The sequence below is a fragment of the Eptesicus fuscus genome, chromosome 4 (assembly GCF_027574615.1).
Source record: "Eptesicus fuscus isolate TK198812 chromosome 4, DD_ASM_mEF_20220401, whole genome shotgun sequence".
NCBI classification, from domain to species: domain Eukaryota; kingdom Metazoa; phylum Chordata; class Mammalia; order Chiroptera; family Vespertilionidae; genus Eptesicus; species Eptesicus fuscus.
The window spans coordinates 32530932-32770246 of NC_072476.1; the positions used below are offsets into that span (position 1 = coordinate 32530932).

Here is a 239315-nt window from a genome sequence, read left to right on the forward strand (position 1 = left end):
GAGGTGAGTGTCTGATTAACTTCCAGCCACATCTCAATTCCTTCCTGGTCCCCAGAAACAAGTCACACCGTGTTTTCTTGAGTTCCAGTCCCAGAAATGTGGGGTCCTATTGGAATGCCCAAGAGGAACCCCACCTGGACTGTCGGGGCTCCCAGCCCACTTGTGAGTTTTTGAGGGAGGCCCTCTAGCCCCTCCACTGGGAGGTCCTCCGCCCCAAGGCAGCGCATTCGGTGTCCTGGGCAAGCAGAGCAGTCTCCCTTAGGGCCCCATTCTGCCAAGGGGTCTGGGGTTGAAGATCCTCCTGACCTGCTTCACGAAGGGCTGGAGGACTTAGCTTGTTAGATGGCATTAGGCCTTGCGGGAGCCCTGGGGGTGCTTGGGGCAGGACGGGGGGCTCCAGTGAGCTGAGAGGGTGGCCTGGAGAAAGGGGCCCAGCCACGGGGGAGAAGCACTGCCCAGCCCATCCTTTCCCTCCTGCACCCCTGCATGCATGCTCGGTGTACACCGTGCCCAAGGGGTCACCAATGAGCCACGCTTCTCCCTCCTCCAACCCTTTCCCCAGGCTGTCTGCCCTGCTGCAGAGCTCTCTCCTGCTTAGCTGACCCCTGCTGATCCCTGAAGACCCCCTTTTCCTCCAGGGTCCCTCCTCATGCTCCCTGAAGATTAGCTGCCTCCTCTGCTGTACGGATGTGACCCCACGGTCACTGCCTGCCATGTGTCACACTGGCCAGGACTCCCTGTCCTCACACCTACTCACACCGCCTTCTAGGATGGCTTTCTGCAGCACCTGGGGGTCACTGTGGCCCGGCGAGCCAGGCCCCCTGTAGCCGCAGCCACACAACATGAGACCCCAGTGGGAAGAGCACCTTTATTGTCAGAGCGTCACAGACTTCCCGCCCACCTCTGACCCCGCCCCCGCCCCCCCAAGACAGGCCTGCGTGGGGCTGCAAGTTGGCTCCAGGAACAGCTCTGCCTCAGGGGGGCGGCAGTCAGAGCCCGGAGGAGGAAGAGGTTACCGGGTGAGGAGCGGGCCGCAGCCTCCCAGGGGACCTGGAGCGCTGGGCAGGGATCGCCCCTGCCACCAGGGGAGACGTGCTCGGGGAGGCGCCAGCACCAGTGGGTCTGAGTCTGCGGCCCTGGCGTGAGTGTGGGTCCCGGCCCAGCGAGAGAGGAGCACCGAGAGGAGCGCCGGGGAGGCCCGCTCACAGGGGACCCGGGGCCTGAGGCCTCGAATGGCTTTGGGGGCTGTGGTCTGAGCTGCCGTCTGGAGCAGCAGGGACCCAGGGCGGATGTGGAGCTGCCGGGCACCACCCTGAGGGCAGGCACATCGCCCCTGCAGGCCTGGGACTCGGACAGCCCTCCTTTCTCGACTTCGTCAAGGGGACGTTAGACTGGTCGTGTGATGCCGAAGTGGCCAACCCTGTAGGTCCCCTGAGAGACTGGGAGAGGGCAGGGTTGCAAGTGATGCCCCTGGAGGGTGCGTGTTCCCATTAAATCCTCCCTCCTCCGCTCAGGGGTGCGAGGCCCTGGTGGGTGGGGGTGGGTGGGCTCAGAGAGATTGGGAGGCAGCAGTGGGTGATGCCAATTAGGTTTGAGGACCCTTGCACCCCAATGCTCCTTTCTCAATCCCCATGTCCCTGTGACACTCGTGGGTTTGTTCGGGGTCTCCCTGGCCCCAAGCCAGGGGATTGGAGTTGAGGAATGAGACCCAGGGCCCTGTCCTTCTTCCCACTGTCCATCCAGCCTCCCCACAGACCTGTGCTCACCCTGTCTGAGTTTTCTGTGAAGAGGGGAAGAGGAACTGAACGACCTGGGTTCAAATCCCGCCCCAGCCCTCCATGGCTGGTGGCTTTGCAGGTTATTTATCCCCTCCAAGCCTCTTTCCCCAATAAAGTGGGGATAACAAGCCTACCTCCTAAGGGTTAAATGAGACAATGTAGGGAGAGCTCCTTGGACGGCCCAAACGTCGTAGGAACTCAGTAAATGCTAAGGATTATGATTATTCTCAAACCCAGACTCTGTCTCCTGCAGAGGGTGGGAGGTGGGGAGGGCCGGAACCAGAGCAGGGCTCTGCCAAGGGTGCTGGGCCCCTCAGGATCCTGTCCCTGGAGGTCCCAGCTGTCCCCAAGGCCCGCAAGCCCTGGGGGCCAATGTCCCTCCTGATTGTCCATGCCTGAGGCCCAGCCCCACTCGGGGTGCCTTCAGGATCCAGTGGCGGCACAGGCTTGAGGGCTGGGTCTCTGGCGGGGCCGGGCTCGTCCTGGAGAGTTGGGCCCTACTTCCCGCTGCTGGCCCGGCTTGTGCTCTTCTGCACAGGGCTGGGGCCAAGCAGGGCAGCGAGGGAGCCATCGGGTGGGGCGCCACCACGCTTCATTTTGAGGTTGGCTCTCAGGGCGGCATCCTGGCCGGAGCCCCCCTCCGGGGAGGCCAGGGGATCTGGAAGGAGAGCAGGAGGGTGGGCCTTGGGGGCACTCAAAGGCGCCTTCGCGTCACACTGCCCAGCGAGGATAGGGCTTTCTACCCACGCATTCACTCACTCACTCACTCATTCATTCATTCGTTCTTCAACAAATGCTGATCAGGGCTGGGCTCGACCCTGAAGAGGTGCCCGTCACCACCCTGCCACCAGGGCGGACATGGAAACCCCACCCCAAGAGGGAAGCAAGGCCCTGCAGAGCCCTGTGAGGAGAGATGAGGTCGGCCTCACAGACGTGAACTTGGAGCAGGTCCTGCAGTGGGAGTTGGTGTTGAGTAGGTAGAGGGAGCAGCTTGAGCAAAGGCTCAAGGAGGGGCCTGGGATGACGGATGGTGGCTCTGTGTCATGGGCACCAGGCTGTGCTGGGGAGGGACTTAGGACTTGATGAATCTATACGTCAGGCATGGGCAGCAGGGAGTCACCGAGGGTCCTTGAGCAGGAGGGACAGCAGGGTCAGGCTGGGGTTGGGGGGAAATTACCTGGCAGCTGAGGGAAGGGAACATGGAGGCAGGGAGACCAGAGACAGTGGCAGCTGTCATGAGGGCAGCAGGAGGGGGAGGCAGGAGCAGAGGGAGATGCCCAGCCGGGGGCCCACCCGTTCCTGCGTCCTGGTCCCCACTCACCATGGATCCCGATCATGTGCTCCAGGATGAGGACCCTCTCTGCCAGGATCTTCAAGGCCTCCCGCAGCTGCTGCACCCCCTCACCCTGCGGGAGGAAGCAGCCAGGGTCAGGGCCATTCTGCTTCAGGGTACATGTCCCAGGCCTTCCCATTCCTGCCTGTCACCATCAGTACAGCAGCCACCATCCACTCTGTGCCGGGAAGAGTGTTAGAATGCTTGTTCACAGACAAGAAACCGACGCACAGAGAGGGTAACCAGAGTCCCCTGGACACACAGCCTGGAAGTGGCCTACCGGCTTTCATGCCCAGGTGTGTTCCCTCACGTCTGGGCTCTTCCTGCTCCCAGCTGCCTGCCGGCTTCCCCTGTGTGCCCTTCTTTCCAGAACACGCCCTCAGAGCACCTAGAACAGGCCCACAGGTGGGGAGCTTGGCTGGTTTCTGCCCTGGCACTGCCCACCTGAGAGCCCACCCCCGAAAGCAAAGGGGAAGGAAAGCCACTGCTTCTGGGGTCCCGGCAGGAGGGCAGGATGACGGCGAGCCTGCATCTCTGAGACCTGGCCTACACGTGGGCCAAGGACCTCGTGTGCCGAGACGTGTGAATGAGCCGCTTTACTGATGTCAAGGCCACTTTGAAAAGAAAAGTGATGATGAAGAGACAAGTGCCCGCCTGGAGTCAGCAGCAAAACGGACACCTTTGCTGGGAGAGCGTGACAGCTGTCATGACATTCAGATGAATTTAGCTTAAAACACAACCAAAGGAAACCAAAGAGCATCTTATTGGGTTCCAGGAAAGTCTTCCCACGAGCGACCCAAAGTCCACCAGAAGCTGTATCTGGACCGTATCTGTGATGGGGGTGTCCCTGGTGAGGAGCAGGGGTCCAGGCCCCTCTGTCAGGGACCTAGCTAAGCCCCATGTCCCTGGGCCACAGGTTGTACTTTTATGAAATGGGGAGGGCGGTCATAGGTGCCCTCTTGTGGAGAGCGGCTACAGCGTTTGGACAGGTTCAAGCCTGGGACTAATGAGAGGGCACGATCCTCTCGTGGCAAAGCCACGTGCACGTCCCAGCACAATTATAGCCAAAGGCTATAGTTGTAAGCTTGACCTTATGGTCCGAACCTGTGGTCCCACGTGGCTAAGTGATACAGGCTGCGGGAGGTGCAGCAAGTAAACAAAGCTTGATCAGGTGCATGTAATTGAGTAGATTCGAAACCCGTGAGAACATTGTAAACATCTTGACCATGCCCTTACTTTGCCTCCTGGAATCTGGCTATAAAATAAAGACTTGGCTTGCAGGCTGTGGTGCTGTCTCTTGATCAGAGAGCGGCATCCCCACCTAGACCCAGCTTTATTCTCTTGTCTGTCTTCTCCATCCTTCACCGCCCCCCGTCAGGTTCACCCATGGCCGTGCTGGCGTGGCACACCCGCTCAGTCTGGCATCCCAAGTGACCTGTGAATCTGCTCACGCCCCAGCATGCACATCCTCCTCCCACTGCCTCCTGAGCCCACCACGGCTGCTCTGGTTCCAGCACCTTCCCCCTTTCCCAGTCCCACAAGGACCTCTGGAAGGTCCCACAGCCCAGGCCACCTCCCACAGCTGCCTGCCTCCAATGCCCACCTCGCCAGGGCCAACAGCACAGTTACCTCTGCGGCAGCTTTCTCCTCTTCTTCCCCCTTCCGGCCAGGCTCGCCCTAGGAAGAAAGCCATGCAGTCAACGGTGGTGCGGGTTGCGGGAGGGGGTCTGGGGCGAGCAGAGCAGCGGAGGGCCAAGGCCCTGGTCACCCTGCACAGCCTCACTTGGGAGGTGTCTGAACTTGGCTTTAGGGGCTTTAATTCTGCTTCTGGGGCCGGGGGGAGTCAGGTTTGGAACCTCATGAGCTCATGTCTTGGTTCTCCCGGGAATCAAGTCTCCTGCCTCTTAAGACTCTGTTTTCCTGTCTCTAAAATGGGGCCAGTCTCATAACAACACCTAGCTGGTACTTACTCCTTCTGTGTGACCTTGGGCAAGGTACTTGACCTCTCTGTGCCTCAGTATTCTCATCTATACAATGGGGTAATAATAGTATCTACCTCATAGGACTATTAAAAGGATTAGATGGATGACGAGCTTAGACTGGAGCCTAGCACACAGAGGTGCTGTGAAAGTGTTGTCATACATTACCAGACAGAAGCCTGGGAGGAGGCATGGCTTTGGAGGCTAACGCGCCTATGGTTGCCTTGCTGTGTGACCTTGGAAAAGTTACTTAACCTCTCTGAGCTGCCAGTTCTGGCAAATGGGGATAATAAAGCACAGTATTGCTGGGTTGCTGTGAAGCTTAACTACACTACGGATGAAGAGCGCCTCCAAGTGGCCAGCACGTAGTTGATGCTCATCAAAGATCCTTCCTTCCTCCCGGGCCCCATTGCCTCCCCTCCTCCCCTTTACCCCCGCTCCCCATAAGGCCTTGGGCACAAAGGAGGCTCTCCCTCTAGGGGCAAGAGTTGAAGCTTATAAATTCTTTTTTCCAAGAATGAACATTAGAAGCCAGCTTCCTAAGCCTCTTAAATTCTGGGATTCAGAGACCGAAAGGGGTGCTCTAGAGCAGTGGTCGGCAAACTCATTAGTCAACAGAGCCAAATATCAACAGTACAACGACTGAAATTTCCTTTGAGAGCCAGATTTTTTAAACTTATTCTAACGCCACTTCTTCAAAATAGACTCGCCCAGGTCGTGGTATTTTGTAGAAGAGCCACACTCAAGGGGCCAAAGAGTCGCATGTGGCTCGTGAGCCGCAGTTTGCCGACCACGGCTCTAGGTCTACAGCACATCAACTCAGGAGTCTGGGCTCCCTGAGGAGACCTCAGGACTCTCACCAACCCCTTTAACAGGCTAGTTCAGTCCTTGCTCACATTCCCAGTGAGCTGGCTCCCAGGGTCATCCCTTCTCAGTTTGGGCATCTGGGAATGCACTCAGGTTGCCCCTTTCTGTCCTCTGCCCTACCCTGGATAAGGTCATGTTTGGGGAGGCTGCGGGGCGGAGCGCAGGTAAGGCCACCTGGGAGAGTCTTCCCCCCACCACCCCGTACCCTGGGCCTGCACCAGAGCCCACCGCTCCAGGTGTGGCCTATCTAAACAGCCCACACTCACAGATGGCCCCGTCATGCCCCGCTCTCCAGCCAGGCCCTGCAGAAAATCAAATAAAGCAGATGAGTCCTCGCCTGCCTTCCCTGGCCAACCCTTCAGTCCTCCCGCCCCCTACACTGGGCTCTGGATCTGGAAAATAAGATGGGAGGACAACGAATGACATGGAGGAAATGGAAAGGCCACACCTGGGGGCCTCCCAGGTTCTGGAGCCATGCTTCTCTGGCTCCTAAATGAACCTCAGCAGAGCCCTCCGTCTTCTCATCTGCAGAATGGGCAAAGCACACACCCCCACCCCCTCTCACGTGGAGAAAGACCCTCAGAGACCCACCACCCACAGTGAAGCCACGGTCCGGCCCCTCGTGGTGCGCAGAGGAGGCTGTGGCCATTCCGACATTGTCGATATCCGGGCTAACCTTGGCCCTGCTGGGGCCTGGACGGGCCCTGGCAGTGAGTCCTGGGAGGGCTTGTCCACTGGGACCCTGGAGAGCCCTCTGGCATCCGGGCCCTGGCCATGGGCCCAGCCTTAGGGAAGGGCCACAGTAAGGAGGTAAGGGGTCAAGATGCCAGTGACATGAAGACCCCTTAGTGGTCGGCAAACTCATTAGTCAACAGAGCCAAATATCAACAGTACAACGATTGAAATTTCTTTTGAGAGCCACATTTTTAAAACTTAAACGTCTTCTAACGCCCCTTCTTCAAAATAGACTCGCCCAGGCCGTGGTAGTTTGTGGAAGAGCCACACTCAAGGGGCCAAAGAGCCGCATGTGGCTCGAGAGCCGCAGTTTGCCGAACACGGCCTTAGGCGGATGCCCGGCCACACCCTCTCAAGGGGAGTTGGACAAGCAGCTCAGACTCGGTCCCCTTGAACCTCCTCAGAATCTTGCAGACCTGGGTCCCCACAAGGACATGGTCTGCAGAGCCACCGGAGGCAGCCCTGTTCGCAAGGGCCTGGAAAACCGTGAAAACAGACCACCTGGCAGGATAAGGCTACCCCAAAACACCCACTGCATTCCTGGCAAGGGCTGGAGGCAGCTGGAGAGCCGGAAAGGAGCCCGGCCTAGCCGGGACCCAGCTCTGCCACCTGCTGTGCGACTCCAGCAAGTGACAGAGCCGCTCTGAGCCTCCACTTCCCCACTGCCGCTGGGATTAAATGATGGGGTCCCTGAAAGCAGCTGGCATGAGCAGACGGGGGGAGAGTTGGGAGCACTGTCATCCCTGACCGCGCCTGTGGCCGTGGGCTGGGGCAGCCGGAGGGGCACCACTGCGCAGGGCTCCGAGGCGCGGGGAGCTCAGCCAGACTTCTCTCCCCGGCCGCCTCCTGTGCTTCCCTGGACCTCTGTCCCTCACCAGTCTTCTCCGTCACTGTCATTCTCTCACCTGCTCCCAACCCCTCTCCAGGGCCTGTGGCTGGGGCCTGAGGGACCAGGAGGGAACCCACCCCCACCTCTCCTCCAGACGAACTTCTGGCCTCACTCTGGGGACCTAAACTCTCAGTTTACCTGGGCCACCCCTCCTGATGCAGGAGCAGATCAGGCCTGGGGGCCTCCCAGCCCCTCTGCAGCCCTCGTCCCACCCCAGGCCCTGCTGGCCGGCCTGGTCTGTCCCACATCTACGCTTGCTCTGCCCTATGCTGTACGTGGCATGTTTCAGGGTCTGTGCACCAGCCAGCCCTTCTCCTCCACGCTGAGTCCGCCTGGTGTGAAAACACACTGTGGGGACAACAGGGAGCAGATCAGAGCCTGGGACACTGGTTCTTTGACGTCTAGGACGTAAGCTTTAGGGGCCTGGACTGTGGCCCCGGGGCCTGGCTGTGTCATCAGATGGGGGAATATTTGTCATTTAATTAAAGGGATGAATGAACATGTGGGACTCCCCAGATCCCAGAGCCCACAGGGCCAAGGCCAGGATCCACATCCCTCGCAATGTGGGAGCCACCTCTCAGCACCTCCTCTCAGGACTACCCCCCCACCACCACCACCCCAGCCAGAGCTCCAGAACAGCAGAGCACAGCGCGGGAGGGGTCTGCACAAAGCGCTGCACAGTACGACATCCAACACCCGGCAGGCATCCTGGGCCCTTCCTCCTCCTCCTCCGAGTGATTTCCTCCTAGCCCAGTGGTCGGCAAACTCATTAGTCAACAGAGCCAAATATCAACAGTACAACGATTGAAATTTCTTTTGAGAGCCAAATTTTTTAAACTTAAACTTCTTCTAATGCCACTTCTCCAAAATAGACTCGCCCAGGCCGTAGTATTTTGTGGAAGAGCCACACTCAAGGGGCCAAAGAGCCGCATGTGGCTCGCGAGCCGCAGTTTGCCGACCACGGGCCTAGACCCTTGGGCTCCTGTAATACCAGGCGCTTCCACCTGGCACTTCAGTTCTTTTGCTCCTGTAACAACCTCCTCCCTGGCTTAGCAGCTGAGGAAGCCGGAGCCCAGGGAGGCTGCCTTTTAGCCCAAGATCACACATCTGAAAGGCAGAAAAAGCTGGGGTGGAGCACCCAGTCAGGCTTTGGGGTGCCCCCTCCCACATAAGTGATCCTTGGGAGCAGGATGACAGGCTGGGTGGACATTCTGTGCTGCTGGCCTCGCTGGGTCTCAGTCAGCTCATCAATAAAATGGGAATTTTGCTAACACTCTCTGGCATAGAAGAAATGAGCGGCAAAGACCACTGCTGCTAATAAAACCAGAACCTCATGCCTAGGTGGGCCCAGGTGGGGACTGGCCAGGTGGACTGCTTCCTTCCTGAGCAACTCCTGCAGCAAAACGCCTGGCTCCTCCCTTCCTAGGAAGCCCCGACCCCTCACACGCCAGAAATAGGCGCGGCCTTACCTGGGATCCAGGTGCACCTGGGGGTCCTGGGGGGCCATGTGGTCCTGGGGGACCTGTTGGCCGGGTTACAGACAAGTTACCTGGGGCCAGAGAGGCCTTTGCCCCATCAGCTCTAGAGAGGGACATTCCCACCCTCCCAACCCAGCCCCTGCCCTGGGCCTGCCTCATGGGCAGCAAACAAAGATTTGGTGACTGAATGGCAGGGGAACGGGGAACACACACTCCCCTGGCCTCTCCTGCCCACACTCAGAGCAGAGAGCCCACCTCCACCCACTCTCTCCATGCAGCCTACACCCCAACCCGCTTCTCCCAGGGCCTCACCCACGGGGCCACTCTGCAACCCGCCCCTGGCAAATCTCTCCCGCGTCAGCCCCTCCTTGGGACTTGGGGCCCGACCCCCCAAAGTCACTCTTCTTGCCTGGGTTACTACAACTGCTTCTTGATCATCCCCCCTCCATGGGGACAACCAGAAAGCAACTGTTCAGTGAGCTCCCTCCCAGCCCAGCCCCTCACATTCCCCAGATGCCCTCCCAGGAAGGTCTCTGCTCCCGTGCCTTTGCCAATGCCGCTCCTTCTCTGGAGCTTCTCCTCCCTCCACATCCCTGCAGCTCTTTCCTACTGGTCTTCCCTACTCTCTGGCCGAGCATCTCCTCCTCCAGGAGGCCTCCCGGCACCCACCCCACCTCTCTTCCAGACGAACTTCTGGCGTGCACCAGCCACCACCCTGCCTGCTGTCAGTCTCCATGTCTGACTGCCTCTGGGGCAGAGAAAGCCCAGAGGGTCAGGCTGGGCCACGCGCGCCCAGCACAGGAAGCGGCGCTCGTGATGAACGTCCAGCACGCTTGGACGAGGAGGCCTCTGACCCTGCCCGCACAGGCCTGTGCCTCCCGGGCTGCAGGGAGCCCCGACGGGCTGTTCCACTGTGCCCCCATGCTTGAGGAGGGCCTGCGGGACAGCGCACCCGGGGGGCCCACATCTGGACTCAGAAAACAAAGCCCTTCTCTGCAGTCAGAGCACATCCGCGGAGGCCCCAGGTGCTCTCAGGCTCAATCCCTCACCTGGTCTGAGCGTTTACTCAAACGCCGCCTGCCCGGCCGGGCCCTCCCCAGCCCTGCTTTCCCTCGCCACTCAGGTCTGTGGACTCACTCACAAGGTCTGCTTCTCCCACGTGTGAGTACCACCAGGACCGGAGCCTCTGTTTACAAACCTTTGTTTTACGACAGGGACCTGGAGCACTGCCCGGCAGGCAGGATTTGCTCAGTGAATATTTGTTCAACAGGGAAGAGAGTAAATGAATGACAGGGAGTGAGAGTTCTGGGCCTGGGGACATCCACACAGCTGGGCGGGCCGATCTTTGGTGGCCCTGGCCCCAAACGCCCCGTCCAGTGAGGGTCCATGGAGGGTGGGGGTCAAGCCAGATCCAGGCTCAGCCCATTGAGCCCAGGGCCATCTCCCCCCCGCAGGGCCACTGGTTTCTGCCTAAAGGCCCGGGACCTTGTGCCTCTCATAGTCCCGGTCCCACCTGAGCTGCCCTGTGCTGACCCCATGCTCCCTCTGGGCCTGGGCCTCTGTGCATCCAGTGCCTCCCATCCACCACCCAGGTCCACATGAGGGCAGCTCTGAACTGCTTCATGTGGGCATCAGGAACTTGGGGTTCCTTTGTCCAGTCCCACAAGTGAGCTGCCAAACAGTAGGTTGGGGCAGACCCAGTCTCCAGCACCCTGCCACGGCCACGGGCCCCCTAATGGCTCCTTCCAGTCCCCTTGGCCCAGGCCAAGCCCAGGATGGGGTACCCAGTCCAGGCCATCGGTGCTGCTGCCCTCTGCACTTACCTGGAGGGCCGGGGGGACCCCGGGGTCCTGGGACACCGGCCAGCACCGTGTCCACGGCGGCAGAAGCCAGCTGTGAGTCTCCATCTGCGGGAAGAGCAGATGGCCTGTGACCTGGCAGGGTGGAGTCGGCAGAGCGGGGAGGCTGGACCTGAGGTCCCCCAGAGCTGGGATGGACACTCCGGACCCCACTGGGGCCTCAAAGCAGCCCAGGCAAACAGATGCAATTGCTCCCACTGCTCAGAAGAGCACACGGAGGCCGGTTCAAAGGGCAGCGAAAGCCCAGTGAGCTTCTTAGGAAGACAAACTCTTTCCTGAACAATCCAGACCCTTCAACTCTGGCCAGCCCCACTCACCTCCCCAGGGCCCCAGGCTGGCACTGTCCTCCAGGCTCCATCCCTGTGCCTGCCTGGCGCGCCCAGCTGGCTCCCTCACTCAGGGCCTCCCCTGAGAAGGCCTCCCTGCTGAAGCCGGTTTGGCTCAGTGGATAGAGCGTCGGCCTGCGGACTCAAGGGTCCTAGGTTCGATTCCAGTCATGGGCATGTACCTTGGTTGCGGGCACATCCCCAGTAGGGGGTGTGCAGGAGGCAGCTGATCAATGTTTCTCTCTCCATGTTTCTTTTTTTTTTTTTTCCAGTTTTTTATTATTTATTTATTTATTTATTTATTTATTTATTTATTTATTTATTTTTCTCTCTCTCCATGTTTCTAACTCTCTATCCCTCTCTCTTCCTCTCTGTAAAAAAATCAATAAAATAAAATATATTAAAAAATAAAAATAAAAAAATAAAAAAAAGAAGGCCTCCCTGCTCACCCCTCTGAGCTGCCTCCAGCAGGGCCCTGGGGCAAGGTGGGGCCTGTCTGACGGCCTGTCTCCCAAGGCCTGGGCTCCTAGGGTGAGCCCCATGCAACTGCCCTGGGCATCCCCAGAGCAAAGACAGAGCAGCCAGGCCCAGGAAATGCCCCTCCCTCCATACATGGAAGCCTGGCCTGTCCTTCCAGAGGCCTCACGGCAAGTGGGCGCCCGTGGGTGCTCAGTCCCCACCAGCTGTCCCCCGGGAGCATCCTCACCTTTCCCAATGCTCACACCCCAAAGGCCGCCCTCCCTCGGGGACCCCAGGGCTGGGGAAGGAGGGTGCTGTCCACGGAGGGCTCTGGGCACTGGCGGTGGTAGGCGGGCAGCGTCAGGTCTGACACAGGGCGTCATGCCCAGGCCAGGGCAGCCTGCAGCCCTTGATGGCTCCTCATGGCCCAGGGGTGTGGGGCTGCTGAGCCCTGAGACCCCCAAGTGCATCACAAACCCTATGCATTCTCTCCCAGCCCAGGGGCATCTCTGAGCCACATGCGGGTGAGAAAGCCGAGCGCTCAGTGAGTTAACATTCGCTCCAGACGCCCCGTGAGAGAGCCGGCCCCTTCCAGACCCTGCCCTGCTGGCCAGGCCCCTCACCCACTGAGGACAGCCCAGGACCCCAATTCACGTGGTTCAGGCTAAGGCTGGGGGCTGTTTTACAAGCCCAGAGCAATGCCATCAAGAAATAGTATCACCCCCACTTTACAGATGGAAAAACTGAGACTCAGAGAGGGACCGGGTGTTAACACTCAGGTGAGGGCTGTGCTGCCTGAGGGCACAGAAGCACCAGCAGGACGGGGGGGTGGGGGGGTGCCTAGCAGCTGGCAAAAGGTCCCCCTCCACCAGGGTGCCTGGATGTACCCGCCCATCCCCTCTCCTCAACACTGTAAGCCAGTCCTGTCCCTTTGCTTCTTACAGAACCCTTCCCGGGCTCCCCACGGCCTCCGCTCCCTCAGCCGGGCCGGCGCTCAGCTGGCTTCCCCACGGCAGGCAGTGCTTCTGGGGGCGCAGGGGCCCCGCCGTGCACTAGCCTGTGGCCCTGAGGGAGGAGTGTTTTTCTCACGGCTGTTTCCCAGTGACGACACAACACTTGTCAGATGACCTGCAGTGAGGGGACTTGGGACGAGGAGCTGGGACAGCAGATGGGCTCAGCGGCGCGGCCATCCCGGCAGAGAAACTGAGGCCATGCCCAAGAGCGGAGTGATCTTTGCAGAGTCGGGACCCCAGCTGAGCACCAAGGCAGGGACAGGTCATGCCGGGCCCAAAGTGGGGTTAAGGGGTCAGTATTGGTCTCCCGGGGCCCCCACCTGTCCAAGCCCTCTCCCAAGCCAGTGCCCCCCTCACGGACAGGGCCCTCTGGGGTGGCCCGGCCCCCTCCCCTCAGGCCAGCACTCACTGTCCTTGTCCGTAGGTGGCTGCAGGGAGTAGAGGACGCCTTGGGGGCCATTTGGAGGGAGGCCCGGGCTGCCTGCTGGGCCGGGGGGGCCTGGGGGTCCAGGGCGCCCCATCTCTCCAGGCAGCCCACGGGGCCCTGGTGGCCCCAAGAGGCCTGTAATGGGGAGAAGAGGAGTCAGGTGAGGGCTGGGCCTGGCAGGAAACAGGCCCCAATGGGGACAGGGTCAGCAGGGGTCAGCGGTGGCCTCTAGACCCCAGTCTCCCTAGAGGGCTGTCTTGGAATGTAAGTGAGATGGCTTCCCCTTCCCTGCCCCGTGCACAGGGCGCCCTGGGGCAGCTGGTGGCAGCGAGGGAGGCAGGGACGGCTCTGGCCTGGTGCCCTCTGCCCCCTCCAGGGACCTAGCTCTGGGCAGGAGCACGCAGGGTGGCGACCAGCCTGGTGAGGGGTCACTCCCCGCAGGACCCAGGGGAGTTTATTAAATGACTGAGGACAACCCCCAGCCCCGGCAGCCCCACCCCCACGCTGGCACCCACAGCCCCCCGAGCCTCTCTTCTTCCTTCCTGCAGCCCAGGGTGAGACCAGGCCCTAAAGCGCGGGGGATGGGCAGCAATTAGGGTGCTGGTGGGTGTACGAGATGACTCTCCTGCTTAGATAGGGAGAAGCCCAGGCCCCGTTCCCCAGGAGACAAATGACCGAGCCAGTGTCCTTACCAGGAGGCCCTGCCGGGCCTGTCTCTCCTGCCTGGCCCCGGTCGCCTTTGGAGCCTGGGGGGCCTGCAGGCCCCGGTGGTCCCGTCTGCCCCGGGGGCCCTGGGGAGAGAATGAGATGAGGCCTGGGAACACTGGGCTGAGCGGGCGGCTCCAGGCCGACCACCTGTGCTGTGGGAACAGCCCTGCACCCGGAGCCCGTCCACCTGAGGCTCCCCGAATGGATGGGCAAAGGGGCCGTCAGCCCGCGTCGGGCAGTACAGTGGACACACCATTTCTGCACCGAATGACCTCTATGATCTCAAGAGCTGCTCTTGTTTCCATCTGACAGGTGGGGACTGAGGGTCCAGGTGTGGCCCCTCGCTCAAGATCCCAGAGCCAGGCTGTGGATGAGTCAGGTTCCCTCTCTCCACGTCCTTCTGGCTCCCTGCTCAGAGTTGGGAAACGGGCTTGTGGCAAAGAGGCCTCCTCGGAGACTCCAGGAAGCACCACAGGACATGCCTGCCCACCTCCGGGGTCTCAGGCCCCACGGGTGAGTGAGGAGATAGAGGTTAGAGGCCCACTGTGTGGCCTGGGGACAGCCCTTCTCCCTCCGGAATGCCTGCAGAGGGCGCTCAGAACGCCTGCTGGACTGATGGAGGGGCCTGCGCTGGATCTTAAGGCCCTTCCATCTCGGACTCCACGTGACTGTGGTCCCTCAAGCATGCTGCTTTGGGGAGACTCCACCTGCTCTCTGGGAATCCAGGTGTCACCATTTGTAGGGTTTGTTCGCCACCTGGTGGCCATTTCCTGGAACTGCACTTTCCCTGGGAAGGAGCAAGGTCTGGCCAGGAAAACCCAGAGTGGCTCCCAGCCTTCCCCTCCCCGCCCAGGGAGTTAAGGCCTGGGTCCTCCCCGGAAGGGAAGCCTCCTTTTTCAGTCACAGAAGAAGGATTTAAAGAACATGGGTGTGGCCCAGCCCTCTGGGGTGAGGCCTTGGGGACAGTGGTCAGAGAAGTGGGCCAGGGGACCCAGAGTGAGAGGCTCCCCCTCACCCACAGCCTGAGCGCACCCCTCCTCCCACAGCCTCAGCGCCTGGGAAGAGTCCAGAATATCTGCTCCTCCCCCAGCCCCAGGACTGGCTACTGGATGCCAACTCTCCCCACTCCGAGGGTCACCCTCCCTCCTCCTGCTCCTGCAGGACGGGCACACACATGAAGCAGGGCAGAGGAGGCAAGGGAGGGGCTCGGGCAGGTGCTCAGAGCTGAGTCTGGGAGGTGCTAAGAAGCTGGGGCTCAACTGGCAGAGAGGAGAGGGAAGGAGAGCATCACCTTCAAGGGGCTCCAGTGGGGACAAGAATCATGGAGACAGAACCCTCGGGTTGCTGGGTAACCCCAGGGGTCACTTCTCTGAGCCTCAATTTTCTCTGTGACCCCAAGCTTTATGAGCTTTATGAGCTTACCAGAAAGGGCATCTGTCCAGCCTAGTGTGATGTACAAATATTTAATAACTGGCACAGCATGGACACTGACCAGTCAGGGGGTGGGGGGCATCAGCCTTAAACCCCCGAGCTCAGCCATACTGAACACCCACTCAGGTGAAGGCCCAGCATAGTGCCTGGCCCAAGGCAGGTGTTCAACACTTCGGGCTACTATTACTACAATTGTTATTACTACTCGCAGGCTCAGAGGACAGAATCCTGACCAATGGATGGGAGCTACAGAAAGAAATTTTTATCCCTGACTTTAAAATGTGGAGGGAAGGGAGAAAATAACAGGGCAGCAGATGCCCTCCAACTCTAGTCAGAGCTTGTCGGGGAGTCCCCAGAAGCTGGCGGGAGGCAGTGAGCTCCCCGTCCTGGGGGGTATGCAGACAGGGGCTGCTATAAATTGCGCCAACCAAGGAGTAGGCTGGGCTGAGGGCCTAAATGAAGATGCTAAGGGAGCATCAGGGCAGCTGATGAGGACAGCAGCTGGATTGCATACAATAGGGAATGGTGGGGACTGGGGCAAACTGCGGAGCTGAGACAAGATCTGCAGCCAGTCGTCTCCATGATGGACTGCCAGTCCCAACGGCCAAAGTCTCCGTTTCTCTAAAAGAAGCCAGAAATCCTCATTTTTATGTGAAATCCCTCAGTGTTTAAATGGCAGCTCAAGTTTTTAAAATGCCATGTGGGCATGTTTGACCTCAGGCCAGTGTGGGACCTACTTGTGGACTCCCCGGGAGGCCATGCCCCGAGCTCTCCCCTGTGGGCCGCACTCACCAGCTGGGCCTGTGGGCCTTCTTCGGGGCCCTGGGTGGGCGAGAGGGATAGCGTCAGGGAGGAAGTCCTCATTCCAGGGCGGTGGGGTGCTCTGGGGGACCGGCAGGTCATTGTCTGGGCTTGAGGGACGCTCTGCTGCTTCCAGCAGGAGAACCTGGGCCAGAGAAGGGCAGAGGGTCAGGCCTGGGCTGGGCCAGGGACACACGTGGACAGGGAGAGGCCCCGTGAGACTGCAGCTGCCCCTGCTGGGTTGGGGTCACCCTCCTCAGTGGGACCCCCACTCCCCTGGCCGGCATGCTCTCCCACCCCTGCCCTCCTCTCCTTCCCGTTTCAGGAGAGCCCTCCTGGACCCTCAGGCTCAAGCAGGTCCCCACGGGACACCTTCAGAGCCTGGTACATTTGTTCTAGAGGGGCCGCCGCTGGGATTGGAGATCTGAGTCATGACCATGGCCACCTCCACCTCCCTGTCTCCTCACCAGGGGGCATTGGGTGTGCCTGTCCCCCACACTGCCTGGCTCAGGGCACAAATAACATGGTCAGGGAATGTTTGTGGATGGATGGATGGATGGATGGATGGACGAATGCATAGATGAAAGGTGGGAAGGAGGGAGGGAAATAAGGAGAGATGAGAGAGAGAGAGAGGAGAGAGAGAGAGAGAGAGAGAGAGAGAGAGAGAGAGAGAGAGAGAGAGAGAGAGACAGAGAGAGAAGAAATGGGCAGGAGCTCCAGGAAAACAAAAGGAGGCTGTGACCACTCAGGGCAGCCTGGAGAGCAGCCTGTCCTCTCCCCTAGAGGGCGCCAGGGGTCAAAGACTGCAAGACCCAGGGCCTGGGCAAGGACACGGCTCCCTAATTCTCTCCAACTGGGAGCCAGGCCGCAGTGGCTCCAGCAAAGTCCGGTGGCCTCTGAAGAGGCCAGCAGGGGGCACTGTGTGCCCAGGATCAGTGCAGGGCCGGATGGCCGGTGCAGAGAACCTGGGCAGGCCCTAGGCGGGAGTGGGAGGGGAGGGCACTGGGGCCCCTCAGCTGTATTAATGGAGCCTGGCCTCCTGCCCCCACCCCGTGGTGTGTCCCTGCCCTTGGTGCCCCATCTGACCGATGTGGGGAAGAGTCTGGTGTCTCAGGTTCAGTCCAGCTCTTGGAAGCCAGACCCCTGAATCCTGCTAGAGTACTAGCTGCCCCCCCCCCATTTCCCCGTGATTAAGGGGGTCTGAGGATGGGGCAGAGGGTGGTGAGGGGGCCTGTCTGGGGGGCCTGCTGTGATGATCACTGCCGCCCAAAGGCATCCACACCCCAGGCCTGAACCCCCACTCTGTCCCATCCTGAACCCTCTCCAACAGCAGAGTCCTGGGGCCTCCCTGGGACTTACCTCCTGGTTCAGGGAGGGTCAGGGCCTGTGCATTTGGCCTTTCCCTGGCCCCACCCCAGTGCCCCTCGGCCTGCAGTCAGCCGTCTCCCCTGGCCTGTGGCCCAGGCTCCACAGCAGCTTCTTGCCTTCCTACCTCCATCTGCCCCCTTCCCCTCCTGGAGCCCCCCACTCGCTTCCACACAGCAGTGGGAAGAAGACCTCATGCCAAACGAACCCTACCCAGTCCCCCTCCAAACCTCCACTGTCCCTGCACAGGTGCCCGTTTCACGCTGCCCTGCCCCTCCTGGGTCTCACCTGTGGCTCTGTTCCGGATACCCTGAATGACCCCCGGGGCCCCTCCTGACCTGACTCCCCTCCTGCAGCCCCTGGCTCCTGCAGGGCCCTCTGCCAGCCCTGCCCTGCCCTCCTGAGGAAGATCCTGAGACCCAGGGAGCTGCCCCCTCCTCCCTACAGTCGTCTCACCCTCTGGGCAGAAGGGGCCTCCATTCCATCCCTGTGCCAATGGCCAGCCGGAGCGGGAGACAGAACCACTTGGAGCAGGCGCCCTCCTGCTGTTGGCCCCCAGAGCCCGGCCCCGGTTAAGTCTGTCTAATGGGGGAGGCTCAGGTCCTGCGGCCATACAGGCTGGCTTGAATCCTGGCTTTCCCATGTGGCCGCTGTGTGACCTTGTGCAAGCATCATGACCTCTGTGAGCCTCAGTTTTCCCATCAGCAAAATGGGGATGACTACAAGCTACCTTCACAGAACTTAGGCCTGGGCTGGGCTGAGGTTTCCCAGGTATGAGGCAAAGACCCTTCTGAGCACACCACCCCCACCAACCAACCCCCCCCCCCCCTGCCCCCCAGTTCTGCAGTGTTTCTGGGCCTGGGTGACACAGTCTCCGAGGATCCTTGGGAACCAAGTGTCTCAGGTTCCATCTGTACTGGGCGGCTGGGCCCCTCCCTGTGAGGCTCCGGTGACTGCTTTGAGCCCCTCCCCTACCTGATCCTCCCATGAGCCCATGAGTCAGGAAGGGTCAGTGGCCACATCACAGGCAAGGAGGTAAGAGAGGCTCAGAGACCACAAGCGTCTTGCCCAGGGTCACTCAGCGAGCAGACAGCAGGGCAGGGCCCCCCGTGGTGCCCGTCCGCCTCTCCACAGCCTTGGCCTCAGTGGAGCCTCGCAAAGGCAAGGAAAAGGGGACCAGCTGGCTCGGGCCACACAGCAGCTTCGGAGAGGAACCCAGTCTCCTGACCCCTCTAACCCCAGGGCGGGGAGGGGGTTACGATTTCTGCCTCAACGGCTGAGTTTTCCCTGGGAAGCTGGCTGGACAATCACAGTCAGGGACCCCGGGGCAGTCGAGGGGCTGGGGAGCGGGGAGAGCTGGCTGCCGGTGGCAGGAGGCAGCGGACCCTGGACAGTGGGCGTGAGGATGGGGGCGAGGAGAACTGGCAGGACCTGGGTCTTGGGGGCAGGCGTGGATGAAGGTGGGAGTGGCTCTCCCATTACTGGTCTGGCTCTGGGGACAGTGGAATGGCCACCAGGCAAACAAGGGCATGGGAGAGGGGAGGCCTGGGTGAAGGTGACCAGTGTGGGTGGGTCCAGGGGCAGTGTCTGTCTCAGGACCTATGGGCCTATTTAACAGGGAGCAGGCAGGAGCAGTAGGGGCCGGGGCAGTCTGGCGGGATTAAAGGAGGGGTGCCTGACCTTGGCTCCCGGGGGCACACCCTGGTGTTCTCCTTTAATGGCCAGGCTCTGGGCTCCCCAGAGGGACCTGCCACATGCAGCCTTGTCCCCACACCAGAGGCCTGGCTCCCTCCCTCCTGGGGCCCCTCCCACACAGACACAGGCCCACAGAGCCCGCACCCGGCAGAGGAGCGCTGACACGGCCTGGCCCGAGCCTAAGCCCTCCCGGCCCGGCCGTGGCCAACCTTCTGGAGAAGCTGATCCCACCCTGCCGGGGGCATGAGCTCACCAAGGCAGGCGGCAGTGGGCGTGGGACTCGGCCCATGAAAACCAGACCACGGCCTTCCAGGGCAGTGGCCCTAATGACGTCATTGTGGTCTGGCCGCTTGGCACCAGACGCCAGCCGAACTCCGAGGCTTCTAGGACCCCCACGCAGGGAAGTCCCCTCGGGCTCCCTCCCACTCCTTGTGTCCATGAAGTCAGAGTGTACACGGAGGGGGAGGAGGGGGAAGAAGGCCGAAAGCTTTTTCCTGCTGGCCTTCTGGCTTCTGTCCCCCCACAGCCATCCAGCTGTCCCAGGAAAAGAGGATGGTAGGACTCCCAGACCAGCTGCCAGGACTGGGTCCTCGGGCAGCTCCAGCGCCTACAGGTAGTGAAGATGGAGCTGACCCTGATGGGTGTCTGGACCCCACTGCCCCTTCTTCCCTCGCTCCAGAACCCCCTGTTGGGCCCCAGAGGAAGAATCATGATTGGCCAGGTACTCATTTTTCCAGCTTCCTGGCAACTAGGAGGTGGGCATATAGCCCAGTGCTGGCCACTGAGACATAATGAGTTTGTTGGGGGTTACTACTTCCTGCTTTTGAACTCGGTGTTAGAATGTGATGCCTTGAGCTGCAGTAGCCACGTTGTCACCATGAGGCATGGACCGTGAGGACAAAAGATAATTCACTAAAGAGGTGAAGGGGGAGGCTGTGAAGGGTGGCGAGCCGGCACGGCCATGGCATACTCAGCCCCAGCGCGCCGTACGTGCCACGCCAGCTCAGCCAGGTTCAGTGGCCCTGAGAGGGGGCGGTGAAGGATTGAGAAAAGACAGACAAGAGAATGAAAGCTGGGTCTGGGTGGGACTCTGCTTCTCTGATGGAGAGACAGCGCCACGGACTACGAGCCGTGTCTTTATTTTATAGCCGATGCCACGAGGCAAAGGAAGGGCGTGGTCAAGATGTTGACAACATTCTCGTGGGTTTCGATCCTACTCAACTACATGCACCTGATCGAGCTTCGTTTACTTGCAGCCTCTATCACTTAGGCACGTGGGGCCACGTGTGCGGACCATAGGGTCAAGCTCACAACTACAGCTGTTGGCCATAATTGTGCTGGGAGGGCTCTGCCCTCCAAGCTGGGACTTGCACGCGGCCAAGAAAGGACTGTGCCCTCTCGTTAGTCTGAGGCTTGAACCTGTCCAACTCTGTAGCTGCTCTCCACAGTGAAGAGCCTGGGTTCCTGAGCCACTGAAACCATCTCAGGACCTTTTGTTAAACAACACACGTCCTCAAGGAACAGCTGCCGTGAGTTACTTGTACCTGAATGCATCTCTCCTGACACAGCCACACAGGCTTCTCCGAGGGAGCAGAGCCTCAGCCTTCAGGCCTTTGGGTTGCGGCTCTCTGTCAGCTGCTTGATCTGACTCCCATCTGGGGTCTGGCTGCCTGGCTCTGCCGTCGGTCGTTGGCCACCAGACCCCAGCCTCTGGCCTGGCTGGCCCAGCTCCATGTCCTCTGACCCCTGCAGGCTCCTCTGACCTTGGTGCATTCCCCGGGGGTGCTGGGCTGTCCTGACAACTTGCCTAAATTGTGACCCTCTCCTTCTCCAGGCCACTACCTCTCAAGGCCGCTGACCCAGGTCAACAAAACTCCTAGTGGCCCTTCCCCTGTAGGCCAGTGGTCGGCAAACGCATTAGTCAACAGAGCCACATATCAACAGTACAACGATTGAAATTTCTTTTGAGAGCCAAATTTTTTAAACTTAAACTTCTTCTAACGCCACTTCTTCAAAATAGACTCGCCCAGGCCGTGGTATTTTTGTGGAAGAGCCACACTCAAGGGGCCAAAGAGCCGCATGTGGCTCGCGCGCCGCAGTTTGCCGACCATGGCTCTAGGAGATGCTTGAGCCTGGAGCAGGCGGGCGGGCAGCTAGAAGGTGAGCTGGGACAGGAGTCTCCCAGCCCCCACCTGGGACTTCAGAAGGAGGGGGGCTGCTGAGCTGGGCTCCCCGTAAGGAAATAGGTGCAGCCACCTCTTTGCACATCCCAGACGCAAGCTACCTCCCCTCACTACCCGCCACCCAAGAACCACCTGAGCTCCCCACTAGATACCTGCCTCAGAATGTCCCACTGAGGAGCAGGGAAGTGACTCCTTCAACTTCTATTTCATGGGACAGCAGGATGAGGCCCGGAGTGAAGAAGGGATGTGCCAGGCAGGGCTATTGCTAGGACAGGAACCCTAGCCCTGGTTCCTCCAGCACATCCTGCTGTGTCCCCCCCACCCCACCCCCAAAGTCTGCTGCGGGGTCACGATGCTCAGGCCAGAGAGCAAGCCTGGCCACCAGCCCGCCGCCTGAGGCTTTGCTGCTGGGGCGGAGATGGAGGGAGGTGTCGGGACTGGGCGGACGTGGGAAGGAATTGCTCATGGCAGGAGGGCATGGGTGAGGGCCAGGTGGGTGGGGACAGCTGGCACGGTGCCAGTCCTCCCCCGGAGCTGTGACTTTTAACACCCCGAGGTGCTGGGCGGGGGCCAGGCAGGCTGCGGACGATGCTCTGCCAAACCACGCGGAGGCTTCAGGTGCCTGGAAAATGTCCGTCAGGCAGCTGGCCCAGGGACCCTGCCTTTCCTAAAACCTTGGGTGCCAGAAGGACACCCCATTATCTTCCCCAGCACTGTGACCCCTCCGGGGATTCCCCATCCCCGTGTAGCTTGGCCCACGTGGCTGCATCCTCTCTGTGAAGCCTCCATCCCCAGCGCCCAAAAGCCACTGACCCCCAGGAGGGCACCGGTCCCCACCCAGGCCTGGGACCGGGAGCCTGGCAGCCGGAGGAGCCTCCCTCCCACAGAAGGGGTGGGGGACAAAGAGGCCTTCAGCCCGGGGGCTTTCGTGTCCTGTGCTCTGCACGAATGTCTCCCGTGCACCCGTGTCTTCACCTGTACGGTGGGAACAGAGGCGTGGGGTCGATGATAACACGGACCCTCACACCTGTCTGGCATCCAACCATTTCCAAAGCCGGGTCCCACCACCTAATCGCCCGAGGCCCCGCAGCCCCGGGAAGCTGGGGCTTGAATCCATTCTGCAGACGAGGAGGCGGGAGCTTGCTGAAGTCACCTCGCTGATGGGTGGTCCCACGTATGTCTGACCCAAGTGACAGTCACCTGCAGCCCCCACCAGACTAGGCAGGTGCCCTCACAGTCAAGCTTTCCAGGCAGGGGCAGGGCCAAAGGCAATGTGGGGTTGGCAAGGGCTGTGTGTATGTGTATGTGTGTCTGTCTGTGTGCCTGTATGTGGTATCTGTATGTTGTGTCTGTGTATGTGTCCGTGTGTTCATGTGTACCTTTATGTGTCTGTGTATGTGTCCATGTGTATGTGTCTCTGCGTGAGGGCCAGGTGGGCGGGAACAGCTGGCACTGCTCGCAGGGCTCTTGCCCACCTCAGTGCTCTGGCCTCGCTCTGGCCTCCCTGGTAGCTGGCCATCACCACACACCTCCTACGTAAGGCCTCTCTCCGGCCGAACCACCGCCCCAGCTGGGGCTCTGCCTCAGGCTCAGGTAAAGCCAGCCTCCCAGTGCCGGCTCTGCCCTGGGGCCAGGCGATCCCTCCCCCTGCAGTTCTGCTGCCCCAAGGGGTCTGTCCTCCCCTAGGCCCAGCCCCTCTAGTCAGTCACCGGCGCCTGCCCGCAGACCTCTGGGGTACTACAGAGAACGGCCTCGCGGGGCATAGCCCGTGGCCTCCACTGCTTTGCCTTCTCCCTGCCTGTACCTGCCAAGGGCTTTCTCTGGCCATGAGTGAGCTGGGGGGCAGGCCAGAGTGACAGGGAACACCACCCCACAGACGCCTCGCCCAGGGAGGGACGGGAGCATCCTGGCCCCTAGAGGCCTGCTCTACAGCAAGCGCTGCACCGCCTCCCAGGGGCCCTCCCGGGTACCTGCCCGCCACACACCTGCACCGGCACATTCTTCCCTCCCCGGGCTGACTTCCTCTCTCCTCCAGTGCCACCTGGGCCCATTCTCAAATAAACACTTGTCCTCCATCAAGTCCTTCTGCCTCTGAGGCGACCTTCTCCTTCCCCTGATGTAGACGGGCCGAGGGCTGGCTAATGCTGGGAAGCTCTTCCTCCATCAGCTAGCTCCTCTGTGCCCAGCCTCATGCCAGACAGCAGGAGGAGGGGCCAGAGTTAGGGGTAGCAGCCCTTGGGGCGGGGTTGGCAGGACAACCACTCCTTCCTTTGAGGGGTCCACTTCTGGGCATCCAGTCCCTCAGCCCCCGAGGCCTGTACCCAGACCAGCCTGCCGCCTGGGACCTTCAGATTTCTTGCCCTTTCCACTCCCTTCCCCCCACCTCAGGAGGTGGCCCAGCCTACAGAAGGCCACCCACAGCTGCCTAGGCCCTGGTAGCGCCCAATCCCTGGGACCAGGCTGCTCAGGCCTGCTGGGCTCCCTGAGGCTGGGGTCCCCCAGCCACACTCTGCAGGTGCCTGATGCATCCTCCCCACAGCCAGCTCTCCAGGACCAGGCTCCCCAGTCTGTCTGACCTTGGCCTCCAGCGTGATCAGTCGCTCACTCATGTCGCTGAGCCGGGTACAGTTCATGCATTCTGCAAGAGAAGAGGAGCCCAGGTGAAGGTGGGGTGTAGGTGCTGGGAAGAGAGCAACCCAGCCTCCAGGACAGCCTCTGGATAAGGAAGCAGGCAACTCTCTGATTGTATGCCCGGAAAACTCCCACCCATCCCTCAGGGCATCATCCTGAGCCTCCCCTCCTCCGTGCAGCCTTCCTGACCTCGGAGCCTCCTTTCTGGGCGCCCACAGCACACAGTGCTCTCCGTTTCCTCAGCGAGTGTCTGAGCCAGCGCTGAGCCAGCCTGTGAGCTTCCTGAGGGCCGGGGTCTTTGTTTACTTTGTTTGCTCATGAATCTCAGCACCTGGCACCAAGCAGGGGCTCAAAAATATCTGAGAGCTGATGAACGGGCAGCAAATGACATGTGCTCCCTGACTTAGAACTGCCGTGTCAAAGGCACAACTGGTAAGGTCTATGCTAGAGCTGTCAAAACAGAACATGCAAGAGAGCATCCTGGGGTCGCCAAAGCCAGTCTGGGGTGGGGGTTGGGGGTCGGGGAGGGCATCCTGCAGTCAGTGGCATAAAAAGTGAGGCCCGAGGGATATACAGTGATTGGCCAGGTGAGGAAGAGGGAGAGGCCAGGTCCAGGAGGGGAAGAACAGGCGCTGAGGCCTGGAGGGGAACAGAATAGGGGTCTGCCAGCAGCCTGGCCGGAGCACAGCACCCCTCGGGGCCACCAATGCTGGAGCAGGGGCCTTACCACAGAGGTTCTGGCAGGAAGAACTCCCGAGGCCAATGGGCAGCCACTGGAGGAGGTGAAAATCAAGGTCAGTTTGCATGTCTACAAGTCCACTCTGGCAGCGAAGGGTACAGTGGGAGGATGGGAGGGCCTGGAGCCGGAAGGCCAATTAGGAGACCAGTGATGGTTAACCCTCAGGCACCGGCTCCCTGGGCTGAAATTACCTTCCTATGTCTGTCTGCCCAGAAAACCAGAGCTCTTTAACGAGGAAATAGATGGCCCAAAGCTGTTCCAAAGAGCTTTTATTGCTCCGAGTGTCAGGGGACACCTGAATTCTTCACTCAGTTCAAAGCCTGACCCGACAGGAACCCGTTCTGGTTAAACAGACACAGACGCACCAGCGGCGCTGGGTGACTCAACAGGCCCCGTGGGTGCGTGGAGGCCCCCTGGCTGCAGTGAGGCCTGCACGTGCACCCGCAGGGTCCACGGGTCCCACACCGGCCTGTCCTTGGAAAGGCCCCGTCACTGTCACTGAATGCAGGTCACCGTGCGAACGTCCCTGTTCTCAAGTGGTGATTGCTCTGTGAGGGGAGGGGGCGGTGATGGCCAGGGGAACCTTGGGCCATGGGAATAGGTGGTCCAGGCTGTGTCCTGGCCAGGAGTGCCCGGCCTCGGGGCCTGGGGGGCTGACACCCACTGCTTTCTGCTCACCAGCGCCGCCCGGGTTCAGAAGGCCTACTGCGTGGGCGGCAGAGGCCCGCGCACCCTCATCGCCCTCCCTGCTCCCCTGGGCTGGGCCCAGCCAGTGGTTTATAGGCTTGTTTTAGGAACAGAACTTTTCCCCCCAATAAACCTTGTCAGTAACCTCAATACATAAAACAGATTAAAGACTGAGGTATAAACACGGAAACTTTAAAACAACTAGGAGAATGGGTCGGGCAGGACTTCACAAAGACCAGCGAGAGAGGGGGTGGTTTGGGGTTGAATGGGGGAGGGTGGGGGAGGGGGAGGTTGTGCACATCGATTCCCTCTAGTTTCTCCGGGGAAGGGACGGTAAAGAAAGGGAAAGGAACAGGGGAGGGCAGTATTCCCTGGGCACGGGGACCCACCTGAGGAGAAAGGCCCACAGGCACTGACATCGGGGAGCCCCCCTATGAAAGAGCTGGGTCCCAAAGCGCCCGCCCCCGTCAATAAGGCCAAACCACAAGGAAGGAGCCTGCGGATCTTTAGTGCCTCCTTCTTAAACACAGACAGCCCAGCATGTCAGATCCTGGGCCTTTGAAAGGAGCCTTTAATGGGAAAAATGGAGATCAAAACAAACAGGGTCCCATGTATCCATCCACCCACCCTACTCCCCATCCATCCGCCCTCCACACACAACCATCCCCTCGTCCACCTGGAGGCACGGGGGGGGGGGGGGGGGGGGAGGGGGGGCGGTGCCCAGGAGCCCCTTGCTGACTGTGCTAAGACTGGCAGGGTGAGCGGCAGGGCAGTAGGGAGGAGGGGCCTGCCCTCACAGCCAAGGCCCAGGAGCTGTCCTGAGCAGCCATATCTCGTGGGGAACAGGCTGACTCCCGAGGGCAGGATGCGTGAGCCCCAGCTCCCCTCCCCTCCGCACGGGGAGGGCACCCCCACGCTGGGGCAGCAGGAAGAGCAGGAGGAGGATGGACACGGGTAAGTTGTAAATTAGAGCCCCAGCCCCACCCATGGAACATTCTACAGCGGTTCTGGACCTTGAACAAAGTGTTTCCAGGATCTGAGGCAACAAATAGGACTCCCTGCAGGGGGGAAGGTCAGCAGAGGGAGGGGAGCCGCGGGCTCTCGCAGGAACCTATTTCTGGAAAGTGTGCTGGGCTCGGGCCCAGTTTGCTCTGGCACCGGGCGCCCTGTTTGGCAAGTGAGGAGCTGCTTGGCTGTTGGTGGGCACAGGGGGTCCAGTTCTCCCGCCGCAGAGAGGCCCCGGAGACCCAGCCAACGGGCCGGGGCGAGTCCGTCAGCGCGGCCTCCCCGTGCCACCTGCCCTGGCAGGCGCTCTGAGACCGGGCGGGGTTTATGGTTCCCCTGGCATTCTGTCATCGACAGGCAATTAAATTATGTTTATTTAGCTTTCTCCAGTTATTCATGGAGAGGTGGAAACGGCGCTGATGGGATGACTGGCTCTGTGACTGGTTGAGGCCCTGCCTGCCCAGCTCTGGGCCTCGGTTTCCCCTCTTAACGTGAAGACTTTAACTTGCTGAGATTCTGTGATTCCCATGTTCCCACCCCCTGCAGGCCCACGAGCGCCCGGCCACCACACAGGTCCCTCGTGTCTAGGACACAGGTAGCGGGAAATCTTTGCCAATATGTGTATATTGGAAGTGTGGATGTGCCAGACAAACGGGTGTGTGTGTGTGTGTGTGTGTGTGAGAGAGAGAGAGAGAGAGAGAGAGAGAGAGAGAGAGAGAGAGAGAGAGAGGCTAACTCCTTGGTGTGGTCAGAGGAAAGGGAACTCTGTAGAGACCACTAACTCACTGTGTGGCTTGAGAGGCCTGCACTTCACCTCTCTGCGCCTCAGTGTTCCCATTTGTGAAGGAGTTGACATTGGATCAGCTCCAAGGGCCTCAGGGTCCTGGACTCGATTCTCCTGGCACCTGTACCCTCGCCCTTGGGCTCTCACTGCGGGGCTCTGTCCACCTACAGCAAGATGGCAGTTCCAATCCCCCTGCCATTTGCCCTTGGCCAGCACTTCAACTGGTGATAGCCCTGCACCCAACATTCTGGACCTTCCTCCTGAATGAGGCTGGATTCCCAAGACCTGACCCTTGAGAGAGGTTTCATCCATGGGGTAGGGGTTGGCTACCCCAGAGGAATCTAAAGAGGCCGAGTGAGTCCACTGTGAGGCTTGGGCCATGAGACTCCAACAGGAAGAAGAGGGGTCCTATCCCCAAAGACCCACCCCTCAGAGCCACTACCACACTGAGGGCAGCTCCCTGCTCCTGTGAGACTGCGGCCTCTGTTCCCCTCTGCATGAACTCACCTCTGGTTTCACGTGTTAGCGGGCACACAGTAGGGTCTTAATAAATATTCATGGATTGAATGAAACAAGCATCCCTTGAGGGTCATTTGTTCATAGTTCTTAGTCTTCTGAAGAGAGCAGGAAAAGACCTTGAAAATCATTTACAGGTAGGAAACCATGGCCCAGAGAGGAAAGGAAGTTGGCCAAGTTCGTGGCCTTATGGCAGGAGCCAGCCCCTCCCTCTCTCTAGGGCCCCACCATTGAGCACAGGCAGTGAGGCCCGTCGCAGGTCACTGGGGATGGCCTACATTGTAAGGAGACACTTGCATGCGTCCTGAAGGTGAAGAAGAATCTAAAGATCTGGTTCCACTGCCAAGCCAACTCCTTTGCAACGTCATTGACCGTCAAGTCTTGGTCTCCTCTCAGTAAAATGGGCCTGATACTCTCTCCCTGACCCGCCCCTGAGAAATGTGACAGGTGTCAGGAGAGATCAATGTGAAGACACACCACAAAGTGCGTGAGGGGAATGGCTCTGAAGCTCACATGTCTGGTCTGGGGTGAGAGGAACCGGCTTCCCCCCATATCTGTGGCCCCTTAGGATTAGCAGCCTTGACACTCCGTGGCTGAAGGGAGGCCGGAGGCCTGAGAAGGTTCATATTATGTGTCAACCTAGCTAGGCTCTGGTGCTGTTGTTGGTCAAACACCGGTCTAGGTGTTGCTGTGAAGTTATTTTGCAGATGTGGTTAACATCTACAACCAGGTGACTCTAAGTAAAGGAGGTTACCCCAAGTAATGTGGGTAGACCTCATCTAACCAGTTGAAGATTTCAAGAGCAAAAACTGAGGTTTCCCAGAGAAGTAGGAATTCTGCCTCAAGATTGCATCAGCAGGTCCTGCCTGAGTTTCCAGCTGCTGGTTGCCCTAAGGCTTTTAGATTTGCCAGCTCCTATAATTGCATAAGCCAATTCCTTAACATATATCTATAGAGATAGGTAAGTAGATATACTTATACACACACACACACACACACACACACACACACACACAACCCTTCTTGGTTCTATTTCTCTGGGGAAACTGACTGCTATAAGGCCCTACCCACAGATAGGTCCTCACTAGACTCATCAACCAGGGCAATGTCTCCCGAACTCAGGAGGGTTCTGTGATTCAGCTCCAGCTGCCTTAGAGATAGCACTACCAGATTGAGGAAATAAAAACACAAAATTTTGGCAACCCTACTTAGCACTTTGTCCCTTCTGTAGCCTTATCTGTGACAAGGACCCAGGGATAGGTGGCCTCACCTTCAAGGGCCTCTGGACATATAAGTGGCCATGCTGAGGGGCAGTGCCCTCTGTGTGCCTCTCCTATGCGGGACGGGGCCCACCACTCCTCGCCTTTGTGGGATTCTGTCTGACCTTGCGCTGGAAACTTGCCCAAACAGACCTCACTAAGTCCCCTACTTAAGCTTCTGTAACAGGTGGGAATCCAATTAGCCATAAGGCTTAGAGATGCTTGGGGGGAAGCTAGCCAGCTGCAGGCTAGATTTCCAGAGGCCTCAGGGCTCTCCAGGCGCCGGGGGCAACGAGGGCATGATAAATTCTAGATTTCTCCAGTCCCAGTATCTCCAGTTCAGCCTGCAGCTCTAAGGTAGTAGAGAGGTTGACAGTCAGAGAGGTTCAGCAACATACTCAAGGCCACACCGACTGTCAATTAAATGGCAGAATCAGAATCCAGTCTCTCTTCCCATGAGGCCATGGTGGACTGAGCTAGGTGCCCTGGTTGGGGCAGCCTGGGAAGCCACCTGTCCAGTTAACTTGCAGAGAACTGCTTATCCAGGTAATGGCAAACAGACTGGATTTCTCTAAGCCACACATCCCAAAAGGAAGGATAAAGAGAGCAAGGTCAGGCCGACGGTAGGGGCCCTGCCCTGTGCCTCCCCTATGCTCCTCAACACATACCAGAGCAATGAACCCCATCAGGGACCGGGGAGCCTGCTGGTCGGATAGAGATGTGGCTGCCCGCCAGGCCCAGCCTTAGGGCTGGTGGACAGGACAGAATAATTAAATTCCGTCCTTTTCTATATCAGGGATCACAGAGAAGGCAAGATTATTCAGGAACTTCTGCCAAGACTTTTATTGAAGAGTAACTTGAGTTCCTTCTGGGAGAGGGGCAGCCTTGCATGGTGTCTTCAGTATGTTGCTGAACACAAGTCCCAAAGGACTGACTGAGAAGCACTGAAGCTTCTCAGAATACAATGGGAGTTGGCTACCTCCACCCCATGTCTGGCACCCTCGTCAGCAGCCCCTGGACTGTGGAACTTTCTGGCAAAGTTCAGAAACACTCCATGGGGAAAAGGGATAACACTAGTGAGCGAAATCAATTCACCAAATGTTTATCAGGTACTTAGTGGATGAGAGACAGGATTACCCATCCTTCCTGGTGGGTGAGGAGGCTCAGCAATGTACTCAAACTCACACAGATGGCAGATTAAAGGGCGGAATCAGAACCCAGGTTTCCCTAACCACGAGGGCATGGTAGGCTGAGCTCCTGGCCAGGGCAGCAACTGTCCATGGGAGGTGAAGACAAGTGCCTGTACCATGGCTGGACACTGGCAAAGTCTGAGACTTCTGTACCCCAGCTTAGCCCTAGGGGCTCTGCTGGCCTGGCTAGCTGAATCTATCTTCCTCCCTCTCTACCTCCATATCCAGCCCACAGTCCAAAGTCAGTGGGTCTTGCACCCTGGCTGGCCACACCCCAAAGCAGCTTCCCCCCACCCCCAACAAAATCTAACGGGGAATTATTAAATTAATTTAGCACCATCACTGGAATATAGAAACAGCTCACAAAAAAACAACCACATTCCTATATACTAGTGACAAACAAATAGAAAATGAAATCTAAAATACCATTCACAAAGGCACCATTGTCTAAGAATAAATCTACTGAAAACCATAAATTATCACTGAAATTAAAGAAGATCTAAATAAATGGGAAGATATACTGTGTTCATGGTTTGGAAGACCCAATATTGTAAAGATGTTAATTTAGTTGATCGATAGAGTGAATACAATTCCATTCAAAATCTCAGAAGGCTGTGTGCATGTGTGTGTGTGTTTGTGTGTGTGTGCGTGCGTGTGCGAGCGTGTTGGCAAGTTGATTCTAAAATGTATATGAAAATGCAAAGGTCTAAGAATAGCCAAGGCCATCTGGAACAAGTAGAAAACAATATAGAAGACTTATATTATCAGAACTGAGGCGCATTATAAAAGTGTAGTAATTAAGACACTCTATTTTTGGTTCAAAGAAAGACCCGCACTTATACAGCCACACAATATAAAGTACACAAACACAGTACTGTAGGGAAATGGTGCTGGGTCAACTGAATATTGAAATGGAAAAGTAAAAAGAAAACATTGGACCCTAACCCACACCACCCATGAGAGTCAATCGAAATGGGTCATAGATCTCAATATGAAAGATAAAACAATACAGCTTTTAGAAGAAAACATAGGTGACTACCTTCATGACTTCAGAATAAAGATTCCTCAAGTAGGACACAAAAAGCACTAACATTAAAGAAAACTTTGGGAAAAAAGTGTCTGCATTAGAATTAAGATTTTCTTTTCATCAGAAGACACCATTCAGAGAGCGAATAGGCCTATCACCAAGTAGAAGAGGCTTCTTGGAATACTTAAATCACAAAATAAGATATCCAATGGCCGATAGTCCTGTGTACAGGGGCTCAACTGGGCCATATAAAGAAATGCTAATTAAATCACAATGAGATACTCCCACACACCCACCAGAATGGCTACAATTAAAAAGACGAACAACACCGAGTACTAAAGAGAACGGAAGCCGCTGGAACTCTTCTCAGACAGTGTTAATGGAGTGGCTGCGGTAACCACTTAGAAATCGTTTGGCAGGTTCTGATAAGGCTGCTTAGAAGGCCACTCTGTGACCCAGCAATTCTATCCCCGGAGGAGGGAATCGATGAGGTGGCATCTCTTTGGTCACTGGGGCTTTCCGAAGAAATGGGAGCAGAGTTTTAAGAACTAAAGACACAGTCACCGGCCCAAGCCCAGGAGGTAGGACTGGATGGAGAAGCAGAGGAGGGGTCCCAGGAAAAGAGGACGGAGGCCTGGGGAGCAGCTCTGCACCTTTCTCTGCATGTACCTGGGCAGGTCCCTTCTTTTCTTGGGGTCCCCACTCCTCCACAGGCAAGGGGAAGGTCCAAGAGAAGCTGCTCTGACTGCAGGGGGTGGGAACCCAGAGACCCCAATAAGCACCTCCTACTCCCTGGGCTCAAGGTGGGCAAGAGGTGGGCAGGTCTCAGTGCCCCCAACTCGGTTCTCAGACACCCAAGGGAGCAGCATGTGCAGAGGCCGGTCCCACATCTCTCGGGGAGTCATGCCCACACGGAAGCTACCTGCTTTGTGACAGTGGGCTCAGCTCCCCGAGGCAGCGTCTGGCGCTTACACACTTCTGGGTCTGGCCTGCCCCCTCCCTGCACACCCTCCTCTCAGCTGCCGCCTCATCCCTCCTCGCCGGAGTAGGTCTGGCTGGAGCCCAGCCTAGCTGGTCACCTGTTGAGATACCATGGGAGGAGGCCAGGGAGGAGAACTGGGCAGGTGAGGAGACCCCTGACGCAGGTTCAGATCTGGACCTCACCTTTCCCAGCAGGAGGAGGTTGCCATGCAAACCGAAGGGTGACTTCATGGGCCCGTCCTCTCTACAGGCGCAGACCCGCACCGAGGATGCTCTTTCTGCTAACTGCCTTATTCCCAGCCTGGAGGATCACCTGGACACAATCTGATTCTTTCTTAGAGACACTTCTCCCCACCCCAGCCCCACCCCTGGGATAGCTGAAGACACATTTGGACAATCCGTAGGCTAGGCGCTTGCACAGGATGTACAGTGGTTGTCTAATAGCTTATGGCTTAGTCACCTCTCTGTCCTCCTCCCTCTCCCCTCCCCCCCCCCCAACCTGTGTGACCTTGGGGAAGTTACTTAACTCTGAACTTCAGTTTCTTTCCCCGAAAGACAGGGATAATCAAGGACACCTCCTCGGGCCCTGACCTGGTTAGAGAGAGCAGGTTTAGCACGGAGTGCATGTCTGAGGAAGGCAGCTGTTCTTTGTACTCTACGTTAGCAAGCAAATCTCCCCACCACCGTGAAGACCAGAAGGCTCTAGGAGCTGTCTCATCCGGCCCTTTCTTTTCACAGATTAGGAAACAGTTCTGGGGTGGTAAGTGCCACAGCCACACATTCGAGGAGGGAGCTGAACCAGAGCTAAAACCCAGTTCTGCGTATGCATCCGCACCGTTTCACCCTCCTGGGGTAGGCACAGCCTTACTGCCACTCAGTCATTTACACCATAGTGAGAATGAGTCCATACAACACCGCTGGGGGCACAGCCTTTACAAAACAGTCTCCCACCCCCCTCAAGAACCTAAGAAGAGAACATTATCCCCACAATTAAGGAAGGGCGAGAGATAATCCAGCCCGGAAAGGTGAAAGGTGGCCCAGGATCCAGAAATGCCAGTCCTCCTCTTTGGTCAGCAGCTCCCTCCGTGTGCTGGTTTGAGCAGAGGGACAGGGCGCCCTTTGCTCAGGCACAGAGCGTGCTTGCTGGGTGAGGGCTCCTGGGGGCCACATTTTCCCGCGCCCAGACGCTGGTCTGGAGCAGCGGGAGCAGCTTCTGCTCCAGGAACTGGGCTGGCACCCCGTGTCCCTTCCCAGGCTTCTGAGAACCTAGAGAGACTCACCGAGTGGCAGGAGGGAGGAGGCTGAGGCCAGAAGCTGAGCCCTTGCAGGAGAGGTGAAAGGGCAGCCAAAGGCGGGCCTCAGCGTCTGACGCCTGCTCCCTGCTCCTAGCTGGGCTGAGCTTGTGAGAAGTGGACAGCCCCAATCTCCTCCCTTCAGCCTCTCTGAGTTTTAGGAATACGATGGGGTGGGCTTGGGGTGCAGATTCTCCCGGGAGAGAGATCTATCCAAGTGTAAGGAAGGGACAGTCTGATCCAGCTCCCCCCTCCCCGCCCCCATTGCCTTCTCCCTCTCTCCTGCCCCCCAGCTCTGCAGACCAGACCCAGGCACTGCAGCCAGAGGCTCCTGTGGCTGCCTGGGAGGAGGGCCCTGACAGGAGCACATTCCAAGGAAGCAGTCTCAGACCCAAGGGCCCGGAGTGGGCACTGGTAGGCTGGGAGGACTGGGGGGGACCAAACACTACCGCTTCGGGACTGCTCACCGTCCCCACAGAGCCAAGGGGGACACCAGGAGGCAGGAAGGAGCCTCCCTAATGGGAGGGGCATCCAGTTCCCAGCTTCTTCCAAAACACTTCCCCAACCCTGGCAAGGAGGAGCCCCAGAGCCCTGAAAGGCAGCCATTCAAAACTGCAAAGGTCTGTCAATCTGGAGGGTGTGAAATGCTTCTCTTTGTGGTTTGAATTAGCATTTTCCACATTGTAATGAGGCTGAACATCTTTTTATAGGTTTTTGAGCCATTTCTCACGGCCCTTCCATCTACCCTGTCGAATGCCCGTTAGTGTTCTTTTTTAAAATATTTTATTTTAGAAAGAGAGAGGAAGGTGTGTGTGTGTGTGTGTGTGTGTGTGTGTGTGTGTGTGGAGAGAGAGAGAGAGAGAGAGAGAGAGAGAGAGAGAGAGAGAGAGAGAGAGAGAGACATCTATTTGCATAAGTTGGTTGCTTCTTGTATGTGCCCTGCCTGGAGATGGAACTCACAGCCTTGGCGTATCAGGACGTCGCTCTAACCAACTGAGATTCCCAGCCCTCGCTCTGTTCGTGTTCTTGACCAATTTTCCTGTTACATTGTTCTTTTTCATATTGATTTACAGGAGTTCTTTCTGTACTTCTGGGACCAGCCCTTTGTCGATCTTAGGCATTATAAATACGTCCTCCCAGTCTGTGGCTTGTGTTTTTGTCTTGGTAACACTGCCTTTTGTCGTTACAGAAGCTTTCCAATCTGTTACCTTTTATTTCTTTAACTCAAGGTATTTTGTGAAGTGGTGATAGGTACCTCTGAAATCCACTAATGACTTAAAGGGACACAGGTCGGAGCAGTGTTGGCTGTGGGATTCGTAGCTGGTATCTACGTGGCCAGAGCTTCCTTTCTCTGCCGGGTTTGCAGTTTTCATCATGAATCTTATCTTTTAAACTGTAAATGAGCTGAATTACATGAATAGACTTTTCTAAACTCTGTATGTCTTCCTTGGAAAAGCGTCTCTTTATGTCCTCTGCCCATTTTTAATTGGATTATTTGTTTTGTTGTTGTTCTCTACATAGCATACATATAGACTTATACATATATGTATAAAGGTATACACATATTCACAAAATATGGTGTGTGTGTGTGTGTGTGTGTGTGTGTGTGTGTGTGTGAATGTCCCCAAGGACCTTTCCAGCTCTGACACCCAAGCTCTATATGCACATGAGGACTCTGATGCTGGGATCACACACACACACATGCATGCACTCACAGCATATGTGCATAACATACGCAACATGGAGGTCTCTTAAGCCTTCCCTATAGGTCATTCCAAGCTGAAACGACTCAAAAGCCAAGCGGTGAGACACCCCTCTCTCAGCGCCCGAGGCCTGTGGAAAGTGAGGGCCTGTGAGTGCCGGGCAGGAGCAGCGGCAGCCGCTGGAGGCAGGCGTGAGGCTGTGTGTGAAGGAAAGGACAGACTTTCAGCGTCAGCTCCTGGAGTATTTCCCCAGTTGGAAATAACCCTGGAAAGTTCTGGAACACAGAATTCTTTCTAAGGAAAGTAAGGCACTTCCCACTGCACAACATTTGCAGCAATGGATAGTAAATGACCTCACAGATATTCATTTGACAAACACTGTCCAACACCCTGGCCAGGAAGTCCTGGGCACTGGGGAGCAGGACATGAGAACAGACCCAGCCCTCAACAGCTCCCTGTCCACAGAGAGACAGCCCTCAAGACCCACTGTAACAGCATGCCAAGGGCTTCCTGGGCGGGGTGGGGCGGGGGGGGGGGGCACATCCTATATAATAAAAGCCTAATATGCAAATTGTCCCCTCGGGCAGTAGTTCAACCAGGAGTTCCACTGCTCGCTATGACGCGCACTGACCACCAGGGGGTGGCACAAAACATGGGGGTGTCAGCGACACAGCGCTGGCAGTGGGACAGTGGAGGTGCTGTGGGCCCCAGTGGGCCCCAATGAGAGTGGGACCACGGCGAGATGGTGGAGCAGGTGAGGGGGCAGCACCAGGCCAAGGTGGGGTGCCAGGCGGGGCTGCAGGACTGGGGGCACGAGCTGGGGCACGATCTCCGCAGGCCACCCCTAAGGGACCCCACCCGTGCACGAATTCGTGCACCGGGCCTCTAGTCAGAATATAAAAAATCAAGTCAGAAACCCTGGAAAGGGAACGTGGTAATTAGATAGCTTCCAAACCTAATTTAGTCGGTAATTCCCCAGACTGATGCTGTGAGTCAGAGGCTCCAGCTCGGGTCTGCCCAGGGCCCTGCCAGGTGTCTGATGGCCCAGAGCAGCAAGATCTGTCCCCAACCATAAGCCCCTTTCTCAACACCTGGAGCTCATCTGACAGGCCCAGCACTCCCTACGGCCACAGGTGACCACTTAGCGGACATGGCCAAACCAGAGAGGGTAAGGATCTGCCTGAGAACACCCACCAGCCATAGAGGCAAAGCTGAGCCAGAGCCCGGAGCCCACAGGCCTCTGCCAGTTCCCATCCTGCAGCCGTCTCAGCCCAGTCAGGGTTCCCCCGGCTGTTACCAGCTGTTAAAAGCCTCCAATGCTCCGGACAACAGGCTCCCGTCACCTGCAGGGTAAAGTGCAAACTCCTCAGTTTGCCGCTCACAGCCCTCATTGTGGCCTCTGTGCCTCCCAGCCCTCTCCACCCCTCCCCCTCCCCATATTCCCTGGCTCTGGCCTCGGCGAACCAACCCCTCCTTGAGCAGAAGCTGCCAGAAGCCTCAACAGGGAGGAGGCAGAAGCCTATGGTATGTGTGCCTATGTGTGAGCCTGTTGGCGTGTGTATGCTTGTGCATGTGTGTGTAAATGTGACGCATTCCTGTTGGCCTGCACATGCCCCTGTGCACGTATTCACAATGGCTGTGTTTGTGTGAGCCTGTACATGCGTTTTTTTAATCAAAGGGAACTTTCTTTGTTTAAAAAAAAAAGTTTCTATTGATTTTAGAGAGAGAGAGGAGGGAGGGGAAAAAGAGAGAGAAACATCAATGTGAGAGAGAAACATTCATCGGCTGCCTCTTGCACACCCCCTACTGGGGATCGAGCCTGCAACCTGGGCATGTGCCCTGACTGGGAATCAAACCAGCGACCTCTCCGTGCCTGGGACAATGATCAACCAACTGAGCCACATTAGCCAGGACAGCCTGAGTGTGTTTGGTCTGGATCTGTCTTGTATGCAGGCGTGTGGGTTGTCGTGTGAACCTGTGTGTGAGTGTGTGAGGGGAAAGGTCTGTGTGCCATCCTCCCACACACCTCATTCATGGCCGAGCAACAGACATGAAAGGACGGGGGTCCATGTCAGGAGGTCGGGGCCCCAGAGGGCTCCAAGAGCCACCGCCCTTGATACTCCAGGCAGGGCTGGCTTGGCCCATGTTTAGCATCCCTTGTTCCTGAGCACCCTGTAGCCCCACCCTTGGGACAAGACAAGGGGGCTGTGGGCTTGATCAAAGGCTGCAGAACTCCAGCCAGGTGCAAATTCGAGGAGGGACCTAGGCATTCTTCGTTTTCTATGTGAAAAAGAAGGGGGAGCTGTTTACCTCAATTGAAGATTTAAAAAAACAGCCACTCAGGAGATGAGAGTTAGCCAAGATTACCCAACATAGGCTCCCACTTGAACTTGGTCTGCCTGACTCCTAGTCCAGTGCTCCTTCCTCCACCCACACTGCCTCCCCAGGCCCGGGCTTGGGCTGGGGTTCTCAGGTGAAAAGTGCACACTGCCATCAGTGCAGGGTACAATCCTCACAAGCCTGCGGGGGGTGGCACCTCCAACCTTCGGACCTGATGATGGGAGAAGGTTTGGGAAACATCTCCAGGTGAGAGGCTTTCATCTCCAGCATCTGCCCTGGAAGGACTGCCCCCAGCTCCAGGAGTTGTTCTTTTTTAAAAAAATCCTCACCCGAGGGTATTTTTCCATTCATTTTTAGAGAGAGTTGAAGGGATGGGGAGAGACAGAGAGAGAGAAACATCGATGTGAGAGAGACACATAGATTGGTTGCTTCCCGCACATGCCCTGGAGCAGGGCAAGGGATGAATCCTGCACCCAGGGTATGTGCCCTTAACTGGAATCGATCCCGGGACCCTTCAGTCTGCAGGCTGATGCTCTATCCACTGAGCCAAACCAGCTAAGGCCAGTTCCATGAGTTCTTGAAGGCCCAGCAGCCTGAGCCCAGCCAGGACTCCAGGCAGCTCGAAGAGATTCACAAGCTCAGTGGCGGCAGCCCGTGGGGGCCTACACGGGGAGGGGGCGTCAGTCTGGTCCATCCTGGGAGGTACACAAGGCCAGGCAGCAGGCCAGCGTCATGGCCTCCATGATCATGAACCTGGAGCATCTGGGGCTACTGGGGAGGAGGGAATGGCTAGTCCACATCCCACACCTCTCCCGCTAGCTGGAGGCCCAGGGTGCTGGGGCACTAAAGCTGTTAAGGGCTGAGGAGGAAAGTGTCACACACTGAGGCCAGGAATGGAGGAGTGCTCAGGGGACAACTCCCCCCAAATGTGTCCCAACCACACCCACCAGGTGCAGAGATGCCAAGCCCAATAGGTCTGACTCAGGTGGGGCTTGGCAACTGTGTTAAGGCCAGTGGAGGGTTCGAGGCAGGACAGGGGCAGCTCAGATGCTTCTCCCACCTTTTCCATGGTCATCCTTCCATCAGCCATTCATTCGGCAGATGCTTACCGTGCCCTGCTGTGGGCCGGGGCTACGGCACATAGTGGCCGGTGGGTCCAACACGCTTCCTTACCCTCAGGGAGCTTCCCGTCCGCTCTAAGAGACATGGGGACACCAGACAGCTGCTGCAGTGTCCCATGTGCTGTGGTGGTGGTAGCGATGGGCTATTTGGGGAACAAGAAGAGGAGCCCCAAATCCAGACATGATTTGTCGGTGGAGGCCCCCAGAGTGGGAGCGAGCAGTGAAGTGGCAGGAAAGCGGGCCAAGGGGAGGCGCAGCACGTGTAAAGGCCCCGAGTGCAGAATGAGCTCGGCACGTTCCAGGCTGGGGTCACTAGAACATGAGCGCCGGCCTCCCCGTGCCCGGCCCCGCGAGCCAGCTAAGGGGCCTGGTGTTTATCCTCAGAGAGACAGAAGCTGCTGGACAACTTTATAGAGAATAAGGAGCAGAGGGGGCTGGACTATGAAGCTTGCCCTCCTGGAAACTTCACTTGCAAGGGCTCCTTCAAGGCCCCACGAGAAACTCGGGCAGTGTGTTCATGTGCTCACATGTTTTCGTAAAATTCGACAAACAGGAGTCTCCTGTGCAGCCTTTTTACTTAAATACCCCTCAGATCGTTCAAGTGTCAGGACCCACGAACGCGGATCTGCCTCCCGGTGATGAGCTCAGACCTGGTTGTCAGAGGTGCCCCAAGCACAGGAGGCACAACCCCACGAAGAAGCCCTGTGTAAGCCGTGGGGGATTCTGCTGTGTCAATGCAGGCTCGTCAGCTGTAACCAACCCGCCACTCTGTGGTGGGGAAGCTGGTAATGGGTAAGGGGCAGAGAAATCTTATTCCTTCTGCTCAATTTTACTGTGAACCTACAACTGCTCTAAAAAAAAAAAAATAGTCTTTAAAATGAATTGCAGTTGGAAGGTGCTCCAGGGCTGAGTGAGGGAGATGGATGGGGCCCACGTTCAGAGAGGAGGGTCTTGCCCATTTCTTCAGACATCCAGTAGGTTCTTGGCCCGCACTGGGCGCTCTGGAAAAGCCTGCTGATGGAGGGAGAGCGGCCCTTTGAGAAAAGCTTTCCCAGCCTCGCACTGAGGTGGATCCTGGATGCCGAGGGCACTTCCTACAGAGAAGAAAGGTCCCAGCATTCCCAGCCTCAGCTCAGCTCTTGGCTGATGCCCGTGCCATCTCCCAGGCCCACACCTGACCCCGAGGGACGGGGCAGCTGCAGGGAGCTGGTGACAGAGCCCAGCCTGGGAAGACCAATAGCATCTAATATTCAGTCTGACATCATCTGGCTGCAGTTCCCAGAGACTAAAATTAGGCAGAGAAAATTTAGGATGTTGCTTCAGAGTTCCAAAAAAAACAGGGGCGAGGGCCAGAAAATGGATCATAAAAGAATTTCTGTGACTCAGTCCCAGCTAGGGAAAACAGGCATGAGCCCCACTCCTGAGAGGAGGCCGGAGCCTTTCATCCCCTCGCTATAAAGGGCGACCCGGGCTCCCTGGGCAACACGCTCCCACGGGGGTTTCCCGGTTCAGCCCGTTTCTCGGCCGAACCAGAGAGATGCCGGGGCTGTCCACCGTCAGCTGGAAGGGGGCTGGGCGCTGTCTGGGGCCCACCTCCCCAGTACACTGCTCTGCTCCCCAAGAACAATTGGTTTCTTCTCACTTACGAAGGATAAGAGGGTCCCAAATTCTGCTCCATCAGAATTAAGTGTGTTTCCCCCCAAGAATCAGCTGAAAAAGGCCTGGGCCACGCTGATGGGCCGGCAAGTGCCTGAGATTTTAAAAAGTGACTCTCCCCCCATGTGAAATGGGGCTCAGCAAGGATTCAGGGCCTCTCCTTGTTCTACCCCGGGAGCTGAGAGCCCTTAGGTGCCGGCTTTTTAATGAGAGATCAGGCGACCCCCAGGTGCTCAGCCTCTGAACCCTCGGAAACGATAAGCAAGGGTGTCTGTGCCTGGGCATGTTTTACAAGAAACTGTCCAAAGCTCGGTCCACTTCTCAGAGTGGGGGATCCACGACCTCCTACACATTAAAGCCATTGCCCTCGCTGCCGAGTTCAATCCCTCATTTTCCAGATGAAAAACTGAGGGAGGAATGGTTAGGGATGCTGACGCATGCGCGCAGGGCAACAGGCCAAGAACGGTGGAAATTATTGAATGTCAACTGTAATCGAAAAGTAAGATTAAAAAAATAAAACTATATATTAAAAAAAAAGATGGAGGGTAAAACAGCAGGGCAGAAAAGTCAGATGAAGCCAGAGGTAAGTGAGGGTATAAAAAGTGGAACTAGGAGAACGGCCACAATTGTCAGTCATCAGATACAAATGGGGTTCTGGAAGGTGAAGCAAAGAATCACATGTCTAGGACAGAAACCATCAGTTGCTGGAGAAAGCTGAACTTGCACTTCTGGCAAAGGTCTGAGAAATTCCTACTGGGGCCTCCACTAAAGGAGGGTAAATGGGAGGGTAGTGATGTCCCCAAAGCTGCCCGGCGGAGATCCAATCAGCACTTAAGGAAACTCCCCCAGGGTTTCCCAGGGCCTCCCACGGGGAAGGTAGCACCCTTACCGGTCCTGTGGGCCATTCTATCGCCCTCACATGGCTATGGTGAGAATTACAGGAGCGAGCGGACAGGAATCCCAGTCCCACCCTCACAGGGAGTCCCGCCCTGAGTTAGCAGGTGCTCTATACAGATGTGAGCTCAGGTGCTCTATACAGATGTGAGTTTTCTTCCTTAAAAGAAAGGAACAGAACAGATGACTATCAAGCGCTGTTGAGAATGATGGAGGTGCAGGGTGGGCATTGGTTAGGCCTCACATTCTCTGACACCTTCTGGACAGCAGTATTCACAGCACCTCCCCCCCCCCCCCCCCCCGCCCCCCACGTCCCAACAAATCTGTAATCCTGGCAACACAGCAGAGACTTGGGTCTGATTTAGGGATTTCATTTCCAACTTCTTTGGGCAAATTCTGTCAAGAGTTGCAGAATAAATAAACAGAGAGGTGAATGGGAAGACTAGCATGGCCCCCAGAACAGGAGGCTAAAAGTCCAACTCCAATGCGAAATCTGCGGGAGAATGAGCTGCCAGTGACCCTGAGGATTTTCAGTAGCTAACCAGAGGGAACTGTGCTCTCTGCAGAAGCCAGCGGGATCAACTAGAAGTGAGAGCAAGGAAGGGGCAATCCCCACGCCACAGCAGCACAGCCAGCTCAGACCTGGCCCACCCAAGACATTCACAACTCAGAACACAGAGCCTCTGAGGCTGCCACCAAGGGCTTCCTTTCACAAACAAGGAAATGGAGGCTCGGAGAGAGCAAGGTCCTCCCCACAGCGCACACTGAGAAGTGGCAGAGCCAGGGGAAGAACCAGGCTTTCAAAATAAGCCAGAACCATGTCTCTGTGGCTGACTGATTTTCAACAAGGGTGTCACAAGCACTCCATGGGGAAAGAGAAATCCCTTCAACAAATGGTTCTGGGAACACTGGATACCCACCTGGGAAAGAATGACATTAGACTCCTACCTCACATTATGTACAATAATTAATTTGAAATGGATCAATAACCTACATTTAAGAGCTGAAACTATACATCTCTTAGAAGAAAACACAGGGTAAGTCTTCCATGATCTTGGATTTGGCAATGATTTCTTAGATATGACACCAAGCAACAAAATGAAAAATAGCTACATTGGACTGCATCAAAATTTAAAACTCTAGACCAGCTGGTGTGGCTCTGCGGTTGAGCATCGACCTATGAACCAGGAGGTCACGGTTCAATTCCTGGTCAAGGCACACGCCCAGTTGCAGGCTCATTCCCCAGTGTGGGGTGTGCAGGAGGCAGCCGATTCTCTCTCATCATTAATGTTTCTATCTCTCTCTCACTCTCCCTTCCTCCCTGAAATCAATAAAAAAAATATATTTTTTAAATTTAAAGCTCTTGTGCCATAGAGGACATTATCAAGAAAGTGAAAAGACAATCTAAAGAATGGGAGAAATTATCTGAAAATCATACAGAGGTGGGCAAAAGTAGACTTACAGTTGTGATACAAATAAATAATACAATAATTAATAAATAATAATAAAAGAATAATCTGTTTCATGTACTCACAACTGTAAACCTACTTTTGCCCATTTGAAAAGCATCTAGTGTCCAGAATATATAAACAACCCAACAACAAAAAGACAATCCAATTTAAAAAGGAACAAAGGACCTATATAAACAGTTCTAAGATGATACACAAATGTCCAAAAAGCACATGAAAAGATGCTCAACATCACAGTTATTAAAGGAATATAAATAAAAACCTACAATGAGCTACCACTTCACACCCACTAGGAGAGTTAATAATTTAAAAAAAAATTTTAATAGAACATTACAAGTGTTGGTGAGGATATGGAGAACTTGCGACCTTTATATATTGCTGGTAGGAATGAAAAATGGCTCAGTTGCAACGGAAAACCATTTGATGGTTATTTAAAAAGGTAAACATAGAATTACCATATGACCTAGTCATTCTACATTTAGATATATATCCACAAGAATTGAAAACAGGTATTCATGCACATGCTCATTGTCCACAATAGCCAAAAGGCCACAGCCCAAATGCCCATCAACAGATGAATGGATAAACAAACTGTGGAATATTATTCAGCCATAAAAAGGAGCCAGGTATTGATACATGCTACATACACCATGGATGACCTTTAAAACACTGCACTAAGTAAAAGAAGCCAGACACAAAAGGTCACATATTGTGTGATTCTATATATATGACATCTCAGAATAGGTAAGTCCATAGAAACAGGTGTAGATGGGTGGTTGCCAGAGGCTGAGGGGAGGAGAGAATGGGGAGAAACTGCTTAATTGGTTATGAGGGTTTACTTTAAAGTGATGGGAATAGTTTGGAATCAGAGAGAGGTGGTAGTTGCTCAACATTGTGAATGTACTAGGTGCCATTGAATTGTTCACTTAAAAACGGTTAATTTTATGTAGCATGAATTTTACCTCAGTAAATTATCTAAGAAATAAATAACCAGAAAATGTACTATAAACCACAGGATAGGTAGGCTTCCTGAGGCTGGATGGGCCCCCATTCCTTCTCGGGGTCCTGAACCAATTTCAGTCTGCTTCAGCTGCCCCATGGACAGCTCACACCAGCCATTCCTGGAGCTGAGCCTTAGAAGGACATGTCCACCCTGACATCTTGGCCTTTGCTCTGCTGCACGGACCCCGCCTCAGGAAGGAGAGACAAAGCTATGTCCCAATTACAAAGGGTCTGGGTCCGAAATTTCCAGTTTGAAATCCCTCAGTCCCAGGTTTCTGTCTCCTTCTAAAAAGGTAGGTGCCAATCTCAGTAGAGATTTCCTGCCCCACAGACACTGCTTCTCTTTGGAGCCGATTTACACAGCCTTTCTCACCAGCTGCCGGCAAGCCCCAGGCAGATGTAACAGCACGAAGAATGTGATGCTCAATGCTCATTTCACTTCCTGCCTCCCAGGGTACAATCTTACTGCTCCCAGAGAACAGCCAAGATGCCAAGACAAAGGCTCAGAGGGCAAAGTCCTAGGTCCCACGGTCCCACTGCACTGGCGCTTTCCCTTTTTCTGCCCCTGGGTCTCCAGCCCCCAGCACACACCAGTCCTCACACTTCACGACAAAAGCCAGCAGCTCTCACACCGGCATGCTTCCCCACCTCTTCCCTTTAGGGGTCAGACTCCACCCCGCAGTCAGACCAGGCTCTAATCCTAGACCCACCTGTGCGGACCTAGGGCTCTTGAGCAAGTTCCTTAGCCCCCAGGGCCTCAGTCTGTAAAATGGGACTATAAGTAGGGCTGATGTTGGTCTTGTGAGAAGACACAAAGGAACTCACTATAGAGGTCAATTAATGTTAGTTGTCATTATTCACTTTTCCCCTTTAGCTCCCTTTTGTAAAAGGGCTTACCTACTAAATAAATGACGTTTACTGAGGAATGTTTATTTTACCATTTTGCACTGAGATCCCTTATATAATGGCTACTTGCTTAAGATCAGTATTAAAAAGCAAAATGCTCAAAATGAGTGGAGGTGATTTTCATGACAAGCTTTTGAAAGTTCCTACCCTGAGGCCAGCATTAGGCAGAGGCCTGAAAATTCAGACCCAAATAGCACCTCATTCCTGCTGGCAAGAAGTTCGCAGTACAGGGACATCCAAGCTCTTGTTAGACCTGAGCCGGAGGACTGCCCAGAAACTAGGGGAGCCTAGAGGAGGAGGGAAGTAGATCTGCCTGGCCCTGCTCAGGTAAGGCTTTCTGAGCCTTGAGGTCTGATGAGAAGTTGGCCAAGCAGAGAAGAGGCAGACCGGGGTGGCAGAGATTTCTCAGCAGAAAGAATGAATGCAAAAAGACAGAGGTGAGAGAAAACAACAACAATAATAAAACATTAAATATAGTATTTGCAATATGTCAAGCCCTATTTTAACATTTTGGAAATATTAACTCATTTAAACCTCACAACAACCCAATGAAAAAGTTCTTGCTATTATCCCCATTTTGCAGATGAAGAAACTTATTGAACTTGAAGGTTCAGGAACTTTATAGCAGGTATGTACTATAAAGAGTGAGGATTCTAGCCCTGGACGGTTTGGCTCAGTAGATGGAGCGTAGGCCTGGGGACTGAGGGGTCCCAGGTTCGATTCCTGTCTAGGGCCTGTGCCTTGGTTGTGGGCACATCCCCAGTAGGAGGTGTGCAGGAGGCGGCTGATCGATGTTTCTCTCTCATCGATGTTTCTAGCTCTCTTTCCCTCTCCCTTCCTCTCTGTAAAGAGTGAGGATTCTGTCTGCCATGTCTACACTCTTAACCACCATCAAACAGCTCGTATCATTGGTGGGTAAGATGTGAGCAGCTAAAAGGGTCCTCCATGACATCGGGGTCCTTAGGATCTCACTTGCCAAGAAATGTTTGGATTCAGAACACTGTGCATGCACAACCCTAGGGGGCGCCATCACTGCACAGGCATCATTGATTTGTATGTTTATTACAATTGTTTTCCAGCAGATGGCAGTCAAGCGCCTTGAGGAAGGAGCACTTTCTCCTAATCTGCACAGACTCGGTACACCTGAGTGGTGGTGCTGTTTGGTTTATATCCAGAAGGGTCTCAAACAAGGAAGGAGTAGGAGTATGTTTCATTTCCATCCTGGACTGGAAGTGCCTGGCGCGGTCCAGGTAATAGGTGGTCAGGGGCCAGAGAAGAGGGATGGGTTAAAGGGTTAGGTACACGGACGGAAGAATCCACTAGGACTTGAGGATTCCTGGAACTGGGGCAGCAAGGAGAGGAAAGAGATGGGGCTTTGAGGTTTCTGGATTCAACAGCCAATAGATGGAATGATGCTCATCACTGAGCAAGGAGAATCAGAAATGGTTCTAGGGAGTGGTGATGAGTTGGCTTTTAGACATGTTGGGGGTGAGAGGACCATGGGAATCTAAGAGGGACGTCCAAAGGGTGGTTGGAAGTAAAGGAATGAATCTCACTCAGCTCATGAGCTATTGATTCGAAATGCTAAGCACTCTGATGGGAACCCCACAGTGGTCCAAACCGTCTTGCAGAGTCGTTGTAAGAAACCTGGGCAGGAGCAGTATCTTCCTGTGTCCTCAGAGCAAGTGGAGGTGAAGCCAGGATGCGCTTCCATCTCACCACAGTGGGACCCTGAGCGACTGTCCCCCTCCTACGCCTTGGGGAGCTGCAGTTCTGACTTACTAGAGAGAAGGAGTTTGTGTTTCTGAGAACACATGGTGTTCTGAGGCCCCAGGAGCACTGCAGCTGGGCAAAGGGGAGAAAAAGATCCAGGGTCCCACAGGCTGGAGGCAGTGGGCCCAGGCTGGCACTGAGGATCCCCTCCAGTTTCTAGACCGTCCATTCGGCCCACCCATGCTCGAGGGGCCCCTTCTCGGCTCCCTGGAGCTGGAGCTGCTGTCCGAGGGGCCAGGCAGGCAGGTCTGGCCGGGGACTGTTTTGGTTTCTGCTAAGAGGCCCCCACCAGCTCTTTGATTAGCAGCCAAGACATGCTTCTTTCCAAGTCAAAAATAAAATAAAATAAAGCATGTTACAAAGTGATTCCCTCTCCTCCAGCTCATTTTAATGTGGTTTTCAGCATTGGTTTATTGTGAACAGCCCCGCGCACAGAAAACATGTGCTTGCAATATGCCTGTCACAACCGGGATTCCAGGAGGCCGCCTGGCTTCGGCAATCAAGACGAGCAGGAAGGAAGTTAAAGGCATGTCTTTGAGGAGCAGGTAATTGGTGACTCAAATATTTGTCCTATAGACTCTGAATGGGTCTGCCTTTACCATGTTCTTGCCCTCTGTAAAGCCAAGGCTTTCTCCAGCCTGGCAGAGGGAAGGGGGAGGGCCAGGTGGGAGAATTCGAAGGCTGTGGCTGGTGGGGGACCAGTGCTTGGGGGACAGCCCGGGGTATGGTTCCTCCTGTCTCAGGGTCATCAGAAGTAGAACCAAGTAGGGAGGGAAGAACTCTCCCACAGAGGACGGAGGGTCTAGCCTAGCCTGTAACAACATTCTGTGTTACCTTCCAAGTGCCTGTGTGTCCCTGGGCTACTGGGCCTCGGCTTCCCCGTCTATAAGAGATGGTGTTTGGCCTAGATGTCAAAGGTGACTTCCGTCTCTGACATTCTCTGGTTTCTCTGTGTGGGGACAGTGGAGCAGGGCTGGTGGAGTGGCCCGAGCCCCGACTGGGCTCCTTGCAAATACAGAGTCAGAGGGTGCCTTCAACATGACAAGTTCACCCCAATGTGGACTCTTTAGTTTCAACACCCCCACCAACAAGCAGGCCACTGCCTCCCTGAGACTCTGCCTCTGGATCAGATTCTTGGTCCCTTGGTCCCAGGTGCTGGGCCTCCCTAAGAGACCCTGGTCCCCTTTCCCACCCATCAGAGCTCTTTAGATGTCTGGGGAGCATGGACGAATCTTCCCTGGATCCCTGTCCTTGACCCAATATCCCCACTCTGCAGCCTCTACCGGCAGGTCCTGGCGTCCAGGCCTGGCCAGCGTGGGCAGGCTGGTGTGGACAAGAGCCAATTCTGCAAACCACCGCCCCAATGGGGTTGAAAGAGGGGGAAAGGCAGAGGGAAAACATTTCTTGAGCACCTGTGATGTGCCAGTCACACTTCTCTCCTATATCCTGTCTTCCTCTCCTCGTGGGTACCCCTGTTTATAGTTGGCTAACTTGTCCAAAGTCGAACAACTTGCACATAACACTCCGAAGAATCAAGAGGCAGTGTGCCCAGTGGTTAGGACCTCAGTCCAAGTCCAGCCTCATCTCTATTCAGCTGTGTGACCTCAGGCAAGTTAACATCTCCAAACCTCAGTTTCTTCATATGCAAAATCGGGGTACTAATAGCACCCACTTCCTTGGGCTGTGGTGGGATCTAGTTCACATAGAGCACCTGTCAGGTGCTGGGGCACCATGTGACCTGGCTCCACTGGACTCTCCCAGAGTGCTGGGAACCAGCAGCCATCACACAAAGGACCTCTTTCAGGAGGGAGGCTGAAGGTCACATTCGCTTCTTTGAGAGAGCTGAACCCTGTGCCTCTAGAAGACCTTCACCCAGGACTCCCTGCTCCCTGCGCTGTCAGCCTGGCTGCACACAACCCATGGGAGAGGCTCAGGCCTGCGGGGTGAGCTCCAGTCACAGACCCTGCTCTTCCTTTCTGTCCACCTTCCTTTTGTTCTATGGGATGCCCTGCCCCAGCTTACCAGAACTTCCTGGGGCCTGGTTCCCAGGGAGTTCCACTTGATATAGATGCCAAAAAAGCTTCAGGGTGGGACACAAATAAAATGAAAAGCAAATATGACAGTGTGTGGTTTCCTACAATCATCCCAGTCTCAGGGCCATTTCTGAATGGCAGGGGAAAGACAAGTACACACACACACACACACACACACACACACACACACACACACACACACACACTGCGGGCAAGGCTGACAGTGGACCAAGTCCCGCTGGAGTCAGAGAATCTGGACAATCAAGAACCCAGGCTCTGGTGCTTGGTGGCTGGGGACTGTGGAAAAGTGACTTAACTCCTCTGAACTCGGGAGCATCGTGTGGGTATAGTAATGAGTAAGTAAAAAAGTCATAAAAACCCTCTCTGTCCTGCTGGCCTCTGGGCTCTGGAGAAGGACCAACGAGGCAGCAGAGGGCAGATGTCTGTGACTCAGACCCCGGCACGCGTGCCAGTTCTCAGCAGCAGCAGCAGTGGAGCTGCCCCTACAGACTGGGCGTGAAGGGGAGTGCCGTGGAAATCCCCGAATCAGAAATAGCTCGGACGGGGGAGGGCACAGAGCCTGGATCCCTAAATCCCCAAGTGTGAGGAGGGTCAGCTTGAGGCAGAGGGGGTGGTGGCTCACATGGGGACAGTGAGCCCAGGGGAGCAGAGAAGTTGGGGTCCGCAGGACACAGACACAGGGGTTCCATATCCACAGCAGAGAGAAAGCGTCAGCTGGTGTCTTACACACATTCCCCTTCCAGGAAATCACTGTAAATATTGAGCAAATCACTGAAATATTGCTCCTCCAAGTAGGGTCCACAGACCAGCAGCCTCAAAATCCCCGGGAAGCTTGTTAGAAATGCAGACTTTCCGGCCTGGCCCCACACCCACCCAATCCCGATCTGCATGTTCACAGACCCCAGGTGATTCGTGTGCACACCCAGCCAGTGTGCATTCACCACACAGGGCCTACCCCCTGGGAGGAGCACTCCCTGCGAGGTCTTGGGCTGACCTGGGAGGGGGAGTGCCCTCCCTAGAAGTACTCAAGAAGAGGGATGGACAGCAACTTGGAGGGTCCCCCAAGAATATATGAGCTGAGGTCCCCAAGGGCCGAGCCGCCCACCCACATTAGACCAGGGAGAGGGGCTCCCTGTCAAGCTGCCCCCCAGGCTGTAGCTGTAAGGTCCTATTCCTGGGTCCCTGAGGATTTGGGGGCTCCAGCTCAACTCCCACCCAAGCCCTATCTCCTCCCTGGCAGCCACCAGTCCCTTAGAAGGCCCAGTTTCCAGCTTTGAAGGAGTTTGAGTGGGGGCCAGTTGGTGCGGAATGCCCAATCCCCTCTCTGAAACTCAGTTTGTCCACTTGTACAAAAAGGGGGTTGGGCCAATGACCTCAAAGGCTTTGGCAGAGGTGATATATCCTCTGTGTATTTTTCTAGAGAGCTGCTTTGAACTAAGATTGCAGAACCATGTACACACAGCCCATATACACATATAGCCCATCATGTACACACAGCCCATGTTCACACACACCAAGCACACACATACTATGTACATACACAGCCCATGCCTGCACATATAGTTTTTCCTTGCACAGTTCATACTCACACACATCCCAAGCCCAATCACACTGTATACACAGCCCATGCTTACACACAAGGCACATGTACACACCTGACCCATGCACACACTGACACACACACACATGCACACACTGCATGAACATACAACACCAAGAGTCTGAGCACTACTGTGGACAAGGCCCTGTTCTGGGCACTGTGGGATGAACCAGTGACCACCATGCCCACATGGAGCATGCGGCTGAGCAGGAGATCCAAGCATGGGGCAGAGACAACAAGCAGAGCGAGACAAGGGCCAAATGCATGGCAGCTCCTAGAGAGCCTGGCTTCCTTCTAGACAAATCCAGGGAGGCATCCTGGAAGAGGTGCCCAGTGAATCTGGAAGAAAGGGTGAAGATTTTTGGACCTGAAGAGATGGGCCACCTCCAACAGGCGTCACCTTTGAGCTCACAGCCCCCCTGTCCTCACCCCACCTCCACCCTAGAGGCAGTGAGCCCCGGCAGATCCCAGGGCGGCAGTGGGAGCTGGAGCAGGGCAGGCGTGGGGAGGTGTGCGGGTTTCTGCCAATAGCTCTCGTGGCCACCAACCCATTTCCTCCCTAATCCCGCAGGCTTATTTCAGTTGGCAGATACCTAAGTGATATTTAATGGCCCCGTTTAGATAATCAGGGCAATTTTCTTTTTAATAAGAATAAAAATAAAACACCTCCGGATATGAGGCTTAATTCCTGAGCCCTGCAGTGAGAATCTGGTTCTAATGAAGCTGTTGGCCCCGCCCCAGAGGCTTGGCTCCATCCTGTAGCCGATGCTCCTGGACCAATGTGTGTAGGTGGTCAGCTTACATGAGGGATGTTAAAGACAAGGGTGACTTAGAGAGGGACCAAAGACTAACACCCACAAGGAACACCTTGGGAGTCTATGATCATGGGGTTTGCTGTCAGAAGACCCCCTTCCTCCCCAGATCACAGATTTTTTGCATAAGGCCAGGTGCAACAGGCTCCGTGGGCCTCCTCAGGACCTGGAAGAGATGCCGCCAGGCCATCAGGCCCATTTTCATGCCCACTTGGCCACATTTCTATGTGGTTCCTGGGCCCCTGCTAGCCAAGCTCTGGGCATGTCACCAGTGGAGAGGGACACCCCAACTGGGCATTCTCACACACCCTGCCTCAAACATGCCAATACCCTATGGAGCCCTGAGTTCCACAGGGACTCAGGAGGGAAAGGAATGGTTTGCAAGAATAATCCCGCTACTTCTAGCAAGGTACCGATCAGCAGTTCAGGCTGTGCTAGGGTCTGGAGGCTGCCCACAGGCAGGAACGCTTCCTACAAAATGAACTTTGGAAAGAGGTACATCTTTGTTCTCACCCTCCCACTAGGATCATGGCAGAAAATACTGGAGCATAAAACAAGTGTCTGATTACAACTGTCCACTTGCTATCTCTGTAGCCTTTGGTAAATTACTCAATGTCTCTGAGCATCAGTTTTGTCATCTGTAAATGGGGACAACAATAGTAATAATATTATGTAACTAGAGGCCCGGTGCACGAATTCGTGCACCAGTGGGGTCCCTCAGCCTGGCCTGTGGGATTGGACCAAAACCAGCTCTCCAACATCCCCCGAGGGGTTCTGGATTGTGAGAGGGTGCAGGCCAGGCCAAGGGACCCCACCGGTGCATGACTGGGGCTGGGGAGGGACGCGGGAGGTTGGCCAGCCGGAGCAGAACCGTGGGAGGGCTCCAGGGCATGTCCGGCCCATCTCGCTCAGTCCCGATTGGCCAGACCCCAGCAACAAGCTAACCTACCGGTTGGAGCATCTGCCCCCTGGTAGTCAGTGCACATCATAGCTAGCGGTTGAGCGGCCTTAGCATATCATGAGCATATTATGCTTTGATTGGTTGAACAGATGACCGGATGAGCAGACACTTAGCATATTAGGCTTTTATTATATAGGATAGTATACTAGTATATTATTATGTTATGTATTTCATTACTTATTATAGTAATATGAAAATATCATATCATATCATATCATAATAATAATAAGGTCTAATTCAAGGCGTTGGGAGGACTCCGTGAGAGGACACTTAGAGTGCCTTGCACAGTGCGTGGCAGAGAGAAAGTGTTCAATAATTGTGGTTTGTTTCCATTATGAATAAGATGTTCAATGGGAAGTTTCTACCGAAGCTCCAAACTGTCAAATGCCAAAGTGAATTTAGAAACAAACCATCATGCAGAAAGTTCAAAGCAAGTGACCAAGAACATGTTAGACAACTCACCCTCATCAAAATATAAAAGAGTTAAGTGGGTTTTAGAAGCTTCATTTGGAGAGGATGGGGTGTGATATATAACTCAGAGGTAGGTACCTACTTCTCACCTCAAGTTTGGTTTCTATGGGGTAGCTGGTCAGGCCACTCATAGAACTTAACAGGAGTTCCCTGCAATCACAGGACACTGAATCTTGTCAGGTGACCCTTGTTCTGGAAATCTAGAAGGTAAGAGGTTGGCTGCTGGCTACTTTGGTAGCTGGGCCAACAACAATTGCAGAGTGAGCTTGCACAGTGAGCTGGCCAGGGCATCATATCAGCTCCCCTCATCTCAATGAACAAGACTCAGCAGAAGAAGTTGGAGGTGGCCTTGGAATTCCTGGACATTGGGAAAGGCATTAGCTGTGAGAAAGAAGAGCAGTTGTCCAGTTGATTGGGATGGGGAGGTGTCCCTCCAAAGAGAAAGGCAACTCTAAGCATGGCAACCCTGAGAGGAGAAGTCATTAATGAGTGTTGGATAAGTAGCAACTCTCCTACTCTTCTGGCCTCACCTTGCACCAACCCTGGAGAGATGGGGTGGGGAGGGCTGGGTAGAGTGGCAATGAGATAAAGAAGATGAGAATGCCCACCTCATTCCAAGCAGCCAGCCCACAGCAGCTCCAGTTGGGGAAGGGGACTGATTTTATTTCAAATCAAATTCAGAGTTTTGATTATGACATGAAATCAGACTTTTCTGGTTAATGAATTCAGACTGAGTTTGTGACTTACACTGACTGTGAAATGTTCTATTACCTATTAAGGGACCAAAAAAGTCACGGGGAACCCAGTTCCTACTCAAGAACGGTGGTAGACATCCTCCCTGGAATAAATTTTACAGAAAGCATGGGAGACAATAATAAAGGTGTTTCCTGACTACACCCACAAGTCCCACTTCTCACATACCAGTTGGCATCTGCCCTTGGGAAGGGCACGTTCATTGCTTCCTTTTCAGTCCCCTTCCCCCATCTTCAAGTAACAACCCCCTCATCAGGGATAGTCCTTCATCTTCCTGACTCTGGAAGTGTGAGTTGCCATCTTCTTAAACACCCCTGCCCCTCTGGCTCAGCAAAGAGGCCATGTGGGCACAAGACCCAGATGGACCAATCAGAATCCTTCCCTGGGAGTTTTTCCTTCTCCAGATCAGAAAGAGCCCCCTTTCCTCTCAGTCTCAAGCAGTAAGGCTGTGAGTGTACATCACTTGTGCCCATGCCTCCTGCTGGTGGGAGAGACTCCTCTGAGGGAAGGGAAAGATCCAAAGACCAGAGGCAGAGAAAGAGATCTGGGAGGAGGGTGTGAGGTGGGGGCAGGAGGAGAGGCTCCCTGGTTCTCTTCCATCCTGAGGCCAGCTCCAAGCCACCCCTGTGCAGTTTGGTCATGCAACACCCCTAGTGTGTTAGGCTCCTCCTGTCTCTTACAGCTGGAGACACACAGACGAACCCAACCATCCCCAGAAAAGCAAGGAGGGGCCTCCCTTCCACAGGGACCTGACTGTCTGCAGAACCCTCCCTGCCAGCGGGAGCCATGATCACCTCCCCATCATGACAATCACACTGGTGCCCACAACCCTCATCAAAATTCCATTTGGAATAGGGTTCATCAGCATACACAGCTGTTTCATACATAAGATGGCACTTGGTCCTTCCAACAACCTTGTGAGCAAAGCATGATTATCTCCATTTTAAAAATGAGAGGTGACGTGATTTGCCCACATTTTTTCGCTGAGAATTGCCATCTCTCTGCCTGAATCCATGGCTTCCCCCTCCCCGCAGAGCTGCCTCTGTGGGTACCCTTCCCCCAGTCCTGGCGTCATGTCAGGGGCTATAATGAAGGGGCTAAAACTCAGTGATCTCTATGGTCCCCCACGTGCCAATCCCTTTGGAGTCAGAGCTTCCTTAATCTCTGAATTTCAGTTTCACCATCTTTGGGCCTTGCCTCTTCCCAGGCCAAGGGGAGCACATGCAGGCACATGGAGAGCTGTGGAGCCTGGCCTCCGTCCCTGCAACTCCGAGGGCAGGAGGATAGAGACACACAAAGCCCAGGTGTTGTCTCCAGCGAAGAACACACTTCACACAAAACTGGCCCAAGCTGACATGTGAAACAAGCTTCCTTGAATCTGGGTGGGGCTCCCTTGCTGGCCTTTCCACTTCCCCCTCTACCAACCCCTCAGCCATATGTGGCAGAAGGTCACCTTTCAGGACGCCTATTGCGCTCATTCATTCATCCATTCATTCATTCCTCAAGTATTTTTGCAGCCACAGGATACAGCAGGAAACATAGTAGACAAAGCCCCAGAGGGATCTGCATTCCAGTGGAGAAGATAATTAGCATAATATTAAGTCAATTATGTAGTACTGGAATGTAGGGGGTGATAAGTGCCACGGGGAGAAAGAAAGCAGAATAAAGGAATAGGTTGAGTGAGGGGGGCGTGCATGATGGGAGAGGGTCCAGCTGAAGGAAACGGTAAGTGCACAGGCCCTAAGTTGCCCCATTTGGGGCAGAAGCCAAGTTGGAGAAAGGCCCACACACCTAAAAACAGATCACAGAAGCTCCAGAAGGCAGACATTCATTCCCCAGTCCATTTCTGGAACAAGGAAGAAGGGGCCTGGAGAGGGGTCAGGAGCCTCAGTCTACCCCCACTCGGTCTGTGACTCAGACCCCAGCAAGTCCTGGCACCACCATTGCTCAGCTCTCAAGTGAGCGTCCTGATGCCCACCTCCCAGGATGGCTGGGATGGCGCGGAGATCAGAGCTGTGGCCATGAGGCCCCAGGGTCAACCAGTGGCCCTGTGTCCACACAGAGAGCTGGGGGGCTCCCACCATGTGGTACCTCCCGCGGCGCCCCCCTCCACAGCCCGACCTTCCCGGGAAGGAGCATACCTCTGCTCCCCCAATCTGGAAAGCATTGAGGCCGAATGGCTCCATTTCAAGCGCAATTATTACAAACCCTTCAGGGAATGTGAGTTCCAAAATGAAATCTCTCTGTCAAAACTTTCATTAATGTGCCGTTGCTGTGTGGGGATCGGCTTACACCCGTGCCTGTGAGCACTCAATGGAGACCAGATTCTCGGGGGTGCCGCGCACACTGAGCCAGCCCGGCCTCTCTGCCTCCCCCCAAGTTTGCAAACCCCAAAGAATCCGACTCCAGTCTGTGTCTCCAAAAGACAATAGCCTTTGTCTTGGGAACACGTCCACCTGATTTCACCAATGCTGGTGACCAGCACATCAAGGAAAACACACTATTACACGCTTCTTTCCAAGAACCCTCTCTGAACTCATACCAGCATCACGAAATAACTCACTGGCGTGCAGCATCACAAGCACGCCACGTGTGTTCCAGATAAGGAAACGGGGCTTAGAAGAACGAGATGCAAGACTCATCCAGCTGCTCAGAGCCAAGGAGAACCCAGGGCTCCCAACCCCTCACCTAGTGCTCATGCCACAACCCCAGGCTGCTGTTCCCACACCTGGATCTCCGCTCTCCATCACTCTGATGCAACTCGGACAGTCCCCCAATGTCCAGAGAAGCACCAAGGTTTAGTTTTTCTCTAAGACAAACTAAGGGCCTTGGTGGTGGTGGCGGGGCGGGGGGACGGAGGAGGGTTCCCAGACCAGAAGCCCAGGTGTCCGCTCCCACCATCCACATGGCTCTTCTCAAATGGACTGAGGGATGAGAGAGGGAAACAGCACACAGTGACCCCCACTGTCCCTGCATCCCTGCTCCTCTCTGGAATCCTCCTCCTGGAATACCAGGGGGGTGTCTTTCTGAAATAAGGGCCTGAGCTCTGCTCCCTTCCCTGTTCACTAACCTTATATGGCTCCCCATTGCCAACAGCACTAAGTTCCCGTCGGCCTGGGCAGGCAGCATCACCCTGCCCAGCCACCCTCTATCCCAAGCGCCTGTGCTCCAGGGCATACAGAGAGCCACGAGCTTCTCCCTGAACCAGCCTCCATGCCTTTGCACTTGCTGTTCTCCACACCCAGAGGACCTTCCCAACTCATTCTATTTGGCCAATTCCTCTCACCTTTCCAGGCCCACCTCCTCTGAGAAGCCCTCCAAGGCCCCCGGGGGAGCTGGCCACGCCCACCCATGTTCTCTTCTATTACAACACGTATTGGCCATGTCCGGTTTATCTGTCTCTGTGTCTGTCCCCTCGCCGAGCTCCTCAGAGATAAAGACTGGGCCTTACTGCCCTTAGGATCGCCAGCATTTAGCACAGGATCTGACGAAGAGATTTCGGCTACACAGCTGGGTGGTTCAGGGCACAGACCGTTACAGGTTATAGGTCAAGTCCCAGCACTGGCACTTACAAGCTGGGTGAGCTCAGGCAAACTAGTCAACTTCTCTCGGCCCTCAAGATGAGTTTCCTCAGCTATGAAATGATCCCAGTCTTTCATCACTGTTGCAGGGATTCAATGAGAAAGGGTTACATGCCTGTAACGGGCTCAGCCCAGTGCCTGGCATGTGAGGAGGTCAGCCCAGGGAAGCCAAAATAAGATGAACACAAAATAGGAAGACCCTCCCGCTCCCCGAGCTGTAGGTCATGGCTCCAAACACCGAGAGCACAGAGCCTGTGCCACCAGCAATACACTGGCCACCCCCTTACGTGGCTTCCCAAAGGCTGCAGACCCAGTTTAGTAACAAACTAGATGCAGAGGAAGCAAGAAACGAAGGCTCACAATGATGCAAGGTTTCCCACCTGCTAGGAGCGCATGCCTGGGAGCCACAAACACCCACCCCGTTGGGGCAGGAGCACCAAGGGGGCCCTTTCCCCAGGTCTCGCTCTGATAAGGCCATGGGGCCTCTGGCCCTAGGCAGATGCCTGTTTCTCCGGGCCCATGTCACTCTTGGTTCCTGAGCCCTGGTGACTCCTGCGGGGTGTGACCTGCCATTAGCCCTATGGCCCTGGCCACAGCCCACTGGTCCGGGTGTCAGCTGGCTTGAGATCGTGCCAGGGGGAGTGCTCCATTGCAGACAGTGGCAAATGGTCTTGGGAAGTGTAATGTCAAGTGTGTCAGAAAGATGGAGCTCTTAGGAGCCAGACCACACAGCGTAACCCTTTTCTGTTGTGTGGAAGGCCCACCGTGCCTGGGTGTGGTGGCACAGCACTCCAGGCTGCCCCGGGTGCCTGCCGGTGACCTGGCACCAAATGCCACGGTCAGAGGTCCCCTGGAAACTCGGGGCGCTAGATGACGTCCCTTGGGAAGAAAGGGAAATTGCAGCCACGTGCTTTGCAAAGCCCCAACGGCCGGAGCCCCCAGTGCCAGTTCTGACCGACATCAGGCTGTGCCGGGCAGATACCGTGACAGCGCTGCGTGCCGGTGACAGCTGGGCTGACGGGGCTCTTCCCGGGCCGGGCGGCTCCCTGATAGCCTGACATTCTCAGCAGATAGTGTAATGCCTCTTGAAGACAACACTCGGTATCTTTTTTTCTCCAGGCCAGAATAGTATCGGGTCAATTAATTTCTAAAACCGCAGCAGCTCCTTCAGGCTGCGTTTGCCAGGAGGAAGGTTTGGAAGCCGTGGGGAAGCCTGGGCGTGACGCGCACAGACCCTCTCCCGGAGAGATGAGATGAACCACAGCCAGTGTGGGCAGCACGTGACAAGCACTGACTCAGAGAGGGAGTCTCAACCTGCAGTGCTCCAGCAGCAGCTGCTCTCTCTCACCTAGCCGGGCCACGGCTAGCCACATTCACACCATTCAAGCAGAGCAGCTGGAGGACCAGCGCCTGGGGAGGGCGGAGGCCTGACCCCCTGCCCTGCCTTCCTTCGCTTACCTCACTCATTCACCACAAACTGGCTGCTTGCTCTAGTCAGCTTGTCTGCATTGGCCCAAACCAGGCATGACTTCAAAGTACGGGAAATGCAGGCAGAGCCCAACGCTGGCCAGCAAGGAACCCGACTCTGAAGCAGAGGTTGTTAGCCAGGGCCCGCGGACAGGAATGAGGAGTTTGTGAGCTGTGATGGGAAATAGAATGATGTCTTCATTCTCACCATCCTCTAACGGACACTGTGCATTTCTTTTCACTGGGAACGACTAGCGACAGCATCCACAACGATGCCGCAGTAGCAGTAGCAGTATCTTTGTTCCCGGTAGAATTCACGGGGTTCAGTTACTGCCTCTATCTCCAAATATCATTTACGTTCATCACTACCTTGAACTCCTGGGAGTCATCGAGCCCCCTGTTAGATCTTGTTATTTGTGTTAGTAAAGAAGCACATGCATTATCCTATATATAGTTTGGCTTTTAATTTAATAACTGCATTTTGTGGTCATTTGTAATCCTGACAGTTCATGTCATGCGTGCTGAAACATTGTGCTAAGAAAGGATCTGCAGGCTTTCACAGGTAGTCCAAGGGGCTCGTGGCACTGGAAGTGAAGAAACGCTGTGGAGGCACAGACGTTGTCACACAGTGGGCGAGGAATCTGGCCTACAGGGCAAAGCCACCACTGAGGAGTCAGGGGAGGGGGGAGGGGGGGCGGGGGCTTCACAGAGGAGGTGACTGAGCTGGGCCTTTGTAGACAAGTAGAGCCTGCTGGGCAAATGGAGGGGGAGGAGGTGGGGGGGAGCACTTCGCCCTAAGCTTGGAAGATGGGAAGGAGAGTGGCCCGTTTGGGGGAGGGGGGAATAGGAATAGACTTCCGTCTTGGGATGCTCTGGGGGCAGCATGGTCTGCCCTGGCTTCTCACTCCCTAGCGCAGTAAAGGACATGCTCTGGGCTCAGACACATCCTGTTCCACCCCAGCTCTGGCCTTTACCCACTGGATGCCCCTGTGCGAAGCGACCACTCCTCCCCGAGTCTCATCTTCTCCCCCATGAGAGTGGGACACCAACACCTGCCTTTGAGGATTAAATGCAACAAAGGCTGCAGTTAGCTTACCACACATGGTACCTGGAGGCTGCCCAAGAACGGTGACCAATCATCATCATCATCGTTACCCATCCTATTTGTACCCTGAGTTGGCCTAGAACAGCATGAGGGTTAGGGCTGACCGCCTCACAGTCAAAAACCCCAGACAGCATTTGACTCTCCAAAAACCTAACTATGTTCAGCCCTCTGAACCCACGAATTCAACCAATCATGGTTCAAAAATAGCATTTTGATCTGTGGTTGGAAAACCGCGGTTGGGAATGCAAGAGTATGGTGTGTTTTTTTTTTATCTGAGGTTGGTTCAATCTGTGTATGTAAAGCCCATGAATTTGCAATAAATACAGGTGCCGGCTGTATTTACTGACAAAAATCCCCACATATACAGCCATGCACCATTAAATGATTGGATACATTCCGAGAAATGAATCATTAGCCGATTTCATGGCTGTGTGAACATAATCGAGTGCACTTATACACACCTCGATGGTGTAGCTACTACACACCTACCCTGTATGTTTTAGCCTACAAGCTATGTTGTATAGGCTACAAGCTTGTACAGCATGTTACCGTACAAAATAACATGAGATTATATCAAGCCCAAGAGAAAACGAAGCCATCGGGACAAGGTAAATGAGATATATCAAGTATTTTGTACTGTACATAATTGTATGTGTACACGTTTATACACTGGCAACACAGTATGTGCTATACTTTTACACAGCTGGTTTGTTTACACCAGCATCTCCACAAACATGTGAGTGACGCATTGTGCTACCACTGTATGGAGGCCAGGGTGCCACGAGGCAATGGGAATTTTTCAGCTCCATTATAATCGTAAGGGCCCACCGCCACCTATGTGGCCCAGTGTTGACTGAACGGTCGTTATGCAGCACATCACTGTAAGTGGACCCCCACGGTTCAAATCCGTGTTGTTCAAGGATCAACTGTACTTCTATCTACTGTTTGTTTGTTTGTTTTGTTGTTTTTTTTTTTCTTGAGAAAAAAACAAAGGAGGCTTTTCCCAGAAGATCCTACTGCCTGGGCAAGAGGAAAGAGGAGGAAATGTTACTTGCACAAGAGTTGAATGATTACCCTCTTAAATCCAGTATCTGTGCTGAAACTAAAACATAGTCCTGACACCTCAGAGGGAACAAGCATCCCCAGTGCCACACACCAGCACCTGCTACCCATTTGCACAACCACCACCGGTGTGATGGCCAGTGGTTAACAACCGGCTCTCCGTGGGGACAATCCCTCGTTTGCAGTGCTTGCTGATTTCTCTGGCATAAATACTAGTATTCTCACCGTGGCCAATATCCAGCTACTAACTTAACGTCACCGAACTCACCATCTGCACAAAACGGGGCTTTCGTGAGCAAGTAGAAGGCGGCTTCGGGGCAGAGCGGACTGCACCCTGCAGGGGAGAGCGTGACTGTCCCCATTTTACAAGTGCGGAAAATGAGACTCACATGGCCTACGTCCATGTACCTAGAGACTCTGAATCTACGTCTCTGCTTTCCCACGAGGCCTCCCATAAGAGCGTACTGTTTTCAGAATGGCCCTGGGGAGCTGGCAGACGGACAAATGGACAGAGAGATGTGGGGGATGCTATGATGGCTGGGAACCAGCTGCAAGGGGAACCCCGCCATCCACAGACCCCTGGAAGGGGCCCACCCCCGTGTAGCCTTGGGCCCAAGGTGACCTGCCTGCTCAGAGACAGCTGCGGAAGGAAACTGAGCCTGCAGTTCCCCCAGTGACAGATGCATTTTTCCAACCAAATGCACAGCCACCCAGCAGGCGGTATTTACATTTCCCCTGCAAATGCTTTTTATTGTTTTGGTTTTTTTCTTTAACAACTGCCTTTCTTCTGAACCAAACAAAAGCTCATTGTCTGAGTAGTTCCAGGCACCCAGGAATGTTTGTTCCACTGGGGACCACATGGTTCCCTCTGCCTCTTGACCGCCCCCCTCCGCCCCCACCTCATGTCAGTAGGAGGTCAGGGACCCTTTGCTGCTGCCCACCTAGCCGCAGTGTGACCTTGGGCTGGCCATTTGACCTTCCTGAGGCTCTATAGGTTCATCTCTGAATGGAAGGCAGTGCTCACACCCACACCCACGCCTCACAGGGATGTCCAAGGGCCAACCGGAGAGGACCGACTAGATGAGTCAGTGGGCACACCGGAAGTGCCTGTTGGTCCAACCTTGGCTTCGGGGCCTCAGCAGTACCATGAGGGAGTTGGCGAGACAGTCTCAGGGCCTTCCAGCTCTGGCCGGCTGACCACGTAATTGCTGTCATCTGCTCCCAGGGTGACAAAGGAGGGAATATATCTGGCACCTCTCTCCCCAGCTGGGCTCTAACAGCTGAAGAGACCCCAGGCCTTGCCCTTCCACAGCTGGGCAAAGGCTCAGACCTCAGCCCCCACTCAAACTCAGGCTGCCTGGGGCCTCTGTCATCTGTCAGATATAAACACCCACAGGTTTCTGTGAGGCATGAGGATGGACTGTGAGGGGTGCACGGGGCACCCCCAGCCCCAAGTCCACACATTCTGGCCCCGTGTGAAAATGTGACTTTGCCTGAGGACTTTCAGGGGTTAAACCGCAGCCCCCGCAACTCCACAGACTTAAATATTGTTGTTAAAAGACCAATTCTAACCAAAAGAAAACCATGGCTCTCATACAAATATCAAATAAACATGTGTCAAAGATTTTATTTAATACCCTAGTTAAAGAGGGAACAAAACAGTGAGACGCTACAAGCAGCTCAGCAGACAACTCAGAACCACAAGAACATGTAGCAAATGAGGAACGCTGCAGGGAACTCACAAGTGAATGCCCATCCGAGGGCCGTCACCAACCGCATGCCCCTGGACTCCACTCATGTACACAATGTGGGCAAGGATCACTTGCATTATCCGTAGTTTTGTGCCATTTACAGAGTCGTACTAGCAAAACACTCAGGGACCATGAAGGTGGAGATGGCCCTTACTGTGAACAAGATACACAGTAACCCTCCCCCGCCCCCATTTAAAGTCTGCAAGTAAATTAGGATGACGAAAAAGATCTGGAGATGGATGGTGATAATGGCTGCACAACAACGTGGATGTACTTAATACCACCGTATTGCGTGCTTAAACTAGTTCAAGTGGTGCGTTTTATCTTATGTATGCTTTACCACAATTTTTGTAAAAGTCTGCAATGTGTAAGATATTGCAATAGCACCATATTGCCATAGTGACACTGGGGGTTCGTTTTGTGGTCTCAAAGATCAGTGTTGTTACAGGGACCCAGGAAGTGGCCTTTACCGCCTAGAACCCCTCCAGACCCAGCTTCAGGGATGGATTCCCTCACACAGAGGGTGGCCAACCAAACGGCTCAAGGGCAGACCTGCGGCCTTGAGGACAGAGTGGTGGCGAAGTGACTGAAGGCCTCCTGTCTGCACTTGAGCATGCCATCTCGGAGGAGGGAGGGGAGGCCTGGGCTCCGTCCTCCTCACAGCCCTCCCTCCCTCCCTCCCTCCCACCCCGCCCCCCAGTGTGGCTGGTCCTGAGCTCTCCCTCCAGAGAAGGTGCCCAGGCCGGTGGGAAGAAAGCCCTGAACACATCCTAAGGGGAAAGGTTGAGGGAACCCCCCAGGGACGAAGTCAGCGCCCAGCTCCCAAGGCCTGGCAGCAGGCAGAAGGCACAGGATGGCTGGGGAGCCCTTCGGGGGTTCAGGCTGTGGCCCAGGCTGTCTGGTGAGAAAGGGGCTGCCTCACCGGGGAGGAGGGTGCTTCGAGCAGGACGGCAGTAGGTGGCCGCAGCCTGATGGGACATAAGCAGCGTGGAAGCCACCCAGAAGCTCAAGCCTCCTCTTCAGTCTTCCCAGTATCGACTGCCCTGGGGGCAGGAGGCCCCCTGAGATCTGTCGAGGCAATGCACCCGCGGGCTCAGAGCCTGAGGTGTGTGTGCCAGGTCTGTGGTCCAAGGCACAGGGCACAAAAGAGACCCTAGTGTCTCCCCCACCCTCAGGGTCTGATTGAAGTGACTCCCAGGGACCCAGCTCCCAGAGGCCCGGCTGCCTTTCTCTAATTCACACAAAGGCACCCCGTGGGCTGGCCACGGCCCTGCTCACCTGCTCAACAAACAGGTGCAAGGGACCCGCCCTGGCTGGGGGCCCGCTAGGCCGTGCATTGAACACCATTCTGCCCTCAGGAACAAAATCTGCAGATTTCTCCAGAACTTGCACACGTCCACAACACGTCAGCTATCTCTCTCAGCTCGGTGATGGCTCTGGGGAGAGAATACCAGCCTTGGTGAGGGGCAGTGGCCCTCCCGGGCCAGCAGTGAGCCTCGGGTCCAGGCCCGGTGGCTCCGTCCCCTCTGGATGCCCAGAGTCCAGACTCTCTCCTCCAGGAGCTCGACAACCATGGTCCAGTGTCTGGGACCAGCCCCGCAGGTTTGTTCACCGCTGGGCTGTCGGAACACCTGTGCCCTTCCCCCCAGCCCTGCATCCTCTCAGATTCCTTTGTCTGCAGCCCCTACCCAGGCTCCAGAACCCCCCACCCCCTTCCCACCCCTGATCGGAATGCCCTTAATTGGGAGCTGTGGCTTGGGCTCCCTTCCCCCCCTCTGGCCCCGGACTGTGCTTGGGCTCCTGGTGCCTGTCTGATGACCACGGGGCAAACGTAGGGCTCCAGCCTCCCTGGAGATTGCCCAAAGGCTTCAGAATTAATAGCACAGAGTCTGATTCCAAAATAGCATAAATTACATCCTGGAATCCATTACGTTCTGATCTGTTAGGCAGGAGGAAACGTGGTCTGTAGCAAAATAAAAGACATCCTGGAACCCATTATGGACTCGATAGAAGACAAAGGCAGCAAAAAAGGACATTATGGGATCGACGTGCCTAATAAACGACGTGTTGGCATCCCCCTTCCACCGGGCCGAGGATTAACAACAGATGTACTACACTAATGTCGATTTGTATGCTAATCTAAAACAACTGCGTGGCCTTTGCAGACAGGAATTCTACCAATGCAGCCCGGTCCTGTTCCCTGCAGCTGCCAGGGGCAGGGGCAGCGGCCGGCCGGTGGGGGCTATCTCTAGCCAGCCCCCGCAGAGCGGCCTGTGGGTCCCTGGGCCTGGCCTGCAGACCCCAAGACTCAGCTGGAAGAGTCCTCATGGGGTCAGACACAGAGAGCCTTAGGCTCTGGAAGGGGACGTGGCCCCAAGAATTCCTCTGTTTTCTCCCTGACCATCCATTTCCCAAGGTTCAGCCATGCCCAAAGGTAAAGACAGAGCCTAGAATCCCAGAGCATCTCAGACCCGCTGATGCCTTTGTTCCCCCAAACCACCATCTGGGAGGAGAGCTGGAGGCTGAGGGAGAGGAGATAGCCATCCCAAAGTCACACGGACGCTGCAGCCAGGCCTGGCCCCACTACAAGCCTCCTCAGTCCACCCCTCCACAGCCCACACACCTCCGGGTGTGTATCAACCTGCTTCCAGGGATGCCGGCGTCGTTCTGTCCACCAAAGAACCTTTCCTGAGGCCTCTTCAGGGCCAGGCCCTGTCCGGACACTGCGGACACAGAGATGAATCAGGTGAAGACCTCTGCATTTTGCCCAAAGCAGCCATCTAAACAAAGGCAGCCATGGGTTAGGGATCAGAGGTCGGGGCAAGTTCCAGAGCAGCACAGAGAAGGAAGTGACCATGGGGACCCTGAGCTCTCGAAGTGTATGGCTCAGGGGAGCCTCGGTGGCCCCTGCAGCACAACAGCCTATGGCGCAAAGGATCCGAACTCACACTATCGCATGGCATGGGTCCCAATATGGATGTGTCTCCAACTACCTATGTGTCTGCCATGGCAGGGCTCTAAGGCTGTGGGGTAACGCCTCACACAGGTGAGCTGGAAGGCTGATTGGGCACCCCCACTCCTGGGCTCCATGGAGAAACAGCATCGCCTCTTGGCACCAACACATCCAGAGCTGACCTCTGGATACCTCTCACCTCCCTGCATTTCTGCTTGTTCCTCTCTCTCTCTGGCTCTTTCTCTCCCTCAGTAGAAATAACATGACATGGAGTCCGAAGGTAGAAGCCAAATTCTGGCTCTGTCACTAATTAGTTGTGTCATCTTGCATGAGTTCCTTCAGCTCTCTGAGCTTCAGTTTCCTCATATGCAAAGCAACCTTGCAGCGCTGCTGAGTGCTGAGCGAGGATGCACAGTGCTCAACACTTAGGTGTTGAAAAAGTTCACTTCTTGTTATTCTGCCTGTGGCAGAGACAGATGGAGTCACTCAAAATACCACGTCCTTCCCTATATTTCCTTGACCCCTTAGAGTTGACGAGGACGACATGACTAGTTTGGGCCAATAAGTTATGCGGTCGAGGCATGACAAGTCCAAGTGCAACATTCCAGTCTCCCACCTGTTTCAGAGAGTACGGCTGCAAGACGGTGGCACTTCCGTTAACCCAGAGCCCTAAGGAGCTCTGTGGTGCTGGGCCCTCCACTGACCTGTACTGGCCATGTAACTTTTGTTGGGTTAACCCCCTGAAATCTTGGGCTGTTTGTTACCAAAGTGTAACCTGGTCCATCCTGACTGTCACAACATCCTACATCATGGGGTTAGTATAGGGATGATATGATATCTTAATATTAATATAACTAGAATAACGTGTGAACACTGCTTTTAGTTTCATTGCCTTCTCCGCACCTCCTCACCAGGATAGATTTGGCATAGAGATCACAACTTGCAACGAAAGAAAATTAGCTATTTTATTTTCAAAGGCCTCCATCTAGGCCACACAAAAATACAGTCACGTGCTGCATAGCAACGGTTCAGTCAACAATGGAACGCATAAGAGATGGTCATCCCACGAGATCCTAATGGAGCTGAAAAATTCCTGTCCCCTAGTGAAGTTGTAGCCATCATAACATCCTAGTGAAACACATTACTCACATGTTTGTGGGGATGCTAGTGTAAACAAGCCTACTGTGCTGTCAGTCATATACAAGTATAGCACATACAATTATATAGAGTACACAATACTTGATAATGATAATAAATGACTATGTTACTGGTTTATGTATTTACCATACTATACTTTTTATCATCATTTTAGAGTGTACTCTTTCTACTTATCAAAAATAAAAGTTTTCTGTAAAATACTATGCCATGTTACACTGGCAGCAGACTCATATATCTCATATTTACCTGGTCTCGATTGCTTCATTTTCTCTGGTGCTTGAATTAATCTCGTGCTGTAACATGCTGTAGAGGCTTGTAGGAGCAATAGGTTATACCCGTGGTCGGCAAACTGCGGCTCGCGAGCCACATGCGGCTCTTTGGCCCCTTGAGTGTGGCTCTTCCACAAAATACCGCGGCCTGGGCGAGTCTATTTTGAAGAAGGGGCGTTAGAAGAAGTTTAAGTTTAAAAAATTTGGCTCTCAAAAGAAATTTCAATCGTAGTGTTGATATTTGGCTCTGTTGACTAATGAGTTTGCCGACCACTGGGCTATACCGTATAGTCTAGGTGTGTAGTAGGCTATGCCATCTAGGTTTGTGTAAGTGTACTCTATGATGTTCATACGAGGACCAGATTGCCTAATGACAGTTTTCAGAATGTCTCCCCATCATTAAGCAGTGCATGACTGCATCAATAAAGAAAAACACACATATGATATCAATGTAATTATAATCATTATTGTTAGCATTTATCAAGCACCTACCATGTGGCTAGATTGTTTACATAAATCCTTACTAATCCTGATAACACTACAGAAGGCAACATTATTCCCACTTTATTTTTTTAAATATATTTTTATTTATTTCAGAGAGAGGGAGAGGGAGAGAGAGATAGAAACATCTATGATGAGAGAAATCATTGATCAGCTGCCTCCTGCATGCCCTCTAGTGGGGATCTAGCCCGCAACCCAGGTATGTGCCCTTGATGGGAATCAAACCCAGGACCCTCCAGTCCCCAGGCTGATGCTCTATCTACCAAGCCAAATTGGCTTGGGCCATTATTCCCATTTTATAAATGAAGAAATTAATTTGATCAAGGAAGTTAAGTACAGATGTCTGGTTCTAACAAAGAGGTGTATAAGAAAATCAGGAAAATATCTTGCTACTTAGAAATGCTGGATAAAATATAATAAAAATGAGATTAAATGCATAGCTGAGTTCCCAAGAAAGAAATGAGGTGCTTACCGGAATAAGGAGGAGACTAAAAATAGAGTTGCTGCTATATGAGCCGATGCTGTAACTGACCTTGGTTTGGGGCGGGAATTTTCACACCCGTTTGCTTCGAGGGTCCAAAAATGAAGAAGGGCAGCAGCCTCCATGGAAGGTTTGCTGTCGGACTGTCTGCTGGTCATAAGGAGGGGGTGATGAAACTTCTCCCTTTTCCCTGAGTTTAAACAGAAAATCTCCCTGGATACATCCAAACCTCAGGCCTGTGCCTTGTGTGGATCTGGGGTTTGAATTAATCACAGGAATTTATCCAGAAACCCACAAACCAAGAAATTAACATAAAAATCTATTCCTGCCTGGCAATACCCTGAATGTCTTGTAAAACGTTGTTGAAGAATGGTTCCACAATCCAGGCTACAAGGAAATCTCAGAGGAAAACAAGCTGTGACAATGATGAGCACACCATAAAAAAAATTACGAAACAAATAAAGAAACAAGCTACCAAAACTGAGATATGATGAGCAAACAAGACAATCCAAAGATAAAATCCCAACAACATGAGAAAATATAATTCCAATATGAAAGAAAATAGGAACTATCTCTATATATAAAAGCCTAAGTGACTGAATGACCGGTCAACCAGTCGCTATGACGTGCACTGACCATCAGGGGACAGACACTCAACACACAGGATCAGGGTCCCTCCTGTCTGGATCAGGCCTGTGGGGATTGGGCCAAAACTGGCTATCTGACATCCCCCGAAGGGTCCCGGATTGTGAGAGGGCACAGACCAGGCCAAGGGACCCCACCAGTGCACGAATCCATGCACTGGGCCTCTAGTATATAATAAGAATGTTTTAAAATATTAGAGAGCTAAAAGAAAGAGTTGAAAATAGGACAGAAATTTAAAAGAACTAAATTTAACTTGTAAAAAATAAAAATTACATGGATAGGTAAAAAGAAATATTGAACAGGCTGATGATAAGATTAATAAAAGTGAAAGATATGAGCAAATTACCCAATATACAAAGGTGAAACAAAAAAATAGAAAGAATGAGTGGTTAAGAGACATAGAGGATAGAATGAGGATTCTAGCTGTCTAAAGGAGTTCCAGAAGCAAAGAAAAAAGAAAATGGTAAAGAGGCAAAATTTGAATAGATAGTGGATTGGAGTTTTCTGAAATTGATTTAAAAATATATGGATCCCCACAAATCAAGAATTCAAGGATTGCAATGAGTCCCAAACAAATAAGTAAACTGATTCATAGCTAGACAAATCACGGTGAATGTACAGAACACCAAAGAGAGATAAAATCTTACAATCAACCAAAGAAAAAAGTTGAATTATCTCAAAAGGCAACTTCAGTAGACCTCTCAATAGCAACAAAAGAGGCCAAAAGATAAGGGTGTATCTCTAAAGCTCAGAGGAAAAATAATTGTCAACTGAGAATTTTATGCCTAACTAAAGTGTCTTTCAAGGGTAATGGCTGACTACAATAATTTTTGGATAAACAAAAACTGAAAGCTGAAACTCAGATGTATTAGGAGAATGCAAATCTTTAAAATCATGTATAACTTCTCATTCATCAGAGTTCAAATAAATCATGTCTGGTAACAAATATTGGCTAAGATATGGAGTGATGGGGAACTTTCAAACACTGCTGGTAGCGTAGACATTGGAACAATTAGTTTGGAGAGCAATTTGACACTATCCAGAAGAGTTAAAGATAAACATTTCCGTCTGAGCAAGTCTTTGCTCGTATGCACAAGGATCTAAGGGTATAGTATTATCTGTAGTACTGTTTGCATCTAATTTTGCAGTTAAAATAGGTGAACTAGAAGATAAAACGTCAATATGAATAGATCTCACAAATATCTTAAGTGAAAAAGCAAACTGCAAAAGGATGAAATCAGCAAAAGATCATCTATGAAAATTTTAAAACATATAAGTCATATATTATTTATAGATATAAATATCTATAATAATAAAAGGGTAATATGCTAATTAGACCAGGCATCCTTCCGGACAACCTTCCTGATGAAGCCGGGGCTACGAGGGAAGCCCAGGTCCTGGGTGCCAGAGGGACGCCGGTGCTGACAGCCAGGGGAAGGAAGGCCTACTCTTGCACTAATTTCATGCATCAGGCCTCTAGTATATAATAATGGTACAGAAATTTACCTGAGGATGACATACACGATGACATATGACATAGTGCTATAAGGGGGAAAGGAAAAGAGAAAAGGGATGGAGGGTGGGGCTTTAGCTGCACCTGACCTTAGCCATATCTGTAACATTTTATGTCTTTAGAATACACTGTTCTGAATTATTTTAAGATAAAAAGTTAAAAAGAAAAAACTGTTGTGCTGCAAATATGACATAATGCTAATGACTGTTTATTCTCAGTGGTAGATACATAAATATCTTACAGGGTGTTTTATGTTTTAGTTAGTTTGAAATATTTCATATGTAAATTTTAATTTTACCATTAAGATGGCAAGAGGTACTGTGGGGTCCTGAGCCATATTGCCCTATGCTGTGACCTACCTCCACAAAGAGACATGCCATGTTACCTGGCTCACTGTTTCGACACAGATGACAGATACACATTCACCTGGGCCCATAGCACACTCTTCTGAAACCACCCCCTACCCCGGGAACTAAAGTGACAAAAAGAGCTGTTTTTTAAAAAAGATATAAATGGCCCTGGCCAGTGTGGCTCCGTTGGTTTAGCATCGTCCTGTGCACCAGAAGGTCACCAGTTTGATTCCTGGTCACAAAACATACCTAGGTTTCAGGTTCGATCTCTGGTCAGGTGAGTACGAGAGGCAACGGATTAATGTTTCTCTCACATTGATGTTCCTCTCTCTCTCTCTCTCTCTCATCAATAAAAACATTTTTTAAAAGATATAAATGGACAAGGATAAAGAAAATAGGAGAGAGTCAACAGCAGCAGAAATGTGGAAACTGCCAAACAAATGGGCAAATGGCGGCTGACCCTGCTGACCCAAGAATATTTAGTCCCAAGTCAGCAGCGGGGAGAGCTGAGCAAAGCTCGTTGACATTCTAGAACACCCCTCCCCAAAATGACAATGTATCGGGTACTTAGAAGAGTGAAGGTATACGGAGGTGCTGAAAGCAGGACAGGTTCAAGTTCCATAAGAAGAAGGAAGTCTGTAGTTCCTCCTCCCAACTCAGGCAGAAAACTGGAGACTTATTTTCCGTAGAGAAAAAAAAAGGATCTCGCGATTGAAGGATACCAGGAAGGACTGAGCATGAGAGGCAGCCTGAAGACCAGTGGGCTAAGTGAAAGCTAATGTACTGAATGCCGAGACACGCTCGGCCAGCCCACCTCCCAAGCACCCTCCAGGTACGAAATTAGACACATTTCTCAGGGGACTCTAACCAGTCCAAGAGAACATCATTGCGGGCTTACTACACACTCATTACACATCTGCACACGCTACACACATATAAACCTCACACACTGCTCACTAATGCACACACATGAACAAACATTACACACATAATTCACTCACTACACACATAGCACACGTATACCATATACCGTACTGGCACACAATTCCTTACAAACCACACACTAACATACACCTCCCTCCATGCTCACACACATACACACACCAGGCATAGCCAGTACACCCATCCCTCACACATGCATGCACTCACACTAACGTTAGGCATACATAGAAAATATGCATGGTCACCCCACACTCTACACACTAAGTGCAGGCACACATCCTAAACACAACATGAATGCTCGCAATGCATACGGTACATGAAAACACACCCCTGTTCCATGGGTCCACCCTGTGACTGAGAGACCCTGACACCCACATGCCCTTGATCTCTGAATGAGGCCTCTGAAGACTCAGTCTGTTCCAAACCAACCAACCGACCATGTGTTTCTCTTCACCAAGCCCAGGCCTTGTCCCACAGCCCCAAGTCCCGGTGCAGGAACAGCACAACCCCATATTTTTTCATCGTGTGTTCACTTACTTCCTCCTTCGTGAGTGCAGTGCAAAGGCGAGGCCTGGCTTCAGGCCCAGGATCAGTCATTTACTATCCATGCAGCCTTCATCTGATCACTTAACCACTTCACCCCACCCTTTTCACCTGTAAAAGGAGAACACGGTGGCCCCCTGCCTGCTCCGTGGCATCGCTAGGAAGGTAAAGGGAAGTGATGCTGAAGAGTCGGTGCCACGTGCCAGCCCCTGGGCCCATTCCTCCCACGTGCCAGCCCCTGGGCCCATTCCTCCCACGTGCCAGCCCCTGGGCCCATTCCTCCCACGTGCCAGCCCCTGGGCCCATTCCTCCCACGTGCCAGCCCCTGGGCCCATTCCTCCCACATGCCAGCCCCTGGGCCCATTCCTCGAGGGCTCGCCAGGTGCTGGCCACTGAGCGGGGCACTTTGCAGAAGCCTGTAGAATTCCTAGCACCCCTGCAGGGGAAGCCTTCATTTTCCCATTTAATTGACGGGCAAAGTGAGGCTCAGGGAAATCCTTTGCTTGTCCAAAATTTCATAGCTAGGAGGTGGTGGGGCCAGATTTGACTCTAAAGTCTTGAGGCCCCAAATCCCTTTTTTTCCTCCTCCGGGGGCGGGGGGAGGGTCCCCACAGACCAAAAAGCCTCAGAGAAAGATCCAACCCCCTGGCAGCCCTCGGACTAGTTAGGAAGATAAACACGTAGGCAATTGAGAGAAAAAGAAAACCAAGCATGTGAGAGAAGCCCTGAATGAGAGGCCCAGGCAATAAATAACTGTTCAAAGGAGGGTGAGGCATGGGGATTCTGGAACATTCCAACCCCCCCCCCTCCTGAGGGAAACTCCAAGCAACGTTTGGCCTCAAAGAACATTTAGGAGGTTCTTGTGGGAACTGGGGACCCAGGGCCAAATGCACTTCCTTCACAGAGCCCGAGGGCCCTGGGTCCCTACAACACCTCAGCTGGCAGAAGTGAGGGTTTGCACCACAGACCCCGGTGTTTATGGATTTCTAAGAGCATGTGGGCATTTCATAAATGTGATTTGAAACCGTTGGCTGAGATCAGGGCTGTCCTCATCCCAGCTGCTCTGCAGTCTCCTTGGGGGCGTTTTCCTGTGCTGGGCTCCCCTCGACCCAGGTCCACATGCACTAGGATCGCAGAGGTCGATGTCCTCAGCACCAATGCCATCAGGATTGAAGGGTCCACCTACACAGCATAGGCATGGACATCACGCAGCACCAGCCACCCTGCTGACATGCTCTGCTGTCCTCAGCCATGTGTGCGACTGGAGCAGAGCCCTCGTGCTGTGAGGCATATAATGTCTGGGAACAGGCCCCTGTGTTGTGTATGCCCCATGGCTGCTGGCAACATGGACTGCCATTGCCAGACGCCAAGGCCTCAAACCTAAGGCCCCAAGGAGGGAGTCTTCAGCATACTCAGCAGCAATCTCAGCTCCTAAAACCTTTAGAATCTCCTAAATCAGTGGTCGGCAAACTGCAGCTCGCGAGTCACCTGCGGCTCTTTGGCCCCTTGAGTGTGACTCTTCCACAAAATACCACGTGCGGGCGCGCACGTACAGTGCGATTGAAACTTCGTGGCCCATGCGCAGAAGTCGGTTTTTGACTCTCAAAAGAAATTTTAATCATTGTACTGTTGATATTTGGCTCGGTTGACTAATGAGTTTGCCGACCACTGTCCTAAATGATAAGAGCATCTTTTATTATTCATAGCAAGTCCCTTTCCAAAGTACCTGAGTTTATGCTAATGAGGTGACTCTAGGTGGACCCCTAGGTAGCTTCAGGTGGGGGCTAGGCACCAGAGGAACCAAATGAGTGATTAGAGGGTTCAGCCTCACCCCGCAACCTCCACCTCCTAGTGGCGGGAAGAGGAATTGAATTTGAGCTCAATCACCAATGGCCAAATGACTTAATCAATAATGCCTACTTAATGGAACCCCATATAAAAACCCTAAACAATGGGACTCGAGAGCTTCCAGGTTGGTGGATACAGCACCGGCTGCGAGGTGGTGTTGTGTCTGGAGGGCACAGGAGCTCTGCCCTCCCACCCCACACCTTGCCCTCTGCGTCTGTCCCATTTGGCTGCTTCTGAGTTGTATCCTTTGTAATAAAACTCTAATCATAAGTTCAGTTGTGCACTGCATATTGACGTTGTGGTCAATGATGAACCACATATATGACAGTGGTCCCATGATATTACCGTATAATGGAACTGAAAAATCCTATCACCAAGTGACATCATAGCCATCATAACATCGTAGTGCAAGGCATATACTGTGTTGCTAGTCATATAAAAGTATAGCACAATGTATTATGTATAGTACATAATATTTGATAATAACAATAAATTACTATCTATATATATATATAAAAGCCTAAGCGATCATTGCAACCAAATGACTGGAACGACCGGTCAACCAGTCGCTATGATGCACACTGACCACTAGGGAGCTGCCCCCTGGTGGTCAGTGCACTCCCACAGCCAACCTCTCACATCCCCTCCCCCTGGCTGGCCAGCCCCCCGACTGGCCAGCCAACTTCCCAGGGTCCCTCCCCTCCCCCAGCTGGCCCCCTGATAGGCCTCAATTGCCGGCCAGGCCGAGGAACCCCACAAGTGCATGAATTCATGCACTGGGCCTCTAGTGTTATATATTTACCACACTATGCTTTTTATCACTATTTTAGAGTGTATTCTTTCTACTTATGAAAAAAAGTTTGCTGTAAAGCAGTATGCCTTGTGCAGGCAGAGCCTCATACATCTGTGTTTACCTCGTCTCTTGACTGCATCATTTTCTCTTGTGCTTGATTTAACCTTTTGTTGTCTGCACAGTAACATTATGCACAGGCTTGTAGGAGCAATAGGCTATACCATAGAGGTGTGTAGTAGGCTATACCATCTAGATGGGTGTAAGTGCTCTCCATGGTGTTCGCATAATGACAAAATCGCCTAACAGCACATTTCTCAGAACATATCCCCTGAGTTCTGGGAGAAATTCTGAAGAACTATCGAACTTGAAGGGACTGTTGTGGGAACCCATGAATTTGTAGCCAGCAGGGTGACAGAAGTACAGTTGCCTGGAGGGCTCATTTGCAGCTGGTGTCTAAAGTGGGGGAGGGGGCAGTCTTGTGGGACTGAGCCCTTAATTTGTGAAGTCTGCATTAACTCTGGGTAGTTAGTGTCAGAAATGAACTGAAGTGTTGAAGACTCACTTGGTGTCTAAGAATTTGAGAATTGATGTTGGAGCGACAAATTTGGTGTCAGGAAAAAAACAACACCCACACAGCAGTGTCCATCTTTCCCACAAAGATATCCCCTAAATGGCTACCAGCATAGTTTTCGGCCCCTTTCAGAGGAGACCCCAGATTTCCAGGACAGGCCCCCTCATGTCTGCGCGGCACTTTACAGCCTACAGAGTCATTCCTCTGCCTTGCCAAATTTCTCATCACCACAGCCCCAGGAGGTAGGTCTTAAACTCAGAGAGGCATTCCTTCTGCTCAACATGCGTGTCTACTGACTCTCTCTGCCAGGTCACAGAGGATCAGGCGATGGAAACATTCGTGCCGGGAGAGTCTTTCCCCCGCCCCCATTTTATAGATAAGGAAACTGAGGCCCCGCAAGGCTGTGACTTGCCGGACATCCACCCAGCGCAGCAGGGCTGACCTCCAGCAACCAGATCGACAGAAAACAGAGCTGAGCACTTCCTGCTTGGGAGGAAGCCACCATCTGGGACCAGAGGCTCCGCAGAGTCCTCGGGCCTGGCCTCACCGGCGGGCCTGCGCCTACAGATGGCCAGAGAGGAAGTGAAAAGGGAAGTGCCCCTCTCCTCCTCCCTCCCAGAACAGCCTTCCCCAGCACATGTTCAAGTCACAGAACGCTCTCTCGTTAAAGTTTTACAGTTTAACCACTGAACATGTTACTTTGTCTCCATAATTTATACCTGACCTGGGTGTCTAGACATGACATCATGGTAAGGTATGCCTCCCTCTGCGTTCTGCGGGAAGTTTACAATAACCAGAGCTCAGCGTCATAGTTACAAGGGCCTTGCTCTGTGGCAGCGGGAGCCCCACCGAGGGGAGCACCGAGCCATAGAGTCCAGGCTTGCAGACCTCAAAGGTACCCCCTCCCCAGCATAATGGCTTCTAGGAATTCATTTCCAGAGAAGGAACTGGCAGCAGGTGACTGACAAAGGTCAGGTGGCCAGAAACATTCATGACTTCTGGCCTCGAGCCCCAAGCTCTGTCCACACCACCCGCTGCCTTCCAAGTTCCCTTCACAGCATCTGCTGCTTTGAGGACAATTTGGTTGGACCCCAGACCCTAACAGCACCTCTGCAGGTGAGGCCACTCACCTGCCACTCAGCCCAGGGCTCCCAGCAGGGGCAGCAGGACCAGGGCCTCCTAATACCTCCACCTGCTTAGCGTCACTGGTGCCCAGGGAATCTGTGGGCCTAAAGTCATGCTGTACTCAGACCTGGTCATGTTACAAAAAGCAAAGACTGAAACTCTCTCTCTCTCTCTCTCTCTCTCTCTCTCTCTCTCTCTCTCACACACGCACACACACACACACACACACACACTCACAGAGACAGACATAACAAAGATGTTCAGATCCATTTCAGTTCTAAGCACCTGTATTCTGAAGGGGAAGATACCAAAATGTATTTCGAATGCCATTGTGCCTAGTACTGGGCAAATTGAGAGAATAATAATAGTAAAAGAAGCATGTATTATGGGCCTACTATACGCCACAGTCGGTGCCACATCACCTCATTTGATATACAATAGAATGAACAATTCTGCGAGACAGGCATCATTGTGCCCACTTTACAGATGAGGAAACTGAGGTTCCGAGAGAGGAAGTAACTAGCCCACTGAGCGAGTGTGTGGAGCCAGCACTTCAGCCCTTGTTCTGGGTTGAAGCCAGGGTCTTTCCACTCTCCAGGTGGGTAAGGGACACGGAATCCCTCAGCAGGAACAGACTGTGCCGGGAGTGTAAGGGATACACCAGCCAAGCGCAGATCCCCATGGGAAACGCAGCCACCAGGAGCAAAGCAGTCAGCCAGTCCCATGACAATAGGCCTGAGGAGGTAGTCAGCCCTTTCTTTGCTCTGAGCTCGGGGGCAGCCGCTATCCCCGTGGCGCTGCAAGGCCCTCTGGCCCTGAGCCCACTGGCCTGGGGCATTCTCCTGCTCCACGTGGTCATGTGTGGGCCCTCGGGACTGTTTGTGCTGTTTATAAACCCTCACACTCTGCCCATGGTTTCTGGTTACATAGGGAGGGTTGATGCCTTATACACCCCAGGATGCCCTGCACAGGGGTGTACGAGGGTCAATGCTGGCCCAACAGAAAGCTGGAACGTCCCCCCAGCCAGGGCCCAGGGGCCATGACGCTGTTAAAGTGGTGCAGAGAGAATGTTCTGGGCTCCCATGGACCTCAAGCTGGCCTTAGCCAGTCCTGTGTCATTGGGGAAAAATGTTTACATGGAGTTGGAAAGGCACAGTTCATCCACCACGCACCTCAGAGGCGGGAGAACCGGGCAGAGCGACAAGGATGGAGGCCGTGGTGGTCTGTCTGGTCTGAGAAAGGATTGGGGAAACTGAGTCCACTCAGCAAGAGAGAGGCAGAGCACTATGTGATGGGGGAAAACACGTACAAAGCAGGGCCCAGATGCAGACACGAGGCCAGGCTGTGGGACACAGATGAGACACAAAAGAAGCAGCCTCTCTCCAGGTAAGAACCCCGGGACCACGGCAGACTCCCCAGGCCATCCAGCCCCTGCCTAAATCCCACTGTCAGCTTTGTGACGTCACCTTGGCAGTCGTAGTCTGGGGGCAGGAACTCAGCTATCCCTCCGCCACCTGCCCGGGAGATTGGGGCTGGAAAAGCAGCAGAATTCATGGACAAGAGGTTCCTTGGGCTGAACCCCCTCTGAAACACCGCCCCACCTCAGAATAGGCACTGCGTTCAATCTGCAGGCTCGGCTCTCTGCGGGTAGAAACACCCGCGCCGAGAGACGCTCCCAGTGCAAGAGGAGAGGAGGATCTGGGAGCACCTGCTCTGGCGCGCTCTGTTGCAATCACCTCTGGTCCACAGGAGTCTCCGAGCCCCTTTGCCCTCCCAGCCCAGGTGCAGGCCTCCTTCCAGACCACTAGGTCCTGACCTTCCATCCCAGCTGCTGCCAGCCCAGCTTCCAAATTTCCAAGTGGGAGGCAGACAGGCCAGCAGGTGGGCAGTGCTACAGGAGGTGGCGGGAACATGAAGTCTATTCTCTCATAACTCGTGGGGAAGGGAGCCCGGGGCGGGATGGGGGGTGGGGGGGAGGGGGGAGGGGAACAGCTCTCAGACTTTTCCAAGAGGCCCTTCCTGACTTTTTTGCTATTTCACTTTGAATTGCAAGAATAAACTGTCTCTGTGCTTTAGCTGAAACTCTCCTTCTCATGTCCTGATCCTTCTCTTCCCCTTGGCACGCTGGGTGGCAATGGGGAGGGTGCTGCGTCTGTCTTCACCGCACCCTGTGAAGTAGCAGGGTGTGGCCTGCTTTATAGTGTGAAAGCTAAAGGTCAAGGTTGTAGGCTGACAGGTCGTCTTGCTCAGCCCCTTCAGGAGTTGCCTCACCAGAAGACAGATGTCCACATCCAATCACCGATCAACCTGAGAGTATAAAGGCCCAACCACTTGGACCCCCAGCTCAGGGCAGTTCTCAAGGGCCCTTCCAAGTCAGAGCTCCCCTAGGGCAGGCTGCGGCTGCTCCGTCCATCCTGCTTCCCTTCCCATAACAGAGCACCCTCCAATAAATTTCCTGCCCAATCTCCTTCCCAGAGTCTGTGTCTCTGGGACCCCTGCCTGTGACAGCTCTCTGCCCCCCCCCCCCCCCACACACACACACACTTTCTTGATTCACGTGTCTTTGGTCCCATGGGCTGCCGTGGCCTTCTTGGGCCACAGTGAGTAGGAGTGGAGGCCCTTCCTCAGAGGCTGTGATGGTTAATTTCACACGTCAGCGTGGCTGGGCTAAGGGATGCCCAGAGAGCTGGTAAGACATTACTTCCGGGGGTGTCTGAGAGGGTGTTTCTGGAAGATTTGGATTGGTGGACTGAGTAAGGGTCACCTTCCCAATGCAGGCGAGCACCACCCAATCCTTTGAGGGCCTGAATGGAACAAGAAAGGGGAGGAAGGTTGAATTTGCTCCCTGATGGACTGAAACATCCATCTTCTCCTGCCCTCAGGTACCAATGTTCCCTCCTGGTTCTTGGATGTTCCGGTTTGGATGGAACTACCCCACTGGCTTCCTGGCCTCCAGCTGCATACACAGATGGTGGGACTTCTCAGCCTCCAAAATTGTGTGAGCCCCAAACTCAGTAAATCTCTTTCTCTATCTCTACGTATCGTATTGATTCTGCTCCTCTGGAGAACACTGACTAATACATGACAGAAAGGAGGGTGGCTTTTTTTTCTCTTTGAATTAAGACAGCAAAATGCCTGAGGGCCTTCTCTTCAGAGCTAATATCAGGGGCCCCAGAGAGGCCAGCTTGGCCCACAGGGCTGGGCTAAGGTAGCGTTTCTCAGACCCATGACTGGGTCCCACATCACTGACCTGGACCACCCACACAAGAGACCTTACCTGCGGGGGCTGTTAAACACACAGAGACCTAGATCCATCCCAGAGGTTCTTATTCCAGAGGTCTAGAAGGGCCTGGAGGTGTCCGGGTTTAACCTGCTCCCCAGGAAGGCCTGCAAGCCAGGGACCATGAGGCGCCTTCCAGCCTAATCAGCAGCTAAGCCTCCAACCCCACAGTGAGAAGATGGAAATCAGTATTCTCCAAGCTTTCGGTGGCCACTGCCACCTCCTTTCCTGAAAACAAGTGTCTGGTAAAGTCCAAATGGTCTCAAATGACAAAAACATTACAAATTGATTTCAACTGCCCATTACAACTTGATTAACAGCATTTAATTAAACCCCACTATTAAAAGACTCTATGCCATGTATTTCTTTTCATAAGAATTGGAGTCACGGATAACAGTAAATAACATTTGCCTCCAGTTTTACTCTACAGAGCTTTTCCTCATATAGAACTTCATAAACTCTTCCAAATAATCCCAAAAGGTGAGGTAGGTCAAGGACTACCTGTGATTTTTGGGGTGAGGAAACAAGTATGAATTTGATCCTATAATTATTAACCCAAATGAACCCCAGTCCTTCCACCACACCTCAGCGCTGCCTGGAACATAAAAGCCATGTGCCAATGGACCTTTGACTCTCGCTGGTGCTTTTCTCACTGGGGAGAAAACTGAAGCGCCTTTTCCTGCCCCCACCTCCAGCCCCTACATTTGCAGTAAATGTGCTGTTGGCCAGACCTAAGTTATCAAGGGCCACCCTAGCTAAGGACAGCCAGAGGCTGACTCAAGGATATGCAATGATTCTCCCCTCTCTTCAGGCCATTTTTCCTCCCTGGGGCGAACCCAGGAGCCTGAGCCCAGGAGGGCAGGACTCTCCCGAGGGCTCTCGTCACAGCCCGGACAGCTCAGCTCTTTCACTCTCCTTAGCTCTTTAACTCCCAGCAATGTGAGGATGGCCGTGGGGTGTATACATCCTCTCAGGTGCAGACCAAGCCAGGCACAAAAGTGATTCCCTCTAGGGAAGAAAAGCTAACAGCTCTGATTCTGGACTTAATTTGGGCAGTGCAGGGTGTGTCTGGAAATCTCCAAATCAAAGGGGCAGGGAAGACGCATGGAGGAGTGTATTTCCCAATCAGATGTGTTGTGAGTGGGTAAATTATTTGCAGGAAGAAGCAGAGAGGCAGTGTGGTAGAGTGGAGGGCCCAGGATTTAGGGTTCCGTGAGTGAGTGTGGTCACAGCTGTCACCCCCCTCCCAGCAGGGTCACTTTATCCTCATTCATCTCACACCCTCTGTTAGAGTACTGGCTGGATGGAGAGGACTCAGGGATGAAAAAGTTGGCCTATGTCTTCCTCACAGGGTGGTCCTGAGGCTAAATGGCTCATGTCCATGAAAGCCCGGGACCCCCAGCATTGAATACCTGCTGGATACAAATGTGTGTAAGAGTCCTAGGAAGAGGTGGGCTGATGTCAGCAGTTTACTTTGAAATGCACCAAAAATAAGATGGAGAAAGGGATTGAGAGATTGATAGATAGCTCACAAAACAAATATAGTAAAATGGTAAATGGTAAAATCTAGACAGTGGCTGTGGGGTGGGGTGCTCACTGTGTATCGTTCTTTTAACTTCTCTGCACGTTTGAAATTTTTCACTAAAAAGACTGAGGAGAGGGGAAGGACAATTTTTTTCAACAAATGATGTTGTGAAAACTGGATATCCACATGCAAAAGAAGGAAGTTGAACCCTTACCTAACATCGTATACAAAAGGCAACTCAAAATGGATTAAGGACCTAAACGTAAGAACTAAAACTTTAAAACTCTTAGAATAAAACACAGGAAAAAACTTCATGACATTGAGTCTGGCTATGATTTTTTTGGACATGACACCAAAAGCACAAAAGAAAAAATAGACAAGTGGGATTACATCAAGCTTAAAAGCGTCTGTGAATCAAAGGACACAATCAACAGAGTAGTAAAAAGGCAACCAAGGGAATGGGAAAAAAATATTCACAAATTATATATCTGATAAGGGGTTAATACCCAGAATATATAAAGAACTCCTATAACTCAACAATAAAAAATAAACAACCTGATTCAAGAATAAACAAAGAACTTGAATAGACATTCCTGTTTTTGTTTGTTTTGTTAATCCTCACTTGAGGATATTTTTCCATTGATTTTTTAAGGAGTTTGGAAGGGACAGAGTGGGGAGGGGAGAGAAAGAGAGAGAAACATCAATGTGAGAGACACATTGATTGGTTACTTCCTGCATGCGCCCCGACCAACGCTGGGGGGCAGGGCGGGGGGGGGGGGGGGGGGGAGTGTGCTGGAGATTGAACCTGCAACCCTTCAGTGCACGAGCCGACACTCTAACAATTAAGCAACACAGGCCCGAGCAAACAGACATTTCTTTAAAGATGATATGGCCAATGAGCATATGAAAAGATGCTCAATATCACTAATCATTAGGGAATGCAAATCAAAACCACAATGAGATATCACTTCACACCCATTAGGACGGCTGGTATCAAGAAAGAGAATAGCAAGTGTTGGCGAAGATGTGGAGAAATTGGAATCCTTGTGCACTGTTGGTGGAAATGTAAATTGGTGCAGCTGCTGTGGAAAACAGTGTGGCGGTACCTCAAAAATGTAAAAATAGAACTACCACATGAGCCAGCAACCCCACTTCTAAGTATATATTCAAAATAACTGAAAGCAGAATCTTGAAGAAATATTTGAACACCCACGTTCATAATAGCACTATTCACAATAGTCAAGAGAGGAAATGAACCCAAATGTCCACAGACAGATGGATAAAGAAACTGTGGTATATACATACCCTGGAATATTATTCAGTCTTAAAAAGGAAGGAAGTTCTCTCGTATGGTAAAACATAGATGAACTTGAATGCTAAGTGAAATAAGCCAGTCACAGGAAGACAAAAATTACATGATCCCACTTACGTGAGTTCTCTAATGTAGTCAAATTCATTGAAACAGAAAGTAAAATGGCAGGAGTGGGAAATGGAGAAATGCTGTCTATTAGGTATAGCATTTCAGTTTTTCAAGATAAAAAAAAGGTTGCACAACAGAGTGAGCATACTTAACACTACTGCCCTGTACACTTAAAATGGTTAAGATGGTAAATTTTATGGGCTTGTGTGTTGCTTTTTTTACCACAATTTTTTTTTAAGTTGGGAGAAAGAAAAGGTCCAGGCTCAGTGTCAGCTGTTTGGTCCAGGATAGTTCTGGCCCAAAATCCCACCCCCTGGAGAAGTCCTGAGCCAAGGCCCCTTAGACCAGGCTGAGTCTCACCTGCCCCCATTTTACAGACCAGGGCACGGAGCAAGGGCCTGGCTCAGTGTCAGCTGTGGATGCCTGCACAGCTGTGTTAGAACAGAATCCTCAGAGCCCAGGCCCGGTGTTCTGAGCAGGAGCTCTCTCCCTGCACAGAACCCCAAAAGCCAAACTTTAGTGATTTAATGAACATTTATTGAGCACCTGCTACGTGCTGGGTCCTCTGCCGGGCACAAGGACCCAGGGGAGTCAGATTCATGGCCTGTCATCCGGGAGCTCACAAGTTAGTGGCGAGGAGAGGGGCCTAACAAGGAGTTCAATGACTCATCATCCAATGTGCTACCTGCCGTGAGTGCATGCTCAGTGTACAGAAGCAGCACAGAGGATGCTCACACCTCTCTCAATAGTGACAGGATGGGGAAGGCTAACAGAAGGAAGAGGCAGCCACACAAGGGTTTAAGGGATGGCAGAGAAGTTCCACAGTAAGGCAACATGGGGAAGAGCACTGGTGACCCGGGAACAGCGTGTGCAAAGGCACAGACGCGGGAAGCAGACCGATGTGTTTGTTTAGATTATTAGAAGCTGCTCGGCTTTGCTGGAGCTTGAAGCGTGAGAGGAGGAGATGTAGAGCTGAAGCCAGACAGAGACACAGGCCCAAGGGACTGGATGTCTTCCTGTGGAGGAAGGGGTGTGATGGAGGGTTTTCAGCAGGGTAGCAGCAAGGTCCAATCTGCCCCTTACAATGTCCCCCTGATGGTTATGTGGAGGGTAGGTTTGAGTTTGAGGTGTGCGGCAGGATCGCAGGGGGCTGCTGAAACCCAGATTCTCACCAGAGTGATTGCTTCAGGGGTCCTCAAACTTTTAAACAGCGGGCCAGTTCACTGTCCCTCAGACCGTTGGAGGGCCAGACTATAGTTTTAAAAGAACTATGAACAAATTCCTATGCACACTGCACATATCTTATTTTGAAGTAAAAAAACAAAACGGCAAAAACACCCGCATGGGGCCCACGGGCCGTAGTTTGAGGACGCCTGGCTTAGACCATGGGAGTCCGAGGGGGCTCAGGGTGGCAGACAGTGGCTGCAACCAGAGGCCAGGCCCCAGTAAACCTGGGTGGGCAGAGGCTTCAGACTGGAGCGGAGGGCGATTGGCCTGGAACAGGAGGTTCCCTTGGTAGAACTTGGAACACCAAGGACAGGTCACATGGGCAAAGGGGATGCCAACTAGCCAAGAGTCCCCCTCCCATCCCCAGCTGTTCAAGATTCAGGGGGAAAGAGGAGCTATGGACTGAATGGTGTGCATTTCTCCAAAATTCATGAGGAAGCCCTAACCCCCTGGTATTTGGAGATGGAGTCTTGGGGGCCAATTAGGTTTAGATGCGGCCACGAGGGGGACCCCATGCTGGAATAAGTGTCCTTATAAGAAGAGACACCAGAGAGTGCTCTCCCCGCTCCCACCCACACCATGTGAGGACACAGTGAGAAGGTAATCGGGAAGAGAGCGTTCCCCAAAACTGAATCTGCCCGTATCTTGATCTTCAACTTGGCAGCTTCCAGAACTGTGAAAAGTAAATGTCTGGGGGTTTTAAAGCCACTCCGTCTATGGTATTCTGTTATAACAGCCAAAGCTAAGACAAGTGGATTGGAAGAGAGCCTGTCACTGAGGACATGTGAATACAAACTGTGCTGTCATCGCATAAAAATAAATTGGGTCAAGCTTTCCCAGGGGCCACTAGGGCAGCCCAGAGGTTGGCTCTCCATTCTTCCTTAAGGGAGGACGGCTCCTCCACCCCGCACAAAACAGAACCTGGTGGGGCTGCGTTGTGCCTCCTCGGAGCCCATAGACACAGCCTGCAGAGGTGGGAGAGTGAGCTTGGTGACCCCCCTGCAGGGTTCCAGCATCCCCACCACCTCCTGCTGTGAGGCACTGCGCAAACTGCCCTCCTGTTCCAGGCCAATCGCCCTCCGCTCCAGGCCGACATCCCTCAGCTCCAGTCTACACTGGAGCCCAGATTCACCCAGCTCTGGCACACAGCGCTTTGCAAGGGCAGCTGGTTCTGCAGTTCCAGGAGATGTCAGCTCCGCCACCCCTCTTCTCGCCTGCTTTCCACTGCAAGTTCTCAAGCCCAAGTCCTGAGAGCTGGGCCCTCTCTGCCTGACACTGGGATTAATTGTGAAAAGACAGCTTTGGGGAAGGCTGGACCCCCAGCCACCTCCTCCCCTTTTCTGGAAAAGACTGAGTTTAGGGTCAGGATAGCAGCAGTCTTTAACAGAGAAAAACTATCTAGTAAGCCCACTTCCGCTTGTCAATTTTGACCTATCCTTGCACTCAAAGAGGCGGGAAGCCTGGCCAGTGTGGCTTAGTGGCTGAGCATCAACCCATGAGTATAGGGAGCTGTTGGTGATGCTGCTGTTGGGGCCCCAGGAGGAAAAGCAAAAATAGCTAGAAGATGGAGTTGTCAAGTTACACGTGCTTCCTGGGTGGCACCCACCCATTGCCACCCACCATAATAGGCCAAGCGTTCTGCTAAGCACAGGCAGGCCCCAAACAGTCAACTCCACAGACCCCAAGGATGGGGCTGCAGTGGAGTGCCGGCAATGGGTCTGCCCAAACTGGGGCAGCATAGACAGATGAGCTTATGGCTTATGAGTCTATGGTCAAGGCCCTTCCTCTTTTCTGGCCACAAGGTGGGTGAGATGTGCTCACTGCCTAGGACCCCAGACTCAGGGGCCAGGGTTCTGGAAACGCTTCCCTGCAGTAGTGCGGTGGGTTGAGCATTCAAAGCCAAAGAGGTTGACCTTGAGCCACAGGGTGTGGCCTTGGCCCCAGAGAGGATCAAAATGGGAAGGAGAAGGAAGAGGAAGAAAACCAACTCCCTGATCTGCTGAACAGTATAACTACCTCTTTCTTTATATTTTCTCCTATATTCCTAATGTAACCCCCTACTTCTCCACTCAACATCCAGGCCATGTTCTAAAGTCCTCTACTCGCCCTCCCGAGTGTTCTGAAGAGAAGCCTACTGGAATTTAACTGGCCACTGGAGAACAAACATGTTATCCCCAGAGCATCAGAAGCTAAATCGAGGGACCCCAGCCACTCAGACAGGTGGAATGCACATTTGCTGCCCTTTGCCTGGCCCTTCCTTCTTTCGCATCCATAGCCCCCACCCTACCCCACTCCCACACACACCTTACCTCCCCTCCACAGCAATTGCAACATTCCAGGGTTCATGTGGTCTAGCTCCCTGTCTCCAGACTAGCTTCCACTCACCTCTCAAAGAAGTGGTTGACTAGAGCAAGAGAGACTGACTTCCCCAGGATCTGCCTGCCTTTTCCTACATCTCATCTCCCTCCCTGTGTTCAGCTTGTTGGAGTGAGTGACAGGAGAACCTTGAGACCCTGGAGAGGCAGGGTCCCTGTGGCCAACGGGGAAATGACCAGGTTTCCCCTGGGTGTTCTTATCCCGACCCAGAAGAGTCTCAGAAAATTCATGAGCTTAGCAATCATGTCCCGTGGCATCACTCTGGCCCCTGTCGCCCCCTGTAAAATGCCTGTGGGAGAAGAAGCCACCGTGGGGAGTGCTGAGAGCCCTCTGGATGTGCAGACAGCCCAGCAGCCAAGCTGTGTGCCTGCGACAGGGACCGGCCCCCATGGAAGCTCTTACCAGAAAAAGAAAAGGCAGGTGACATCTGTGGATGTTTACAGCCCCACAGCATGATGGGAGGTGCTGAAAGATGCTTGTCTGACAGCAAAACCCATTCCAACAGCTGGAACCACTCCAGGCTGGGATGAAGTATCAAAGGGCCCACAATCTCATCGGCAAGGCCATGCTGTCTGTTGAAGCTGAGAACAAGAGCAGATGCCAAATGGAAAGGCCCTCAGCTCGTCCTCCCCACCAGTCCAGGGCCCAAAGTTTACCACAGATGCCAGGAAGGAGGCAGATGTTTAAAATGACCGAGTGGTCAGGCCCTATGAAGTGTCCTCTTCAGCTCAGCCAGACAGACAGCAGTAGCAACAATGGCATCTTCCTCGTCCTGTCGCTTGGCCTCCCCCTCCCCCATGGACTCTGCAGGGCCTCGCATAGTAATATTAATATTTATCTAAGCCTCAGTTACTCATCTATAAAATGAAGATACTCATAAATCCACCAGCTGAACCTCATAAAATCACTCATTCATTTCAGAAGCACGCCACATTCCAGCTCTTTGCCAGTGGCTGAGGAAACAGAAATACACATGACAAGGATATAACCTGCACGGAGGTCAGCCAGTGAGAAGACTCTGCATGGTAAATGGGGCAGAGGTCCAGCCTCACAGGTTGGAGAAGACCAGGGAAGTAAGGAAGTTGAGTCGGGGATGGTATGCAGTTCTTTCAAGAAACTTGTCTGAGAAAAGAAACCCAAGTTAGGGCCATGGCGTAAAGGCAACACAAAATCAATAACATTGTCTTCTTAAAAATGAGTGATGCTTGATGTGTATGTGCTGATGGAAAGGAACCAGTGGGTTAGAAATATGAAAACTATAGAAGAGAGGGGATGCCCGGTGGAGTGGAGTCCTGAGAAAATGAGCTAAGCTGGATCCAGAGGCCAGGCATTGATGAAGGAAGACACCCCACCCCCACCCCCACCCGCCGCCAAGTCCCTACCTCTGTGGGTCCTACAGCACCTCAAACATACCTTTAGCAACACACTTATTTCATAGTATTAGAATTATTTACTCACTCCTCTGCCCCTACACACACACACACACACACACACACACACACACACACACACACCCCAGCTGGGAGCTCCTAGGGTCTCCTTTTCATCAATGTGACCCAAGCATCTAGCACAGTGACTGGAATCTCCCAGGCACTCAGTTACTTTGAATAAATGGCACTACTTGCTTTAATGATAGCCATAGTAGGCAAGACTCAGAAATATCGTGAGATTCACTGAGAATCATTTCCCTAAAATGCTGAGCTCTGCAGATTAGCCAGAAGGCTGCAGCCTCCTCCCAGGAGAACTCCTTCTGTCTTTGAACCCTCAGCCATTCAAAACACAAACACACTCATACACAGAGCTCGAGCCAGAGGTGAAATGTTAACATCATCTTGGACTGAAATCAATCAACTCAAGGCTTGGATGCACTAGTTAAGCCACCTCGCCCTGGACATGCCCTTGCCTATATGGGGGCCCAGAGGGTTCATTTCCTGTCTTGGCCAGGACTCCAATTGAAGAAAGAAAAGAAAGAAAGAAAGAAAGAAAGAAAGAAAGAAAGAAAGAAAGAAAGAAAGAAAGAAAGAAAGAAAGAAAGAAAGAAGGAAGGAAGGAAGGAAGGAAGGAAGGAAGGAAGGAAGGAAGGAAGGAAGGAAGGAAAGAAAGAAAGAAAGAAAGAAAGAAAGAAAGAAAGAAAGAAAGAAAGAAAGAAAGAAAGAAAGGAGGGAAGGAGGGAGGGAGGGAGGGAAGGAGGGAGGGAGGGAGGAAGGAAGGAAGGAAGGAAGGAAGGAAGGAAGGAAGGAAGGAAGGAAGGAAGGAAGGAAGGGAGGGAGGGAGGGAGGGAGGGAGGGAGGGAGGAAGGAAGGAAGGAAGGAAGGAAGGAAGGAAGGAAGGAAGGAAGGAAGGAATCCCCTACTTAAACTTTTCAGCTCCTGCTGACTCTGTGGCAGATCTCCTCCACAACACCAAGGCAACATGAGGTCTGGCCTCTAACACACTATGGAGTAGACCACCTTAGGTACTGCAGGAAGGGGCCAGCCCGGAGTCCAGTTGACCTATCCCTTGTGCTAGAACAACTTGGATCAGATTTCTCAAGATCTCAAAGGTCCCAGGTGGCTTAGAGTAAAAAGCATTCAATCAGGAGCAAAGACTTGGGTTCTAATTCTGCATAGACCACTTCTCAGCTGGTTGGCCTTGGCCAAGTTCCTAGTTCATAGGCATCTGTCTTCTTCATGTGTCCTCTCATGGCAGAAGAGGGGAGGGAGCTCTCTTTTATGAAGGCACTAATCCCATTTATAAAGTCTCCACCCTCATGAACTACTCCTCCCAAAGGTTTCTCCTCTTAACATCATCACTTTGCGGGGAACAGGTTTCAACATATGAATGACAGGGGTGAACACACATTCATCCTATAACACCATCTATACCATGGTAATGTAGAACTATGGGACAGAAAGCCCTTTCTAAAGTACCATTTCAAAGGTAAGAAATAATGGCATGATGATATGATGTTGATGAAGATGATGATGTAACCTCTGCTGCCAGTCAACTGAACTACCTGGAGGGATATCTACTGGTAGAATGTGGCTTAAGGAACTACTTTTTAAATTAAATCTAGTGGTGAAGTAATAGTACTGTATACCATGCTTAATGCTGATTCCTTTGATCGGCACTGGTGGAAATCATGTTCCATAAACAGAGTGAGTCAACAGCCTTGAACTGTAACTAGGAACTCAGAACCCTAACTAAGAGCCACACACTCTTTGGGGCACCACACGGGAAACAGATGATGACAACACTTTCTGCCCTCCAGAACCTCCCAGTCTGTCCATACCAGCAACCTTTCTAAGGACTAAACTGGCAATATGATTCAAAAGCTTTAACTCAATAATTCTGCAGGGATTTATCCTAAGGAAATTATTAAAGGTGTGGGGAGAGATTTTAGTAAAAAGATGTTCACAACATTCCAGTTCCAATAATGATGGAGTAGCTTGTATCACACGAACTCTACTTTAGATAAAAATTATAAACTCTAGATTAAAATTTTAAACAACCATTCACAAAGTCCCAGTTCCAGTAATGATGGAGTAGCTTCTTTAGATAAGAATTCTAAACTCTAGATTAAAATTTTAAACAACGATTTGAAGATACTAGAAACCAACAAAAAAACAGCATAAACTGAAAGGAAGTCAATACTTGCAAAAAGGGAATAGCACTGAGTGAATTCTACATTATATGGCTTTTCCCCTGAGGGTACACCTCAGGTCAGACAGTGCAGAGTGGTCAGAACTCACGTCAAAAGCTGCAGTTGTTTAGATTTAAGGCTGCCAGAGGACTTGGAAACTGAGGGAAGAAATCTAATAAGGGAGTAGGCACACAGAGCAGAGAGCCCCAAACTCTGTATACAAACTCCCCTGAAATCATGGGCTGACTCCAGAAATGTACATGTGTAAGTGAGATCCCAATGACCTCAGTAGAAAACAATAGTGGGAAGGCTACAAAAGCTGAGCAAAGATATAAGCTGCTACCCAACAGAAGGAAGATGCTTTAGAGCTTGAGTCTCTCCAAGTTAGCAGGTATAGTTAGCACCTAGGGCCTGACTTTGAAACCACAGACAGTCTATGCCTTAGAATAAAAACTATATCCCAGGTCTAAGGGGTTTACATACACATCCCAATAAAGTATAAAAAACAAGCCTTAATAAATTTACAGTACATTAACTGCTTGCTAAAACAAAAATTTATGCTCTTCAAGAAAACCAAAACCTCTACAACATACAAAATTGTTCAGTATATAACCAAAAGTTATTAACAAGGGAAGGAAGGAAGGAAGGAAGGAAGGAAGGAAGGAAAGAAGGAAAGAAGGAAAGAAGGAAAGAAGGAAGGAAGAAAAGAAAAGAAGTAATTGTGACCCAAGTCAAGAGAAAAGTGTCAATACATAGAAATCCTAAGATGACTCAAATGTTGGAGATAGAAGATAAGGACTTAAAAGCTGCTATTATATATAAGCTCTAGGATATTAAATAAATCATGGTCATAATGGTTTAACAGGTGGGAAAGTCTTATCATGGAAACATAAACAAAAAATAAAATGGAAATTTTAGAACTGAAAAGTACAATATCTGAAATGAAAATTTCACTCGATGGGCTTGACAGAAGATCACAGGTGTCAGAAGAAAGTCAATGAACTTTGAAGACAGATCAATAGAAATTATCCAATCTGAACAACAGAGGTGTAATAAAATAGAACCTCAATGACAATATCAATCAGTCTAATATGTGGGCAAATGGAATCTTGAAGAAGAGAATAGGACAGAAAACGATATGAAAAAACAATGAACAAAAATTTTCTAATTTGGTAAAAACAAATACCAAAAAAATATTGACTATTGGGTCCAACTGCTCAAAGGATCCCAAGCAAGATTATGAAAATCCCACCTGGTAACATCACAGTCCAACTGGTGAAAGACAAGGATTTAAAAAACAAAACAACAAAACAACTTGAAAATAACTAGAGTGGGTGAAGAAACACATTCATAGAGGGGAAACAACAATGAGTACAGCAGACTTTTCACCAGAAACAATAAATGCCAAATGACAATGGATCAACCAATTTGTTTCAAGTACTGAAAGAAAAAAATTATCAATCCAGAATTATGAACTCAATGAAAATATTATTCAAAACTTAGTGGAAAATAAAGTTTTGGAGATGATGACTGGAGAAAAATGGAACTCTTATACACTGTAAAATGGTATAGCCACTATGAAAACAGTTTTACAGTTCCTCAGCAAGTTAAACATAGAATTATCATATGATGCAGAAACCCCAATCCTAAGTATATATCAAAAAGAATCAAAAACAGGTGTTCAAACAAAAACTTGTATATGAATGTTTATAACAGCACTATTCACAATAGCTAAAATATGGGGAGGAAAACCCAAGTGTCCATCAATGGGTAAATGAAAAAAACAAAGCGTGGTATATCCATATAATGGAATTTTATTCATTATTCAGATATATGCCACAACTTGGATGAAGCTTTAAAACATTATGCTAAGTAAAAGAAGCCAGACACAAAAGGCCACATAGTGTATGGTTCTATTTATATGAAATATCCAGAATAGGCAAATCAATAGAGACAGAAGGCAGATTTGTGGTTGCCAAGGGCTAAGGGAAGGGAGAATGAGGAATGACTGCTTAATGGGTATAGAGTTTCCCTTTGAAGTGATAAAAATAAGTTCTGAAACTAGATAGTGGTGATGGTTGCACAACATTTTGAATACCACTGAATTATACACTTTAAAATGGTTAAAATGGTCAATTTTATGTCTGTGTTTTACCACAATTTAATTCATTAACTGATTAAAATTAAGGCAAAGTGAATACTAAAAAAAAAAGTTTTAGTTGAGAAAATTTACTGCATGCAGATCTGCACTATAAAAAATGCTGTACTAGCCCTAGCTCGAGCCCGAGCCCTGGCTCAGTGGATGCAGTGTCGGCCTGCGGACTGAAAGGTCCCGGGTTCAATTCCGGTCAAGGGCAGAGTGGCTCGATCCTTAGTAGGAGGTGTGCAGGAGGCAGCCGGTCAATGATTCTCTCTCATCATTGATGTTGCTATCTCTCCCTCTCCCTTCCTCTCTGAAATCAATAAAAATAAAAATATATATATTTTTAAAAAAAATGCTGAAATAACTTATTGGGGTTGAGGAGAAAGGATACCAGATGGAAGCTCAGAGCTTTAAAGAGAAATTAAAGATCACTGAAAATGATGACTATCAGATAAATAAAAAACTATTTTTTTCTCCTTTTACTTTTTAAAATATATTTTATTGATTTTTTACAGAGAGGAAGGGAGAGAGATAGAGAGTTAGAAACATCGATGAGAAAGAAACATTGATCAGCTGCCTCCTGCACACCCCCTACTGGGGATGTGCCCACAACCTAGGTACATGCCCTTGATCGGAATCGAACCTGGGACCCTTCAGTCTGCAGGCCGACACTCTATCCACTGAGCCAAACTGGTTAGGGCCTCCTTTCACTTTTTAAAAAGATTATCTGTCTGATGAATGCACAAATTATAACATTGAATTATGAATTTTATAACGTTTAGATTTCAAACATATGACAACAATAGCACAAAGAATGTTGGGTGGATAAATGGAATTGTATTATTAATGGTTTCTTCTAATTTACATGGAATAGCTCCATAGTTACTCTATTTTTCTATGATAAGTTAAGGAAACAGACTATGATCCTTAGAAGAATAACTAAGAAGTAATACAGAAAAGTATAACTAAAAATCCAATAAAGGAAAATATTCAATTTCTGTTTCCAATCACACTAACGCATGCTTTACTTGCCCTCTCACCATAATCAATTCAAAAACGGGACAAAATTTACGGAACAAATGTTCACAGACATTGAACACTGTGAAACAATGATTCCTGAGAGAAGAAGAACCAACAAGGTGATTCCTGGCGGCACCTCCGGACCAGAGTGCATGCAGCGGGGACTAAGGAGAACACAGCAGTCTCCCTGAACGGAAGAGAAAGCAGCATTCAGGGAGGCTGAGGCACAGGTGGTGGACAGAATATGAGCGAGAACAGAATTATGTAGAAAAATATTCATGGGGCCAAAACTTGCTGAACTGTATACTACTGCTGTAAGTAAATTCAATGTATAAAATAAGTTATATGTAAATTTCACCTCAACAAAGTTGACTTTAAAATGCACAAATAATTATTAAAATGAAATATAGAAAACACGTATTGACCTATATTTGTGAAATCTGTTATCAAAGTCATTTGATAACAAATTGGTTATCAAAAACTTTCCCACAAAGAAAACTATAGGTCCAGGTGAAAAGGACACCTCTTTGCAGTCACAGAAGCTTTAATCATAAAGCCAAAAACTAGGGTTAGGGTTTAGGGTTAGGGCTAGGGTTATCCCCAGGAGAATGAATAAAATTGTGGTTATTTATACAATGGAACAATACCCAGTAACAAAAACGAATAACCTGATACACATGTAACAACATGAACACATCTCAAAAAGTATGGTAAGTGAAAGAAACCATACATAAAAGGGAATCATAGCATATGATTTCACTTAAATGAAGTTTAAGAATAGGTAAACCTGATCTATGATGATAGAAATTAGAACAGTGGTTGCTTAGAGGCAGAAACTTTCCGGGAAGTGATAGAATGTTTATGTATTTATCAAAACTCATCAAACTGTACACCTAGGACTGGTGCATTTCAGTATATGTAAATTTTACTTGATTAAAAATATGTTTACAGCAATGTTATTAATAATTTAAAATTAAAAGCTACTTAAATACTTTATACTAGAGTTTAATAAAGAGTGTACCCAAATACCACAGCCACTAAAAAATGATACTATAGAAAACTATCTATTGACAAGGAGAGATGTTCATGAGAATTTTTATGAAAAAGAAAGTTATCAAACAACATATTCATTACAAGTGACCTGTCAGCACAAAAATGGGCTGGAGACATTCACCTAAGTGAGACTTGAAGTTAACTTAAAAGGGTGTTTTTACTCTTTCTACATGAACATGTACTTGCTTTTGTAATAAGAATAAATCTTTCTAGATAGATAAATATAGTTATAGATTCATACATACAGTTGGTCTTGTAATTCATGGTAATTACTAGTATCCTATATAATAAAGAGGTAATATGCAAATTGACCATCACTCCAACACACAAGATGGCCACCCCATGTGGTCAAATATGGCTGCCCCCATGTGGACACAAGATGGCCAGCAGGGGAGAGCGGTTGTGGGCAATCAGGCCAGAAGGGGAGGGCAGTTGGGAGGGACCAGGCCTGCAAGGGAGGGCAGATGGGGGCGACCAGGCCAGCAAGGGAGGGCAGTTGGGGAGGGACCAGGCCTGCAGGAGAGGGCAGTTGGGGGTGATCAGGCCTACAGGGGAGGGCAGTTAGGGGCAACCAGGCTGGCAGGGGAGGACAGTTGGGGGCAATTGGGCCAGCAGGGGAACAGTTAGGCATCGATCAGGCTGGCAGGGGAGTGGTTAGGGGGTGATCAGGCTGGTAGGCAGAAGCAGTTAGGGGCAATCAGGCAGGCAGGCAGGCAAGCGGTTGGGAGCCAGCAGTCCTGGGATTGTGAGAGGGATGTCCCAGATTAGAGAGGGTGCAGTCTGGGCTGAGGGACACACACACACACACACACACACACACACACTGTACACAAATTTCATGCACCGGGTCTCTAGTTTCCTATAAAGGCACCAGGAACTCTGATTAGCAAATGCTGAACCATTGTTCCTAGAGGAAATACAGGGTTAGGTTCCTACGAAAACCACGTATTCGTCAGCTGACCAATATGTAACCTTGTGTTATGTGTACTTCTACTTAAACACCCCTTATTGAATATACACTGTTGACTAATTAACATTGATCTCACAGCCAACAGTAAATAACCAATGCCTGAACAAAGCTTATTTATCACATGCATTTTCTCCCTAAGGTGCATCATAGCCTTTTGCACTTAAGAACACTAGGCAGCAATATGCTTGGAAAATTTTTAAACAACAGGATCTCCCCCAAAAAAGCATAAAAATGTGAAAAACATGGCATTAAACAGACCGTGAAAAGGACACCTGTGTGCAGTATGAGAGATGAAACAAGAAGGCAGAATTTCACCTTCTTCAACCTCAGCTGGGAGCATGCAAGTTGAGCAACTCAAAATTTTTGCCTCTCTGTGCATATCCGCAAATAACCACAAAAATGCTGCTAGTGTTGATTTGGGGGTTGCAAATAAACTTTAGCCTGTAGTCCAGTTCACAAATGCAGAATTTGCAAATAATAGGGATTGACCGTATATAAGCATATCTATGAAGGAAGGTATCTCCAAGCCTTTGGCCTGCACTCCTGGAGCAGCCAGAGAGGAAGGGGAGGAGGCTGATAGGAAGGACCTGGAGAGACAAAGAAGGGAGGAAGCAGGACCACAGAGAGGCCACCTGGGAGGCTGGAGCCGCCTACCTCTATGCAGTCACAACTCCAGAGTCATAAGACAGACCTGAGTGCTTGGAAGGAAGACCAGACACAGCGAGAGAAAAGCACACTTCTCCTGGGGAACCGCATCTGAACCAAAGCAAAACCCACTGAGGAGAGCACCTCTGAGCTGCAGGCTCCCCAGAGAGGCAGCAATGGGAACGAATGGAAATAATTGCCCCAGGACCCTTCACAGCCATCTCAGGACTGTGCTCAAAATCACAGACACCACCTCCATTTCACCTTCTGTCGTAGTTGTTTCATTTTCGGGGATATAAAATCTTTCCAAAGGCTTTCAGGAGCCAGTCCCCAATTCAGCCCAGGCCCTCGCACCCCCAGGAATCCTCAGCCGCACAGGTCAGCTGGGAAGGTGGCCCCTGGATCCCGAGGCTCTCTGAAAAAGGCACGCCTCATCCCACCTCCTCTGTGCTTTGTCCACTCAGTCTGCAAGGATTACCCTTTACCGAGACATAACCTTACCTAAAGAGGTCTGGTTTTGCACTTGGCCCTTGGGAGGTTATCTCTAAGCCCTGGGAATTACCTGTTTAATCAGAGTGTCCTTGTTTACCTGAGTGTGCTGTCTGGCCCCATTGGGCTCCAGAGCCAGGCTGAGCCCACCTGGGGAAGGAAGGCCAGGTTCCGGACCCCATCCTCCGTCCTCCCTCTGGGCACCAGCCAGGCAGAAGGGCAGGGGCGGCGGGCAAGGCCCTCCTTTTGCTGCCACCCACCAGGTCCACCTGCCATCATCTAGAGCAGACCTGGCTTCAAGGCTGTGGGCCCTCACCTGCATTTGCTCAGAGTCCAAACTTCCAGCTCTGCCTGCCCTGGTTTCTGGGTGAGTCAGAGCCAGAATGAAAGAAACAGGCTGTGAGTTGAATCCCCTCCCCTGGGTCTCATCCATTCCCCTCCCCCCAACCACCACCACCACCCCCACCAACATGGGCAGGGGGGCAGCCTCAGAGCATTTGGTTCTAAGGCGTTGGGAAAAGGAAGGGAAAAATGTGAAGGGACAGAGATCTGCTCAGAGGAGGAGGGCAGTGGGAGAAGCATACAGGACTGGGAGCCCAGCCCGGCCAGTGCCCGGGCCCTGCCCCGGGGTCCCAGCACACTCACCTTCGTCACAGTTGCTCCCAGTAAAGCCAGGGCAGCACTTCCACTCCAGCGCTGTCACTGTTCGGTAGGACACTCTGTATGTGGGTCTGATCAGGGTCCTGTAACTAACACAAGGGCAGCGTCAGGACAGGGTGAGCACCCACTGCCTACCCCCAGACCCAGCTCCTGCAGAGCCAGCCCAGCCCAGGACTCTGGGAGCTGCCCAGACAGCGGATCCTGTGGCCCCAGCTCTGTGCTACTAGCTGTGTGACGGTGGGGAAGTGACGATCCCTCTCTGTGCCAAGTGTGTTTCAGTTCTGCCTTCCTGAAAGTCTCCAGGTGCGGCCACCTACAGTGGCAAACTGTCCTGCACACTGACTGCTGTGGACTGGGGACAACATGTGTCCCCAGAATTCACATGTTGAAGCCCTAACCCCCCACACACACACTGAGAAAAGGCCATGTGGGGACACAGAAGACAGCTGCCTGAGAAAACAGAGGTCTGCTGTGTAAGCCGCCCAGCCTGCGATACTTTGTTCTGGCAGTTCGAGGTAAGAAAATGACCAAAATAATGAATAAGGAAAAGAAAAATATCTTTAGAACCTGTGCAGCTTCCCACCACCCGCAAGTCACTGAACTCCAACCTTTTCCCCCAATCATTATTTCCTTTTGTTGATTCATCAAATGAATGCGTTTTTAGTGCCAACTACATGCTATACTGTGGTCACAGATGGATAAAACGGAGACCCCACCTTCGAGAAAAGCACAGCCTAGGGGATGAGGGGCACTTCAATGAAAACTTGCAATCCAGGAGTGGGACTCCCGCAGCAATAAAATGCTCCACAAATTGCTGTGGCCTCCATAATAAAATTTCAAAGTCCTATCGTTTCAATTTCTTTCTTACAAGTAAGTTTGATACTTATTTTGTATCAAATTTATTTTGGGAATTTTGTGAAACTCCAAGAAGAGTGACTATAACATATCTGGCCAAATTTCACAAGGCGGGGGATCAATTCAGCCTTGTTATTCACTCTACATGCATCGCTATAACGGTGCTGCTCCATCAAGATGGCACACCGCCCTCTTGAAGGCATAACTCCATGACTTCACAAAATTTGAATTTGCTGACACCGAGCAACTTAATCGGTGAATGGGGAAATTATGAATTAATTGGTAGCAGCAGGCGTGACATTTCAAGATGCAATGACAGGAAAACACACGCGTCACGTCTCGAATTTCAGAAATACTGCACCAAATCCGAAAAATCCTGTTACACTAATTTCTCTCTCTCTTTTTTTTTTAAATCTTCACTCATGTTTCATAAACATTCCAGCAAACCAGCTCCCCCCTGGAGAGCTAAGGAGGGTGTGGCTGTGTGCAGCCAGGGGCAGGAGCCTTGGGTGAGGAGCCAGAATTCTGTACAGAGAGGTGCCCACCTCTGGGACCTGGAGAGTAAACCCAGGCCTTTAGACTCTAGATTCCCCCCTGCCACCCCCAATCCCAGGAAGCAACTGGAATAGGCCAGTGGGGATAGGGAGTGGCAGAGAAACAATGTCACCACTTTTTTTAAAAATATATTTTACTGACTTTTTACAGAGAGGAAGGGAGAAGAATAGAGAGTTAGAAACATCGATGAGAGAGAAATATCGATCAGCTGCCTCCTGCACACCCCCTACCGGGGATGTGCCCGCAACCAAGGTACATGCCCTTGACCAGAATAGAACCTGAGACCCTTGAGTCCACAGGCCGACGCTCTATCCACTGAGCCAAACTGGTTAGGGCCAGTGTCACCACTTCTTAAAGCAGGTGGCCTGGTGGGACATAGGTGGGTTAATGAGCCTGGGTCTAAGGAGTATAAATACAATGTCCATATTATAAACACATTTTCACACTTATAGACCCATTCACTTACACGCTCACTCACATACTTACACATTCAGTCACATGCATACACTCTCACATGCACACACACACACACACACACACATACACACACACACACGCACGCGCGCTTTCACACACCTAACCCTCACAGGCTCACACTCTCACACCCCTTCCTGCTGCAGACCTCCCAGCCTGAAGCAGGCCCAGCTGGGAGAGGCGAGACGCTTTCATTTAGGTAAAAGATGCCAGTTTTATTGTGGTAATCATTTCATAATATATGTTCATCCAACTATCAGGCTGTACACCTTAAATTTATACAGTGATGACATCAATTATTTCTCTGTAAAACGGTCGGGGGAAAAGGGTACAAAATGAATTATGTGGCAAAAAAAAAAAATTAAGATGCCAGCTTTTCAATTAATTCCTGGAATAACATTATTGCTTTGGCTGAGAGGGATCAGAAAAGCTTCAGAATCCACTTGGGGCAGACAGATAGGGCGGGAAAGGGTCACGTCGCTTATTGCTTATGTCCTGCCCAACGCATCTGGTCCCACGAAAGGGTCCCTCCCAGACCCTCAGCACCGTGGGACAGATGGAGTGCCGGGCTTCGGGCTCTGCTCCTTGTGTACAACGTGGACTTGCACAAGTTCCTCAACCTCCCTGAGCCCGTTTCCTGGTCTGCACGATGAGGGTCCCATGGAAACCAGAATGTGGTATATAGGGGTCCCTGGGAGGGCATATGTGTGAGGCACTGAGAGCAGAAAGGGGTACACAGATGCTGGGTTTGCAAAACACAGATCTGACCTCATCGCTCCCAGCCCACACCCTTCGGCAGCCCCCACTGTGGTCAGGAGAGTCTGACCTGCTTAGCCACGTGTGCAGGCCCTTCTCCAGCTCACACAGCTTCCCTACGGCCCCTGTGACGCAGACTGCCCCTCGGCCTCCAGCCCGTGAGCCCTCCAAAATGCACCAGGCATTCTTCAGCCCATACCTTGAAAGATGATGATGATAATAAAAGTACTAATATTTGTAGATATAGCAAGAGCTTTGCATATAACAATACAGTACCAGGTATTGTTCATAACAACCCTAAAAGATGGATTCTATTACTTTTCCTACTTTACAGATGAGGAAACTGAGGCAGAGAAGTTAAATAACTTTCTCCAGGTGGTGGAACTAGGACCCAAATGCAGGCAGAACTGCCAGAGCCTAGTAATACTAGTCTGTGTCTGTTCCTTCCTACATCTGCACAAGGTACTGATCTTGGGCCCCCGAACCAAAGGGAGAGCTCATCTTTCTGTCCCTCATTTTGAGGCCATGCTCTGGCCTGTCCCTCTATGGGACCAAAAGGAACCAGATGGCCTGCGAAGTCCAGGAGCAGGGCTCACCAGTAGGTGGCGCTGCTTCACCAGCCCAGAGGGCCGGGGCTCAGCATGGCTGACCCCTCCAGTCTTACCTGAAGGCTCAAGGCGGGCTCAGTGCTGAGGGCCGCTCCGTAGGTCTGCGCAAGAAGCTGAGGAGCTTCATCCTTGCACATCCATGAGGAACTCCCAGCCCTTCCGCTGGGGTCCAGTCTGCAAACCCAGATCTTTCTAAAAATGCAGATCAAGTTTTGGGACTGCCCTCCCTTCAAATGGCTCCCATAGACTAAAGAACAAACTCTTTAGGTCGGTCAATAAGGTTCTGCCTACCTTTCTACCATCCCTCCTCCTATCACCCCCAGCCCAGGCGCTGACCACCAGCACACGACAAGCTGCACTTTCTGCCCGCGCGCCTTTGCATGTGAGTGCCCTTCCGCCTTTACTCTGCCTGAGAAAAACCCCAAGAGCTTTCGGGGAGTGGCTCAAATGTCCCCTCCTCCTCTGTGAAGCACCCCCTCCCTGGCCAGAGTTGACGGGCTCCCTCCTCAGCCCCCCTGCAACACCGTGTACAGAGCTTGGTTTTAACCCAGTACTCATCTGTGCACTCCCCGGTACAGACCACGAGCCTGCTGTGTGCCAGGCACAGGGCGTACAAGGATGAAGAAGGCAGGCACGGGCTTCGCTGTCGGGGCTTGGGGCCCACGCGAGTCTATGACCACGCACTGTGGTAAGTGCTATGAAGGAAAGCACCGAGTTCACTCCTCACATTATAATGGAATTTTTCCTTGTGTTATTAAAACATCATTTACATACAGCAAAATAGATAAATCTAGTCTTTAGCTGAATGAACTTTTAACATATGGGCACACATATATTATAACTCAAAAGTTCCCTTATACCCCTTCATGTTGATGACCCAGCCTCCAGACATAACCACTCTTCTGACTTCTCTCACTAAATTCATGCACGGGGGAGGGGGTGTCCCTCAGCCCAGACTGCACCCTCTCCAATCTGGGACCCCTCAAGGGATGTCCGACTGCCCATTTAGGTCCGATCCCTCTCACAATCCAGGACTGCTGGCTTCCAACCACTCGCCTGCCTACCTGGCTGATTGCCCCTAACCGCTTCTGCCTGCCAGCCTGATCACCCCCTAAGCACTCCCCTGCCATCCTGATCGATGCCTAACTGCTCCCTTGCCAGCCCGATTGCCCCTAACTGCCCTCCCCTGCTGGCCCAGTAACCCCAAACTGCCCTCCCTTGCAAACCTGGTTGCCCCCAACTGCTCTCCCCTGCCAGCCTGGTCCCCCCCAACGGCCCTCCCCTGCAGGCCTGGTTGCCCCCAACTGCCCTCCCCTATAGGCCTGGTTGCCCCCAACTGCCCTCTCCCGCAGGCCTGATCGCCCCCAACTGCCCTCCCTTGCAGGCCTGGTCCCTCCCAACTGCCCTCCCCTGCTGGCCTGATCACCCACAACTGCCCTCCCCTGCTGGTCATCTTGTGGTGGCCATATTGTGTCCACATGGGGCAGCCATCTTTGACCACATGGGGGTGGCCATCTTGTGTGTTGGAGTGATAGTCAATTTGCATATTAGTCTTTTATTAGATAGGATGTGGGTCTGTTTCTGGGCCCTCTATTCTGTTCTATTGATCTGTTTTTCTATCTTTGCACCAAAACCATGCTGTCTTAATAAATGTAGCTTTATAGTAAGTCTCAAATTCTAGTAATGTAATCTTCTAATTTTGTTATCTTTCAAAATTGACTTAGATATGTAGGTCCTTTGCATTCCCATACATTTTTTTTAATTTGCTTATTAAAAAAATATCAATTTCTGCCCCAAAAAATCCCAGTATGATTTTGATAAAGATTACATGGACTCTATAGATCAATTTCTAGAGAACTGACATGTTAATAATATTTGAGTCTTCCTATCTATGGCAGAACTTTCCATTTATTTATATCTTCTTTAATTTTTCTCAGCAGGGTACACATCTTTCATTAAATTTATTCCTAGGTATTTGTCTTAGTCTGCTCAGGCTGCCATTACAAAATATCCTAAACTGAATGGCTTAAACAACAGAAATTTATTTTCTCAATGTTCTGGAAGCTGGGAAGTCCAAGATCAAGATTCCAGCTAATTCAGCTTTTAGTGAGGACTCCTGGCTAGCAGACAGACACTTTCCTACTGTGTGCTTACATGGCCTTTCCTCAGCATGTGTGTGTTGGGGGGATGGGAGGGCGGTAAATTCAGACATTTCTTCTTATAAGGGCACTAATCATATTGGATCAGGGCCCCACCCTTAATTGTCTCATTTAACCTTAATTACTTCCTTAGGGACCCCATTTCCAAATACATTCACATTGGGGACTTCAACATATGAATTTGGGAGGATACAAACATTCACCCCATAACATTATTCAATGCTTTTTTATTTTACTGTGCATGAGGTTTTTTACATTTCACTTTCCACTTGCTTCTGCTAGTATATAGTTATTCATTTATTTGTATTAGCCTTGTATCTTAGTCCATTCCAGGTGCTATAACAGAATGCTATAGCCTGGGTGGCTCATAGATAACACAAATTTATTTCTCTTAGTTCTGGAAGCTGAAGCCCAAGATCGAAGTGCTGGCAGATTCCATGTCTAGTGAGGGCTCACACGCTGGTTCATAACAACTATATTCTCACTGTGTCCTCACAGGTAAGGAGGGGCAAGGGAACTCTATGGAGTCTCCTTATAAGAACACTAATTCCTTTCATGAGGGCTCCACCCGCATGACCTAATCACCTCTCAAAGGCCCCACCTCCAAATATCATTATGTTGGGGTTAAGATTTCAGCATATGAATTTGGAGGGGGGGGGGAACACTTGTATTCAGTGACCTTAATAAGGTCATTTATTAGTTCTAGTACTATATTTGCCTATTCTTTTGGATTTTCTATGTACACAGTGATATAATCTGTGAAGAAAGAGTTCTTTATATTCTCTTTGTTTCTGATCTGTTTTCCTTTTATATCTTCTCCTTTGTGTTATTGCCTGCAGTGTAATGTTGGATAGAAGTGATAACAGTTATCCTTTGCTTGTTCCCACACTCAAGGGGAATGTGTACAATATTTCAGCAATTAAGTATGACATTAGCTGTTTTGTTATCTTTATTAGCTTGAGAACATTCCCTTCTATACCTAGTTTGCTGAGAGAATATTATTTTTTGTCATGAATGGGTGCTGAATTTTATCAAATGATTTTTCTATATCTATTGAGGTGATCATATCATTCTTATACTTTATTCTGTTATTTTGATGAATCACATTGATTAATGTTCAAATGTTAAACCAACAAAGCATTCCTGGGATAATTCCCATTTGGTCATGATGGATTATGCTTTTTATATCTCACTGAATTCTATTTCCTAATATCTCGTTTTGAATTTTTACATCTATATTTATAAGGGATATAGTTGGAATTCTTTATCTCTTGAAAAATACTCAAGAAACTGATAAGGGGGATCACCTCGAGGGTGGGCGGAGGCCTTAGTTCTTACTCTATAATGCTTATGGTTTTGAATTTTGTGCCTTTTAAATCATTCGAAAAGGAATGAAATGTAAATGCTAAATAAAAAACAGATGATACTGTATGGACTGGATGTTTGTGGCTCCCCACCACCACCACCACCCCAAATTCATATGTTGAAACCCTAACCCTCAAAGTGTTAGTATTTAGAGGTGGGGCCTTTGGGAGGTATTAGGTTTAGATGAGGTCATGAGGGTGGGGCCCCTGTGATGGGATTAATGTTCTTATAACAAGAAGAGAGATCAGAGCTCCTTCTCTCTCCTCCGTGAGCAGACACAGAAGGCAGCTGTCTATAAGCCAGAAAGAGGGCCTTCACCAGGAACTGAACCTGCCAGCACCTTGATCTTGGACTTCCCTGACTCAAGAACTGAAAAATAAGTGTCTGTTGCTTAAGTCACCCAGTTTATAGCATTTTGTTACAGCAGCCCAAGGAAACTAATACATATTTCCATTAAGTGATTAACACCATTCCTAGGCAATGCAAATGCTAATAAATGTTACCTATTGTGATGGTTATGTTTTTTTTCTACTATTTTAAATTTATTGATTTGTTCCAACCATCCATAAATTCATTGGTCAACTCGTGCATGTGCCCGTACTGGGGATCAAACCCAAAACCCTGGTACATCAGGACAACACTCCAACCAACTGAGCCATCCCGCCAGGGCTGTGACGGTTTTATGTGTCAACTTGACTGAGTGAAGGGATGCCAAGATAACTGGTAAAACATCACTCTGTGTCTGTGAGGGTCTTTCCAAAAGAGATCAACATTTGAATTGGAGGACTGAGTAAAGAACACTGCTGGTGAAATTGTAAATTGGAGCGGCCACCATGGAAAATAGCATGGAGGGTTCCTTAAAAAGTTAAAAATGTAATTATTACATGATCCAGCAATCCCACTCTAGGTATGCATCCAAAGGAAACCAAATCAGTGTTCCTTGCAATATTAGTCATAGGAGTCAAGACATGGAAACAACCTAAATGTCCATCAACAGATGAATGGATAAAGAAAACGTGACCCTAATAAATTTAAATTTTAAAATTTCATTTAAAATGGAAAAAATGTGATTTATCTACACATATACACAAAGGAATATTATTCAGCCATAAAGAGAAGGAAATCCTGCCATTTGTGACAACGTGGATAAATCTGGAGGACTGTATATGAAGTGAAATAAACCAGACACAGAAAGACAAATATTTCATTATCTCATATATGGAACACACACAAAAAAGCAGAGCTCATTGTAACAAAGAGTATAATGGTGGTTACTAGAGGCTAGGAGTTGGGAGAATGGGGGGGAGGGGGAATTGATCAAACTTTCAGTTAAAGGAGTACAATCTGAAAACTTAATGCACAGCATGGACACTGTGATTAATAGTGTATCATCTATACTAATAAAAGGGTAATATGCTAATTAGACCAGATAGACCAGACATCTTCTGGAGGTCCTTCTGGACAAAGCCACGGTGGTGGGGGCCAAGGCAGAGGCGGTTGGGGAGAGCTGTTAGGGGAAATCAGGCTGGTAGGCAGAGGGGATTGGGGGTGATCAGGGTGCCAGGGGAGAGCAGTTAGGGGTGATCAGGCTGGCAGGCAGAGGGGTTAGGGGCATCAGGCAGGCAGGCAGGTGAACGGATATGAGCCAGCGGTCCCAGATTGTGGGGTCGGGCCTAAACCAGCAGTTGGACATCCCCCAAGGGGTCCCGGATTGGAGAGGGTGCAGAGCGGGCTAAGGGACCCCCCCCCCGCCCCCATGCACGAATTTCGTGCAGTTGGCCTCTAGTATACTTGAAATTTGCTAAGACAGCAGATGCCAAGTGGTCTCACCACACACAAAAAATGGTAACTGTGGGAGGTGATAGATATGTTAATTAGCTTGATTTGCTAACCATTTCACAATGTGTATACTGTATATAAAAACATCACATTGTACACCTTAAATATGCACAATTTTTATTTGTCAAAAATAAATAAATAAATAAATAAATAAAAGTACACACACACACAGTCTTGAAGGCCTAGGTGAGATAGGAGATCAGGGCTGATTCAAGGGGCAGAGTGATCTCCTGCCCCACTCCCACCCCTCATCACAGGGAGCATCCCTCTCAGGTCAGACCAGCCCCCCAGACCACCTCCACAATAGACAAACAGCCATAATCCCAGGGTCTACAGACTTCATTTAACCTGTGATGGCCTCGATCCCATTCTCAGCTGAGCACACTGAGAAGAACCCAGCTTGTCCGCAGAGAGGCCGCACCCTGCACAGGGCTTCAGCCCACCAGCGATGTGGTGGTGTCAGCCTCGCTCCTTGGCAGCAACATTGAGGGCCAAGGACCAGGTCCTGGGTGGGGGCCGCACGGAACCAAAAGTGTCCCCCCACCACCCAGAATTTAATGAGCTCCGGGTATTGGAGAGAGGAGCAAGATTGCCCCGAGGCTTGAATTCTCCCCAAAGTGGAGATGCCCCACCATCCCGTTCCTCCTGATTTCGTGGTGCTATGTGTCCATGCGGGGTGGCGAGCAAATGCCACACTGTGGCCCACGAGCTCTGGCCAGGCACTCACCAGACCTCCCAGTGCCCCGTGTGCCCCTTGCTCAGATTCTCCAGCTATCCATAAGGAGCTGTGCATCTCCCTCTTGATATCTCTCTCTCAATCTCTCTCCCTCTCTTTCTCCCAGTTAAGGCCCAGTCACCTCCACCCTCACCTCAAAGGTCCTCTCCTCCAGGAAGCCCTCCTGACGGCTCCAACCAGCTCGACGTTTCCATCTGGCTCCCTGTGCCCTGCTTTCCTAGCATTTACTTCCGTTTGCAAACTGTATTCCCACGTGTGACTATTAATTGATGCCCGTATCTCTGCCACACAGTAGTTGGGCAACATTATGTATCCAATGACTGACCAGGGTCTGACTCCTGTGACAGAGCAGTTCTCCTGGAGCCATCTGGCCAACAGGCATCCAAGGCCACACAACTGTGGAAACAGGCTGAAGGAGGGGCAGCCCCTCGCGGGTCCACAAAATGTGCCATATATGCCCACTTTACAAATGACAAAGTCAGCTCAGAAAAGCAAGGGGAATGTAAGGTAGTTACAGAATACTGTGAGAGTATTCCTGTCCCACTTACAGACAAGGACACTGAGCCCTTACCTAAGCTATGCAGCCGGTGAGCAGCCAAGCCCCAACTCAGTCTACACCATCAGGAAGTAGAGGAGCCAACCATGACCCACTCCTCACCATCGACTGCACATGCCCAGACCCCTGTCTTTCCATCCGCTGCTCCCTGGACATGTCTGAGAGGTCCGATGAGGCTTCTCTGGTTTCTTTGGCCCAGTTGAGATGGGGACACAGAGAGGGAGATACCGGGGTGTGTAATCATATATATTGTGAAATGATTACCACAATCAAGCTGATTAACAAAGGCCAGCTCGGGGCTCCAGAGGAGCAATGCAGGCAGGCGGACAAACACAGGGCTTTCCCGCGGCTTTCTTTCTAGTTGATTCCAGTGCGTCTCTGCCCATCTGTGAATGAATCCCCTTCTCTGAGCCCCTGTGAAGTCTGAGCTGGGATGCAACAACCTGAGAGTCTCCAATACAATTTGGAATCTCCATCCGGTGTCTCCCACCTCCCCAGCCGTTTTTTTTTCCCCCCAAGACAGCCCAATTCTAGGGACTTGTGACTTCTCTGGATTTGCTTCCTCTGCTTGGCGGATCCTGGGGCTTCCTCACTGTCATTTGGCGAATTCAAGGGCATATATTCTCCTGAGGGTTGTTATTCATTCAACAAATAGCCACAGAAATCTTGACCCTACCACACTCTCCACTCCCATCACTGAGCCCAGGGAGACCTTCCTCCACGATGATCCCACCAGCCCACTGCTCTCCTCCCACCGGCCCGGTCCAGCCTCCACCATCTCCTTCCTAGACCATGGCAATGGCCCCTAACTGATGCCCAGCGTCCACTCCCACCTCCAGACTCCACAGAGATGCTCCAGTGGTGTTTCCAAAGCACACATTGCCTCCACTGCCCTGCCTACTTTATCTTCAATCTTAGGACAAACCAAATTCTGTAGCATGACCACGTGGGTCTAAGATCTGGCCACTGGCCACCTTGGCTGCTTCCCCATTCACCCCTCTCCAACCCCACTTAGAACCCCAACAGAGCTCCTTCCCGTATCAGGGCTTGTCATCTGCTGTTCACTCTGCCTGAGACACCCATTAGCTCCAATGCAGCCCCTAGGGCCACCTTCTCAGAGAGGCCCTCCTTGACCAGCCCTCTCAGTTCCACCCACCCCTGCAGGCTGGATCCCCTCAATTTACACTGTCATAGAAACCTGACTTCTCCTCCAAACACTCATCACCCTCTTAATTATAGACTCATCAGGCAATCATTTGTCTGATGTCTATCTCCTCCACTAAGCTGCTGGCTGCACCCCAGGCCTAGCTCAGGGTGGGGCACATCATATGCACTCAATAAAGATTGGTGGAATGAGTGAAAAAAAATCAATAAATAGTGTGTGCCAGATGGAGTCCCAGGCTGGGAACCGCAATGCTAACCAAGACATGCTGGCTCCCTGGAGGAACTCAGGGTGTCTAGCTGGGGAGCATCCATGGAAATTAATGGCTGCAGGAATGGGGGGGGCAGGGCATGGTCACTCCTACCAGGAGGGGCCAGGAAAAGCTTCCCACCTCAGGGATACACGCAGGGAACCTCGAGGCGAGGAGGCAGACAGCACCAGGAGAGCCAGGACATTGTTTGGGGTGAAATTTGGTGCATTTGGGGGCAGAGTGCTTGGACAGCCAGGGCACAGACAAGGCAGCTCACGAAGGCGAGACTGTGAGGACCTCGAATGCAGGCAAAGCTATGGACTAGGTCTGTGAACACCGTGCTGGCCAATGCTCCCCACGCTTTCAGAGCATGCTCCAGGTCAGTAAACTATTTTTGAGCCCACAATACATGCATATTAACGTATATATGTGTATGTACATGTATTGCTTACTGTCTTTGCATATACAAAAAAACAGTACAGCTTAATTTTGCTCTTATTTGATGTAGGTTAATAAAGAAGACTGTCCACCCTGCAACAGAGAGCCTTGTGGGCCCACTGTGATACCGCACCTCCCGCCATGGTGAGGCCAATGAGGGACCATGGCCCAGAGGAGTGCCGTGAGCAGGTCTGCTTTCAAGAAACACCTCACCTGTGGCTACCTTGCAGCCCGAGGGGAAGGGAGAAGGAATTTCTCCCTTCCCATCAGGCTGGGAAATTCTCTCCTCATCACCCATACCTGGCTGGCGGGGGGGCCGTCTGGCGGAGGGGATTGAGGGAGGTGAGTCAGGCAGCTGCTGGTTGAGAAAGGGGGGCAGGGCAGGGATGAATGGCCTCACTCTGCAGGGGGAAACTGAGGCCAAGGAGGAGCTCGGGGTCAGATCCAGGTTACAAGGAGGCAGAGGTTTGATGGCACCAGGCCTCTTTATGGGGCTGGCATGTTCACACCTGCTCAACAATGCTCAGAAGCTGACCCCCCAACCCTGAGTGGTTGGAGGAGGGCTTTGCCCTCTGCAGGCCCCCGAGACCCTCTGGGGAGCAAGGGGGGCTGAGGTCATGAGGTCTCACAAGGGGCCCAGCTCAAGTCCTACAGCTGCTCAGTGACTGTTCCAGAAAAGGCGCAGATGTTCCTGTGTGTCCCCAAAGGCGCCCCTGGGCTCACCGAGACATGAGAGGACATCTGAAGAAAAGGATCCCAGGAGGGGTGAGATGCCCATCCCTGGCATCTGTAAGCAGAGGTCCCAAAGCAGCCGGAGGCGCTTCGGTGGGCAGTGGGCGCCAGGACAGGGAACGGCTCTGCCAGCCCAGAGACCTCCCCTGGGGGAGCAGGTGCCCCCTCCCTGCCTGGGCACTGCGACTCGCAGGCCTCTGCTCCTGCCCTGGCCCCACTTCCTCACCAGGGACCACCGCTAGGAGGACCAGACTGGGAGGTACCGAGACAGGCTGGAGACTCAACAGGAAATGGGAGTGGGGGTTTCTGAGAGGGAGGCAGTAGATTATTAATCTCTTGATTAATAGCAGAGGGCCAGCGGGAGGGGAAGGGGCTGTCCCACCGCAGTTCTGAGCAGGAGGCGGAGGGGGGTCTCCAGCCTCTGGCCTCCTCAGGATCCACGCTAGGCATTCCTAGAGCCAGGTGGAAATCGCAGCAGCCCCGTGAGGAGGGTGTTCTGCTCAAGCCCACCCCCCACACACACACACTCAGGACCAGGACAGGGACCACTTGAGGGGCCAGGGCCGAGAGGTGGCCACAGCGCAGGCAAGCTTTCGCTGCCGGGTGGGTAGCCTCGGGAGCTTCTGGACCCACACACAGGCCGGCCAAGGGGGAGAGGCGGGGAAGAAGGCCATGTTTTTGCAAAGTCCAAAGTCCAGGACTTCACGTGGCCTTGCAGGCGGCAGGCAACCCCACCAGAGGAGGGAGGCTGGCTGGCGGGGGGCCGTCTGGCGGAGGGGATTGAAGGAGGCAGATGAAGCCCCGGAGAGTTCCGGCAAAGCCCTCCGCTCAGCACATCTGGAAAAGGTTGGCTCTGTCGCCATCAAAGAGCTCCGAGGGGCCTGGAGACAGACGGGCAGGGAAGCGGGTGAGGAAAACTTAACCCCGGAGGCCCTGGCGCTGGTCCTTCCCAACCCGTCGTCGGGCCCTGCGACCTGGCCCACCCCCTCCCACAGCAGAACCGGCTCGGGGGGCACGTCAGTATCCCTGACATCCCGCTGCAGCGAGCGAGCAACAGAGCAAGGCAGGCGTTTATCCCCGTTTCCCAGAAAGGGAAACTAAGGCACGGAGAGGGGAGCATGCTTGTCCTCGCCGCCCTCCTTTGGCCCCAGTTGGGGCTGAGGGCCCCGCACAGGGAACTCTCCAGGCCCAGGCTCACTCTGCTGGTGACATTCCTCATCACTCAGACCTCTGCTCTGATGTCCCCCAGGGAACCGGGCCTTGGTCTCACAGGGCCATCTCCCCCCCATGTCTGTGAGTCCTTGATTGACATTTCCCCCTCCACAGGCTCTGGAGGAGGGCCGTGTTCCTTTTGCACACTAGTGCTTTGGGCACTTGGGTGCTCACTAAGGACTGAAAAAACAACGGAACAGACCAAGCGTATGAGCTGAGAAACCTGAGGCCAGGCCAGAGCCGCCGGAGGCCACAGGCCCCGCAGAGCCCCTCACCCTCTCTCCACACCACCTGCTGACTGACACCGTCTCTCTCTCTCTCTCTCTCTCTCTCTCTCTCTCTCTCTCTCTCTCTCTCACTCTCACACACACACACACACACACACACACACACACACACACTACAAAAATCCAATATAAATAAAATCACAGAATGGGAAAATCCACACGGGATACAGTTGCATTATGGCTCAGTGATTAGAGCATCGGCCCTCTCTCTGAAAGGTCTCAGGTTCTATTCCCAGTCAAGGGCACGTACCTAGGTTGCAGCTCAATCCCCAGCCCCGGTGGCTGGGGCACATGTGGGAGGCAACCAATTGATGTCTCTCTCTCTCTCTCTCTCTCTCTCTCTCTCTCTCTCCCTCCCTCCCTCCCTCCCAACCCCCTCCCCACCTCCCTTCCACTCTTTCTGAAAATCAATGGAAAAAATATCCTCGGGTGAGGATTAACAAAAAACAACAAAATCAAACCATCTCAGTGTCACGTGGATGGACCCATGGGGGTGATGGATGGCCCCATCTCAGCCTTCCCTCCCACTGCTGCTCTGACAAGGCCCCCTTCGCCTCCCACTCCCACCGCCCCCCGCCCCAGCCCAGGCTTCTTCTCCGAACTTCACTTCTACACCAGTCCCCATCCAGCTACGCCAACTCTTCTCCCAGATCATTCCTGGCAGTTTACAAACATGCTCCGGTATCTCCCATCTTAAAAACAACCAGCCAAACAAAAACCTCCACTGGCCTCATGCTGAGCCCCGTTTCATTTCATGCTTCCTTCCCAGCAAACTTCTTTAAAGAGTTTTCTAGTCTCCCAGGCTCTATTTCCTCACCTTTCACTTTTCTCCTCCACCATGCCATCTCAGCCTCCATCCCCTCCACTCCCCAAAACTGCACTTGCCAGGGTGCCCAGGACCTCACATTCCCAAATCAAATGGTCACTCCTTGGCCTTCATCCCACCAGACTCCCAGAAGCATTAGGAGACTCCCCCTCCCCCTTCCTCCCTCCCAAAATTCATCCCCCAGGAAACTCACCTCCTCCTGCTCTGGCTGCTCCTTCCCACCCCCTTAGCTGGACTCTCCTCCTTAACCCACCTCTAAGATTAGGGTACCAGGGCTGTTTCAGGATCAGATGGTTACATTTAACATCTCTGACATTGGGATTCATATTACAGTTGATAACGTGCTATAGTTTAATTAGCAGCATTCTTAGTAATTATAAGATAATGCACTTCTTCCTACCAATGGCATCTTAGAATCCACGAAATACACTATGGCCCTGGCCCCAGAGCTTCCTGGTACTCTTTTACTCAGCCTCCTACCTGCACTCCTCCCCCTGTGCCATGAATGAATGATACCAAAACACTGAAAACATAAAACGCACAATACATGCATATTAATGTGTGTGTGTGTGTGTGTGTGTGTGTATTCTGCATAAGACTCTCAAAAGGATGAAAAGGCAAGCCACAGAGTGAGAGAAAATATTTGCTAACCAATAATTAACAATGAGCTAATATTAGAATACATAAAGAAATCTCAAAATTCAACAGTAAAATCACAAATAATCCAATTAAATGCACAATAGATGGCCCATTTAATGGGTAAAAGACATGAAGAGACATTTTGTCAAAGAAGATACACAGTTGGCAAATAAACACATGAAAAGATGTTCAACATTATTAGCCATTAGGGAAACACAAATTAAAACCACAAGGAAACAGACTGCGCAGAATGGCTAAAGTAAAATACAATGACAACACCAAATGATGGCAGGGATACAGAGAAACTGGATCACTCAGATTTTGCTGGTGGGAATGTAAAAGGGTACAGCCACTCTGGAAACAGTTTGGCGGTTTCTTAATAAACTAAACATGCAACTACCATATGACCCAACAATTGCACTCCTGGGCATTTACCCAGAGAAATGAAAACATGTTTACACAAAACCCTGCATGTTTATAGCAGCTTTATTCACAAGAGCCCCAAACTGGAAACAACCCAGGTGTCTTTCAACAGGTGAATGATTGAACTAATTGTGGCACATCCATACTGTGGAATACTACTCAGCAATAAAAAGGAATAACCTTTTTTTAAATGCAGGAACAGACTTTTTTTTTTTAAAGAGATTTCTTTAAACCCTCACCTGAGAATATGTTGTTGTTGTTTATTGATTTTAGAAAGAGAGGAAGGGAAAGAGAAAGAGAGAGAAACACGAATGTGAGAGAGAAACATTAATCTGTTGCGTCCCGCATGTGCCCAGACCAGAGATCAAACCCACAACCTAGGTATGTGCCCTGACCAGGAATCAAAGCCTAACCCTCCCGGCCTGGGCAGGAATAACTATTGATACACCCATCAGCTTGGGTGAGTCTTCAGAAAATTATGATGAGTGAACCAGTGAATTCCAAAGGTTATATACTGTCTGATTCCATTCTTGAAATGGCAAAATTATAGAAGTGGAGAGCAGATTAGTGGCTGTCAGAAGTTAAGGAGGGGGGAGGTCAGAGGGATGTAGGTGAGGCTATAAAGGGGCAACATGAGGGGTCCTTGTGGGGAAGGAAATGCTTTGAATCTTGACTGCATCAGTGTCGATCCTGGTTACGACGCTGTACTATAGTTTGCAAGATGTTGCCATTGAGAGGAACAGGGTAAAAAGGACATGGGATCTCTCTGTGTTATTTCCTACAACAGTGATGGGCAACCTTTTGAGCTTGGTGTGTCAAACTTCGCCAAAAAACTGAGCATAACTAGGGTAGTGTGTCACTTTGAGGAAAAAAACATTATTTCGCAAATGTTTCATCCTCAGGAGCAGCAAATGTTTCATCCTCGGCATGTGGCTGCCTCAGCGGCCGCGTGTCATCAGAAATGGCTACGCGTGTCAGTACTGACACGCGTGTCATAGGTTCGCCATCACTGTCCTACAACTACATGTGAATTTACCATTATCTCAAATGTTTAATTTAAAAACAAACACACAAATCAGGTCATTCCTCATCTCTACTTAAAACCCTCAATGGCTTCCCAATACGCTTTCAATAAAATTCAAACTCAAGCTCTGCCTATACTCTCCTCCTCTCCTGTTCTGCTTCTGGACACTGACCTTCTCTCTGTTCCAGGGCCTTTGCACTATCTTCACCCAGTCTTCACACGGGGGTTCTTTCTCATCACTCATTGCTCAGCATCAGTGTCATCTCTTCAAAGAGTCTCTCTCCTGCCTCCTCTAAAGCAGCCCCCAATTCATGCTCAGTCACATCACCTTGCTTTAATTTCCTGTACTCGTTAGGAGGAGGTATTTCTTCTTGTTTTCATATTTGGGTGAATATAAATTCCATGAGAAACTTTGGTCTAATGCTCTATCCTATTCACCCCGTCCCCAGCACACAGTATACTCTCAATAAATATTTGTGGAAGTGTTGAGCGAATGAATAAAGCAAGGAAAGCAGGGGGAGCAGGTGAGGGCACAGGGAGGGGTCTGGGGCACATGCCAGCCCCCACGTGCATTCCAAATAGGCTTCACTGTGCCCAGATTCTGTTACACTCACGTTTTCACAACCACACCCTCCCTTCGCCCACCTGCACACTTTGTCATAAAAATGTCATCAGAATGTAATGAGATGACTTCATAGCCCTCTGCAAAGAGAGGCCCCACCAAGGATTTTGGCCACTCTGACCCCCAAATCTAACTGTGCAGAAATGCAGAAACTCCTTCCTGCCCTCACCCAGACCTTGCACTGAGTGGGGGCGGGCAGCAGGAGGTCACTGAGGCCGGTGCCCCAAGCGCTCAGCTGGCAAATAGCTCTGGCGTTCGCTCACCAGCCACTGCTTCTCACTTGATAGTTGAATCTCTTCTCAGAGAGTCATAGCCAACTTGCAGGGCTTATCACAAGCCAGACACTGGCCTAGAAACGCCGTAGCACAGGCATTGACCTGCCCCAGTAGCTTCAGGAGATGGGTCCAATAATCATTTTTACAATCAAAACAAGTGAGATCCCAACCCCCACTCCTACTCAACACACACACTGTGAGTGGAGCCAGCCCTCATGTCCCAGCTCCATCCACTCACCCCACTCTTGCAAATAGCCACCCCTCACCTGCCCCTTGGGGCTCGGGGTGTACCCACCATAGGCACAGTCCCTAGATTCAGGGGAGAGGCCAGTGCAGGCCTGGAAGCCACTCAGGGCTGTTCAGCCAGGTACCCAGGTCTCAAAGAGGGCCACAGGGTCCAGATGGACACATCCCCCTGGCCTCATGGACTCCTTGCCCCGTGAGGATGGGCATGGCTGGAGGAGGGCCAAAATGGCCTCCCTAAAGGGCAGGGCCCAGAACAGGGGTTCCCCTTTGCTGGGTGGAAGGCCATATGCCCTAAGAACTCGGCTCTGTGGACCCGGCGTCGGGGGGAGACAGGCAGGCTCCTGGTTATACCCAAGTACATTCCATCTTTCACGGCTCCACAGATGGCCAAGTGTAGCAATCCTGCTCCTCTCAGAAAATCCCGAGCCCTAAGCAAGCAGGATCTTTCCAGGCACACGTAAGATGGGTGGTGGAGCCCTCACACCGCCTCCCCTTCCTTTGTGCCTCCTACGCACTGCTTTGGGCCCTCCCTGCCCAAGGTGCTCCCACCATGGGGAGAAGGGAGACAGCCAGCGGGAGGGGTGGAGAGATAGATCATTCTACTGAACTGGAGGCTCTCGGTCTAGGCACTGCAGAACCCAAAGGAAGACCGGCCAAGCCCCAACTCCCCATCTGAGTGCAGCGGGCCTGTGTGATAGGCACAGGGCCCTCCCGATTCACATATCCCCACCATCCATCATCACCCAACCCCACGCAGGGGCCTGGAGCCCCGGAGCCTCTCTCTCCGTGGCCACCTCTGTCCTGGATCTCCAGCTGTTCCCTCCCTTTACTGTGAGGCCCTGCCTCAGCTCAGATGTCACCTCCTCACAACAGCCTTCCCCGAGCGGCCGGCCGGCCGTCAGGATGAAGTGACCCTCCCACAGCAGACTGGCTTACCCGAGGCCCCAGCCAACATTGTTTTCGTTTTGTTGTTGTTAATCCTCACCCGAGGATATTTGTTCCATTGGTTTCTTTAGAGAGAGTGGAAGGGAGGGGGAGAGACAGAGAGAGAGAAACAAGGATGTGAGATTGGTTGCCTCCTGCATGTGCCCTGATTGGGGGCCGGGGATTGAGCCTGCAACCAAGGTACGTGCCCTTGACCTGAATCAAACTGAGACCCTTCAGTCCGAGGGCCGGTGTTCTATCCACTAAGCCAAACCGGCTAGGGCTCCAGCCACCATTTAGAAGTCATCCTTTACTTGCCCCTAAAGTGCCATCGCCTCAAGGACAGACAGACAGACAGACAGACAGACAGTGCTGCACCCTCATTAAGCCAGGACCTGTCATGCAGCCAAGCCTCCAAGGAAACATGAATGAATGAATGAATGAATGAATGAACGAACAAATGAATGGTGAGAGACTGAACAAACAAACAAGAAATTCCAGACACCCTGGGAGGGGTCTCTGGGGATGGGGGTTTTCCTAGGCAAAGCTAAACTCCTTTCTAGGAGGAAGAGGTGTGACACAGCTGTCACCCATTCTGAATGGTGGGACGTGGCGCAGCCCTGTGCCCCAGGAGGAAGTCCTGACATCCCCACCACTCCACGGAGGGGACCCCTGAGTCCAGGTGATCGGGTCAGACCATTAACCATTTATTAAGCTCGACTCCATGCCAGGCCACTTCCTTGGAGCAGTTTTGGTGAGTGAGCGAGTGGACTTGGGGAGAGGGATGGGTTCGAGTCTGGCCCAGACTCAGGCACCCAAACTGGGGAGAAGGCAGGAGGGCAGCAAACAGCCAGGGATGAGGGCAGCCCTCCTGCCTTGGCCACAGACCCAGGCAGGCCCAGGGCTCCAGATAACACAGGCACATGGGTCAGAGAGCAGCCCTGCCCCATGCAGCATCCAATCACACGTCACCCAGAGCCCCTCCACTCTCACTTCCTATCCCCACCCACTGACTAGCCCTTCTCCACCCGCACAGCCAGGTTAAACCAGGACAAGCCAGAGGACACCTCCGTCCAAGGGCTGTCTCCACAGGCTCACACCCAAAGGCTTCCCCACCCTGGGGTCAGGGCCACTATCATGCCCACTCTGATTTGGCCATTTTTCTTCATCCCTGAAACTTCCAGCCCTTCTCCATCCAGGCTCTGCCACTGCTTTCTGACAACGAGGCTGTGGCCCCATGTCCTCCCTCTGGCCACCTTGTCGCGGCCACAGGAGGGAATGGGATGGAGCTCTGAAGCTCTATTTCCAAACATGGCCAGAAGAAGAAAGACAGAAATGCCCCTTACATCCTTTTTTTAAAAAAGACATTCTTTGAATGCAGATAACATAACACAGTGATTGATGTTAATTCTAAACAATGCTTTTAATTTTTAGTCCAGTAGTCATAATAGCTGCTTTCTTGTAATTTTTGCTAACAGTTGTGTGTGCTTGTGGGGCGAGGGGGAGGCCACAAGATTGCTTAGGCCTAGATTTTGCGCTGTTTTAACATCCCAAAGTTTGAGACACAGGTGTGCAAGGCAGTTCCTCTGGCACGGCAGCTCCGGTTCCATTTTAAAGTGGCTCCACTTATTGGGGTGTTTTTACAACTCCAAAGCCCACTTTACTACACCCCCCAGCCCCTATTGCAGGCTAGAAAAACAGTAAGGACAGCAAGGAGATGTGACATGCATAGAGCAAATATGAACAAAATACCACAGAAAGAGAGGGCAGGTGAACTGTTCCCAGGCCCAAGAGAACTCCTTCCTCAATAGTCAGAAAGGAAAGAGGGACCAGGAGAGCATACAGGGAGCAAGGAGGAGCTAGAGCTTCTTTATTATGTGATGATGAGAACTGCCTTTTCCTTTCCCAGTGAGATGCTGACTAATATCCATCCAAACACAATCATATCTTCACCTCAGACGATGCATTTGGTGGACGCTTGTGCACAAGCTAAACTAAAACCTATCACAGGGATCCTGACGAATCTGCACCAGCCCTCATGAAAACGAGCCATCCTTCCTCTTTCTCTTTCTTATGTTGTCATGACAAGAAATCTAGATAATTAAGTGGCAAAGGTGTTAGCTAACGCTACTGTAGCCATCAGATTGCAGTATATAAATGTACTGAACCAACTGGTTGTACACCTCAAACTTATACAATGTTGTATGTCCATTAGATTTCTATCTTAAACAAGAAAAGCAATCTAGGATATACCCATGACCTAGAGACTGCAGTGAGGGTTAAAGTAGAGCAAGAGCCCGGCTGGTGTGGCTCAGTGGTTGAGCGTCAACCTATGAACCAGGAGGTCACAGTTTGATTCCCAGTCAAGGCACATGCCTGGATTGCAGGCTTGATCCCCAATAGGGGGTGTGCAAGAGGCAGCCAATCAGTGATTCTCTCTCATCATTGATGTTTCTATCTCTCTCTCTCTCTTCCTTCCTCTCTGAAATCAATAGAATATATTTTTTAAAAAACACAGTGGTTAAAAAAATAAATAAATAAATCTCTCCCTGTGAATGCTGAGAGCCACTGAAAGCTACAGTCCAGAGTGGGGCTCGTGAGAAGGCAGAGCTATGAGAGAGAAGGGCGGGAGGCAGGCTGGACTTCCAAGGGCATCACAGACCCACATTCTAGTCTGGAGCCCCACAGCAGCTGGTTCTGTCTTCAGCCTCCCCTGGCCCTCTCCCGCCCTCCCATCCCCTCCCCCTACTCACTGACCATTGGGAATTTCTGCTAATCAAACACCCACTGGATTGTGAGGTTATGCCAGGGTGGGGAGCAAATCCCTTTCATCTTTGCACACACATGCCCTCCCACCTCCCCACACAGAAGTTGATGCATAAATGCACGCTTGACTCTTGTTTCTGAGTGTCAAACCGCCTCCCTCACAGCTGTGCTGGGGCTGGATTCATCCAAGGGAACAGAAGAGAAGGGCAGAGCCAGCCAGCCAGCCCTGCGGCCTTTACCTCACAAGGTTGGCACAGGGCCCGGGCCACCGGCAGCTCTGGTACACGCGCTGGACCACTGTCTCCGAGCCGTTCTGCACCTGGCAGGACACCGTCCGTGTTACCGTGTGATGGCACCAGTGCCTGTGGGGAGAACAACAGTCACGTCAGCACTGACTGTTCCTGAGGTGCCAACTGCTGGTCACAAGTCCCCTCCACAAGCCTGGGGGCTCATCCTCTGGGGTAAGAGGCACCCTGAGACCCTCTGTTCGGGTCTAAGAGGAAGGAAGAACACCACCCCATTTGGCTACCAAACCCTGGCATCATCAGAGTCATCAAACGCTCCATGTGGAATCAGTGAAAAAAGCTGTACCCTGCCTGCCCGCCCGGGAAACAGATGAGATGATGACAACCTACAGGAACACGGGTCATAGGTACAACCACATCATGAGACAGGGAGCTCCGGGAACAAAGCAGGGCACCCAGCCCAAGTTTAAGAAACCTGAGCTCTGAAAGATAAGAGTCAGCTGACCAAACACGTGGGGACAATGAGAGAGTGGCATTAGTAGAGGAGGGAGCAGTGTGAGCAGAGGCACCAGGTGCGATAGACCATGATATGCAGCTGGCTCACAAGGGCCTGCGTGCAATTAGACATGGCCCAGAGGCTGTAGGGAGGGGAGGAGTCGAGAGAAAGGAAGAGGCATGGCACCCACCGGAACAGACGTGGGTCTTAGCATGAAGTCAGTGAGAAGCCACTGAAGGGCTCTGTGCAGGGAAATGACCCCCAGGGGCCTGAGGTCATTGTCAGAGGACCCCAGTGGAAGGAGCCAGACAGATAGGACCCAGATCCCCATCCCTGCTGGTATCAAGAATCAGGTATGGGACTCACCTGTTTGAGACAGGTGTGGTCAGAATGCCTAAAAAGCTGATGAGCTCCTGGAGAAACTGGGACCCTCTCAATGAATTCTTGCACACTCTCTACCCTTCACTTATGCCACCAACCCTCCAAAAGGCAATGTTGCAGGAAACAAAGAAACAGAGACAACTAATGGAAAACCCCACATACCAAGAATTTCAAATTATTTGAGAAAAAAGGCTAACACCATGAAAAAAAGGCACCAACTCAACATAGAGTAAATCACACCTCAGGAAAAACAACAATTAATAAAGCAAATAAATGGAAACAATTTTTAAAGTACAATTAATGTCCTCAAAGAGACAAGAGAATTTCTCACTCATAAAAAAAATATATTAATGAAATAAAAAAATAGACATCTTGGAAATGAAATGTATGACTATGAACATAAAAGGCTCAGCAATTTGTCTGAGAAACAGAATGGATACAGGTAAAGCTGATGAGCTGGAAATTTAAGCCATGAACTTTACAAGGATGCACGGCAGAGGGAAAAAAAAGATAGAAAATGTGGGGGCAAAGGTGAGGGGCCTAGAAGGCAGCTCTAGAAGGGGAGATCAAAGGGAAGGATAAAGCTGAAGAAATAATAAAGAAAATTTCTGAGAAATAAATAGAGACTGTGGTCTTAATTTGAAAGGGCCCACTGAATGCTAAGCAAGATGAACAAAAACAAACAGATTGTGGTGGAATTTCAGAACACTCAGGATGAAGAGAAACTACAAAATGCTATAAAAAGAAAAACAGATTACCTACAATCAATTGGAATTAGATTTCTTATCAGCAACATCAGAATCAAGAATATAGTGACACAAATACTTCAAAGCTCCTAGAGGAAATACTTAAAACCAGAATTCTATACCCAGGCAAACTCTCCTGCAAAGGCAACAGTGAGATAAAGACATTGTTAGGTGCACAAGCAATCAGAAAGTTACCAGTCACCTTTTCTGAAAGAATTACTAAAGGAAGTATTACAGCAAAATAAAATAAAGGACATAAGATGAACATATGAAATGTAAGAAGCAGTTATGAACGAAGAAACAATAATAAGACTTAATAACAGCCTAGGTCTAAAATCCAAGATGATTGCAATATGGAAAACGGCAAAGAGGGGGCAGAAGGAACCAAAAGTTGCTGAGATTTTTGTCTCAGGAAAGGATATAGAAGCTGTGCAACTTTCAGTGTAGTAGAAAGGTATACAATTAAACATATTCTTGAATTTGAAGGTAAATATTAGCAAGGCAAGAAAAAGGACACAAAACTGACCAACCACACAAAAAAAGTAAAACAGAAAATTCTATTAACTCTACAAAATGCTAAGAAAGCAAGAAAGTAGCTACAGAAAATAAAGCAATTAGAAGGCAGTGTGTGTAGAAAGGAAAAAAAAGGTACTAAGAAAGGTGCAAGCAGAAATTAATGAAATAGATTACTTTAAAAAGTGAATCAACAAAACCAAAAACAGGTTTTTAAAAAATTCAAATAGGCAATTCTTAATGAGAAACAAAGGGCATAGACATTAAGAACAAGAAAAATAATTTTCGAAAAAGAGATTAGAAATTATAAGTAAACTAGAGGCCTGATGCACGAAATTCATGCAAGAGTAGGCCTTCCTTCCCCTGGCTGCTGGCACCCGGATCCAGGATTCCCTCACAGAGGGAGGACCCTCCCACCCGCCGCAGCCTGCTGGTCAGTGGCCTGAGCCTCCCTCTGCGGGGCAATCATGGGTCGATGGCTGGGCCCCCGACCAATCGCATCGCACCCTCCTTGGCTGGCCTGGCGCCAGTGGGTGTCATAGTGTGGTCCCGGATGGTCGTCCGGATGATCGTCCGTATGGTCGTTCCACTGTTCAGCCGTCAGGTGGTCATAATAATCTGGCCACTCAGTGTATATTACCAATATTGGCACAGTCGAAAATACCAGAGAAGAAAATGAGAAAGTAGACAAAAGTCGACCCCTCTCCCCAATGGCACCAGGAGACTTCATTCAAAACCTGGTTCCACCACCAACCTTCTGTGTGACTTGAGCCAAGTTGATATGCCCTCGCTGAGCCTCCGTTCAATGAAAAATGCTGCCTTTCAAGGTGTTGTGAGTTCTCAACAAGCACATCCAGGTTAGTGGTATGTAAACCGGCCTCACTACAAACCGAAAGGTATTGATTAGCTGGCTCCTGAAACCCACCATGTTTATAAGAGCCTAAGGCTTGTCTTTCCTATTTTGCAGCTGGGAAAAGAAGTACTGGAAGGTTAAACCTCATTGCCCATAGCTGAAACCGGAGCCTGGGCTGGGAAGGGGGCCCAGCCTACCTGCCCAGGGGACCAGCACCTACAAACCTAGACTCCTGCCTCTGCCTGTTGCTCAGGGAAACTGGGTCTGGAACATGTATGAGACATCACAGGCCGGAGCCCTTCCTTCATTTCTTCCAGGGAACAGCAGCCCCATCTCAGTGTGAGTCTCTTCAGGAGGAACCACGGTCCAATCCAAGGACAGCACTCCACCCCGAGATCTGCCCCCAGCGGTCTGGAACAGACAGACTGTCCAGCCATCTCTGAATCACACTGGGTCAGGGCTTTGTATAGAGAAATGAGCTGTGAATTCTAAAACATTTTCAAATGCCACGATTCATCATCTCCAGACATTTGATCTTTTAATGGGCTGTAAATGGCTTCCCAGCTCAAAACCTGGCCAAAAACAACCAAGAAGGCAGGCAGAGACAAGGAAAGAAGGCTCTGGGGCTTTCGGATGGAATTCAAAACCCTGTTCATCTGCAGACACCTGAGGTTCTGGGGAATCTGGCTGCCTCTTAGGACCCCCGTATCCTGAGCATTGTGTGTACGTCTTCTGTTTGGTGGGTGACAACGTGCCACCGTCCATCCCCACCCCACACCCGTCAGTGGTGGGTGAACAGGGTTGTACGGGCTACAGTTCACTCCACCCAGAGGCTAGCTTGGCAGGAGCTGTCCACCCCTCTTATGACCCTCCTGGAAGGATGGTCCGGGAGCACAGAATTGGGGAGAGAGAGAGAGCTGGTCCTTGGCTGCCTAGGCCGTGAGGGTGCCCTCCTCAGCAGCCTCATCTTCGGGCATCATTTCAGCAACGTCTCTTTGTCATCTCCCCTCACCTTCTCCAGCTGAGTTCTCATGGAGGGTCCAGGATGGGAAACCCACTCCCAGCCTTGGAGACAGATCTGCTCCCCTCCGGGTCCCTGCCTTCGGAGAGGAGGCCCACTCCCAGATGGGGAGGAGCGATTGACTTGGCCCTGCTCTCCAAGCTCACGGGCTCCCACAGCAGCTTTCACTAAGTGTTTGGCTCCGTGGCTTGGCTGAGCCGTGAAATCCTTAATTTAGGGTCCTTTGAGAAAACAAGTGCTAAGTGGCTTCAGGAAATTATGTCACAATGGAATGGAGGGGCTTTCAGGAGGACATCCCTGGCCCATGCCCACCTCTGAACATAACTCCCCAACCTGTTTCCGATGCTGCCTGCCACCCAGGGAGATGCCCCTGCAGCAGCCCCCCTCCCCAGAGGCATGGCTCCCCACACAGGCCCTGAGCCCGTTTTCCTAGCTGAGCTTTGCTTTGGGACCTGATCTCGCGCTTCCCTTCCAGGACCCTGCGCTCTGAGCCTGAACCAGGCCCCAGGGTTTGACAGTGCCCTCCCGCTCCATGAGGACCACCCAGTCTGCCCCATTCCCTGTCCCACCCTTTACTCCACCCCCTCTCCCCCGCTCCCCGGGAGTCACCTCAATGCTTCCTCTCATATGTGCTCCACTTGCTGAACAGGGGTCACACTTCATCATAACCCATGGGACACCTCAAGGTACACCATTTCAGTCTGGTCAATACTGAACCCATCACTATTCAACCCTCCTTCGCTCCATCTTGGTGACCAGCACCATTAAGCCCCAGGTCCCCTTACCCAGAATTCCACCTTTTTCCTCCCTCACTCCCCATGGCCAGCCAATTAGCCCCCATGTCAGACAAATCTACCCTCTGCACCCTTCCCTGCCCTCTTCCCATGGTCCTGAGTCAGTCATGCTCATCTTTCACCCTCAGCCTCAGCCCCTGGTGGTCTCCCTATAGTCTCTACGTGCCACCAGAGGGCGCTCCCTCAAACACAACTCTGGCCCTGTCACCTCCCTTCTTGAAACTTTCTTAGCTCCCAATCCCCCATGGTTCCCACCCACCTCCCAGGTTCCACCTCCCACCACACTCCACCTTGTCATTTACACTGTCACACTGTCCTCCCCGGCATGCCATCCCACCTTCTTTCATTCAGCCAATTCTTATCCTACCAGCCTCCATTCAGGTTCCAACCCCTCCTAAAAGCCCTCCCTGACCCCCTGGCCAGGAAAGTACTCTCACCTCGTGCTCCACAGGGCCTTGTGCATACTTCTGTCCTAGCCCTTATCATACCAGAAGACTACAGACAGGTTCCTGAGGACAGCAGGCCCAGGGCAGACCTTCTAAAGGTGTGTTGCTCTGACCCCAAGCCCTATGTCCCAGAAGGACCTTGTCTTGTCCACACTCACTCACCAAAAAACTGCTTTTTGGGTTCTGCTGTGCAGGCCTGGGGTCCTAGCATATTCTGCACCCATGGCTGCAGCCACATACCTCAATGTTGGAGGTGTCCAGTTTCAGGCCCCTCTCCACCTGGCCCTTATTCTAATTACCTGGCCATCTCCTACCTGACCCCTGAGAGGTCGGTTCCAGGGAATTTGCCTGCTAGCTAAGCTGAAGAATCTCTGGGAGAACCTATGTTTGTAATGAATGACTAAACTGATGAACGATAACTCGGGCCTCATATGACAGAGCTCACACCCAGGAAGCAGATCCCGTGGGTCCTTGGCTGGTCCCCAGAGACAGAGGCAGATGACCCAGCTAACAGCCCCTTCCAAGGAGAGAGTACAGCTTTGGCACAAAAGCCAGCCCGGCTCCTGTTCATACAGAGACCCTTTCCTTCAGGTAGTTGGCCAGATCCAGCACCCCAAGACCTGTTTTATGGTTGGCAAAGCAGTTTCACATACTGTTATTGTATACCCCCAACGCCATATGTTAAAGCCCTAACCTCAACTACTTTAGAATGTATTTGGAGTTAGGGTATTATCTCCAAGTCAGACCTTCATTCATCTTCACACAACCCTGGGCAGTAAGGATTGTCACTATTCCACTTTTACAGATAAGGAAACTGAGGCACAGGACAAGGGTTTGTGACATGTCCAAGGCGGACCCAGAAGTCAACAGGCCCTTAGCCACTTGGCCACATTGCCATGTTGACTTGAAGTCTGCCCCAGAGTGCTTGGGTCTCCACTCGCAGCCTTGCCACCAGGAGGGGCCCGAGCAGCAGACCATGATGGAGGCTGCCTTACTGAAGGAAACTGCAGAAGACCAGGAGCTGGAGACACAGGGGCCTGGGTCTTGAGAGAGAGTCAGGATCCAAGCTAGATCTCCCCAGCCCTGAGCAAGGCGCCAAATCTAACAAGATGAAACATGACCAGGCCAATGTGGAGTCCAGCACTGCATCCCCAAAACCCAGCGGACAAGCCCCAAAACACAAAGGCAATCTAGGCTGTCTTTTAATAGAATAATGTCGAGAAAACCCCTGTTCCCCTCCCTCCCCACTGGCCAGCCATGTGTGGTGGACACTGGGTTGTGTCACCCAGACCCCCTTCAATGAAGGGCCTTTAGCCCCAGCTGCCAGAAGCACTGTCAGCAAGCATCTCTCAGCAGCCTCCCCTGCCAGTGCTGCCTCAGCTACCCAGAGCTGCCTCGGCCACGGCCCAGCTCTTCCCAGGGCAGTCCCCATCCAGTGCCTGCTTGTCAGGACTATTCCAGCTGCAGAGCTCCACGGAGGTCATTGGTAGCTGTCACTGGGCCTGCATCACACCTCAACCGCTCCTTCTACCCCCCTCTCTCTGTCCCCTCCCTTCCCCAGGCATCACCCCTAAGAGCTGTCCCAATTGCACAACTCCCATGTTGAAGCCATCTCAGAACCTGCTTCCTGGAGACTCAACCTCATGTCTGCCATGAGCCCCAACAGGAAAAAAGACAAGCTAACATCCAGTGCCCTGGAACAAGAAGGCTGTGGCCGCTGTCCTGTGAGCAGATGACAGGGGAAGGGCTGACCTGCAGAGCGGTGAGTATCCCTGGGCCTCCCCACTGGGGGAAGGCTGGAAAGAACCCTCATGGCCCTGGCCATGTGGCTCAGTTGGTTGAATGTCATCTTGTGCACCAAAAGGTTGCAAGTTGAATTCCCAGTCAGGGCACATACCTAGGTTCCAGGTCCTATCCCCAGTCAGGGTGCATACAGGAGGCAACCAAATGATGTTTCTCTCTCATATCAATGTTTTCTCTCTCTCCCTCTCTCTCTCTTTCCCTCTCCCCTCCTCTCTCTCAAAATCAATGAGAAACATATCCTCAAGTAAGGATTACAAAGAAAAAAAAGAAGAACTCTGCATGGAACATCAGCCATTTACAGACTGAATTTCCCATTCGCATGGGGGCAGCTAAGGGAGTATATGATTTGGACAAACAGGCGGTGTGGTTTTGAGCATTTTGATCCACAGCTACTTCCATTAATAGGTGTGCCGGAGTCGACAAGCTGTGAGAGGATGGTGCCAAATGCCTTCCATCGGATCAGCATTCCCACACACAACTGGGGAGACCAGGTGCTGAGAAACTCTGGCTCCACAGAACCCAGTACCAGAACTGGAACCAACCAGCACTTTTGCCTAATAAGGAGGCTCACAGTTGTTCTGGACCTGATAACAGTCTACAGTGTCCACCATGGACCATGATGCATTTGGCCAGAGACTGACCTCTGTAGAAACCAGAGCTTTCTGAGTGTCCAAGATCAGGATAGGACCTGGCAGGTGTGTCCTCCACGGTCCTTCTCAAATAGACCATCTCTCGAAACCAACACTGCCACGGATCCTGTGGGAACAGGCCCAGGGTTATGCCCATATCACAGGCTCCCGGGTGATGCTGAAGCAGGAAAGTGACCCTATCCCCCTGATGGAAGTCAGAAACTAAAGCAGAAATAAGAGTAACTAATGTTTACTGAACACTTACGATGTGCCAAGCACTGTGACAAGCCTCTGACACAGCTCCCTCCTATAATCCTTATAAAAACCTGTAAGTAAGAACGATCACCATGCCTGTTACAGAAGAAGCCAGACAGGCTAAGTAACTTCCCCCAAAAGGAAAAATGTGTACTTAGTGATGAGGTTGGTTAACACGCTGGTGAGTTTCTTATTTCCTTGCAGACCACACTTTGAGTGACCTCATTCTCTCCCAGTTCCATTTCCTGAAACACAGAGAGACTGATTGGCCCAGCTCCTCCTTCCACCCCAGGCCCCAGCAGGCCTCGTTCCTTTGGGTCACATATTCATCCCTAGTCAAACAGGGCACCAAACAGGGCCTAGGACGCCCTGCGGTAGGCACTCTATGTCCTTTAGAACAGACTGTGAGAGAAGCAGGGACAAACTTAACTCTGGTATATGACACATGTCCCCAAGTTACCTCTTCTTCCTCCTTCCTGGCTAACAGAACCCTAGTTTTCAGACACGGGGCATCAGTAAATGCAAGAAAAGTGAGCAAAACCATTCTCATTGATCAAGCTTTTGGCATGTTCACTCAGTTCTAAGAGAGAGTCAGCTGAGAGGCTTCCGGGAAACATTATCCCCTATGGGGGAGGGGAATTTGCGAGAAAAGCAGCTCATTCCTGTTTCTGTGCACAGTTGGGTGAGGGTGCGATGCCTGGAGCTGCGGCAGCCATGTTAGAGCCATGAGAAGACAGCCTGGAGAAGGCAGAGCAAAAAGCAGGGTCTTCGAGCATCCGGTGCTGTCAATTTAGCTAACCCTGGAGCCGCCTGTTTCTTAATATGAGTACTATTAAAAGTGCCATTTCAGCCTGTTTAAGCCCACGTCAGTATGGTTTTACAACTCACACCTGAAAGTGTTCTAATCAAAAGAACCTGCTGCAAACAGTACCATCAAGGTGTAGAATGTGAAGCCAGGAGGCCTAGTTTGGGTCCTACTTGTACCACTTACCGCCTGCGCAGCTTTGGACAAGTCTCAACTTCAGAGCCTCCGTTTCCTCATCTACAAACTAACAGCCCAACTTCCAAGGGCTGCCAGAAGTCTCAAGAGCAATAACAACTACACGAATGTAATCTGTGGACTGCAAAGCTCTGGACTGATAGTGGGGGCGACTATTAAACTTATAAACGATTGTACTTCGTAAGGGAAATATAGCCACAACCCTGAACTAGCTCAATCTCTTCTCTTTAAAGCAAACGGAGACTGTGCTCTTTGCCCACAAGGTGTCTGCAGTGTTTTCTCCACTAGATCATCTTCACGGGCAGTCTCGTCGCCTGTATCTGGGTCAGGGAGGGGCAAACTGCCCCGGCTTGACCAGCCGCTTAGTTTGGGGTTTTAGGCTACTCGGGATGTAGATGTTTCACTTCCATAAGCTTCATCATAGCACGCGCCTTGGGACTCCCGGTGCTGCCTGCCAGCCGAGGTGCTGGCCCTGGCTGATGGGGGCCACGGTAGCGTCAGCCATCATTTCTACAAATGGTCGAAGAGCCCCTGCCTCGTGCGAGGACTAACTGGGTGGCCCCTGTGTGAGGCACAGAACATGGGCGGGCAAGAGAGCCAGCCTCCAGGCCCAGGTTTGCTCTGCCTAACCAAGTGGGCTTTACCACGCCTGAGCCTCGGATGCCTCATCTATAAAATGGGAATAATAACATACAAACTGGGAAGAATAATAACATTTATTTGTGCTGATCTCACAACGAATGGGTAAGCCGTCTGTCACTGGTGAAAGAGCACCAGTGGTCGTTACTGTCACGGTTATTATTACAATTAGGTATGGCAAAGGCGACACAGTGGGCTGCTGGGCAGAGAGGCGCAAACTCACTGAGGGCTCAGCACCTCGGAGCTCAGAATGCCAGGCTCTAAGAGTCTCAGCTGCAGCATTTCAGGGGGTGGAACACTTCCCCTGGGGAGGGGGACACAGGAAAAGGCCGGCACTCCTGAGCGGCCGCCACTCCTGAGCTGCCGCGGTGTGCCGGAAGAGCCGCCCACTCTGTGAAACACACAGAATGCTGTTTAAGTATATTCTCTAGACAGCATCACACTGTGGACTTGGATGGAGAATTATGAAAGCTTTGAGCTGCGAGGAGCCTTTCCAAGAGCATCCTGCCCCCACCCCCTCTTTACAGGTGAGAACACAAGGCCCCGAGAAGGGAAGGACCCAAGGTGGCACAACGAGCAGGTGACAGCCGAGCCGGTGGCAGCGTCGGGAGGAAAGCCAAGCCTCCTCTGTTTCTAATTTCCTCCCATCCTCCTGCGATCAGCGGGATGACTGGTTCCCAGTGTTCACTTGAGGGGAAAACTGATAAGAATCTGAGGAATGTGACTGCTGAAAGGGACTGGCTGTGGAATCTGGCATTCGATACCCGCCAGAGGATCACGCACAATTGTATCCTGGCCAGTCTCTGTGAGCAGGACACCTTCTGGACCTGCATCCATTTCCAGAAGAATGGTGGTGGCACCCCTGGAGCCACAGCTGTCTGCTTCTCTGAGGAATTCCTCCGTTCCCCTCAGAAGGGCAGGCAGCGAAGCAACTCTGATTCGGGGAATGAACACTTTATTCCGAATTCAATCCTGCTGTTTGCAAAGCCTTTTCTTTGGGAGCACCACCCCTCCTCCCCTTTCCTTCCTGCCTCTTAGGGGCACCTGGCTGCCAGGACTAATGGTTGGCAGCTCATTAAGCCCCTAGCAGGTGGAGAAAAGGGTCAGACACCATGGAACCTGCATTTTCCCTGCGATAAACCCGTGGTCCCAGGGCTCTTCCTAACAAGAGCTCCCAGAGCCCTGGTGGGAAGTCCCACGGTGGGAATGGCTCTGTGACCTCCCACCAGGCCCATCCTCTCTGGGCCTCCGCCTCCCCCGCAGCAGATGGAGCCTGTGCCTCCTCCTGGGCCACATCCTGGGCCTCCGCCTCCCCTGCAGCAGACGGAGCCTCTGCCTCCTCCTGGGCCACATCCTGGGCCTCCGCCTCCCCTGCAGCAGACGGAGCCTCTGCCTCCTCCTGGGCCACATCCTGGGCCTCCGCCTCCTCCTGGGCCACATCCTGGGCCTCCGCCTCCCCTGCAGCAGACGGAGCCTCTGCCTCCTCCTGGGCCACATCCTGGGCCTCCGCCTCCCCCGCAGCAGACGGAGCAGGAGCACAGGATGGGCAGCAACACAGCAGGAGGGCCAGAGCGGTGCTGCCTCTCGCCCAGAAGTCAGGCAGTTGGGAAACCAGACTGGCTGAGGGAATGGCCTCCTCATGTCATGGTCAGGGCTAGGTTTCTACGGCCCACAGGGCTGGAGGGGTCGGGAGAGCCTTAGCCCTACAACCTCTCCAGGCACGCTCTGCAAGGTCATCTCCAAGCCAGGGCTCAGTGAGAATGCCCAGCAAAGCCGAGCCGCCTCTGCGGGGAGCGTCCTGTGCAGATGTGCGCTGCTGTCCACCCGCCCGGTCTAACTGCTGCTTAGAACTATGGCTGCAGGCAGACACACTGAGCTCCTGTCTCCCTGGCCTTGGCCCGAATGTCGCGCAGGGTGAATATGTGTTGAATGAACAAATGAATGAAGAAAGAAGGTGCAGAGATGGTGTGGAATGAGGTCTGGAAGGTACAAAGTCCACTCCCAGCTGCCATCCCGAGGGGCTCCATAATTGAGCCCTGTTGGCCATTCGGTGACCCCTCTCTGATCTCCCCCTAGAACGTGGGCTCTGCCATCCCCCACCCAGGCTGAGCTGTGCTCCTCCCCCATCTGGGCCTCTAGGCCCAGCAGTCTCTTCCAGGAATGCCCCTTCCCGCTCTCCCCACCTGGCCCCTCCTCTCTCAAACCTTTGCTGTCCCTTTAGACAAGGTTGACCCTCTCCTTTTGGTTCCCGAAACTCTGCCCACCCAACTATAGGCACAGTACCCCCCACTCCAGGGCATTTGTGGGCTCATACCACCGTCTCTATCTCCCTGGTCTCTGACAGCAGAAACCCACTTGGCTTGTATCTCTGCAGCAGTGCCTGGCATCAAGTGGGTGATAAGCGAAATGTCTGCAAATGAGGGAGTTCAGTGGGAGAACTGAATGTACATAAACTGTGTATTGGAAGAAGCAAGTTTAGGATGCTTACATTCAAATTCTAATGTATTTTACTACTGGCTCTACCTGTGACTCTGCATAGGAAAGCATCTTGAAGATTAGAATGAAAGTCCATCATAAATAGGATTCTTTATACAACTACTTGCCCGCACTTAGAGATTATATCTAACATATGAGAGAAGAAATGCTGCACAGTGCAATACACAGGTGTGTTTGAGGAAGAACTATGGCTGTGACTGGCCAGGCACAAAGGGAGGGCCCGTCCAGCTCCTGGCTGTGTGTGACCATGCGTCACCCCAAGGGCACCCTCAGTCGCCAGGTTACAGTGAACAAGAGTGGGACAAGGACCAGAGGTCCCTCCCTCTCCCTCCTCGCTCCACTTGCCTCACCTGTAAAGCAGATATGACCTGAGGCACCTTGGACAGGTGACTTAACCTCTCTATGCCTCACTCCCCAAATACAAAATTAGGATAACAAGACCAAAAGGGTTGTAGTGAAAATTAGATGATTAAACCCTGTGGGTGCTAGAACAGTGGGCAATGGCAGCTAGTTTTATGCGCACTCATTCACTCATTCATCCCCCTCCCAGGATTGTAATTCGGCATTGGGTGGATGACTCAACTGAATGTCCACTGTGTTCTGTTAGCTCCACACACACATTGTCACCTCTAATCTAGAAGATTCTGACCTCCACTGAGCATATTGGGCCCTGCCCACACCCAGGGGCACGCTCCACCCCTGCAAGAGCAGCCCTTGCTCACCTTCCCCAGGACTAACCGCCCCTCCTCTCACATCCGCCCCAGCCAGACAACAGGTCATCAGCCAATGATGATCTGATGATGAAGGACCTCACATCAGCAACGTCCACACCCCTTCCCCTGCAGAGTCCCTTGTCCACACCCCTTCCCCTGCAGAGTCCCTTGTCCACACCCCTTCCCCTGCAGAGTCCCTTGGAGGACTCTACCCCTGCTTTGGGGAGTGACGACAATTAGGGAGGAAATTGGGAACCCACTTCCCTGGCACCGTGGAAAGGAAGCGGGAATAAGAAGATAAATAATGCAGGTAAGTCCCTGCACTGGGTCTGGCTCACAGTGACGGCAGGAAGAAAGGCAGCTGCTATCGCTGATGATTGCTGTCATTGTTGGTCAGGAGGTGAGAACTCGGACACCGTGGAGACTGCCCAGGCCTCTGTGACTGACTTTCCCAGGGCCCTCAATGGTCAAGCGTCAGGCTCTGAGTGGATTTGGCTGCCCTGAACCCAGTAAGAGGCACCCGCTGGGTTTGGTTGCTGAGGAAGCTCTGGAATCTGTACTTCTGTCCTCGTGGGGCGAAAATCACTGGCCTATGAGTCAGGAAATGGGGGTCTCACACTGTCTCTATCTGTGACTCTGAGGTAACCTGAGGTGACCCTTAATCTCTGAGCCTCAATCTCATTTGAAAATGGCGGGTTCAGACTGAAGTTCTCCAGCTCTTATTCACCAATAGACTGTAAACTGGATACCAAGAAACAACCCAAATGTCCATCAGAAGGAGAATGAATAAGTAAAGTATTGAATTCACACAGTAGAAAAGAACAGACTTGACCCCTGCAACCACATAAGTGAATCTCACAGACATAATGTTGATAAAAGAAGACAAAGCAGTCTATTCTGAATGAGTCTGTTTACAAGAGCAGGCAGAGCTATTCTGCGGGGGAGAAATCAGAATAGTGGTCACCTGCGAGTGTACCGTCTGGGCTCTCTCTAGATTGAATGGTGGTTACGTGAGAGTGCACATACAGAGGAACTCGTCAAGCTGTCTGGTTAAGTTTGTGCCTTTTACTGTATTTAAGTGATGCTTTGCGGTGGGGAAGGGGGGAGTAAAAACACACACACCTGGATGGGGCAATGCTAAGCCATTTGGTCAATTAACATTTATTAAGCCCTTTCTAGACAGCGGATCCTGACATGGTCACTGGCTGACAATGCGGAAAAGGAGACCTGCAATCTGGGGGGAGGACACAGATGGCACAAAAACCCCCCAAAATGAGGCAGGTGACCAAGACTAGACCCCTGGTCCACATCACAGCTTCACGCCGTCTCCTTAGCACCCACCTGGCCATTGCCTACCCCTCTCACCCCTGCCATGTTGGTCCAGGCCTCACAGGCCCCTCTCAGCATATATGAAACCTGCTTCCTCCAGGCCCCCACGCTGGCTGAGGGCAGGGAGGGGAAGGACCTGGTCCTGCTCAACGCTGTGCACCCCCACAACCAGCATCAGCCTGACTCCAAGTCGGGGCTGAGGGACGTTCATGAGGAGAATGGGCCTTCGCAGACGCCTGGAAGCTCTGGACCTGCCAGAGGAGCAGCTCCTTGGGGCTGGAGGGGATTGAAGGCAGGCGTCCGTCCCTCTAGCTGGGCAGCCCTCACCTTTCCCCTCTCCTCTGGCCACAAGGAAGGCACAGAATCACGGAAGAGGAATTACAACTCTCCCTTGGCATCCAGTGGAGAGACCCACTTCAGGTTCTCGGCTCGTTTCTGTAGAGCCTTTCCCTCCAGCCTTGCTGACGAAGGAGCATTCCTCCCAGTAACCCCTGCAGACAGGCGATTCCGAATCCTGAGGGCAGAGGGCATCTCAGAGGACAGGCTTCCCGAACCCTGAGTGGCCCCAAGGGGCACTGCTGCCAGGGAGGGGGCCCAGCCAATGGGCTTCTATTTGCTTATGGTTTCGCCGTGGGATCAAAACAGAAAATTAAATCCATCGCAGGCTGCAGAATGCTCTGAACCAGGCCACCCAATTGTCACACATGAAAAAGCTGAAAAGTAATGACTTGCAGTTTTCCTGCTCGGAAGGTTTCTTTTAATCAGTCCTGTGGTGGGATGGCTGCTTTTGGTTAGCATTCCTCGGGATAAGGTTCTCTCCCCTCCAGAAGAGACCTCACAACGGGCCACTTGGAACCATATGACAGTGAGGCCTGGAGACCTGCTTTTCCCCCCTGAGCCACTTTATGGAGGGATGTTTGACATGCAAAGAGCTGCACGTATGTAATGGACACAACGTGGTGAGCTTGGAGATAAGTCTACGTTTGTGACACCATCACCACAACCTGTGCTGCCAACATGTACACCACTTCCAAAAGTCGCCTCCTGCGCTCTCTTTGTTGTTCTTAATTTTTGTGATAAGAACACTAAACGTAAGGTCTCTTAGCAAATGTTTAAGTATCCAATCTTAGCCACAGGTTCTTGCTGTACAGTAGATCTCTAGGACTTACCCGTCTTGCCTAACTAAAACTCTGCACCCTTTGACTAGCACCTCCCGGTTCCCTGGCCCCCGGCTCCCGACAGCCACCACTCCACTCTCTGCTCCAGGAGTCGGGCTATTTTAGATTCCTCATCTCAGTGGAATCAGATAGTGTTTGTCCTTCTCTGTCTGGCTAGTTTTCCCTGGTGTTCTGTCCTCCGGCTTCATCCATGTTGTCGCAGATGGCAGGATGCCCTTTTTCAAGGCTGAGTAATATTCCTTGAATAGCATTCCCTGCATGTAAATACCACATTTTCTTTATCCAGTCATCTGCTGATGGGCAGAAACCTGCTTTACTGTGGCAGAAAGTCCCAGCAACAGCTATTGCTGCTGTAATTCCAACTTCGTGGTGTGAAATGACAGGGATTTATTATCTTACAGTGCTGGAGGTTAGAAGTCCAAAACCAGTCTCGCTGGGCCAAAGTCACGGTGTTGGCAGGACCAGTTTCCTCCGAAGGCTCTAGGGGAGATCCTGTTCCTTGTCTTTTCCAGCTTCTCGAAGGGGCGGCCTGCATTCCTTGGCTGGAGGCCCCTTCCTCGCATCACTCCAACCTCTTGCTTCCATCGTCTCATCTATTTGTTCTGACCCTCCTGCCTTCCTCTTCTAAAGGCCTTTTATTTAATAACATCTGCAAAGTGATATAAGGTAACAGAGACGCAGGCTCGGGGATTAGGACGTGGGTATCTTTGGGGTCCCACCCAGCCAGGAGGTGGCCACAGTGGGCCTGGGGAGGGCAGCGCAGTTCAGACAAATGGGATCTGGGTCAAAAACCTTCATCCCCCTTTCAGAGCTCCCCGGTCACCACAGCCTGCTCTTTGGAAACATGGCCCCTAGTTAATACAAAAGGCATGGGGTTCACAACAACTGATGCAAAAAGGAACTGTGCAAAGCGGCAGCTAGGGGTGGGACACAGGAAATGGGTGCACATGGCTAAAAAGGGCCAGACCCACTGCCCGCCCACAGGGCACCTCTGCTCCTGCTGTTCCCACCAACCTGGAGAACCCCTCCTGTCTCTGCCCCCACCACCTCCGTCTCAGCTCGGCCTCTCACTCCGCTGCCTAGAATGACTTCCTTCCCCAGCTGCTTATATCCTCCTGCCTCTCAGACCCGCTCTCCTCCCTTACCCCCTCCACCTGCCTCTGTGCTCCCACACTGCTCAGCTTTACTCCTAGAATGCACCCCCACAACCCAGTAAGGGTGCAGACATGGGTGCGCTCCCCCACCTGCACGAGCCACGTCATCCTCATCTGTGTGTCCTTTATCACTCAACCTCCACTCCCAAGCACCAAGAGGTAGGGTAGCACAATGGTTAAGGGCACAGATGTGGACAGCCTGGGTTCAAATCCTGGCTCCGCGCCTATTAGCTGTGTGACCGGGGACAAACTGTTTAACCCCCCTGTGCCTCAGCTTCCATATAAATTTGGGATAATATAGCTCCTCACCCATGGGTTCATTTGTGAGGAATAAATGAGTTAATAGTGTACCTGACATACGTAGTTCACCGCGTGGCACATGGTAACCACTAATTTAAGTGTTTGCCATTGCAGTTAGGCATCTAGGCTATTCCATGCACGGGAGTGAGCATGACAAAGCTGCTCAGAAAGCTCATAGTCCAACAGAGAACACAGATATTAAACAAATAATTAGTTAAATAATTAACTGCATAGCGATAACATGTGCCCCTGCCTCACAGTGGCTCCTCCAAACCCAAAAGCTGCATCTGCGCTTGCTTCTAAGCTGGCAACACCCAGAGATGGGCACACACAGGACCCTGTGTCTTAGCTATGTTTCTAGTTTCTATAAACCTGACGCTCTAACACCTGCCCTGTGTGTACACGCCAGACACGCCTTGTTCTGGACAACCTGCGTCACCTTGCCTTGGCCTCCTGCTCCCTCATTGGGTCCCCCTCTCTAGTCCTGTCCCCAGGGCACGCTCTTCAAATACAAACCAATCAATCCAGCCAGAGTCCACACCCCAACCGCCTCCTTATGGAGCTCTCCCACCTAGAACTACCCCCTGCCCTCATGAAGGACCAGGCACCAGACACCTGGGGGCAGCCTCCCAACCCCAGAGCCCACTGAAACGATTCCAAACCTGCTTCCCCTCCCTCACCTGTACCTTCCTCCAAAAGCCACAACAAAAGCTATTTTTCCACCCCCCACTTCAACTCCCCACTAAACCTGGTACTTCCCTGGTGGTCCTGTGCGACTCGGCATGCGCCCTCCTCTCGGGAACTGACAGTAATAAATATACGTATATGCCTCACATTTCCTATCAATGCACTATATTCTATTACACCCTGCCACTCCATCAATCCAAATACAGACCTTAAGCTGAATGATGCAGGTGACACAGGATATGAAGCCAGAAAACCAGATTCCAGTCCTGGCTCAGCTACACCCCAGCTACATCACCTCCCCCAAGGCCCTTTTGGTCTCCCAGCCTTTTTCCTGTGTGTGTGTGTTGGGGGGGGGGAGGGGGGAAGGGGACCAAAACCTGCCCCTAAAATAAGGAACAAACCCAAGCACACGTGGTCAGCCTAAAACTCCAAAGGTTAGTGTTTAGCCCCAACCTGGAACCTGCAGAATGTGAAATGCTCTAAAATTGGGTCCAAATGCAGAGATCCCTCCTTCCACAGAGAATCATGGAGACCTACAAGGACTGACAAGGAAGATGAAGAACCTCCTTTCCTCCTGAAATCTCCTGGGTCCAACCATCTCCGGCACCCCATCACTGCCCAGGACCCTTCACTGACACACCCAGCATATGCAGGGCATGGGGTGGGTCACAGCGTGGCCCTGGTTGAATTCACAACCCCAAGTCAGGCCCTTGGGAAGGAAAACAATAACCAGAACCCCATTCAGGCCTCAGCACTTCCAGCAGAAAGGGGGTTATCCACACCCCCACACACTCCATATGTGCTTGTGTGTAAGCAAACTCCAGAGACCAAAGAAACTTCCATCCTGTACTAGAACTGGACCCCCAGAGAGACAAACAAGCCCGTGTTTTTCTTCGCCATCTGCTCCTGCTCTGAGGGCTGGGGCCCTGCCCCTCCCCCTCCCCCTCCCCATCCTCCTCCCCCTTCCCTCCTTCCTTCCTCTGCCCAGTCCCCCATGAGGCCTCTGTTACCACAGCCAGGCTGCGTGACCTCCCCACAGAAGGCTTTCATTAATAGATCAGTCCTGAGAGGCAGGGTGGGGGCAAAGGGCACAGGCCAAAGAGGAGACCTGAGGAGGGGGAGTGCTCTCCTGCCAGAGCCCTGAAGCCACATGGGGAGGAGAGGGGGGACACAGAGCTCAGGGTCCGTGGGAGGCCCACCAGCAAGGCCCCTCCCCACATAGCCTGGCGGCAGCACAGCCCCCCGCAGCGCGCCCTCCGCTCCCCAGCCCCAGAGAAGTGCTTCCCGGTCCTAGGCCTTACCAGATATTTACATTGAGGCTGTCTCAAGGAATTTTCTGGAAAACGTCCTTTTCTCCACCCACTCCCACTTCAAAGCAAGCAGCAAAGACCCCTGAAGCTGGTGGCCTCCGTGGCTTCTTTAAAGTGGCTTCTGGAAAGCTGATCTGGTGGAACAAACCACAGATGAGGACCTCACTCCAGGACCCCTGGACATTACAGACCTGCTGTGGGGGGAAGGTGAGCGCCCGGCTTCCTAGAGAAGAGTGGGTCAAGCACTCCCTCTTGCATTGGCTTATTTGTCCCTTGCTTTTGTCCTCGGTTGTTTGCACCTGTGACTGTGCATCACATCTGGTGGCCCATGTCCCTCCCCTCCTTCCAGGCCTCCAGAGGCTCCTTGTGGTCTCCAGGATGAACCGCAGCTTCTCCACCTGGCAGGTCAGGCCTTCTATCAAGTGGCTCACACCCCCATCCTTGCTGCCCGCCTCTGGTTTCAGCACCCTGGTCCAAGCCATACAGGACTCTCTCCCACCTCCTTGTTGAGCCTTTGCACACTCCCTGTTGTCAGCCTTCCCTTCCTCTGTCTCTTCTTCAAGTGCCACCTCAAATATCACCCCCCTTTGGGGAAGCCTCCCCAGCTTTCCTGGGTACTGCACTGCTCCTGCCTCTGTTCCATATCCCTTTACCAGATATTTGTGGCTCCTCCTGTGCTAATTGTTCAGTGACCCTCTCTGAATCATTTCTGCACACTCAACAACTGACAGTCCTCCAGGCGGGCATCTGGAATATCTATAGAATGAATGAAGACCACTTCATTGGGGTTTCTGGGAAAATGTGTTAAAAGAAAAGGCAGGACTCAGAAACTAAATATACTGACCTTCCTCCTTAATAAATCCCGTGTGATCTCAACTCTGAAAAATTATAGATAGATAGGTAAGCACAGCACAAAGACCAAAAGGAAATATGACTCTCAAAAAATGGAATTACAGGAAAAGAATATTCTTTTCAACTAATGGTGTTGAAAAAATTGGATACCCACATGTCAAAGAATAAAACTGAACCCTTACCTTACACCATATGCAAAAATTAACTCTAAATGGGTCACAGACCTACACATATATGTTCTAAAAGAATAAAACTCTTAGGGCAAAACATGGAAGAAAACATAGGGCAAATGCTTCCTGCCCTGGCCAGGTAGCTCAGTTAGTTAGAGCATTGTCCCAATGCACCAAGGTTGTAGGTTCCATCTCCAGTCAGGGCACATATAAGAATCAACCAATGAATGCATGAATAAGTGGAACAATAAATCTCTCTCTCTCTCTCTCTCTCTCTCTCTCTCTCTCTCTGTCTCTCTGTCTCTCTCACTCTCTCCCCTTTCCTCTCTCCCTAAAGTCATTTTTTTTAAAGCTTCATGATATTGGATTCAGTAATGATTTCTTGGATATGACACCAAAAGTACAGGCAACCAAAGAAAATATAGATAAACTGGACTGCATCAAAACTTAAAGTTTTGTGCATCAAAAGACACAACCAACAAAGTGAAAAAACAACACACACAATGGGAGAAAATATTTGCAAATCATCCTACCTAATAAAAGAGTAATATGCTAATTGACCATACCTTCGCTATGCCCACAGCCAATCAGGGCGCTATGCAAATTAACCCAGCAAAGATGGCGGCCCCACACGCTGCCCCACCCCCAATTGCGCGAGTCCCGTTGCCTGCGCCTCCCGCCGCCCCATCGGCCGCCGCTGAGGGGGGACGAAGGAGGTGCGGCAGCGGGACCCGGGGCGGCTGATCGGGCCGGCAGGAGGCGCGGGCGGCGGGACTCCCCGCGCCTCCCACCACTCCGATCAGCGGGTGGCCAGAGCCAAGGCCTGGGTCCCCGGTGCCGGAGGAAAACTGGTGCCGGCAGCCAGGTGAAGGAAGGTCTATTGCACGAATCTTCGTGCAATGGGCCTCTAGTATATTTAATGAAGGGTTAAAATCTAGACTATGTAATGGACACCTACAGCTCAATAACAACAACCTCTAGCCAGTTTGGCTCAGTAGATAGAGCGTTGGCCTGTGGACTGAAGGGTCCCAGGTTCAATTCCAGTTAAGGGCACGTATCTGGGTTGCAGGCTCAATGCCCTGTGGAGAGCATGCAGGAGGCAGCCAATCAATGATTCTCACTCATCATTGATGTTTCTATCTCTTTCTCCCTCTCCCTTCCTCTCTGAAATAAAAATATATTTTTAAAAAATAACAACAACAAAATCTGATTTTAAAATGGGCAAAGGAGCCCTGGCTGTTGTGGTTCAGTTGTTTGGACATTGTCCCATGCACCTAAAGGTGGCCAGTTCGATTCCCGGTCAGGGAACATGCCCAGCTTTCTGGCTTGGTTGGGGGGGGGGGGGGGAGAGAAGGTGCAGGAGGTAGCAGATCAATGTTTTGCTCACATGGATGTTTCTCTCTCTCCCTTTCCCTTCCTCTCTCTCTAAAAATCAATTGTTTAAAAATGGGCAAAGGACTTGAATAGACATTTCTCCAAAGATGATATACAAATTGCCAATAAACACATGAAAAAAATGCTTAACATTAAGAATTATTGGAAAAACACAAATCAAAACCACAATGAGATACTACTTCACACCCATTAAGATGGCTACTATCCAAGAAAAATCAGAAAATAAGTGTTGGCAAAGATGTAGAGAAACCGGGATGCTTTTGTACTGTCCATGGGAATGTAAAATGGTGCAGCCGCTATGAAAAACAGTATGGTGGTACCTCAAAAAATTAAAAATAGAATTACCCAATGATCTAGCAATTCTATTTCTGGGTATATATACCCAAAAGAATTGAAAGCAGGGACTCAAAGAGATAATTGTACATCCATGTTCATAGCCAGCATTATTCATAACTAGTAGCCCGTTTGCACGAAGATTCGTGCAATAGACCTTCATTCACCTGGCTGCCTGCACCAGTTTTCTGCCGGCACTGGGGACCCAGGCCTTGGCTGTGGCCACCACCTTCTACCATCTTTCAGGGTCCCGGCTTGGCCCTGGGCGGTGGCCTTGGGCTCGGCTGCACCCAGCGTCCCTGCTACCCAATCTCAGGAGCGAGCCGACCCCCCAGGTCGGCTCGCTCCTACAATCAGAGCAGGCACCCTGCTGGCGCCCAAGGCCCGGAAAGCCCCGGGCGGCTTTCCGGGCCTTGGGCTTCGCCACACCCCAGCTTCCCTGCAACGGTTTCCTGGTGGGCGTGGTTGATGGGCGTGGCTTGGTTGATGGGCGTGGCTTGGGCATAGTGAAGGTGCGGTCAATTTGCATATTTGTCTATTATAAGGTAAGATAGCCAGAAGGTACAAGAATGAATGGATAAACAAAATGTGGTCTACCCATACAATGGAATATTATTCAGCCTTAACAACTGAAGAAAAATATTATATGATTCCACTTATATGAAATACCTAGAGTAATCAAATTTCGAGAGACATAGAGTAGAATGTGGTTGCCAGGGGGTGGGGAGGGGAATGGGGTGTTAGTTCTAATGGGTATAAAGTTTTCTGTTTTGAAAGATGAAAAGAGTCTGGAGATGGATGGTGGTGATGGTTGCACAACAATGTGAATGTATTTAATACACTGAACTCTGTACACTTAAAAGTGGTTAAGATGGTAAATTTTACATTATGTGTACTTTAACACAATAAAAAGAATAAAAAATTTAAAACTTATAAAATGAAATTATAAATGATTCTTTCTTTTAACTTTTCCATATGTCCCAAATGATCTATAATTAAATAAATTTTTTAAAAGAAACCTTTTTTGTTTTAAGAAAATGTGTCAGGCTCTTTCACCTAAACATCTGGACTGGCCATTGGAGCCTGAGCCTCCACTGCTCCCAGGCCTGCTGGGCACGGGCTCCCATCAGCTTTCTCTACCTGACACCAACATTTGGTTTCCATTCCCAACTCTTGGAGATCAGCTCCTGCTGATTTCAGGCCCAACGGAAAGAAAGCAGCTCTTGGGCGGGTCGACTTGCATCCTAAGGGGGTGAATTTGGCTCCATCAGTGGTGAGCTGCCTTGCCCAGGCACCCCCAGGCCCTGGAGCCATCCATCCTGCAGGCTACCCACCCACTGTCAGCAGGGCAGGCGAACTTCCTGGTGCAGTAACCCAAGCCCCTCTCTGCTCCCCATGGGCTCTGTCATTAATCTCAGGGCAGATCCTATGTCCGAAGCTGAGACAGCTGTCCCCACTTGCAGCTGCTCCAGGCCAACAAGCAGACGACTTCCAGCATTACCACCTCCCTGCCAATGACCAGGCAGAAAACTGGGCTTTCCTGCCAAACCCCTTGCTCATGCAATTGCCTGGGCCCTCACACCACCACATCAGGGTCCACTGGGCTCCCTGTTCACTCCCTAGTTTGTTCAGGTTCAAATGCATCTCCAGGCTCATGAGCTCCTGAGCGACTTGGACTTCTCAGGCTGGAAAGGAGACACAGTAGTGTCCCAGTTGGTCCTGTTGTAATGGAATCAACCATCAGGGAGTGTTTTAGCCCACAATCTATGTTTGGCCCTGGCATACCTGCCGTGGCAGACAAAGCCATCTAGAATGGGGCATGCAGCCTAGCTGCAGAACAAGAGCATGAAACAAGAATAAAGCAAGCCAGGACAGGACCAAGGGGAAGCGGCAGACACTCGGCCAGGTGCCGCACAATTCAGAATGCAGCACCACCAAATCCAGGGGCCACTGTTCACACTGAATTCCAAGTGCAACACACAGCATTGATTCAAACGGCTCACTAATGCTCCTACAGGAACTTGCTTTGATTAGTCCCATCTTACAGATGTGTAAACAGATGCATGTTAACAGTAACTTGCCCACAGCTAGAGGGGGAGCCAAGTTTCTGATGTAAATTTGCCTGACTCCAATGTTCTGTGTATGAGATCTGTGCTATCAGGCCCACCCACCACACCCTAACTTGGCTGAGCCTTTATAAACTTACCCACCCACCTATGCACAGCTGGCAGATGCCCACCCAGCATGAATCTAATTCTGGTTCTATATTGGCAGATAGAGATGATCAAATAGGACAATCCATGACTCCCAGAAGCTTCCCTGCCAGTGTGTCCCAAGATTCCACGCACTCGTGATTTTGTCCTTCTATATTCTCTAGAACACAACTGTGACTCCATCCTAGCTGTCCCTGTGATTCCTCCACATGCACACCAACAGGCACAGAAGGACCAGAGTCAGCCCACATGGTCAGCCCCCCATGGACAGCTAACACCTGGACTAAAATCCAGCTAGCCTCGGTCTATAGAAGCACATCATGCCGGTCTGAAACACTGTTCTCATTCTCAGGAGTGCTTTGGGCCATCTGTGGTTTGGTTGGGGACACTACCTACCTGAGACACCTGTGTGGAGGGACACAGGTTCATGTGTTTGGCTCTGCTAGTCAAGATGTGTTTGGCTCTGCTAGTCATTTCAACTGCATTTCCCAGCCTAGGACAAGCTGAGTGAGAGAGGAAGGAGCACACACTCCCTACCCTTAGCTCAGCATTCAGACCCCCAGAACAGATGCTGGCGAGAAAGAGAAAGCCCAAACAGAAACTGACAGCTCATGGTCTAGTCCAGAGCTGTTTTCAGGAAAAATAAGTTATTGCTGATGGTGGGAGGAGAAAGGGGCACATGGGTGATAGTGGCACAAATAATTTAGCCTCAGATCACAATAACTGGCCTTACAAAGAGTCTAGAAACCATAGTCCATTATTAGGCTCTTAATTTAATAACTGGGAGGGGGGGGTAGAGGAGATAGAGGTGAATTTAAGGTCATCTAATGCCAAAAAATGTCTTATCTATAAACCAAGAAGTGAGGCAAAGATATCATCTTTAACCATGTCCTGGACCCACCCAACATCTGCCCCTTTTCAGAGTGGACACACAGGAAGAGAAGAGGAGAAAAGATGAATACGAATGGGACCAAACCACCATCCACTTTCTAGAGTCCCTGGAACCTGTGAATATGTTTTCTTACACGAGAAAAGGGATTTTGCAGCTGTGATTAAATAATGAGTTTTTTTTTAAGTTCAAATAAATAAGGATCTTGAAATGAGGAAATGATCCTGGATTATCTGCCTGGGCCCAACCTAATCACAAAGGTCCTTACAAAATGGTGGGCAGAAGGATCAGAGTCAGAGAGAAAGGAAATGTTGGAAAGAGAAGCTCGAGGATGCCTTTTGAAGATGAAGGAAGGAGCTATACATCAAGGAATGCTAGCAGCTTCTAAAAGCTGGAAAAGGCAAGGAAACGGATTCTCCCCTGGAACCTCCAGAAGGATCAGTCCTTTGAATACCTTTCGGCCCAGTGAGACCCATTTTGGACTTGTGACCTGGAACTAAAAGATAATCAGTTTGTGTTGTTTTAAGTCACAAAGTGTATGGTCATTTGTTACAGCAGCAATACGAAACTAATACAGCTTACAAAGGGGTTATTCCTTCCCAGGTACTCTCTGGAAACCAGGCACTCTGCAATAGCCTCGAGATACAGCGCCAAATAACATAGATGAGCTCCCTGCCCCCAGAGAACTTACAGCCTTGGGGTAGATAACTAATTATTAATCAATTAATTATAGGATTGACTTGCAGTTATCATGAGCTTCTAAGTCAGAGAGCAAGCTCTGAGGGCATTGAACAAGGAGGCTTAACCTTACCTTAGGGGACAGCAAAAGTTTCCCCAAAGGGGTGATGTTTAAGCTGATATCTGAGCTTTGAGCAGAAGTTAGCTAGCTAGCCCAGGAGAAAACAGAACTGGTCAAGGCAGGAAGCAGCTTGAGGTTAAAAGACAACCTTGGTGGTGAGCAGAGAACCCAGAGAGACAAGGAGATAGAGCTCCCTCCAGCCCCTGATGTAGGAGTCTCTCTCACCTGCTCAGCTTCATGTTCAGAGCCCTTGCATGAAGAGTTTCAGGGACTGAGCTAATTATTACCATCAGCTGTGGGACAAAAGAGAGGAAAAGCCTGGCAAACCCTTTAGAGGCCCAGAATTTCATCACCCTAGAAATGGGGGGGCCAGGGGAGGCGGGGAGCCGGGGCAGGCTGAGACCTCTGAGAGCCAGAGAATCCGCGTTGAATCAGCCGTGTGGCCAAATCAATCACAAAGAGGCAGGAAGAGGGAAGTGCCGATTTCCTAGATAAGCCTTCCAGGGGAGCAGGAATGACAAAAATGTCAGATGCCAGAGGCAACTGGCCAACTGGCCGGGCACAGACAGCGGGAGCCAAATCAGAGAGAAACTGCCACCTTCTCTCAAAGGCTTTCCAAGTGCGACTGGGTGTGTGGCAGGCCCTGGCGCCTCCAAGGGCCAGCAGGGTGGCAGCATGGCAGCGGCAGGCCCTGGGACTCCAGAGGCTACCCCCTGGGGAAGAGGGAAGCCTGAGCCTTTCACAATGGCTCCAAGCAAGGAGGACCCACTGCTGGGAAGTAGGGGGCTTCTCAGCAAATACCCCACAGTCCCTGCCCTTCCAGAACAAGGAAAGGCCGGGACCAGACAAAGACATCAAATGTTTGGGCTGTAAACCGAAGCTAGTTACTAGCAGTGGGTGCAAACAACTTACACACACACACACACACACACACACACCCTTCCACAAAGGTTTGGCACCCCCCTCCCCATCTTGTTCAGAAAGGTAAAAGTGGGGTGAGGGAGCTACAAAGCAGGGCCCTCATCCAGTGAGCAGGAACCGCTGAGTAATAATTAGTCTGCATATTTAACCCATTTCCTCATTTAATCTCAGCCCAATCCTATTAGTTTCGTGTTACTTGTGAGGCACCGAGTCAATGGAGGGAAGTCCGGCTTGACAGGCTGGCTGCAGGAGGCACGCCAGAAGAAGTACTGGGGGTTCCCTTGGCTGTCATACCCCCTGGGACAGGAAACCCCTCAGAACTCCTCAGCCCCTGACCTCACTATGGGCATCTCAGAGCCTCCAGACCCTCTAACCTGCTCCCCAGTCAAATTCTGGGGCGACCCTTGGAGCTCCCCCCCCAATGGCTGTGGTTCCACTGGAAGATGGACTGCCCCACCCTTCACTCGAAGCCTTGAAAACCTGCGCAGGGATTCAGAAAAATCAACAGAAACCCGGATTCTGTATTTCTCTGGCTCCCCCAAAGCACCAGGTGGGCAACTACAGGGCGGGGTTGGGAATGACCCGGGTGAGAGAGCGAGAGCTTCGGACCAGCTCCTGCAGGGCAAAGGCCCTACGGTTGCTGAGGTGTTTAACCTTGACCCACTAGGCCGGAGCTTCCCAGAGCGCGTCGTCTAGACCAGTGGTCGGCAAACGCATTAGTCAACAGAGCCAAATATCAACAGTACAACGATTGACATTTCTTTTGAGAGCCAAATTTTTTAAACTTAAACTTCTTCTAACGCCACTTCTTCAAAATAGACTCGCCCAGGCCGTGGTGTTTTTGTGGAAGAGCCACACTCAAGGGGCCAAAGAGCCGCATGTGGCTCGCGAGCCGCAGTTTGCCGACCACGGGTCTAGAACACCACCTTCATGAAACACTCCTTGAAAAGGATCTGGTGGCCTCAGATGGCTGTGAAACCCCATTTCCCAAGCTTTGCAAGGCCCGTCAGCACACTGCCCGTTCTGGGAAAGCTCTTATCATTTTATGCGGCTGCATAGCGTTTACTATATATTGTTCTAAGCACTTCATTAATAGTAACTCTTTTAAGCCCCAGAATGACCTGATGAAGTAAATGCCCCATTGATCACCCCATTTTATAGATGGGGACACTGAGGCACTGAGAGGTCAGGTGACTCGGTCAGGGCCACCAGAGCAGGGACCCAGACCCAGGAAGCCTGGCTGCAGAGCTGCTCTTCACACCCTCCCTCTTTATGAAGGAAACTCTTGAACTTGGTTCACAAGCTTCTTCTCACAAGTCCCATTAACACCTGACGGAACAAGCTCCGGATGTGGTCCGGGGAAGCGGGAGCTGGCAAAGGTCAGCAGGCAGCCTGGCCAGCTCTGACCTTTGCAGGTCACCCTGGAGGCAGCGGGGGGGTGGGGCAGACAGCGAGGCGCGGGTGGTGGGAGCCCACACCTCTCTCTCTGAGTGTTACAGAATTAACCTGGATGGGGGCCAGCTCCTTTCAAGGTGGTCTTGTTCAGGCCACCAAAGAGAAACATCTAGACCCTGGCTGCTGGGAGGCAAGAAGAGGAAGACCAGACAAGGAAGGCTGGGACCCCGGGCTCCTCGGAGAGAACAGTGTGCCGAGCATCTACTTCCATAGGATCGGCTGCAGGATCCCCGAAAATCCTCTAACAGTTAGTTATTGTTACTCTATTCCCCTGCCCCAGGCAGAGTTGGTCGGGATCCAGCTCACACACTCTCGAAGCGGCAATGAAGTGTCGGACCAGTGCAAGCCAAGAGAAGCCTGGAGTGGTGTTCTTATTGCCACAGGGATTGTTTCTCTGGGAATGGATTTTAAAATAACAGACAAGCTGGGGTGGGGGAGAGGAGAGAGAGAGATGGAGGGAGAGGAGATTCAGAACACCGTGGGGCCTTATGAAAAGGCCAGTCAGTGTGATTTTTAGGAAAAACCCCCTTTTTCCTCCTTCAAAGGAAAAAAACAGAAACCCCTAGTGCTGGTGGCCTCCCTGGCTCCTCTTAACGTGGCTTCCAGAGCTGTCCTGGTGGGGACAAAGCACAGACAAGGACCTCTCTCCAGGACCCCTCAGAGCAACAGGCCGGAATGGGGGCAGAGGCCATGACCTCAGTTTCCCAGAGGAGAGAGAGCAAGGCATTTGTTCATTCCTTCATTCATTCAATACGCAGCGGCAGAATACCTGATATGTGCAAGCCAGGGGCCAGATATTAAAATGAGGCTACAAAACCCCATGAAGGAAAAACACAAGCATTTTACAAAAGCACAGGGTGCGTGAACGCCGTGCTGTTCTGCCTTTTCAAAGCTGAGAAACACTGCAGAGTCTTACAGTGTTCCAAGGAGCAAAGCAGCTGGCCCCCGGCACCGCCCCCCCCCACCCCCCCCAGCACTGGGAAGGGACAGAAGCTCCAGTCTGCAACCTGGCCCTGCCCATCCCGGTCCACAGGGGCCAGGTGCTGCCAGCTGCACAGACAGAGCACTCCCCTCCCCGCTGCTCCGCCCCCACTGCCTCTGCCCCACTTCAGGTCTCCCACACTGTTAGCTCCCTTCCCCCCTCTGGCTCTTCTTCTTTGCCCATCTTCCCCCGCCACCCCCCCCACACACACACACACACCAGCAAAGCTGGCCCCGTCCCACTATAATCCTGACTCAATATAAAGCCCAAGCTCCTTAGGGTGGCAGAAAGGGGCTTTGCCTGCAGGCTCCAAAGGTCTAGTCTGCCCTGCCCCCACCCTGTCTGCCTGCAGCCCATGGTCCAGTCATTCTTTTTATTTTTTTTATTTTTTTGAGAAACATCGATTTGTTGTTCCACTTATTTATGCATTCATTAGTTGATTCTTGTAGTGCCCTGACAGGAGATGGAACCCGCAACCTTGGCACATCAGGACAAGGCTCTAACTACTGAGCTACCTGGCCAGGGCCCATGGTCCAGTCATTCTGAACTCAACTGCACTAACCACAGGGCAGGCACCGTCGTACCTCCCAGCCCTTACATGGTATTCTGTCTGTCCAAAATGCACTCCCCAGTCACTGCTGAGAACACCCTGCTCATCCTACAAGACCTACTTAAAACATGCCTCCTGCGGGAGTCCCTGGCATATAGCCCGATCCACTAGGCCAGCGTTTCCCAAAGTATGGAGTCTGGAACACCATCCGTGACTTCCCATGTTGTGAAACCTCCTATCTTCCCAATCTTTGCAAAGCACATTAGCACTCTACATATCACTAGCCCTAACAGTGTTGACTACATGTTTTCCTAAGCACTCTGTTAACTCATTTAAGCCCTAGGACAGTGGTCGGCAAACCGCGGCTCTCGAGCCACAAGCGGCTCTTTGGCCCCTTGAGTGTGGCTCTTCCACAAAATACCACGTGTGGGCGCGCACATACAGTGCGATTGAAGGAGTACCCTAATTAAGTTAATAACAATGTACTTACCTGTATAGTTTAAGTTTAAAAAATTTGGCTCTCAAAAGAAATGTCAATCGTTGTACTGTTGATATTTGGCTCTGTTGACTAGGACAACTTTATGAAGTCAATACTATGATCATCCCCACTTTACAGAGTAGAAAACTGAGGTACAAAGACATCCAAACTCACACATACCCTAACTGTCCTGGACAAATAATTGCTTACCTGCCCCTTGCCTGCCCACCCCACTTCATACACGTCCGTGTCAAATCAAATTCCACACTTGTTCACGCGTCTGCCTTCCCCAACCAGCCTCTGAGCTAATCAAGGGCAGAGGCTGGGTCTGAATTATCAGTCCTCTCTCTACCCCCAGTGCCACGTACACAGCAGGCCGCAGAGCAGTGGCCCTGCCCTCCCGACGGAGTGCCCAGCTCCGGCCTGTCTACTGTGGGTCGGGTGAAGGGTGGGTGGTTGGTTAAATGCCTGGCCTGGATAAGCGCACATTCCCAAGAGGCCGGCGTGGGTGGTGGGCAGCGGAGGCTCATGCATTCATGTCCCAGGTGGGCTGGTCAGGGCCATGCTGGGCATAAACAGGTCGGAGAAATGGTTCCACCCGCGGGGGAGGGAAGCGGGAAGTGAGTTCTCAGTGCCCACACCACAAACAACCACAGGCACAAGAGGCACAGGGAGCTGCTCAGAGGTGGGCTGAGCAGGGCTCCAACGACTTCCTGAAAGAAGGCTGCACAGGCGAGGGTGGAGCCAGGTATGGGAGAGGCATCTGGGGTGAGGAAGGGACCCACCCAGCACCTTAGCTCCACTGAAACCACAAGAAAGAAGAGGCTGCAGAGTCAGCCAGAGTCTGGAGGGCCCAGCGAGGGAACTCTGAAGAGACCCCTGCGCTCCCCCAGGGAGTGGGGTCTCCCACTGCAGGTCTTAACCCCGAAGGGCTGTGGAATCAATTTTCTGAGTCTTGGCAAGCACTTTTTTATGAACTAGATAGAATACAATAAAGAAGGGAGTATCGCATATGGTAACAGTAAGCATTATTTTGTGAAACTTGTTTCAGATGTGGACGTATGCTTGCGCGGGCAGGCGTGCTCAGTCACCATATAAAAGGTCTTCCTTATGATGGGTCACGATGAAAGAATCTCAAGCTGCTCCGTTCTCCAGGCAGTGCTTCCTGAACCTGGCTGCACCGAAAGGCACCTAGGAGGCCATTAAAACACATCTCTGGGCCCTAGACTTCCTGAGTCGCGGATAGGCCTGGACAGCCCATTCTTTCATCTCCCCAGGGATCCTGATGAGTCCATCAGCGCTCTGCTGTTTAGGGGGTGCTGCTCCTAAAGCCGGGGAGCAAGACCGGCTAAGAAATTTGTGGAGCACAAATGCAGGCCTCTCGTTTGAAAAGCTGGGGAAACGTGCCATTAAAAGTACTAAACCAGCCCTGGCTGGTTTGGCTCAGTGCATAGAGCACTGGCCTGCGGACTGAAGGGTCCCGGGTTTGATTCCGGTCAGGGGCACATGCCCAGGTTGTGGGCTCCATCCCCAGTGTGGGGGTGCGGGAGGCAGCCGATCATCGTTGATGTTTCTCTCTAACTCTCCCTTCCTCTCTGAAATCAATAAAATACATATTTTTTTTAAATGTACTAACCTACATAGCTTTTTCCCTTGTTTCTCACGCCTCTCTCTCTTGACCTGTCATTTGTGTACTGCTTCACGTGTGCTCCCTCGGGCACAGGGTTACTAGTAAAGCAAGTGCAGACCCTCACAGGCACCTTGCACCCCTCCCTGCAACTCCAAGGTGTGCGAGTGGGCACGCACTCACATGCGCAACCCTTCCCACCAGCCACGCAGGGGACTGAAGCCTTTATGACTGAGGACATCAGGGAAAAGCTCATCCGACTTCGGAGGATTTGAGGTGCACATGTCCTCACTCCATCCTGTGACCCACTCCACATCTCCCTAGAGGTGACATTTACACAGAACTGCCTTAAACCTGGGCAAGAGGAGCCCCACTCTCTGTGCTGTGCTTTCAAGGACCCCACTCTGGCCCCCCTCCAGCCACACCCCTCCCCATATGGCACAGAGACTGTGGGGCCAAGGGGACATAACCCCCCAGAGCCCACAGCCCCCTGGGAGACCAAGTGTAGGTCCCCAGGGGCCTGGAATTCCCTCCCCAAACAGCTGAGCGCAGGGTAAGGCCACGTGACAGCTGCTAGGGTTAGGGGAGGAACCTGAACCGGGGCTAGCGGGTCCACGATGTGTGTGAACCAGGGGCCAGGGGGGACAAGAAGGAAAGTGAAGGGTGACTCTCCCTGAGTCACTGAGTCCGCACAAACTTCAAGGAAGCCAGGAGTTCCAAACGTGAGACTGGGTCCTGGGTCATCAGGAGGGTGTGTTTGACAAGGTCAATGACAGAATCTATTTTACAGTTTATAAGCTTGATTTATGACTTTTAAATATTTAGGAATACAGTATGTGGTCCTTCATCTGTACCCTAGCCCCAGGCTCTGCAAATGTCAGGAGTGGCCCCGGCTTGCAGATGGCACAGGCGATGATCATCCCTGCAAGGCCGTTTTGACCCAGCACCATTCAATGGCTTCTTCACAATGCAGCTCCTAGGAAACCCGGCTGATGGGGATGTAAACGGATAGAACTCCTCCAGGGGGTGATTGGACACTAACCGAATTATGGACGCATTTACCTTTCCACCCACTTTTTAAAAAATGTATCCTAAAGATGCATTTGAAAAAAATATGAAATGAATAGCGCACGATAGCATACAATGTGGCATTACATGTGACACAAAAGGCTAAAACAACACACTGTCTCTCAGTAGGGGGCGAGCTGAATAAACTGTAGTCATTCACAGCCCACAGAACGACGGAGCTGGCAAATGAATGCTGGAGACGTGAAAAGTTGTGGAGTGGATGGTGCTGATGGTTACACAAAACTATGAATGTGTTTAATACCACTTAACTGTACACTTAAAGATGAGTAAGATGGTAAATTTTGTTAAGTGTATTTTAACCATAGTATTTTAAATTGTGGGGGAAAATATGGATGCAGAAGGTATGTATGCCCTGATATAGAGCAATCTCCATAGCACATTGTAAAGCAAAAAACAGAGCCAAGGGCAGGACAGTATAACTAATGCGCCACCTCTGTATAGGAAGGGAGGAGGCACATACACCCTCACACATCTATGCACGCACACCCTGACATATGCAAAAAGAAACAATGAAAAGATAAACCAAAAACTAATTCAAAACATGCCTACCTACAAATAGTAGATAATCCTAAAATTATTTATACAAGTATTCCAGCAACTAAATGAAAAAGAAATGTCAGAATTAAAATAGGACCATTTTGCAACCCTTAATGAAATAACGATGTAGGCAAAGATCATCAACACATGGCAAGAGGGTGCAATGACCAGACATTGTGGGATTCCTGATTGAATAATACTACACAACCAAAGAGGTAATTTTGACAAAATAGTAATAATAACAATAATAATCATAGAGGAAGATGAGAAGGAAGAGGAAGAGCAGGGGAAGAGACCAAAATCCAATCAAGCTTCTTGATCCAACTTCTCGTTTTCTGTAAATACTGAGAACAGGTTAACAGGCACCATGAGGATATAATCAACAAACTCCTAAACAAGGAAAACTCCATCAGGCGTAGTTCCTTCAAGCAATAAATTGCAAGGAAAAGAGAGAGATGGAGAAGGAAACCTAGACAGCAGTGCTCTGGTGAATATTTAACACACAGCTCTCCAGACAAAGACATCATGTCCTGCGGTATTAGTCACCTCGGGCTGCCATAACAAAATACGGTAGACTGGGTGGCTTAAGCAGAGACATTTATTTCTCAGATCTGGAGGCTGGGAAGTTCAAGGTCAAGGTCCTGGTAGATTCTGTTCCTAGTGAGGGCTCTCTTCCTGGCTTGGAGACAACTGCCTTCTTTCTGTGTCTGCACAGGGCAAAGAGAAAAAAAGAGAGGGGGTGGGGCCCTCTGGTCTTTCTTCCTCTTCATATGTAGACACTAATTCCATCATGGGGGCCCATCCTCATGACCTCATCTAAACCTAATCTCCTTCCAAAGCCCCCACCACCAAATGCCATTACATTGGGGGTTAGGCTTCAATACATGAAATCTGGGGGAGCACAACATTCAGTTCATAACACATTTTGAAATGTATAATAAATTGTACCCTCTATGAAGCATTCTTGCTCCCCCCACCCCCCAAAAAAGAGATATTAAATCTAATCAAACCTTTACATCTAATCTGCAATATAAAAGAGATACAGGAAGTAGAATATCAAATTAATTACACCACTTGGGAGCAATCAGACAAATCTAGAACATGGGCATTCTATAGTACAACTGGCCTCTTCAACAAGTCAATGTTATGGGGGAAAGGCATTCTTTTTAACGAGTGAGGACACTGCTACATTAAAAGAGATACAACAACAAGTAAGTGGACTTTATTTAGATCCTCATCTGAACAAACTAACAATAAAGAAACGTTTTTTGGACAATTGAAGAAATATGAATGTGCACTGGATTTTAGAGCCAATAATAAGGAATAAAAAGGAATAGTAGGAATGGTAGTAGTAGTAAGGTATGGCTATGAGTTTGTTAGATGTGGTAATGACATGGTGATAAGGGATCAGGTGTATATGAATATTACCAGTGAAATGAACATAAGTCTGGAATGTGATTTAAAATACTACACACACACACACACACACACAGGCAACGAGTATTTGGGATGGGGTAAAATAAGTGGCAAAATGTAATGGTTGGCAAATCCCAGTGAGGGTCCATGAGGATTTATTTTATTTTAATATATTTTTATTGATTTCAGAGGAAGAGAGAGATGGAAAGACCAATGATGAGGGAGAATCATTAACCGGCTGCTTCCTGCACGCCCCCCACTGGGGATCGAGCCGGCAACCCAGGCATATGTCCCTGATCAGAATCGAACCCGGGACCCGTCAATCCACAGGCCGAGGCTCTATCCACCAAGCCAAACCAGCTAGGGCAGTGGTCGGCAAACTCATTAGTCAACAGAGCCAAATATCAACAGTACAACGATTGAAATTTCTTTTGAGAGCCGAAAACCGACTTCTGCGCATGGGCCACAAAGTTTCAATCGCACTGTACGTGCGTACCCGCACGTGGTATTTTGTGGAAGAGCCACTCTCAAGGGGCCAAAGAGCCGCATGTGAGTCGGGTTTGCTGACCACTGGGCTAGGGCGAGGGTTTATTTTCCTCTCTACTTGTGTGTAAGTTTGAAAATATCCATTGAAAACAATTTAAATACAATATATTTAAGAGTCCCCAAATCAAAATGTTTGACTTCAGAGAGAACAATGTTTCTTAACGGGGTGTGATTTTGTCCTTCAGGGGACCCCTGACAGTGTCTGGAGACATTTTGGTTGTCACAGCTGGGAGGTGGGGGTGAGCTACAGCATTTAGCTACTGCTGAACATTTTGCAATGCACAGGACGACCCCACAACAAAGGACTATCCAGTCCAGCGGTCTCCAACCGGTGGTCTGTGTGGTCCGAAAGGTTAGCGACTCAGTTTAAGGAAACCTTTGGAGCAGCGGTCCGTGAGGTCCGAAAGGTTGACGAACGCTGATCCAGTCCATGTGTCTAGGTCACTAAGCTTGAGAAATCTTGAGACAGAGGTAAGCAGAGTGTTCTCGGTGCTCATGGAGAGCATCTAACTCATCAGGGAAAGGCATTCTAAGTAAATGGATCAGCATATGCAAAGAAATGGAGGCATGAGAAAAAGAACTAATACAGTGTAGCTGGGGTAGAGAGACAGAAGATGGGCTTTTGAAAGACAGCCTTTACACATACTGAAGAGGGTGGATTTTATCATGAAGGGGTTGCAAATATATCACACTTGCCTCCACTTTCCTGTCCCATTAACACAATGATACCACGTGATTACCCTGGCACTTTTTCCCACTAAGCCCAGACTCTACCTCAGAATCTTTCTTAACACACTGGCCTGGGCGGCTCCTATCAATCAGGGAGAGTGACCGAGGAGTTAAAATATGTCTGCCAAGCTGATGTAGGAGATGGTGGGCCACCAAAGGGTTTTAACCAGGGGAGAGGCCTGAGAAAGGTCTGTTCATCAGGCAGCAGTGTGGAGAAGGAAGACAGATCTTTATAGAACTCAAACAGGTCCCATCAGACAGAGGCTAAGTTGGCACTGCTGGTGATCAATGGCTTTGCTAAAACAGACTGAGAGTTCTCCTGCCCCTCCGCAGAAAGCTGGAGGGCCCTCTGCCGGCGGGGGGGAGGGGAGGAGAGCCTCTCTAGGCAGCTGGGAGAAAGGGTCAAGAGGACAGGAAGTTGAGGGTGTCAGCAAGATCCAGGCTGGACTGGAAAGGCCATGAAGATAGGACAGGCTGACAGACCAAAGAAGAAGGAATGAGCAAAGATGAGGGTTAGCCATGTGAGTGAGGGAGGGAGAGATGAGGATGAAAAGGCATGAGTTCAGAGTTTAAGATATTGAGGTATGAGGTTCCTGCAGGGGAGCAAGAGCAAGTGGAGGCCAAGGAAAGTGGCTGAGGTGGAGGGAAGGAGGGAGAGAGGTCTAGAAGCATGTCACCGGGCATTGGTGAGCCACACACCTGAACTTCTGGGTGTCCACAATAATGGCGGAATGGGGAGTGGTAGAGAAGGAGTAGGCAGCCTTGAAGGGTGAGGTGAGAATGACAGGTTCATGCAGATAAAGGACAGGATGAAACCAACCCTCGCCTGGTGAGGGTTCAAGAGAAATTGCTACTTATTCATTAGTATCAGCATCATGGAAGGTGTGACTTGGAGCGAGAGCACACCTGGATGACCTGCAGCGAGCCAGGCTGGAGGGGGAGGGGTGGCCTGCAGCAAAGGAGGCCAAAGGGTGGCTGTGTGCGCTGGAGAAGGGCTTGCACTTGTGGCTAAACAGCTTGGACTCTTCTAATCACAGTGAGGAAGGATGAAGGGTGAGGGCCAAAAGGAATGAGGCCAGATCTGTGTTGTGCAAACCCAGCATCTGTGTACCCCTTTCTGCTCTCCACACCTTGTGCACAAGCCCTCCCAGCAAGCCTCATACCCCGAACCCTGGTCTCCATGGAGTACTCATCAGACAGACTAGGGCTCAAGGAGGTTAAGGAATGCGTGCAAGTTCACATTACTAATTAGGGGCAGAGCCGGAAGCCCCCGCCCCACTGCGGTAAGAGAAGCAGTGGCCCTTAGACCCACAGCGAGGCTCTGCCCGGGTCCTACACTTGGAGGACCCTGCTCTTGCCTCCTCTCGCTGTGCTCCTCCTGTGAAATGATGAGTCCGTGGGGCCAAGAGGAAGCAACTACCCAATCCCCTGCCTCCTTCTAGACCCAGCTCTGGGGGCTCAGGTTCCCTGCCCAAGTGGCCCAAACCCAAAGCCAGGGCCATTTTCCCCAGGCCATCCTTCAAGGGCAGACCCCCACAGACAGTATGCCCACTTGTAGTCTAAGGGGTGTGGACTGAAGTTGGACATGCAGGTTAAGGAGTCTGTACGCCTGTGCATAACCCTCACCGTGTGAGAGGAATCCAGGGCTGAAGGTGGGCCAGGGCAGCCCTCCCCTGCAGACACCTTCCAGAGCAGAATTCTAAGGCAGTAAGAATTCCTCATTTGCCTCTGCCTTCCAGGTCATTGTGAAGGTATATTCTGGAGGACGGAACTTACTTAACCTACTTATTTAACCATCATCATAGCCTATGTAGCCCTACAGTATGTAACTTCCATTTGTCCTCGGGCCTCAGGCCCTGTATAGGAGTAAGTGGTTTGTGGAATGAGTGCCATTTTTCAGGGCCAAGAGGAAGCAACCATCCAAACCCCTGCCTCTTTCTAGACCCAGCTCTAGAAAGCAAAAGGAAACACTGTCCTTTGTCCCCTGGCCCACAAACCGGCTCTCTGGACATTGTCATTCCCTCCTCTGCTGAAATCCGGCAGGTCCCACAGCTCTTCTGACTTCTCTTAGTCAGAAGAACACTCTCTAAGAAGTAATATTAAACCTTTCTCTTTTATCCGAATTAAAGCTTCTCCCTCCTCCAGTTGGGAGATGTGCACCACGAAAGGGAGACAGGCTTTTCTTTGGTCTTACTCCTTGTGTCCTGAGCCCTGATCGCCTGCTGCTGTTTTGGCCCCTTTCAGGTTAGATATAGAGACGAGGAGACAACAGACAAGACCCTTAATAAACATCTGTAGGAGCGGGGGAGGGGAGGAGTGAGGTTTGAATACTTCAAATAGTGTCACAAATGTATTGTCTTTTCTAGGGTAGAATGGAAGAACTGGGGCAGGGAGTTGGGGGGGACTCAGTCCTTAGTGCAGGCCTCCAGGCAAATTAATGTTGCATTTCCCTTCAGCTTTTATTTGGCATCTGAACAGCTCTGCAAGATTATTATTATTATTATTATTGCATTTTAGAGAGAGAGAAAGAGAAACATTGATGTGAGTGGAATATCGATGGGCTGCCTCCTGCACACACACCCCCACAGAGGATAGAGCCCAACCTGGGAATCAAACTGGCAACCTTCTGGTGCACAGGACGCTACTCAACCCACTGAGCCACACCAGCCAGGGCCAGCTCTGCAAGATTCTACTGGAAACAGCCCTCTGAGGAACTGGGGTCCTCTTTGCCAAAAGAGCTAAAACAAAGAGCTTCTGATGGAGACGAACAGAGCAAAGGCAAGATGCCCCCAACACATTTCAGACCCAGGCGCCTGGCCAGGAGGGCAGACACATTCAGAGAGAGAGAAAGGACGTACAAAAATCAGATACCAACAGGAACAATATCAATAAAAGGAAGGCTATCTGTCAAAAACAGCTCGGTTGCTTTGCCTGTCAACTGAGACCAAGCCACTATAAACACACGTACAAAGCCAGAGCCGCGAAGGGCACCATGCCAACACTGTCCCCAAGCCGTCTACTTCTGGGGCTCTTGAATTTCAAGGGCATGGACCACCTGTGTCCGATAGCTCAGGCCTGCGATGCCCACTGGGCTTTGTGTGGAAGGGCACAGTTACGCTCTGGAGCATCAGTCTCAAGCATCTGGAACTGCCCCAAGCCTCCTTAACACCTCCTACTATCCTATGTTCTACAAATTCATCCAGATCCTCCCTGAACCTAATTATACTTTCTCCCTGCTCCCAATCTGATGGAAAGAGTTCTGGAAGACTGCCACATTTGTTTGCGTCTCTCTCTGTCTCTCTCTCTATCTCTCTCTCTCTCTCTCTCGTTCTTTTTTTTTTTATTTAATTCTCACCCGAGGATATTTTCCATTGATTTTTAGAGAGAGTGGAAGGGAAGGGGAGAGACAGAGAAAGAGAGAAAAATACCGATGTGCCCTTGACTGGAATCGAACCCATGACTCTTTATTCCTTGGGCTGATGCTCACTGCACTGAGCCAAACCGGCTAGGGCCTTTGGGGTCTCTTTTTATTTATGCTAAAGCAATCCCTCCCACGTTTCTGCAAAGGTCCCCAAGTCCCAGCCCACCAAACACCAGAATCCCATCTTCAGTCATTCACTGCCTTCATGGACATCACTTCAGCTCCTTTCAGAGTGCATATTCCACGCTGCAGGGGCTGGGGTTTTCCTTCCCAGATTTTTTAATTACAAAAGTAATGCATGAATATCTGCTCCTTGCAACACATGCAAACAAGACACAGGCAGAGGGGAGGGGGGGAATGGAAGTTCTCTTTTACTCTCTCCCCTCCCACTCCCAGTTCCAGGTCTCTCCATATAGGTAACCATGGAAAATGGTTTCTTACAAACCTATTTTGTCCAGGCACTTACATACCTAGACAGAAATCAGAGTGTTTTGGGGTTTGTGTTTTTTGTTTGTTTTTTTTTCGTAAATGAGATCATGCTATACATATCATTCTGCAACTTGAAAAGCTTATTTTTCAGACTCTTCTCATATGGAATTGTGCGGAGGCCACACTACTGAGGGTGTTTGGAGACCAGAAGCTTTGGGTAAGTATTTCCAAACAGAACGGGGGAAATAAAATTTCGTGCAAAGTTTTCCAGAAGCACTTTTATAAGCTTTGCTGAGTCTCGCCTTATCCAGCCATTAAGTGTATGTTCTTCCCAGCACAAAATATCCCTGTCTCCTTCCTATAAGGCATTGCCAGAATTCAACTTGGTCGCCCTCCCAGGTTTGGTAAATACAAGGAGAAAAGACTTGGGGTCTGTCTCTTGCCTTCCTCCATAGCAACAAAGCAGGACGGTGCCAGAAAGCATGGGTTTGGAGAAAGCATACAGGAGGTCAGTCCTGAGTCGCCAATGGATTGGGACCTCTCTCTTGGCCTCAATTTCCTCCGTTAAAGGAAAGGTAATGATCTAACAGTTAAAACGCTGGAGTGGTTTTAGGTTCCAAAGAGATGGATGGTGCGAATGCAGGTTGTGTGTTCTAGAGAACTACGGCCGTGTGAATCGTAATGATGCTTACATGGGGGAGAGCTAATTTCGAGTGACTTGTGCAAACGAGGCGTTTTGGCAGCCTTTCCTTGCGTGCTGCCGCGTGTTCTAGGGGAATTCAACCGCGGCGGGAGGAGACGCTGCCCCAGCCGTCGCTGGAGTGGCCAGGGCGCCACCTGCCGGCGGAGGAGGAGGCCGCCGCGGTCCGGGCGCCGCGGGCTCTGGGACCGGCTCCGCAGACCCGCCGCGGATCCATCCCATCCCAGCAGGTTACCGGTCTCCAGGTGGCTGAGGAGCCGCGGCCGAGGTTCCTCCACGGACCCGGCCCAAATACCCCTCCGGCGTCCCCGGGCAGCCGGCAGGAGAGGCGGGGACCCGGACGCACGGCCTTGGCAACCCGGGAACCTGTTGCCCGACACAAAGCCGCGGCCGTGCAGGTGAGCGCGGCGGCGCCACGTGAGCCGACGGACGTCCGGGGACAGAGCCACCCAACCACCGCCGGCCGCGGTCGCCTCCTTGCGCCGCCGCAGGTCTCAGCCACCTCCACTCGCAGCCGGCAGCCAAAGGCGAGAAGGTTGGGAGGGCAAGGGAGGGGGTGGGCCCCGCGCCTCCAGCCCCCGCTGTCCTCATCCCCAGGCACTGACCACCCCACGTCCTCAGCCCCCAGGTACCGCCGCCCCGCGCCCCCAGGCCCCACTGTCCTTGTCCCCAGCTCCCGACACCCCGAAGTCCCCAGCCCCCAGTGCTCGACCGCCCCGAACCCCCAGCCTCCTACGGCCCGTGCCCCCAGGCCCCGCCGGCCTCGCCACTCACCGGCGGCCCCCGTAGCCGCTGCCGGGGGAGCCGGCGCCCGGCTCGGGGTAGCCGTGCTGCTGCAGGGCTGCGGCCGGGAAGGGGTAGAGGAAGCCGGTGGCCAGCGCCGACCCGCAGAGGCAGCAGCACGCCCAGGGCAGAAGGAGAGCCAGCTTCATCTTGCGCGGCTGCCTGCGGGGACCCGGAGCCCCCGGCGCGGGAACGGCGGGGAGCGCACCGGCGGCGGGACCAGACCTGCTGCCCCCGCCCGGAGAAGAGCGAGCGAGCCGGCGAGCCCGGGTCCGAGCTGAAAGTGTCTGGGGGGCGCCCACGCCTCTCCAGGGCCGCCTTTTCAAATTCAGCGAGGTGGGCTCTACGCCGTCAAAGGGGGCGTGGGGCTTTCTCGTTAACTCTCGGCGTTCCGGGGCCGAGGCGGCGGCTGTGGCCGCAGAGCTCAAGTTCTAACTCCGTTGCGGGTCCCAGAAGCCGTGAGTCCTGAAAACCAGACCTTGCGCCTAGGTCCCGGCACACACACACACACACACACACACACACACACACACACACACTTTAGAACCTTCCCAACCAAACCCTCTTCGGATCCGCAAACATTTGTGAAGCGCCCACTCCTTGCCTGGCAATTTCACTTGGCAAAGTTGTTTAAATCCCCACAACATTGCTCTCCTATTAGGTTCTCTCCATTTTTCAGAGGTGAAAACTGAGGCTCAAAAACTAAGCCAGAAAAATACACGTTCCTTGTGCAGGGCTCTTTGGACCAAACAATTGCACACCCACTCCCCCCTTCCCCCCTTTCACCTCCAGCCCTTACCTCCACGTATCTCTGCAAGGTAAGAAGTAGCTGGGAAAGAGAAGCTCTCGGTTTGGGTGAGAATTTGTCCCAGGATCACAGATGCATGAGGCATCGATTTGGAAAGGATCTGGGAAGGTGTAATACTATCTCACCTTTTACAGATGAAAAGGCTGAGTCCCAGTTCATACATGAGCCGTGAGCCCCAAGTTGTTTTTTTTTTTTCTGGGCTACAGGATCCCCATAGCACTTGACCTTGCCCAAGAGACAGGTACAACCTGAAATCCATCCTATGCCTCGTTCCCCAAGTTGGGGAGTCTTTTTCTAATTCTCCCAAAAGCATCTTAGGACCTGAGAGAGGCCCTGCCCCTGCTAACAGTGGAGCACCTGGTCCGTAAAATACCTGTAGGGCTGGGAAAAGCCATCAAGTACGAAGTGCTTAATGGACTGCAACACTCCTGTGGCTTTTGCTCTCTTGTTTGCATGTCCCAATATGTACCCATATGTACATGTCCCATATGCATCCCTGGAGCACATATCTCAGCATATCATAGGCAGGCCACTTCACCCTCTCCCCAGACTACCCAATCTTATCCACTCAGCCCCCTCAAATCCTACTGGGGCCTTTGAAATTGAACTTCCACACTTCCGAAGTCCAAAGTCTCCAACTAGGAATCAGGATGGGTAAAGTTCATCGCAGAGTGGACGACCCCCTAATGAGGAACATAACTTGGACTTGGGACCATTTCCTTCTTCTTGCTCTCCATGACTCTCTCAAGGCCTAAAAGATTTGGAGAATTTGGGTTATCAGGGGATTTTCAGTGCCTCCCCCAAAAGGAATCTGAACTGTGTTCCTTGGGCAGTTGGCCAACACACAATAAATGATGAGGTCATCCCCCTACCCCAGGAATTTGTAAGCATTCTGTCTCCCTCCTTCCCCTCCTTTACTTGCATAATGAGATCTTAAAGACCAGAAAATTCCATGTTGCTGTGAATTGGCTCCATGCTGTGAGCATTACAGTAAGGGAACAAGAATTTCGTTTTTATCTTAAACTCATTTTTCCAGTGCCAGGGGCTGCACCCAAGCTAGAGGGGCCACGGAGAAGAAGGGAGAGCACTACTCCACACATCACAGGATTCTTTTAGGACAAAAAGCTCTAGGAGAAGAATGAACATCCCAGAAACTTCAGGACTGAGGTCATTGTCCGAGTTTGGGCCTCCTCTTCATACAAAGACCCTAAGTTCATTTCCATGAACTTGTACCAGGAAATTTCTGTGTATCCAGCATTGTGCCGGGTGCAGTGAAGGCTGTTAAAGAAGCAAATAACATGGTTCTCAACTTCAAGGTGCTTGTACTATTCTTCAGGGGGCATTAAAATGGCCTTTTCTCCTTCGAAAGACTGCAGGCAGTATGGGCAAATGGTCTGCAAACTAGAGGAGGTTTCATTTAGATGGTGAGAGAGAAAAGCACAAAGATGCATAAAATCAAGAAATGTGATATCACCCAAGAAGCCCCAGTCAGCTCCTGGCTCCCCCACTAACTTGCGGAGTGACCTGGAGTAAACAATGAAGAATGGATTGGCTTGTCTCCGAAGACCTTTCCAGTTAAGGCCTCCTGCAATTCACTTTTCCCTTCATCCTGCTCTCCTGTCTCCAGGGCAACAGTGGATATACCCAACCTTATTAAGCGGTCACTCTTGTAGGCAAGATTTTCAGCTGCAGCACCCCCAGTGGGGCCATGGGAGCCAAGAAAAATGGAGATCTTGTGACATCACACTGTAAACTCCCCCCGACCCCAGAACACCAGTTAGTAGAGTCCAACTCTAACAAGTACCAGCTGTGTGACCTTGGACACGTTATTTAACCTCTCAGAACATCCTCATCTGTAAAATCATGATAATAATAACAGCACCTGATGTATAGATTTGCTAAAAGAATTCAATGAGTTCTTCACATAAAGTACTTGGAATGTACTTTAATTATTAGTATTTGGTGAGGGTTAAAATTAAAGAGCACACCCTTCTCAAACCCCCAAGGTGGGGCCAGCCAGTAGGTTCCTACCTGGAAGTGCTCAGAGCTTTCTCAGAAGACCTGGAGCCCTGGGATAACCTGATGCATCTTACTCCATGGTTAAGAATTTTAAACAAAACCTTATCTTAAACTGAATGGTGTACTGAAATGTAATTGAGTAGAATGTGCAATTTACCTTATTTTTCAATATAAGACACACTTGTGGTGGGTGGCAGGAGTGGGAAAGTTTGAGCAACCCTGAAAATCCAGCACAGCGTGCCCTGGGAAGGTCTGTCCCATTTTCAAATATTGCTCTCCCTGGTGGGCCTCTGATCAGCACTCTACACAAGTATTTGTCTCTATATTTCAAACTGTGCCCCCAGCACGCCCTAAAATCTTAGTAGAGGCAGAAGCCATTGTTCCCAAGAGCCCGAGAAAGAATTAAAGTCTTGGAGTTGGGAACCCTGTTGTAGAGCTGGTGCCTTCTTTTCCAATTCCTTGGTGACCTTTGGTGATCACATAACCCCCAGAATCTGGATAAAATGAAAACTGGACAAATAAGTGTCGGGTGTGTTTCACTGGACCCTTACTTCAAGCAGGTGTTCTCATCATCCGGATTTTTTAGACAAGGAGATGAGAGGAAACGTGATTTTTCTGGGATCCTGTGCTCTGCCTTCTGTAAGTTCAAAAGCATCTTAAAACTAGAGTTGTTTATACAAAGAGGGATCAGATTTCTTAGTGGGAGAAGACAAACCTACCCCCAACCACCACCAGAGAAGTGGGCTCCTCTGCAGCTACACATCCAGGCTTTTCCAATAAGAAAATATCAGTCAGCATCCTCTTCAGCAGACAAAAAGCAGAACTTCGCTTCTGCTGAAGTCAGCAGAGAGAGCCACTGAACAAAGAAGTAAATACTCATCAAGCTGGAGCCAAGGTAAATATTGACCTTCTGGCATGATAAATCTTCCTGTTAATCTAAAACAGAAATCTGCCTCTCCGGATTGCCCTGTCGGACATGGATTCTGAAGTTCTCCCAGAAGTTCAGGGAGGGCAGTGTAGGAATGGCGTGGTTTTCATACTGATTTCTCTAGCAGCCCATGCTCCCAGCTGCTCCGATCCCAGGACTGCACAGAAATGGGCTGGAATTGACTCAAGGTAGCAGGACGGTCACAACAGACGGGCTTCTTTGTTTTGCTCCGAACTCTGTGCTTGGCCAGTGCAATATATGAGCAGAACATGGATATTTTGGAGATGCTGACCCTGACTTTTCTTCTTTACCGGGACACCCCCAAAATTCCACCCAGGCCCTATAAAAGGGAACACTTCTTTGCTCAGCATCCCGACAAGTGTAAGCCAACCTTTTTGCCCAAACATTGGCAGTGAAATCAGCATTCAGAAGACAGCAATCCAGATGGCTACCATGTTGTTGTATTAAAGTATTGAAAGCAAAACCTAAAAAAAAAATATGGAGTGTGCCCAATTGCCAATGCTGAAAGCCCACCTAAAATGTGGTGATAAGAGGTTTGACTGCTGGCTAATGGAGCCACAGCTAAACAAATGCCTCCCTAGGAGCTTAATGAGAGTACTTGGTGATAAATGACGAAAAGGTATACCTTAGTCTATTCAGGCTGCAATGACAGAATACCATAGATTGGGGAATAACAAACAACAGAAGTTTATTCCTCACAGTTCTGGAGACTGGAAGTCCGAGATCAAGGCACCAGCAGATTATCAGGTGACAGCCTGCTTTCCAGTTCATGGGCAGCAACTGTGTTTTCATTGTGTCCTCACATGGTGGAAGGGGTGAGGGAGCTCTGTTGACTAATGCGTTTGCCCACCTTTATAAGGGCACTAATCACATTTATGAGGACTCCACCCTCATGACCTAATTACTTCCCAAAGGCCTGACCTCTTTTTTTTTTTCTTTTTTTTTTATTATTTTTTTATTAAGGTATTATATGTGTACATATCTTACCATGGCCTGACCTCTTAATGCCATTACTTTAGGGGTTAGGATCTCTATGCATTTGGGGTGGGGGATACACCAATATTCAGTCCATTGCAGGGGACCAAACCTTTAGAGCAAAAAAGGGGCAACACCCCGGGGAATGCTGACCTTACAAGCTTTACCCTGGCAAAGGCATGAAGGCAGTAGAGTTCAAACAATGAATCCATATCATGACATCCCACCCAAAAGTGTCCCAAGCTAAGGGTTTTTGGTGGGGGATCTGCCCAAGGGTCCCCCCCACCCAGCCCTTCACACCCTCTCTACTGCCCAGTTCTGCAATTCAGTACTTGGAGCTCCTACCTTTAGAGGTGATGGTAAAATAAACCAACAGTGAGTGAAGAGGAGAGCTGCCAGGGCAGGCACGGTACAAGAGAGATGTTGAACTTAGAGAAGAAAAGATTAGGGGGAAGTGATCCACATTTTCCAAGCCATGCAGGAAAGAAGAATTAAGAATTAAGCCCAAGGATGAATTGGGGGTCAATGGATGAAAGGTGTCAACGGAACATAAGGAAGAACTTTGTAATAGTCAGGTTGGACTTAGCTGCATGGTGGGGTGGCAGCCAGGGTCGAGTTCCCCATCACTACAGGGGTAAGAACTGGTAAAACCATTGTAATTAAGCAGAAAGCACTACTGGTGGCCTGAGACTGCGATTCTAGACCCTAGAGGCAAGAGAGGGGTCTAAGCAACGTAGAATGTCCCCCAATAGGCATGAATAAGTGTTGGAGACTCTGCTGGTGCCGACCAACATCTGAATCTCCTGTCCACTCTGGGCACAGAGAAGCCCTTCCTCAGAAGCCTCCCTTGCTCCTGGGCAGAGCCATGGGACTAGCTCTGGCCAATGGACTATGAGCAGAAAGAACCTGTGCCACTTCTGAGCCAACGAGAAAAGAGGGAGTGTGGTTCTCCAACCCCCTTTTGTTCCTGTCACAGCAAACCTTCCCTAGGTTGGACCCTTGTCAGCTTGGCTACTTGAGTACAGAAGACAGCTCCCCCACCCACTCCACCCTCTCACTAGCAGTGGACGTCCTTTGTTTTGAGATGTCAAGTTGTCATTGAAGCATCCATTAGTCTTTTCTAATATACTAGGAACATATGCGTGGTTTGGTGGCTTGGTGTGAAGTGGCCCTTTGCCCTGCAGAAGCTGTTAGAAAATGACTTCATGAGGGCAAGGTCGACTTTTTGATGCTTATCCATCTGCATTTTTGCATGACCTCGGTCAGTTGCCCAGCCATGTGCTTCATTTTCACTGAGCAACCCTCATCGATGACAAACCCAACTGCACAGGTGAGGCTCTATGCTAGGCCCTGGGGGCGCCTAGTCAGGTTAGACATCATTTTCACTCTCAGTTGGACTTACAGGATCCTTTGGCAGGGTGCATCCCTAGCCGGTTTGTCTCAGTGGATAGACCGTGAGCCTGCGACTGAAGGGTCCCCGGTTCGATTCTGGTCAAGGGCATGTACAGGCCCTGGTCTGGGCGTGTGCACAAGGCAATGAATTAATGTGTTTCTCTCACATCGATATTTCTCTCTGTCTTTCCCTCTCTTCCACTCTCTCTAAAAATCAATGGAAAAATATCCTCGGGAGAGAAATAAATAAATAGGCATTGTCCCTGATGATCCAAAGTTAACACCTCAGAGGAGCAAGTGGAGGCTGAAAGTCTGGTGGTACTTTGAATAGGAGCATGGCAAAGGGGCAAAGGCAGGATGCTGTGCTGTGTTGAAAGGGCTGGGAAGCAGAATGGCTGGGATGGCACCTGCAGGCACAAAGGAGAGCTTGAGAGAGGCCATCTCCCAAAAGAGCTGTCCAGGTGAGGGAGGGCTCTGCCATGTGATGCAGTCTGTTCCCTGGCACCTTCTTTCTCCCTCCAACCCTGACTCTAGAATTTCATCCCCACCTCCAGCTCTATCTGGAAGGCCCGGGTTCATGCAAAATCCCATGGAGTGGGGGGCAGGCTCAGGCTAGAGGTGGCATCAGGGAGTCATGGTCCAAAGTCAGAGAGCTGAGTAGGATGAGGGTTACAGACTCAGGGACCAAAATCAAAGGTGTGTGTAAAAGCCGGGCATGACAGGGCCAGCCCTGGACCCGAGCGATCACCATCAGGGTAGTGCTGCTGCTGCTGGGTCCCATCACCCTGAATGCCCCCTCCTCTAATGCCCTAGGCCAGTGGTCGGCAAACTCATTAGTCAACAGAGCCAAATATCAACAGTACAACGATTGAAATTTCTTTTGAGAGCCAAATTTTTTAAACTTAAACTTCTTCTAACGCCACTTCTTCAAAATAGACTCGCCCAGGCCGTGGTGTTTTGTGGAAGAGCCACACTCAAGGGGCCAAAGAGCAGCATGTGGCTCGCGAGCCGCAGTTTGCCGACCACGGCCCTAGGCTGCTGCCATGGACCACCCCTCAGACATCTACGTCTTCATCTTCCGGAGGCCTTCAAACTGCTGAATTCCATCCTAGGGTCACTGCCTGCCTACACCTGTGCAAATTAGGGAAAGGTGCCCCTATTTTTTTGGGGTGGACACAGAGCCCAGGCTGGATATCAGCACCCTCTTGCCCCTCTGCAGAGATGCGCAGGACATCTACAGCCCTGTGGGCCAACCCCCACCCCACCTGGGTTTCTCCACCATGCACCCACCACCCAGAATGAAATCCAGCCTGAAGGGCTCTAAAGTCTGGTCTATTCTAGAATACTCTTAGATCCTTTCCCTGCACACTTCCACCCCTGCCAGCTCTCACACTGCTGCCAAGGTGCCTGTTCCCGGCCTTCGTCAGGTCCTCCATGGGCTTTTAGATTAACTCCCCAAGAGGTGCCCTGGCCTCCTGGTCCCCTCCCTCTGCCCTTTCTTCTGTGTGGCTGCCAGAAAGTTTCTCCCAAACACAGTGTGATCCCTTCACTCTTGAAAACAGACTTCTGTCGGCTCCCCACCCTCACCTCCTTGACTGGGCACTTAAGTCCTCTGCCTGTCTCCCCTGCCTATAACCGCCCCCCCAAACACAAATGCCTCTGTCAACCTCCCCCTTTCCTACATCCCTCCCCATGCTCTAGCCACAGTGCAACATTTGGAATCCCTCAATCGGCCGAGACCTTTCTCATTGCCATGACCGCACAGACTGCTCCCTCTGTATAGAATGCCCTTTGCTAGAGACTGAATGTTTCTGTTCCCTCCCACTCCAAAATTCATCTGTTGAAATCCTAATCCCTAATGTGATGACATTAGGGGGTATGGCCTTTAGGAGGTGCTTAGGTCATGAAGGTGGAGCCTCATGAATGGGATCAGTGCCCTTATATAAAAGAGACTCCACAGCCCAGCCAGCATAACTCAGTGTTTGAGAGTTGACCTATGAACCAGGACGTCACAGTTCAATTCTTGGTCAGGGCACATGCCCGGGTTGTGGCTCAATCCCCAGTAGGGCGAGTGTAGGAGGCAGCCAGTAAATGTTTCTCATTGATCTTCTCTCTCTCTCCCTCTTCCTCTCTGAAATCAATAAAACTATATTTTTTAAAAAATAAAAGAGACTCTACACCAGGCGTCCTCAAACTACGGCCCGCGGGCCACATGCGTTTGTTTTTGCCGTTTTGTTTTTTTACTTCAAAATAAGATATGTGCAGCGTGCATAGGAATTTGTTCATAGTTTTTTTTTAAACTATAGTCCGGCCCTCCAACGGTCTGAGGGACAGTGAACTGGCCCCTCTTTAAAAAGTTTGAGGACCCCTGGTCTACACTCTTCCACCCTCGTTCTGGGTCCTCCTGGTGAGCCTTCGACAAGATCCAGCTCTCCACCAGCCCCACCCACAGGACAGATGCCCACACTATACTCCCGGAGATCTGTGTGGACCCACTTCCCCTGGCCATGCTTAACACGTGTGCCATCTCCCCCACAACACATTGCACACACCAAGACCACAGGTAATTTCCTACTCATCTCTGTCTCCCCGGACATAAAGATCACCTCAATTGAAGCTTAATAAATATTAGCTGGAAATCTGAGTAAATCAGTGAATAATTCGGTTCATTCTCCCAAGCTCCAGGGAAGAGGAGAGCCAGACCCAAACTGCCCTCCAAGAGATGGCATCTGGAAGACATCCATTAAAGTTTTGGACCCTGAGCAACACATTGTGGTTTGTATTTCTTGGTATGTGATGAAGAAAAAAAGAGAACAGCAAATGAAAATGTCAGGTGAGCCCTGTACATGACCAGTCCAAAAAAGGAACCTACCATTCATTCCAACAGGGACTGGTGCCTGCCCTGCTCACATCTCTATCCATAATTATTGAACTTTAGCACTTAAGATAGAATTGTCAGGTGTGATCTTCAAACCAGAAATCTCCAGATAGTCTTGTAAATATCAGCCCACCATCCTATATAATAAAAGCCTAATATGCAAATTGACCGAACAGGGAAGGACCAATCGCTATGATGCACACTGACCACCAGGGGGCAGACGCTCAACGCAAGAGCTGCCCCCTGGTGGTCAGTGCACTCCCATAGGGGGAGCGCCACTCAACCAGAAGCGGGGGGGGGGGGGGGGGTGTAATGGCTGGTGAGTGCAGCGGGGGTGGCAGGTAACGGCTGGCGAGTGTAGCTGGGGTGGCACTAAGGAGCAGCCAGCAGAGTAGTAAGGAGCAGTGAGCAAGCAAGCAGTAAGGACCGAGGCCCCCCGCACTGCGAGAGGGCACAGGCAGGGATGAGGGACCCCACCCCCCACCCCCACCCCCGCACGAATTTCGGGCATTGGGCCTCTAGTTGTCTTATAAGGACTTACCATGGAGGTCTTTGTTGTACATAATCTAAATCGCCTTCCCTGTGCTCCTCAGAGGCATGTTTTGCTGAAAACCAGACAGGAAAGCAGGCCATATTCCCTGAGGGGTGGCTTTGATACTAACGCCCAAAAGAAAGAGAATGAAAGGTTGTTCCACTTGATAAGACCTTATTGCAATTTACTATTATGAAGTGTCTGTTTGAAGTTGAAACAAGTTCTAGATAAGCCCTTCATTGAGAAACCAGCAAAAAAAGAGAGAGGGGGGAGATAAATAGTCAGAGTGGAACTCTGATTAGAGAGTTATTAATTAAGACCATGAAAGTCCTGTGGAGTTTCCTTTGATTGGAAAAATAGAGGACTACAGAATTAAAGGCTTTGGGGGGAGCGTTTTTATGCTAAAGGAGCCAAAAATTATTTCAAGGATTTTTAAATCAAGGTATTATTATAGCTGAGGCATTGGTTGTAACCAGAAGACCCTGTCAATTTAATTAAAATCTTATGGGGATGAGGGGGACAAAGTAAGTAACCCATTTTGTTTCAAAGCCCGTGCCGCTGTCTGATGCCACTCAAAGGCACTTTCAGGCTGGTGTGCGCGCTCTCACAGGGCCACCCAGAGGGACCTGGCCCTGGGGACGCAGCCTTAGAGTCCAGCGGGCAACTCTGCTGTGGATGTCCTGCTCAGGGTGCGGCACCGGCTTGGTCCTGCCCAAGGCTCTCCCTGGTTTTCCTCTGCAGCCTCCCGGCTCTGCAGCAAGCACTCAGGTCCAACAGGACCCCAGCTTAGACGCTTACTATAGGGTGCTCCGGGCAATTTTCTGAACCTCAGCTAAGAAGCCTTCCGTTTCCTTCTCTCTCTCCCTACATCCACTCCTACATTTAAAGTGAGAAAAGGGCCTGGCCTATAGAAGCTCAAGGTGTGTTAGGTCTCTTCCTCACTTCCTCTCTCCCAACCCATCCCTAAGTAGCTTTCAGGAAAGATGGTTCTAGAATGCTGAGCTTGCCATTCCCCTTTAGGCCTTGGCAGAGGGTGCCAAGGATTTGGATTTAACCTCACGTTGAGCCTGACACTCAGGCCAAAATGCTCTCTTGTCCTCACCCCTTGTCCCAGCTCCAACAGGACCCCAGCTTAGACACTAACATGGCTCCCTGCTGTCTACAGAATATGTCTGAACTCTCCTTGGCCCAACAACCAAAGCCCTTCACCACCTGGCCCCAAACTACCTTTCTAAAACTATCTCTCACCGCTTCCTTTCAAATACATAAATCCCAGAGCAAGCCAGACTTGCAGGTTGGGATGAGAGGAGATTGTACCCAGCTCGGTGCCCAGGACCCAGAGGCAAGAGGCACAGTTCCTGTCCTAAGGAGTTGGGAAGATAGACAAGTGAACCCACAGAAATAAGCAGTGCCTCACCTGCTGAAACAGAAATACGCGGGAGGTGTTTAGGAAGTGGCAGGAGGGGAAGTAACTGCTAGATCAGCCTCTGGGAGTTACAGGTGTCTCAGGAGATACATACCTATGTAACCGAAGTCCTAGGGGTGAGTAGGAGTTCACCGGTGAGAAAATTAGGAGAGTGTCAGAAGGGGGAAGAGCCCGAGTAGGGAATGTCACAGAAGGCGGCGGAGCAGACGGGATCTGGGGGAGAATAAGAAATGAGGCTAGCCGAAACCGGTTTGGCTCAGTGGATAGAGCATCGGCCTGCAGACTCAAGGGTCCCAGGTTCGATTCCGGTCAAGGGCATGTACCTTGGTTGTGGGCACATCCCCAGTAGGGGGTGTGCAAGAGGCAGCTGATCGATGTTTCTCTCTCATCGATGTTTCTAACTCTCTATCCCTCTCTCTTCCTCTCTGTAAAAAATCAATAAAAAAAAAAATAAAAAGAATAAGAAATGAGGCTATATGGCTGGACTGGCAGGGACACATCATTAGCGCTTAATAGGCCAAAGGTGACCCATTCACAGGGGGAGGAGCACCCCTGAAGAGGTTTTAACAGGGCAAGAAATGATCAGGTTTGCATTTGGGGAACATTTCTCTGGGCACAAAAGGGAAGCAAACAGGAGCAGAAGGTCAATTCATAACTGAGAAAACCAGTTCAGAGGCTCTTGCGGTGAAGTGTTCAGAGCAAAACTTAAAGATGAATAGACATGGTGATGAGGGAGCAGGTTAGAGAGAAGCCACAAAACTTGCTGACCATTTAGACCTGCACCATCCCATACGGTAGCCACCACCAGCACTCGGGGCCATCGAGCTCTTGAGGTGCAGCTGGTCCAAAGTGAAATGTGCTACATCGGTGTAGCACACACACCAGGTTTTGAAGAGGTAGTTCCAAATTTCAAAAAAATATATCTAAGCCCGGTCAGTGTGGCTCAGTGGTTGAGCCTCGACCTATGAACCAGGAGGTCACAGTTCGATTCCCTGTCAGGGCACATGCCCAGGTTTCGGGCTCGATCCCCAGTAGGGGTCATGCAGGAAGCAGCCGATCAATGTTGCTCTCTCATCATTGATGTTTCTCTCTCTCTCTCTCCCTCCCCTTTCCTCTCTGAAGTCAATAAAAATATTTTTTTAAAAAAGAAAAACAATATCTCATGAATAATGTGTATATTGGTTCTATGTTGAAACAATTATATTTTTATATATTGGGCTAAATAAAATTGTTAACATTAATTTTCCTTAATTCTCTTAGATGTTTTTAATGTGGCTATTAGAAAATTCAAAATCTCATCTAAAGCTTACATTATATTTCTGCTAGGAAGTGCTGGATTAGTGGGACCAAGAAGTGGGGAGTGGGTATCTGGGTCCCCACCCTGGAGACAGAATAATGATAATGGTGATAATGGGTGGCACACACAGCCCCAACTTACTGGATGCAGGTACTGTCCCAAGCACCTTAACTATATACTCTGTTATTCTTCCCAACTATCTAATGAGGTGGGTGCCACTATTATCTCCACTTTACAGATGGGAAAACTAAGGCACAGAGAGGTCATGGCAGAGCTGAGATTTGGATCCAGGCAGTCTGACTGCAGAGTCCAGGATCTTAGTCACTACAAACACTGCCCACTTCTACAAGTGCCAGGAACTGAGTGTGGGGAGGGGGAAGCAGCTCAACACTCAACCACTGAGCCATGCAGGCCGGGCTAATCTACTGGTTTTGTTAGGGCTTTTCTTTCAAATGATTCTACTGTTGCAATAAAAAAAAATTCTTACAGTTAAGTGCCTGGCATGTCCTAGCACTTAATACATATTTGTCAAATGAATCGATACATTGATGATCCTATATATTCTGCGGGTGGGGCATCAGAGAGTGAGGGAGATGGGAAGGCTGAGTGGGGAGTAGTCTGGCTGGGCTCCCTCCTGAGCCCCTCATGATCTGCTCCATGACTTCAGAGTCTCCACCTCCAGCATGGATTTGTCCCTGAGCTCCAGGTTTATCCCTTTGGTGATGTCCCCCCAAAATCTCCTTGGATGTCCTAGAGGCCTCACCTTTAATGCATCTCCAAATGAATTCCTTTCCTGCTCTCTCCTGGTTTAGGACCCATGTCCTTCCATGGCTCCAGCTCCTGCCAGAGGCCCCTTACATGCTCCAGCTCTCAGTGGGCCCCAACAGCATTAGCCCCAGTGTTTCTCCATCCCTTATTTGCTCCCTTAACCCTGCCCACCCTCTATAAGAGCTCCTTCATAGAAGCCTCTTCATTTGAACCAGGTGGGGGTCCATTCTATTTCCTGCCAGGGCGCTGACTGGTACAGCCAGTTCATAAAAGATAAAACTGGGGAGCCACAGGGTGCCCTGTAATGGCCCAGGGCAGCCACAGATGTTGTGTAGGTTGTAGACAGACAACCGCAGGGGCTGCCCTTCACTTTGCAATCTATGGGAGTAATTCACCCTGGATTTATGCAGCACACATTCTGCGTCGCTGATCCCGAAGGCCCTGAATTTGCCCAACATCAGCCAATTCCTGGATCTCGTGGCAGAGTCCTGACCCGTGTCCCATGGCTGTTGTATCACCCCAAGCTGGCTCTCCACTCCGCCATGCCTTTCAGGAGATGAGCTGGGCGAAGCTGCAAAGTCCATTTCACCTCCCTCATTCCAGGCACAGCTCAACCCCCAGCAGTGTCTCTCTGAAGAACAGGACAAGGTACCCCAACTAGGTTCCTGTTTTGCAAACTTATCACTGATAATGATGAGAACCTTTGAGTCTGTGTATTTTAAGGATAGAATAACTAGCATCCATACTTTGCCATGAGTGAGAGTTGATTAGTAAACATCTTCAAGAGACATCTAAAAAAAAAAAAAAAAAATGCTGTCCCCCTTCGCCAGTTTCCTCAGTGGTGGGAGCGTTGGCCTGCAGATCGAATGATCCCAGGTTCAATTCCGGTCAAAGGCACATTCCTCTGTTTCAGACTTGATCCCCTGCCCCAGTCGGGCACATGCAGGAGGCAATCAATCAAGGTGTCTCTTTCACATTGATGTTTCTCTCTGTCTCTCCCCCTCCCTTCCACTCTGCCTAAAAATCAATGGAAAAATATCCTCGGGTGAGGATTAACAACAACAACCAAAATCTATCTATTGCAAAAAGAATATTAACCCAAAGAGAAAAAAAATTTTGGGTTTTGAAAAAAGAGCAATCATGGATAGAACAAATATATAACGTGAGGTCAAAAAGATCCTCCAAAAATCACTGCAGGTGAGACCTCCAGACATGATGCGCCTGAGAGTGTGATGTAATGGGACCATTCGTGAAGAATTCGTGTCTAAAAAAGAAATGGAACCTCAGTCCAGTGAAGCCTCTACAGCTAACCGTGAATGCATAGGAAATACAGGAGAGCGAGACAAGTTCAACAACACCAGAAGGAAGCAATCAGCCAAGTCCAAGTGCAGGACATTCTCCAGCCAGTTGACCTGGTTTCTCCAAACATCAATGGCGTGAAGGGGAAAAAAAGAAGGTGAACTGTTATAAATTAAAAGAGACTTACCAAATGCATTGGATTGGATCCTGGAATAGAAAAAGGACATTGGTGGAAAAACTGATGAAATACAAATAAACTCTAAAATTTAGTTAATAGTAGTGTACCAATTTAATCCTTACTTTTGACAAATGCACCATTGTTGTGTAAGATGTTAACATTAGGGAACACTGGATGAAGGGTATATGGGAGCTCTATATTAGCTTTGTAACTTTTCTATAAATCCAAAATTGTTACAAAATTAAAATATAATTTTAAAAAGTGAGAGAGATTTTAAAAGTATAACAGCCAGATAAAATGGATAGCCTTTGTTTGGATCCTGTTTTTAAACAAATCAATTGTAAAAACATCTTAAAGACAATCAGGGAAATTTGAATATGGGCTGGATATTGGATGATATTAAGGAATTGTTGTTCATTTTATTAGGTGTAATAATGACATGGTGGTTATGCTTTTTAAAAAGCGCCTATCTGTTAAACATATGTATGTACTGGTGAAATGACATGATGTCTGGGACTTGTTTTAAAATACTCCAAAATAAAAAAGTGATGATGGTGATAAAACGAGACTGAAAATGGGTGATAATTATTGAAACACATTATGGGAATATATTTTAAATTGTCTGTATTAAGAAGAAGAAAGGACCCTGGCCAGGTGGCTCGGTTGGTTGAGGTGTCATTCTGTATACCAAAAAGATTGCAGGTTGGATTCCTGGTCAGAGCACACACTTAGGATGCATGTACAGGAGGCAACCAGTCTATATTTCTCTCTCTCTCTCTCTCTCTCTCTCTCTCTCTCTCTCTCTCTCTCTCTCTCTCATTAGTAAAAACATATCTAAGGAGAAGGAAGAGGAGGAGGAGGAAGCGGGGAGGAAAAGGAAGGAAAGGAAGGAAGAGAAGGAAGTCTGTGTGCACCTTTCCCCATTAAGGGGTTTAGAGGCTTCTCTCTGAGCTGATCACCAGCTTGCTTTGTTTCTCTGACTGAAACTCACTGCCAGGCCACCAAGTGACATAATGATGATGGCACCACTAAGTAGTAGTCCAGAGCAGTGCCAGGGATTTGGGTCCTGGCATCACACCTGGCAATCTTCATTCAAATCCTGGATGGCCTCAAACAGGTTAGTCTCTGTGTCTTGGTTCTACCTTCTGTCTTTTACAGACGGTAATAATAGCGCCTGAGAATTCTAAATGAGTTAATATGTGCGAAGTGCTTCAAGTTGGATGTAGCACCAAGTAAGGACTCAACAAATGTTAGCTGATTTCATCACCATGAATACACATGGTTCTCCCCACTCTCCTGTAATGCCTCACGTTCTCCATCCACTACAGCTTAGTGGCCAAAACATTCCTGTCTCCAGCTTTCCAGCCTCTCCTTGACTTCATAACATATCCCATATGAATGCTAAGAATCGCCTCAAGTCATCTGGCCAGAACTGTGCCTTTTAGTTTTCACATGCTCCTAATTTTCAAATTAAATTCTCTTCTTTTCATGGTCTTTGTCACAAGTAATTTGACTAATTCCCTTCACCATTTTGAGAGACTTCAGTTGGGTCAAAGAGATCTCTTTTCAGAAAGAACTTGCCAAACCTCTTCAGCCTTTCCTTACAACTGGCTGACGACTGATGACAGAATGGATGTGATGTTGATCCTCGATGTCCCATCTCCCAAGGGGCCTCACGCCTATCGATTGTGTGGGGCTGGGTAGGTTCTCCTGCCATCAAAGTAAAAGAAAGCACGCCTTTGGTTTATAAGGGGCTCTGCCATTCTGCAGCCCAGTGTCCTGTCCAGCCTTTGCACTAGAGCGGGGCCATGGACCAAACGCTTGTGAGGGGCATATAAAGGAATCTTCTCCTGACATGCTAACCCTATACGAGCACACTTGCAGGGCAGGTATTTAGCTAGGCGGTTTTACCTTCAATGGCACTATACAACACAATCAAGCCACTTCCCGGCTTCTAATTTGTAGTGTCTGCAATGCCTGCCTTTGCAACTTTTCATGCCTATGTAGAATGACAGGTCTATGAAACAGAACTACGCTGGAGTTGGGCCAGGTTTGCACAGTTAGAAAATCTGACAGGGATGGAGCCCTGCCCAGGTGTTAGGAACTGAGCTGAGTTCCGTGGATGAGCTAGCACATTTATTCTTACGACAGTACTACAAAGCTGGTGCTATTATTATGGCCACTTTACAGGCAAGATAACTGAGGCACAAAGCAGTTAAGTAGCTAGCTCAAGGTCACCCATCTGGGAAGTTGTGCAGCCAAGCTTTGAACGCAGATTGTCTAGCTGCAGAGCCTAAACTCCTTGCACTCCCATCACTGCCTTGCACAGCTCCCACCCAATGACAGCCACGGACAGCAACACTCCATTCTGATTTGTTGTGATGTTTTCAGATGCCACTGAACTGATTGGATCAAACCATTTTTTAAAATATGTTTTTATTGAGTTTAGAGAGGAAGGGAGAGGGAGAGATAGAAACATCAATGATGAGAATCATTGATCGGCTGCCTCCTGCACGCTCCCTACTGGGGATCGAGCCTGCAACTTGGGCATGTGCCCTGACATGGAATCCAACCATGACCTCCTATTTCATGGGTCAACACTCAATCACAGAGCCATGAAATTTTGTTGTTATTGATTTGTTGTTATTGGTGGTAATGAAGACGATAATGATGTTTGGTGCATCTGTTTGGTTGGTCAGTCTGTTGGCTGGCTGGTTGGTTGGTTTTACCTGAACAAATTAATGGGTGGCTATAATGTGTCAAGCATCTTCATGTCCATTTTCTCATTTTATCTTCCCAGTAATCCCATTGCATACAGCTTACTATTCCTATTTTACAGAGGCTCAAACAAGATTTACACTTACCCAAAGGCACGTTGCTAGTATTTAGACAGAGTTCAAAAAGCCTGAGTTGCCAACGGCTATGGACGAGGGCTTTCAGCTCTTAGACTACCAGTCACAGATGCCCACCACAATATCCAGAGAGAAGGTGGGGGCCACACGAGAGCAGGGCCCTCCCACAGGCAGCCAGGAGGAAAGCCACAGGAAATCCGCCTTCTGCTCTTTGTCACATTGCCTTGTGCTGTCCTGACTTGCAGACACCGTGACAGGAGGAAAACCCTCTTCCTTTCCACAACCTGCTATAAGATTGATTAGATAATGGTAGCAGCGTGTTTTGAAGGGAAGTGATGGAGGAAACACCCTGTGTTTGTTTTGGGGTGGATTCCCAGGAGACTTCAGACAAGATTAAAGCCAATGAATGGTCTGCTCACATCACTGGGCTGCTTTGTGTGAGGAAGGAATTGTTTCCCAAAACAAGTCTCCTACAAGGGCTGCCAAGATCACCCAGCTCTGCGCCACACCCAAACATGTCTCCCTTCGGCTTGGCTGTCACACAAGGGAAAGGAAACTTACATAGTCACAGACTGGTCCATGAAATGTTGACAGATACTTGGACATCAAAGTGTGCCTTTAGTGAAAAACAATTGCCAAATGTTTCAGAACATGACTCTGAAGTGTAAGTTTTATCAGGAGGGAAGAAGAAACTGAGATTAATAGATGAGACATATTATCAAACCAGACAATCAGGGTGGGAGGAACATCCTAGGACGTTTAGTCCTACGCCATCTTTGATCAAGTCTATTTCTCCCCTCCCAGGATACTTTCCTGCTGCGGCCAAGTGGTCACCAGTCTGTGTCTGCATACCTGTACTCACTGGGCTGGTTGTCTCTTACCAGATGGTAAGTAAGAGGAGAAACGCATTATAGAAGGTAGCTGGTGTTTTTAACATAAATATCCCTGTCCTAAGCCATAAGTATCATTAGTTTGGAAACTTTGGAAGTTAGTTTTGTACTACAGTCTGTTGATGACACTGTAGGGAAGCAGGGACTGTCATCCTTTGCTTGTGGAAGTACAAAATGACATCATAGCCTCGATAGAGGGCAACTTAGTTCTATTTATTCAAATCAAAAGTGCATATACCCTTTAACCCAGCAACCCCATTTCTGGGAATTCATGTTACCTATACACCAGCACACACCAGAAATGAGATATGTATAGTCTTAATTGCAACATGGTCTGAAACAGTATCATGCTGGAAACCACCAAACACACATCAAAATGGACCTTAATAAGTATGGTACATCCACATTGTGGAATACTATGCAGCAGTAAGAAAAAGAGATGAAAGCTCTCCATGTATGAATATGGAAAGATCTCCAGGATATATAGACTATAGTGCCTTTTGTGCAATAACGAGATAAATAACATCATATATTAATATTTGCTTATATGAGGAAACAATGCAAGACATAAGAAACTAATAAAGTGGTCATCTATCTGGGGAGGTGGTAGGGAATGTGGTGGATGGAAACAGAGTGAGAGAAAGACTTCTTCCAGATTAATCTTTTTCTAACATTCTTATTTTGAACCATTTGAATCTGTTATCTGTTTTAAAACACACACAAGCGTGCCTATATGGTGTGGCTCAGTGGTTGAGCATCAACCTATAAACCAGGAGGTTGCAATTCAATTCCCGGTCAGGGCACATGCCTGGGCTGCAGGCTCGATCCCCAGTGTGGGGCGTGCAGGAGGCAGCCAATTAATGATTCTCTCTCATCATTGATGTTTCTATCTCTCTCTTCCTTCCTCTCTGAAATCAAGAAAAATATATTTTAAAAATAAAAAAGCCCTAGCTGGATTGGCTCAGTGAATAGAGCGTCGGGCCTGTAGACTGAAGAGTCCCAGGTTCGATTCTGGTCCAGGGCACATGACCTGGGTTGCGGGCTCGGTCCGCAGTAAGGGGCATGTAGAAGGAAGCCCATCAGTGATTCTCTCTCATCATTGATGTTTCTCCCTCCCTCTCCCTTCCTTTCTGACATCAATAAAAAATACATTTTAAAAAATAAATAAAAAAATAAAAAACACAAATGCAAACAAAGCAAAATTTAGTCTTGAGTTTTATGGAATAAAGGTAATGAGCAGCTATCAGAGTATCTTACTTGTCCTAAGGTCTTCTGGGTTTTCTCTCCTCCATTCCCCTCCATCATCCAGCATTCCAGGGATCCAGTGATCCACCCCTGCCATGGAATCTTCCATCCCTCCCCACAGGGAGAGGAGACCTTGCCCTTTTCTCCCCTCTTGGGTGTTGCAGTCACCAGAGCCTTAGACTTTGTCCACAGGCTACTGAGGCCCTGACTAGCCTGAGGGGAAAGCTGAGGAGGGCTAAGGGGGGTTCTCAGGGTTGCAGCTGATTCCCTCCCTGAGTATTCACAAGCAAGCACATGTCTCTAAGTCAAATAATAATTATTTCAGGCCCTAGCTGGTTTGGCTCAGTGGATAGAGTGTTGGCCTGCAGACTCAAGGGTCCCAGGTTCGATTCCAGTCAAGGGCACGTGCCCGGCTTGATCCCCAGTGGAGGGCATGCAGGAGGCAGCCAATCAATGATTCTCTCTCATCAATGATATTTCTATCTCTCCCTCTCCCTTTCTCTCTGAACTCAATAAAAATATATTTTTAAAAATAAATCAATCAATAAATAATTATTTCTGGACACAATGCAATCTGGTGTCATAGGAGGAAAAAATGTCCCTCCTGTCTTGGGGAGGCAGTGACCCCAGCGTTATTCTGCCAGGGCATTTTTATGCTTTCTGAGCCTGGCCTGGAGCAGAGGCGCCACCACCAGGAAACAGCTGTGCATAGCGCCTCTTCCCCGTGCAGGGTGCCAGGCAGTGCAGGGTTTTCTGAGTTTCCTGCACTTGGTTGCACAATAATTATGCCTCCAAGTACAGTTTATTGGCAAAAGGTTTAAATACATGGCATTAAAACAACAACACAACCTGCAATCCATAATAATAATAATAATAATAATAATCCAAAATAAAGTCTATAAAAATAATCACATTTCTTGAAAGTCAAAAGGTATATGTTCTAATATGTTAACTAATATCAAGTGATGGGCTTTTATATTAACCGTGTTTCTGCTGCTTTGATATCTGGGGTCCTGCTAACTCTGGAGAGACTGCCCTTCCAAGGATTGTTCTAAGAGACAATAAACTCATAGCCTGCTGTGCACACCATTCATATGCAAATAAACGGGTCTTCAATCCCAATCCCAATCATCTCCTTCATCTGTCTCAAACTCTGGACCACTATCCCCTTGTCTTAATCACTCCAGGACCTGAACCCACTGAAATTACTCAAACTAGCCAATCCTAACCCTGCTTACTCTCCCTTTCCCATTTCTTCAGGAAACCACAGTAAATCTCTTGCCCACATTTTTCCATGGATCCCTCTGCCTTGTGACCAACTCTGGTGCTTCCCCATGTGCTCCCCTCACCCCCAACCCCGCCGCCCCCACCTCAGGGGGTGATGTGCACCTCCTCCTGGGAACTGTGAGTAGCAAACTATCTTTTCAATGACAGTCCTCTCCTGATCTGTTGGATTTACCATAGCTGAAAATACCATAAAGCCTACACTTTAAAACAGCTTTACATGAGGGTGGCATTTATTCAGAAAAAAAAAGGCTCTAGAATCATCTTGGTTAAATTTCACATTAAAGCCTGGCCCAAGAAGAGATAATGCACCAAATTGGAAATCGAATTAGAAAAGTAACTCTTTTTCATGGATGTATAAAGACACACTCCATAATGCAGACTCCATAATGTAGAAGTTCCAAGAAATCCACAAGTATATCACAGTCAGTTCTAGGTGTTGTCAGCTACAGTTTCACATGCCCACATGATCTAATTCGCTCTTGAACATAAGCATAGTGTGGAAGGTGTGTAAAAGAAGATTTCTTAATGAGTACACTTGGAACTTGCAGCTGTCCGTTTAATATAAATACACAGAATACACAGAATTTGGAGCAAACTAAGTTGAAAGAGCAGTAAATTAGCTAACTTTAGCAAGAGTAAAATAGGTATATATAAGATTTTTTTAAGCAGAAATACATCATGTGTTAGTCAGAGGCATTAATTTATTTATGATAGATTAAACATATAACATATAAGTGCTTCTTTCAAAAGAAAGGGGAGGGGGGAGGAGAGAGGAAGGAAGGAAAAAAGGAAGGGAGGGATTAAGGAAGGGAGAGAAGAAAGGGGGGAGAGAGAGAGAGAGAAAGAGAGAGAGAGAGAGGCGCAAAGGAAGACAATGAAGTTTAATTCACAAAAAGTACAATCAGTGTGATAAGAAAACTCTTGTGATTGGGCTGCAGAAAGAGTAAGTCAGAAGCATCACACAAGCATTATGAAGGCCTGAGAATGTTATAAGTGATGCTAGCTACCAGATATCAACCACCTAACCTCTTTGCCGGAAATTGGGCTAAATTGCCTTAATGTCTCATCTCATTCAGTCCTCCTAACAACCCTGTAGGATTGTTTAGAAGCCCCATTTCAGTAGGTGGGAAACTAAGGCTTTGTGTTAATTATCTATTGCTACATACCAAATTTCCCTAAGACTTAGCAACTTACAGCAACAATAAACATTTATTATCTCTTACAGTTTCTATGGGTCAGGAATTTGGAGTAGCTTAGTTGGGTGGTTCTGGCTCAGGATCTCTCTTGAGGTTGTAGTCAAGTTGTTGGCTGGGGCTGCATTCATCTGAATGCTTGACTGGAGCTGGAGGATGGTCCCAGGATGGCTCACTCACATGTCTCCCAGGTTGATGCCGGTTGGTAAGCAGGAGGCCTCAGTTTCTCACCACATGGAGCTCTCTACAGGGCTGCTGGAGTGCTCAAGACATGGCAGCTGTCTTGCCCCAGAGTAACCGATCAAAGACAGTGGAGGGCGGAAGCGAAATGTCTTTTTATGACCCAGCCTCCGAAGTCACACATCCCTCAAATTTCTATTGGTTACACAGGTCAGCCCTACTCAGTGTGAGAGGGAACTACACAAAAGCATCCAGACCAAGAGGTAAAAATCATTGGGGCCATCTTGGATGCTGGCTTCCACTGAGCAGAAGAGTTTAAGTAGCTTTTTAAAGATCACTCAGCTAATTTTAAATTCTGCCTTACTCCAAAATCATCAGTACTCCTTCTGCTGCACAACAGTCTCCCCAAAGCCTGCATGCAGGACACTGCCAAATGAAGACAAAAGGTCCTGGTTAGCCACATCCCTGTTTCATTGTTTTTTGCCAAAAGTTTATCTTCAATCCACTGGGAAATATTTTGTTATATTGAAAGCATAGCTCAGGCTTTCTAATGGAAATTGATGAAAAATAATTTTACTTTATTGATTTTGCCCTAAACCAAACTTGCTGACTTCATCCCTGGCTAAAGCTTTTTTCTTTCTTTCTTTCTTTCTTTAAATGAAGGATGTACTAATAGAGGACAAAATATTTCCAGGTTGCAAATCATTTTGTGATCATTCCTCTTTTTGAGAGTTGAACTAAATATGTTCAAATGTCTGCGTTGTATGAGGAGGTGATTGAAGGGCATTTTTATTCCCTTGAATAACAGGAAGTCCATCATTGATTCTTTAGTAATAAAAACTGCATGTGGAAGAATTGAAACCATGGAAGGTCAACTCAAATTAAAGATTTCATGACTGGCGGTTATATTAAATCTTTTCAACAATTTATAGGAAGGATTTGAACTATGTCAAACATATTTCTTTAAGTTTTTTTAAGCGAGAGATTTTATTGCCTGGAGTCACACAATCAGGAGAAAAATTACTCTTAGGTCATCCAGTCCTGGCCCCTGCCAATGTCATATTGCTCCCCTCAGGACCAAAGGCTGGGTACTAAGCTGTCTGAAGTCAACCTCTTCTAATTAAAATTAAAGTCATAAAGCAAAGTATTTCAATAATCTACAATAATAATAACTCCAAATTTATATCGGGGTTTTTTTATCCAAGAAACGTAAATCAGTTCACATTTTTTTATTTCTCTCACCTGGAAACAAAAACGAAAGGCCCACGGCAAGTCTAAGGGAACATTCATTAACTTAAATATTTACAGAGTAAATGAACATGCATGTGTGTCTGTGTGTGTGTGTGTGTGTGTGTGTGCTGGGGGAAAGGGAGAAGGAACTGACACTTATTGAGCACCTATCCTACACCAGGCTTTGAACTAAGTCCAGTGGACACAAACATGAATCAGACCCTTCAAGAAGTCACGGGTTGTTAAGGATGTAGCACCTCCCATTGCAATGAAGAACACACGGGGCCTGGGGAAGCCCGGGCTCTGGATGCCACATCTGGGGCAAAGCCATTCCTGGGCACAGAGATGTGGCATCGTTTCACAAAGAAAGAACTGAAGCTGTTTGTAAAGCCCCTGGTTCCTGCCTCCTCCTGACATCAGTTTAGAGCTTGTACACATCGCTTGCCTTTCAGTAATAGCTCCCATTGTAAATTAAAATAAGATTCTTTATGGGAAGGCACTTGACAAGGTGAAAAGCACTATATGGGTTGGTCTTCCATCTAGAGGGGGAGCTCTCCGGGTGCAGGGACTGTGCAGGTCCATCTCGGAACCCAGGGTCCACCCAAGAACCCACACTAGTTCTCCCAAAGGCCCAGCCAGAAATCTAAGTAGATGCTTCATGTCAAAAAGAGGGTGGAGGCAAAATTCCCTCAAATTTTTCCAGATGTGAAAAGGAACAACTTTTTTGAGGTTCCTTGGACTTTTGAAACTTTTAATTTTTTTAAATACATACAAAGGAATGTGTATAATATTTGATGGTTATGAAGTAATATTAATAAAATAACCACCTGGGAACATTTAATGGTGCTAAAGAAAGAAAGAGCTCACAGAAGGACAGGGAGATTTCAAAAAGACACAAAAACCAACTTAAAAGTTTCTCCCCATGGCCAAATCAAGGATAATTTAAGCATCAAAATAAACAACAGATTACAGTTGACCTTTAAACAATTCAGGGGTTAGGGGTGCCCACCCCTACTTGGTCAAAAATCTACGTACAACTTTTGATTTTCCTGAAACCTATCTACCCTTGGCATCCGTAGGGGATTGGTTCTAGGACCCCCTGCCAATGCTAAAATCATGGATGTTCAGGTCCCCTACATCCAAAGGGCCAAGAAGAATGGGAGAACAGCCTGAGAAACAGCATAGAAGCCCAGAGAGATGAGGAGAAGATGGGGGAGAATCCACAGTAGATATGGATGGGAAATAGACTGGATAGATAAGCAGTAGCCAATTTACACAGAGCTTTCAAGTATTATCAATGCATACAGTACTGCTGATTTTGGAGCCCTCCACATCCTCAAACTCCCAACTGCTGATTGAAAATAGCACATGTATTTATTGGGGGTGGGGTGGAACGCATATAAGTGGACCCAATTCAAACCCATGTTGCTCAAGGGTCAACTGTATAACCAAGTGAATAAAAATAGGAAACGAGGAACCAGGAGAGAGAGAAATAATATGGCCCCACAATGTCATTCCTAAGTATCTACTTACCCAACAGAAATGAACACGTATGTCCACACAAAGCTTTATTTCTAGCAGCTGTGTTTATAACAGCCCCAAACTAGAAATAGCCCCACCCAAATTGCCATCAAATCAACAAGAGAATGGATCAACAAATGATGGTATATTTATATGTGGAATACTACTCAGCAATAAAAAGGAATGGACTATTGATACACATAACATGGATAAATATCAAAAATATTATCCTGAGTGAAAGAAGCCAGATACAAAAAAAGTATGTATTGTGTGATTCCACTTACATGAAATTCTAGATTAGGCAAAACTAACCTATAGTGACAAAATGTCTAAGACATTTCCTAGGGACGGGGTTAGGAGGGAGTTGACTGTAAAGAAACATGAGAGAACTTATTGGGTCATGGAAATATTCCGTATCTTGAGTAAAATAGTAATTATACGAGTCTATACATTTTTCAAAATTCAAAGAACAATTAAAATAGGTATGCTATGATATATGTTTATGTTTAAATTTAGTCATTCATAACTTACTAATGTTGATTTTTTTTTTAAAGGACAGACTCAACGAGCAAAGTGTTTGTTCTTCCCCCTTTTTCTTCCCTTAATTGCAGGCATAATGTCTGGAGGCACAGCAACTACCTTTTGTTTAAGAGGTAACAAGCATGAGAATAAATATTAAAGCTAATGATAGCAGAGAATAAAAGATGGAAAGAGCCATTTTCCACTCCCAGCTGCCTGAGGCTATTTTTGAACTGCCACACCATCCCTAGACTATCAAGCTCCAGACCTTGTTGCCACAGTTACAGGGTTTTGTTAGTTTAGTCAAATTAATTCCCAACCTTGCCCTGAAAAGGTCTCAGGCTCGATTCAGGTCAAGGGCGTACCTGGGTCACACCCTGGTCCCAGTCAAGGCGCCTGCGGGGAAGCAGGCCTAAGCAGTCAGTAGCACACCCTTAGCACTGCCACCACTGCGCTTGTGGCTGAGCAGCGCTGCCCCTGTGGGAGTGCACTGACCATCAGGGGGCGGCTCCTGTGTTAAGCGTCTGCCCCCTGGTGGTCAGTGCGTGTCATAGCGACCGACCGGTCATTCTACAGTTTGGTTGATTTGCATATTACCCTTTAATTATATAAGATGTCCTGTCTACTGTAGTAATCAAAACTCTGTGTTTTATTTAAAGTTAAAGCTACCACCACCCTCTACCCCATCTCTACCCTCAGCCCCAGGCAATCTTCAGGCTGGTGGGACTGAAGGAGAAAGGCACATGGCCATCCTCTTTCCTCTTTGCTAGTCTTGTCTACTCCTGCTCCCCCAAGTCTCCATCCAGGCTACTTCAGGCTATTCCACAGTTGAGATTGGGGTGAGGTAGGAGGAGAGAGAGTAGGTTTTATTTAACAGCTGCAGATATAATCCAGCACTGGTGCCCTCTGGCAATAGCAGATGCTCCGTGCTGATTTGTATATCATTGGGGAAATTTTAAGGGTTCCCGGAACCTACACGACCTAGGCTCTGACTACTGCTTCCTTATAATGCACTGGCCCCGATAAGGGCTTGCAATGTCCTCCCTAAGCTTTGGTATCCAGTAATCCACCTTCTCTGGGAAGTTCACCTCCTCCAGGGGGTCCTCACAGGCAAAATCCAAAATGGCTCAAAGTCCACCCCCTCCCACCTCAGGTCTCTAGGAAAATCGTGTGTGTCCTTAGTGACTCCCAGTGCACCCTCTTTCTTTCCCTACCCTCTTGCTTTAGACCAGATCTCCCTACAGCTTCTCAAGCTGATCCTCATGCTGCCCAAATTCCAGGGGCCAAAGGTTCTCTGAAGCCTCATCTCTCACTTGACCCAAGGTGAGCAAGTTGCATACTCTCCAAAGAAATTCTCCCTCTCCCTCTTCAACTTCAGGACGCTTTGATAAGTTCCAGGTGATGTGCTAAGTTCTATAGAAATGGACTAGAATCTGGAAGACACTTACCATGTTTTGTGAGCCTTTAAAGCCTCAGCCAAAACCAGAAGAGTCACGTTTTGGCAACTGTTAGAGATCTGTTTGTATATAGAGCTATGTAGACTGGGGATCTATATGAGGTATGAAGAAAAAAATATTACACAGACGATAGAGTGGTGAAGTCCTGGGGTGGGGGAGGAGGGGTGGGCAGGGGCAGGCTGGAAGGGGTCAATGGGAGGAAAAAGGGGACATGTGTAATACTTTCAACAATAAATATTTTTTTAAAAAAGAAAAATATTGAAGGATGCATCCAAGATTGTTAGCATGGACTCCCTGTTGGCAGTTTACTCATTATCTGTCTCTTCACTGGAACCAAAACTTCAAGTTATAAGAAGGGAAGGGGAGAGGTCATGGATGAAGTAAAGAAGCCAAATGAAAAAGAAAAAAAGGAAAAAGATTGCACCAAAAGAAAGCAGGTACATGATCATATTTAGCCATAATTATAAAACTACATCAATGTGTGGACATATGTTTAAAGATATTAAGTGGAAACTTTTTAAAAAGTGATCAATAATGTCCATCTAACCCCAATCAATGGTTGACTCTCAGTTGTCACTTTACTTGACCTCACTGGATGTCTTAGAAGTGTTTGACAAGAGGGATCACTCCTCTCTTGTGACACAGTCCTCAGTTGACTTGCATGATGCCATTGTGCCTACTTTTCCCCTCACTTCTCTGGGTGTTCTGTTTCGGTCTTCTGGGCTGGATTCTCCTCTAAAATAGCAGTGTCCCATAAGCAAAAGCAGTCAGGGCACCCTCTGTCTACACTTATTTTCTCTGCTAACACTTACTCCCTACTTGTTTCTACCTAGTCCATGGCCTTCATGGCACTCGGTATGCTGACTGATGTCTCTTCCAGATTTATATCTGTCGTCTTGACCTCTCCCATAAGACACAGAATCTCATGCTCCATTTGTCCCTCAACAACTAATAGGCATTTCAAAACTGATATAATAAACACAGAACTCTTAATCTCCTGCCCCCTCCGCGTGCCCCTGGGTCCGGGTGAGGCTGGATCCCAGGACCGGGTGAGGCCACGCGCCCCTGGGTCCGGGTGAGGCCACGCGCCCCGGGGCCAGGGTGATGCTGGGTCCCAGGTCGGGTGAGGCCGCAAGCCCCTGAGCCAGGGTGAAGCCGCGCCCCTGGGTCCGGGCGAGACCAAACCAGAGGGAGTCGGACCTGCATTACCACCATTTGTCCACCATCCAGAGCTGAAAAGTCAGTGCCGACATGTACACATAAGGAACTGGTGGACATTGAAATTGGGTCTCAAAAGAAGTGTTGGTCCAGAAAGAAACTCACTACAGACTGATTCATTTGCCTGTCAGCATAACTATTATTGCTCGTCTCACATTCGGTTCTTATAAGTATATTTCTAGTAACACATGATCTCACTCATCTAGGGGAAATGATGAACAACATAGACTGGTGAACAAGAACAGACCCAGAAACAAGGAGGCATCGATCGGACTGTCGGGCCTCAGAGGGAGGGTAGGGGAGGGTGGGGGTAGGGGGTAGAGATCAACCAAAGGACTTGTGTGCATGCATACGAGCCTAACCAATGGTTAAGGACAACAGGGGGGTGGGGGCATCCGTGGGGAGGGGTGTGGGATGGGAATGGGGGATGAGGACAAATATGTGACACCTTAATCAATAAAAAAATAAAAAAATAAATCTCCTGCCCCCTAACACTGCTCCTCCCCTAGGCTTCCCACGTCTGGTAATGGTAAGCAATGGCATACTCTCATTCACACAACCATGTAAGTCAATGTTCTGGATGTCATTCTTAACTTCTCTTTCCTTTACACCTAACATCGAATCCATCAGCAACCCCTGCTGGCTCCACCTTCAATCTATGTCCCCAGTCCGGCCTCCACTGTTGCCACCATCATCCCTCTCTTAAGCTACATGAATACCCTCCTAACTGGTACCTATACTAGTATGTCCACTGTTGCTCCCTTTGCTCCGCACAGCAGCCTATGATCACTTTTTTTTAAATAATAAAATTGCGTTATTCCTAATGTTTAGTTCCCATACAGTTTACAAATACACTTTTACTCTGATAATATAGCTTTGCAACTAGCAAAGCAGTTGAACTAACACCAATAAGTACAGGTGGGGAGACAATAACATCCACTAATGTTTCTCTACATAAACTATTCTTTTAATGTCACTTTTTTAAAACAACTGCAAATAGGTTACATAATGTCCGTGGGCAAAAAGGCAATGAAGTGAATCTCTTGAAACACTAAATGTATAACAGTGTATATTATCAACATTTACATGATTCACATCAAAATGACAACATCCTAAAAAGTATTCCTTTTAAGGGATAGATTTATCAATAAAATGCTACATATATTTTAATACTTTGGTACTGCAGGAAATACTCATATACTGCAGGAAAATTAAATGTATGTCTAGGCATTAGATTAACAAAGGATCCTTTTCCATTAGCTTTTATTAATAAAAGAATCACAATTAGTTAATAAATAAAACAGGAAAATTATTAATTATGTGATTTGAGGTTTAGGTTTGAAAGCATGTAAGAATTAGTTTGATATACAGCAAACTTGTACACCACACTAAAACCAACTGTTTAATATTTTTGGCTTGTGTGAACTGCCCATAGTGAGAAAAAGAGCAAACGCTTTAATGATGGAAGATATTTAAAACATAAATCAGATCATGTCAATTCCCTGCTCAGAAAGCCTCCATAATGATTTTTTGGCTAGCCATTTTCCTAGCCAATGTCAGCTTTCCCCTCACCACCTCTGCCCTCATTGTTAAGAAAAGCAGTGTGCTTCCCCACCTCACCCTCCCACCCCCTAGATTCCCTTGCACTTAGGGAAGCCATGTGATCTAGTGCTAACCAATGAGACATAAGGTGAAATCTCCGGATGGGGATTCTAAGCTACTGTTTTGCTGAGAAAAGGGGAGACTCTAGTGCCACACATCCTTTGACATTTGTTCTTGCCTGAAAAACAAACAAGCAAACCAACAAGCAAAGGCAGAGCATCTATGCCAAAGGTGTCAGGACAGGAAGGGAGAGGGGAACTTGTTCCTTGCGCAGCGGCATCAGTTCTTGTATGCCCATCCTTTGGTTCCTTGTTAGTTGAGAAAAAAGCAAATCCATCACTTGGTTAAAGCACTGTGTTGAAGTTTCTGTTACACACAGCCAAATACAATCCTGGCACACGCTTCCCAGCACCTTAGAATAAGTCCCCAACGTCTTACATGATCTCTCCAACAGCATCCCCTACTGCACTCTCCCTTATTCTTCCTGCACCCACCTCTTGGGCCCTCTGAGCTGACCTTGCAACATGCCAAGTCCATTTCCACCTCAGTATTTTTGCCTTCGCTGTTCTGCTTGAAAAGCTATTCCTTCAGACCTCTCACATCATTTGTCTGAGCCCTCTCTTAATTCAGCTTTCTGCTTTAATGTCATCTCTGCACCAAGATCTTGCCTTAACCATTCCATCCAAAATTGGCTTTCACAATCTAACTCTTTAGTGGTTTATTTTTATTCATAACACCTACCACTATCTAAAATTGTCTCTACCTGAGAGAATGTTATTAATTTACATAATATCCATCTACTCTACTGGAATGGTAGGTTCAAGAGGTACAGAAACACTCCTAGTACCTGGAAGAGTACCTGCTGTAAAGTAGGCATTCAGAAGTCATATATTTAACTAATCAATTCGTTCATGGCATCTTTTTTTAAAAAAATACATTTTATTGATTTTTTACAGAGAGGAAGAGAGAGGGATAGAGAGCTAGAAACATCGATCAGCTGCCTCTTGCACACCCCCTACTGGAGATGTGCCCGCAACCAAGGTACATGCCCTTGACCGGAATCGAACCCGGGAACCTTGAGTCCGCAGGCCGACGCTCCATCCACTGAGCCAAACCGGTTTCGGCCGTTCATGGCATCTTGATACTGAAGCACACTTCCTTACAGTCCACTCAGCAGTTCTTTGTAATGCAGAAGACTATATAACTAGCCAACCAAAAGTAAAGATTGGGTTCATTTTAGTTTTGTGTTTTTATCACGTCAGCACTTTTTTGGACTAGCGTATCTCCTATCGGCACTCTTGGCACATAGATGCTTAATTTCATGGCCTCACCGGAAATTCTGGACGGGGTCTGTGATTTAAGACGGCCCTAATGACTAGATTTAGGAGCAATGCGCCCAGACACCTGCACTGACGATGAACACGCCAGGACATTATCCTTCTGGTTTCCTCCAGATCACCCCAATGAGGGTGCGTGATGAGTCCCTTTACAGAAACCAGAAACTCTTTTCCTTGACCTCTTCCAGACTGTGCCAGGGGTCTCATAAATCCGTGCTCAGCGTAGCCAGCTACGTGCCAGAGTGATGAAGGCGTCAGAGGGCTGGCTCCTACCCAGCTCCGCCCTGTTTGAGCGGTCCGAGTTAGAGCGAGAAATACAAGATCGAGGATCCGCAAAGCGCACCCTCCCTACAAAGACAGAGGCCAGACTCGTGAGCTCTGCGTTCTCCCCGCTCGAAAGGGAGTCTGAATCCGGGTTCTTGTTTCCCTCCTTCCCTCTCCCTGGGCCTCGTACAGCGACTTTCAGCCAGAAGCCCACGCCCAGCTGGACACCGCGTCCAACCGGGAGTTTTCTAGCGCCCAGACCCCGGCGCCCGGAACCCGCCCACTCCCGTCGGCCCCCGCGGGCCGCTCCCCGTCTCCATGGAAACGAAGACAGCCAATCAGCGCGGCGACTTCCGCTCCGTGCTGACCACAGTGCAGTCTCAGACATCGCTGGAGTGGGCTCGGGTGGGCCTGCTGTCGGCGGGCCGGGATGCTGAAGGCCAAGATCCTTTTCGTGGGGCCCTGCGAGGTGAGGCCGGGGCCGGGGGCAGCTTCGGGGGCGGCGAGCGGAGGCGGGGGTGCGCCGGGAGCGGCCCCCCAAGAAGTGGGAACCCGGTCCCACCGCGCCCACCCTGGTGTGCGCCGCTGGCCTCGCCAGGAACGCTGCGTCTCCAGACACTGACCCTGTTTCACTGAGGCCTGAAGGCCCAAGCTAGTGAGTGGCGTTATGGAACCAGAACCTAGATCTCACTTTGCATTCGAGGTTGTCCCTCTTGGATACGACTGTGGGGCGAGAAAACTAGGAGGAGGAAAGATTGGACTATTACCTGGTCTTGGAACAATTAGCTATTAATATATGTATGGTGGTGATAGTGGGGACTAAATCTGTGTGTGTGCTTCACACTATACACAAAAAATAAAATTCAGATGGACTAAAGCTAAACGTGTAAAAAAAACACTGTGGGAGTAGTAAATGAATGGGAATTTGCATTTTATTGATGCTGTTGGCCCAGGGACACACTTGGAAAACACTGTAGTAGATGAATAGATACGTTTTAAATCTTCAGATAGGGAATGTCTTCTTAAGTACAACACAAAAATGAAGAAGCCTTAAAAGAAATGATAGAGAAGTTAAAGGTTAGGGAAAGTATTTGCAAAATAAATCCAAAGAAAGAATTAATAGGTAGTTCACAAGGAAAGTTTAAATATCAGTAAAGAAAAGAGAACTCAATAGAAAACTGAGCAAAAGTTCTGCACACAAGAAATACAACTAAGCTGAAACCGGTTTGGCTCAGTGGATAGAGCGTCGGTCTGCGGACTCAAGGGTCCCAGGTTCGATTCCGGTCAAGGCATGTACCTTGGTTGCGGGCACATCCCCAGTAGGGGGTGTGCAAGAGGCAGCTGATCGATGTTTCTCTCTCAATGTTTCTAACTCTCTATCCCTCTCTCTTCCTCTCTGTAAAAAATCAATAAAATATATTTTTTTAAAAAAAGAAATACAACTAATAAGTGTGAGAAGATGCCCAACTTCACAGTCACAGGAACACAATTTAAAACAAAAAGATGACATTCATTTACCCGTCAGATTGGATGAGAAAAGTTTAGAAGATTGATAACACCCAGGGTTCGGATGCTTGCAGGGATATGAGTGCTCTAGGATTCTGTTGATGGAGCTATAAATTGATAACAGCTTTTTTGACGATAAAATTATTAAAATTTAAAATGTGCCTTTTAGAGCTGCATTTACATTTCTCAGAATCTACAGTAGCTGAATACTTGTCCATGTTCCCCATGGGTCATGTTCAGTATTGAAAAGCTGGAAATATCCTAGGTGCCATCAGTAAGAGAATGTCTAAATAAACTAAGGCACATTCTTACTCTGGAAGTCTGCAGCAGTTAAACAAAACAAGGCAAGTCTGTGTGTCCTGGCATGGAGAACTCTCCAGGACATAAATTATTAAGTGAAATAGACAAGTAACAACGATATGCAGAGATTTATGAAAAGCAAAACACGCACAGATATATTTTTAATGGAAATTCTCAAATATATACAAGGGAGAAAGAACTATGAACTCCTAGTACCCATCACCCAGCTTCAACAACAGAATATATTTCTGCATATACATTTCTCTTTCCCTCACTACTCTTCAAACATCGATATGAGAGAGAAACATCAACTGATTGCCTCCCGAATGCACCCTGAACAGAGATCAAACCACAATCTCGGTTTGTGCCCTAACCAGGAATCAAACCTACCACCTTCTGGCGTTCAGAACAACACTTAAACCAACTGAGCCACACTTGCCAGGGCTCATCTTTTTCTAATTTATTCAACAGCTCCTGATACAAGGTAGACACTTAACAACACCTTATGGGCCTAACAGGCAATTTCTTCATTTTCCCATAAGAACCCACCCCCGTAAGAAATTGGTTTAGCCAACTATAAACTTTATATATAAACTTTAAGGGCATAGATGAAATATACAAATATACTTTTATGATGTTTTATGTATCAATGTAGCTATATACATATTTAAAGGTACATTAAGCTATATGTTAATTTAGAAATACTGTTTTATTCCATTCTTGCATTTCCTGACAGTTTTCTTCAAGCCCCTTACCTGCTTCTTTGACACCCAAGTCGTCTTTATGACTAGAGCCACTTTTTGGATCACCTAACAAAGCACACCACCTAAGTAGTTTAGGACATAGCACTTTTTGAATCTGTATGAACCTGTTCCTGGAAATGTATTCCAGCTCGAAGAACTGTTCCTATAACATCATGCCATTTGCTTTATTCATTCATCCTGTAGATCAGTGGTTCCCAACATGGGGCACACGCCCCACAGGGAGGGCATTTTGATTTTTAAGGGGGGCAGTTTGAGAATGAGTTATTAACAGTGAATTTTTTGCATTTCTTATGGTTCTAGGGGCCTCATATACAGTATATAAATATAGTGATATATTTATTGCATTTCAGTTCTCTATTATATGTTTTGAAACTTTATTTGCTATTTTTTCATATCCCTTCATAATATTTTTTTTAACAATTTCTTAGTGATTTCAGGACAGACTTCAACTGTCCTTTCTTTTATTTTTTATCTTTCATGGATGCCATGTTCTTTGGAAGCTTGTATAGACCAAGTTAATGGCCTTTTAGGCTTCCTCCATGTGAATAGGAGTTCACTTTTTGAATAATAAGAATTATATGTCACCGGGCGGGGGGAGCGGGCATCAGGATTTTAGAGATGCTTAGGTGGGGCATGGCCAAAAAAGGTTGGGAACCACTGCTGTAGAAAAATATTCATGATATCCACTTATTGTGTTATTGTTAACTGATAATTTGTGAGGCTATATCCTCAGGGAAAATTACTAAAGCAATGTTAAGCTTCTCCCCTCCTTTTTATTTATTTTTCCCCCTGATTTTATCCAGTGACGTCTGCTAGCCTCCCAAACTGACAGTGATTGAGACCATTCTACTCAAGCAGTTGGTGTTCAAAATAAAGTAATTGAAGTGCAGAGCATAATTTGAGAGATTTTTATAAGGACTCAAATATAAGAGATTCCCCTTCTTCTAAGGAATAGTTTGGGTAGAGAAAAAAATTGTTTTATATTCGGGAATATACAGTGTTTGTTAAATGAATGATGTAAATGTATAGAAAAGATCTGAAAAACATCATCGTTATGAAGGTATGGGATGGATAGACAAGACAGATGCTTTGGGAGGAGGGACTAGGAGGGCTGTTCGTACTTTTTTTTTTTTTTAAATAATAATGTATTATCTAGAACTAGAAACAGTCGTACATGGGAGGGTGGCATCGCCAGCCAGGCCCAGCTCTGACTTGGAACTTCTCAGTGACCTGGAGGAACTCGCTTCCCCTTTCTTGGCCTTTGTGGCTCCATAATGAGCGCTGACAGACTGTGGTTTTTCTTGAAGATGTGGGGAGGAGCAAGTGAGGAAACGTTCACATTAATGATTTTGTTTCTGTGTTTAAATAAGTTCACTGAGAACCAGCTGGGGGAATCCATGTGGGTAAAGTCACCCAGTGGCACAGCCAGTACTGGAATCCCCTGCTCCCTGGGCCCCAGAGCACCGTGCCCACCTTATTTGAATAATAAGAATTACATGTCACGGGGTGGGGGGGGCATCAGGATTTTAGAGATGCTTAGGTGGGGCATGGTCAAAAAAAGGTTGGGAACCACTGCTGTAGAAAAATATTCATGATATCCGTTTACTAGAGGGTCCCCTACACGCTTTCGCTTTCGATCACGGGGGAGCTGGGTGCCTGTCCAATGGTGCACCAGGCGCCGGAGGCTTCTGAAAGGCCTGGTGCCTGAGCGGAAAGGCATCCAGCTCCCACGCTTTCGCTTTCGATCGCTGGTGCACCAGGCCTTTCAGAAGCCTCTGGCGTGGCGGAGGCTTCTGAAAGGCCTGGTGCCTGAGTGGACAGGCACCCAGCTCCCACGCTTTTGCTTTTGATCGCGGGGAGCTGGTTGCCTGTCCGCTCAGGCAGCAGGCACTCAGCTCCCCCGCTTTTGATGGTCCGTGCGGCGGGTCGTCAGCTCGTCAGCTCGCTGCCCCAGAGGCCCCTTCTGTGCCGCAGCACAGCCATGGCGCAGACGCTGAGCTCATGCCGTTGCTGGCAACGCAGCTCAGTGTCCCACTGGCCCAATCAGCTACCCTGGCCACCCCGAGTCCTGCCCCCCCCCCCCGCGCCTCCTGGCCAATCATGGGCATAGTGAAGGTACAGTCAATTTGCATATTTGTCTATTATTAGGTAGGATTGTGTTATTGTTAACTGATAATTTGTGAGGCCATATCCTCAGGGAACTTGCACAGCAAGTTAGCAAGAGCCCTCTACCCTGGCGATTCTAGAGTGGCTGTGGCCTACACTCCATTTCACCTGGTTCCACGCCCACTAATGGAGGGCTCATTTATAGTTTGCTTTCCTGATCTTCAGAAAAGATTTTTTTGTTATCTTCATTTTCACAGAGTGGAAAAACCGTTTTGGCCAACTTCCTGACAGAATCTTCTGACATCACTGAATACAACCCAACTCAAGGAGTGAGGTGAGCCCTGAAGCATCTGTGTCCCAGAGAGACCCTTTCCATCACCCACCCTCTACTTGGGGTGCTGGTGGCATTCCGAAAGTATAATATTTCCAAAGTAGAGATGCTGCTGCTGTTTCTGCTTCTAGGATCCTGGAGTTTGAGAATCCGCACGTTACCAGCAACAACAAAGGCACAGCGTGTGAATTTGAGCTATGGGATTGTGGCGGCGACCCAAAGTATGTCTCCTTTAAGAGGGTTTGCTTCATCAAATGATTCAAAAATCATCTGCCAGCCAGGCACCTTGGCCTAGCACACTTCCTAGCATGTATTAGGGGCTTGGTCAATTGTTTGGTGACATGCATTGCTCTTAAAACTTTAGTGATTGGGTTTTAATACAATGAGAAGTCATCTATCAATTACCAATAGTAAGGAAGTCATTCATCAATTATCAATAGTAAGATATTGTTTTAAAAATCCATTCTTGCCGAAACCGGTTTGGCTCAGTGGATAGAGCGTCGGCCTGCAGACTCAAGGGTCCCAGGTTCGATTCCGGTCAAGGGCATGTACCTTGGTTGCAGGCACATCCCCAGTAGGGGGTGTGCAAGAGGCAGCTGATTGATGTTTCTCTCTCATCGATGTTTCTAACCCTCTATCCCTCTCTCTTCCTCTCTGTAAAAAAATCAATAAAATATATATTTTTTTTAAAATCCATTCTTAGGAACCAGAACTACCTAACATTCACTGTAATCCTTTGCTGCCTTGCAGGTTCGAGTCTTGCTGGCCAGCCCTGATGAAGGACTCCCATGGAGTGGTGATCATCTTCAATGCTGACATCCCAAGCCACCTGAAGGAAATCGAGATGTGGTATTCCTGTTTTGTTCAGCAGCAGTTCTTACAGGATACTCAGTGTCTGTTAATTGCACATCACAAACCAGGTTCTGGAAGTGATAAAGGAAACCTGTCTTTATGTAAGAAGACTGCAATTCTCCTTTCTGCTTTTGTCTTCAGTGTATTGGGCATTTGTATATCGCTCTGTGTGTTTGAAAGCAGCAGCTGTGTGCTGTTAGTGAGCACCTAGAGCGGCCTAGGCCAGCGGTCGCCAACCCTGGTGGTCCGTGAAGTCCGAAAGGTTGGCGACCGCTGTCCTAGGCATTTGTTTCTCTCACCATGTAAATCAGAATTACCAGATTGGAAGATCTGCCCTACCAACCAGGCCAGGATATAGACACTTTAAAAGCAGGTAGAGCCCGGCTGGCATAGCTCAGTGGTTGAGCATCAGCCTATGAACCAGGAGGTCACGGTTCAATTCCCGGTCAGGGCACATGCCAGGGTTTCAGGCTCGATCCCCAGTGTGGGGCGTGCAGGAGGCAGCCGATCAATGATTCTACCTCATCATTGATGTTTTTCAATCTCTCTTTCTCCCTCTACCTTCCTCTCTGAAATCAATAAAAATACATTTTTTTTAAATAAATAAAAGCAGGTAGATAACAAGAGGGGAAACACCTGGCTTTAGCCACTCACCTGTCACTTTTTCCTGGCTGGCCTTTTCTCAAGAAAAACTCCCATTTGCATGTTACACATACCATTACAGAAGTGACAGTGTGATCATAGAAAATGACTGACAATATTCAGCAGTGTCTTCCTTTCTGGTATAAGAACAAAGAGGACCTGCCAGTGGCTTGTAGAGTTGTCCTATTGTCAGGTGGCAGTGTGGTGAAACCTTCTTGTGTTAAATTATGTCAAGCAAGACACTTTATTTTTGGACTTTAGAAAGTTAAACAAGTTGGCTTCTGTAAGACTCAGGTCATTTGGAACAAGAAATGGCCCTCAGCAAAAGTTCATGCCTAATTACCTTATTTTCTTTTTAAGCACCACCCTTGAACAAGCTGAAGCTGGTGCACTCGAATCTTGAGGATGACCCTGAAGAGATCCGGATGGAATTCATAAAGTATTTAAAAAGCATAATCAACTCAGTGTCTGAGAGCAGAGACCGGGAGGAGATGTCAATTATTACCTAACTAGCCTTCCTTTGGACTCTTCCACATCCCGAGTGAGGTCAACTTCTTTCCCCATGCAGATCTGAAATCTTACCTGGCCACTGATACTTTCTTCTCCCTGTGGCGCTATAAGAAATATTCCTCACCTGCCCGAAGGTACCAGTCACCCAAGGAGTTGAATCATTCCATCTATTCTCTGTCTTAACCTAACCCTGTATTCCCCCAGGAGCAATGCTTTGGTATTTACTATTCCAGTGTTCGTGGTGACTTTATAGAATATAATAAGAATCCACTGTATCTCCATCTCTTGCGATTTAAAGGTTTTCAGGTTAGTTCAGTCTCTAATAAATATTTAATTTATTCAAGATTATTACAATCCACTTCCTCTACGTTCTCCCTAATGTGGTATTAGAGTGTCTGGACAGTGTTTGTGCCCTTGTTGGGGTGGGGCAGCTGTTCTAAGGGCAGGTCCTTGGGTTCCCTCCCTGATCTCTGTCAAGCTGTGAGTGCGCACCCTACTGGCCATCTCCCGCCAAGTGCAAGACTTGGTAAGGCTTGTAGCATGGGACCCCTGGAACCAGTAGTCCCCAGGCTGAGCTGGCCTCATTCCCGCTGGGGCTGGCCGTGCACATTTCTGAGAGCCGTCTGTGTCCTCCACCCATCCCAGCTTTCTTTGTATATGTATGGCAGAGTCACTTTATCTCTTGGCATTGCTGACCTGTGTAATTCATTCCCCACGCTCAGCTTACTGTAAATACAAGCTCAGAAAGAAAAATAAATTATTTTTATCTGATCTTTAATGATTATCCCAGAGCTCAATAGAAAAATTAACCCAACAGCTTTCATTGCTGTTAATGGCCAGAGTACAACCCTTGTATATCTTTGAATTGAGAAAAATGTTTTTGTTTTATTTTATTATTTTTTAGAATGTTTTTTATTGATTTTTAGAGAGGAAGGGAGAGAGAAAAACATCAATATAAGAGAGAAACATCATCCACCCAGCGTGGCTCAGCGTGGCATCATCCACCCAGCGTGGCTCAGCGTGGCATCATCCACCCAGCGTGGCTCAGCGTGGCATCATCCACCCAGCGTGGCTCAGTGGTTGAACATCAGCCTATGAACCAGGAGGTCACGGTTCCATTCCCGGTCAGGGCACATGCCCAGGTTGCAGGCTCAATCCCCAGTGTGGGGTGTGCAGGAGGCAACTGATCCATGATTCTCTCTCATCATTGGTGTTTCTATCTCTCCCTCCCTTTCCCTTCCTCTCTGAAGCCAATAAAAAATTCTTTTTAAAAAGAGAGAAACATCAACATTAATCAGTTGCCTCTGGCACATACCCAACAGGTAATGGAACCCATAACCTGGGCACCTGACCGGGAATTGAACCAGTGGCCTTTTGGTGCACGGGATGACGCTCAACCAACTGAGCCATATTGCCTAAGGCTGTTTTTTACTTTTTTGTTGTTAATCCTCACCCTTTTATATATTTTTTATTGATTTTTGTGTTTTTTTTTAGAGAGTGGAAGAGCAGGTAAGAGAGAGAGAGAGATAAAAACAATGTGAGAAAGACACATTGATTGGTTGCCTCCCGCACGTTCCCCGATCCAGACTGCAACCAAGGTATATGCCTTGACCAGAATGGAAACTGTGACCCTTCAGTTTCAGGGTGGACGCTCTAACCACTGAACAAACTGGCTAGGGCTGTTTTCTATTTTAATAGGGCACACATGCACAAGTTATAAAATGACATTCAAAGAAGAAGTCTCCCTGTCTTCCCTGTCCCTCAGCTCTGTTCCCCCTCTCTGGAAGCCCCCACCCTTACCTTCCATATTCTGTCAGAGGCAGTCTGTGTGCTTACAAAAAACTGTGTTTTCTTAATGGACACAGTGGCAAATTATAATTTTTCTATAACTTTTTTAACTTTTTTATTGTGGGAATTTGCATAATTCACATAACCATTTATATTGGCATGTTATATTAGATATTTTAAATAACCACTTAGGTTGAAATATATTTTTATTGGTGGACATTTTTAATGGTATTTGGAATATACATATGTTTAAATGTGGAATTTTAGGGAGGTGGTTTCAACCATCAGTCCTTCAAGGAAAGGATAAAATAAGGTTACTGGCCTTAGCATGCTAGTTTTGATTTATGATTTCACAGAATTATTTTTTTATGATATATTTTTTATTGATTTCAGAGAGGAAAGGAGGAGAGAGAGAGAGAGAAAGAAAGAGAGAGAGAGAGAGAGAGAAACAATAATGAGAGAGAATCATTTATCAGCTGCCTCCTTCATGCCCCACTACTGGGGATTGAGCTCACAAGCCTGTCATGTATCCTGAATGGGAATCGAACCATGACCTCCTGGTTCATAGGTAGATGCTCAACCACTGAGCCACACTGGCCGGGCTTACAGAACTATAATGATTTTTGCCATGCATGTGTTAGCATATGGTTGAGATAAGGTTTCTTTCTTTGTATTACATATGTGACAATGCATATGAAAACCACAGATGCATACATAGCCTAGTTATGTAGGAAATTCAGTTTAACATGACTCAAGTGAATGTGTGGAACAGTGAGATTATGTGTGGGGGGTTAGTGAGAGCGTGGGTGAGGGAAATGGAGGTGAGTGGGTATGAGTGTGCAGGGGAGGGGAGTGTCAGGAGAAGTCAGGGAGGAGATGTTGGAGGGCCTCTCAGGAGTCCGGGTTTCATCTTACAGGCATTAAGATGCCATTGAGCCTGGCCAGTGTGGCTCAGTTGGTTGGACGTCGTCCTGTGCACCGGAAGGTTGCTGGTTATATCCCAGGTCAAGGGCACATGCCTGGTTCAGGCTCAATCCCCGGTAGGGGGTGTGCAGGAGGCAGCTGATCAATGTTGTGCTTTCACATTGATATTTCTCTTCCTCTTCCTTCCTCTCTAAAAATCAATAAACTATTCTTTCTTTTATAAGGATGCCATGGAAAGATTTTCACTACAGATCCATGTGGTCAGATCTGTTTTAGAAACCCCCACCCCCACCCCCCTGATGGCAGCATGTGGGCTGGACTGAAAGGAGGACAAGTATAGAGGTGGCTGCTGTCACTCCTTGGTTTGTGGCAGCATCACCACAATCTTCCAGGCCAGAATCTTCTAATCTCTGCTCCCTCCTCACATTGCCTTCTCTGTGTATCTGACTCAAATCTATCTCCCTCTTTCACTCCCTTATAAGCACATTTGTAATTGCAGTTAGGGTCCACTCAGATAACCCAGGATAATTTCTCGATCTAAAGATCCTTCATCACATCTGTAAAGATGCCTTTTCCAAGAAAAGGAACATTTACAGGTTCAGGGATTAGGACCAGATGTCTTTGGGGGCCATTATTCAGCCTTCCACAGATGCCATTCACTGAGGCACTGGTGGAAAAGCAGCAGCGGGTTAGGGGGAAGAACGTGACAACAAGATGATCCAGTGAATTAGGGACAGGACGGGACCCCTGTTCTTTCCACCATCTGCACAGAGTCCACAAGCGGATATGGCTGAGTGTCACCCTCTGAGACTAAACCTAGTAAAGCAACACAGCCATAGCAACAACAGCAAGGCTAATAACCCATTTTTTAAGGTGAAAGTGGTTTGCCAAGTATATTGCCAATAGAATGAGCATCATATTTCTTGGAACCAATCAAATGACCAAGTAGTATTCTGGAATTCTATCTGTAGTTAAGTCAAGCATGACTTATTCACTTACATTGCAACTTGAATGCTCATTTCTCAAAATTGTTCAGGAAAGCTCCTAGAGATCGTTATACTTTCTGGGGAACACCAGAAGACGGTATGTCAGTAGGGTAGGTTATGTCAGTAGGATATCTTACGTCAGTAGGGTACGCTAAATTGTTATAACAAAGAGGAGAGCTTTGTAGTAACTGAGGACACATATACGAGTTAATACAAAAACAGTATTCCTGATACCTGTTGAGAAGGTAATTGCGTTTGTACCTTAAGAAAATTATTCTGGCCCTAGCCGGTTTGGCTCAGTGGATAGAGCATTGGCCTGTGGACTGAAGGGTCCCAGGTTTGACTCCAGTCAAGGGCACATGCCCAGGTTGCTGGCTCAGTCCCCAGTTGGGCGGGCGGGGCGCGTGCAGGAGGCAGCCTATCAATGAGTCTCTCTCATCATTGATGTTTCTATCTCTCCCTCTCTGAAATAAAAATAAATAAAAAAAATAAAATATTCAGCAGAATAATTTAAAAATTATTTAAAAAGAAAATTACTCTGCACTGTGGCTCTCCTCAATCTTGACTTCAGCCTCCCTTACTTGATTAATGAGAATTACATATTCTGGCCTTGGCTGATGCTTTCTCAACAAATGTACTCTCTCCTTGAGCAAGAAATGAATGATTTCACATTTTAAACACCAAAACCAAAGAAATGAAATAAATGAAGAGGGAGGAAATTCTGCTTTTGAATGTTAAGAATAGATAACATATTTTTGATATGACTTCGTAACTGCTTTATCATTTAAATTTTCTACATTTATGATACCGGCCATTCTTCCTACCTAAGTTAAAAGCCAATGGAAAGTGTGTGTCTTCCAAGTATTCCCACTTCAAAGGGGAAGTTTTTAATGCTTTGATGTGCGCACACCTCATCTATCTTTCTGCTCTCCACAGTTCATTCCTATCTAGGCTTTTTGATAGCCTTTAAAAGTATGCCCCCCTCCTGTTCATGGCCACAGTGTTGGAGTCCCCAGAACACGCAGAATCTCCTCAGGCCTCAAGCAGCATGACCACCTTTGACGTGGCTCGGGAAAGCCACAAGGAAGCAGCCTGACGGCCAGTCTGACAAAGCCAGTGCTGGGCCCCCATCCTGAGTGGCTGCCACCAGCCACCAGACTTCCAGAGGCTCTAGGCTCCTTTAAGCTCCTCTCACCACCCTCTTCCTCTGTCCTAACCCCACCCCATAGACAAGGCAGGCTGCAGCAAGCAGAAGCAATTGGGTTCTTTAGTAGCAAAACACCAAAAAGGAAGTTGAGAGAGCCCTGCTCTTTACTATCCAAGCCACATGTGAGCCTTCCTAACACCCTGTAAACGTGTGCCTTGCACCAAGGGAAAATAAACGACAAGCAGCCAGCAAAAAAAAAAAAAAGAAGAAGAAGGAGAAGAATGTCTCCCTTCTCTAAAGCTTCAGTATGATTCAACAATTACTGCTCTTTGTATCATAATTATAGATCTTAGACATTTCAAATATTGTGTTAAAAATCACTCATCTATTTTACATTTATAGTCTTACTGGAGTTTTGTAATAAGTACTTTATCCAATAACTATCATTTTTAATCTTTTGTGTGACTTTACAAGGCCTAGAAAACACCTAGGTGTGAGTTAACCTTATCATGTAATAAAATATGTTCTTCAGAGGAATGAAGTTCTAATTTTATCAGAGTATGAGGAACTTGGTCTCTACTTATAGAAACCTATTTTGAATACTTTTAGAGAATACTTTGCAAATCTAACTACATTTGGAATTTATCACCCTCTTTTGGGTGGAACTGTTAAAAGCAGATATTTGTGCCCCGAATTTTTAAAAAATAATGACAATAGCTTTAAAGCATCAATCACATGAGATGAAGAACCATCTAGAGCAGCGATTTTCTTTTTTTTAATTATTGTTTAAAGTATTACATATAGTAGTACACATATCTCCTTTTTTTCCCCATTGACCTCCCCCCAGGATCCCCTACCCCTGTCGCATGCCCTCATCCCACCCCACCCCCAGTGTCTTGTGCCCATTGGTTGTGCTTACATGCATACATACAAGTCCTTTGGTTGATCTCTTCCCCCTCCCCCCCCCCCCCCCCAATACTCTCCAGCCTTCTCGCTGTAATTTGACAGTCTGTTTGGTGCTTTACTTCCTCTGTATCTATCTTTTTGTTCATCAGGTTATAATGTTCTTTATTTTCCATAAATGAGTGAGATCATGTGGTATTTTTCTTTCATTGCCTGGCTTATTTCACTTAACATAATGCTTTCCAGGTCCATCCATGCTGTAGAGCAGCAATTTTCAACCTTTTTCATCTCATGAGAACATAAATTACTAAAATTATGCAGCACACCAAAATATACTTTTTGCTGATCTGACAAAAAAAAGTAGTTATAGTTTTAATTCATTCACAGTGGATGGCTATTGGTGTATTGGCTGTTGTATTCTTTTTTTACAATCTAAGGAAAAGAGGTCAATGCTTCTGACTAGTCAGGTATTGCATGTTTTAAAAATTCTTGCAGCACACCATTTGAAAAATCGCTGACCTAAAGGATGGTTCTTATGTATAAGAAGACTAACAGGAGACAGTAGGCCATCCAAGGATTGTGAACTTGATTATTTTAGCCAATGAAGAGCCTTAAGCCGAGCAGTGACAATTACTTTGGTGGCAGTGAGGAGAACAAACTTAAGGGAACAAGACTGAGAACAGGTTGATCAGGAAATGCAGTGTCTGAAATACAGCACGGGGTGTTGGCATGAAGAGAAAGGCACGGATTCCGTAAATGTTAGGGAGGTAAAACTTGTTTGGGTGGACAAGACGAAAGGGTTTTATCCCCTTTGCTCAGCAAACCTGGCTTATCGCAGGTGCATTTTCCTGTTACTACCTTGGCAAAAGGTGCTAGTAATATCCTGGTAAAGAGGTTACCCCCGTGATTAATACAGACCTGCACATTATACTGACGGTGCTAATGAAAGAATTTCACCTGTATCGTAGCGGTGACTCTGCACTGCCGCTCAGGACAGAATGCGGGCCTGGTGCAAAGCCATAGTCAGACGTGTCAGTTATCTGAAAATACTCAGGCCTAAGTGAGCAGAATGGATTTAGTTTGGATATTGTGAAAACCACAAGGATTTCTTTTCTAAAGGGAAATAGAAATAAAATTGTGGTATTTTAAAGGAGAATTCCGCAATATATTTCAACGGTCAGCTATAAGTCTATATTATGGTATTACATTGTAGTGACAGTTAATCAGTGACTACATTTCCCACAGTCCTTAAGGCAACGTCGCCTGCATTACCCAGAGGGCTGTGCGATGTTCGTGCGAACCGTGAGCGTCCGTGGAAAGAAAAAAGGTAAACAGAAGGGGTTGTGTTCTTTAACGTTGCTTTACAACCAAATTTCCCATTCTCCTCCCCTACTTCATTCCTCTTCTCTGTCTTCACCCCTCTGTTCAAGGGTTTCAGAAGCCCAAATACCCGGGGATTTGTCTCTGTGGCAATTCCAAGTTGTTTGGTTGTTGTTTTTTTGCCGCACGACCGGAAGTGTGCTGTGTCCGGAGTCTCCTGGGAAATGTAGTCCGGAGCTCCCGCCCAGCCGAGTGTTTCCGCCTCCTCTGGCCCCAGCACCAAGGGCTGGGTGACCGAGGCGCCTTGGTGGGGGGATTGAGAGGGGGTGCTTTCTGCGCACGGTCACCTGCTGGCCCAGGACACAGAAAGGTCGTAGAGCCTCGAGCCCGTGGCTAACGGCCCTCCGCAGGGGACTCCGAGGATAGCAGTTGGGCGGGGTCGGGCCCGCGCCCCGGAGGTCCGAGCCGCTACCGGTACCGCTCGCCTCCGCGGTCAGAGCAGACCGCAGCCCACTCGCCCTGCGGGTGGTGAGGATTGTCCGGCGTTTGGGGCAGGCTCCTCTGGCGTTCCCTGGGCCTCCGAGCACCTGGGCAGGCGGACGGCCTCCTGGGAAGGCGGAGTGTCGTTCCGTGCGCCGGCCCCGCTCGGATGGGTCGTGGCGAGAGTTCCAGGGACTGTGCTCGGCCGGCGTAGATCCTACCGTGGATCACAGTGATGAGGGGGGTCCTGTGAGTCACAGAGGAGCCTTGAGTAGAGAACACCCAGCCCCATCCACTTCTGTTACAGGGCGGCACCAGGCCCAGAGGGAACGGAGGGATTGCCCAGATGGAGAGTCGGGCCCTGGCCGTCCGCTCACGCCTGTATTCCCAGCACAAAGCACAGGGCGGATCACAGAACAGGCGCTCAAGCATTTGTCTTTTCGTTCTAAGAACAAACAGCTGAAATACTTCAAGACAAAAATAATTTAAGGAGAAGTGGACCTGTAGACTGAGAGACTTACCCAAATGCAATGTGTAGACCTTATTTGGATCATGATTCTAACAACCATAAAATTGTGAATTTTTTAAAAAATCACAAAAATGTGAACATTGATAATATTAAGGATTTGTTTTAAATATTTTGTTGGGATAATGCTATTGGGGTTGCGCTTTAAAAAGGAATATAGTTTTAGGAACACATACTGTAGACTATATGGGTGAAATGATGTCTGAGATTTGCTTGAAAAATACCCAGTGGAGGGAGGAGGGAGCAGATGTAAGGAAATTAGCCAGGTGTCAATAATTATTGGGAGTGGAAATAGGTACGGGGAGATCACTAAACTATTCTCTCTACTATCATATATATTTTTTAAAAAGTTCAAGTGTACCTCTGGCCGGTTTGACTCAGTGGATAGAGCATCAGTCTTCTGACTAAAGGGTCCCAGGTTCTATTCTGGTCAAGGGCACTACCTCCCTTGCAGCCTTGATCCCTGGCCTTTGGTCAGGGCACGCGCAGGAGACAACCAATAGATGTTTCTCTCTCTCTCCCTTCCACTCTTTCTAAAGAAATCAATGGAAAAATATCCTCTGGTGAGAATTAACCAAAAAAAATCTTTTTTTCAAGTGCAATTTTCTTAACTCCTAGAACTACATACTGAGTTATCTATCAGAAAAAAGATATACTGTGTATACTGTGTGGGATTTGCTTTAAAGTACTACACACACACATAGGAAGTGTGATGGGACGTGGAAGAAACAAGAATGGCAGAAAATAAGGGATCTTGAGCTATGGAAGCTGTGTGATGGATATATGAGAGTTCATTGTATTATTGTATTCTCTTTAATGGGACTGAAATTTTCTATAATCGGGTTTTTAATTTTTTAATGGATTTTATGGTTTTCAGAAAGTGCCTAAATATAAAGAAGCTCATGAGAAGTTTACCTGAAACTTAATCTTTCCCTGCACAAGTGAGCCTCGTTGGGGACTTCTCCAGTTAAGAATGATCAAGCATTAAGGGGGAGAGGGAGCTGTGTCCTTGGTCACCCAGACCCCTCAAAAATAGGACAGAATTCTGACGATGAAGGTAGAGGCAGAGGACCACTTGAGGGGGGTAGGGAAGAGACCTTGCTACAAGGAATCTTCCAGCACGAGCTGGCCTGTCCACACTTCAGACAGTTCTAAGACCAGGAGGTTTGGATCCCTTGAGGTTCTGCCATGTCCCCAGAAACTCTGCTGCCGGTGGCTGAGGCCTGAGATGCACTCGAAGGAACTGAAGCTGAAGCTGCTGGTGCTGGAGAAGCTCTGGCCATTCTGCCCTGGGAGCTGCAGTGCTGGGACTGGGACAAGCACCTGGGCACTGGAGAGGAGATGGAGCGCATGCTGGAGAGAGAGAACTTAATGAACCAGTCCAGCAGTTAGGAGAAGAGAGAACAGATGTATGAGAATAGGGAGGCGTCTGTCCTCCTACAGAGAAAGACCAAATCTATGTTGACCCAGCACTGTGTCTCTCTTCATCTTAGCTCTTGCCTTTTTACCTGTGGGACATAAATTAGGTCTTGGATGACTTCCTAGAGGTTTTTGGGTTTTTGGGTTTTTTTTTCCTGTGACATTCTCATTCTTACCTGGGTATGCTTCCTTTAAAGCATTATTTAAACACTCAATTTTTAAATCATTCTCTACAGAAACTAAAATACACGTTCTTCCACAATACAGCATCAAATCCGGGTTCACAGTGCCGGCTGCACTGTCCACTCCTGGGCTTCTTACCCACCCTCTTCTTGAAACTGAAAAGTAAGGGCTTTGGCTCTGTACCCTCTGTTTACCTTCTTACTGAAAGACTAACCGTGGGACCGAGGTGGGTGATCTTTCCACATTATGTTCTTAGCAAACTTGTTATCTCTGGAGACACAAACCCAGAGTTTGAACAAACTCCCCGTCTCAGCAGACATCTTGGCCTTGTCCTCATAAAGGACCTGAGCTAGAACCACCCAGCTCAGCTGCTCCCGATTTCCCACCCTCAGACAGAATATTCATGTGCGGTACGGTCAATTAGCATTTTTCTCTTTTATTAGTGTAGATTATTTTTTGCAATGAACACATGTTGCTTATTCAACTTTAAGTTGCTAAGTTTTAGAGTAATTTGTTACTCAGCAAAGAAAACTAATATAAGTGTACTAACAAAGGATTTGGGTACTGTTTCCAGGTTTCAGAAGCCAACTGGGAGAGGTAGGTTGGATTTTTAAAAATTGGAATTTCTGGGCTGTTCTGATAACTGTTGAGAACAACTAGACAGAATATTTGAAACTAGAACATTTAGGAAAAATTCAGGAAATATGATCATATCAATAAATCCAAATTATATTTACTTTAATATAAATCAAACTTATTTAATTTTCAAAAATAACTATTTTACCAAGATGAATCAAAATTTAATTTGAAATAATCAACCTGTACACCTTAAATATACATAACTTAATTCCATATCTCAATAAAGCTGGAAAGAAAATTTTAATAAAATTAATTTTAAAAAATTTACATTATCGCCCTAACTGGTTTGGCTCAGTGGATAGAGCATCGGCCTGCAGACTAAAGGGTCCCGGGTTCTGTTCCGGTCAAGGGCATGTACCTTGGTTGCGGGCACATCCCCAGTGGGGGGTATGCGGGAGGCAGCTGATTGATGTTTCTAACCCTCTATCCCTCTCCCTTCCTCTCTGTAAAAATAATAAAAAATATATTTTTTTAAAATTTACATTATCTTGGGAAGTAGGATTATAAAGAACTTTATCTTTAAAGATTTTTTATTAAATATGTAACAACTAAAGGCCCGTTGCAGGAAGATTCCTGCAAGAACAGGGCTTCCAGCGGGCTTCCCTCCCGCCACTGCCACTTCTCCTGCCCCCTGCACTTTCCCTGCCGCCTCTGTCCCCCACCCCCCACCCCACGATTTTCCTCCCACCGTCTCAGTCATTCACAGGTGTGTCCTTCATTCCTGCAGAGTTACACAGGGTTGTTTTGAATTCTGGTGTGATTGCTTTTTAGCCAAATCACACTCAATGGTGTAGCTCACGGAGAACTTTATTGACAATAACTTTATCTTTTCTTCTTCCCTACTTGTAGCCTGTATTCAATTTGAAGGGGACCTAGGAGATCAAGCCACCCAGTGTGGTGTATGGAGGGGGCTCTGCTTCAGGGAAAGCAAGGGTGTTGGGAATCAAGAGAATAGCCCTGATGAGGCATCCACCTCACCCTAGGGGAGCAGGCAGGGTGGAGGCGCTTCGCACACTCCTGTGCCCTCCTTCAGAGAGGAGTCAGTACCTCACTGTTTCTGTTTGCTGTAAGTTCTCAGAACTTAGCACTCCTTTGTAGCAGGACAGTACACGCTCATTGCAAAGCCAAGAAACACCACTAGGAGGCTGCTGCTTTAGATCAGTAGTGTCCACTGATCTTGGCATAAGCACAAGAAACCAAGAGTTGACTTCACAAATTTGTAGGTGCCCATGGACTCCTACATCAGGGAGAACATCAGTTTCGTCCTGTTCTGTGTCCTTATTTCAGCTCCCCCACTGAAATAAGCGACACTTTGGACAGCGTCTGGAGTCTCTTGTCTCCTGTCTCTGTTGGGATCTCTGGGACACAAAACTAGGGGAGGCCAGAGGCAGGGATGACACCTACCTGGTGCCCAGATAACAACGGATGGATGGGTTGTTAAAGTATTGAAATGCTTCTGGACTAGCTATTAATCAGGTTTCTGCTGTGTCCCTTAATGGCCACCTTGGCCACTCCCCTCCTCCTACCCGCCCCCTCCTCCAACCCTCAGCACCTCTCTAAGGTCCAGCATCTAATGCGTATCACTGGGTCCTATAAGAGGACTCCAGGCCCCTGCCTCTGGATCTGCAGATGAAACCAGCATCTGTTCTAATCAGTCAGTGTTCGATGTAATATCCCCCTTGGCCTCACGCCTTTATTCACCTTCACTGTCCATGCTCATGAAGGAAAGCTGAGGATCATAGCTCAGCAAAATGAACACTGGAACCAACTGGATTCAGGTCCTGGCTCCACTGTATACTGTGTGATCTTGGGCAAGTCCTTTAACTTCTCTGAACCTCTGTTTCCTCATCTGCAAGCATCAAATAAAATAATAGAGGAGAAAGTAAATGAGAAATGTGAACTACAAAGTGCTTACATATGAAATTATTTTTAAGTTATTGTTTAAGATGTGTATGGGTTCTTTATCCAACACAGGACCACACCTTCGAATCCTGCTGTCTTCCCTCTGCCTGGGCCCCTTCCTCCACCCTCCAAAGGATACCCCAGGACTTCACTCTTTGGAGGTCACTAACCTTGGCCTCTTGGAGCAACTTTTTTGGCTACCTTCCTTAGCAACACCCTCTTCCTGTGTGGCCAGGAGAGCTCAACTTACTCTTCCAGACTTCTCAGATTTCCCCTCCTTGTCACCCCACTACCATTTTGGTCCCCTGCTTTTTCCTCTTCCACTCTCCAAGTTTGTAAAATAATAATTTGAGACATTTTCTTATAAAAGTAATACATGTTCATTATAGGAAATACAAATATGGCTAAAAAGAAAATGAAAGTAGCCCAGCCAGTGTGGCTCAGTGAACCAGGAGGTCATGGTTCAATTCCTGGTCAGGGCATATGCCTGGCTTTTGGGCTCGATCCACAGGGCATGCAGGAGGCAGCCAATCAATGATTCTCTCTCATCATTGATGTTTCTATCTCTCTCCCCCCTCCCTTTCTCTTTGAAATCAATAAAAATATATTTTCTAAAAAAGAAAATGAAAGCAACTTATAATCTTACTATATGGATAGTATTTATAACTCTTTTTAAAAATGTAGGATTATTTATTATTTTACAACCTCATTTTTATTGCTATATCACATGCCATTATTTATGTAATCGATCCCCTGTGATGGGCATGGATTTTATTTCAATAGCTTTTTACTTTGCTCTATGTATCATTTCAGTTGGTGACCTCAGGACTGAGGGCAAGGAGTTCAGCTCAGATCAGGAACTTGCTGGAAGAAGACCCCACCAGTAGCTCTTGCAGACTCAGTGAAACATTGCAGGCACCAGTGCTGGAATACAGCTCAGAATGTTCCAGTACCTTAGACCAGCATCAGGGAACCTTCCAGAGGGGAGGTCAGGCAGCTTCCCACCCATGAGAAGAGTTTGAAGAGTTTCAAGCAGGAGAAACAAAATCTGTGCAGGCCAGGTGAGCCTCTTGTTCAAAACCAGAAAAGTTGTCCAGGCAAAGACCCCAAAGATGCAGCACCTGTGGCAGACCCGGCCCTGGTTCAGCACCAGAGCCACACAGGATAGAACCCTCAAGTGTAGACTAGACTTCCAGCTCCCCCAGAACCGGCTGTCGGGCCCACCGGTGTGACTAGGTCAGGAAGGTGTTACTTTTATGAGTGAAAGTAAACACATGAGAGAAAGGGACCACCAAGACCATGGGCAGGAGAGGCTGGGGTATGTGTGGGCTAAGGGGAACGAAGGACATGGCTAGAGAGAGTGGGTAAGGCATCCTTCAGGAAGTCTGGTCCCCCAAAACAGACCCTCTCTTTGTGGCTTTGTAACCAACCAGGTTTGTAACGTGATACATTTTCTCTCTCTTTTTTTTAACAAAAGTAATCTATGTCCATAACAGAAACTTTAAAAATATGGATGAAAAAAATGTAATTACCTATTCCAGAATCACTGGTAACATTGAGTGTCTTCCTAGCATGTGTGTGTGTGTGTGTGTGTGTGTGTGTGTGTGTATTTATTTTCAGGTTTCTAAAAAAAAAAAAAAAAAAAAGAGGTGGGAACCCCCTGGTCCCACAGCTACATGCAGCCCCAACTTCCTTCCTTACCTGACTTCCTCAAGGTTCCTGCAGGCGCGTTTGTGAACACAATAGCAATACCTCTTTCAGCCACAAGAGGGGGATATTTGCTCATGCACATCTATCCCAAAATTTCTGGGGAACCATGAAGTCTCCTTCAGCTCACATTGAGGCCACCTATAGTAATTCTGTTCACTGCATCTCTTGGGAACCTTGGTTCATGAGGAAAAAAAGACAGAATCACATTCTCACTCTATAACCACATCTGCACCAATTTAACGGATCCTTGAACAGCTCTCTCCTCACTGTTGCAGCCTTGGGCTTCTGAATGAGGGGATAAACTACAAACCTGATCAGGTAATCTCCCAAACCCAACATTTTTCACGGTCCTCATTGTTCTTAGGGCCCAGTCTAAGGGCCCTTGTTGACTGGGTCCCTCTTCTCCCTCCACCCTGTATTCTGTGCTCCTCACAAACACGGCACTGGCCGTCCTCCAGCCCCTTTCACTCTGCTCCGTCACTAGCACACCTCCTAGCGTGTTTCTCTCTGGAAGGTGCTTCTCAGCACACACCAGGCTGGAACTTATTCTTCCAGGTCTTAGCTGACATCTTCCTCCCAGAAGTCACTCTCAGCCCTGTGAATCTGGGGTATGTGATTCTCCTCTGTGCTTAGCATGTGGAATAGACTTCAGCTCTCCCAGTGCCTAACAGTCAGGCCCACCTGTATGACCAGGTCAGCAGGCTATTACTGTGATGAAAAAGATGAGCACATGAGAGAAAGGCAGAAGGGCAGGGACTGCCAAGGCCATGGGCAGGAGAGGCTGCCCATAGCATAGCATGCTGGACGGCTGCCTCCTAGAACGGAAGTTCCATGAGGGCAGGGACCATGTCAGGCTTATTCACTCACATTGCCAGCGCCGGAGCACAGTGCCTGGCACTCCACAGGGCTCAACAAAGATTTAGGAAATGGATTGAGGAATGAATGAGTGTTCCTTTCCTAATTCCTTGAAGTACAGTCTTCAAAAGCCAGCCCAGCCCTAGCTAGTTTGGCTCAGTGGATAGAGCATCGGTCTGTGGACCAAAGGGTCCTGGGTTCAATTCCGGTCAAGGGCACGTACCATGGTTGCAGGCTCCTCCCAGGCCTGGGCCCTGGTTGAGCACGTGCAGGAGGCAACCAATCAATGTGTTTCTCTGACATTGATATCTCTCTGTGTCTTTCCCTCTCTCTTCCACTCTCTCTAAAAATCGATGGAAAAACATCCTCGGGTAAGGATTAAAATAAATAAGACATTTTTTTAAAAAGCCAGCTCGCTTCTCTCTTTCCAAACCCTCACCCTCCCAGTTCACCACGTGCCTCTTGTTGGCCCCGGAGTCTCCGGAAACATTCCCAGAGAACAGTGGTGTGAAGGACCAGTTCTCGCCCTTGTGATTGTTGGGAGACAGTGGGGTTTGGAGTGAACAGCTCTAGCTTCAAGGAAAGCGCTGCCACTTACTGGCTGTGCATGTTCCTTACCTTCCTTATTTACAAAGGGAGGTTATGGGTGCCAGGCTTGCAGGATTGCTCTGAGAAATCATATTCGGGCCTGACACATGGCAGACAGTCAGATCAGAGTTCCTTCTCCTTCCCTCCCCAATGCTCTCTCCTAAGCCCCCTCCAACCTGAAACCTTGGGACACAGACACGCCTACAGAATCAAAGGTGCTACTGTTTTCCTGATTCCCCTCTCTTTTCCCTGAAGTTGCCATGCCATTTGCTGCTGAGACCTCCTTCCCTGTCCTTGTTCTTTGGCATAGATAACAGTGCCAGGTAGAAATCAGAGCAGGTACTTAAAAGGTCAGTGGTCAAAATGTAAGGGAAGTCACCAGCCTGCTGCTGGGCAAGTGGTCTCCGGCCCACCTGACACCACCAGTAAGAGATTACGCACATGTGAAGACACAAGGCCAAGACTCTGCTGAAGAAAGAAGAAGAAAGAGAGGCATTGTAGCCCCATGGAAAGGAAATTGCCAGGAGTTACGGAGCCCAGATTCTTCTCTCATGCACAGAGTAGTACCCCCGCATGTGGAACCCAAGGGTTATATGTGCACTGCTGTGTCATCTGAACAAGCTCTCTCCCTCAGGATGTCTGCTTTCCCTATAGCCAAAGTCTGTCTGTCATGTCTGGTGCTAAAAGTACAAGTTCCAATAAAGTCACGTTCTAGATTTGCCCTTTCATCGTGTTTCCTCTTATGAGGCCCCTCTAACAGTCGCCTCTGGGCCCTGCGTGGTCTCCTGTGTTTCATGAGCTCCATCATTCATAACCCTCTCTCCAGTCAGAATCTTCCGGTGATGAATAAGGGCTGATTTCTCCTCAGATGATCACCACCCCCAATTCATTCCATTTGAAAGATTTAGCTCCAGAAGGGCTCCTGTGCTGTTGGGTGAGGTTCGTGCTTCCTCAGTGCGTCACTCCGCTCATGGAGGAGTTTTCTCCTGTCTGAGACGCTAAAGGGTGAGCTCTGACGTGGGTTCTGCTCCATCTGTCCTACAGCCCGGCCCAGTGATTCACTCTCTGACAGCTGCTCGCTCCCTCTGAGGATTTTCCTGCTCCGCTGCTATTCATAGGGTATCTCTCTAGTGTGAATTAGGAGATGAATGGAAATTTTCTCTATTCATAATATTCAAAGATTTTCTCCGCTCTATGAGTTCTTTGATATTCTGCCAGAATTCTGTCCAAATGTTTGGCCACGTGCATTGTGCCAGCAGAGCCAGGTTTGGGCTTAAAGTCTGGTTTCCCAAGATGATGTCTTTATCAGCATTAAGTCCCCAGATCCCGGCCTCTGAATAGAAGCAGTCCTCCCAGGATGACCCCGCAGTTCTACTCTGGCAGGAAGGCTGAGGTTTGCGTTGACAGCACATCCTTGATCCTGGCTTCACACTGTGATGACACCATAGGAAATGAGAGTGTCACAACCCCCCCCACACACACACACCCCACACCCCGCCATCTCCGAGAAACTTCTGTGCTGTCTCCTTGCACAATGGCTCGTTGCCTCCCATGCGTGCCACAACTGGGGGCAGAGAATGAACCCGCAACCCTGGTACATGCCCTTGACCGAGAATGGAACCCTCGACCCTTCAGTGCATTGGCCACTGAGAAACACCAGCCAGGGCTCTTCTGCCTTTCTTTAACAGCTAGCAAGTTAGGGTGTTCTTGGTGGGATGTCAGAGCTGCTTCCCAGTGCTGGCACTGCCTGTGAAAACTGCATCTCCTAGGGACCCAAGGCTGCTGCTAGGCAGCTGGACTGGGAACCCGGTGAAGCTGTGAGCCCCTCATTGAGCATTAAGAAGAGAACGGAAGGGAGCGTCCTTGCCAGCTGCCTCTGCATCTGCTTACCAAGGCTTACAAGTTCATGGACAGGAGGACAGCTCTTCAGTGGGTTTTGTGCTCTGGTCTTGGAAGTTTTTAATTGAAATGTCATTTGCAGGGAGTCTCCAGGATACTCTCTCAAATCACTCTTCTAATGTCTATGCCAAGACCAGATTGACTAAGAAATTATGGAAACAGGCACAGGAGATTGAAGTGGATAATGAAGTGAAGGCTATTGAAGGAGGAAGGGACTGGAGGAACAGGTGACTGTAAGCTCCGCACTCAGAGAATTGGCCAAGGCGGTTCCAAAGGCTTCTAGGAAACTGCTTAAGAAGCCAGATCTACCCCCTACTCCCCGCCACGAAGGACACCGGGAGACCTCCCCGTCCAGAACAGCCAGGGCAGCCTCTTCTGATGTTCAGTGACAAGCAGACTGTTCTTGCTGGGGCTCTGACCCCACTCACTGAGTGTAGAAGACACAATTACAGTGACTAACACACCTTTATTGCCAGCTGTGCCAAGTGCTTCACATGCAGTATCTCATTTGTTTATCTTTTAAATTTTATTTATTGATTTGGAGAGAGAGAGAGAGAGACACAATGATTTGTTGTTTCACTTATTGATGCATTCATTGGTTGATTCTTGTATGTGCCCTCACCGGGGATCGAACCTGCAACCTTGATGTATAGGGATGATGCTCTAACCAACTGAGCTACCTGGTCAGGGCCTACAGTATCTCATCCTATGAAATAGGATGTTTCTATCCTCATGTTACAGATAAAGAACATAAGACTTAGGGGAGTTAAATAACTTAACTTTCATACAGCTAATACGTAGAAAAACAAGGATTCAAATCCCGGTCTGCCCATTACCTATGCTCTTGAAAGTTCTACTTTTCCCATTGCAGAATTTTTAAAATATATTTTATTGATTTTTTACAGAGAGGAAGGGAGAGGATAGAGAGCTAGAAACATTGATCAGAGAGAAACAGCTGCCTCCTGCACACTCCCCACTGGGGATGTGCCTGCAACCAAGGTACATGCCCTTGACTGGAATCGAACCTGGGACCCTTCAGTCCACAGGCCGACGCTCTATCCACTGAGCCAAACCGGCCAGGGCCCATTGCAGAGTTTTAAGTCCCATTTGCTGGAATAGCCAGTCCACTTCCCGCCTCTGTTACATGGCCATACTGAAATAGCCCTGCCTCCACAATCCCTTCTTCAGCATGTCAGAGCCACAAATGGCTCATAAGAGATAGAATCCAGTAGGTACTGGCCACTTCCAACCCCTGTTAAAGCCACATTCCTGAGAGATACCCAGTTTTCTCCAAGGAGTCACTGGAATGTCTGCTGTGGGAATTCGGGGAGATTCTTGAGTCATGGCAGATTCAAGAACCTGATTATTGCTGTCAATCCTGTAAGCAGGAACAGTTTATTTCTGCCCCCCCCCGCCGCCCCCCCATGACTGGGTCTCAACTGGAGTGACCAGATGGCTGCATTTGACTGTGATGGTTGGACTGTGGCCATAGGTCAGGTTCTGTCTGCCAGCCAGATTCCTCCACTTTTCTCCATGTGCCATCTACTGAAATGTCCAAATGGCCTTTTCACTCATGTGTTTCATACCCTCTTTAGTCTTCTCCCATGTGGTCTCTCTCTTGCTAGAGTGCCCTAAACTTATATTGTTGCTCCACTCCACTATATCTGTCCTACCTCACAACCCCTTTTGTGGGGAGCTGCCTCATTCAGCCCTCACTGCCAGGTGGCTGTGTTAGATCACATGACCCTGCCTCTTTCCCCTTCCTGCACATACATTCAAGGTCACCGGACCAGGATCCATGATAGACTGGCCAAGGACTTTTGAAGTCACCTGGCTCAAAAATATAAAGAAACCTAGTTAGACCAATCAGATTCTCCTTTTGGGAAATTTGAACCAAAAATAAATAAATAAATAAGACAGTATAGGCAGTGTGTGACAAGATGTTGAGGGCAAGTAGGGCCTGGATGGAGCAATGTGCTAGCCAGAACTAAATTGAAGAAAAATCTTGGAGATTGAAGGGGAAAAAAAGCTATGACCCAGTGAAAATGCATTTATTGCAGAAGGAACAATGAGCCTGCTTTGGGCAAGAGGAAAAGGAATGACCAAAGCAGAGCTGGACTCTGTGAAAGCAGAGAGGAGCCAGCCCCAGCGGCACCCTGGCACCCCATGGCTCACCAGGCCCCTGTGTGTCATAAGCTGGTTACTTATTTCTTTTGCTGTCAGTTGGCTTGGAAATGGGCATGTGACGTTCTGCCTAAACCTATTTGGAAATGGCTGGGGGATGTTCTGGGAAGAATTTTGCTTTTTGATTCAAAGAGAGATAGTGACGGGGCCTGTCCCTTCTTTCTGCTGTGAATATGGATGTTTGGCACGTAGAGCGACAGCAGCCATCTTGAGACCATGAGGCAACAAGAACATGGCAAAAAGCCAACACACCGAGGCTGGCCTAGCAGACAGAAAAAAAGAACCTGGGTCCTTGATGGTATTGTTGAGCCACTATACCTTGTGTGGACAAAAGGGGCCACATGCTGACCTGACAAGCTCAGGGAAGGCCTGCATGGCGGTCTTGCAAACTCAGAGACCTAAAGTAACCACAAAAGATTATCTGAAATTACACTTTAACTAAAAGCAGTTATGGTGGGCAGTTACATCCTAGGCCAGTATCTTCACTGGCAAGGTCAGCCTTTACCTTAACTGAGCCTATCTGTCTTTTTTGCATCTATGATAACATACCCTTGAAATGTCTGGGTAACTTGTAACTTCCCTTTTTCTGGAGCCCCTGGGACAGATACCACAAATTCCTTCATTATCATGTTAATTGTTCCTGCATCCACCTAAGTATGTGTCCATCATTTAACTTTTTATCCAATCCCAGGGGTTTTCCCAGCTTTGCTTTATCCCACCTCCTTAATCTTATCTAATAATGAATTTCATGTGACCCACCTATGTCCCTCCTTTGATGGCAATGTATAAATACAAATGTAACTCGCCATTCTCCGGAGCATTATCTGAATTCGTTGAGGTTCTGCTTCCTGCCATATGTCCACAGTTTGGCTCAAATAAACTCATAAAAATTCTTTACAGGTTTCAATGGTGTTTTGTTTTGTTTACATTAACACTATCCTGGAACCACCTAATTCCAGTCTTATTGCTATATTAGTTAAATGTCTTTATTTTCTATGCAGATTTCTGCTATTTGAAGCCTTAGGCATTTTTAACCAATATAGCACTCCCCTGAATCTCTCCATCTTCAAATCCTTAGAGCCTTATGGCTCTTGATATAGCTCCAAATGGAAAATGAACCCAAGCTTAGACACTGGAAATCTTACATATATGGCAGGAAATAAAGTCAAGATTTCTCACAGTCTACAGAGCAGTTTCAGCACTTAATCCCAATTCCCAGGGCCTATAGACCACAGACAAGGGAAAAACATAGATTCAGAAAAGTTCTAGATGCATAAGCATGCGTCTTCTAAAATGGGCTCAATGTTGAATTTTAGGAAGACCAAGTTCAGCGGGAAGAGGGCAGGTGTGGGGATGGTGTTAATGCCTGAGATGCAGAACCTAAGCATGGGCCAGAGAGCCATGGAAAGCACCCAGAGGAGCAGTAAGCTGATGTGGGCAAATGGTGGGTGGATTGGATAACTTCTGGAGAAGGAGGCTAGTGTCCACAGCAGGATTTTATGAGGTCCAAGTAGTTTACAGCAGCTGGAACTAAACTGGTGGAATACTAGGCCTTTTAGTTACTCTCCAGCCACCCTTAATGACATTTTAGATCCTCGTAGGAATAAGGTGCCCTGAATGGTAACCATCCTGTGTATGGGTACTCCCCACATTCTTTATTCCTTGTTTGTTCTCCTCCTCCTCCTCCTCCTCCTCCTCCTCCTCCTCCTCCTCCTCCTCCTCCTCCTTTCTCTCTCTCTCTTCTTTCTCTCTCTCTCTGTCTGTCTTTTGGAAACCTTAAAATCCTAGTCTGACATAAGGAGTTAGGGTGGGAGGAGAGAAAGCAGTCAGTTGATAAGAAATTAAAGTCAAAATCCTATGAGATCTTCAGAGAAAGGAATGAAAGCCTTGGTTGGGGTGGAGGAAGCAAAAAGTTTAAATCTCTACTTACTGCAATTAATGCTTTCATGTGATACTTAATAAACCCTGAATTTCCCCCAAGTTTCCCCATATATCACTAAAGTTTCTCTGAAAATCAGTAAAGGAAAGCACTAAAGGCTTTTCCTCATTCTCCATAATCAAGCTTTTTCTCCAGAATGAATTAGCCTGATTACTGACTAAACACCCTCCCACAGTCTTTATGAGTGTGTGTTTCCTGTGAATTCTCCAAAGATGAGAAAGGGCTATGTTGTCCCCAAATGATTTTCCACATTGATTATGCTCACAGACTTCTCTCGAGGATGAGTGATGCATTCCACGCCTCCCCTAGACAGTATTCCATATTCATCACATACAACTGCTTTAAGTCCAAAGTGAATTAGCTGACATTGTCTAAGGATGGAACTCTGATTGAAGGTTCTTCCTTATCCATTATGCTCCCAGGGCTCCTCTCTGCCATGAAATCCCAGATGTCTTATTAGCGCTGAGCACTGTCTAAAAGTATTTTTACTTCCATTATGTGCATACGGTTTTTCTCCAGTGTGAATTCTCTGACATTCAATGAGCTTTACTTTCATGAAAGCGTTCACATTTATTGCGTTCGAGGAGTGTCTATTACATGTGAATTAGCTGATGGCATGTGGTGCTGTTGCTAACAGATGCCTCCCACAAACAGGGATTCTCTCCAAGATGAATGTTAAGATGGGAGCCCCAAGGAAAGTTGCCTGTATTCATAACAAAGATGTTCTCTCCAATATGACTACTGTAATACAGAATAAATTTTGAATTCTAAGATTTGGTTACACTATGATGTCAGGTTCCTTAACATCAATAGCATTATAACAATATCTTTATTTTAAACAGTCATCCCATTTCTCTACAATGTATTTCTGGAACCATTTTGTAAAAAATTTTTTTCCTCTTATCCATAAATACAACATCAAACAAATTAATAAACACGTCATAAAAGCAAAAACAAAATTTCTGGTGATCTTTATATAGTCATAGAAAAGGTTAACATTATGTTTCAAGTCCTATTGCACTGATATACGTGTACTCAAGATGAGTATTTTATAGGCATCTTTGTACTGTGAAGTCTATACAAAGCACAAACCATTCTGCATTTCTGTCTAGTCTGAAAATAGCCCTGTCTATGACGAGAGACAAATATATCATTACCAGTTGTGCTTCCCTTTTGGAATTTAGGAGAGTCATGAGGAAATATGTGTAAGAGCCAAGTCTCTTTTTAAAATATGCTTTTCAAAGAAAACTGAAATGATTCTATTTTTTTCTGAGAAATTTTCTTGAAACAAGAGTATTTCCCTTGATATTGTTGCTATGTCTGATTCTAGGTTTTTCCTAAAAATAACTATTTTGGTATTTAGATCTTATTAGGACATTAGTTTTGAGTGCATGAAAGTATTATGAGAACTAGCCTCTCAATCATGTCTTTTGTTCATCTTTTCTTTGCTGTGTAGATGCTTTGTGTTGGCATAATGAGCGTTAAAATGAAATGTTTGCAAAAATATGAACCCAGTAATAATTAATGCCTCCCATATGTCAAAATTTGTAAAAGGAAAGCAAGATCTGATGTGTTAAAAAAGATACATTGACTGTGCATAGTAACTTCCAAAGACTGTAGTATAGAATGGGGGGGGGGGGGGGATTGAGGGAGAAGAGGGACTTTATAATGGAGAAGCCTGAAAAACACTGCCTCAGCCAGGTGATCAAGGTCAACATCAATAACCATAAGTCATGTTGATAGTATGTACCCTTGATATGATATGATGACAGTGGCACTTTACCTCTGTGGTCTTTGTCCCCAAAACCTGTAACTCCAGTCTAATCATGAGGAAAACATCAGACAAATACCAACTGAGAGAAATTCTACAAAATACTTCTTAAAACTGTCAGGGTCATCAAAAACAAGGACAATCTGAGAACCTGTCACATCCAAGAAGAGCCTGAGAAGATTTGACAACAACGAGAGAGAGAGAGAGAGAGAGAGAGAGAGAGAGAGAGAGACTTGTTGTTCCACTTATTTATGCCTTCATTGGTTGATTTTTTTAAAAATTTAATTTGTTCCATCACCTTTTATCCTCTCTATGCCCTCTTCCACCTCCACCCATTCCCCTCCACCTCTGCAATCACCACACTCTTGTCCATGTCATTGGTTGATTCTTGTATGTACACTGACCAGGAATCGAACCTACCACCTTTTGGTGCATGATATGATGTGCCAATCAACTAAGCCAGCCAGCCAGGGCTTAAATTTATAGATTAAAAAATAACAACTTCCTGGCCAGGTAGCTCAATTGGTTAGAGCCGTGGTCGGCAAACTGCGGCTCACAAGCCACATGCGGCTCTTTGGCCCCTTGAGTGTGGCTCTTCCACAAAATACCATGACCTGGGCGAGTCTATTTTGAAGAAGTGGCATTAGAAGAAGTTTAAGTTTAAAAAATTTGGCTCTCAAAAGAAATTTCAATCATACTGTTGATATTTGGCTCTGTTGACTAATGAGTTTGCTGACCACTGGTGTCCTGAAACACCAAGGTTGTAGGTTTGATCCCTGGTCAGGGCACATCCAAGAATCAACCAATGAAAGCATAAATAGCCGAAACCGGTTTGGCTCAGTGGATAGAGCGTCGGCCTGTGGACTGAAAGGTCCCAGGTTTGATTCCGGTCAAGGGCATGTACCTTGGTTGCAGGCACATTCCCAGTGGGGGGTGTGCAGGAGGCAGCTGATCGATGTTTCTCTCTCATTGATGTTTCTAACTCTCCCTTCCTCTCTGTAAAAAATCAATAAAATATATTTTTTTAAAAAAGAAAGCATAAATAAGTGGGAAAACAAATTGATGTTTCTCTCTCGCTCTCTCGCTCTCTCGCTCTCAAATCAATACGTAAAAAAATAAAAATTAAAAATGTCCTGTTTCAGTGGCCCCACAAGTAATTTGGTGATTCACTGGAAGGACTCATAGGACTCCACATAAAGTTATACTCAAGATTTATTACATCAAGCATACAATGCAGGAAGAGCAGGAAAAGGATATTCATGGGCAAAGGTAGGAAGGGTCAAATGTACATTTTCTTATCTCTCTTCAGGGAGAGCACAGACACATCTTCTCAACATGCAAACTGCAGGGACATATGTGAGATGTCCTTTCCAGGAAATCCTACTTGAGTCCTGGAGTCCAAAGTTTTTAAAGAGAGCTGACTACATACCAGCTGGTGACCAAGCCTGGCCCCTAACCAGGCACCAGGTGCACATCATGAATCTTTGTTTACTTTAAACATGCTGACAACCTGGTTTATCTTGACCCACTGCTTTGGGCATAGAAAATAACATCTTACCTGTTGCTATGTGAATATTCCAAAAGTTTAGTTCTCAGAGTTTGACCAAGGGTCATCGCCATGGATACAGAGATAAATGAGAAATAAGTGAAACAGACCTGCTTTGTCCACTCTTACTTCACACTCTTTAAAAAAAATCTCTAAACCAAGATAGTTTCACTAGAGAATTCTACTCATATTTAAAGAAATATTAATACCAATTATACACAATCTTCAGAAAATAGAAGAAGGAGCACTTCCTACCATATATTTTGAGGCCAGTATTACCACGATACCAAAATCAGACAAAGACTAGAGACCAATATTCCTCATAAACACAGATGCAAAATCTTCAGCAAAATAGTAGCAAATTGAATCCAGCTACATAAAAACAATTTTGCACTCTAACCAAGTAGGGTTAATTCCAAAAATTTAAGGGTCGTTCCATATTAAGAAAATCAAACAATGTAATCCACTATATTAACAGGCTGAAGAAGAAAATCCACATGATCTTATCATCCGACATAGAAAAGCATTTGCCAGAATTCAACACACATTCATGATAAAAACTCTCAGCAAACTTGGCATACAAGGGAACTTCTTCAACCCAATAAAGAGCATCTACAAAATATCTACAGCTAGCATTTCACTTACTGGTGAAAGGCAGAGTGCTTTCCTCTTACGACTGAGCACAAGGCAAAGATTTCTGCTCTCACTCTATTCATTATAGTACTGGAAGTCCTAACCAGTGCAACAAGGAAAGAAAAGGAAATAGAAAGCAAACAGATTGGAAGAAATAAAAACATTCCTCTTTTCAGATGACATGATTGTCTACAAAAAGACCCTAAAAAATCAACAATTAAATAAAAAAACTAAAACTAATAAATGAGTTCAACAAGTTCTCATGATACAAGATCAACATATAAAAATTATATTTCAAAAAAATTATATTTCAACATACTAACAATGAACATTTGGAAACTGAAATTTAAAACATAACATTTACAAGCATTCAAAACATTAAATATGTAGGTATAAAATATAAATCCAACAGGATTTGTGTACTGAAAACTATAAAATGCTAATAAAAAAAGATCTAAATAAATGGAGAGATACATCATACTCATGTACTGAAAGACTTAATGCAGTAAAGATGTCAACTTTTCCCAAATCTATAGATTTGATGTAGTTTCTATCAAAATCTTAGCAAGATATTTTGTTGATATTGGCAAGCTTATTCTATAATATACATATACTAGGGGCCTGGTGCACGGATTCATGCACCAGTGTGGTCCCTTGGCCTGGCCTGCGGGGATGGGGCCGAAACTGGCTCTCGGACATCCCCCGACGGATCCCAGATTGCAAGAGGGCACAGACCAGGCCGAGGGACCCCACCAGTACACGATTGGGCTGGGAAGGGACCGTGGGAGGGCTCCAGGGCATGTCCAGCCCATCTCGCCCAGTCCCGATCAATTGGCCCCAGCAGCAAGCTAACCTACTGGTTGGAGCATCTGCCCCTTAGTGGTCAGTGCACGTCATAGCAACTGGTCAAACGGTCAAACAAATGGTTGGACACTTAGCATATTAGGCTTTTATTATATAGGATGGAAAGGCAAATGAACTAGAATAGCCAAAACAACTTTGAAAAGATTAAAGTGGGAGGTATAACTCTACCTGATTTTAAGACTTACTGTATAGCTACAGTAATCAAGAATGTGGACATCATAATGGACAAAATAAACTGTTGAACAAAATAGTTCCAAAGACATAGAAGCATGGAACAGACTGTCAAATCTCACAGGGAAGGCGCGGGTGGGTGGGAAGAGATCAACCAAAGAACTTGTATGCATATATGCATAACCCATGGACACAGACATTAGGGTGGTAAAGGCCCAGGGGGAGGGGGAGCGGGGGCGAGCTAAAAGGGGTCAATGGGGTAGGGGGGTGTAAGGGGATATATGTAATACTTTCCACAATAAATATTTTTTTAAAAAGAATGTGGTATCAGCAGAGGGAGACACATAGTTAACACCTGATCTTGGCCAAAAGGCTGACAAGCAGTATATAGTTCAATAGAACAGAATAGAGAACCAAAAAATAGACCTATACAAATAAATATAACCAACTGATTTTTGACAAGAGGATAAAAGCAATTTGATAGAAGAAAGATAGTCTCTTCACCAAATGGTGAAGCAATTTGACATCCATGCGGGGAGGGCAGGGAAAAAAACCTCAACCTAAACCTCATACCTTATACAAAAATTAATTCATAGACTTTGTGTAAAATTTAAACTTTTTAGGAGAAAACAGGAGAAAATCTTCAAGACCTAGGGCTAGGCTAGTGGTTCTCAACCAAAGGTGATTTTGCCCCACAGAGGACATGTGTAAATGTCTGGAGACAGTTTTTATTTTCATGATTGGGAGAGGGTGTGCTACTGGCATCTAGTGGATACAAGGTCAGGGATGATAATAAACATCCCATAATACACAGGACAGCCCCCCAAAGCAAAGAATTATCCATCCAAAAGGCCAGTAGTGCCAAGGTTGAGAACTCTGGTCTAGGCAAAAAGTTCTTAGATGTGACATCAAAAGCATGATTCATAAAAGAAAAAAGTGATAAATTTAACTTTATCAAAATTAAAACTTTTACTCTGAAAAAGACCTTGTTAAGAGGATAGCAAGACTAGCTATAGCTCAGCTGGTGTTGCTTAGTGGTTGAGCATCGACCCATCCTGTGACCAGGAGGTCACAGTTGATTCCCAGTCAGGGCACATGCCTGGGTGCAGGTTCATTCTCCAATTGGGGACGTGCAGGGCGCAGCTGATTGATGATTTTCTCTCATCATGGATGTTCCTCTCTCTCTCCCCCTCTCCCTTCCTCTCTGAAATGAATAAAAAATTATGTATTTTTTTCTTTAAAAGACTAGCTATAGATTGGGCCAAAATATTTATAAACCACATACCTGTATCTAGAATATATAAAAAAGTCAGTAGTAAAAAACAAACAAAACGCCAAAAAACCAATTAGAATATGGGCAAAATATATCAACAGCCATTTTATATATAGGATATAAAATGTTCAACATCATTAGTCTTTAGGGAAATGCAAATTAAAGAGATAACACTAAACATCTCTTAGGATGGTTAAAATGGAAAATGCTGATAAAAGCAAGTACTGGCAGAGTGCAGAGAAATTGGATCTCTCACACATTTCCAATGGGACATTTGCTTTTGCCACATGTCTGGACCACCATCAATACCAGAACCACTTCATTTAACTTTGAGTTTTTTTGTACCTCCTCTGAAATGCAAATTTAGTCTACCATTCCTCAGAAAGCCTGGGTTTGTTTTACTACCTCACAGGAATCTTTTCTCTTGCACCAAGGTTTACACCTGGTCAACCCGAACCTTCTGTGTGTGTTGTGGATGGTGGGTGGTGGGGATTTGGCTTTTTCTGACCTCTGGCTTAGGTATTTATTCCCTTGGTGTCACTCCTGTCTCTCTCAAGCCTTGAGGCAAGTGAGCAAAACTGCAACTCAGTTTCATAACAGTTTCCTGCTGAATTGGTAAATACCTTCAAGGCAAAAGCACTTTTAAGAGTTCATCTACCTCTGGCCACGTGACTCAATTGATTGGAGTGTTGTCCCATAGACAGAAAGGTCATGGGTTCCATTCTGGCAGGACGCATACCTAGGTTTCAGGTTCAATCCTTGATCAGGGCACATATAGGAGACAGCTGATGGATGTTTCTCTCTCACATCACTCTCTCTCTCTCTCTCTCTCTCTCTCTCTCTCTCTCTCTCTCAAATCAATTTTTTTTTAAAAATAATTTGTTTACACACTAAAAACAAAGGCAACAAAAGCACAAACAAGTAGGACTAGTCAAACCAAAAAGCTTCTGTACTGCAAAGGACACCATAAATAAAATGAAAAGGTACCTATAAAATGAGAGAAAATATTTGCAAATCATATATCTGATAAGGAGTTAATATTGAAAATACATAAAGAGCCTAGCCAGCATTGCTCAGTGTTTGAGCATCGACCTATGAACGAGGAGGTCACAGTTCGATTCCCGGTTAGGGCATATGCTTGGGTTGTGGGCTCAATCACCAGTAGGGGGCGTGTAGGAGGCAGCCGGTCAGTGATTCTCTCTCATTAGTATTGGTGTTTCTATCTCTCCCTCTCTCTTCTTCTCTGAAATCAGTAAAAATTATATTTTAAAATATCTTTTAAAAAAAGAAAATGCATAAAGAACTCATACAACTCAATAGAGAAAAAAAAAAACCCAAGTACTATAATTAAAATATACAAATGGCCAACAGGTACATGAAAAGGTACTCAATATCACTAATCATTGGTGAAATGCAAATCAAACCACAATGAGATACTTATTACCTCACATCTATTAGAATGGCTATCATCAAAAAGATAAGAGATAAGTGTTGGGGAGGATGTGCAGGAAAGGCAATCATTGTGCATTGGTGGTGGGATTCTAAATTGGTGTAGCCACTATGTAAAACAGTATGGAGGGTCTTCAAAATATTAAAAATAGAACTACCATATGATTCAGTAATCCCACTTCTGGGTATTTATTTGACAGAAACAAAAACACTAACTCAAAAATATACCTGTACTCCCATGTGTATTGCAGCATTATTGGCAATAGCCAACAAATGGAAACAACCTAAGTGTACATCAAAGAATGAATGGATAAAGAAAATATGGTCTATATATACTACATACAATGGAATATTATTCAGCCACAAAAAGGAGGAATTCCTACTATTTGTGACATTGGTGGACTTTGAGGGAACTATGGACTTTGAGGAAACTATGCTAAGTGAAATAAGTCAGACAAAAAAAGACACATACTGTATGATCTCACCTATATGTGGAATCTAAAAAAAAAAAAAAGGCATTTAATCATATCCTTGGCTATATCTTCTTTGACAAAAGTCAATCTTTACCTTAACTGAGCCTGTCTATTGTCTTTTTGCATCTATAACAGTGATGGCGAACCTATGACACGCGTGTCAGCACTGACACGCATAGCCATTTCTGATGACATGCGGCCGCGGAGGCGGCCGCATGCCGAGGATAAAACATTTGCGAAATAATGTTTTTTTCCTCAAAGTGACACACTACCCGAGTTATGCTCAGTTTTTTGGTGAAGTTTGACACACCAAGCTCAAAAGATTGCCCATCACTGATCTATAATAACATTACTCTGGAATGTCAGAGTAATCTCCTTTTCCAGACCTTTCTGGGTATAATCTCCCAGAGCCTGGTTGGAGCATCATCCTGTACACCAAAAGGCTGCAAGTTTAGTTCCTGGTTAGGGCATATACCTTGGTTGAGGGTTCGATCCCTGTTCAGCGCGTGTACTCAAAAAATAAAGTCCATAACGAATGTTTCTGTAGAATTATAAAAAGAAGTGTTTCTACTGAAAAATGACTTCTGCCTATTGTATTAGTCAGTTAGGGCTCCATAACAAAGTTCCACAGACCAGGCGGCATAAACAACAGAATTTATTTCCTCGCATTCTGGAGGCTAGAAGTTCAAGATCAAGGTGTCAGTAGGGTCATTTTCTTCTGAGGCCTCTCTCCTTAGCATGTAGATAGCTGTCTTCTCCCTGTGTCATCACATGGTCTTCCCTCTGTGTGTGTCTGTGTCCTTATTTCCTCTACTTATAAGAACACCCATTAAGCCGAAACCGGTTTGGCTCAGTGGATAGAGCGTCGGCCTACGGACTGGAAGGTCCCAGGTTCGATTCCGGTCAAGGGCATGTACCTTGGTTGCAGGCACATCCCCAGTATGGGGTGTGCAGGAGGCAGCTGATCAATGTTTCTCTCTCATCGATGTTTCTAACTCTCTATCCCTCTTCCTTCCTCTCTGTAAAAAATCAATAAAATATATTAAAAAAAAAAAAAAAGAACACCAGTTATATTGGATTATGGCCCATCCTCATGACCTCATTTTAACTTCTTTAAAGACCTTATCTCCAAATATAGTCAATCTGAGAAACTGGAGGTTAGGATCTCAACATATGAATTGGGGATGGGGGCACAATTCACCCCATAACACATGCAAAACTCAGGCAATTCAACATTGAACAAAAACTTCCCAAACACGAAAAATGTATCTAAACTACAAATTTCTTCAGGTTTTTCCATGCTTCCATCCTATATCAGCTGTTAAATCAATAAACATATTAACATTTTAAAAATACCTTAACAATTTTGACATTTAGGAAGGTTCAATGCCTTAGCTAGTGCGTAGGCTAGCCCAGCTTGATATGACCTCATTTTTCAGAGGAAGCAGCTTCTATTCAGCTCTTAGTCACAGCTGGACTTCTGGAACATCTAGCATCTGAATACCTCCACGTGTGGAAGGGGATTTTTTTAGAACTGGAACAAATCAGTAATCTAGTTCACACAGACATTCTTCATGAATGACTGAGCTACCTGACTTTTTACCAGAATCAGGTGATTTTGTATCAGAATTACTTTTTTTCAAGAGTTAATCTACCACATATCAAGAGAGACAATAGTGCTATAGACTGAGAACCAAAAGATCTAGGAACTTTGAGAAAATTACTTCACCTCTTTAATCCTGTTGGTTTTTGTTTGTTAGTTTGTTTGTTTGTTTCACTTGAAGCTGAATTAAAGGTCTTCCTACTATAAAATTAAAATTCCTTCCTGCTATAAAATTCTAAGAGTTTAATATAAAACAAACGCTGCTTTCATCACACTAGCATCCTCCTAATTCACCCTAAAAAGTGATTATTACATTGAATTCTGACCTTAAGCCTAGTTACCCAACTATTACCCATCTCAAATACTCCTTAGTAATGAAGACATGCAGACCATGGGCATGACCAAGGTTCATAGATCGCAATTGTTACCAAACTCAAGGAGTTGGCTGCTTGGGGCGCTCTATCAAAAAACGAGATGTGGTTGTCGCAAGGTAGTTTTATTTATTTGCAACAAGTAAAGGAGACAGGGGATTCTATCTATAGCTCTGTTGATTTCTTCTTTGCAGTTGGCTACACTTATCAGGTTGGGTTCCTGTCAAACTTGTCCTATTTACAGCTGGTCTGTGCTACATTTTAACATTTAGTAAGAATAGCATTTAGTAAGCATGGTCCAGACCTTGAGACCCTTGTCCTATCTAACACAACCATGCTGTGTTGGTATTAATGTACTGCCACTAGGCCTACCATCTCATTCAAAACAGTTTCTTCTGACTTGACCCTCATGCTCCCTCAATGTCTGTGGATACCTCCCCATCATGACTTACAAAAGTCCTTGCTTTCCTATATTTATTACTTTAAGGAATTGATGAAAGCTATGGACCCCATCTTCTCCCCAAAATACAGGGTGTCCCAAAAAATGTCACCCTTTGAATAATGATTAATTCCAATGGGTTAAATCTGAAAAGAAAGAAACATCCATTGAGCTATCAGCTGTTCAGTGTCTCTACAGTTTCTTTTGGTGTTTTTTTTTATTGATTTTTTACAGAGAGGAAGGGAGAGAGATAGAGAGTTAGAAACATCGATGAGAGAGATACATCGATCAGCTGCCTCCTGCACAGCCCCCACTGGGGATGTGCCCGCAACCAAGGTACATGCCCTTGACCGGAATCGAACCCGGGACCCCTCAGTCTGCAGGCCGATGCTCTATCCACTGAGCCAAACCGGTTTCGGCTCTCTACAGTTTTTTGGGACACCCTATATATATGCACATGTGTGTATACATTTTCTTCTGCATTCAATTTTCTGGAGCTCGTGAACTGTTTCGAGCCCATCCATGAACACTGTCACCCCTACCCCCAGGTCAAGCACCCCAAAGGTCTGCTGGACTATTGGGGAGAAAAGAGGATGGCGTGTTCAGTGCCCAACCTCGCTTTACTAAAAAAAAACACAAAAAACAGAGCTCAGTTAAAAACAGATAATTTTTCCCCCCAGTTTTAAAGCACTCACTGTTTATTAACTGTTTATTAACAGATTACAAAAAATCACCATGGTACAGACCTTAGTTCATTCTCCTAATAAACCTGTGGATCTGGTCTTCCCTATTACCGGCATCTCCACCTTCTGCAAGATGGGTGGTCTTTTTCTTCATTGCTCCTTGTGGAGAAGATAACTTGAAGGGTCACAGTAAGTTGTTACTTCTTTGAACAGTACTTTGAAGTGTTGCTTCCCACAGTAGGGATCTCATGAAATCAGATCCTCCATGCAGGTGATGCCATATTTACCGAGAGATCCAGCAATCAATGTGTTATCTGTCAGGGCAATTCGTTTTTTGTTGATTTTGCCATACCCACACTTATAGATCAATTCATGTACTGACATTATTTTATATATTCCCTATGTTCGTTCTTTCCTCAACCCTTTCTTTAAAAAAAAAAAGAAAGAAAGAGAGAGAGAAATCTACCACTTTTTTTTTTTTTTTTTTTTAAATATATATTTTATTGATTTTCCACAGAGAGGAAGGGAGAGGGATAGAGAACTAGAAACATCGATGAGAGAGAAACATCGACCAGCTGCCTCCCACACCCCCCACCGGGGATGTGCCTGCAACCAATGTACATGCCCTTGACCGGAATCGAACCTGGGACCTTTCAGTCCACAGACCAACGCTCTATCCACTGAGCCAAACCGGTTTCGGAGAAATCTACCACTTTTAGCACAAGACCTACCATAAAGGCATAATACTAATTTTGTTCTGATTCAAAATTACTCTCCTCACACACTAATTAGACTGAATTAGTGTGTGAAATTAAAATTTAGTAACCAGGAAAGAAATCAATGTAAATGAGAAGTTGGAATAATAATCTAGAATAATAAAATAATCTGAGATATTTTTAATATCATGCTAGTATTGCTTAGAAGAGTATGAAATTATATATATGTATATCTACACTAACAAAAGAGAAAGATGCAAATTGGCTGTACCTTCGCAACACCCACCAGCCAATCAGGAGTGAGCATGCAAATTAACCCAACAAAGATGGCAGGTTAATTTGTATATGCAGGCGCAGAGCGGCTGAGGGCAGGACGCTTGTGTCATTGCCATGGCAACAATGCAGGCCTTCTGCACCACCCCAGCCACTCCTGGCCTCTGGGCAGTGTGGGAAGCCAGGAAGGCAGAAAGGCGGCTCAGGGCTGAGTGAAGGCAGTGCCAGCAGCCAGGGGAAGGAAGGACCATTCTTGCACAAATCTTTGTGCATTGGGCCTCTATAGATATAGAGATAGAGATAGAGATAGAGATAGAGATAGAGATAGATAGATATAGATATAGATATGTAGATATGTAGGTATGTAGGTATGTAGATATAAGATATACATATTGGTCTCTGCTCCCATTTTCTGACATAGAGCTCCTGAAAACCTTGTGATTTCCCTAATAATAAGAGCATTGGGAGCATCTCTAGTTCTACTGCAACTCTGGGTGGGGACTGGTCACCAGAAAGACCAAGCTGTGACTAGAAGTTTAGAATTTTTAGCCCCACCCCCATTCTCCAGAGACTGGAGAGGGACTGGGAATGGAGTTAATGGTTGATCATACCTGTGGGATGAAGATTCCATAAAATCCCAATAGTATGGTATTCAGAGAGCTTTTGGGGCAATGAACACAGTCACATCAGGAAAGTGACACATCTCAACTCCACAGGGATAGAATCTCCTGAGCTCAGGACCCTTCTGGACCTCTGCCTATGAATCTCTTCATCTGGCGGTTCATCTGTATCCTTTATCATGCCCTTTATTATTATAATAAACTTGAAAACATAAGTGATTCCCTGAGTTCTGTGAGCTGTTCTAGCAAATAATCAAAGGAAGAGTGGGGGAGTGGGAAGAGTGTGCAAACATTTAATTTGCAGCCGAGTCGAACAGAAGTTGTGGATAACCGGGGGGTCTATATTACTTGCAATTGGCATCTGAGTGGGGGCAGTCTTGTAGGATTGAGCCCTTAACCTGTGGGGTTTGTGCTAACTTCTGTTATGGTCAGAATTGCATGGTATTTTAGGACACCCAACTGGTGTCACAGAGAATTGCTTGGTGTGGGGAAAAACCCCGACACATCCAATGTCTTAAGTATTATGAGAGAATAAAAGAAAACATGGGAGGAAAGCGAGTTTTACACAGGGCTGAGGCTGGGATTGGGAGTAGAGAAGAAATATCTGCTGTAACATAATAGGGAGCTACATCTCTTTGGTATGTGGAGAGTGATTCCAAAGTTCACTGAAAATATTATTTTTCAACTACTTTTATGAACGTATTATTATTTTAAGATAAATTTCATGCTAATCAGATAGGTCTTCTGAAAATTGACTTGATTTCTTTGAAGAGAAGTGCCCTGTGTCCAGATTGCGGTTCCCAGTCTTTTGAGAGATGGAGTTCCTTGTAGTTTCTTTATAACCCTGTAAGCCCAGTGGCATGTTGCTGGTCAAGTTCAAGAGAACAGAGATAGGGGTTTAGTGATTAAAATATTTAATGATAAATATTTTAAATGTTTCCAGTCCCTTAGTGTGCCTCAACCTGTGGCACTCCCTGCTGTTCAGGTACTCCTGGCAAACTGCTATAGAGAAAGAGGTGCTTCCGCGGCACTGAGCTTGGAAGTAGACCAAGTAAATAAAGCCTTAGGATGATGACCATGAAGAGTACTGTTGAGAATGTGTGGACAGGGTGTCTTACAAGGTATTTCACATAGTGTGAATTACCTCCATGCCAACATTCTGCAAAAATAGGAAGGACTTGCTGGCTGGCATTGCTCATTGGTTAGAGTGTTGGCCTGCACACCAGAGGGTCTTGGTTTCGATTCCTGGTCAAGGGCACGTACCTGGGTTGCAGGCCCAATCCCTGCCCCTGGTCAGGGCGAGTGTGGGAGGCAACCATTCAATGTGTCTCTACCACATTGATGTTTCTCTTATTTCTCTCTCCCTCTCCCCACTCCTTTCCACTGTCTCTAAAAATCAATGGAAAAAAAATATCCTCCTTGGTGAGGATTAAAAAAATAGAAAGGACTTATTTGCAGGGGACATAAAAGTTCAGCAATTATCATAATTACCTGCTTTAAATTGGCACTCTGGAGTAACAGTCTTCTTCAAATTATATTAGTACTAGAGGCCCGGTGCATGAAATTTGTGCATGGGTACGGTCCCTAGGCCTGGCCGGTGATTGAAGCGTGAGTGTCTGGCATGGAAGGCAGGTCCCAGCTGACCTCTGGGCCCTGGGCAGCACCTGGGCTCCAGACCCCCACGCATCTCCTCCACCTGAGTCATGGCGCCCATGTTCCCATGTGGAGATGTGGTGAGCGCGGCCAGACACTGTGGGCCAGGGCTCAGCATGGGGCCTCTGGGCTGCCCAATGGTGCCCTTGTGGTCCCGATGGCTGTGGCTGGGGGGCGGGGGGGACATAAGGGGGCTTCCCCAGCTCACGAGCACTGGTGTCCTGGTGTCGTCCCGGGGGAGGGTAGCAGGGGGAATGAGAGCAAGCTCAGCAGACATCCTACATTCTCACCACACCTCCATCCCCATCACCCCCAGTTCCCCATCCCAGCCCAGGGCTGGCTCCAATTGGGTGATCAGGGCCTGTTGGCTGCTGGTCGCCATCTGTGGGGCTATTGGTGGGGCATTCGGGCCCCTGCTTGCACCCACCTTGGCCTGGCACTGCCCACTCACCTGCTCCATCATCCCACCACAGTTCCACTCTCATTGGGACCCATCAGGACCTGCAGCGCCTCTACTACCACTCACTGCCAGCGCCGTGTCACCAACACGCGCCATGCTCCGCACCGCCCCCCTGATAGTCAGCACACATCATAGTGAGCAGTCAAACTCCTGGTCAAACAATTTGCATATTAGGCTTTTATTATATTGATATATTGGTAGGGTTCAATAAAAATGTGGGCCCTAGCCAGTTTGGCTAAGTGGATAGAGCATCAGCCTGCGGACTGAAGGGTCCTGGGTTTGATCCTGGTCAGGGCACATTCCCAGTTTGTAGGCTTGGTCCCCAGTAGGGGGCATGCAGAAGGCAGCTGATCAATGATTCTCATCATTGATGTTTCTATCTCCCTCTCTCTTCCTCTCTGAAGTGAATAAAAAGAATGTGGGCCAAAACCGGTTTGGCTCAGTGGATAGAGCGTCGGCCTGCGGACTCAAGGGTCCCGGGTTCAATTCCGGTCAAGGGCATGTACCTTGGTTGCGGGCACATCCCCAGTGGGGGGTGTGCAGGGAGGCAGCTGATCGATGTTTCTCTCTCATCGATGTTTCTGACTCTCTATCCCTCTCTCTTCCTCTCTGTAAAAAATTAATAAAAATATATATATAAAGAATGTGGAACAACCCTGAGTCCCATGAAGATGCCCTAGAATCGTGAAAACCAAAGACTGGTCCGAGATGCATCAGCATCATTTGAAACTTGTTTAGAAAGACAGATTCTTGGTCCCTGCCCCAGACCTATTGATTCAGGAATTCTGGGCGGGGGGGAGGGGGGGGAAGTGGGGGTGTTCCAGCTCTCTATGTTCTAATAAGCTCTTCATGTGATTCTGGTGCATCTAAAGTTTGAAAACCACTGCTCTAGAAATCAAGTAAAGACCTGAGGCTCAGTGTCAGCTAAAACCAAATCTAAATAGGGAAGCAAACAGTAACATCTGGGTGAAATTGTGATGTAGGGATTAGAATAGGGGTGATGATGAAAAGAACCCTTTCCGACTTGTATGACTAAGATGACCAGATATTTGGTTTGCCAGGGAAGTCCCAGTTTACTCCTGTTGTGCTTATATGTATAACTATTGATATCACCACTGTTTCACTTTCAAAAAATGTCCCTATTTGGATAATAAATTATATGGCCACCAACACAAAGCTTTATTTTATTAGACATGGTAGGAAGAGGAACATCACTGAGAACATCATTTCTATCCCTTGCATGCATGAAATCTGGATTTAATTTTACGTGTGATAGACAAGCATGGAAAGGTTTTGAGCTACAGAGTGAAATGATCCATTGTGAAAGGATCCCTCTGGCTGCTGCTAGAGAAAAGGCTGTAGGGACAAGAGTGAACACTGGAAGCCAGTTAGGAGACTGCTGTGGTGCCCAGGCAAGAGACAGGGGTGACCTGGTCTACAGCAGTAGTGGTGGAGGTGAGGAGATTTAGGCTGTGTGGTCAGAAGCACAGTTGGCAGGATTTGCTGGCGGGTTGGAGGTGTGAGAGGACAGTCAGACAACAGAGAGGTTTTGCCCTCCTCCACTTGAGTTCTCAGCTCTAAAACTCTTCCTTAGGGAAGACCTTCTCTGTCATCCAGACGAGGGAGGTCTCCTGTAGAGAGGGAGAAAGATACCTGTCCCACATTTTCAGAATATAAAACTGGAACCAGCATGTTCCTGTCTTTGTTAGTGGTTTTTGTGAGCCACATGAGAATTGGCTTGGTACAGTAATAAAATCTGCCAGGAGTCAGAGTCTCTATTCTGTTCTCATCTATTTTTTCCTACATTAAGGTACGCTGAGAACATGTGGCCAAAAATCACACCAAGAAAATACATAATGAATAACAAAGCAGACTTCAAAAAAAGGGTCTGTTGCAGAAGTTGTTTATCGAATTGTGATAGTGCTACAAATGAATTGCATAAACCACATACTCAGATGTTTTAAAAAGTAGTTTTCCTCATATTTCAGAGAATTAGGAAATAACATGTTTGGCCTCTATACTGAGGGTTTCTTCTGCCCATCTGCCACTGTCTAATCCAGCCACCACCAAATAGGCTTCTTATTTAAAACTAGAGGCCCGATGCACAAAGATTTGTGCAAGAATGGGCCTTCCTGCCCCTGGCTGCCAGCACCACCTTTGCTCCAGCCAGAGCTGCCTTTCCACCTTCCCACGCTGCCCAGAGGCTCAGAGCGGCTGGGGCGGGGCAGATGCAATGGCGTCTGCATATGCAAATTAACCCAACATCTTTGTTGGGTTAATTTGCATACTCACTCCTGATTGGCTGGTGGGCATCACAGAGTTACGGTCAATTTGCCTCTCACTCTTTTATTAGTGTAGATATATAGCCCAGCCAGGCGTAACTCAGTGGTTGAACATTAAACCTCTGAACCAGGAGGTCACAGTTGGATTCCCAGTCAGGGCACATGCCTGGGTGTGGGCTCAATCCCCAGCAGGGGGCATGCAGGAGGCAGCTGATCAATGATTCTCTCTCATCATTGATGTTTCTATCTTTCTCTCCCTCTCCCTTCCTCTCTAAAATCAACAAAATATATTAAATAAATATATAACTGCTTAAATTTTTATATTAAATTGCTATCATAATGGATAAACATACAGAGATAGAATAAGCATCACCTTACAGTAAACTAGTTATAATGAGCATGAATAAAGCCAATTCACAAAAAGCAAAGGTCAAATCCTGGAATCCAACAGGCCAATCTGACCTTAGACTTGTTTTGTTGGTCTACCACAATGTTCTCTTACTGAATTCAAAAGCATTCTTCTGAACCCCACAAGCTTCCTGATCCTCACTCATTACCCCCAACCCTATGAAGTTATCAACTATTACCAATGGACTCTCAAAGCATTGGTGTTTGTGATTTTTTATCAATTTACATAATTAAGTGTCAATAAATCAATCTTTCTTAATTTACCAACTATTTAAGTAATTAAACATGAAATATAATTACATATTAAATGAAACCCATTCAAAGTAATTCTAGGTCAATTTGCTTAAAATTAACTGTCTATAGATAATCCACTTAAAGCCATTTATAGCTAATGGTTTAAGTGATCTATAAAGTTTAGTGTGTAGTACATGCTGATTTAATACATGTATACATGTGAAATAATTACCACAATAAGGTTACTGATACATCACCTCACATAATTACTTTTTTAAATGTGATGAGACCATTTCAGATTTACTCTTAGCACCTGCAAGTATATAATACACTAGAGGCCCGGTGCACGAAATTCGTGCATGGAGGGGGGTTGTCCCTCAGCCCAGCCTGTACCCTCTCCAATCTGAGACCCCTCAAGGGATGTCCCACTGCCCGTTTAGGCCCGATCGGATCGGGCCTAAACAGGCAGTCGGACATACCTCTCACAATCCAGGACTGCTGGCTCCCAACTACTTGCCTGCCTGCCTTCCTGATTGCCCCTAACCGCTTCTGCCTGCCAGCCTGATCACCCCCTAACCACTCTGCTGCCAGCCTGTTTGCCCCCAACTTCCCTCCTCTGCCGGCCTGCTTACCCCTAACTGCCCTCTCCTGCAGGGTTGATCACCTCCAACTGCCCTCCCTTGCAGGCTAGGTCCCTCTCAACTGCCCTCCCTTGCAGGCCAGGTGCCTCCCAACTGCCCTCCCTTGTAGGCCAGGTGCCTCCCAACTGCCCTCTCCTGCTGGCCATCTTGTGGTGGCCATCTTGTGTCCACATGGGGGCAGGATCTTTGACCACATGGGGGCAGCTATATTGTGTGTTGCAGTGATGATCAATCTGCATAGTACTCTTTTATTAGATAGGATAGAGGCCTGGTACAGGGGTGGGGGCCAGCTGGTTTGCCCTGAAGGGTGTCCCGGATCAGGGTGGGGTACCCTTGGGGTGTGGGGCGGCCTGAGCGAGGGGCCTGTGGTGGTTTGCAGGCCGGCCACGCCCTCTGGCGACCCAAGCGGAGGCCCTGGTATCTGGAATTTATTTTCCTTCTACAATTGAAACTTTGTAGCCTGGAGCAGAGCCAAGCCTGGGGCTCCCTCCGAGGCCCGCAGCCATTCATTTGTGTTGGGGTTATAATTGAAACTTTGTTGCCTTAAGCGGGTGGGCCTGGCCAGGGTGTGTGGAAAGCTTTGCTTCTCCTGTTGCCGGCAGCAACCCTGGCCTGCTCTCTCAAGCTCCATTCTGTCGCCATTTGTTTGAATTTGTTTACCTTCTATAATTGAAACTTTGTAGCTTGAGTGGAGGCTTAGGCCTGCAACGGCTGGCAGAAAGCTTGGCTTCCTCTGTTACCTAGGAAACCTTGCTCTCTGTGGCTGTAGCCATCTTGGTTTGGGTTAATTTGCATGCTCGCTCTGATTGGATGGTGGGCGTGGCTTGTGGGCATGGCTTGTGGGTGTGTCGGAGGTATGGTCAATTTGCATATTTGTCTATTATTACATAGGATTATTGCTAACTATAGTCACCATGCTATGCATTAGATCTCCAGAATTTATTCATCTTATAACTGGAAATTTGAACCTTTTGACCAACCTCTCCCCATTTCCTCTATTCCTCAGACCCCAGTAACTACCATTCTACTCTCTGTTTCTATGAGTTTGACTTTTTCAGATTTCACATATACTAGGTGTACTGGTTAATAATGTAGATTTTTTTCAATAGATGGAGTTACACATATGTTGATATATATGCGATTTGATAGGTATGCTATTTTGTTGTATTGCTCCTTCAGATTACCACTTGTTCTGATCAATGGCACATGCACTTTCTGAGCAGCACTTCAAAGCATACGAAGTGGAAAACTGGGTCTCTGAATGGTTTGTCTCAAAACAAGAAAAGTTCTATTGGACGATATCCACAAATTACCTAAAGATGGGGAAAATGTGTAGCTAGCGATGGACATTACTTTGAATAAAGCACTTTTGATGTTTCTCTTGAAATTATCGTGTTTTCTTTGGATCACTAAATCCCCGTTATTACCCGGTTAATAGTTAACCCGTATTATTAACCGGTTAATAATTAATCCCCATTTCTACCTGGTTAATAGCTAATCTGCATTATTAATCAGTTAATAGTTAATCTGCACTATTAACTGGTTAATAATTAATCTGCATTATTAACTGGTTAATAGCTGGTTAATATTAACCATAATAATGCGGATTTTGTAATCAAAGAAAATACGATAATTTCAAGAGAAACATCAAAAGTGCTTTATTCAAAGTAATGTCCATTGCTAGCTACACATTTCTCGCATCTTTCAGGTAATTTGAGGATACCGTCCCAAAAGAACTTTTCTTGTTTTGAGGCAAACCATTCAGAGACCCAATTTTTCACTTCTTCATACGTTTTGAAGTGCTGCTCAGAAAGTGCGTGTGCCATTGATCAGAACAAGTGGTAATCTGAAGGAATAATACAACAAAATAGCATACATATCAAATCGCATATATATTAACATATGTGTAACTCCATCTATTGAAAAAATCCATATTATTAACTGGTACACCTAGTAAGTGAG

The 239315-nt window shown here is 49.2% G+C and overlaps 2 protein-coding genes across 6 annotated transcripts; one reads left to right on the forward strand and one right to left on the reverse strand.

The window, feature by feature from the left end:
* Positions 1–2275: 2275 nt before the first annotated feature.
* Positions 2276–159220, reverse strand: COL26A1 (collagen type XXVI alpha 1 chain). 2 transcript variants are annotated; one of them, XM_008141719.3, is made up of 13 exons: positions 159063–159220; positions 118009–118131; positions 96026–96123; positions 23903–23964; positions 16075–16228; positions 13836–13934; positions 13126–13278; positions 10883–10966; positions 9051–9103; positions 6224–6259; positions 4741–4788; positions 3100–3184; positions 2276–2436 (listed from the first exon to the last, which is right to left on the reverse strand). In XM_008141719.3, exons 1-13 carry the CDS (start codon positions 159218–159220, stop codon positions 2276–2278), a joined length of 1314 nt encoding a protein of 437 aa, XP_008139941.2. The 2 variants fall into 2 exon arrangements, with proteins under 2 accessions (XP_008139941.2, XP_028001077.2); XM_028145276.2 differs by having other exon boundaries at positions 96026–96129.
* Positions 159221–190740: 31520 nt separating this feature from the next.
* Positions 190741–205595, forward strand: IFT22 (intraflagellar transport 22). Of its 4 annotated transcripts, XM_054714873.1 has the most exons (6): positions 190741–190856; positions 195321–195397; positions 195526–195615; positions 196145–196347; positions 204392–204473; positions 205254–205595. In XM_054714873.1, exons 1-6 carry the CDS (start codon positions 190818–190820, stop codon positions 205393–205395), a joined length of 633 nt encoding a protein of 210 aa, XP_054570848.1. In that variant the 5' UTR covers positions 190741–190817; the 3' UTR covers positions 205396–205595. The 4 variants fall into 4 exon arrangements, with proteins under 4 accessions (XP_054570848.1, XP_054570850.1, XP_054570849.1 ...); XM_054714875.1 differs by lacking the exon at positions 205254–205595 and having other exon boundaries at positions 204392–204544; XM_054714874.1 differs by lacking the exons at positions 204392–204473; positions 205254–205595 and adding an exon at positions 197249–197741.
* Positions 205596–239315: the final 33720 nt, after the last annotated feature.

Coding starts and splice junctions, on each gene's coding strand:
- COL26A1 (XM_028145276.2), bottom strand. CDS start 159,220: ATGAAGCTGGCTCTCCTTCTGCCCTGGGCGTGCTGCTGCCTCTGCGGG. Junction 23,965..96,025: donor TGGGAGCAACTGTGACGAAG/GTGAGTGTGCTG, acceptor CTTCTCTTGCAG/AATGCATGAACTGTACCCGG. Junction 9,104..10,882: donor GGGTCCCCCCGGCCCTCCAG/GTAAGTGCAGAG, acceptor CCCGGCCAACAG/GTCCCCCAGGACCACATGGC.
- IFT22 (XM_054714873.1), top strand. CDS start 190,818: ATGCTGAAGGCCAAGATCCTTTTCGTGGGGCCCTGCGAG. Junction 196,348..204,391: donor TAAAGGAAACCTGTCTTTAT/GTAAGAAGACTG, acceptor CATTTCCCACAG/TCCTTAAGGCAACGTCGCCT. Junction 204,474..205,253: donor CGTCCGTGGAAAGAAAAAAG/GTAAACAGAAGG, acceptor CTTCTGTTACAG/GGCGGCACCAGGCCCAGAGG.